General features: G+C 38.4%; 17 protein-coding genes across 24 annotated transcripts; 8 read left to right on the top strand and 9 right to left on the bottom strand.

The window, feature by feature from the left end:
* Positions 1-12,684: 12,684 nt before the first annotated feature.
* On the bottom strand, positions 12,685-29,983 carry zgc:165507 (uncharacterized protein LOC561188 homolog). Its single transcript, XM_058417745.1, has 5 exons — positions 29,744-29,983; positions 21,345-21,577; positions 17,667-17,810; positions 16,601-17,401; positions 12,685-15,278 (listed from the first exon to the last, which is right to left on the bottom strand). The coding sequence occupies exons 2-5, from the start codon at positions 21,556-21,558 to the stop codon at positions 15,013-15,015; spliced, it is 1,425 nt and encodes a 474-aa protein (XP_058273728.1). The 5' UTR covers positions 21,559-21,577; positions 29,744-29,983; the 3' UTR covers positions 12,685-15,012.
* Positions 29,984-53,382: 23,399 nt separating this feature from the next.
* On the top strand, positions 53,383-75,407 carry lrig3 (leucine-rich repeats and immunoglobulin-like domains 3). The gene is made up of 19 exons (XM_058417453.1): positions 53,383-53,801; positions 58,581-58,652; positions 58,734-58,808; positions 65,382-65,510; positions 66,368-66,511; positions 66,608-66,751; positions 66,877-67,020; positions 68,116-68,259; positions 69,425-69,505; positions 69,613-69,684; positions 69,795-69,866; positions 70,414-70,577; positions 70,841-71,170; positions 71,375-71,656; positions 72,261-72,734; positions 72,866-73,024; positions 73,548-73,688; positions 73,983-74,177; positions 74,938-75,407. Exons 1-19 carry the CDS (start codon positions 53,599-53,601, stop codon positions 75,192-75,194), a joined length of 3,282 nt encoding a protein of 1,093 aa, XP_058273436.1. The 5' UTR covers positions 53,383-53,598; the 3' UTR covers positions 75,195-75,407.
* Positions 75,408-97,402: 21,995 nt separating this feature from the next.
* On the top strand, positions 97,403-101,354 carry atp23 (ATP23 metallopeptidase and ATP synthase assembly factor homolog). Of its 2 annotated transcripts, none has more exons than XM_058417830.1 (6): positions 97,403-97,735; positions 99,088-99,133; positions 99,215-99,296; positions 99,657-99,794; positions 99,880-99,963; positions 101,003-101,354. In XM_058417830.1, exons 1-6 carry the CDS (start codon positions 97,585-97,587, stop codon positions 101,204-101,206), a joined length of 705 nt encoding a protein of 234 aa, XP_058273813.1. In that variant the 5' UTR covers positions 97,403-97,584; the 3' UTR covers positions 101,207-101,354. The 2 variants fall into 2 exon arrangements, with proteins under 2 accessions (XP_058273813.1, XP_058273814.1); XM_058417831.1 differs by having other exon boundaries at positions 97,642-97,735; positions 99,220-99,296.
* A 2,432-nt stretch (positions 101,355-103,786) lies between these two features.
* On the top strand, positions 103,787-114,165 carry rpap3 (RNA polymerase II associated protein 3). The gene is made up of 17 exons (XM_058417778.1): positions 103,787-103,937; positions 105,548-105,717; positions 105,940-106,086; positions 106,185-106,295; positions 106,500-106,627; positions 107,436-107,557; positions 107,699-107,769; positions 107,855-107,992; positions 108,118-108,245; positions 108,373-108,494; positions 109,300-109,370; positions 109,664-109,753; positions 109,968-110,194; positions 110,770-110,971; positions 111,063-111,160; positions 111,368-111,468; positions 113,186-114,165. Exons 2-17 carry the CDS (start codon positions 105,568-105,570, stop codon positions 113,269-113,271), a joined length of 1,992 nt encoding a protein of 663 aa, XP_058273761.1. The 5' UTR covers positions 103,787-103,937; positions 105,548-105,567; the 3' UTR covers positions 113,272-114,165.
* On the bottom strand, positions 113,577-117,786 carry LOC131370439 (uncharacterized). The gene is made up of 5 exons (XM_058417779.1): positions 117,680-117,786; positions 117,526-117,588; positions 115,414-115,662; positions 115,034-115,288; positions 113,577-113,715 (listed from the first exon to the last, which is right to left on the bottom strand). The coding sequence occupies exons 1-5, from the start codon at positions 117,732-117,734 to the stop codon at positions 113,624-113,626; spliced, it is 714 nt and encodes a 237-aa protein (XP_058273762.1). The 5' UTR covers positions 117,735-117,786; the 3' UTR covers positions 113,577-113,623.
* A 1,451-nt stretch (positions 117,787-119,237) lies between these two features.
* Positions 119,238-123,610, bottom strand: mapk12b (mitogen-activated protein kinase 12b). Its single transcript, XM_058417692.1, has 12 exons — positions 123,258-123,610; positions 122,438-122,567; positions 122,292-122,350; positions 122,091-122,202; positions 121,943-121,972; positions 121,233-121,280; positions 120,889-121,003; positions 120,460-120,531; positions 120,242-120,321; positions 120,069-120,147; positions 119,791-119,964; positions 119,238-119,612 (listed from the first exon to the last, which is right to left on the bottom strand). The coding sequence occupies exons 1-12, from the start codon at positions 123,374-123,376 to the stop codon at positions 119,536-119,538; spliced, it is 1,095 nt and encodes a 364-aa protein (XP_058273675.1). The 5' UTR covers positions 123,377-123,610; the 3' UTR covers positions 119,238-119,535.
* A 3,147-nt stretch (positions 123,611-126,757) lies between these two features.
* On the bottom strand, positions 126,758-142,949 carry mapk11 (mitogen-activated protein kinase 11). 2 transcript variants are annotated; one of them, XM_058417693.1, is made up of 12 exons: positions 142,660-142,949; positions 136,754-136,883; positions 133,530-133,588; positions 133,256-133,367; positions 133,075-133,104; positions 130,655-130,702; positions 130,403-130,517; positions 129,323-129,394; positions 128,856-128,935; positions 128,567-128,645; positions 127,499-127,672; positions 126,758-127,370 (listed from the first exon to the last, which is right to left on the bottom strand). In XM_058417693.1, the coding sequence occupies exons 1-12, from the start codon at positions 142,770-142,772 to the stop codon at positions 127,297-127,299; spliced, it is 1,086 nt and encodes a 361-aa protein (XP_058273676.1). In that variant the 5' UTR covers positions 142,773-142,949; the 3' UTR covers positions 126,758-127,296. The 2 variants fall into 2 exon arrangements, with proteins under 2 accessions (XP_058273676.1, XP_058273677.1); XM_058417694.1 differs by lacking the exon at positions 136,754-136,883.
* An 8,994-nt stretch (positions 142,950-151,943) lies between these two features.
* LOC131370462 (angiopoietin-related protein 5-like) lies at positions 151,944-159,839 on the bottom strand. The gene is made up of 7 exons (XM_058417812.1): positions 159,758-159,839; positions 159,445-159,530; positions 157,334-157,439; positions 155,983-156,074; positions 155,469-155,586; positions 153,152-153,337; positions 151,944-152,980 (listed from the first exon to the last, which is right to left on the bottom strand). The coding sequence occupies exons 1-7, from the start codon at positions 159,837-159,839 to the stop codon at positions 152,679-152,681; spliced, it is 972 nt and encodes a 323-aa protein (XP_058273795.1). The 3' UTR covers positions 151,944-152,678.
* Positions 159,840-162,112: 2,273 nt separating this feature from the next.
* On the bottom strand, positions 162,113-165,192 carry LOC131370275 (tetraspanin-7-like). The gene has a single exon (XM_058417519.1). It carries the CDS (start codon positions 164,960-164,962, stop codon positions 163,823-163,825), a length of 1,140 nt encoding a protein of 379 aa, XP_058273502.1. The 5' UTR covers positions 164,963-165,192; the 3' UTR covers positions 162,113-163,822.
* A 6,815-nt stretch (positions 165,193-172,007) lies between these two features.
* Positions 172,008-178,413, top strand: si:dkey-14d8.1 (zinc finger protein 436). Its single transcript, XM_058416623.1, has 7 exons — positions 172,008-172,218; positions 172,615-172,817; positions 173,083-173,172; positions 174,016-174,111; positions 174,204-174,314; positions 175,596-175,719; positions 176,078-178,413. Exons 1-7 carry the CDS (start codon positions 172,185-172,187, stop codon positions 177,709-177,711), a joined length of 2,292 nt encoding a protein of 763 aa, XP_058272606.1. The 5' UTR covers positions 172,008-172,184; the 3' UTR covers positions 177,712-178,413.
* Positions 178,414-178,912: 499 nt separating this feature from the next.
* apex1 (APEX nuclease (multifunctional DNA repair enzyme) 1) lies at positions 178,913-183,555 on the bottom strand. The gene is made up of 5 exons (XM_058416630.1): positions 183,457-183,555; positions 182,855-182,971; positions 181,346-181,512; positions 181,000-181,192; positions 178,913-180,204 (listed from the first exon to the last, which is right to left on the bottom strand). Exons 2-5 carry the CDS (start codon positions 182,916-182,918, stop codon positions 179,690-179,692), a joined length of 939 nt encoding a protein of 312 aa, XP_058272613.1. The 5' UTR covers positions 182,919-182,971; positions 183,457-183,555; the 3' UTR covers positions 178,913-179,689.
* A 191-nt stretch (positions 183,556-183,746) lies between these two features.
* osgep (O-sialoglycoprotein endopeptidase) lies at positions 183,747-191,361 on the top strand. Of its 4 annotated transcripts, none has more exons than XM_058416625.1 (12): positions 183,747-183,810; positions 185,246-185,365; positions 186,246-186,365; positions 186,437-186,612; positions 186,707-186,802; positions 186,917-186,966; positions 188,785-188,863; positions 190,250-190,315; positions 190,394-190,484; positions 190,586-190,661; positions 190,774-190,872; positions 191,038-191,361. In XM_058416625.1, the coding sequence occupies exons 2-12, from the start codon at positions 185,251-185,253 to the stop codon at positions 191,075-191,077; spliced, it is 1,008 nt and encodes a 335-aa protein (XP_058272608.1). In that variant the 5' UTR covers positions 183,747-183,810; positions 185,246-185,250; the 3' UTR covers positions 191,078-191,361. The 4 variants fall into 4 exon arrangements, with proteins under 4 accessions (XP_058272608.1, XP_058272609.1, XP_058272610.1 ...); XM_058416626.1 differs by having other exon boundaries at positions 183,757-183,806; XM_058416627.1 differs by lacking the exon at positions 183,747-183,810 and adding an exon at positions 183,970-184,021.
* A 1,535-nt stretch (positions 191,362-192,896) lies between these two features.
* On the bottom strand, positions 192,897-198,555 carry si:ch211-214j24.10 (uncharacterized protein LOC558894 homolog). Its single transcript, XM_058416631.1, has 4 exons — positions 198,398-198,555; positions 195,087-195,818; positions 194,954-194,986; positions 192,897-194,284 (listed from the first exon to the last, which is right to left on the bottom strand). The coding sequence occupies exons 1-4, from the start codon at positions 198,411-198,413 to the stop codon at positions 194,247-194,249; spliced, it is 819 nt and encodes a 272-aa protein (XP_058272614.1). The 5' UTR covers positions 198,414-198,555; the 3' UTR covers positions 192,897-194,246.
* Positions 198,556-201,230: 2,675 nt separating this feature from the next.
* LOC131369777 (zinc finger protein 782-like) lies at positions 201,231-206,990 on the top strand. The gene is made up of 2 exons (XM_058416624.1): positions 201,231-201,455; positions 203,566-206,990. The coding sequence occupies exons 1-2, from the start codon at positions 201,326-201,328 to the stop codon at positions 204,663-204,665; spliced, it is 1,230 nt and encodes a 409-aa protein (XP_058272607.1). The 5' UTR covers positions 201,231-201,325; the 3' UTR covers positions 204,666-206,990.
* A 2,180-nt stretch (positions 206,991-209,170) lies between these two features.
* LOC131370138 (zinc finger protein 878-like) lies at positions 209,171-217,008 on the top strand. Of its 2 annotated transcripts, none has more exons than XM_058417244.1 (9): positions 209,171-209,325; positions 209,801-210,003; positions 211,915-212,013; positions 212,199-212,294; positions 212,371-212,481; positions 212,855-212,996; positions 213,896-214,658; positions 214,793-214,821; positions 215,245-217,008. In XM_058417244.1, the coding sequence occupies exons 1-9, from the start codon at positions 209,274-209,276 to the stop codon at positions 216,627-216,629; spliced, it is 2,880 nt and encodes a 959-aa protein (XP_058273227.1). In that variant the 5' UTR covers positions 209,171-209,273; the 3' UTR covers positions 216,630-217,008. The 2 variants fall into 2 exon arrangements, with proteins under 2 accessions (XP_058273227.1, XP_058273228.1); XM_058417245.1 differs by having other exon boundaries at positions 209,183-209,325; positions 209,875-210,003.
* A 662-nt stretch (positions 217,009-217,670) lies between these two features.
* Positions 217,671-230,238, top strand: si:dkey-14k9.3 (C2H2-type zinc finger protein). Its single transcript, XM_058417246.1, has 9 exons — positions 217,671-218,558; positions 220,717-220,916; positions 221,163-221,261; positions 221,361-221,456; positions 222,337-222,447; positions 222,606-222,729; positions 224,890-225,610; positions 226,064-226,119; positions 227,170-230,238. The coding sequence occupies exons 1-9, from the start codon at positions 218,519-218,521 to the stop codon at positions 228,477-228,479; spliced, it is 2,757 nt and encodes a 918-aa protein (XP_058273229.1). The 5' UTR covers positions 217,671-218,518; the 3' UTR covers positions 228,480-230,238.
* A 7,027-nt stretch (positions 230,239-237,265) lies between these two features.
* shisal1a (shisa like 1a) lies at positions 237,266-271,387 on the bottom strand. 2 transcript variants are annotated; one of them, XM_058417740.1, is made up of 5 exons: positions 270,990-271,383; positions 257,907-258,079; positions 250,644-250,857; positions 244,621-244,932; positions 237,266-238,926 (listed from the first exon to the last, which is right to left on the bottom strand). In XM_058417740.1, coding segments are annotated over exons 2-5 (675 nt in total). In that variant the 5' UTR covers positions 258,055-258,079; positions 270,990-271,383; the 3' UTR covers positions 237,266-238,925. The 2 variants fall into 2 exon arrangements, with proteins under 2 accessions (XP_058273723.1, XP_058273722.1); XM_058417739.1 differs by lacking the exon at positions 237,266-238,926 and having other exon boundaries at positions 244,617-244,932; positions 270,990-271,387.
* Between the last annotated feature and the right edge of the window lie 16,971 nt (positions 271,388-288,358).

Consider the following 288,358-nt stretch of genomic DNA (forward strand, 5'->3'; position numbering starts at 1 on the left):
GACAGCTTATTAGAAAGTATTTTTCCCCCCTATAGCTAGAAAAGTTTTCTAGCAATCATATATAAGCAGAAATGTTGGAGCTTCATTTATTAAAACTCTTTCAGACACTTCAATATTTGGTCTAGACAATATTTGTAGCGCAGCCCGAGGAGAGTGAGAAAAAGGCACCGGTGTGCTATCTAAGTCTGCGGCTTTGTGTCAATGCCACCTTGTGTCCTTGTTAACTGATAGCACTGATCGAACAATTAACAATTTATTTGTTAGTTAGCCATCAGCACCTCAACCTGCAATCGCAATGAATAGACCCCACTGGACAACAGGCAAATAAAATTGCTGTGAAATGAACATTTCTACAAGCAGAATTGCTATGCATGCAACATTTCTTTTTAAAAAAGAAACTGTAGCATCATATAATGAAATGTAAGCCATCTCAGAATGCTGATCTTGAGCCTCCAAGGTTCTGCAGAACATGATCATGGAACATATATTCTCCTGAGGAGCTGCCCCAAAACCATTACTAGGGCTTTTCAGCTTTTATCTTCCATTAAATGCTGAACCTCATCTAATATTTACAGAGGATGCATTAGAACCTCAACCTCATATCCTTTTCTTTCTTTCTCTCTACTGCTGCTGTCAGTATACTCCTATTCCCACACAAAATATAGAGGATTTTTTCTTTCTGAAGAGAGACAGGAATCACAAGTGACCACACATGTTGGCCTAGAGGGTAGCAGTGTGTGTGTGTGTGTGTGTGTGTGTGTGAGAGAGAGAAACTACCCCATGCGTATATCAGTGTCTATGATCAGTGTCTCTCACCTCTGGAGGTGTTATCAGCACTGAGTTAGTCTTTTGCGGTTGGGGGTGATATGTAATAGGAGTGCTGTGCTTTGCCCTCTACGTTCCCTGATACAAACCCATGACACACTGCACACAGATTGAGCACAACTGATAGCAACCCAAAGTTAACTCACTGCTGTTTTTCAAATCAAATGAAAAGATGTTAAAATTAGTCAGTGAAATCTCCTGATCTATTACTTTGGTGGACGATTAATGATGTGACTGAAACTATTCAGGAAATTCTACAATCAATTGCTAACATCATTTTGAGATGAACAATCACTTGAGTGGAGAGAAATAGACAGATGTTCTTACTGTTGTAAAGGTGAAACCTATATGACAGAGTTAGTGATATGAGGAGAGAATGATAGTTGATTGTCCAGAACTACACCAAGGTCATGTGCATTGTACGATAGTGTGAACTGAGAGTTCTGAAGCAAGATCACAAAAATTCTGATGTGGGGATGTATCTCCAGGGATATAGAGCAGCTCGGTCTTACTGGGATTTAATTTCAGATGATGAGCTGCCATTCATGAGCTGCCAGACTTGCTAGGATATGAGTTGAAACATGAGCGTCTGAGGGAGGAAAGAAAGGTTGAGTTGAGTGTCATCAGCATAGCAGTGATATGACTTGCCACTGAGGATGTGTCTTCACCAAGAGCGCAGGCATAGGTGGGATAGACAAGAGAAAATCATGAACTGAGGTTTGCAGGAATCCAGTGGAGATCCTCTCCAGGGGGGTATGTGAATCCACAGATATAACTGCCTAACCAGATAGGGAGGAAGTCATGCATTGCTGGGCCACTCATTTTAAGTTTCATATGTTAAGTTTCATAGGAGTGCCTTGTGATTTACCATCTCAAAGGCTGCTAAGAAGTCAAGGAGGGTAAAAAAAAATGGCTGTTTGGCTGAAAGATCTTCTGATTCACCATCTTGAGGGCTGCTTAAAAGTCAAGAAGTGTCCAAAACCAATGGCTGTTTGGCTGAAGAGTCTTGAAATTCACCATCTCATGGGTTGCTAAGGCAAGAGGGGTCAGAAACAATGGCTGTTTGTCTTAAAGGTCTTATGATTCACCATCTTGCAGTCTGCTGTGAAGTCCAGAAGGGTCTGAACCAATAGTAGTTTGGCAGAATGGTCACCATCTCAAATAGCTTGGCTGATCTAGCAATATAAATCTTCTCACTTACAGCCACAATGGCCATTTTTGTGCAGTCTTACTTACATTTACAGTTATGGCATTTGGCAGACACACTTATCCAGAGCATCTTACATTTTATCCCATTTTATACAACTGAGCAATTCAGGGTTGCTACTGCTAAGCTGCTAAGCTACCACGTCGCCTTAGTATCCTGGAGGTAGAAAAACAGCATAGCAAATTATTACTAAATATAGAGCATATTCAAGAACTTCAGAAAGACAAAAAGCCAGTGATACTAGCTAGGAGATCTGATGTCTGAGGTGTCTAGTGAAACCTTTTTCATCAGTAACACTTGCTGTCTTGAAAGCATTCAGTATCCAACCAGATGCCATGATTTACATATGAAAGTATGAAAGGAAAGAGGTCTTGTGGGGTAGTCTGCAGAATTATTGAAGGATGGGATCCAGCAGGGAGGTGAAAGGATTGCAGGACAAAATAAGCTGCAGGATCTCTTCTGTAGAAAGCGGAGATAAGCATATTAACGAGATGAAAGGGCAAGAGGGGTAGTGCAGTGCAAGAAAGATTTTTTTGCACTTATCAAAGAAGGTGGCAAAGTCATTGGCAGTTAAGGAAGACAGAGAAGGTTAAGAAGTGAACCAAATGTTATAGAGCTTGCATTGAACAGATGCTTCAGTCTTTACCTTATAGAAGGATATTGGGGCAGTAATCCCATCAGAGAAGAACTTTAATTGAAGACAGCAGTATAAAAGCATTGAGTTGTGATTCTGCCCACTTTCTCTCAAATGATTTTAATACTCTCCAGTAGCTGCATCCAATGTCTGTTAGCCAAAGAGGCAGGTGACAAGACTTTCTTGGTCTAGGAGAGTTTGGCAGGTCCATGGATAAAGAAAATGAAAAGAAGTATCGATGGCTGATTTAAGTCTTAGGGTTTCTACGATGCTAGAGAGAAAGGAAGAGGGTGGATGGTGCAACCAATGGGAGAGGCATATAAGCAGTTGTTGAAGAGTAAAAGACACTCTGAAGTGAAAAATGGAACCAGAATGCTTCCTAACGTATGTGTCTCTGGTTAGTTCTTGATGGTCAGGTCAAAACAGTACAGAAAAAGAGGGAGGAGTGGCATTTGTCTGAAGTCTCCAAGAAGGGGGAATGTGAAGAAACTCAAGCAGATGTCAGCCCTTGTGTAAGCTTCCTAGGATGCTGAGTAGGTGCCAGATAGCAATGGTATGGAGATTTATGGCAGAGGTAAGAGTTACAGCATGCAATTAAATTTATTATGTGTTAAGATGAGAAAGTGCAAGACATGTGAAGTCACAGAAGCAAGTTTGTACCATCATCCGTTTTGGTTTTTCATGAAGTGTCAGAGACAGAGCAACTAGAATTATTCAAATCTCTGGAGTGACCAAATCTCTTAATCAGTGCCAGAAAGAGGAGAGACTCAGCAGAGAAGCTAAAGCTGAGATGAAATCAGCATTCTGGATGACAGTCTGACAGTCTAGAGCCCACCTGCCACCCTCACTATAGGGGACTGAGACAACAGTGAAGGGTAGATGAAGATATGAGGTCTGAGATTAGAGTATGGCACATGTTTGGAACAAAAGCAAAAGTACCTGGGGGTAAAGAAGTAAAGGTTATATTTAGCCAGGATGAAATCAAGTAGCTTCAATACACAAACTAACCCCTGAGTAAATAATGTGTCTAGGAGAAGCCTTTTGTCACATATTACAGCACAGTAAAATCTGTCTCTGTACATCCCAGCTTAGGAAGTTAGGGTTGTAGTGCAGGGTCAGTTATGATACAGTGCCCCAGAGAGGAGAGGGTTAAAGACCTTGCTACACTGATAGTTTGGCTCGAACCACTGACCTTCCGATCAGTAACCCAGAGCTGTAACCTTTTTAGCTAACATATCCCATAGTGGCATACTCCATCAGTATATCAGAGTAAGCTCAGTTCATGACTTATGGAAGTATGCATTGCGAGCAGGATAATAGAATCAGGTAGCCACAAAATGTGAGAGTCAGTTGGAATTAAAACGAGAGAATTAGCTAGAGTGAAATATGAAGCATAGAGGAAAACAAGGAAAGAGTCAGGTAACTGGATGATGTTTTATGTTTGCAGAAGCAAAGTTACAACCGAGACAACTAATCAGACACTATAATATTGATGGCAAGCAGATGCTCCACTAAACAGTACCAATCACTAACAAACAGAAGTCTAACTTATCAGAAGGAAAAGTAATTTATATACACAGGTTGTAAAGAAAGGCAAGAAAATATTTTCACCTTGAAATCAAATGACTGTAATAAACTTGCATGTAAAAAAAGGAACCCTATTTTATTTCCTTTGCATCCATGGAATATTGGGAGCATCATCAAAATGAAAAAGTGCCACACCGCCTTAACAGTTTCTCAATTTACATCATTAACATGTCAAAAATAACCTTGAAAATGGCTGACAGCTAGGTATGTGGTGGCAAGAGTCCTAATGTCTAGTCCATTAATTTTCCATCAATATTAACCTTTGCAAGGTGATTGGAGGGAGCAGCAGATCTCAAAGTCCTTATGTTGTCCTTTGGCACAGAGTACACATTAATAGCACAGGCTGAATTAGACTGATACTCCTCTGACAGTTTGTTCTGACAAAATGACTATCAGGAGTGTGGCAGGCTCTTGTGAGAACATTTCGCATTCATTTTCGCTGCTTTCCTTTTTTAGGGAAAGCTCTGAATTTTTAGTTGTCTCAGACACAGGGGTTATATTTCAGCAAACCTACTCTTCGTTGCAGTGCAGTTTCAACTCTGGTGATTCGGATGCTGATGCATGAGGTTCTGGAGATTTGGATTAAGAGGATAAAGAGAACCCAGATAAAATAGACAAGAAAGCATCAGATAGAAAAAACATATCACTACAAGAGTCAGACTGAAAGAAAAAGAAAGTTAATGAGTTGGCTGATGTTTTACTTGTTCACAAAAGTGTCATACATAAAGGATAGTATCTTAGTCTAACATAAAGATTATTTGTGTGAAATATTTGTGTGTAAACAGTTACACAAGGCCTGCCTCATACCTTTATCAGCATATTTCTACTTTTTCGGTTGCTTAAGCTTATATACAATATATCTACAAAAAGAGAAAGGCTGTCATGTAGATTGTAACCACTGTATGTCTTTCTTTAATAAAAAAAAAAAAAAAGAGGTTGTTGTGAAATATTATCAGTGGTTCCTGCAAGATAAGTAGTCTTAAAGACCCTTACTACCACTGATTTTACATTAGATTGAATACATAAATTTGCTGTAGTTTTGTGTTCTTGAGCTCGTGTTGCTGTAACCGCAAAAGCGTTGTTTGTTTTATCCATACAACCTGCACTGCACTGGCAGTAGATCTACCAACAACATAAATAAAATCAGATGCAATAAATCATTATAATAAGACTGTCAACAGATTTAAAAAAAAAAAAAAAAAAAAGGTGTAAAATATTTACACCTCAGTATTATACCTATATATGGAAATGAGGGTTTTCTTTTCTGAAACACTAGACCAAAGTTTATACTGTATATATACAGGTTTAATATTCATTGCTGTTTTAAATTGTACAAATGTATATGTCTGAACAAGAGAAAGACAACCAAGAGGAAGAACATCATTTAAGAGCCTCCATTTCCTTTTCTCTGTGTGTCACTTTAGCTGCTGTGTGCTTGTGTATCCTTGTGAGGCATCCTGAGGCGACAGTCTGAACAAGACACCATGCCAAGCTCAGTGGTCATAGATCGGCATGACTTCTCTCTCTCTCTCTCTCTCTCTCTCTCTCTCTCTCTCTCTCTCTCTCTAGTGTATAACAGTCCAATTGTCAATTGTTTATGCACTAGTCACGTATGAGCCACACACTAAATAAGTAGCGCGCACAGGGTTTGTATTTATGTATGCTTTATGTGTACATGATGAATAAGAGCACTCTCATGAAATTTACATGAAAACATGTGAACATAAATATGTTTTATTTACTGTTTTGACTAGGTATTTACTGTATATCATAAAATGATGAAAACCGGTTGTTTTTGTTCTTGAGATGTTTGCTGTATTGAATTGGACTTGAATTAGTCTTGAACATTGCTCTCTGAGCAAATGATCCTCATGTAGTCTTTTCCTTTGGGATGCACAATATTTAATAAGAAGTCATTCCTTCATTTAGAAAACATAATCTAATCATTGGTGTAATGCATGAAACAAACCAATTAGCTGAAGTAAAGGCTTGACCTTTAAAAGGATTTGAGGGTTCTTGATGCAAACTGGCTTTCATTTGGACTTGATTTTGACTCCAGCATTTTAACCTGGTTTTCACCAGGTTAAGGAGTCAGTCTCATCTAATCCTAGTCTTGGATTCGTGTTGGATTTGACAGTTCCAGTCTTGACAACAGCCTTTGTGCTTTATGTCCACATTAATCAATCAGTGGTGTTCAGGATTAGTTAATACTATATTGCCTAATAATAGCATTGTAGCAGTGGTGGGCCATCAAGGCCAGCAAGGCCTTCTCTGCTGGCCTAAACAGCAGTGATCTGAATCACTTTCATTTTAATATATTTAATATATTTTTCTATGAATGTGTATTAAATTATTCCCAGTAGTCTGTTCTCTACATTTCATAGCTTTTCTCTTGGTTGCACTGCTTCCAGTAGTGTATATTTATGATAAAAGTATTTATCCAATCATATTTCAGCTAGGGGATGACGTCATGTGTTGCCCGGCCGTAAGGCCTTCAGAATCAATAGTGCAGGCGTGCGAAGCTTAAAATAAGTGGCAATGAAATTGTTACCTTAACCAATCAGATTTCGAGTTGGCGTCACTGGGGCCATCTAGCAGGCATAAGATTACGTCAGCAATTTCCCGTCATTTGATTGGATAGTTGGAGTAGTCAGAGGCAGCGAACCGCACATATACATTGTTTCTATATTCTCTGCGTCTCATTTCGGATGCTGCGTCCTCCGGAGGTTGCGGTTTGCTGCATACGGCATCAAGAATGTCTTTTTTGAGAAAAGTAACCGTAATAATAATAATGTGAAATACTGTAGCCTGATTTCTTTTTTACTTTGTTATTACTTAGCTTGATTAGTATCTATTGCCGTGGCATCATAATGATGCTATAGAGGTGGATTAATTCAGGAAGGACACCAGTGAAGGCCTAGGTGTGAAATTCACGGCCCACCACTGCATTGTAGTAATCCTTAACACACCTCAGTATGTAAAAATGTGATACAAACGTTTGATGTAATAGTGTATGGTCAGGATTTTAACAGTATCCCTGAAGTTTTTCCGTCAGCATCTATGTTTCCAAAAAAGGAAGAAAAAAAGTGTATCCATGATAACAGACTAAGCAACTTTCAAACTTTGTACTGTGATAAGAGGGCTTGGCAACCTGCTGCTGTCTGACTCTAATCTGACTCAGCCCTGTGGTGAGGGTGAACCTGTTCTCTGCTTCTCATCTCTACAAATACTGCCAGGTTGCCAACTGAATGGAGAGTTAATCAGCTTTTGCTCCAGAGCTTCCGTTACCTTGAGATGACATGAACACTGTGCTGTTTTTTTTTTAGCAGTAACACTAATATTAAACATCAGTGCATTTGCATAATTCACAAACTAACAAGTTATAATGCAGAACATCTTCTATTTATGTATTTATTTGTTTGCTTGTCTTTACTCTGATCTATTACTTAAGCTCGGCTTATTTACTGATAATCACATGACTGTGGCTCAGAACTGAAGAGAAAGAACCAGATGAAAGGAATAGATGAGATGGATTTCAGGTATTAAAGGTTTTAAGAAATGAAATGAAACTGTTGGAGCCATTTATTATGCCTTCAGGAATCACAGTGTGGGAAAAAAAAAAAAACAATACTGCACATCTTTCATACTGTTGTATTAAGAGTTTACAGTCAACAGTTTATTGCACCCTTGCTCTTGGTAGTGCTTTTAGAGCATCACTGAGATCAGAGACTTATGTTGTAAGAGTGAGGAGGTCAGTCGGTGTTCCAGTTCATTCCAAAGGTGTTCAGTGGGGTTGAGTCAGAGTCAGGGCTCAGTGCAGGACACTCCAGTTCTTCCACTCCAACCGTAACACACCATGTCTTCATGGCGCTCAGGGGCTTTGTGCACAGGGGCATTGTCATGCTGGATATATATAAGTGTGTTGGTCAGATACCCACAAACTTTTTTGCCCACACAGTTCATTCTGTATAATGACAATACCACTGTTATATATAGACTCATTTTCTACCTTAAGTTTCTTATTACTCTGTGACAGCTTATTTCCCCATGAGTGGTTAATTAATGTTGATCTTATCCTATCTCTCTAATTTTGAACACACTAGTGTGTGACTAATAATGTGTTATATTTGCATACTCAGGAAAAAAAACAAGAGTTGTACTGAGTGGAAAGTTTTTAGCATTCTAACTGGGCTCTGATTAGAGTTCTTCAGCAAGACAATTAAATAGCCATCAAGAATTTAAGACTTACTCATTCTTCCCTCTTCAGAATATAGAGACCTTTTTTTTTTTATCAAGACCATGATATGTTAGCACAGGAAGAGTGAGTAACCCAGAAACATTGTGAGCCCTTCGTTACGCACCTTAACCCTTTATAAGTCAAATGATAAGCATAAATGTTCAGCATGAGATTCATGCGAGTCTGATCCAAGTGCACTTAAGCGAGTAATAGAAAGGCCAGACAAGAAGAGTTGTATCACTTTTATCGCTCTTATTTTCGTTATTGTGCACTAAACCTGTTCCTGCAAGTCAGCGAAAAAGTCATTCTTATCAAGTTCTATAGATAGCTAGCTTATTAGCATTTTAAGGCACATAAATAGCACAAAATGTGGTTGTTATCCTGTTAGCCACACTTTCAAACAACATGTGTCAGCACTCTCATGTTTATTTATATCACTACAATGGAGTAAGCATGCTCTCCTTCTGGAATAACAAAGTGCCATATTGAGGCAAAATTAATAGAAAATGTGTGATCAACTGTAATCAACTGTGTGAGAGAAGTATTAGCTGTATCTGTCAAATAATAATACATTTTAGCATTAAATGATGATTCTGTGACATGAACATCATCAGTACTGATTAAACAACTTAATGAGAGAGAGAGAGAGAGAGAGAGAGAGAGAGATGGGGGGGGTTAAGGTTCTTCTTTGTTGAGATCACAAGGAGAAGAGCTCCCCCTACCTAACAGCTTTAATATCAGGAAAGTCTCAGCATCATGATGATCTTCACGTTCAAGTTTTGTGGAAATTTTTTTATGCTCCTTGAACTTAATATAGCTTTAAAAAACTAGAAAAGGAGGAAGACTCTTTCACACACACAGAAAGAGAGAGAGAGAGAGAGAGAGAGAGAGTGCATGCAATATAAGACTATAATACATTTTACATGTATTCATTAAGCAGCTGTTTTTATCCACCATTTTGTGGAGTGATACAGAACTAATTTCTCCTAATTTTGTTTATCTGTGAGCTCGGACACTTGTAAATAAAATAAACAAAATTCCAGGAAATCTGCACCAATCAGCTACGTGTAAAGCCAGATGTCCGAGGTCATTGTTGCCCTGTAGGCTTGAGTGACTCGAATGACAGCGCTCTGGACGATTCTATGGCTAGCAGGTTAAATAGGCAGTGTGTCAGAGAGAGCAATCAGTACAGACAAATAAAGCAGGTTAATCTGGGGCTTGTCAGGGCACCAGAGCAGCTTGTTGCTCACGGGTCTGTCATCCCAGTGCAACAGATCGAGTCTCATCAAACGCACACAGCTCAATCTCTTTACATTCCTGTAGTGCCTTTTTATGAATACTGATGTAGCCCTTCTTCAAATGAATGCTGAGCACATCCTTGTCAAGCCTTTAAACGTTCTTTATTTGATTGCTCTACATGGATATGATAGATGTGCAGTACACAACTGTCGAATGGCTTACTAATGTCATGACCTGTGTCTTCTTTTCAGACTGATGGTCATATTCAGTATAGATTTCATTTAAAATGTATTGCAAAATACAATGTCCAGTGGGTGCAGAACACATTCAATCAACTTAGAATTTCAATTTATTTTCTTATAGATTTCATTCACATTGCCCACTCTTTTAATTATTAATCTGTATGTTTCATAAAAACATACTGTACCATGATCACACTTTTAATTTTTTATCTAGTTTTTATATGTTTAATGCTAAGTTTAACTCTTTATATGTTGTCTTTGTGGAGCTTCATGTTCTTCATGTGTCCACATTGCTTTCCTTACAAATTCTTGCGTTGTTTCCCATCTTTCTACAAACTGTAAGTTAAAAGATCACTCATTTGCTTAATGTTGAGTCATTTAAGGAACACTTTAAATACTTAAAAATGTGTTGTTTAATTAATAAGCAGTCTTGGTTATAGTCTTAATTACGAGATCAAATAATCACATTATAGCTTCAGTAATTGAGGTTTATAAAACACACCACTGTCATCAGTTACTTACGAATCCACCAGCCAGGACTCAACCTCTAACCCTTTTGTGTTTAACACTTACTCTTGTTTTAATAGAACTCTGCCACATGATGAGCCCTCAGCTTGTGCTGATATTTGTACTTGGACCTGACCCTCATCACCCCATTAAAATATAGCCGGAAACATTGCCAGAGGGGCTGCAGCCATTGATACTGGTCTCCTACATGCATTGTTAAATATGAGCACATGCAAAACGTTAGATTAGACAAACAGAAGAAGTGTGATAACCTAGTTTAATACAAACTTCTTTCCTTTAACGCACAGTGTTGTTTTGCTCCTAAATAAAGTTCTATAACAGTGAACTTCGGTGTCATAACATCTAACAGCTCTTGTACTTGTACTGGTCTCTGTGGAGTCTGGGAAAGTCCAGTTCTACTAAAAACAACTGGGGAAAGTGTCAGTGTCAGTATTTTCATGATCAAATCCTTCCCTTCTGGTTCTCTTATTAGAAAGGCGCCGCTGGGACTTCTATCTCCTCTTTAATTTACTCAGGTTTAGCCAGAAGAATATTCACCACTAGGGGGAGCTGTTAAACAATGATATTATTATTATTATTATTATTATTATTATTATTATTATTATTATTATTATTATTATTATTATTATTATTATTGTTGTTGTTGTTGTTATTATTATTATTATTATTATTATTATTATTATTATTATGCATAATGTCTTGACTAATGTATAATGTACACATATGTAGATTTATAAGCATGTTTACAAATATATTTAAAAAAGGAAATTTATAGGAGGAAAAGTATTCAGACACGTATACATTGACATGTACTCAGTATACACACACAAACTTATCAGCCTTAACATTAAAACCACTGAATAACATAGAAGAAGTAAATAACATTGATTATCACCTTATATTTGCACCTGTTGAGGAGCTGGGAATATCGTGCAGCAAGTGAAAAATCAACTTGTGTGTTGGAAGCAGTGCATCAGAGCCAAACCATGGAGCAATAGAAGAAGGCAGCCTGGTCTGGTGAACAATGTTTTCTTTTACATCATGTGGGGGCCATATGTGTGTGTGTGTGTGTGTGTGTGTGACTTACCTGGGGAAGAAATTACACTAGTATGCACTATGGGAAGAACGCAAGCCAGTGGTCATGTTCTAATTAATGTTCTGCTGGGAAACCTTGAGTCCTGACATTCAAGTGGCTGTTACTTTGACATATACCACCTACCTAAACATTGTTACAGACCCCCTTCATGGTAACCGTCTTCCCTAAAGGCAGTGTCCTCTTTCAGTAGAAGTAGTGGACACCCTCCTACAGTTTCGTGTGTTGATGGTATATCAACATGTTGGAATACCTTTTAACCCAGGCTTCTCCTGCTGTGCAGTGTAATCAGGGAATTGACTTCATGAAGACACTTCAGTGAATGAATGGAAAACATCTAATCTAGTATTGTTGATGAACCAATATGTTCATATGTATGAGAGTTTATATCTTAATATCTTGAACAATCTTAAATAAGCTGTGAAATCTATAGACAAGTCTCTGATTCAGGTATAAAAGAGAGTGTATTGTTATATGAGATTATGGTACAGTGCAAAACCCACTTAAGGTGACTTTAATTAAATAATTATTCCATGCATATAATAAATGATAGAACCTATGTAGAATCCTATTTATAAATTACTAAGTTACTTTAGAACTTTGTAACTTTAACATTTCCTCTTTCTAAAACATGTGCTATAAGATTACATAAGAAATATGACACAACTGCCTTTTTTAAAGCATGTTTAATAAGATTAATGTTCGGAAAAAGAGAAAAAACAGACAGGATTGTATTAGTAGAATTATTTGTATGTTGTCTCTATTAGGCAAGTACACCGTGAAAATATTGCATCCTCTTCAAAACAAGTAAAAACACAGTCTATTTCGAAGGCTGCTTGAAATTACATATCGTGCTCTAGCTAAAAAATAATCTGAAACAATGATTCTGATATAATTGTAATGACAGTGGCACTATGGAGGAAAATATAAATACATTTCAAAAGAATAAAAAGGCTGCATAGCTTTGACAATGCTTATAATAAAATTAATATCCATTAATTCTTGTATTTCGAAATAGATGACATTACACTACAGAAATAATTGCAATAGACTGTAAATAATTGTTAACACATACTAAATATATATATATATATATATATATATATATATATAGTTTGAGTAAATAAAAACAAACAATGTGTTAAATAAAAGATCACAGATGAATCAAACATTTAAGCCGTTGTCTGTCATTCATTTTATTTTATTTGATAAGGCCAGTGGTGTTTGTTTAGCTGGAAATCAAGCTGACGGGGGAATGGAATAATAAAAAAAATCGAAAGATTGTGTGCTAAGTGCTACATTATCCACTTCAGTCTCATATCATTAAATGACAAATTGTACTTATAAGTACTAAAGCTACCCAAAATAAATATTTATGCATACAAAAATAGAGAGTATTACTAAATAATAATAGGAAACAATATCTGTGGTCTAGTGTCTGCCTATATGTTTCAAAAAAAAGTAAATACTAAATTAGTATAATAAAATAAGCACGATAAAGCTGAGTCACATGTTAAACTGTAGCTACAAGAAACCACAACGTAGATTATTACATTAATCAGCAAGAAATTACTTACTATACGCTGACTGAAATCTTTGATGTTACCGACACTTATACAGCATTCAGATAATAGTGAATCTTTGCAAACAAACCTACATACATGGACTATTCACTCTATCATAATAATCCAAAACCATTTGATTATTCAAAGCTATTTAAGGAACAAAGGTTGTAGCAAAGAAATCATGGAGTCTAGATGATGTTATATGGAGTAGTTGGTAAGCAGGTCACAAGATAGCAAGACTTTTTAATCTAAAGTCAAATCCGAATCACCCTGACTCAAAAAATATACACTGGAATGGGACTGGACGGGAAAATTCACTGTAGAACTTAATTTTAAGGTTTTATCTGGGTGAAATTTACAGTGTATGGAGTTCGGTGTGAATATGAAATGACTTGGTTGGTAAGAACAATGCAAGCATTTATATTTCAAACAGAATTGAAAGCACGACACTTAGTTAACTGAATTTAATCAAAATTCTAACTATGTATAAATAAATACCGCTGTGATGCTTTTCACTCATGTTTGTTCGTTAGCAAGCTGGAATATTTTTTCAAAGTTTAGCATATTTTAGCTACAGAAAAATAAGAAAAGAGTGAACTTATAAAGTATTTAGCTTATTATGGTACACCGTCATACCAGAACTCAACACTGACCAAACCTACATTAACCCTTTGTTCTATTTTATACATGTGTTTACCTCAGTCCAACTTGGCAACCACACACAAAAGATAATACGTCCAAGGGATCGAATAATGTGTCTGCGTTAACTCAGACGTATGAGAGGAACAGTACGAAGAAAAGAAATAACTTGTTATCGATATACGTGTGATATTGGCGCATAGAAAACGTGATACATTGTTATGGTGCGGGATTAAACAGACGCAGCACTTAAAAATCTACTAGTACTTTGTCCGGCTTTAAAACCGATCCCGAAAATTGATCCTGAATATCATTCAACTGGCATCTTGCATTGCTCTGATTAATTCATTAATAACAACTTCAGTAGTTATACAGCATGTTAATTAACGTCAGAGACACTAAAATACAAATAGACACGATACATTTGTTAATAAACAAGCTGATTAGTAATGCCACATTGTATACACATCATACAGGAAGCTCTATATACTAGCTTTAGGATGTATTATTTACATTTAAGGCAATACCTAACATGTAAATACTTTTGTACACGTGTATTTCAAAAAAATAACACTCCCCGTCAAATAATACCGGATGCATTTCCCTGTATATCCCGCAGCACAAAACTAAAGGTTATATAACATGGCTAGGTTCTATATTACCAACATTTTGGTCAGGAGATTTATAAGGCCCTTGTTAATAACACATGCATAATGATTTACATTCAGTCATGTTATATTGATTACACAGATTATAGACTGTAGTGCAGCAGATATGGGCATGCAGCTCACAGGTGTGTCGCTGGTAAATGCTTGTCAGGTATTTGGACTAGATAACTAAACACTCAAAAGTGCTCAGAAGTCAAGAGTTATTTGGGTTTTCTGAAAATTCTGCATCCGTGGAAAGATTCTGGTCAGTTCCTGAGCTGAAACATTAATCTGATGGCTTCAAACTGAGTGTTATAATTGTGGTAATGTTTATCTGTGGTATCTAATGCAGCCTAACTCAGTCTTTTTTGTTCAACTCTCATATACGCTGCTATTTCTTTGTCCCGACTTCCATCTAAATGCTTTATCTGAACACTACTCTACTGGTCCCATCACACACTCAGTCATTTGCTTTGGCAGTTGTGTGTTGCTTTACCCCAGCATGACAATCTCTGCCTTTGCTGTGGACATATGCCTGGGGTGTAGCCCAGATCTTACTTGGAAGAAGTTTAAATGTTTGTTTCTCTCTGCACAGCATCTTCCACAACATGTTTCCCACAGAGTTCCTCAGATACCTGTCCATCTCCTTTGCAATCTGGTCCCTTGTCAGGCTCTTCAAGTTCTGCTTGCTTGTACATCTCCTGTTTGCGTTCTTTCTCCAGCAGACGGTAATTGATGAAGTTGCCCACGAAAAGCCAGATGCTGGCGAAGATGACTATAGCGCCACAGCATATGTACATGTACTTGTAGTTCTTTGTGATATCCACGAGTTTCCCTGTAAGGCACCAGTGATAGAAGATGAATATCGCTAAAGTGTTATCGCTAAAGCACTGAAAGCGTTGGACAATACATAGTCATTTCTGGATAAAACTGTATTTTAAAAACGACAACAACATAGTACTCATAGATTAAATGAAAAGCATCCTCGTCAGCTTGATTAAGTTGTTGTGATGATGCTATTAGTCTTTACTAGATTCTGAGCGGTTCTCTATCTCATTATGATGATATTAAGATTAATGAATTGGTAATTCCTTCATTTAGAGCATTTTGACCTTGGCCTACAGTAACAAAAAATGACAAATTAGGCAGGTTATAATAATAATAATAATAATAATAATAATAATAATAATAATAATAAGAAGAAGAAGAAGAAGAAGAAGAAGAAGAAGAAGAATGCCTTAACTTGTCTTCAATAATCCATTAAGTGTACTGACAGTTTCATGTCAGATTGAAAAAGCAGAGCATAAAAACTTTGCTTTCCTTCTGTGTGGAAACGGGTAAAATGGGGGGGGGGTTGAAATGGGTAAAATCTAAAAAGATATCTAAGTTATCTTTTATAATAGTATTCAGCTAAAAGTCAGCATGGGTTTACTTTTATTAGATTTTTTTAAAGATTTTCCTGTGGTGGTTTTTTCCTATAATTTATTCTTTTTTGTGCATAAGTCAGGACTGCGATTTGAAGCATGAAAAGTAATTTTGATTTTAGGCAGACAGAATATCAATAGAAAATATCAATTTTAGTATTGGCATTTCTCAATACTGAGAAAGAGTTAAATATATTATTCTTGTTATACAGTTACACTATGATTTAAGTTGTGTTACTCTCTTGAGGACAGGGGTGTATTATCTCAACAAAAACATAAAAGCAAGCAATACTACACTATAGAGTATGTGGACACCTGTGTCGTCACACCCATATGTGTTTTTGTCCCTTAAGTTGCTTAAATATGCTGTAGCATCACAGTTTCCTTCCCTCCACATGTTGAACACCTTTGGGATGAACTGGAACACCGACTGAACCCCAGACCTCCTCACTCTTACAACACCAGTATCTGATCTCACTAATGCTCATAGCTAAATGATCACTAATCCCCACAGACACGCTCCAACATCTAGTGGAAAACTCTCCCAAAAGAGACCAGGATGTAAGGGGCAACAAGTGTATTTGGGTGTGATAGTCAAATTTCCACATTTCCAAATTTCCTCTAAGTCAGGCTTAATTTTCACTTACATATGGTTTGTTGCTGGTCTTAATGATAACTACAGACATACTCATGTTGGGTAGATAAGCAACCGAATTAGCCTGTCATGTCTTACCTGCCAGTGGTGGTCCAATAAGCACAGGGCAACACTCAACGATAGTGGTGAGGCCCACAGCACTCGAGAACCTCTGAGGTCCTACCAGGTCCATGAGTGTCTCAAAGAGCACGGCGCTCACCATGCCGAATGCAAACCCAAAGAACACTGCATACACCACCATGCCAGTGTAGGTCTGAGCCAGTGGGCACAGTATGTGGCACACGCCATTATAGAGGACAGCAAAGCTGAAGAAGTACTGGATCTTTGGTCGCACCCAGTGTGTGTTGGCCAACAGTCCCATGGAGGGACGAGCAAACATGTCCACAAAAGCCAAGATGGAGAGCAGGAAGGCTGCTGAGTACTCATCTACACCGTTGTCTTTGGCATATGGAGAAAGGAAGACGATAGGGGCGAAGAAGCCCACAAACATAATGACGTTTCCTGACAGGTAGATGAGGAAGCCCCTGTGCTTGAAGAGTGACAAGTCAAGGTATTTGTTGACAATCTGCCATGCTGAAAGTTTTGACGTCTTAGCAGGTGGAACCTCTTCATCATTTCTGGTGTCATTCTTTGTCAAAGGCTGGGGCAGGGGCCTCATAAGGGATCCGGCCACGCAGCAGTTCAGCAAAAGTCCCCCGAGAATAAGGAAGCTGCCTCTCCATCCAAAAGCGTTGATGAGGTACTGGTTTAAGGGAGCTAGGGTGCTTAAAAACACAGGGCTACCTGCCATGGCCAAGCCATTAGCGATGGGACGCTTTTTGTAAAAGTACTTCCCGATCATGGTCAAAGCTGGCTGGAGGTTGAAGGCAAGACCAAAACCTTTGGGAGGTTGAGAGTAGTTAGTACAGAAATGAATTCCACAAACCTTTCAATTTAGCCGTTACTTTTTAAGTTTAGCATAGGGGTTAATTGTCCTTTTTTATGATTGTCCTGGCTTGTCATCAAATGTTTCTTATTTTTAATAATCATTTCTGTTATCATCTGCTGTTGTTGCTAGCAATGATAATGATAAAAAAATAATAATATATGTATAATCTAATGTATTTTGCTTGATAATGACTGTATGTAATTTGTATCCACTCACCCCCAATCATTCCAATGCAGATGTACAGCTGCATGACACTGTTGCAGAATGACGCAGCAATCATGCTGATGGAGCACAGGAATCCACCCGCTATCATTACTGGACGGCTGCCATATGTGTTTACAAGGATACTGCTTATAGGGCCTGAAACAGAGGACGGAATAATTAAGAAGGGAATATAGACTTGTGCTTGTTTTTGTCAAATCCGTTAACGGTGCATTTAAGAATATGAATTACAAAACAGCATGCAGTGGTCGTGACATTAGCTCATTAGCCCCTAACGATGGTGATGGTCCTCCATCTCCTGAAACAGATATAACTTGTATATAAATTGTAATTAAATCCAATAATAATTAGAGTTGGGAGTGAATTTCACCATATATTACTTTCACGTCATTGTATGAAGAATGCTGTGGTACAAAATTTGATTTAAAATTAGTAATGAAACTGAATAAATACAAAATACCATAAACTTTCTAATTGAAATATCATAAAGCTGAACTGTCCAAGGTATGAGAGTATCTTCTGTATAGTTACCCACACAATTTCTGTCGAATACATTTCAAAGTGAACAAGGTAGGATAATAATAAAAAAGTGCTACTGCCCCGAGGGGTGTCTTGAGACTTGTTAATACCTCTTCAGGAAAATGTGCTATTAGAAATCAGGTTAGATGGTCTGCTGCTTTACTTAATTTGCCCCACATATATTTCACCTATCAGGACCTCCTTATTAGCATATCCGGCAGCTAGAGATTTTCAATGGGACTCAATGAGGGCAAGAGTTTACTGTGCAGCTGGGACACTCAGCGCCTCAAGTGATCCCTGCTTTCAAAGGCTTATAATGTCACAGTTCTTCGTTCTCAAGAGTTTGATAAATGCAGTAATGGATCTAGTGCTCACTGCCAGCTCCTAAAGATAACTGGCTGGTGATAAATTCTGCATAAGTCACTAAATCCCTGCACTAAAAAGATGGAAGGTGTATGTTATTGTAACTTGTGAAGGGATTTATAGGCAGGATGTAAAAATATAAGATCAGCATGGTATTTAGTATTATGAGAACAGTCTGGTAATCGTAGTACTCAATATAGGTGGGAGTCAAAATATAGGCTGTCAGGCTCAATATATTCTAAACAAAACCAAAACATAGGCAAAAGCCCAAAGGAACACTCCTCAGGAAATTATGAATCACTGAAACATCAGAGCTTGAACAGGAGCTAAAAATAGTTGTGAACAATCAAGACACAGGATATGAATTTATATTCATATCCTGTGTCTTGATTGTTCACAACTATCAAACCAGCATGCGCATGGTTTAAGAAACAAAAGAAACAAAATGTTAAAAACAGAAGCAGTGCTGTGAGCCAAAAACTTCTCCATTCCTGGGATCCTGGGAGGCCTAAACTTACTACGATACATCCTACTACACATGTCTACCACAAGCTTCCTTGTCTTTGATAGCTGGCATCCTCACCTAAAGTTAATGGAGCATTTAAAGTTAAAATGCTGATACTGATGCTAGTGATATTTGCGTGTTTTTTTTTTTTTTTTTTTACACGTTTTTTTACACGTTTTGCTGTGGCCTGAAGTGTTTATATTCCAGCACTACCACTTGATTCTACTGAACCCCAATGCATTTGGTTACCTTACCTCATCACTTTTATTTTCACTTCATTTTATTATTTTAGTGCTGTTATGTGCAGTAAGGCATCTCAACTCTTCTGTGTCCCAAAACTTTCCCCTGCTACTTATGACATATACTGAAAACACATGCGCAGGTTGCTTTACTTCCTGAACAAGTGCAACACAGACAGCTTTCACATTACCAGTTGTTTTATGTAAATCATGCAGACTAAACTCCAGTGTGAAAGCCTCCTTAGTAGAATTATCACTAAATATTAACTAAGATTCATATAATCCACAATTTGATATAAAATTACTTATGAATTCAGAGTACTGACCATAAGTGTATTTCTTGGTTTTTGTCATGTTCTATTCCTACTATTTTTTTTTCAGCTGAGTACTTTTTTTTTTGCCTGTTTTATTTTCTGAAGAGTGACAGTAATTCTAGACTGACGTTCACAGCCAGAGTGACACTAGATACTACAGGAACAGCCTATCTCTGTAGTGGTTACTTGAGTAACTGCCTTCGGTAGCAGGAGGTCAGTGAAGAGCGTCACACCTTGATGCGTTCATTATGGCACTGAGGAAACAGGTAACAAGTCAGTGCATGTGAGACAACAGCCCACTCAACCTGCGCTCTTTGAAATGCATAGTCGAAAGCCAAGACTAGCGTATCTGCATTACACGCCTCATTGCACGTTGATGCACTGGCATATTTAAAGCATTAGGTAAAGCCTGTTGCCTGGTGATGCACAACAATGTCATCTTCTCCCTCTCTCTCTCTCTCTGGCATAAAACTCTCGATTATTAATATGCAACTAATGAAACTGAGACTTTTTTATCTTAATACAGTATAACTTTGTTTATAGATGAAAAATATGAAATTAGAAATATACACAGAATAGCAAAATGTGAGAGCTACGCTTTAAATAAAGAAACAGATTTGAAGAGAATTCTAATCTTAGGATATTTTGATTTCTTTTAGATTCTACACTTTTTAGACTTAGATATCCTATGGCATTATATAACTCAAAGAATTTAAAGTAAAGCTTGATAAAGTTCAAGGTTTGGTCAGGTTTTTAAACCAACACAAAAGTACATCCAATGTCTGCCAATCCTACTACATCCTGCTGTAACTATTAAAGAAAAAAGTTGAATAAATATACAGTAAGTAATATAGACAGCAGGAAAAAAATAATAATAGTTACTCAGAAGTAAATGAGGTATAAAGTACATATTGTATGAAGGCATATGCTTATACCATTGCTATATAAGTCCTAAAGAACTATTTTTCACCTTTTTCACCATTCTTCATTCAAATGTGTGCATTGTGCTTATTTCTGACAAGAACATCAGGCTCAGATACTCAAAAGATGGGAAACCCAATCACCTAGCCACGTTTTAACCTTTACTAACAGGCTGAAACAACAAACATCATATCATATTACTGTCCAATCAAACTGTTTTGTTGAACTGCTCCTGTATAGTTTCTTCTCTTCGTAACTAAGTAAGGTTCTTCACCCCTTATGTCCTGCAACGTTCCCCTGCCACTCATGGTACACGTGTGCTGTGGAAACTAATGATGCTTTCATTAAAACTCTTGCTTTACTTTCTGGACAAGCATGGACCTGAATACGCTGAATCCACCACACTGTACTACCAAGCTGAGACAACAAACATCACACCACTGTCCAATTACTAATAAACTTCATCAATATATATTTAATATACTAAACTTATATAGGAGTTTCAGATTACATCAGTGCTGGTAGATGATCACCAGTGAGGCAATCCTTTGCGAGAACCCAGTAAAAATTGGCCCTTAAGGACACACAGAAGTTATTAATGTTCTCAAAAAGATATTCAAAGGTGGAAAGTTGGTCCAATTAAATTATTTCTCTTTACTCTAAATCATTGGACTTCAAAAAAGTGATATACAAACTGCTTTAGGCTTCAGCCCATTAAAAAAAATTCTGACTTTAGGACGAAATGGAAACCTGCATGGACAAGCTTGTTCTCAGAATTCCTTTCATTTTCCCCCCTTTCCCTCTTTTTTACCTCCAGCATACATGACAGCCAGCATGATGGAGGAGATCCAGGCAACTTGGCTATATGATGCGTCAAAAATTCTCTGAATGTCCTTGAAGAAAACAGTAGTGGCCTTGGGGAAAGCGTAGGAGAAGCCGATGGAGATGAAGGCTCCACACACCACAGCCCAGCCCCAGCCTCCATCCGGAGGGGGCACAGCTTGAGCTCCAGCAGGGGGTGGCATTGTAAACCCTGGTCTTTTCCTGTATGATAGAGAAGAACAAAGAGACGCATTTTAACAGATGGACTTCTTTGTCTTCAAACATAGCAGTCTTTGCAGTTTTTACTTTGTACTCTAATGCCAGGATATGGACTATGATGTTAAAATATTCTTAGATTATTAGCTTTATTCATGGACAAAGCTTACAATTCAACATAAACGTGACAAGAGTGTGAACAGTCAATTGTCCAGTTATATGTGGTTCGCAAAATGACTAAAAATACAAAAGACTATGATTACAGCATGGTTCTTCTTAAATAGCAGCCTGCAATTAAAGCTGCCTAAACAACAAAAAACTGGCCAACAGTTAGTGTGTGTGTATATATATTTGTGTGTGTGTGTGTATTTGTATGAGTTGATAATTTTAATGCAAAATAATAAGGAATATGAAGAGAAATGGGACACACAACATCATTTGAAAACTACAATACAGAAACCCCTGCATTCTCTCCGGACTATGTAAAAGATGTAGGTCTACAGTATAGTTCCCATAAACACCACCCTGTATTCTGCCTTCTTGTCTTACGTTAGCATCTTGTATTCATTATGTTACATTACGGTCCTGAAGAGACACAATATTTCATACTTTGTGAATACAGAGGGAAGAAAGAGGTGTCAAATATTACACAACATCTAAAAGGTTGAAGTACACGTGGAAGATATTTGATGCGGAAGGTTTTCTGATGTAATGTTACTCACTGTTTACATTTCACAGGGAACTGGAACGCTAATCCGCCTGATAAAACCCACAGCCGGATGATCATTTATTTACTCTTGCAGATCAGAGCTCTTGGAAATTTGTTTGCATATCAAACACCTTCTCTTGTGTGTCATAGCATGAATATACAGTATGCTGCACCACCAAAGACTCAAACACACACACACACACACACACACACAAACACAGAAACACAATACATGTTGCTTACACCTATACACTCTTGAATAAGGCTTGTGTAAGCTGTTGTATTTTGTATTTGTGCCATAAATTCCAATATTCTCATTATACATGGTACACAATGATGTAATAGAGTGGTACACAATATGGCCTAAAGTATGTGCAACCCTGACCATCACATCCATATAAGGTTCTTACTAAAATGTTTGGGGAAGAACCACAAATTCGGAAAATTTCCCTGAACTGGAACTAAGAGACTCAAACCCTGTTCCAACATCATAATGCCCCTGTGCACAAAGCCCCTGAGCTCCATGAAGACATGGTGTGTTAAGGTTGGAGTGGAAGAACTCCAGATCTTCTCATCCGATATCAGTGTCCAACCTCATCTTATCTTGTGTATCTCTCTCTTGGCTCTCCAAAATTTTTACAATATATGCAAAAATTTATAGTCGCTATAAAGTTCACATCATTATCATTTCCACACTGTGAAAAGAAATACATCATAGCAACGGAAACTCTTGTAATACATTCAGAGTAATTAGTATTTCTAATTATAAGATTACAGTGAACCAAATATAAGACTGTTAAACCAATTTTCCAGACATATTTACTCAATTTCAACTTTATATTTTCTTGATATTTTTGCTTCTTTCTGAAAATAAATTATTATCTCCCAATATAACAAGATTATTTCAAGCCTGGAATTAGTACCAATGTCTAGAAATAGGTTTTATCAGTCTTACATTTGGATTGTTGTAATTGTCTAATAGGAAATACTAGATATATTTGACTAGATAAATTGGAATGCTATTTTTTGCATTTCAGAATATCTAGGATTTAATACATACTTGTAAATGAATAATTTCTAATTCATAACAGTGATACATCTTTCTCTGTTTAAATTGTAAATAGCCCAAATACAGAAAAACAGAGGGTCACATTTAACACCATTAACTGTTGCATGAAGGACGATTGGAAAGTCCTCACCTACTACATGAAATGCCAACTGGCTCTGTACCTGTACCTCAAACAGATACAGAAATAAACATGCCCTGTCTCTAAGCACCCACTGGACAATTATTATATGATGTGACCAATAAGCCCAGTCTCTATGGCTGACTACCTGGGACAATTTTATTACCACACACACACAACTAGGAGTCATTGCCGTGTGTTAAACAAAGCTCATGTGGCTGCTCTTGTAAACTGATCCTCTCAACTGAAGAAATAATTCACACCTAAAGATTAAACAATAAGAAAGTTTCGGGAGTTAAGAGAGTTATTAATCTTGACAGATTAATTACACGAGGAAGCATTACATAAGTACATAGCAGAATAATAATAACAATAACCTGTGATCAGAAGAAAAGTGTGCTCATAACTGTGAGTATACAGGAAGCATTAAAGAAAACAAACAACTAATTAGCTATTGTGTATAATGTGTGACTGAGAGGCTGTATGAAATATAAATATACACTCTATCTCTCCATTCCTCTTTTGCGCATGTATATAGTAGCTATAATCGATCAAGGTCAACTTGAAATAGCTCGGCACCCACTTAGCGGATAGCGCGCATACATTTTTTATGGAAACTTCACACATTACTAATAAAGCCCAGGTAATACTTTGGTCTCTAAAATTATGCGTCCTTCGAGAGATTTCCAAAGAGTTTAAAGCTTACTAATTAAAGATTACGATCTTGTTCATACACCTATACACTCGAGATAGTGTGAACACAAACATTCCAGGTCTAATGTTAACATTTTTAACATTGGATCCTGTTTGTTTAACTTTCACAGTGTCAGTTTATGGATAAGAGTGACCATGCCTATGCAGGCTCTGCACCAAGGTTGTTGAACAGCCACTGACTGGATAGGTGGGCTTCCTGTATCATGATTGAAAACATACCTATAAACATTAGCATTTTAAGGAATTTTCCAGGGGTGGGATGTGGTACAGTAGATTAGTGGTTAAGGTGTTCAAATCCCAGGTACACCAAGCTGCCACTGCTGGGCCTCTGAGCAAGGTCTTTAACCCTCAGTTGTATAAAATAAGAGAAATTATAAGTTGCACGGGATAAGGGTGTTTGCCAAATACTGTAAATGGATATGACCATAGGTTTTGGTAGGGATGGGCAGCATTTAATTATGAGAATTAAGTACTGATGCTAGCACACTTGACTTATGCTATATGAAATAGGGGTGTAACAGTACACCCCATTTATGATTCCATTGCATGATACTGGCACTTCTCCTAGAGAAAATGACTGACTTAAACATAATCAGCTCTGGAGCAGCACCTGAGGCAACATTTTAACTGGAAATAGAGCTCCAAAGTCAACTAAAATGCCCGACTTCAGAAGCCTCTTTCTGTAGATCTCAGAAGCACAGTGTGTCGTTCACTGAACAAGTGCAGATGATTCCTGGTAATCTTGCAGGCTGCCCATGAACAATGTGATCACGTGACCAGCGTGTTATCTATTAGAACTCTGTAGAATGTACATATTCAGACATCTTGTGCTCAAAAAGTGCAACTAGATTAGACCAGCGAGTGGTATAATAACACTAATTTCCATTTGAATTGCACATTGTGTCATGCATCGTGTCATTTTCACCCATACAGGAAAGAATCTGTTTAATTATTAGAATAACTCTGTATCAGGCTGTCATCTGGCATATTGTCTAGCAGCTTATTTTGAGTAGTTTCAACAGAGCAGGTGCATTTTCTGTCAGTAGCAAGGCACTCTGAAGCACTAAGTATCATGGAATAGGGTTGCCAGATTACCAACCCGATTACATCTCACATTAAGATTTGGCGTTGAGAAAGGGAAGGTTTTACTACTTTTCAAGCACAAACGTTTGCATCCCTTAATGACAAATTATATTGAAATTCTAATCGATTAAAGCATGTAAAATCTTGTAAAAGCTCTCATGCTGTTTCTTGTGAGCTGTCAAAAAATCTGCCCACTTCACACTGGATAAAAATCGGATCACAGAAAGCTTTCGAGGATAAAAGATATATAAGGAGAGCAATGTGTTTAGTCACAAATATATCAAAATGTGGAAGAAAAATAACTAAACTTTTAACTTTTATTAACTAAACTAAAGCCAATCTCGCATCTTATTAGTCTTGTGATTTCATTATTATTTTCTTTCTTAGATTTTAGAATTTCTTAGAATTTACTACATTTATGAAGCAAGTCTTCTTTCGCAGAGAGCTCAAAATTTTTGACTCCCAACTGTGATTCTAATACCTGGATAATTAAAACCAACAATCTAACACATATACTATATTTTCAATATTTTAAGCTCTTAAGCAGCAGATTACAACCCCAGGATATATGTGTGTGGATCTGGGAAAACCTGCCAGATGTCACTGTGGCTAAATTCTGGGAAACAGTCCAATATGACATAAAAAAAAATTTCATATCATCATATTCATATTTGACTCGTCTTTTTTAAGAGAGTATAAAAAACACTTTCATAAAACTGCATGAAAATATTTCACCCATATATAGTCAAAAGAGCAGAACATACACAATTAGTCAGTACTTACTTCTGCACTGATGTAACAGCAGACACTGAATAATTAAGCAAAGAATCAAAGCACAAGTGAAATTTAATTCAGATGTCATAGGAGAGACACTGCAGCTCAAAGTGATTTGATAACATGTCACTAGTGTCATTTTCCATAAATAGGTTAGGTTATAAATGTAGAGGTAGGTGGGGTGCTTGCTTGCCTATCAGCTCAGGACCATATTAAATCAGGATAATTCCTCATTTTGTCTTATTGAAATAATATCAAGACTACGTAGTGATTAAAGAAGGGCTCTTAAAGTAGTTTATGAGGTAAATATGAATAAAGCCTGGTATAAAAGCAGATTTCAGCTATAATTTACTGTATATATCGTATTTCCTATGTATTATATAGGAGTTCTTATACACATTTAGTGAATTTTACCACTTTGTGACTGTGCACACTGCTTAGTCAGCATTAGAGCTTGGTCCACTAATGTAGCATATGAATTTCATTGTATATAGATGCTTAAGCACTCTTTATACACATGACAAACTTGAAACTTCCTTCTAGTCTTTCAGTGAGAGAAGAGAATCAAATACAATTTTCTCTCTTTTCCACAGTTAGGGGTAACCAGATTTTTATAATTTCTGAAGAAGAAGCTTTTATTATTGTCACATGAACATTACAGCACTGTCAAATTCTTACTTCGCATATCCCAACTTTAGAAGTTGGGGTCAGAGCACAGGGTCAGCCATGATACAGCACCCTGGAGCAGAGAGGGTTAAGGGCTTTGCTCAGTTGCTCAACAGTGGCAGCTTAGTGATGTTGAGGCTTGAACCCCATTCCACAACCCAGGGCATCATCCACTAAGGCTACCAGGAGAATTTACTAAAAATTACATTCAAGAAAGTCTGTAGTTTTAATAGGTCATGTCAGTAGGGTATTCTAAGCTTCCACAATTTTGATCAGTTACCCTCAGGTGTTTGTAATATAACCACCAAGAAATACATAACTGTGTAGGGTTTTTTTTTTTTTTTGCCTTTTGTTTTCCTTTACATCAGTGATAACCTTGAGCAGTGAAGGTATGACTTTACAAATTGGCTGATTGTTTGCTGTGGTTTTAATATTAACCCCGACTTCACACTTTTCTCTCTGTAGGTCAGAAATGCCATGCTGGGTCCCAACAATGGCTGCTTAATATCACTCACCGCTGTGCTTGAATAACTGAGTGATGAGGGTTTCACAGGAAGCGTTGAAGCCCTTCATGTTTCCAATTTAAAGAGAGGCTTGATATGAACACCATTAAGACCTGGAACACTTCAGATCACGAGCAGGGCTTTTTCTTTATGGTAATTAGCATATCACTAACCATTTCCAGGTCTTTGACTGTTATTTAGTACCTGTGACATTATCTGTATTTATTCTGTGGCATTAGCATAATGTCAGTATGCAAATGTAATGACATCAAAACAAACAATAAACATGTCAATCTCAAATACACTGCCATGATCATGCAAAAAAATCACCATGAAGCTATTTCTGCTACTGAGATTAAAGTAAACTATTGTCTCTGTACAGCTGTAGCGTTTACTCAACCTACAAATGTCACACGGTTAGAAAGGTGATCTGTCTGACCATTGGCTGATCAAGCATGCCTTTTCTGTTATAAATTCTTTGAAAAGCAATGTGTTAAGTGTTTAGCCAGCATGTGACTGATCCTAATGTCACCACAATCCTCAAGTAATTTATGACAAGTCACATCACAAGGGTAAATACTATGTGAATTGACCTAGGATCCAGATCTGGTGGATTTTTACATGCATCAGATATTATCTATTTATATTATTTTCTCTTATCATAATAAATGGTCATGATATGATTATCTGAGCAGGTCTTCTTAATGTTTTTAATCTACCTGTTTCAGACTAGACTACTGCATGCTTCATACTCAGTGTCCCTCAGTACTCAGTGTCCCTCAGAATCTGTCATTATCTTTAATAAATCTATTCCATGAACAATTAACTAACCCTGAACTTGTCACCACAATAAAAAAAGCATTTGTACTAGCTCTTACACCTCTACTCTGTGAGCTTCCCTCCGCTAGAACTCCCATATTGTACACTACAAGTGTTGTACTCTGCCTGATATATTGCTTTCCCCTTTTTTCCATTTGTTTGTCTCTTCGTATAAAAGCATCTTCTAAATGAATAAATTTAAATGTAATTTTGGACTTATTGTAGAAACCCTCCCTCAAAAAACTGATACCATTTCAGCAAATCAAGTTAACATGTAACTTAATATTTCAAGTCCTGGTCTGAGCAACAATTTGACATTCCCAGAGGAATTGAAACCATGACCACTGAGCTTGAGGCTGGAATAAAGCCATCAGAACAGTCCATCACAGGGTACATGCAGACACAGATTCCAGAGGAACCCGGGTGAACCCCGAGGAAACCCACCCAGACACTTGTATTGTATTGTATTGTAATTTTTTTTTTCATATTTTATTCTATAACCACTAAAGAACTGATGCGTATTCTATATACTTCTGTGAAGGTAATAGTCTAATATTATTATTCAACAACTGGGGCACTAGTATACATAAACAAGCATGTTTGTTTCTTTTTTAATAGCATGACCAAAGGTTAATGAACAGGAACAAACTTTAAAAAGGTTGGACACAATGAGACTAAGTCAATTCCTTCCCACTATATTTGCCTTTCTTGGTCACACAAATTGCACCAACTTAGCCGTAAACATTGTTTATGCTCCACCTGCAAAATAAACTCTTTGAAACATTCTCCATCAATAGTGTACAAATCAATTTAAAAAATGGTTGAGAAAGAAAACTGAAAGTAATCAATCCTGCTCTATTTGACTAGGGTTTCATGTATATCACACTCTGTACATCCACCTGACTCCATCATCACCTGATCATCTTCACCAGCAGGACTATACAGTAAGAAAGCTGTTCAATAATTAAGGACCCATTTGTCTCTTCTACCATTCCACAAATGCTGACCTCACATAATGTCCAATTGCTGGCCTCACATAATGATTCTGATCTCACAAGATCAGATAATGACAACATTCATTAAAATATTTACTTAAGTGTGTGAATATATTGCCATATGTCACAGTGTGCACTCACTCACACTCACATGACACACACACAAGTATTAAGTCCAGCTGACCTACATAGAACATCCTCTCTCCTCCTGCCAATGACTCTCTTATCTACCAAATCCCTGATATTTATAGCACGCACGCGCGCGCGCACACACCCTAGCGCGCGGACACACACACACACACACACACACACACAGAGCGCATCACCAGCAGACGAAGAGCAGTCAGTGGGTTAAATAATGAAATATGCAAGGCGCACGTGGAAGAAAAGCGCAAAGGTGATTGGGTGGATGAGAATGATGCAACAGTCCGGTGCTTCTCCGCATCTTTGTACAGCGCGCGACCGGTGCTTATATAAACCGGATGAAACCAGTTGGCATGCTCGTCACTTAAAAGACTACATGTAACCAATGATTAGTAAACTTAAAGGCTCAAAACAAGGCGATGTAAACACAAACATATGTCTTTTGTGTGCCTTGTTTACACACCTCGAAAGACGGGAGCATCATCCGGTTTTATTTCTTGAAACAAAGTATCATGGGGTGCTAATAAAGCCACAGCGAGACCCATTAGCAAGCTTTTCAAAAAGAAATGTCTGTTTACCTTGGGAATTGTTAATCACCGGGTCCGTCCTGTGTCCCTTCCTCATTCAGTGACCTTGCCAATGTTGCAAGAATGCGCGCTTTACGCACTGTTTGGACGCCTCTCTTTCCAGAGGGCGACACTGACGTCTGCAGCGTGGAGGGGCGGCGTGTGGCGCGCGTGCCTGTCTTTGTGTGTGTGTGTGTGTGTGTGTGTGTGTCCATAGAAGCGAACATGGGCAACGCACTAGCTAAACACACCAGCACGAAGCTTGGCCCAATAGCAATGTGTCGTATGAATGGGTGGAGAAGGGGCGTGCAAAAGGTTGCACATGGACTTTTAACAATTCCATGTAAGCCCCATATGTCAGCTTTTCCCTATTTCTTTAAGTAAAAAACATTAAACACGGTATATTAGCGATGCTTATTACGTCAGCTGCATTAGACCTGGATTATTGTGAAGTTATTCTTATTGCTCAAAAGCTTCCTAATATATTGTGCAACCTCAGCCAGGGGCAAAGCTCCTCTCGGAACAGCTTCCACAAAGCTCCCCACCACAGCCCACTCCAGACCACCCCACTAAACTTCCAGCAGTCTGTGCCTTTAGATATGTTCTAGTGCTGGATATATCTTTACCATTCGCAGCTTCAAAATACATGCCTTGAAATACATACCACCCAAGTGAGAATCTACTCCAGGGTAATAATTGAGGCCAGATAGAGAGATAGAAGAGATAGAAAAGCCTGGACTGATATTGTCAGACTGTTGCCACCATGATCCTCATTAGGTAAAGATGAATGAATTAATGAATCACTTTTAGGTTCTAAAGTGAACTAAGTGAACAGAATTAATACTCTGGTTTAGGTCTCAGCAAACCTTGATTTTGAAGAAAAAATAGGTGCAAATGAGCAAAATTTAAATGAAAGGATTTATATCCAAAAATTATATGGATATATAAATATTAACACTTTTTTAGCCCAGACTAATAACACACACACACACACACACACAAAAACACTTAATCCACACAAGTGCACACTAGCATGTGCACACCTGCATGCACATGCAAATAAATCCCATGTCATGTTTAAACATGTGGGTGAAAACAAACTACTGTCTCTAACTTATGGATTGTACATACTCAGGCACATAGAAAGTAATACACTATATTGCCAAAAGTATTCGCTCACCTGCCTTGACTCGCATATGAACTTAAGTGACATCCCATTCCTAATCCATAGGGTTCAATATGACGTCGGTCCACCCTTTGCAGCTATAACAGCTTCAACTCTTCTGGGAAGGCTGTCCACAAGGTTTAGGAGTGTGTTTATGGGAATTTTTGACCATTCTTCCAGAAGCGCATTTGTGAGGTCACACACTGATGTTGGACGAGAAGGCCTGGCTCTCAGTCTCCGCTCTAATTCATCCCAAAGGTGTTCTATCGGGTTGAGGTCAGGACTCTGTGCAGGCCAGTCAAGTTCATCCACACCAGACTCTGTCATCCATGTCTTTATGGACCTTGCTTTGTGCACTGGTGCACAGTCATGTTGGAAGAGGAAGGGGCCAGCTCCAAACTGTTCCCACAAAGTTGGGAGCATGGAATTGTCCAAAATGTCTTGGTATGCTGAAGCATTCAGAGTTCCTTTCACTGGAACTAAGGGGCCAAGCCCAGCTCCTGAAAAACAACCCCACACCATAATCCCCCCTCCACCAAACTTTACACTTGGCACAATGCAGTCAGACAAGTACCGTTCTCCTGGCAACCGCCAAACCCAGACTCGTCCATCAGATTGCCAGATGGAGAAGCGCGATTCGTCACTCCAGAGAACGCGTCTCCACTGCTCTAGAGTCCAGTGGCGGCGTGCTTTACACCACTGCATCCGACGCTTTGCATTGCACTTGGTGATGTATGGCTTGGATGCAGCTGCTCGGCCATGGAAACCCATTCCATGAAGCTCTCTGCGCACTGTTCTTGAGCTAATCTGAAGGCCACATGAAGTTTGGAGGTCTGTAGCGATTGACTGCAGAAAGTTGGCGACCTCTTCGCACTATGCGCCTCAGCATCCGCTGACCCCGCTCCGTCAGTTTACGTGGCCTACCACTTCATGGCTGAGTTGCTGTCATTCCCAAACACTTCCACGTTCTTATAATACAGCTGACAGTTGACTGTGGAATATTTAGGAGCGAGGAAATTTCACGACTGGATTTGTTGCACAGGTGGCATCCTATCACAGTTCCACGCTGGAATTCACTGAGCTCCTGAGAGCGACCCATTCTTTCACAAATGTTTGTAAAAACAGTCTGCATGCCTAGGTGCTTGATTTTATACACCTGTGGCCATGGAAGTGATTGGAACACCTGATTCAGATTATTTGGATGGGTGAGCGAATACTTTTGGCAATATAGTGTATATACTCAGGCACATACTATAGAAAGTAATATATACTCTAATTACTACTCTAGAAAGCTCTATGACCTTTTGGTTTATGATTTATAAGGAAGTACTTCCAATTCTAACAATTATTTTAGATTTATTTTTTTTAATCCAGCATAAGTGTGCATTTTTTCCATTTGCACTACTTCTACTTCTACTACTACTACTACTACTACTACTACTACTAATAATAATAATAATAATTAGAAGAATAAACAGGCTTTACTGTCTTCTCATCACAGGTACGCATTAAAATTAGAAATGAAATACTGTGGAGCAATTTCCACAACAGACATTGTCGCATCAAGTCGAGTTGTTCTCTATGATTCATCTGTAGAAACAGCTGATTATTGGCATGTGTATGCCTTGATGCGTTTATTATGACGCAGGGGTACTTTCTCCACTAAAGACGATATAATCAGGGACACTGAGAGTTTACTAGACTTTGCTCACCAATTCTATTATGAGCTAACTCAAGTTCTTTTGTCAAACCATACGCAATAACAGCTTTATCAGTCGGCGATCAGTGCAGTGTAGAAGGTCCTGGGTTCAAACAGGCAGGGGCCTTTCTGTGTGGAGTTTGCATGTTCTCCCCATGCCTGCTTGGGTTTACTCCAGGTACTCCAGTTTCCTCCCACAGTCCCAAAACATGTACATTAGGTTGATTGGTAATTCTAAACTGCCCATAGGAGTGAGTGTGAGTGTGTGTGGTTGTCTGTCTATATATGGTCCTGTGATGGACTGGTGACCTGTCCAGGGTGTACCCCTGCCTTTTGCCCAATGTGTGCTGGGATAGGCTCCAGCAGATCCCCAGATATTAGGAAATAAAGCGGGTATAGAAAATGGATGGATGGATGGACAGTGCAGTGTGTCATGATAGAAACTACACTACCCATCAGCGCCAACACATCACATGACCATTTCCCGTATCTTAGTGATCACTTGCACCTGTTTCCTGTTCCACTTAATTACTGTCTCTGATTAAGGTCTGGGTTCTGTACATTACCTAATCTAGCTTTCGTTGTTTGCATGTGCATGCTCAAGGCTGTGTGTTTGCCTATAGCACATAGTTCATATTTAAGAGTTTAAGATTTGTGTTGTTTGTGCAGTTAATGATTTGTTTTACAATAAACTCTAATGTGCTTACACTAATATAACCTCACAGGCGACAATATATTGCGATGGTGTGGTGCAGACTGAAAAACCCTGCACAAATAAATCTTTTCATATTGTCTTAGACTTCATAATGCCAGTAATATATTTTGATTTACTTTGTACTTTGTTTCTAAGTGGTACCACCTACAGTAACATAGTCCACCATTTTGCCATGCATGTGTAGACTTGAATAAGTATATAGCCAATACTGGGAACAAGAAAATTTGCTGGAAATCTTCAGTATGCCTGGAAATAAAATGTCTACACGACTCCTCTGAGCCAGAGCTCTCTCATTTTATCATGTATTCTAGACATTCTCCCCATTTCCAATGAATTAAGAGTCAATATACTGCCAACTCCATCCAAAAAGCAGGTAAGGCAAAGAGCCAGAGCACATGGCCATGAATAAGGATGAACTGGAATGTGACACATTAAAAACACATATGGTACAGTTTACACCACAGAGGGAGCTATACACCATGTTACATAATTGTTTACTGTTAACTGACCAGTAGAATCATAAAACTTGATAATAAGAATATTTTATCTATCTATCTATCTATCTATCTATCTATCTATCTATCTATCTATCTATCTATCTATCTATCTATCTATCTATCTATCTATCTATCTATCTATCTATCTATCTATCGCCCCCTTTAGCATCAATGAAGGCATGCAGTCTTTTGTAATAATTGTGCATGAGGTCCATTCTTCTCTCAGGTGGTATAGCTGCCCATTCCTCTACACAAAATGCCTTCAGTTCCTGTAAATTTTTTGGTTGTCTTGCACAAACTGCACTTTTGAGATCTCCCCCAAATGGCTCAATGACATTAAGGTCAGGAGACTGTGATGGCCATTCCAGAACCTTCACCTTTTTTGCTGTAGCCATTGGAGGGACAACTTGGCCTTTTGCTTTGGATCATGGTCATGTTGGAACATCCAAGAGCATCCCATGCACAGCTTTCGTGCTGTAGAATGTAAATTGTCTGCCAGTATTTTCTGATAACATCCTGCATTCATCTTGCCATCAATTTTGACTAACTTCCCTGTGCCACTGGACCTCACACAGCCCCAAAACATAGAGATCCACCACCATGCGTTATAGTGGAGATGGTTTACTTTTTACCGTAGGCCTTGCTGAGTCCTCTCCAAACATAGCGTTTATGGTTGTGACTATAGTGAATGGTATATTATTGCTTCTTCACGTGACCACTATCCTTAAATAAGATGCAAATTTAAACCTGGTCAAACTTGTAGTCAAATTTGAATCTTTATTATTATTCTTATTTATTATATTTATATACAGATTATCACAGAATGATAATCTCTGCTGTAATTTGTTTTTAGCTCATTACACAATGCAGATATACTGCTTTTTTACAACAATCCACAGCATTGTATATAATGTGAATAAATCATGAACCATTATTCACGTTCATACTTTAATCATACTGAATTATGCTCACATGTGCATTATGCTATTTGAATAAGGTTTATATCTAATATATTAAAACATACTGAGCCCTTTATCTATTCTATGCTAACAAACTAACATTTGGGAGTCATATATAATTCAACGTGGGTGTGATGCTTCTGTGTATGAGTCTGATCCAAAATATAATAAGACCCTTTGTGCCAATATGCAGTCTCTGTAATAGACTATATCCATTCTTCAAGAGTTCATCTATAATATATGCTCACATAATGTGTGTTTGCTAAAACTTATACCCAGATCTTACTCATAAAAAATAGTCAGATCATAATAATAGACAAATGCATTCTTCCTAAACTAATAGCAAACAAATGATTGCATATATTCTTGTCAATACTGCATACAGTGTTTTAAATAGTTTTAAAAAATATGAACTTACATCTTCTCCAGATTTTGGTTTGGTCTGGTTAGAGACAGAGTGTGATGAATTTGACAATGATCTGTTTATGTGAGTCACCCAAAACCCATTCAAAACAAAGTATAGAGTAAATTCATGAGAGAACATCATCAATTAGGGCTGTGTTGTTGCCCCTGCATGGACACAATTATTGTTGAAAGGTATTGCTTGGGAGCGGGAAACAAAAATTTCCAAAACATTAAATGTATCATGGAGTACTGTGAATGCTATCATCAACAAGTGGATGAAATGGGGCACCACAGTGATGTTAAAGGACAGACCTCCAGAACTGACAAATGAACAAGAGGAAAACTTAAACTCTGTGAAACTGGCAAAAGACCTACATTACATTCAAGCAATATCTGAGACATTCTTCTTACTCCATGTATGTGAAAACACTCATATTCTTCATATCTAGAAAGAAGGATGGAGACCATGTCTGACTAAGAAAATCACCCAAGCCCACCTAATTCATCCCAAATCATGTGACAAAATCTTTTATGGCCTAATGAAACCAAGGAATTGTTAAGCATAATTCTAAACAATATGATGGTTTAAAATCAACATGCCCACTAAACATCATATCAGTGGTGAAGCAAGATGGTGGTAGCATCATGTTATGGGGCTGCTTCTCTTGAGCTGGAACTGGGGACTATAGTCAGACAGAGGGAAACATGGAAATATCTTCTAATGCAATACTGACCCAAAGCACAAATCCAAGGGAAGAAAGGAATGGCTGACAAAGAAGAAGAATAATGTTTTGGAATAGTCCTGTCAGATCTAAATCTATAATCTGTAGATCTAAACCCCATTCAAAGGACTGTGCACATGATAGACCCTCACAACTTGATATGGATATAGAGCATTGTCTCAAGAAATAGTGAAAAAAATTGGCAAGTCAGGATATGCCAATTTGGTAGATTCTTACCCCAAATGACTGAGTGCTATATTACAAGCAAAGAGTGTGTTAACAAGTATTAGTTATTGAATAAGAAGGTATCTAACATTTCTCTTTCATTTTTACATCACAAACATTCACAATTTTAATATTGGTGTGTATTTTCATAATATCCATTATAGGTCGGTCTGGGACTGGGGCCAGGTAAACATTTGGACATGAGCTAAGATGACCTTACTGTGGCATTTTTAAAGAGCTCCACATTGGCCTCTAGGTCATCTTGGGGAGTCATCTTTGTAATTCTGATGTGGCCTGCGGTCATGGGCAAGGCAGATGGAGTACTGATGGGCTGCACCAGCCTCTGTAGCCTCTGTTGATCCTTGGCCTACACAGTCACATAGATCTTAAAGCATTGTTGTTGTTTGACCTGTAGGTCCTAGAGGGCCTGATGTGCACTTGGCGCATGCTGGAAAGGAGGCATTTATCTCTGAGAGGGGTAACTGCTCCAAGGTGGCAACACAATGATACCCAGGTGGGTAGAAGGGAATTGAGGAGGCAGAAGCAATGGTATTTTATTGCTTTTCCTCTGCACTGCACTCTCATCAAGAATGAAACAATACACAAAACAGAAATCAGCCTAACTCTTTGGTCTTTTCAATGTTCACTTCAGAGAAACACAGAGTATAAACAGAGCACCGTTAATAATGAACAGATCTTATGATCACTGATCACAGAATGTTGAATATGTCAAGTCTTCAAAGTGACTTAACTCTCGCCATGATTAATTTACTTAGATTTACCAACCTGAATTTCTTAGAACTCTTAATTTGGTTAAAAACCAGTGTTGGATTAGTTATAGGGTTGATTGGATTATTGTCCACAGACCTCTAAGTCCAAATGGTATCAAGTTGTAGTTTTTTGCTCAATGTTTTTAACTGAAAGGTTCTCAATTGAAAAATGTATGACCTTTGAATCAAGGACTTGTGTATAAGAAGAAAAACACTGTCTGATATTACATTTTTTAACACATTAACCACTAATCCACCACATCCCATGTTCTTCCACTTGTAAGATCTAAATCAGCCAATCAGTGCAGTTGTACATCTAGACATCTACTTATTAGCTAAGATACATGCTACCAGAACGCAGAGAAAGAGTAAAAATAATGAGAGGGATAGCAGCAATCACTGATGTTCTGTGATATTCATCTATTTTAAACCAACAGATGTTAGTGGTTAGACCAGAGAGTCACATGGCAGTATGAGGTGTATAATTTACATCCCAATTCTGAAAGGCAATGAGTTCTCTCCTCAGGGTACCATGTGAAAAGACTAACCCAGGACTTCAGGAGAAACAGGAGATCAGATAACATTGTGCAACAAACCAAACAAACTGTTGCAGATTTTTTCCAGGGGCTGGTCAATTTCCAAAAACACCTTAACCAAAGACTCAGGATTTGCTCAGGACTTTTTCTTGCTGTCAGCAGAGGTCATGCTTACCAAATACAGTAAAACCTTGGATTGTGAGTACCTTGGTCTGCGAGTGTTTTGCTCGAGCAGAAATTTAAAATAATTTTTAACTTGATAAACGAACAAGGTCTTGCATTACAAGTAATAAGGATACATGCCAAGCGTCATGTAATCACAACTCATGATCACAACACTGACCCGATGGTTGCTACCGATTAAGCTGTGGATAAATAACAAGCAGCTAGCAGGAGATACTGTGACAGAAAATATTATTTGTGAGAAGGCAAAGGCATTGTACACTGACCTCGTAAGTTAAGCGCCAGGTACGTCTACAGAAAACAAAGAAGGCTTCAAGGGGAGCAGGGGATGGTTTAATAACTTTAAGAGGAGAAGTGGCATCCATAGTGTTGTTAGGCAAGGAGAGGCTGCGAGTTCCGATGCTAAAGCAGCTGAGACGTTTGCTGCTGTGTTCCAGAAGCTTATGGTTTCCGAGTGCTACCTACTGCAGCAAGTTTTTAACTGTGATGTGATGGGTCTTTTTTTGGAAAAAGATACCAAAGAGGACATACATTTCAGCAGAAGAGAAAGCAATGCCCATGAAACCCATGGTCACAAACCCATGAAAGACGGTCTCATCCTATTGTTTTGTGCTAATGCAAGCAGGGATTTTAAAGTCAAGCCGCTGCTTGTGTATCACTCCGAGAATCCATGAGCTTTCAAGAAATGTAAGGTGCAGAAAAGCCAGTTAAATATTATGTGGAGGTCTAACAACAAGGCTTGGGTCACTCGTATCTTGTTTATCGAGTGGATCAACGAGGTTTTCGGTCCTGCAATAAAAAACTATCTCTTAGAAAAGAATCTGCCACTCAAAGTCTTGCTCGTTATGGATAATGCTCCGGCTCATCCTCCAGGCCTTCAGGACGACTTACTGAAGGAATTCGAGTTTATTAGGATCAATTTCCTTCCTCCCAACCCCACTCCACTTCTTCAGCCCATGAATCAGCAGGTCATTTCGAACTTTTAAAAACTTTACACCAAAGCACTATTTCAGTGATGTTTCGAGGTGACTGAAGAAACAAACTTTACCCTTCGAAAATTTTGGAGAAATCATTTTGACATTGTGAGCTGCTTAAAAATCATAGATAAAGCCTGGGATGGTGTCACCAAGAGGACACAAACTAATGGAACTTCATCGTGAACAACAGCAAGAGGTCATGGCGGTCACACAGTCCAAGGTTCTACTATATCTCGAGTGACCTCTGCACTCTAAACTCCTCATCACTTCCTAGTTCTGTTCATGGGCAATATTTCATTGCAAACCTTACGAATTGTGTGTGTGTGTAAGCTCTGCAAGGTGTTCTTGTGGTTGCCTCAAAGGGTTTTCGAACCATGCTGAGTCAAATTGTACGAGACTACAATTAGTCAGAATAATTTAAAAGCATTGCCATTGAAATGATTAAAATAATGGAACTGTTCTGCTTTATATACAGCCAGTTATTTTGACAAAACTTAGGAAGCCATGAGACTTACTGCAATAGAAGTGAAAAACATCCATTTCCTATGACTGCAGTAAATGCAATAGTACAAGCCCAGTTTTATTTTTTACAAAGCCAAACTTTAATTTCTTCACTCACATGTACGTTGATCACCTGTAAAGGGCAAGGTGCATTCTCGACACAGCTTGTTTGCATTTAATGACACACATAAAACTTCAAAAATGCAATACAGAGGTTAACACTTTGCCCACCAACCACCTTCTACTCACTAAAAATTCACATTTAAAAGTGCAGACTGCGTGATTTAAAGTCACTCATCAATGTACATTAGTCTTCTTACATGAGTAGAAGCATGAATAGGATATCAACACCAAACTTCTCAAAATTATTATTTAAATACTCATAAATCAATCTGCAAATAAATCCAACAAATTTGTATCCAGCTCGCTAAATGATGGCCGGTGTATGTGTGATAAAATTGATATTAAATGTACATAATTAAGAATTACGACCTGTTGATTGCTACATGAGCTCTAGTCTTATAGTCTAGATAGAGTGAAAGGCTTGAGGAAAGAGGAAGCCTTTAGAAATTTTGCATAAAAACATATAGATAGACTTTGAGTGGCCTAATAAATGTAAAATTAGTCAACATACCAGTGACAGTAAAATTTAGTAAAAAAGAATGAATGATTATGATAAAGGTTTTATATTGTCTTATGATTTTCTTTGCTTAAAGGCATCATTTAGTGGATTATGAAGTAAAACATTACAGCTTTTAAATAAATCTGACAGCTCTGCCATTGGAAAAGCGAGTTAGTTGTATATTTACATATGGACAACACTAACCATTAAAGGTCCAAGGTTGTAAAGTAGCAATGATTTGTGTTATTATATAAATAAAGTATATTTTATTTATATAATAACATAAATCATTGCTACTTTACAACCTTGGACCTTTAATGGTTAGTGTTGTCCATTCCTCCTGTAAGACATTAACTGACCAAACCTGTGTTCCTCTGAGAAATCCTCTTTTGAGGACAATAATAAATCATGTATATACATATTTACATTTTAGACACAGTGGAGTTTAAAATAGACTAAAGAATATTAAATGGGTAGAGAAGGGGAAGACACCTAATTGTGAATGTCTGTGAGTGCGATCAGTAATTCATTACTATACATTAGAAGTTAAGTGTGGTAACTAAGTAGTGTTAATGAAAAACTATTTGTTCCTTCTTATTTATTTCTTGCATGAGTTATGGAAAGTAAAATATTACTGACTTAACATATTCAAGATTATACTGATGTGTTGGGATTATATTATATTATATATCTTCCATGGCTGCCTTTATTTCCCGAAACTCTTTGTTCACATTGATAGTTTTTGTCAGTAAAGCTAGTTTTCTGCTGTAGAAGACACAAGGGTGAGGTTTCAAGGGGTTTCCATGGCATTGAGAGAGGATCTGCTATTCTCAGACGCATCAACTTCAACAACCAAGGACTGCGAGGGGTTGGCATGATAAAGCATATGAGCGCTGGTGAAGCAGTGCTTATTGTTCTGGAAAGCCTGCAGAGCTTGATTCCACTTCATTATCTCAATGTTTTTTGGAGTTTGCCCTTGAAAAAATGACATCAGAGGAGCTGCCGAGGAGCTGAATACCCTTATGAACCATCAGTATGGGTTGAAAAAAGCAAAGTAGCTCTTTGCTTGTCTAGCACTGTGTCCTGTGGTGGAAAGACGGAGGCTGGTGAACAGGATAAAAGGTATATAAGGTCATAACTCTGGATTTGTGTTATGCACATATTACTAATGGGCTGAATTAACAATGAAAGCTCGCCTCTGCAGGTACAGATAAGCTCCTCAATGGGTGTCACCACCTAACAGAATGAAGATCTCAATCCTCTGCTGGATCCGGATTTCGGGATCTACAGTATGTGCTGGAGGTTTATTAGACGCCAAGCCAACACACAGTCCAGATGTCAAGGTTGTAAAGAGGACAATGTTCAAACCACAAGCAAATATGGAAATATGATAGACAAAACCCAAAGAGCAGTTAAATAAGCAGCAGACGTCAAAACGCATGAAAGGCAAGCTCTAAATACTGTAAGCCTCATAATGCACACTCTGGAACTGGCAAGAATTCACAATAAATGTTTGTTTGCTTCATATATTGTCTATAGAGGAAGTGTTTGTGTAGTAGATCAGTATTTTAGTACTTCTGCTGTTAGGTTCCCATGACATGACAGCCACAAAGTGATCTGTTAGATTATTAAATAACAAAATAGTTATAAGAATAATGAGAAACCCCATTAACCTTTTAAAAATGACATCTTAACAAGATAAAATATCATGAATATAGTCTGAATGATCTAAAAAAGATTACAAGAAAGTAAATCTAAGCATATTTAGCCTATTCTTTTAGACTGTTTTTAAGCTTTAAATATTATTGTTTTATTAGCAGATTTATTTTTCTAATTTTAAGGATACATTTCTAAAAAAAAAAAAAAGGAAGAAAGAAGCAAAATTATGTGCCAAGAGAATAAAAAAAGTGAAGCTTAAAAAATAGTAAAATAGGCCTAGAAATAGTAATTAGTAAATTACTAATAGAAATGACTATTTCTATTAGTAATACTAATAGAAATAGTAATAGTATAGTATTATAATAATTGTATTGGTTATTTGTAATCTTATCATTAGAAATGGAAGATTCAAGTCTAGATTCAATGTATTGTCACTTGCTAAGATGCCGGTGTAGAAGTTCACTTGTAATGTCTGAGCGTTTACTCTTCAGGTCACCCCACAATCCGGTCAGGGTATTTTAATAAACAATGTTATTCTGTCTGTTGTAATACCTCCTGCTTCATCTGTAAAGCGACATGTGTAGTAGTTTGCACAGAACATGGTCATAAACCTCATAAAAACACATAATATAACATTTAATAAATAAATAAATAAATAAATAAATAAATAAATAAATAAATAAATAAATAAATTTTTAAATGACATTTCTTTTATATTTGACTGTTTTGTCCATTTCCTCCACATGGTGGCAGTCTTTACCACTTAGCCGGTGAGACTTGTCTACTGGGTGATGTTTTTGTAACTGAAATGAGGCAGAACGAGTATTATAAAGCCTCATTCATAGACACCATCAGAGCACCGTTTATTCTCCTGTGTAAATGGAAAAGAACAAGCATGAACTAGCTATGAATTGTTAATAAAATAACAACAGACAGAATAATTCACTGCACATTCAAATTGCAAGAGATGAACATCTGTTATTATTTGATATTTGTCCAGTGTTCATTTATGAATCCACAGTTTCGGAGTTGGTAGAGTTCAATCCAGTGAAGTAGGTTTTGAAAACACTTTATTCATTTATTTGAAGAATATCAGAACAATTTTGATTCTGCTTAATGAAAACAGTTTTTTAAGAATAACTTTAATGTAGTAACGACGTTCCGGTCACCACAAGTACACATTTAATAAAACATATAACGTATATGTCAGTAAGATATATGCATACACACACACACACACACACACACACACACACACACAAACCTTTCCTTACTTGCCCTGAAACAAGGTGGGTGGGAGAAGACATATCCAGCAGCTGTGTTTTTCCACAGCACCTGAAGCATGTATGTGCAAACATACAGCTCCACACACACAACACACACACACAGAGAGAGAGAGAGAGTGAGAGAGAGAGAGAGAGAGAGAGAGAGAGAACACTTTGTTAAAAAGCTTTGGCAGAATGAAAAACCATACAGCCCAATGTAACACTTTTTGCTTACAACTGGCAATTTTGGGGGTTGACAGCGGTGTGGAATTGCTAGTTTAAAAATAGTCAGTGGCTGCCAAAATCCTGTTTTAAACCAAATGATCCATTTTGGAATTAAATCAAATCAAATTACAATTTTCCCAAGCATAGGCTGTGGAAAACAAAAGCAACATGTAAGCATACACAGCGTATCTATGATGTACATTTGCAGAAAACCACGATGACATTGTTTCCCACACAAACACTGAGCAAAAGAAGAAAATGGAGTCTCACTTTACCAATACATGAACTTTCTGGGTTAGTTTCAGGTCTTTTTGTGTGGTTTTGAAGTTGTCATGAGATCAGAAACCTGGAAACCCTTCCAGCAACACCAACACCATTTTCACACTTAAACAAAAGTCAAACATGGGGCTGTGATGTGTGACGGAGGTGAAGGGGGAGGATTGGTCAGATAATCAGTTTTCAACAGGGGTCAAGCACCTTCAACCTCCCCCTCTTACCAGCAGTCCCTTGACCTCACGACCCGAGGAAAATTATAGCGTTTCTCCACCAAACAGCAAATGCACATCAGTTTCCTCACTTCCCCATCACATCACCACAACTCTATGAAATTAGGAATAGGTTATTGAATGGTGACATAATGTAACTCACAAATAATGAACTGATTTTGAAATGAAACCGGCATATCTTATTTGATCTGAAACTGTGCTTTTATACAGCAACATTAAGCGGAAGACCAGCCAGGATTGTTTTAATAGCAGTGTATATAAGAAAATAGGAAAATAATGTTTTGTTACTATAAACAAGAATCTACTTTTCACTTTTAACTTAATGCCTGCAATGGCTGTCTCTATTGCTGCTGGATATCTGGAATTTCCTTTGGGATCAATAAAGTATCTATCTATCTATCTATCTATCTATCTATCTATCTATCTATCTATCTATCTATCTATCTATCTATCTATCTATCTATCTATGCCTCCAAACACAGGCTAGGGTGCCAATACTTTAAACAGTATTGGGTTTTTAAATGCAAACAAACGAAAAAGAACAAATTCACAGAGTTTCACTTCTGGGACTGAATCTCAAATGTCATTTTATGCTATTTCTGAAAGCACTAGGGAGGACACTCAGCTGAATTACTTTCCATCCTTTGTACAGCTTGAGAAAAAGCAATTTGAGATTTGCCCCAACTAGATTCTTTTTCTTTTTCTGGAAATTTTACTTCGCCCCGAGTCTATACAAAATTTTCATTCTGATCTGATCGCAGGTTGAAAATATATATAAGCTCAAGCTCCATAGTGATGAGAAAATCTGACTTGGTTGTAAATAAATACAAACAAATCTGAAGCGTGAAGCAGCTACATTGCTTGTGTCTTAAATCCACATGATAACCCAGAACTTCACTCCACTACTTTTTGTGCCAGGAGAAAAGCAATTCCAGCTTCTCAAGTGAACATATCTGGATTACAGTCCAATTCATCTAGTATTTCCAATCCAACTATTTTTAGACATTTTTTAACTAATCCCATGCTTATTATTTTAGCCGTTAATTTAGCTTTTGTCCTATTTGCTTAAAACGGGTAAAATTATCCGGCAGTGGAATAAGACTATTTCAGAATTGACATAAGTATAAATTTCTATAAATAGGTTTAATACTTCTCACTGGTTTTCTGTAATCTTATAAAAGAAAGTGATATGCAAAATGAATCATAATGTATTTAAGATATTTTTACTTGTAAAGATGACAATTTTGGACAAACTGATTTTAAATAAGTCAGTGTGCTAGATTTTTTTTTAGCTTCACCCTTATGTATAGACGTATGTCTGATCTAATTCAGCACTTAAGTATGACATGGCTCACCTGGCGGTGGAAATAGTGACAAAGTGTAATTTGCCTAGCTGAACATTGCTGCACAGTCCAGTGGAAAAGCACTATTTGACTCCTCATGCTCCTCAGCTGGTGAAACACTCATGCTTTGAACTTCTCTAAAGCTTTGTGGCTGTTCCTTTACGTCCTTCTTCCCTTTTATTCACAGGTTTCATTTCAAAGAAAGCAGAAACAAGAGATTTAAGTGTGAATCTCCAATATTTGTCATACTGTGTGTTTTTATCCTGTGTGGTCCTTCTTTCTCACAAATCCGCCTTCACGTGAGACTCAGAAAGCTCTTTTAACTAGTAACATTTGGACTGAGAAAAGGAAACAAGATTCATCTGGCGAAGACATTATTAATGATTGCCACTGATTGCCTAATCATCATCGGTATGGCTCGAAGATGGCTGTAAATGAAACGTGAAAAACATGTCAAAGACACATGTAGATGTGTGACACACTTTATTACCAGTCCAAATATGTCTTCTGATCTCCTCCCTTGATCACTACCAGATGAGAAGTCTGTAAGTTGCAGCACATGGAATAATGCATTACGAGAAAAGCTCACGTCTGGAATTGCTAAAAATGTTCCTTCTCTCTCTCTCTCTCTCTCTCTCCCTCTCTCTCTCATTTTTTAGCTATCTATCCATATGTGTATCTATTTATCGGTTTTACATTTCACTGTTCAATTTAAATGCATTTAATTACATTTTGTTGTATAATAAATCACTGTTAAATATTTGCAATAATTGATTGATGACACAAAAACAGCAATGACATAAACATCCAACCATCTAAACAAAAATCCCTTTATACATATACATTAAATATCAACATGACCAAGCTTATTTGTCGTGGACAAGAAAGGAGAACTAGTAATGACTTTTTGAGTAAGTTTGTAAAAATTGTTCGGGTTGGTGTGGCACTGGATCATTGTTCTGTCTGGAAACTGTAACTTTACACTTCTGCTCAGCCCCATAAGTTTAACTTGTGGTCAGAGACCTCATAAACCATACTTTAGCTCAGAGAGGTATGGCAGATTTTTACCAGCGAGTCCTTGTTTGAGTTAATGACACATTCGTACTGGCAGCCAGCTGGACGGATGATCCATCATTTTGCTGTCAGTGCTCCTGGAGCTGCTTCGCTCGAGGAAATAAATGAAGAGGTCCAATCACAACATAGCAGCTTAAGTAAAATAGAGACAGAGAGATATTTGAGTGAAGGCAAATCATCCAGGATCAGCATCTTCTCTCTGTATAGTGGATCACCTTCAGAACTATGTCTGTTATTCCGTGACCTGATATCCCTTGGGATACTGTATGAACATTCAAAATTCGAGAAGTTAGAAAGGTTTCAGTGTATGTGTTGGTAGCTCAGTTCCTTGAGAACTCAGAGGTGAGTTACTTCAGCTTCAGTTTTGTGTGTGGGTTTAAAGTTCGAAAGACTGAGTTTGTTCTATCAAAGATTAAACCCTTAACAACAATGCTCTTTCCACATCTATGACCCTATGGTAAGGCTGTAGACCTCTTTCTAAAGCAAATAGATGATAATAGAGAAGAGCCATGTGTGTTTACACCTCCAAACAACCCCTGCTGTTTAACCCCATGACCAATGGCCCACATGGGGTCTGATTCCTGCCAAGTGTTTTAACAGCTGGCCTTCTAGACAAGTTTGTCTCCATTACCCTCTGCAGGAGGCTGCAAAATAAGGTGTCTTCTTCTGAACTGAGGCTTGAGAAGTTGAAAGGAATCTTAAAGCATGTCCTCAACTTGAGTAAGTCAATGTAAACACTACAGTGGAAAATTCATCACAGTACCCTCTAATCACTGTTTATTCTTGTCATGACATCTGTATCATCATCTCTGGGTTATATATCTACACCGTATATATGTTGAAAAGGAAAAAGCTGGTATATATTTACAGCCAGTCATTGAATGATTAACCACATACAGATCCAACCTTCTGAAAAAGCACGGCAGAAATCTGTAAGCGGTCTTGATGTAGCTTCATGAGGACAGAAACTATGTGGTGGGAAACGGCTGCCAAAATGGGAGGACTCTAATCTCTGTGTGTGTTTTTATCGAGGTTAATGGGCCATCATTTTGTCCTGAGAGATATCCTCATTTGACATTTGATGCCATCGATATATATGTAGGGTTAAGCTACAGAAATGGGTTGAAGTTGATCAGTTTATGGTGATATCACTGTTGTAGTTAATGCTCAAGATTTAATCATCGGATTAATCAAATTTCCTTGCTTTTGAAATATTTTCATTCTCAGGTTTTATCAAAGAAGTCTTATGTCCACTTCTAAGGCTATTTTTTGGAAGTAATTTGGTGAGGCTTTATACATATAGACCTATACAATCCCTTAAAGAAATTCTGTATAAAATAAAATAAAATAAAAAAACAGCTTTCTTTCTTACAGTTAATACTATTATTATTATTTTCCATTATTATTTTGTGTACAATTTGATTGGAATGGTGTTTTTGGCTTGGTAAGATGTGAATTCTTGCTCAAATACGTATATGTGCAGGCCCACCAGACCTTGAAAATCAATCTGAAGACCAAAATAACCATCTTAAAACTTCCAAAAATATTTCTTTGTTGTTGGAAAGCTTGCCCCTCTGGGAAGAATGAAGAGATTACTTCAGCCTTGTGATTAATGGTGATGAGACCGACACATGACACTCAAAGAACCGGTCAACAATCCTCATCTTTAGATCAGCGTTCCTCCAGATTTCAGCTCCAATCCAAATGTAACCCGCTAGAGCCCGGGAACTAATCCCACTGTGTTCTGTAAGTGATATGCGTTTGGATTGGATGAGGATTGTTAACTGAACCCTACAGACAAACAGTCCAGACAATGGAGTGAAAGAGGAGTAAAAGACGTGAAGGAAATAAGATATAGAAGTTCAGTTGTTCTGATGTTTAGAGGGTCAGTGGGGTGATTGTTCTGTATTAGAGAGTAGGATTTGTTTTTCATCCCTGAGAAGTTGTAATGTGATACAAAACTTAGTTCTCTGTCAAGATTCTGTCTAGTTCTGAATAATTATAAAGAATCGATTTTATCTGGTTGTAAATTTGTTTTATTACCATGTCATAAAATCAGTTTTTCTTGACTGATGTCAAGATTTTGATTATTATTTAAGAGCATCCCTTTCATGCACTGTATATATTTAACCAATAAAAATTACAATTGGAAAACAATACACTGCTCATATATTGCGTACACATATCAACAACACATTGCTCATAGACTTTTTACTGTCTATAGTCATTTTATTTTATATAAGTCATAGTCATGGATCTATTTAATGTTTAATATGTGTGTGTAAAACGATTAATCATGGCAGAATTGAATCGACACATAATGGTGGATAATATGATCATTAATATGATCTTAGGAAATACACAACTATCAAAATTTAAATTGAGGTTTTATTTGAGACATATGCATCCATACGCAGTACGACTTGTAGTGAAATGTTTTTCGGCTGGCCGCATCACAGAACTAGAATCAACAAGAATAAAAAATATGCTAACGGAATTACAATAAAAATAAATTTTACTTTACATGAGGATAGGGTGTAGACAAGTTATGGAAAAAATGCTAAAACTTATATGTAAATGCAGATAAATGGTAGGACATTGATGTGTGCAACTGTAGCGCGATAGATGCTGTGCATGAAGGGTTAACTAGTTATTAATCTTTGATTTCCAATACTGGAAAATTGTTTACTTGAGATTAATGACATATTTGATATATCTTTTCTAATGCTAGACTGAGTTTTCTTTCTAGAGAATTAGTTTCCGAAAGAGTTGCATAGACAAAAGAGTAAATATACTGATTTCTATGATTTTTTACTATGAGTTACTTTACACCTACTTCCTAAACAGTTCTTTTCTATTCATAATTAAGGTTTAATTTACAAATCTTCATTTTCTTAATATCTTAATCTCTATTTAAATCATAAGCAACCTGAAAAGTAAAGAAAAAATGACACACAGTATATTTAGCAGCAAAGTCTCACTGTCATCTAGTGGATATTATACCGTACCTTCCCCAGACTGGTGAGTGTACCACAGTAACGCAACTTCCACTAAAACCTCTAAGAAGCTGATTGCATAGATAACCAATTGTCAGAGTGAATACTAGGCATTTGTCTTGCTTTGCTTTGTGGGTAATTGTCCTGGAGGCACCTTAATGGTCTCCTAATGAACCTTATCTCAGTTTTCACATGCTGAAAATATTATCTTCCAAAATCACATAATTAGATGCTTTATTAGGCTCATTAACATGATTGAGTTTGAATAAGTGGCGTAACAGTGTGAGACCGGCTCTGAGTATCATGCTGAAAAAAGAAAAACTAAATGGAAACCCTGAAATATTGCATACTTTCTCAACCAAAGCTCCATTCAGATATTCAGTCTGTTATTTCATTAATTATAAGATGTATATGTATCATAACCTCCAAGTATGTGCACCTACACTGGCCTCTTTATGAACCAAGTGAGGCAGACACAGAGTGTATTTTGTTTGGGCGTTCTGGCCTGTTATGGGCGATGGCCACACAGCATAACACACAGACCACTTCTACATACCCTTAGCTACCCATCAACAACAACCGCTTATGAGTGTGTAAACCCAGAAAAAGGCTGTAGTTCTCATGCTGTGGAGAGCTTAAGTAGAGTGTGGGTGCTAGACATGTCAAGTAGGATGTGAATTGCAGCCATGTCTCATTGAAATAATACTTCATAAGCACTTAAAGTTATGAGACATTAAAATGAATGTGCTACATGGTGCAATTGTGTGTTTAAAAATAGTTTTTGTACAATCCATCCATCCATTTTCTGTCCAGAGGACTTGGGGCACAAGGTGGGGGGGGGGGGCACTGGACAGGGTGCCAAATCACCACAGAGCACAATCACAGACATCCATTTATATCATTCAATCAACCTACAAGGCATGTCTTTGGACTAGAGCAGAAAACCAGGGCACCCAGAGAAAACTCCTGAAGCACATGGAGAACTTGCAAACTCCACACACACACACACACGCAGGGCGGAGGTGGGATTCAAACCCTCACCCACTGAGATGTGACGCAAAAGTGCAAGGATCATTAAATCATTTTGTCTCCGTCTCAACAGGACCGATGAAGTCTTCCTATTAGTGACAGAATTCATTTTTAAGATCATAAAACAAACCTAGGTGTCTAGACGTTTTCAGTTTGCCTTGAAACCCCCAACAAGGTACAGTTGTTTAACATGGCATAGTTCATTAGATGAAACCTGTGATATTGTCATTATATCATTCATCAGGTCTAAAATGCACAGGAGTCCTTTAGTCGTCTCAGGCCTCATGGCGCAGTAACATGCAGGTTTCAAGCCAACAGCTCCACTAGTGGAATGTCTGTGGGGTAGACACAACAGCGCCCTGCTCTGTGCAGCACAGAAACGTTCTTTCTACCACACATTTGGGTGAATATTTAAGTGTAAACACCGCCTGCCTGCCATCACCTGCAAAGAATACCCCTCCTTTCTCCCCATCCCCCATCACTCAGTACCACCCTACAGCTTATGTTTTTACTGGCTCTGAACACTCCTTACTGCAAAGCATGCTGGGAAAACTTTTTTTTTTTTATTAACATTGCTATTCTAAGTATAATAACTGGCATGTGGCCGCTCGTAGCCCTGGATCCTGGGACGCACTCCAAAATACCTGGTAGTGGCTTTTTTTTAGTGGGGCTCTGTTTTTCCAGAGATTCTAAGGCATAATCCCGTTTTTTTGGACGACATGCAGTAGAGAGTGAGAGAAGAAAGCTGGAAGGGACGTTTGGTAAGCTAGTTTTCAAAAGCAGAACTAAGATGCAGGTTAAATGGTGAAATAAGGCCAAGTATCTCCATAATCTTGACAACAACATTATTATTTGCTCAAATGATATGCAAGTTAATCTTCACATATCCCCAGCCATAAATGGAGAACACTGAAGTTGAGACTATAATGTGGTGCTGCTATATAAACTTTATAACAGTTACAGTATTTCAAACAAGCCTGCACTTATTTTTGCCCTATTATACTATGGATCATGTCGGAAAAAGTTGGCTGATCCAGCCTTTTATCCTTAAAAGAACTACACCAGCCTGAGATGAGTATCAAGCGATCATGAGAAAAAAAGGCCGATTCATGTCACTCAGGCATGTGAACCAACGCGTACATATATGCTCAAGCAAGTACACACACATCCACCCTCCTAGATCTCAAGTCGGGCTAAATCCTGGGGGGATTAAATCAATTGGCATGTCAGAGAAGACTGTCATCCACTTCTCTCTCTTACACATGTCTCAGTGATCGCTTCAGCCTGTGAGGCCCTGCAGCAAACTAAACCTAAACTTGCTCGAGATTATTCTGCTTCTGTGGCAGAAAATCTAAACAGTTCATTAGACGAATCATTTTAATTATATGTTATTGAGTTTACCAAAGAGCTTTTAAATAAATGATTGCTTTACAGAAAGAAAGATATATAACACCTCTCATGTGTATGCTTTATACAACTAGTAATGCATAGTAAAACATTTCCTTCATTCTGTATTTTTTCCAATAAAACTTTCCCGCAGCTGTCTCCATACAGAATACAGGGAAGATGTACAGTCTGGTATTTTTAATGTTAAAGTGTCCATTAGTGCAGTATGCACAAACAGATGTTTGTGTTTTAAGTGTCGCTAATGAATGAACGTGATGGCTTAAGGGTTGAAACTGTCCTTTTTCTCCTTGGATGTCTAAAACTAGAAGGAAGTTCCTGGTTGCATGATTGCATTTTTTGACCATGTAGTGTACAGTTATAGAAGGGAAATGATTTAGGATGGCTTCCCTTTTGAGTCTGGTTCCTCTCAAGGTTTCTTCCCCATATTGTTTCAGGGAGTTTTTCCTCAACACCTTACATCTGACTTACTCATTTTGGATAAAGTAATACATTTATACATTTAAAATTTTTGTATATTTACATATTTCTGTTAAGCTGCTTTGCGACAATGTCCACTGGTAAAAGTGCTATACAAATAAAATTTAATTTAATTTCTCAGTCCTGTGGTCTGAGTGCTTATAGTTTTTGCCTCATGGTCTTTTTCCAATTTTTGGTTTTTACTCAGTTGTAGACTCAATTTCTTGTTCTGGGCCTACAGGAGTGAAACCTGATGTGGTGTACTGCTGTTCTTTCTCATCCACCTCAAGGTTTAACCCGTTCTGAGATGCTTTTCTGCTCACCGCGGTTGTACAGAGTAATTATATCACTGACTCTCAGCTCGAACCAATCTGATCATTTTCCTTAAACTTCGCTCACCAACTAGGCATTTCCACCTGCTCTATGGATGCGTTCTTTGTTTTTTATTGCACCAATCTGTATAAACTCTAGAGACAGTTGTGTTTGAAAATCTGAAATACTCAAACCGGCCCAAGTGATACAAAGATCAATGTCTATTTAGTCAAAGAGATCACAATTTCTCTTAATCGGATGCTTGATGTGAGCATTCATCAAATCTCTTGATTTGTATCATATTGTAGCATGATTTTTCATCAAATAATATCAGTTCAGACTATTGATTCCCATTTTTTCAATGGGATATATTTTTTTAAACTTGTATTTGGTCCACTCTTGTTCATTATAAATGATTTCATATGAAATAACCTAACTTTTTAAACTTCTGAACAGATTTGGAATGCTATTGTAATGCTGCTAACAAAGAAAATCTTTACCTATTCTTCCTGGCACTAGTTAAACTCCATTTCAAATTCTTATTTTTATTTATGATTTGTAGCAGGATACACTCGCATGCTGTTTAAATCTATCTTTTTTTTTTATTTTCTTTCATTTTCCATTCAAATCTTGCCTCATTAATCTCGAATCTTAAGTTTTGCAGGTATGAGTGCAGAGTAAAGACTGTGGATGTTAATCGGGATCTAAAAGCCTCCCAAACTGTGTGAGAACTGAAGGCATTACAAATTCAAACAAGTGGCTATTATCAGACCAGGTCACATTTGCATGATCAAACCAGGAGAAAGTAAAAGTTGCAGTTGCAAAAAAACCCCAGAAAACTACAGATTGTGGATTGGAATAGTTGCACTATTGTTGTTCTTGTTGTTGGTTTCAACGAGGCATAAACTGAACAGCCGGTGTATTATAAAATATTGCTAAAGATGGAAAAATAACTGAATTACTTTCTGATGGGGATGGGGGTGGCTGTGGGGTGGGGGGCGGGGGGTGGTGGTGGAGGAAATGTATTTAAATGCACGTTTCACACAGGGATACAGAGACAATAGCCAAGTAATGATGTGTGTCCTTTCAAATGATAATAACAGACGTGTCATTTGTTAAACAAATCAGTAGCAGTTACACCCAGTGGCAAGCCAGTCTGCATTGTAGTCATTTTTTTGTTGCTATTACTATTATTATTATTATTATTTCATACGCTTTCCAACACTAAGAACTATAGGATATAATATTTATCTAGCGTCAAGTGCAGTTTTAACACCGATTACAAATAATACCCCCCAAGACTACATTACCCATAGTGCTCCTCGGAGCACTTCCTGTCTCTAAGCCAATCAGAGCGCTCTTCGCGAAACTCTGGAATGTCGGTCGACGCGCTTCAACTACAGTGAAGAAAAAAAGTAGAGGAGGAAAAGTTTTTCACACGAGGATGGACGGAGTGGAGCGACTGGACTAACGTGTTCACTTTTATCTGTAGAAAAGCGAATTAAGTTCGGTGCTTTGGAGGAGGAGGAGGAGGGGGATATTGCGTTTGTTTTAAATCGGGAACTTTTGTGGAGTAAAGAAGAGAAAAGTGTTTTTGTTGTTGAGGAGTTTTGGGGAAAATGTCCGCTTTGGCGCAGAAGCTCGGCGCAGTGAAATATCTGGCCCTTCTGCTTCTCCTGACCGCGGCGGAGCTCACACACGGGAATATGGAGAGGTTAGAGCCGTGTCCCAGTCCCTGTACATGCACTGGCACTTTACTGGACTGTAGTCGGCTTATTAAAGGGTCCAAACTTCAGAGACTCCCTTCCTGGGTCACGCAAGTGTAAGTAAAGTTCATTTCTTTAAAACACACACACACATAAATGTAAGCGTTACTTTTTTTTTTTGAGACACCGTTGCATTGTGCTACACAATCGCCTAGTCCCTGTACTGGAAATAGGATCAAGTCTGAGTACTAAATGTGTGAGCTTGGAGTAAAAAATTCCTCGGTTTTTTTTGTTAGTTTTTGTTTTTGATTTGAGGAGAGCGCCTCTGTCCTGAGCGCGAGCGCACACACGCGCGCGCGCGCACACTCTCAGCACTGGGTTCATGTTAAATCTCACTGGTTTGGGAAAACACTCCCGGATAAAACTGCAAAACAAACAAACAAATAAACAAAAAAGCAGGTGCTGTTCAGTGTTTATTGGAAGACTATCCAAACATTTATTTTTCTCTTATACCTATTTTTCTGGACCATGTGCAAATCCAAGCTCTGTAGTTCTCGGGAACATGCATTCAAGGGTCCCTATACCTAGGGGTCCTAGTTAGTCTCTCTCTCTCTCTCTCTCTCTCTATATCTATATCTATCTATCTCTCTCCCTGTCTCTCTCTCTCTCTCTCTCTCTCTCTCTCTCTTCTTTATTCATTTCTACACCCTGCTTTATAATCTAGAGTCTACCGTTGAAACCTGTTGAAAATCACACATTAGTATAGAAACAAATATACCTTAACATGCATTATAACACCAACAAACACATTTGGTAGAGTTTAGTGTTTGTAGTCTTTCATTATTTATTGCAGTCTTATAAATATCATATAGATAGACAGATAGGTAGATAGATAGATATCAGAGTAGGATGCAAAGTGAATTGATATGAGCTTATTAAATTGTTATAACATTCAAATATTTCCGTAAAGCCTGCTTTCATCTATGTAAGTGTCTTCACATGTTTAGATCGATTCAGGGATGTGTGAAAGTCTGTGTCTGGTAGAAATCCTCTTTAAAACTTTATCCAGGTTTAACTACTATGATGAATAGGTTTTTTAATACAAACCTCAGTAACAATAAGGTTTAAGATCCCATGGTTTAGACAATACCTACTCACATCTACCTACCCCCAGGCTTAAAGAGTATACCTAAATAATGGGGTGAATTCGATATCGGGATTTGGTTCAGCCTGAAAGACGGCTGAAATCTTTATTTTCCACTTGAACTGAATCTTTGTGCTCATACCAGCCGTCTGATTTCGCCGGGGAAAAAGCTTGCTGGTGACTAATTTAATAGATAACAAAAAACAATTAAAATAAAGATATAAAGGGGTGTGTTTATGATGTTGTGTTTCCAACAAGGACAATTTGCTAGGAAGCTTTAAAGCTGGAAAAAAGTGCAAAAACCAAAATATCTAAAGGTTTGAAGGCTAAACATTTGTGTGAAAAAATTCAGGATTTCCAGGGTAACGTGTGTAAAGCCGGTTTTATTTTAATTCCTGCAGCAGATGTTTGTTTCCTTCTACTCAAGTAGGTTCTTGAGACAAGTTGACTTTGTCAGACACTCATGCCAGACGTGACAATATCACGGTTTAGGTTAGAGATTGTGGTGAGTCTGTGTGTGTTTTAAATGAAGAAATGATTCAACACTCCAAATGCAGTTTTACGTAATAACAATTTAAGCGGCAAAACTAGCATGTTGGGTTTGAGTTGTTGTCACACCATGGATTTTTAAAAAAAATATATTTCCACATCTTAGTGTAGATCAACATCAAGATTAAATAGCTACTAGTTTTTAGCTGAAACTTTGTGTGTGTGTATTGCCTAGTATGCACAGTATAACGAGAGCTATGCATGATGAAAATCTAATTGCTTTTAAATAAAAGTAAAAGGTCTGCGTGTTGCTGTACTCCAGCAGGCTGCACACAGTCTTTTCTTTCACTGGCTGTTTGGCATCGCTGTATGAAAGAAGTGTGGAAAGTTTCTCCCACCACAGACAGGCACCTCCTTCTGCTTCTCTGCCAAAAAAACAAGTCATAGCTGCAGGGGGAGTCGAAGCTCTTTGTGTCGAACCACGCTAATTTCTAAACGCCTCCCCGGCACGTTGTAAGACCCCCCGACTGCCCCGGCTCTTTGTTTTCCTGCAAGCCCATTATTTCTGCCGAATTAGCGGCTAAGTCCAAGTAGTGAAGCCATTAAGGAGCCTCTCAGTGTGGATCTGATTGTGTAACTCTCACAGGAGGAGAGAGAGAGAGAGTCAGAGAGTGAGAGACGGAGGAAGGGAAAAAGAGGGAGAAGAAAATGAGGCCCTCGAAAACCTGTGGAGAAAACTTTGTGTAAATGATGTAACATCTCATACACACACATAACATCTGTGAAGTCGAGTGAAGATGAAGGTCCTCATTACATGTACTTAAAAATATAAATGTACTGACTTAGTGTATAAGTGATGACCATGAACATGTCTGACCTAAAGATTTTCCCTTCTCTTATCAAATGGTGCATGTGTATTTCACACGTCTAACAGTTCAGAGACTTATTACTTCACTTTAAACACAGACGCTTGAGGTGACGTACCGATCTGATACCGAATACCAGTATCAGGGCTGCTCGATTCTGATGTTCACATAAACACAGTGCCGTACTGTGGAAAGCGTGGGATCAGGGAATCTCTAGACGCCTGTATGTGATTTAAATCTAGAAAGTAAGAATTTTGAGATATTATGAGTGTACAGTTTCTGTATGATTTCTTTTGCCCCAGATTGAACTGCTGCAATTTACCAAGAGTGGGAATGTGTAGTCTTATCAGTTTATTCAATGATTCAGTTTGGATACCATGATGTGATTATAAACCAGGTTTTTTAAGTTTGTGATTTCATTAGCTTCTATTATATATGTTTAACCCCAGTATGAGAGTTTTCCTCCACCATGGAAAACTTTATGGTTGCTTTGTCATAATATCCTATTAAAACACATGAATTAGAGATTCTGCTTTTACTTGCATAGTGGAAATCTGTTGAAACGTGGATTGGATAAATAAATCAATCTTGGTCACTTCTGGTGAATAACGTCTAGTCAGTTGTTTGTGGCTGAATCTCACATTGCATTTATTGAGCATAAACACTGTAGCTGTTTAATTTCTATCTGAAATGTACTGCTGTTGACATTTCAACATTGCACAAGTCTGCATTCTTAGGGAAAAAACAACTTCTCTTTCACTAAATGTTCTGAATAAACTTTTAAGAGAGCAAAAGATTTCACTGTACTGCAATGTAGAAAGATGTTCATGACAATTTATGGTTCAGTGCAGGGAGGGATTGTGATTTAGCTAAGAATCAATTGTTTGCGATTCCTCCTAAAGATTGTAAATACGAAATCAGGATGCGTGACTGAATGAGGTAACTTCATGGCAACACAGGGGGAGGTAAATAATCAGCACTTGCCTTTCAGTGACCCACTCTCCCCTCTGATTGATTACTCGAGCAGCCTGGCCCGCCTGTCTCATCATAACAAGCTCTTTCGCACTTCACAGCAGCATGTAGTGGCCTGGTCCGAAGTGGAAGTGTACACACAGCAGGGTCCTTATCTGATCCACTTATGACATGGATTTACAGAGGAAGTGCAGCTGCGATAAACACACTGTGTTATCTGCTTCTGTCTGTACACCTAAGCAGTCTCTAGTGCACGAAAGCCAACTGTATACTGACGGCTAGACGAAGAGCAGCCGCTCGGAATACTAGAAACTACTCAGAAAAACGTTACACGAATGAGTCAGTCCGATTTTTTTCCCCTTGTGTAAAATGCCAGCAGATCTCTTGTCAGGCATCAAAAAAATGAAACTGACTCGAGGAGAGGGGGGAGAAGAAAAAAAAACACCACCACCACCACATGGGTATGGAAATTGAAGGCGGTGCTCGTTCTCTCTGCATTGTGAATAGATTAAGAGTTGTTACTTTTCCCCCCTGCTTTGTGCCGGCGCTGATTGAGACCAGATGGCACCGCAGCGGAGATCGAGCACAACGTCAGGAAACTCCAGCACCAGTTTTACTGAGCACAGATTCCTTCTCGCCTCGCCTCGCCTCACCTCGCCAGCCCTCCCCGAGGCTCTCTTTCAGCTCGTCCTCACTGCTCTCCTCTCCTTTCCTCTCCTCTCTTCTGGTGTCACCTGAGGAAACGAGTACTCAGTTTGATGAAGTAATCACAGTAACAGTGTGACATCTAAGTTTCACCATTACCTCAATAATATTTGCACCAAAGACGGCTGCAGTTCAATAGTCCGAGTTCTGGATAATACCGCAAGAGGTTGCATATTTCCTCCCTGCCGATGGTTTCAACAAAAAAATTCTGATTAAGGTTTGCTGTAAGCAAGCGGTTTGAGGTTTAGGTCCTGGGAAGAAAATCAAGACAGCAATAACTTTCAGCAGTATCAAATAGCATTGTCATTTAAACTGCAGTTTAGCATGCTCTTTTTAGATTAAAATGAACGTAATGCACTTTTATTTGTCGCTGTATTTATGCAGGCTGCAATGCATCACTGTTCTGAGTAGCACATGATGCCTGTATATGAACAGAAAAGGCAGGTAACATGAAGGTGTGTGAACATAAACAGTTGTGCAGGACCCCAATCGCTTGACCCTAATATCCATAATATCCTTTAGATTTTAGTCGGTGCATTGGCCTGTTGCGTTCATCAGATCTCCCTCGTCTTGGATCTTAAATTTGGATTAAGCACTGCAACATGTCTCCCATGTGTGTTAGAGTCAGTAACTAATGTGTGCAGTGTGTGCTAGTGTGTGTGATGAAAGGCTCCCCGCTGTGATGCATGCCCGTCTCTGATGAATGCCTTTCTTTACAGGGATCTGAGCCATAACAAATTACGAACACTTCCTGAAGCACTGTTTTCCCGATTGCACCGCCTAACCGAAATGTAAGTACACTCTCCACCTAGTTGAAGGTGTTTTCGTCGTCTCTCCGGTGCTCCGACCTGACATCTGTGTTTGCGTTGCAGAAAGCTGGACAACAACGAATTGGAGACGATGCCGGATTTCGGCCCTCATTCGGCCAACATCAGCACTCTCATTCTGTGAGTATGATTTTTCAGACTCTCAGCTTTTGCTCTGTGCACTTTTCACCGTCAAAGTTATTTCGGGATTTTGTTTTGTTTATTTTCTGTTTACGTGATACTCGTGCATCAGTTGGCAAATATGCAAATGATGGTGTCATTACAGCTTGTCAGGTGTAGCATGCTGTATATCCTGCAGTTAGGTCTCAGTCTTTTAGACATGCAAATGTTGACTTGCTCATTCTGAGTCACTGTTGACTTATTCAGCTTTCCCTCTACTTATCGTACCGATCATTTAAATTATGGCCGACTTCGTAGGTAATGAAATTAATTTACTTATAATGGAAGTCTGTCTTACGTCATTTAGCCTCTTGCTGGAAAATGGAAAACGTAAAATAAAACAGGTTTGTTTTATTTTCTATTAATCTGTACTGTTAAATATTATTTCACTCTCATGTCTGTCAAACACCCAGTCCTATCACTAGCTAGCGCTTTGTCATTATAGATAATGCATAAAATTATCATAAAGGTGCGTGAGCTGTCTGACCCAGAATTCCGACACAAACTTGTGTAACGCACTCTTCAATCTGCCCGATCCACACTACTTCAGTTTCTTTTGTGTACTGCCCGGAATAGAGGAACAGGACATTTCTGCAGTTTCCCATGCTGGTGTAATGTGCATGATCTCATCTATACGCTGATGTGAAAAAGAAAGGCATTTACATTTTTATACAAACGGCTGTCGGGTCACGGACCACAACACTGGTTAGAAGGATAGCTTATCTGTTCTATGAGACGTGACTGAGAAATGTGTGTGTGTTTCTATTTACATTTATATTCACATTTATGGCATTTGGCAGCTGCCCTCATCCCTTAACGTACAAAAGCGCACAACCTTTTTGATCACTAGCCCAATGTCTTAACCACTGAGCTAGCACTTCTGTATAGGTCTCAATTTATATCATATTTATCAATTTATATCAGACTGGTTGAGGGTTTTTTGGGGGTATATGATAGTCAGAGACTAGATACCATATAAGACTAGACGTTATATCCTCCCCTAGACTCTGAGTCAACATGTTGGGACATGAACTACTGCCGAGGGCCGTTCAAGTGCAGACTCGCCTAGATCTGCTACACACACACACACACACACACACACACACACACACACAGAGTATCTGCTATGTGCAGGTGTGTATGAGGAAATAGCTGGCTCTGAGAACTACCCTCACTGGGTAATTTAGTGTGCTCAGTTTTCACTCAGCCCTTCTTGTGAGTCTTTACTTTCAGGCATTTGGAAACTCATTTAAACATTTGGATGTTTTTAGAAAAGAGTCAATGTCACACCATCCAGATGTTGTTTAAGGATTCTTTTTTTCTCTTCCTTCTTCTTAGTTTTCCTGTGATGTCTGATTTGTGAAACTGTCTGATTTGTTTAATACTTTACCACACACAGTCTTTTGAAAATCGGCACATTCATAAGGCCCAGTCGATGATCCATCAGCGATTCCTCTTTTTTTTTTTTTTTTTTTTTTCTTTTTCTTTTTCTTTTTTTTTCTACAAGGTTTGTGTGCGCGTGTGTGTGTGGTATTTCATCCTGGAAGGAGAACAGAAGTTGGCAAAGCCATCTGATGACTCCGTCTTCTGCAGTGGCGCCTGTAATAAGAACCGTGACTGCTGTGAGCCAGCAGAAGAGAGTGTGAGCACTTGACTGTGTGTCAAAGAATATAAATGGAGGCAAATGTAAACGTTCAAGCTCCTGGCAAGACGGCTTCAAAAGTTAACAAAAATCTCGGAGATTATAAAGATCATCAACGGCTGATTAAAGAAAATACACATCCAAATATCCCATCCAATTATAAGTAAAAGCTGTAATTTTCTGCCTGATCGGGGCGTATCAGATCGCTCTGCTCTCTCTGGAGACTCGTGAAAAGCGCTAGTGTTAGAGAAGCCTGTAGGAAAGACGGGAGTAGAACAGCTCATTGATTTTTTTGTGAAGATGCAAGTCACGAAAGTTGCACGGTGTGTCCGGATCAGGTGTCCGTTTATTGCATCCAGATTAAAATGCTCTTTGTTCGGTCATTAACTGTCTGCTAGCACACGGCGGTGAGCGGTTTATTAAACTATTTGGGTTGTGAGGTTTGCAGGTGGAACTCTGCGAGATCAGATTTGTCTGCTTTTGAACGTAGTGAGATTTTATCTTACAACTGAAAGAGAAACTAGAGCCTGAGCCTTTCAGTGTGTGTGTGTGTGTGTGTGTGTGTATACAAATATCAAATATTATTTACAGTAAATTGGTTATTTGGACAAAAATACAGATTTCCATCTGGTGTGAAATGATCTCAGATGGCGCTGAATCTTGTTCCTTTAACCGCTTTTAAAACCAATACAGCTTCTCGTCATCACGTGACCAGTTTAGTTTCTGTGCTAAAGTGTTAAAGGCGGGGCAGATGTAAGGAGATATTTCTAATTCTGCTTCTCATCAAACTCAGAAAAATAATCTTAAATCTCAGCGTTCTTTTTTTGGCGATGGTTAATTCACCACAGAAGATGTGACTAATATTAAGAGGCTAATAAGAAGACACGTGGACACAGGCTGTAGGATCTTACACACATGTACAGCTTTTTGTGTATATTCTAATATTTAAGAATGTAATGTTTTATCATATTCCGGCATCGTAAAATACTGTGTGTAGGTATTTAATTGTATTAAGGTTATTAAGTCTCAGGTCATTAGATAGTTACAATGGTAGATGTAAGTGCAAAAGTTACACACTGGCATCTTGGCACAGAGTGGTTAATATATAATAATAATAATAATAATAATTTTGCCTCAATACCTAATCAAATGATAGAATAAAGCTGGCTTCATTGGAAGAGCAAGACCCTCCAACCAAATTCCATGCAAATTGTTCAGATTGTTTATAAATCACTGATGATTGAATTGCTCCCAGCTGCTGAGTTATCAGCGTTTGTTTTTCTCCAGGCTTCTGGGTCAGGCAAGTCGATGAGAGCTGCCGCTATGTCTGCCTTACTGTTTAAATAAGAACTAAGTGGCATTCGATACTCCGGCTTTTCTCCCTCCCCCTTCCTCGCCTCGTAAACCCACTGAGAAAAGGGGAGGTGAAAAAAAAAGGGGGGATAAGAGTGAAAAATTGCATGGGGGCTTAGGCAGGCTCCGTAGCTGTAGCTGTCTCATTAATTCTTTTTGCAGACTTGATCCTGACTTCACTGGGAAAGTATGCTGAGATTGTTTCATATGGAGGTGTTTTAAATGTCCTTGGTGTGTGTGTGTGTTGGGGGGCGGGGTTGTTAATGGTGCATTTTGAGTAAAAAAATTATGATTTTGAGGAAAACGAACTGTCTACACAGGCAGAGTAAAAACTAATAGAAGGCGTACAGATGATAGCTGAATAAGGTGTTATAAAGTCAGATGTGGTGTGTATTAATATCACTTTAAATGTCTCATATTCCTGAGGTTTTCAACACTTAAGACTTCGGTGACGTGACTTCGTCTCGTAGCGTGTTTAGCCACGCCCTGCAGCTACTTTTAACAACTGCTAAAAAATGCACTTTTTTTTTGTATTTCAGCGACGTGTGAAAACAGAGGTAACCCAGGCCGACTGGCCACAGCCTGAAACCATTCGTGTAATGATGCATAACGAGCTTATTTGCCAAAAATTGGCCGAACAAATTTGAAGCGTGCATTTTCGAGGCACAATGCAGCGCTTGTCTGTGTGCTCCCTGGGCTGGAAGGAGTGGGAGATTAAGAGATAAGGCAGTCTGGAACTCGCTCACACACATCTGTACACACCGATGTTGGTGTTTGAGAGAGCAAAAAAAAAGGCAGGTGGTGGGGGGGTGTAAGATGGAATATTTGATATAGTACAGGCTATGTGAACGGTGTTGAGACAATCGGACTCCTCCGTTCCAGGAGCTAGTGAATAGGTCCTGGAGGTGATTATGATATCAGAATTAATCTTATGTGATATAAACAACATTCATACAAAACCAGAAAGTTTCTTTTCAAGCTCCAGAATGGCTAATCACGAGCTGTAATAGGTAATAATCATTGCTACATAGAAACAAGCATGGAAACCTCTGGGGAAAATTCACCACAGCCTCTCTGCATAATAAAGCACACATGCAGTCTTATACTGTATATTGCACTCATCTGCCCTGCCTGTCTTCTTCTCTCAAAGACAAGTTCTAAGTCTTTTTGACGATTAGTGTACTGTGGCTTTGCAAAAAGGCATTTCTACAAAACACTGATCATGATTCCCCCCCCCACCCACACACCACACACAAACACACACACACACACACTTTTGCAAAACAAAGTAGAATTAGAAGATCTTCAGCCATACATGAACCGTCATATCCAGAACGGCACATGTAGTTTATAGTGTAAAAAGGTACACCAGAACAGTGACCTAGACTCACTGAACTCTTTATTAGGACACCATACTAATACTTAGTAGGGGATACCTTTGCACTGGAAACAGCTTAATTCTTAATTTCAGGGATTCTTCAAAATCAAGGAAACATTCCTTTTCTGCATGAAGATTTCTGCTTCATGTTGACATCATTGAATCCCACAATTCCTGCAGATTTTTCAGTTGCTGTGAATCTCCAGTTCTGCCACATCCCACAGGGGTTCTACTGGATTCAGATCCACTGACTAGGAAGACCTAATCTAAACTCATTAGTGTGTTTGTGAAAGCAGTTTTAGATGATTTTTCCTTTGTGACATGGTGCATTATCATGCTGGAAGCCATTAGAAGATAGTAAATTGTTGATATGAAGGGATGCACACGGTCAGCAACAGTACTCACTGTGGCCTTCAAGCGATGATTGATCAGCCCAATGTGCATGAAGAAAACATTCCTCACACCATTACACCACCTCCACCAGGTCCTTGATGCCAAATTCTGACTCTACCCTCTGTGTGTCCCAGCACCAATAGAGACTCATCAAACCAGGCTATGCTTGTGCTTGTGTGATTTATTTATCTGATTTACAGTAGCATTTCTACCAGCTTGAACCAGTCTGTCCATTCTATATTAGTCTCTCTTATCAACAAGGCATTTCATTCCACAGAGCTGATGCTCACTGGATGTTTTTTTTTCTTTATTGCGCCACTCTGAGTAAACTAAAGGCTTGAAGTTGTGTGTGAAAATCCCAGGAGATCAACAGTAATAGAAATACTTAAACCAGCCCTTCTGGCACCAGCAATCATGGCAAGGTCAAAATCACATTTTTTTTCTCATTCTGATGGTCTTTGTTTATCTAAAGCTGCTGCAGGATTTTTTTCATGCATTGTTGCCACATGTTTGGCTGAAAGTGATTGGTGAGGTTATGGTGTTGACACATTAATTAGTTCAGTACAGAGAATGATGTTTGCTTTTTTCCCCTCAAAAGCCACACGTTTTACTAAAACATTGTCTTTATTAATACACTCTTCTACAACTTTTAGTAGTAGAGATTTAAAAATGTGCATAAATGCAGGTGAGTGGAAATCCCACCTGAGGGACACTTTGTTTTTGAGGCCCGGGTAGCCGGTTTCATCTTTTTTGCCTCATACTGGCCCCTGAAAGAAAAACTGGAAATTCAGGATGCAGGCCAGCAGCCAGTGGGTAAGGTGAAAACAGAGCCCCAGGTGGTGTGACGGTGGTGCATGCGAAAGCCCTGTGCAAATCTGCACACAAAAGGGCAGCTTGTACCCTTTTCTGTGGGTGGCTTACTACTGCTGACAGCCAGGAGGGGTTTCTTTTTTCTTCTTTTCTTTCTTTTTGAACACGAGAAGAAGCGGTGGAGGGGTGGATGGCTGCAGGGGAAATGGGTCTGGGTCATAGAGTGTACTGAATATGTAGAAATGGAGCTTGAAATTGTGTAGGTGAGTCTCCACACAGGTGTTCAACTTAAGGCAAATAGATGAATGCTGGAGATTCCTGGTGTAAACCTCCGTTCACTGAAGTGTGTCAGCATTGATGGGATCACTGAATGTAGCAGCAAGGCCTACACTACGTTTTACCAACACGCTTCAATCCTCTAATGCCTTTACCATTTTCTCTTTCTCACTCTCTCGTGCTCTGTCTCTCTCTCTTTCTCTCTGTCTCACACACACATATATACAAAGGCAGCACTGTAGAGTCTCTGTTTATAACAGAGGCAGCTCATGCACTGCAATTTAGGAGGCGTGCAACCCAGGAAATTGCCGGTCTTGGCCATGGCATGCTTTCACTGAGGGAATGCTATTCATCGACCAAGTAATTGGCAGTTTTTTTAAATACCTTGTAAGTAATTACCTTATAAACAAAATAACATGCCATTCAGACATTCAGCTGTTTTGACCTGTTGCATAGAATGCTGACATGGGGTAGCTCAGTGTATATACAAACACACACACAGAAACACATGGAATTCTCCAAGTGCATGACTAAGGCCTTTATAATCTACCGGAAGGTTGAAATGAGACTACTCACTGTCACAGTATGAGGTTGAGTGAAAAATATGAGTTTACTGACCACCTTTAGGGAAATGTTGATGTTTCTCCAGCATTAATTTGTCCCGCTGAACGTCTGTTTTCAGAGCTAATAACAAGATCTCAAGTATATCACCAGAGCAGCTCAGACCTCTGTCTTCCCTCGAGACCCTGGACCTCAGCAATAACAACTTGGTGGACGTGAAAGGATTCCCATCTCTCCCTCTGAAAAACTTGTGAGTAGTTTATCTTCTTATGGGCACACACACACAAGTTACTCTCTCCAAGGAAACTAGTGTTCTCTAAATACAGCAGAAGAGCTAAACATGTGATAATGTTAGATACGCACCACAATAGTCTGTTTATGATATAATTACATTACATATGTAATGTTTTCGTAATTTTCTGGTTTTTCTTGGCAGCATTCAGCGACTTTCAGAGGGATCATACATCAGCACATTATACACTTGACTTTAAACTGCTTGCTCAATTTACAGCTCAGATTTACAGTATTGATAATTTGGGGTTAAATTTACAATAGTGTCAATATTAAGCATCTGTCAATGTAGAAACTTAAAACAGTTTTGCTGTACTTACTGTGTGGCATTACATTTTATTTAATTAATATATATATACTCTGTGCTGTCAATACTGTCAACAAGGCTGTAGTATAATTACACTCAAAAGAATGCTATTTGAGAACATTTATTAAATATAAGAATACAACATATGGTTTTATTGAATCGGGTTCCTATTTTAAAATCCACAAAGAAGTTTTTTCCCTACATTTTCATTCAGTAAACTGTAGTGCTGTAGTATAACTTTAGTGCTTGTTTTCCTTTTTTTGCTTTATTTTTGAACTGTTTCTTGCGCTTCTTACATCGTATTGCAATTGCCAGAAAAAATGTGGCTTCAGTCATCGACTCTGAATACAGCCCCATGAGCACAGAAATAGTTTGCTACACCGAAACAGGATTAGAATTCACTCTGCTGGAGAAATTTTTCTCCCTTAAAAACTCCCTATTTAAAGGGATTTTTAGCAAGAATCTTAATATCGATGCTAAGCAAAGCTTGAAATTTCTGTTTTGCTCAGGTACGTAAATAACAACCGCATCTCCGTGTTGGAACCGGACTGCTTTAAAAATCTGTCCGACACCCTGCTGGTGCTGCGACTGAACAGGAACCGTCTGAACTCCATTCCTGCCAAGACCTTCCAGCTTGACAACCTTCAACACCTGTAAGTGGCCCAGTGCATATTACACATGGGAAAGATCCAGAGATCCTCGCTGTATGTTCCACCTTTGCTTAACATTTTGCTGGCTGTGTTTGGCAGAGATCTGAGCAGGAACCGGCTGCGACGAATCAAAAGCTTGACCTTCAACGGCCTTCATGCTCTCCGCTCTTTAAATATGCAGAGGAACGGCATCGTACGTCTGTTGGATGGAGCATTTTGGGGCCTCAGCAAATTGGAAATTCTGTGAGTGCACTAGTGCTGCGATAGTAGGGAAATCTCATACTATCGCTACAAATGGATAAATCATAAGTATAATGGTTGTGAGATGGAGAATATAATATGTTTAATATATGTTTGTGTGTGAGCAGGCAGATGGAGTACAATAACTTGACCGAAGTGAGTAAAGGTTGGCTGTACGGGCTGTCGTCCCTGCAGCAGCTACATCTGGCTCACAACGCCGTCAGTCGCATCAAAGCCGACCCCTGGGAGCCCTGTCAGAAACTCGCTGAGCTGTACGTCTCATCTCTCTCTCTCTGTCCTCTTGCATCTTATTTTCTCAACTCTAAAGCAAGGGCCTTAAGCAATTTTTAATCAACTAAAACAGAAAAGATTAAAATTTCCCTAATTTGTTAAAAAAAATGATTAATAATTTCTAATTCCCTCTTAGATGGTTTTAAAAGGTGCTATTTAAAGCCTTCTTCAGTGTGTTTTGGCTAAGGGAAAGCTGCACTGACATACAGCAGATCCTTCTTGAGTGCATCGAGTCGTGCTACCGATGTATATTTATTAATTAAAGTCATTTATAAATTTAGAAATAATGTACAAAATGATCAGTTCTGAAGTAAAATATACTTTGGACGTTGTCATCTAGTTCAAGCTGACAACACACAACTAAAACAATTTTTCCTAAATGAAAACATTTAAATTATTAGTAATTTTATTAAACATAATAAAGCACAAGCGTACATACACAGATTAGCCAGACTTTTCTTTCTTTATTAATTATAATCCGTTTGTAATCGCCTTTCCAAACTGAATGCAATAATAAGGGAAATTTTATATCTTAAAACTTCTATTCCTAACAAACGTCTCTATTGTAGATTTTTATGAATAAAATGAGACATAAGAGCTTGACTTTTTAAAGAGGAATAGTGCTAAAAAGCAGCAATGTCCTAATCATCCCAATTGTAAATTAATAGGTTTATTTAAAAAAAAAAAGGGCATACAAGAATTTGAGAGAATTTGTATTTAAGAATATTTCAGAAGTATTCATGTTAAAAATGAGTTTTTAATTCAGACCTTGATTGTTTTAGTCTTCATACTATTGTATTTTTTTTTTAAGATTACATTTTATGCTTAGTAATGAATTTCTGTTACAAAGCATACAATTCTGTATAATACAACAATGTAGTATCAGTTACATTGTACTTTAAATCCTGTTCAGACTCTTATGAGAACTCATTCTCTGTAAACATTTCTGGTTTCTGATTTCTGTGTGATATATTTTCAGTACATCAGTCCATACCCTGAACCATGTCGAATGCTCAAAACTGTGTTATGTCACTATTTGTAAGATGTCTGATTTGTTATGTCTCTGTGTATTTTAGTGACCTCAGCTCCAATCAGCTGGTGCGCCTGGAGGAGGGCAGCTTCATGCGCCTGACTGAGCTCAAGCAGCTCTCTATTGGCTACAACCAGGTCAGCTTCATCGCCGACGGAGCCTTCAGAGACCTCACCCGTCTGCACACGCTGTGAGTACAGCAGATTAGAAACAGAGCCAGCTCTTTGTGCCTGTCATCACACCACACACGCTCTGGACACCAGGGCTTGGATATGAGCGCTCATCTGCCTTGTTACCAAACATCTACAGTCCATGTTTGAGCCAGTTGTGTGTAATAAGGGCTGGAACTCATCAAGTGACTTCCAGGAATAGGGGTGGGGTTCAAAATGAATTTTCTTTGTGGGGTTTTGTTGATATTTCTTTCAGATCGGGATTGAATTCAGCAGTGACTTTAACCCAAAAATTCAAGATAATGGAATTAAGTTTTCTGAACACCAATTAGCTTAAATATTTACCTCTCACGTGTTAACAGATGAAGGTATCAGTTGAAATCGAAATGTTTTATTTTTACCTCAGTGAACAGAGAAAATGTGAATTTTGTCATCAGACCTCAAAAGTAGAACCAACACATAAGTGTAGCCGCAGCAGGGCATCTCTCGTATCTTTCTTTCTTCTCTAGCGCTTCATCGTGCCGACATTAGCTCCTTAAGTAAATTTCTGTGGTGTTCATTCAACTGTAGAAACTCAACAATCCCCACCCCCCACTTACCTCTCCTCCCTTCTCTGGGCTTTCTTAAACAGAACCAAATGGCACCCGAGCGTGTTGTGTGTGTGTGTGTGTGTGTGTGTGTGTGTGTGTGTGTGTGTACGTGCACATGTGTGCTCACTCGCTTCCCTCCCTAACCCACTCATTTGTAACCAGGCTTGCAGGGGAGGAAACTAGCTATTTGAATGTAGTTAAAAGGGTGAAAGGGAGGGTTATGGGACAAAACGGGAGTCGTGCCTCCTTTAAAGGGTAAATATAAGGCATCAGATGCCAGTGGAAGTGGAATTTCACATATTACCTTAATGATTCATTATTTCATTATTTTAATTCGAGGACTAAGATTAAGATTGTGGTTAAAATAAAACCGTGTTCTTCTATTTTATTAACTGAAGTTAATGGCTGTGGTTCAGCCAACTGTTTCAAGAGATCTTGATTATTGTATTATTATAGAATTCTTAAACACACAGTCTCCAAAGTTAGCTAAAGAGTTTTTTTTTTTTTTACATGCACACAAATACAGTGACATGATGAGCTCTACACAGCAAGTTGTGTTTTGTTTTAATTTGCTGCTTTTCTTTCCTATCTAAAGGGATCTGAAATATAATGAGATTTCCTGGACCATTGAGGACATGAATGGACCCTTTTCTGCCCTGAACAGTCTTCGAAATCTGTGAGTTCCTTTTGCTCATGTCTTGGCAGTACAAATAACAAACTCTATGAATGATTCAAAGCAACGAAGTAGATGTTTTCCAATTAACTGATTTGTCTGCCTTTTAGGTTTCTTCAAGGGAATCAGATTCGATCAGTTACCAAGAAGTCTTTCACAGGACTGGACTTGCTGGAGCGCCTGTGAGTACTTAGAGCAAACGAACATGACTCACTTCTACCCAAGGTCTCTTTTTCGAACACTTGGTGTTTTAACATCATCGTTGTTTTGTTTTCTCCTTCTTTTAACTCAGTGACCTCAGCAACAATGCCATCATGTCAATTCAAGGAAATTCATTCTCCCAGATGAAAAAACTAGAAGAACTGTAAGTGTGATGCATAAATTTATATTTATATTTAATTTCACTGGAATTCAGATCAGTTTGGTAATATCTCTCTTCTGAAAGGAAGAGAAACTTTTGACTCAAAGCAGTAAAATCCTCAACACATCTTTGTGTTTAATTGATTCATTGTAAGAAAACGGCTGACATGCCACTCGTATTCCCCTGCGAGAGGCTTTTACTGTTGTCTGGATAATGAAATGGCTTCAGTGTAATAGTTTTTGGTCTAAATTAAGAATATTGATTTATTTTTATCGTTCATGCTGAGGAATGAAGTGGTATCCAGTTGCTTTGTCCCTCCAGTATGGCTATTTGATTTAGTTGACTTACTTTTTCAGTTTGGTGCCTAAATTGTCAAGGATAATTCCAGTGCTCTGGTTCAACTTTTGCTTGGAAAATTAGAAAATAGGAAAGTTTGGACAGGAGATTAGGTTTGCATGTCAGACTTAAACCAAATTCTTTTCTACCCTGTTCTGTATTCCTGCGCCGAATGTGTGCTTACGTTTTCTTTTTCCATTTTGCCCTCTGCCAGGCACCTGAATACGTCAAGTCTGCTCTGTGACTGCCAGCTGAAGTGGTTCCCGCTGTGGGTGGCAGAGAACGCCTTTCTCTCCTTGGGCAACGCCAGCTGTGCCCATCCACAGCTACTGAAGGCCAAGAGTGTCTTTGCGGTCAGCCAGGACGAATTTGTGTGTGGTGAGTAGGTGCCTGGTGCACATTTTCCATGCATGTTATACCTGACCGAGCATGAGGTCTTCTTTCTCATGGTGGAAAATTCATCATGGAAGATATTTCGTAATGGATGACTCCGAAAATCTTATTTAACCAAAGAAAAACACTGACTTGTCGGGTTTTGAATCGTGCTTGCTGAAACGCTAAGCTATAAGCTGACATTTGTTCAGCTTTCGTCTTCTGTAACACTTCATGAAACACTTTTTCACTCTTTCCTCCACGAACAGCTGATTTCCCCAAACCTCAAATCACGCTTCAGCCTGAGACGCAGTCAGCCATCAAAGGCACCAATGTGACCTTCGTGTGCTCGGCAGCCAGCTCCAGCGACTCACCCATGACCTTCGCATGGAAGAAGGACAACGAGGTACTGAATAATGCAGAGATTCACAACCAGGCTCATCTTCGAGCGCAAGCAGGCGATGGGAGCCAGGTTACCGAGTACACCACCACGCTGCAGCTGCGCCATGTGGAATCTTCCAGCGAGGGCAAATACCAGTGCGTCATCTCCAACCACTTCGGCTCCACCTATTCCACCAAGGCCAAGCTTACTGTTCACAGTAAGTGATATGATTACTGTGGAGGTTTCTTTGCATTTGCACAATGCTAATATACATATAGATATAAAATTAAAATGAATCGTTTTTTTTAAGCAGTGTTTTTGTGTCAGATAGCATTGAATTCTTTGTATTAAGCAGTAGCTTTAGCAATGTTTCTTTTTTTTTTTTTTCTTCAACTGACTAATATCACTCTATCACCATCAGTGTTGCCGTCCTTTACCAAAATTCCCATGGACCTCACGGTGCGTGTTGGAGCCACGGCCCGGTTAGAGTGTGCTGCTACCGGACATCCAACTCCTCAGATAGCCTGGCAGAAAGACGGAGGCACCGACTTTCCAGCCGCAAGAGAACGGCGGATGCACGTAATGCCCAGCGATGCCGTCTTCTTCATTGTGAAAGTGAAAACAGAAGATATCGGCGTGTACAGCTGCACTGCCCAGAATACAGCTGGAGCTATATCTGCTAATGCCACATTAACTGTACTAGGTAAGAAATATAAAAGCAGGTAACATGAGCAAATGGACGTCTGATGATATAACTGACTGAAACTATTTTGGCTACTTTGCTGTAACTACCCAGGGTTTGCTGTATAACTGTTAGGGGTTTTTTTTCTACCTACTTGCGACAGAGGTGAACAGACGTTAGAGTTTGGAAGTCTCTTTCTTTTTTAAGCTCTCGTTACATGTCTCTGGTTCATCTCTGGCTTCCCAACACAGTAAATGATGGGAGCCTGCCATTATTTCATACCAGCGGTTGTGCCAAAAAACCTGCGCCAAAGCTGACCTCACAGCTCTCAATTTAAATTAATATTTCAGGCTTTCCAGAGTGACTTGACATAGCATAAGAACTTTTTTTTTTCTACTGAGTCAATTCTAGTACACTTCTAATATTCAGAAAATGTGCATAATGTCTCAGATTATTAAAGATTTGCTAGTCTGACTGGATAGCTTTTTAGTTATGTGTGTTTTAAAATGGCTTAAAATGTCAAAATGTTGGAGAGGTGTAAATTTCATATTTGTTCAGCTTGAAAATGATTCAGACTTGGTGAACAACCTGGCTTCACATACGGCACTGATTTATTTTTTTCCAGAAATGCCCTCTTTCCTGCGGCCGCTGACGGACCGCACAGTAGCAAGAGGCGAGACAGCCGTGCTGCAGTGCATCGCAGGTGGGAGCCCTCCACCGCGTCTAAACTGGACCAAGGATGACGGGCCACTAGCGTTAACCGAGCGCCACTTCTTTGCTGCTGGAAACCAGCTCCTGATTATTGTGGATGCAGCAGAGGCTGATGCCGGCACGTACACCTGTGAGATGTCTAACCCGCTGGGCACAGAGAGGGGAAATGTGCGCCTGGCTGTCTTGCCAAACCCTAACTGTGAGTCAAACCAGGCAGGTGTAGGAGTGCTGGGCCCAGTCGGCGGTGGGTCAGAGGAGGACGGTTGGACCACAGTGGGCATCGTCATAATTGCTGTAGTGTGCTGTGTGGTGGGCACGTCACTGGTGTGGGTGGTCATCATCTACCACACACGCCGGCGCAATGAGGACTGCAGCGTCACCAACACTGGTCAGTGCTAAGGTTTCATCCTTTGTGTACAGAATTCAGTTAGTATTGTATGAAGTATATATTAAATTACCAATATTAGGATGTCTTACTCCTTTGGTGGCTTAGAGATCTGTTTTTGTTGTCCTCTATAGATGAGACCAATCTGCCGTCAGACATTCCTAGCTACCTGTCGTCTCAGGGTACGTTAGCAGAGCGCCAGGACGGTTACGTGCCCTCTGAGAGCGGTAGCAATTACCAGTATGTGAGCTCTTCCATGGGAGGATTCTACCTGCAGCCTAAGGACATGAAAGGTAGAGCACCTGACTATTTCATGTCATTTCAACAAATTAACACTTACCCAAATGTACTCAATCCATGATGACATGTTTGGTGTTCAGTGTATGCCTCGTTAGTTGTTACCAGGTTGCAAATGTAAAAAAAAAAAAAAAACCTTTCACACCAAAGTGTTAAAGGTATAGAGGACCAGAATATATGTCTTATATATAAAATAGGTCATCTATACAAAATATCTTACACAATTAGGCTTTTAACATGGACATACCAGTCCCCTGATCTATACCCAATTGTGGAGTAAGCTGATGAGGAGAGAGCAGCTCTAGGTTAGGTATAACATCTCTTCACATCTAGAAGGTGTGGAGAGATGTTATACTGAGGAATGTCTGAGATTCCTTGTATATTCTTTATAGTCTCATCCAGCAGTATAGGTGAAGACTTAGTCTCTAATGTTACGCTGGCAAGGATTTTACTAAATGAATGGTGCTAATCATTGAGAGAAGGTTTTGTAACATTGGCTTTTATTGTTGATGCCCACAGGTGTTTGTCAGCTAGACACAGGAAGTGAAACAGACATGGAGGCGGCCATTGACCCTCTGCTGTGCCATTTCCAAGGGCCTATTGGCACACTGCTGAGGAGAGGAAACCTGTATGGCCCAGAGCCCACAGAGACATATACAGGTGAGACATATGGGTTTGGATTTATGTCATTTGTTTTTCTTGGTTTCCTTATTGGATGGGAAAACTGCTCAGATTAAAATTATAGTTAAACAGAGTGCAATTATCTGATATCTGGCCCTATTATTGGTTATCGGTCAGCTTGTTATTTTCTGTCCTGTTTTAGCTTATATGTAGTGCTCTTGGCAGAAGTGAAAATGGTTAAAGAGTAGACAAAGCATAACTTGAACAGAGTTTATTTTTTACTTTTCTACATTGTGGTCATAATGTCGTAATGTTTCTCTCTTTATCCTCCAGGCTGTACCATTGATCAGAGGCTCGTGTGCAGAGATTCGTACAGCCCCTCACTCCCCAGCTTAAAAAAGAGAGATTATTACACATACACTCCCTCGCTGTCCTCGGACCCTTGTGACCACGTGAGCAGCGGGATGCTGGTACAGCGTGAGGGCGGAGAATGTGTCCAGTCACAGCTGCCTCCCGCCTCCTACATGGGTAAGTTAAAAATAAATAAATAACTATGATCATATTGTCCACATTTGCATGTGAATATGCAATCATTTTCATGTCTAGATCTCTTAAAGGACATCCGTTTATACTGAAGATCACTTCTGTAAGCAGGAACCATGATGAGAGATGGGTGGGAGGAGTGCTAATTGTGTATAGCATAGATTATCCTCACATAAAATATGATATCAAAGTTCTTATATGAACACATATATGACAGCACCATTGCCCTTTTAGTGTTTTAGCTGAAAGCAGAAGTGCTCTTTTGGCTATAATGTCAGTCCCTCCAGGATTTTATTTTTATTTTTATTTTATTGTTTATGCATAACAATTATGCTTGTTGATGCATTTTTTTGTGATGTGTAGACACGTATGCAATTACTTTCTATGATAGCTGTATTCATGTTCATCGCACAAGAGTGGAAGAGGGCTTTGCCTGAATATGTGTTGTGTTGATATCACACGACGCGGCTCGGCCCAAAGCTGCAGAAAATCTTCAGTAATTTAGAAAAATTGCAAGCTTCAATGAATATAATGAAGTTTGCTTCATTTTGCGTTAATTTCTGTAGTCGTGAAATCCTGGAGGAACTGATTTGACTAAAGTTACTGTTTAGATACCTTTAGATAGAAAAAAATGTCTAGAAAGTTCTTTCTGTATTTTGTGGAGTCATTTTCTTTTTCCTGATTCTAAACTTGAAGGCTTTTCCCAGTTCTGATGACTGAATTTGCTTCCGTTTTGTCCCATCAGGTACTTTTGGTAAAGCACCATGGAGGCCTCAGCAGGAGCTTTACCCCAGCCTCTGCCCTTCAGTCTCTCACAAAGGAACGGCGCTTCACGAAAACCTCTACACAGCCCTCGATTATGACTCCGAGCGCGAGGACGACTTCGCGGCTCATTCGCTTTCCCAGAATTTAAAGGTGGACCCAGACAACATCATGTCTGATCTGCCGTTCGACAGAAACAGGACAATGGAGAGTTGCCTGAGCTCTCAGTCATGTTCATAGCACCACAGGCAGAGAAACAGAAAGAGACTGCACACTCCAGTTATTTAAAGAGGAGGACCAAATCAAAATTCTACCTCAGCTTGGACACTTGTTGTGCGCGCTGGTTTTGAATGTAAAAGGTAAAAATGAGGAATCCTTCCAAAAGATTGAAACTGTTTAATTAAGTATATCCGTTGTTACTTTTGTACAAAAACAGATAACAAAAGTGTATATATATGTATATATATATATATGTATATGTGTATATATATATATGTATATGTGTGTATATATATATATATATATATATATATATATATATATATATATATATATATATATATATACACATTTTATAAAGTATTTTATTTTGTAAATTAACAGTGTAAATAGGATCCATTATTTTGCATCTTGCATTTTTTTTTTGTATTGAAAGATTGTTGTCATGAACAGACGTGAGTCAAATAATCCAAACAAACCTAAGGGAATAGTAATGGCTGGTCCACCTCTTCTACACAAAGACAACTTTGTGTTTCTGTGCAATGGTTGCAAATGACAGCACAATGCATTGTGGGTACTCTTTTTATTTCTTTCTACTAATATTATGGCTATTTTAATATTTGCTTTCAGCTGTCTGTTCCTTGTGAGACTTTTGTTTTTTAAAAAAAAGGATGTATTCCAGCAAACTAATACACCGTTCGACCCGTTTCTGTTTGAGTCTATGTAGTCATTAATGCATTTGCTTTTCTTTTTTTTTTGCTACAAGTAAAGCACCCTTTTGCACATATCACTCTTTGATAATAAAACATGTGCTGCTACACAGTCATCAGATTCAGTGTCACCGTTTCTTCTGTTCAGTTCATCTGATTTAAAGAAAAGTGTGTTCTTTAAAGCATCTGTGGAAAAGACAAAGTCTTTACTCATGGAGTATTCCCAAAGTTAGCTTGGTCCCTGGAGCACCATGTCGTGTTTTGATGTTGTTAAGGACAGCATGACATGTCTCAGCTGTTTTTCCTCACCTTTGTTTGGTCTTGGTGTTGAAACGGTGGTTGTGAGGTTTATTAGTTTCTCCAAGTTCCACCACAGACCACTAAACATAGCCATAAGCTTCCCTGTTCAGCCCCCCTACCTGCTAGTCCAAACAAAGTATAAACCTTTAAACAGTGTGCAGGAGTAAACGTGTGAGTGAGAGAGTTTAACACACCTGCTGTCGTGTCTGTGCTGCAGTGACACAGTGGGGTTATTGACCTATTCTCTTCTGGAATGTGTGGCTTTAATAAAATCAGTTCTTCTGTGTTGCTTCTGGATCAGAACTTGATTTAGATCTTTTCATTTCACTCAGGTCTATCAGCTGTAACAGCATGGGCTATGAACAATAAGCAGATATATGACAGATTTAGACATGGCCCTTCTATTTATAAAGGGCTATTTTCATATAACGTCTTCTAATGATGAGTATTTCACCTCATATATCATGGGACGATTTCATATGTGTTTTGATCGGTTGATCATGGGTTTCTATGGATACCAGAGAATAGATAGCACTACACAAGAACTTCAAAACACACATCCAGAATTGATTTTAAGATTGATTTGCAGTATGATGGGGTTAGACTGTGTGGTTAGACTTAGGAATTGAGCCATTGAGGTATGTACTGAATTTGGGATTAATAATCCTCCGTTTTGTGTGTGTTGTTTATTTATATCCAGTGTCTACACTCAGGTGCACTGAATAGACTATGTGTCTACAGCCCTGATCATAAATAAAATGGCAGAATTTTTCACCCTAAACTCACCCTCCAATACAAATGGATTACGTTGAATCTGTAAAAAAAAAAAAAATTAATTAATTCTATACAAAATGTACTACTGCATAGCTAACATGTAGCATACAAAATAATAGACACAATATTCTTGCATGTGTGTGTCACATGAGGTGATATAATTAGAGTTATCTATTAGCAATACAGCAGAGCAAACAAAAACAACAAAAGTTGCTGGTGCTGTTAGTTTAAGAAAGAGAATGGGAATGCAAGTGAGTAAAAGACTGGTACTGAAAAGCGCAGGCACTTCTGAAGTTCTGTATCTCAGTTTAAGACTAGTCCCAGGTTTGCAGCAGTGTTGAGCAATGGCGACATTTTAAATCCACTGTACTTGTAATAGTGCTTTGTTGGATTGGGTGAGTCCATGTTTGGGGTGTCATTTTATGTCCTAGTGATATTACATTCACAAATTTACATGTAATATCAAGGTAAAAGCACTTAGCATGTTGCTTGTCCCCTTTATAACTACACCTTGCATTATAGCCGTAAAAATACTGTACCTCGAATATTATTTTGACTTTTGTGAATTGAATCACATTTTAAAACCTCCTTTTCCATGAGTCAGCCATTATACGGTTATAAAAACTTTATGTTTTAGTGTCCAACAGCGCTGACTCAACTAATTTCAACAGGAAGTTGCATCATCTGAATTTCCTGGGAATTATAAGGAATAATTTTCTAGATTTATTTATTTTACATGTGGTCAGTGATATAGAGGTTTTGGTCACTTCGGACCACAGCCCTGCTACGCCAATTATCGGCTAAAAGTAGATTATTAATTTTTTTAAAATGTCAAATCTAACTTATGAGTGCTAACAAACAGTATATTTGTGTCTTTGGTTATTAAAAGTATATGTTTATGTCTGTAGCTAATCCCAACTATTAAACTGTGGTGTTTGATGAATCTTTTATGTCCAGTTTTGTCATCTCTCTTTTCTAGCCTGGTCTCTTAATTGGGCAATAAACACTCTGAGGACTAGACGTGTTGGAAGCTTCGGCAGTATTGCAAACAGCCTGGGAAGAAGGCGATGCAGGAAAACCACACACAAAGCCCAACACCTGGAGCACAGCTGGTGTGGAGTGCTGACATAGTGATGAACAACGGAGATGAACAAATAAAGAATGATCAAAGAACCAGCTCATCCATGAAGATCAACAAAGTCTTAAAAGTCAAAATGTACAGATACTTTCGTCCAGATCAGCGGTCAAACTGAGAGTTTCTTTTTCTCAGGGAAAGCTGAGGAGATCTGTTTAATTAAAACCAAGAGAATAAGTCGTCAACAACACCCTTCTGGCTCTTGTTTTTTCTTTCTATTTTCATTCCAAAAATGAGAAGATTTTCCACCAAAGCCAAAAGCAGCTTTCACTGAAAACTCTTACCTCTTAAAGGTTTTTATTTAACGTTTTTGGGATTGAATCCAAGTCACTATAAGAGACAGACGCTATGGTCATAATGGCCAGAAACAGTCTGTGTGCTGATCAAGTAGAAACCAACAACTGAGAAGCAAACAAAACCAAAAACTTTCCACAAAGGAAAACAATCTAAATTCCAAAATAATACTGCTCTTTGATTTCTGGCTCCAGTGAAACTAGACAGGAAATTGGCCATTCCTTGGACCATCAGTGTCTGGTTCAAAGTTGATCCAGAACCAGCCATCGTCTTGTAGTCAGAGTCACTGTTTATACCAAGAGGTCTCGGGTCTAGGAGGACGCCATTGCAGTGAAGTTGAATTCTATATATCACTTAAACACCTAATTCAACTCATTAGGTGATTTTCAAGACCTTGATTAGGAAAGGGAAATCACATCTCTGTATGTCTGTGAACCCATCCCAATTTCTTTCACAGCATCTTTTCGTTTCCTGTCTTTGGGTCATAGAAAAAGGACATATGACTGAGCAATCAAAGTTAATCAGAGTTATCCTAGAAGTCCACCATGTTTAAGGAAGAAGCAATTCTTTAAACACTAATGAAGAGGCTTCTAGGACATGCACACTCTCATGCTTCCTATACAGCATACAACAAGGATACAGTAGAAATGCTCCACCTCTACCAAAAATCCCTTCATTTTCTGTACCGTTTATCCCACACAGGGTCACATGGAGCCTGAAGTGTATCCCAGAGGACTCTGGGAACGAGATGGGGAACACCCTGGGACAGGATAGCAAACCACTGCATGTTACAATTAAACACATGCACACACTACAGAACATTTAGAGATGCCAATCAGCCTACAACACTCGAGACTCCTGAAGCCCAGGGAGAACATGCAAACTCCACAAACACAGGCCAGAGATGTGAATAGAACCCTTAATCCTGGAGGTTTGTGAGAGAAACCATGTATCACCACTAGCAAAAATTAAATTAGAAGAAATAATGCAATAAAATGAAACACGAGTACATTAGAAAAGCCAGATATGAAAACTCTTAGATGAAATCATCACTAAAATATACTTGGCTTTAAAACCAGAAGTATGAGAAGCGATGTGATGAGTAGAATGCTGTTCAGGCCGAAACATCAGCATGTAAGTGTGTGTGTGTGTGTGTGTGGTGTGTGTGTGTGTGTGTGTGTGTGTGTGATGTTATGTACATGTGTTTTCTTTAAGGAGTGGATTTACTTTTCTGTATTTGCAGATCAGTTAATACATCTGAGCAACTTGCAATCGAAAGGTAGAGACACTTTTAACATGAGCAAGGATTTATTTGGTAAATTCAATTGTTCTTGATTCCTCCTGTCCTTATTTCCCTTTTCAGGCTCCTTTGTCGTCACTTGTTTCGGCAAGGAAACAAGCTAGCCTTCGGTCGAAAGAAATAAGAAGCACCCCTAGTTTTATGCAGATGGAGTCAACAGGCCCTGACCTGAAGCCTGTGGAGCAGAATGACGCTTTGATCCACACTGTGACTAAGCAGAGGAAATGAATTTAGCATGCCCCAGCCTTATCTTACAGTTAGACACTTGGAATTTCATAGCTAATTTGCACTCATTGTTGCCAGATGTGGAGACACAGACACTGAATGTTTGCAGTAATAGATGGCTATAGGCAGCCTGATGGATTTCTCCTTCCTTTCGTTCAGGAAATAAAAAGCAATTACTATACATTACCTTCGATCAGGAGTAAATAATTATTGGAGTTTTTTTTCTGAAATAATGACTTCATGTTGTAAACACATGTCTCTGCGGTAATGCCTAATGCATTATTTAATAGTGAGTCACTTTCACCTTTTTCCTCTGCCTCTCAGTCTCGGTGCTTTCACGCTTTCCTTTGTCTTTCCTAGAGCAATGGTGGGGCTTGTATAATTAAAAGCAGCCCTTTTTCCGTCTTGCAGATGTTGCAATAAATCACGTACTGGCCCTGCCTAAGCAACTGGCTGTCTGACAATAACGTTTTCCCCACCTTCCCTGTCTTTTCTCTTATATATAAGTAAGTAAAAGAAAATTGGCTGACACAGACTCTTCTATATCTCATTAAATAGCCTTCCTTTTTTCTTCTTCTCCGGTGTCTCTTCCTTACATCTAAAAATGTAGGAAAGTACATTTTCCAACTGAGATGTTCTTGCTCACTGGAGCGTTACTTTTCTTCACAGAAATGTAACTCATAGGCGATCTTACACTTTCCAGACACAGGGTGCATGAATCAGGGGAGAAGGAGGACGGATTTCCATTGGCTATGTAAAAATTTTTATGACTTTATATGGCAGCATATCATACCACACACAGCTGTGTTAAGATATCAGGCAAGGAACATCATTCAACCTTCTACAAGTCTACTCAAAGTTGCTAAGCATGCACTAAACAAGAAATGCTTGCTTTTACTTTTAAAAGCGTTTCATAAAACACAGATACGTTCTTTAAACTATACTCTCTATTTGCCAGTGAGCGAATATCTCAAATGTCTAACTTTTCTCAGAAAGGTCTTCTAACCGAGACATTTTCCTTCTTCTCTTCTTTTTCTCAAACCTGCCAGGTGTCATAACTCCATATATCCAGACTATAGCCAACTTTCATTATCTTTAATAAATGTATTCTGTAACTTTATATTCATCGGCAGAGTTGAGACGTTCAGATTTATGTGGGCAATGGTAGAACAGCAGGTTATACCGATACGCTGGAAGGCTGCACCTCTTAAGTGACCTTGAGAATGTTTTCAATTTCATGGGAAGAGAATTGTTACTATAAATCCACAGGCAAGATGCATTTTGTGAAAGAAACCTCTGTAATTATTTAGCAAAACAAACAAGACATGCACTGACACGAGTGTGGATGAAGATCTGACGAACTGGATCAACTTTTCTTTTTTTTTTTCATTACCAGTCATAAATACTATCAGTCACTATTGTGAGCCATAAAAGCATATTGTTTAAGTTGACAAATCCAGCCAAGAAATAATCCCAATAATTTGGCAGGTAAGTGTGTAAAGTTGGCTGTGTTCAGGTTTTCGTAAATTGATGGGTCTGGACATATCCAAAGTAGTGAAAGGTATGCCTTCAGGGAACAGGAAAGGGAAGAGAAAGGGAAGAGAGCAGGAATGTGGGAAGAGAGGTGGTCCTGCTTGTTTGTTTTAAATCCAGGTGGTTTCCTTTTTCTGTGTCAGAGTTCACAGCTACTGTGATTTCTTAACAGTCTCTCACAGAATGAAAGGATAGATAGATAGATAGATAGATAGATAGATAGATAGATAGATAGATAGATAGATAGATAGATAGATAGATAGATAGATAGATAGATAGATGGATTTGATTCAAAATATCCCTATAATATCCATTGATTTATTAAAAATAATAAAATTACTAAGTGTACTAAATCGATTTTGCTCCTAAATTAGTAATTGTGATAATCATGGGTTTACTGTTGAGCAAAATAATCACACTTATCTCTTTGACTGTTGTTATTATTATGCAGCTCTACCCACTAGGGAAAAAAAGAAACCACAAACAGTTGGTTGATTTGTCCCTCTAGGGCACAGGTTCCCAACCCTGCTCCTGGAGTACCCCCTGTCCCACACCGTACCCCCACTTCAACTCAGGAAGGGCTATTACTCAGATAATTAGTTGAATCAGGGGTGTGTGGTAGCAAGAAAAACACAAAAATGTGCTGGACGGGAAGTCCTCCAGGACCAGGGCTGGGAAAATGTACTCTTGGAGAACTGTTAATGGTTCAACAAAGTGTTTTCCTGTGAAAGAAAGAACTACAAGTAACTACAAGCAGCCTGACATTTTTTTTTTTATTATTTCCCCATTTCTATCCTTCATTCATGTGTAAATGAATCCATGATGGTACTTTATAAAATCAACAGGAAGTTCATCCATTGTACTAGTGCCAAATCGAGTTCTTTATCCCAACCAAACACTTCATCCATGGTGGGAACGTTCCATCTTTCGGATTTCCTTGGAAACAAATTCAACTAAAAACCTTTTAGTCACAACCTTGACTGTATTTCACCATTTTGGACGTCTGAGAACTCCCTTTATTGTTCTTATGTGTGTTTCCTCCTTAACTGAATCTAGTGGTGTGGGTGTGTGTGTGTATTTCAGATTAGTGTAGTGTATAGTGAGTTGTTCAGGCTTTACCTTGCTAATAATATACATGTATCCATCACCCCTACACACACTCCTGCTCCAGCTCAGGGTGCTATGGGAGCGCAAAACAAGACAAACATCTGATATTAAGTGCTGCTTTGCTGTTTCAACTCTACAGAGATGTCTGGAGCCTCTAAACGCCCCGATTCAATTATGAGAGTGTGGGAATTCCCCACGTCTCTCTTAGCAGAGACAGAATTTCAGGATGACACTCCTAAAGGATTTAGATCAGCGGTCCCAGCTGGATTTGTGTCCTTTGTCCTGGTGCTGATTGATGAATGTAAACTGATTTCTGTTAAGCTGCATCTGACGATTCCTCTAAGCCAAACGTACACTGAGCCCTGGAGACATAATTTGAAGTGTAGCCAGCCCACCCAGAAGAGAATTACAGCTCACTTTTAATAAGGATCAGACTGAAATACTTCTCTATGTACATGACAAAGCTGTTAGCTAAGCTATATCTTATACAGCAGCTTCTCTGTACCTCTTGACCCTGCATATTGGCCCTCTTCTCCGTTCTGTATCCAAACGATCCTCAAGCATGTAGAAATATGGCTTACTAGTTCAACAGCAAGTCTCAGTGTGCTGTTCATCTGGGTTGCCATTGCACTCGTTTTCATAACATAGAGTTTCTAATGCTTTCCAGATGCTTTGGAAAGGGAGAGAGAGTTATAGAGGCTCTGTTTCTGTGTTAGATAATGTCTTGGCACTGTGAAAAGGATTTCAGAAAAAATAAATAGTATTTAAAAAAAAAAAGTTTGAGCGGACGGCTCTGTAGCGCCCCCGTTATAAGAAAGTACAGATGACAGAAAGTTTCTCACCAACATTAGGGTTTTTGCAAGGACCACATGAAATGAAAGGGCAGAGAGAGACATCTGTGTGTGTGTGTGTGTGTGTGATAGAAAGCTGGTGACTATTTACCAGGTGTGCAACTAATTTCAAGTAGATGTGCTTGGAATAGTTGTTAGAGTAATGAGTTGGCAGGAATAGTTTCCACAGAACTGAACTAGTTAGACATGCTGTGTGTTTGTGTGTGTGTGTGTGTGTGAGAGAGAGAGAGAGAGAGAGAGAGAGAGAAGTGACATCAATCTTGCAGTGAATGACTCTCATTATTCTAATGGATTTGGGGGCCAATAATTGTTACCAAACATGGTGTTCAAAGCACAAGTGGACAGGAAAAAAAGCAGAGACATTGCTGGCCTGTCAGAAATTCTGGAGTTTCTTCATTTATTCGGGGTCAGGGTAGACTAGAAATGTGTCTGCCAAATGCCAGAAATGTAAATGTAAATGTAAATCTGTTCAAAAACTCTTTCAGAGCAAGATTCTAGCAAGCAAAATTAGGTTTTTCAAAAAAAATTAATAAATAAATAAATCCATATGTATATATCTATAAGTCTATGAATCTGCTCCTTGGTCACAAGAGCATTTTTTTAAATAAATAAATAAATTTATAAATAAATGTAAGTACAGTGTATATCCAGTCGTTTATACATATGACCATTCATGATTTAATTTATTAGAGTTAATAAACTGATAAATTAGCTGTTCGGCTACAAAATGAATCTTTTCAGTACATCACTTAATAACATGGAGATATTACACAGATTGAAACATGAACACAGAATGAAATGATTACACGGAATAAACAAAACATTAGTCACAGACAGTCCTTCACCCAGCTTGTTCACAGGAAGAAAATCAGGGTCAGGGCACAGGGTCAGTCATGCTACAGCTCCCTGGAGCAGAGAGAGTTAAGGGCCTTGCTAAAGGGCCCAACAGTGGCAGCTTGGCAGTGCTGGGACTTGAACCCTGACCTACTGATCAGTAACCCAGAGTCTTGGCCATTGGCCATGATTTCTACTTGTAAGAATTCCTTAGTGTCATATTTTGTATACTGCTTAGAAATGCATATCCTAAATGACCTAGATTTGATAAATCACACTGACAATAACGATCAAGGACAATGATCTAGGACATGGTGGAAAAGAATGGTTTGAAATAGATTTCAAACCATTCTTTTCCACCATGTCCTAGATCCAGGAAGTGTAGTGAAGTCTACTGAAACTCACATTCACATACCTAAACCCATTCACTAACCAAGCAGTACATGCTTTGTAACATGATACATTATTGTGCTGTACATACTGGTGTAGCGATGAACTTGATCAGGGACGATGTTCAGATACGCTGCACAAACCAGGAAATCACGGTCTCATTCTGCATGCACCAAATGTTGATCCTTTCGATCCAAAACAAACCTGGATCCATCTGATCAGACCTTTCCCTCTCATTAGTAGTCATCTGATGATCACTGCAATGCATGTTGTTGTTCACCAGCACTTATCAGTATCATAATCAGTGGTGACTGTAACCCATTTGAGATGAAGTAAAGATCAGTGTGGAATCTGGCTGTGGTGTGTCTTTTTGCTTGCACAATTTTCTTCATACTGTTTTTCATTCAATTTTGGCTCTTGAAAATCTGGAAAACTGGGAAGATGGTGGCTTAGTGGTTAGATTTTCTCCCTATGCTTTGGAGGTTTTCTCTGGGTACTCCAGTTTCCTCCACCAATCCAAAGACATGTATCATAGGCTGAGAGGATCTCTAAATTATCCATAGTGTGTAAATGAGTGTGTGATTTTGCCCTGTGACGAGTTGGCACCTTGTCCAGGGTGTCCTCTGCCTTGTGCTCTGAGTCCTCTGAGATAGACTTCAGGTTCCCCGCAACCCAGTGGAGGAATTGTTAAACAACTAAAATATTGGTTTGTCAACAGATCATTTTGTTAACAATGAGTCAAATACATGCCCCAGATAACTGAATTCATTCTATCCAAGTTCCCATTTCACAACAATGTGGATTTATGTAGCAGTGAAGTCTGTATCAAACCTCAACTCTTAGATATTTTTTACTTCAATTTTTTAAATTATAAGCAGTATTCCTTAAGATTAATGACTAAGTTGGATGTTTTATGTAAAAAAGAAAGAAAGAAAGAAAGAAAGAAAACAGGAAGAATTATGAAATATAAGCATCAGACAATTTAATCTGAATTAAGGTTTTCAAAGAAAAAAACCTCTTCTACTAACTCTTTCAGGTGTGTGTGTGTGTGTGTGTGTGTGTGTGTACAACTCAAACAGTGACCCCATTAAACCTGCATGCCCCATAAACTCCAAATGAACACAAAGTCTTGTAACTTTCATTACACACCAACTGTACAGAGGCCACGCCAACACACAACTCTAAACACACACACACACATACACACACACAGACACACACAACTCTAAACACACACACACAACTCTACAACACACCATACCACTTTCAAAGAAATCTGTGTATAAACAGCAAGACTTTGTATCCTACGATCATCCTAAATTTGTCGCATTTTGACGTGTATTTCTTTTGAGACACTGTCTCTCTCTAAGTCTCTCTTGTGCTATTTTTGCCTTTGGTTCCAGATGAATCTTCAAAGTGGACTCAGAGAGCCGCACTTCAAAAGCACAGATTCCGTGGCTTTCAAAGTGTTGTAATTACCGGGGCGCGAACACACATGCTTGCCATATTGTAGCAGTCAAACACCCATTTTTAATCATTGCACCACAGTTTGATTGTTCTAACACCCACAAAGACCGGCAGTGTAGCTTTAAATGAACAGTACAGGGGAAAAAACAAACACATTTCGGCAATCTAGCTTAGCATGGGCGTTTAGGCATTCCACATTAGCTCAAACATTGGGTTCTAGCTTAGCTTGGGCATTTAGGCATTCTAGGTTAGATTGGACATTAAGGCATTCCATTTTAGCATTGTGTTCTAGCTTAGATTTGACATTAAGGCATTATAGATTGGACATTTAGGTGTTCTAGCTTTGCTTGGAGATTTAGGTGTTCTAGTCTAGATTAGACATTTAGGCATTCTAGCTGAAACTGGAAATTTAGGCTTTCTAACTTAGACTGGACCTTTAGGCACTCTACCTTAACCTGGAAATTTAGGCATGCTAGCTTAGATTGAACATTAAGACATACTAGTATAGATTGGACATTAAGGCATTCCATTTTAGCATTGTGTTCTAGCTTAGATTGGACATTTAAGTGTTCTAGTTTTCACTGGAGATTTAGATGTTCTAGTTTAGATTGGGCATTTAGACATTCTAGCTGAAACTGGAAATTTAGGTATCCTATCTTAACCTGGAAATGTAGGCATGCTATCTTAGATTGGACATTTGGATATACTAGTATAGACTGGACATTAAGGCATTCCATTTTATCATTGTGTTCTAGCTTAGATTGGACATTAAGACATTATAGCTCAAACTGGAAATTTAGGCATGCTATCTTAGATTGGACATTTGGATGTACTTGTATAGACTGGACATTAAGGCATTACATTTTAGCATTGTGTTCTATCTTAGATTGGACATTTAGGCATTATAGCTTAGCTTAGTCATGGTACAGCTCCCTGGAGCAGAGATGGTTAAGGGCTTTGCTAAAGGACCCGACAGTGGCAGCTTGGCAGTGCTGGGGCTTGAACCCTGACCTGCTGATCAGACCAGAGTGTTAACTATTGTCCATGATTTCTACCTGTAAGATTTCCTTAGTCTCATTTTCGATACACAGCTTTGAAATGTGTATTCTATTATAGATTAGCTTGGACATTTCTAGTTTGGAATAGACATTTAGGCATTCGATCTAAACCTGGAAATTTAGGCATTCTAGCTTAGATTAGACCTTTAGGCATTCTAGCTTAACCTGGAAAATTTAGGCATTCTATTTTAGCTTGGATTTTAGATTTTAGATGTTCTAGTTTAGACTGGACATTTAGGTGTTCTTGTGTTGCTTGGACATTTAGGCATTATAGCTTAGGTTGGACATCTAGGTGTTCTGGCCTAGATTGGACATTTAGACATCCCTGCTTGGTAAAGTGGTTCTACTTTGAACTGTTTTCCAGAAAGGTGACTCTTGGCTGTTCTACAAACAGGATGTAAGTGACTCCTTCACAATCTGAACTTCCTGTGGTGCTCAAGGCTACATTACTGTAGATACAATATCGTAAATGCAGATGATATGAAAAATGTTTTAAACAGCAAATAAAGCAACTACTGAGATAAATAATCATTCAGGGCTCCATTTAAGATTTATACAGAGATAGTAGAAATTAAAGGAAAAATAATGGCTCTGTAGTGCTGTGGGGACATTTTGCTGGCATCTGTTCAACCTCATAGAGGGAAATTAAGCTCTCACGTGTGTTAAGTCATGTTTCTTTCATATGCATTGGCTACATGATACATTAAAAATGAAATCCACACACGGTAGTAAAAAAATGAATTACAGCATGCTGCTAAATGTTGATACCTCTGCTCTCCAGGTGTAAATACTGGAGTCACTGAGCAAGAACTAGCATACAGAAATCCCACACCCAAATCGAATAACTCTGTCTCTTTCTTTTTCTCCGCTTTCCTTCTTCTGACCTCTCTTTTTAGCTTTTGCTCCTTTTAAGCCTTGGTGCTTTTCACTTTCCAACTGTTCTTCTCTTGACAAGCATTCCTTCTAAACCAATTCCATACGCTTACGAAGCAAACTTGCAAACATCTGCATTTTCCATCAGAAGTGGTTTTTAAAGAGGCTGCGAGTTTAAAGAGCAGTGGGGAGAGTGGGGGTGACTCGATAAATGCTTGCCGAGGCAAAGACGGCTACTCGGTGAATCAGAGGAGTGCTCATTTATGTGGATTCAAACATCTTGAAGGATTCCAAAAACAGTAAGGAGAGAAAAGGGCAAGGCAAAGGCAACCCCTGACCATAGGCTATGAATCAAAACAGTGGTTTGTTCAGGCATACACTACACAGGTTTTTATTCAGAAGAAAGATTTGTGCATGATACAGATTCATAAATATTACATACTCAATACTGAACTGATTTAAAAGTGAGTTATTACGAGATTTAACTTCCTGAGTGAGTTATTACTACTGGGACTCTGTTTCCATAAAAAAAAAGGTCTTTTGTAAAACTATGGCTTAGTTCAGTTAAATAAAATATGAGTTTTATTAAAAATATTAAATAATAATAATAATAATAATAATAATAATAATAATAATAATAACAATAACAATTATTATTATTATTATTATTATTATTATTATTATTATTATTATTATTATTATTATTATTATTATAAGAAATATAATTATTAATAATAATAATAATAATAATAATAATAATAATAATAATAATGATAATAATAATAGTTTCTTTTTATATATATTTGCATGATGTTTTCCAAATAATAATTTGCAGTATTTTTACAATTAATAGAACAATAATGCTGAGTGATCTCCATATGTTCATCTTTTGGTCATGTACAGTATTTGTTTATTCAGCTCAATTTTTTTCGTATGCAGTATACATATGTTTTCTACTGACAAAACAGGTGAAGTCATTCTTTTCTCTAATTGCATAAATGGTGAATTTACACACACACACACATATGCACACACACACATATGCACACACACACACACACACATATGCACACACACACACACGTTGTGTTCAGCTATTGATTTAATGTCCAGTATATTCTCACTGGTAAATTAGTGAATGTTTCAAAAATCCAACTGCAGTTATATTTTCCGTATCTACTGATGTTTCTGTTATTCCATCCTTTAAGGCAGTGTTGGCTCAGTGGGTTTTGGATTACTCATCAGATGTGTATGAGTTTAAATCCCTGCACTGCCAAGCTGTCACTGCTGAGGCCTTGAGCATGTACCTACTCACTTCATAACACATTCATAATCATTACATTAAGCTTTTATAAAACAGTGCTAGATGCTTTATGAAAGGATTATATCAAAACTCAACAGGTGACATTTAATGCAATGTCACACTGGAGGAGAGAAACCTGCTCTAGTTAATAACACACTCATAAACAATCTATGCCAGTTCTTATCAGGTGACAAACTGCCTCCACACTGTAAACGAACTCTGCTGACTTATTCTTTTTATTTTTGGTCCTCTGATAATTTCAAACAATCTATTGTACTTGTTGCTAAGAGCACAGCTTGGGATTTCCCATCAAGAATATCTCAAATAGTCCCTCCAATTTTTTTGCCATTTTCAAGTTATACATTAAAATCTCCCTCTTCAGTGGTTTTTAGTGTCCAAAATAATAAATAATAATAAAATGTTTCATAGATGTTATACTATTTAACTTTTTAACAGTTCTGGGGGCTGATGGATGGAGAGTCTGAAGTCTGGAAGGTTTTTCTTCCATGTTCAACTCCAGCCTCAGTCTGCTAAACTGACTCCAAACTAGCTTTCAACACAAAAGAAAAGTTTTTCTCCAGTTGTAGTCCTGTGTAGTTGTCTGTTGAATTGGAAATATTTGAGACTAATTAAAAAATATATTTGACCAGCTTTCCTTACCATCTGCCTCGCTGTTGTTTTCTCCACCATCCCAGCGAGTCAAAAACAAATCAACAGCTTTCTCAATGATGCAGTTCCTATACAGAACAGACTCAGTCTCTGGGGGAAGAACGTTTTTTCCAAGTTACTTTGTGTGGAATGATATGAGAATAAAAGCTCTCCTGTAATAGTTTGAGCAAAGCTGCAGTCATGATTTTGCTCTTTGCAGTTTCCACCTTAATGAGCTGTTGCATGTTAGATGTTCAGTGGGGGAGAAGAAAAAAATCTGAGCAAACATGCTCAAAGGATCTGTAATTACTGAGTGCATTACAAATGTAATTACAGAAAATAAAAAGTAGCTTAACCCTGAACAAGCTTTGCCACATTGATGTAGATTCAGCTTAAATGAAATCTTACACTTATTAGACACTGCAGTTGCTACTGGTATGATTTCCAGATTTTTCTTCTTGGTTACTGTTGTATCCTCAGGGCTTGGGTATGGGCAATAGTGTGTGTTCTTGACTATTTTTTCTAAATTGAATGATAACACCAAACAGAAAACAAACACAAAAATAACACTGGCACCACTTTAAATAAGAGAGTCTTAATAGACATAAACCTTTTAGCTGCTAGTAAAGAGAAACCACCACAAGTCTCCTAATAAACATTGTTCATAGAAACTAGTTATAAAAATGGGTGGTTTATGCATAAATATTATTCAAAGGTCTACTACTGTCAAAATGAGGAGAAAACCTGAATTTGTAACCTACAAGCTACGGTATTTCGAAATGTAGATGCTTCTCATGATTTAGTATTTTGTAGTCTTCATGTGTGTAATCATGTATACTATGTTTTTTTCTAACAAGTTTGCAATCTATCATGTGTGCTATGTGTATTCCTTGTCTTTTTTATTGATTTCAATTATTTCTAATCTCATTCATAGTGTAAAGATCCTAGCTCTAGTCTCCTTGTAGTCATCCTTAGCTTCTGATTTGTTTCTGAGCCCTTTATACCAGGTCGGCATTATGAGTGTACATAATCAATAGTATGATTTTGCCAGTAGTTGCCTGTGTTCTGCCTGTGTTCAAGGTCTATGAGTTTGGGTACAGATGCTTGGATAATATTAGCAGAAAATACTATCTGTCTATCTGTGGTTTCTTGTTGGTTTCACATGTAACCTGCTGGTTAGATTATAATGCTATGCCTTTAAGGGCACTTAAGCTAGAGTAGGTTATATTACTAAATAGAAAAATGTCTCTTTAGTGTCCTCTGGTGGCACACACACACACACACAAACACACACACACACACACACACATGCATGCACACACACACGCACACACACATGCACACAGACACACACACAAATATTTACATAGAAAATGTAATTACATATTACAAAGTTATAAAATGTCATTTATAAACAGTGTAATTATGTAATTACAGCATGTGTGTGTAAGCGATTATATAAATAGTGATAAATAAAAATAGTGATTACTCCCAGAGGAGTTAGTCGATCTATGATTGTCACCAGTAATGCCACAAAATAATAAGTAATAAGTCATAACTTTCACCTTTGCAGATGAAAAAACAACAAAACAGAGCAAAAAAGAAAAGAAAAGTATTTTATAACTGTTTTCTTTAGAGTATTGCTCTCTCTCTCTCACTCACACACACACAGAGAGAGAGAGAGAGAGAGAGAGAGAGAGAGAGAGAGAGAATGAGATTTAATTAAATCAAAGATTTAATTAAGATTAAGATTTAAGATTTTATAAAAACAGGCCACTAACAAAAACAATCTAAACCGAGATTTAAAACAATACATTTTATATAGAATAGTCAGAATAAACAGGCTATACTGGCTTTTTTTCACCATTCTATATCATTAGTGCATTCTTTATATATTTTTTTCCTGGTAAGATTTAATTGCCGAAAGCCCTTGGCAACAAAACACTTTGATACAAAGGCTGATTAGTTATAAGAGCTGTGCCCTGTGCACTGGTGCCTCGCAGTCGCTGGTCCCTTACATCTCCGTAGATAATGAGACTGAGAGGTCAAAAAGTTGGTTTGTGGGAGGCAAAAGAAGGCCACCATCCCCACTAATGAACCCCCTGTGGATTTCAGTCGTGTTACAGTTAATGGCCATGCAAATCACAAACCCGGGGTGTCAATGAGCTCAGCAAAGAATAACACACAAGCTGATGGTGGCATGTTTCCATGATCAAAAGCCAGGTTGGAAACTAAAAGCAGTCTGTATGAAAGGGTTCACATGCCTTAAAATCAAGCTGTGCCAAAGGCCATAGTGCTAGATTTGCAGTTACATCTTCCATATCTACTGATGTTTCTGTTATTCCATCCTTTAAGGCAGTGTTGGCTCAGTGGGTGAGGTATTGGATTACTGATCAGAAGGTTATGAGACCTATGGGGCCTTGAGCAAGACCCTTAACCTCAAGAGCTCAAATGTCTAAATAAAATACATGGAAGGTCCTTTCATTTGTGGGAAGCACTTTATTTGACATTTCCCTAAATATGGGCTTCATAACAAAGTCCTAACCATTGCATTAAGCTTTCATAAAACAATCTTAGATGCTTTATAAAAGCCTTATGTCAAAACTCATTAGGTGACATAACAGGTTTTATGGAATGTCACATAGTGGAGGAGAAAAAAGTGCTCCAGTTAATAACACATGTATAAATATATGGACCATTTATAAAAAAGATCTATGCCAGATTTATCAGGTGATGTTATAGTTTTATGCATTATTTCAGATAGGAGTAAAGACAAAAGGTCTCTTATGATTGATAGACAGGTAAATAATGTAGATAACATATGACACATATGAGAGCTGAATTAAGTATTCATCAAACTGTTTAATTCATTTATATAGGATTACCATTTACATGCTCTCATACTAAAGTGGTACATTTTAATAATGCTTTCTTTATTTGTAACAGTTGTATTTTACATAAGATTATAGTGTTACATGCTTTAGTCACTGAAAAACATAAGAAAAATTAATGCAAATGAAGAGAGAACTCCTTATTTTTAGAAAGCACAGTTTGGTAAGAGCTTTGATTAATAGTATTGATTAGTTATTAGACCGTTAGTCTACTTAATTAGTCGACTTTTTGTGTGCTGTCCTTGCTAAAAAAGCGTTCGTTTTTTTTAGTTCGGTCATTCAGGTTCATGTCCCTGGACCTGCCCGAGGCCAGCGAGCACGGTGCGTGACAGAGCAGCCAGTGGCACACAGGGTCGCCTTATACGGCTCAGAAGGGACAATTATTCTCTCTTTGTTCCTGGTACCTGTGGCCATTTGGACCACTGGGAGCTGTTATATATTGAAAATAACCTTTTAAGATCAGCAAGTACGGATCTCAACTCTGTCCTTGAAGTAAGTAGCCTAGTTAAAGGAGTAAGTTATAACTTACCACAGATGTAGTCTGTACAACAAGAAACGTCCCTTTTTTTAAATTTTTTTACTATGTATTGGAGCTGTAGGTTTGCTAAAAAAAATAAACAAAGGCATCAGTTTTAATCCAGATTCACATGTATGGCTCTGTATATTTACATTTATAAATTGCTGTTGCTCACTTCAAGCATTCAGCAAGGTCAGAATTAAATTCACAATTTTTGGATGAACATCACATTGTTCCTCTGCTCAAACAGCCAAACAGTACTAATTATATTCTACTTATGTTATACAGGCTAATTGTGTGTGTGTATATATATATATATATATATATACTATATTGCCAAAAGTATTCGCTCACCCATCCAAATAATCAGAATCAGGTGTTCCAATCACTTCCATGGCCACAGGTGTATAAAATCAAGCACCTAGGCATGCAGACTGTTTTTACAAACATTTGTGAAAGAATGGGTCGCTCTCAGGAGCTCAGTGAATTCCAGTGTGGAACTGTGATAGGATGCCACCTGTGCAACAAATCCAGTCATGAAATTTCCTCGCTCCTAAATATTCCACAGTCAACTGTCAGCTGTATTATAAGAATGTGGAAGTGTTTGGGAACGACAGCAACTCAGCCACGAAGTGGTAGGCCACGTAAACTGACGGAGCGGGGTCAGCGGATGCTGAGGCGCATAGTGCGAAGAGGTCGCCAACTTTCTGCAGAGTCAATCGCTACAGACCTCCAAACTTCATGTGGCCTTCAGATTAGCTCAAGAACAGTGCGCAGAGAGCTTCATGGAATGGGTTTCCATGGCCGAGCAGCTGCATCCAAGCCATACATCACCAAGTGCAATGCAAAGCGTCGGATGCAGTGGTGTAAAGCACGCCGCCACTGGACTCTAGAGCAGTGGAGACGCGTTCTCTGGAGTGACGAATCGCGCTTCTCCATCTGGCAATCTGATGGACGAGTCTGGGTTTGGCGGTTGCCAGGAGAACGGTACTTGTCTGACTGCACTGTGCCAAGTGTAAAGTTTGGTGGAGGGGGGATTATGGTGTGGGGTTGTTTTTCAGGAGCTGGGCTTGGCCCCTTATAACAGTGAAAGGAACTCTGAATGCTTCAGCATACCAAGACATTTTGGACAATTCCATGCTCCCAACTTTGTGGGAACAGTTTGGAGCTGGCCCCTTCCTCTTCCAACATGACTGTGCACCAGTGCACAAAGCAAGGTCCATAAAGACATGGATGACAGAGTCTGGTGTGGATGAACTTGACTGGCCTGCACAGAGTCCTGACCTCAACCCGATAGAACACCTTTGGGATGAATTAGAGCGGAGACTGAGAGCCAGGCCTTCTCGTCCAACATCAGTGTGTGACCTCACAAATGCGCTTCTGGAAGAATGGTCAAAAATTCCCATAAACACACTCCTAAACCTTGTGGACAGCCTTCCCAGAAGAGTTGAAGCTGTTATAGCTGCAAAGGGTGGACCGACGTCATATTGAACCCTATGGATTAGGAATGGGATGTCACTTAAATTCATATGAGAGTCAAGGCAGGTGAGCGAATACTTTTGGCAATATAGTGTATATATATATATATATATATATATATATATATATATATATATATATATATATATATATATATATATATATTACACCATATGTCACTATACTATGTTTCTATGTACTAAGTTACCATTCTACCTAGTTCATTCTACCATCTAGTTCATTCTAGTACTAGTTCATTCTACCATCTAACTAACACTAATATATTTATTTTGTACTTGTTACTGTCTCTTTATAACATGTACTTTTTGCATCTTATGTTATCCTATCTTTCTGCAGACTGAATATAATTTCAAGGAAGACGTATTTTGCTAATTGCATTGTTAGAGAAATGAATTATTAATTTTATGAACTATATAAAACTGGCTATCCGACTGGGGAATTCATTAACTAACATTCAACTAACAAAGTGAGGAAAACAGATTGTGTCTCTCTGGAGCAGTCCAGGGTTTGCTATGCTAATCATTTAATTAAAATAACATATCATTAGCAGAAGGATTCACATAATGGCTGAAAATAATAACTGTTAAAGAATTGTATACAGGCTGTATATAAATTCCTTACATTTTTAATTCTTAAACATACCCTAATGATGCTTTCTCACCAATGTTAGGAATTGGTTAATCTTGTAATCTGTTGATATTGTAATTGTAAATATTTACTGTAATTGTTAGATATTATAATTAATACAATTATCTATTTATATTTAAACATAAGAGCTGTTTTAGTGGAAAGAAACATGAAACTATGAAGGAGCATGGCAGGAAAATACATACATTGTCAGTGTACACCACCAACTGATATTCCTTTGAGCAGTTTTGTATTTAACATTATGGGAATCTGGCATTACTCTCAGGAAATCCCACAATGCACTGCAATAGCTAGTATCCAAGGTGATACAGAATGGTGATTATTGTAGATATTTACCGCATCATTTTAATATGCAACATTCTCAGATGTATATAACAGTGAATATGAAACAATTTAAACACAATTATAACCCAACTTTTAAAAGTCTCTTTTGCAAGTAACTGCTGCCTCCTAGAGGCTGATCAACAAATTACACTTGATACTATAAGTACTATAAGGGTATTTTAAATTTGACATAATTAAAGAAAAGTACCTTTCGCATTGACATTTCTGATGTTGTAGTTGACTGAACTTTCAAATAGCAAAGAAGAAAGTAGAAATTTATTTACAATTCTTAATCACAAAAGTTAAATGGGGTAGGTAGATTTGGTTTTATTTATATATTTATGCCCAAATTAATATTTGTCATGAATAAGTATAAATAAAGTGAAATAATTGGCAAAAGTGTCACAGTTTTTTTTTTAACTAAATAATTAATTATGTAAATGTATACATATATATGTGCCAATTAGTTCACTTTATTTATATTTATTCATAACAAATAATCATTTGGGCAGGGTAAACATAATCTCGTTTGATCTCATCCCTCTGGGCTGTTTTCTAAGTCTGACCCTATTAAGATCACCAAGCCTGCGGTGACTCAAAGCCACTTCACTATATTATTGTCTTAATCTCAGTCCACAAAGTAAGACAAAATGTCTGGAAATACACGAGACTCACAGCTGCGTAGGCACATTGGAGGAGCCATTACTGAAATTATCCAGTGTTACCAATGAAGCCAGTGTTGTCTCATACTGCCCAATGGTTACAGCTGACTAAGTATGAAAACAAAACCAGATAAAAATGCTGGAATTATGTCTAATTAACTGGACAACAGTGACCCCAGACTGCCACACTGTTTTGTGTACTTAGATTACATCTCCTGGGTTTGTTCACATCTACAATTCGATACTGTAGATGATGATAAACTAAACAAGGTCTATGTTTGTGTGACAACCCTGTACTTTTTAAAATTTGAAGTATCAGATACAACTTATATAGTTTTATAAGGATGTTATATGATAGTTTTTTTTAATTATTAAAGTTTTTGCAGAATCTGTCACAGGAGACCCAGAAGCCCAGAAGCCTTCATGATGTTTTTGTTAGTTTATTTATTTGTTAGTATGTTTGATTGATTGATTGATTGTTCATTTATTTATTTATTTGTTTGTTTGTTTGTTTGTTTATTTGTTTGTTTGTTTATGTATTTATTTATTTATTAAATGTAATTATTTATTTATTTATTTTGTAATGTTTGGAAAAATAAAATGTTTTGTATTGACATTGATGCAGAAGTCATAAAAATAAACGTTTCACAAAATTGAAAATAATATTAAAAATATATATAGTGTTTACATTTACACAGTATTGGACAGACAAGCTAAATATATATATATATATATATATATATATATATATATATATATATATATATATATATATATATATATATAATAAAATAAAATAAAATAAAATAAATGTTGATATCTTTGTCAAATGAACGGGACGCTTTCATTTCCGCCTTCATGTTACGTCACATGCCCCGCCCCCAAAATATCAAAGATGGCGGACGCTTGAGCCTCTCTATCGCCTATCAGAAAAGCTCTTCGGCATCACCTCTTTTAGACTTTTCTCTGCTACTGACCACGTGACCAACACGGAACCATGACCTCGACTCCCAGGCGGTAGGATACAATATTTTCTCTGGAGGTGCGCGAACGCGTTAAAGAGATCAATGGATCAGACTAAAGAGCAAAATGACGATTATGGCTACAACTTGTTTCCGGAAAGAAAGAAGAGCAAGTACCAGAAAGGCTCCATTGGGGAAAGCTTGTTCACCTTCAGCCACAAATGTCAGATTATGCTGCATGTTGCAGTGGAGACAAGTAAGTCAGATACGAGCTGGTGATTGTGTACATGAATAAACACCGATTTAGCTTGGTACAAAAGTCAGTGCAGATTATAGAGCAATAAACGTCTGTGTGTGTGTGTGTCTGAGAGAGAGAGAGCGTTTTTACAAAGATCCCTTGTCATGCCTCTGATCACACCTGATCTCCCATCATGTTCTTTAAAAAAAATGAATAAACAAATAAAGGACCCATTGGCTGTATATGACGGACATTACTTTGGAATCCAAGCTATGTCCATCCATCCATTTTCTATACCCGCTTTATTTCTAATTAGGATCTGCTGGAGCCTCAGCACACATTGGGCAAAAGGCAGGGGTACACCCTGGACAGGTCATCGGTCCATCACAGGGCCACACATATAGACAGACAACCACACACACTCACACTCACTCCTATGGGTAATTTAGAATTACCAATCAACCTAATGTACATGTTTTTTGGACTGTGAGAGGAAACCGGAGTACATGCAGACTTCATACAGAAAGGCCCCTGCTTGTTCGAACCCGGGATTCGAACCCAGTGAGGCAACAGTGTTAACCCCTAAGTCACCGTGCTGACCTCAGCTATGTACATCCACCACTAAAAGAGTCTGACATCTCCATGGCAAGCAAGAAGCCCCTACTCTAAGACTAGCACAGAATGAAAACAAACTGAAGTTTGCAAGGGATCACCAGCATTGCGAAGTTTCTGGTCAGATAAAACAAAATGGCCAAAATGATCAACTTTATGTACTGTATGGAGGATGGAAGGTGAGGCTTTTAATCTGTAGAACATCAGTCTAAGTGAAGCGTGGTGATGGCAGCATCATGTTGTGTAGCTGTTTTGCTGGAAAAAGGGACTAGGGCTGGTTTGAATGTTGAATGCCTTAGGTGTATGTCATGGAAACAACGAGAAAACTTTATTTTTACGAAATGAATAAAAAGGTAAAGTTCTTATCATGCTGAATGGAAACGTGCATCATCTACTATAAGATCAGGCTAATGTGTATTAAATACAGGATGGATGTAGATGTTTGGCCTGCTCAGCTGTGGCCTCAGGAGACCCATTCTTAAAAAGTCAGTCATATTACTAATAAATTAGCAAGAGTATAGTGTTAACAAAGATTTGTGATGTGTGTATTTTTATTCACTGCCCAGCAAATCATTGTACATTTATTATGCAGATGCCATCCTTCATCCAAAAGCATCACTGGTGCAGAGTGGTTTTATGGCAGTCCTGGGATTTAAACACACATTTTTTTCAGTTATTGCTCAATAGATCAACTTCACCATTGCTCTGATAAGCAAATATACATTTTCCCATTTACTTCTTCCTTCTTTCTCTTTCAGATCCATATGCAAAAGTTCTTCTCGGCGCCCTGAAGAACTCGGGCTGGTATGTGTTGTCATTGCAGTAACTTACTGCTCCAGTGACCGTGGTTTTTAGACATCTGACTTAAAAATTGTGTCTTCTCAGTGCAGTGTACAAAGACAGACATTTCTCCTGTGAGGACTGTGATGGAACTGTGAGCGGTGGCTTCGATGCCACAACATCTCAAGTGAGAGGAACTAAAGCTGCTTTATAGTGGTCATATGTGACATGATAAATTATTGATCTGAATATTACTATAAATATAGTAACAATAAAAACAATTGTAATAAAAAGAAATAATGAAGGAAAACATTTATAAACTAAAAAAAATTGTATTTAATTTATTATTTATATATCATTTATATATTTATAACAATAACTATTATTATTATTATTATTATTATTATTATCATCATTAACTGTATTATGAGAACTGTATGCAGGATTATTTTGTAATTAGTGGTAATCATTTTATGTAAATACAAACATTAATAACGTCCAGTTCAACATCACTGAGAGATTAAAACATTTTTGTCATTTTTTGCAGATTGTCTTGTGTCAAAACAACATTCATCAACAGGCTCACATGAACAGAGTGGTCACACACGAGCTCATCCATGCGTTTGATCACTGTCGTGCACACGTGGACTGGTTCAATAACTTCAAGCACTTGGCGTGTTCAGAGGTGAGATGGGCTTGTAGTAGTAATGCTGTTATCAGTCACTTTTTATTTAAAGAATTTAAAATATGCTTTTTCCTTTTTTTCTTAGATCCGGGCAGCCAGTCTGAGTGGAGACTGTTCATTCAGCAATGAACTCGCTAGGTTTAATTTTGGCCTCAAAAAGCATCATCAGGTAAGGTGTCTATCCTGCAGAATTTCTGTAAAATAATTTAGCTAAATAAAAATATTTAAAACATTGGGCTTCAATTCAGCAGTCTGGATACAAACAGATTTCTGCTCGATCATACAGAGGTTTACTCTAGAAATTCGGTAATCCAATACATTTGGGGGAAAAAACCCCTTCGTGTTCTATTTGTGCTCCTATTTTGTCATTAAGAGATTCAGCCGTTCTAAAACTTTTGTAAATCCAGTGAATGATATTTGTTTGTCTTGCTTACACAAAAATTGACACACAACTGTATGAAAAGATTGGTAAATGAGGCCCAGTGTATAGAATCATTAAAAGTATTGAGAAGCTGAAAATCGGACTGGAAAATCAAAAAATTAGGATTGGCCTGTGACGGGTAAGTGTTAATGGGTCTTAGAAAAAGTCTATCATCTTTCACTAAGCATTTTTGTAAAAAAAAAAAAAAAATGTAGCAGCTTTTGTATAGGACTGCCAAATGAACACGCTGTAATGTTTATAAAAGCTAGGTGCATGAATGAATATTTGTAAGTGAATATTTATGGCTGAATGAATAAATAGCTCAAGTGGTTAAGGCTCTGGGTTGTTGATCGGGGTTCAAGCCCCAGCACCGCCAAGCTGCCCCTGAGCAGGGCCCTCGACCCTCTCTCAGCTCCAGGGTCACTGTATCATGGCTGACCCTGTGCTCTTCCAAAGTTGGTATATGCGAAGAAGAAATTGACCTGTGCTGTAATGTATATGTGACAAAATAAAAGGCTATTCTACTCTATTATTCTCTTAACCCCGAGCATTACTAATTGAGGTGTCCACATCTCAGTAAGAGCTCAGATAACACTGTGACAGTCAGTCCCAGTAACTAATGCATGTGTTTAAAAAGCCATGTTAATTATTGAACCCTCACACTTTAAATCTCGCTAGCATAGAAGTGCTGTCAAGAGTAGTCTTCCCTGGTAAGCTAACCTGATGGGGGCAAAAAAGCAGCAAATCTGTGTGTCGCCACTAACCACATCTCTCCTCTCTGATATAGGAGTGTGTGCGGGATCGTGCCACACGCTCCATCCTCGCCGTGCGGAAGATCAGCAAAGAGGACGCGGTGAAAACAGTTGACGAGGTGTTTGACAGTTGCTACAGCGATCATGAACCTTTTGGCCGTATACCACACAGCAAAAAAGACGCCAGGTTCGCCCACAGAGATTTCGAGAACAGGGACCGATACTATGCAAACTTATAAAGTGGAGTTAGTCACACACCGGTGTGAATAAAAGGAAATATAAGACCGAATTCATGCAGCTTGCTATTTTATTATGTAGTCCACTTGCCTATTTAATTCATCCTGTGATTTGTTACATTATATTAAATAAATTGTGAATTATATTAAATGCTATCTAATGCTTTCTGAAATATGTTTTTAAATAGGAAGACCCAGAATAAAAATGGTGCCAGAGAACAGAATTTTAAATCATCTCAGCTATTATTAACTAAACATAATAACAAATATAATATATTATAATAGTATAATAATAAATTATTATTTTTATTAGTTTCAATTGGCTATTTTTATTATATATTATAATTTAATTTATTTTTAAGTCCTTTGTGAGTATATACTTGAGAACATCTGTGCCTGAAATATATAAAGGTAATATATGGTGCAATTTTATCAATTAAAAAAATATCTATATGTAATATATTTAATATCTATATTATTTATAATTACATACACTTATGAGTACTGCTCTGTTGTAATTTATTAATAAGCCACTAGGAGGCAGCAGTTACTTGTAAGAGAGACTGATTAACCCAAAACAGAGATCTTTGGAGAGGATTATGATCAAGCTGTGTTTAAATGGTGCCCTTTTCAGTGAGAACGTCACTGTGACCTCAAAGGCACAATGTTTAATAATATTAATTTGATGGGGTAGATTATCTATATTCTGTACATCATTTGTATATCACCTATTGCAGTGTCACTGTCAGAAATATTTGTCGTCGTCCCCCCATCTCATTCTCCTTTGTAGCTATGTTTTATTTTTCCTCTCTCTTTTGAAACAATTATTTAGGGCATTATATTGTTTCATTAACAGAGTACTTATTTCTATTTAGCTGCTAAGTTATTTGAAATACTGGGTGCTCTTCCATTTCCTTTTCCTCTTTGTCTTATGATTCCTATTCTTATATACAGCTAAATTGTACAGGTTTTATTTGCATGACTGACTTAAGGTTTCTTGCACATCTGATTATTCATTATTCTGGTTTACTGGGAACAACACACACACCAAGTAAGATGAAGACTGTATAATAAATGTAAGGACTTTCTACTACACAGCAATTATGCTGACGCTCCAATCATGGCAGAATTCTGTAATGATGTGAATTTTTCAGCTATTATGTGAACAATTCTTCTGCTAATGTTATGTGATGTTGATTAAATGATTTGCATAGCAAACAGGGTTAGAGGATGTGTTTTTCTGTTCTGACTAGTTGAATGGCAGATAATTAATCCCCCCATCAGCTGTCCTTACACAAATCCAAGATATCCTTCCTCAAAGCCATGTCCATCCTCCACTACGTGGATGGCATCTGTGTAGAGGCTCGTAGGCTCATTAGCACTTATGTAAGGGGAAAGACATCTCCACTAGGAGTTCTCCTGGCCTCCAAAGTTCCAAAGCTGTGCTCAGGGACAGTGACAACAGCAATAGAATATACATGCATAGCCATGTCCAATATGTGCAAATGGGAATTGGAGTGTAAGAGTCTATAGTGAGCAGTGGTAATGGACAGATTGTCCTGTCTCAGGAGATGTATGTGTGAAATACAATATGAGATAAGTAATAAGAGATGTATTATAAGAGCTATATGAGGCATACAGTATACTGTGTGTTATGAAATAGTGTTTAGAAGCTAGGTATTTTTAAATAAAGAAAATGAATTTATAATTTGGTAAATAAATAAAGTAATAAAAGATTTGAAGTTCAAGTTAAGTTCTCTTTATTTGTTACATACACATTACTGCACAGTGAAATTCTTTCTTCGTGTATCCCATCCTTGGGGGTTGTGGTTAGAGGGCGGGGTCAGCCATGATACAGCGCCTGTGGAGCAGGGTGAATTAGGGGCCTTGCTTAAGGGCCCAACGGAGGCAGCTTTGCAGTGCTGGGGCTCGAACCGCGACCTTCCAGTCAACGACCCAGAGCCTTAACCACCCCCGATTGGTTATTGGGTAACCATACTTGTTTTGATTCTTTCATAATAGATTTCGTCATATTTGCTTATTATTTAATAATAATAATAATAATAATAATAATAATATAACAATAATGGGGATTTCCACCCGTCTGAGGTATTTGTGAAGCACTGGAACTCAACACCCCACTGCAGCGTAGACGCAGTAGATGACTAAGTGCAGTTCAGCGTTTTGGCCACTAGATGTCACTGTCGTGTACTGCATTTATAGACGCTTTTTCGAAATAGATAGACCATGGTTTATTTATTACTGGTTCCGTTTCACCAATAAACAGCTCTCGGGTTAATTATCGCAAACATTTATATTTTTTCCAACCTATTTTAACTCACTGTTACTCTTCATACTGCCAGCAAAGTGCATCGGTTGATCAATTGAACAAGGAATCAGTGTCGACTCGTTTGAATCAGTCCGGTAATACGAAACCAAACTACTAATGATTTGCATTACGTTTAAAAGAAGGTATACTCATAAGCTCATATTGACCTTGGATGTCTAGAAATGAGCCAATAAAAGTGTAAACTCCTGATATACACATCGAAGCGGTGTATTGAATCAGCGGTATCGCAAATGTGTCGAATAGCTGTTTCGAGAAAAGTTCAAGCGCAAAGCATGCTGGGACTTGGCTGTCATGGCGCCGTACACAAACAGGAATAAATCATCTGAGCACTGAGTTCCAACTTGGATGGGAGTTGTGCTTTTGTTTTATTTTGAGAATTGAAAGGTATGGAAATATCATTTTGAGGTTATCTTTTTTTGTGGTGCCGTATTAGTGAATGTATTAATCTGTATATTGTGAAATTATTAGCAGAGCTAGCTCGCGAGGCAAACGTCACGCTTTTTCCAGTTAGGCACGAGATCAGTCACAGAACTGCGCGTGCTTTAATTAATAAGACAAATTATGTGTATTATTTGCGTGTATTATATGTTACTACTATCATTATTATTTTTATTAGTCTCTTGTCCTGGTGTCGTGTCTTTAAACACAATTTCCAGTGTTGTGAAAGTGGTTGCTTTAAGACCTGATCTGTATATATTGATGATTTAATGCTCTGGCGTTTAATGAAAATATGAGAGCTGTAATAAACTGTCTATTACATGTATATAGAAAGTACTTAACTTATCTCTGAAATTATAATTAGCTTTTTAGGTATACCTTTTGTAAATCAGGCAGTCACGTGCATATTTCTTTTACGAAAGGGAAAAAAGACATTATTTATTTGTAGTCTTCAACCTTGTTACACTATATGGTCAAAAGATTTATGGACACCTGGCCATTACATTTATGTGTGCTTTGTTTATCATGTCAATTCAGATGTAGTCCTCATTTCCTGTTATAATAAATAGTAATAATTCCTCCACAGCCTTGTCATGCTGGAACAGGGTTTGAGTCTCTTAGTGCCAGTGAAGGGAAATTATAATGTTACAGCATGCAAAGACTCTATATAATAGTGTGTGTGGCAACAGTTTGGAGCAGAGCTACATATGGGTGTGATGGCCAGGGTGCATATACTTTTGGCTATATTGTGTACCCTTATGTCATATTTTGCTAATCATAGCAAATTTATATGAATGATTATAAACACAGAATAAGGATAAAATGAAAAGATAGTATCGTGTGATAAATAGGAGCTCAATTACATACTTTCAAAATGAGGAATTAATGAACAGAACTCAGAGTATCCTGTGTTATAGTTTTGTAACATGAGATAATTCAAGGCAATCGTTCCGGGGATCTGCGTACAAGGGTTCTAATACCAAATACCTCAAATAAACCATGCTGTGTCAAGAATTGATTAGGAACTCACTTTTAAATGAACCTTCACTTTTAGAAATGTGAGATATAGTCCAAAATCATTCACATGGGTGACAGAAAAATGTCAGCATCTGCCCAAGTTTCCTGTAGAAATGTGTCATTGGCAAATGAGCTGAATATTTTGGGTGAGATTTTTAAAGCCGAGTTGTGTCTCGCTCGTGCCCGTGTGTAACCAAGACACCAGGCGTGTTCAGTGTTCAGCTTCACCTCACATGGAGACTCAGTCAGATTAACCAGTAGCAGTCAGTGCATGGACAGAAAAGAGGGGTTTTTTTTTCCACCCATGGTTTGCTTATACAGGCTAAAAACATGAGCCATGACAGATATTGTGGAAAAATACAGTTTTAAAATCTGTATCCATTCAGATTTCGGGTTTCTGTCGTCCTGAGGCTCTCAAAGCTCATTATGGTCTTCACTGCAAAATTTAAATCCTCATGCAAATCACAACACAGCTCATTTGTTTATGAAAAATAATTGGTTATGTGTTAATATTTGTCTACTATGTTGTTCTGTTTCAGACTGACACAATATCGGCATCATGTCTGCCAACAAAGCCGTGGAGCTGCAAATGCAGATGCGTCAAAATGCAGAGGATCTTCATAACTTTATGAAAGAGCTTGATAGCTGGGAAGAGGACATGAAGAAAAAAGATGAAGAGCTTCGTACAGAAAACCTAGCAGAGTCTCAGGTACGTAATATCCACTTTACTTCCATATCATTATGTTATTCTTATAAGTCAAAAGAAATGTAACCTCACACAAACAAAAAAAAGGACACCTTTTGGCCTGTGGTTTTTGTAATAGTAATTATGTAATTCCCAATAAGCATAAACACAGTAAGTGCTGCTGGCTAGTTTTATTTCTGCCACCCAGCTTGACATGGCTTTCTGAATGTTTTCGTCACACCACAGAAAACTCTCCCACCTGTAAGAAACAAAGATTTCAAGAAGAAGCGTAAGGTCAGAAGTAAAGTCACTGCTGAGAATGGACAAGGGGAGGAGAAGCCAGCACAAAGAATTAAATCATATGACTACAAATCTTGGGACAAATTCGATGTGGTAATACATTTCTCTATTCTGTTCTGTTTTGGCATCTAATTAAAGATATCGGATTTGTGGTCCTGTTGGTTTTACAAATCAGAATTGTATGTTTACAGGAGAAGGCCCTTGAGGCAATGGACAAGGAAGTCAGCGCAGGTGAATCAAATGACTCAGACTCTGAGGAAGTGCAAGTGGACAGAGACCTAGCCATGAAGGAGAAGGAGAAGGTAAAGGTGTTATGTGAGGGATGGATAGATATTTAGTTTATTACAAAGATCTCAGCAGAACCAGTCAGTGACACATAAATATATAAATGTAGTTGTTCTTATGGACTTGATTGAGGGAATCAAAATGTTGTACATACAGAGCAGTATTGATTATTATTCACTTTTTACAAGGATTTTTTTTTCCTGATTTCATGGTTTTCTCAGGGCAACAATTTTTTCAAAGATGGAAAGTATGATGATGCCATTGAGTGCTATACCAAAGGCATGAGTGCTGACCCATTCAGCCCTGTTCTGCCCACAAACCGAGCCGCCTGCTTCTTCAGACTTAAAAAGTAAGAATGCTAAGCTTTATGCCCTTTGCATTGTTTATCAGAATATAGTCCATTCCTGTGGCACTGAACAGTTTTCTTTGCTCTCAACACATCTGGGTTTGGTTTTGGGTTTAGGTTTTGTTCCTCAGATCTCTACATTAGGAAAAACTTTTGTGTACTGTGTCCTTGGGACTGGATTTAATAACCGCTGTTATGCGTCATTGTACTTAATCAACTTGTGGAGTTGTGGAGGGCAATAAAAAAATTTCTGGAATTACATTGCAGTCCTAAAAAAAAGGTGCATTTTTAACTAATAACACTGTGGTATATCAGTGCCTCTATAAAACTATTTAGTTGCTTTTTTTGTCTCTGTCTGAGTAAGGAACAAGGGTTATTGCCAGTATTGCCACGTGTCAGCATATCAGACCCTGGAGTAACACTAACAGGGTAGATAGCAGTTTAAAATCCTGGTGAACTTTATATGATAATCCCAGAATAAGATATTATAGTTCATTTAAATGTTTATATAAATTAGTGATGCATATGTAGATTTAGAAGCTTAGCAAGCAAAAACTTAGCTGAGCAAAAACAACACTACTGTCATCAGATATTCTGTGTGACATATTCATACACTGAACTCTTTACTAGCCCTTTTTTTCTTTTTCTTTCTTTTCTTATCCAGTGGTTAGAAAAATGCATATAATAAGATTCCACATGGCTGTGTGTACCCAAATTCAAACAAGCTCTTATGCAAGATGTTATGTGGTTACTGTTGCTTTGTTATTGTTTATTAGTCTCCATTTAAGTCATTGAATGTTGTATGTGGTAGGTATGCTGTCTCGGAGTCGGACTGTAACCTGGCCATAGCACTGGACGGCAAATACGTTAAAGCTTATAGCCGGAGAGGAGCTGCCCGCTTTGCTCTCCAAAACCTTCAAGGTTCTCTCGAAGGTGAGAGTGTATAACAGAAATCATCTGTTCAGAGAGATGCTCTTGTTCTGTGTCTGTTCCTGCATATTATTTGTTTTGTGTTATATGAAATTGCTCATTGTCATTAAATAATAGTGATTGATTATAATTGTTATTTGTAAGATTATGCAATGGTTCTGAAGTTGGATCCGGAGAACCTTGATGCCCAGAACGAGATAAAGAAACTGAACCAGGTTGGTTCTTGTCTTAAAAGTTCCTGTATATTTGTTCGTCATAAAGGATGAGGCTTAACATTCTTTATCATGTTCCATCTCCCAGGTTTTAGGATCCCAAAAGCAAGAAGACGGGCAGATGGAGAAGACGGTGGCTGAGGTGCCGCTTACCGAGGCTGTAAAACCGAATCAGTTGGAGGAGGAACAACAGAGAAAGCAAGAGGCAGTGGTGCAAAAAGACAGGGTGAGCCCATCTTCTCCTCTTTTTTTTCCCCACTATAAAGCCGTTTGCAAAATTGTATACACTTAATTATTAAACACAGTGTTTGTCTTCATTAAAAGTTATTCTGCTCTCTCATGTTCTTATAGGGCAATGCCTACTTTAAAGAGGGAAAATATGAGGCAGCTGTCGAGTGCTACACTAAAGGCATGGAGGCTGATGCCACAAATGTTCTGCTTGCTGCTAACAGAGCCATGGCATACCTCAAACTTGAGAGGTGCTTTTTCATTTCATTGACTTTTTCAATAATTACATAAGTAGTCTAATTTGACCAAAAATGTACAAAGGATAGACTCACAAATAAAGCATATATCCTTGTGTGCACGCATGTGTGTGTTGGGCAGGTATGCTGAGGCAGAAGAAGACTGCACCAAGGCAATTGGTCTAGACAACACTTACTCAAAAGCTTTTGCTCGCCGTGGCACAGCCAGGGTGGCCCTGGGAAGACTTTCTGATGCCAAAGCAGGTTAGAATTCATTTTATCAAATGTAATTCATCATTTTTTAGTATTTACTATCAATATTTAAGTGCAGTACTTTGTTTTTGCCAGTAATGGGTAATTCTGCCTCACTGTCTTTTATTGGTAAAGGAAATCAAAATTAACATGTTCTATGTCTTGTACTTTAATTCTTTTAATAGAATTCATTATTTATGCATTATATGGCCAAAGGTATGTGGACATTTGTCCTTTACACCCATATGTGGGCCTTCTCCAAACGGTTGTTAAGGTTGGAGTGTCCTGCACTGAGCTCTGACTCTGACTCAACCCCACTGAACACCTTCGGGCCATTCGTGAGATAAAGCGATACCTCAAGCATTACAATTTCCCTTCACTGGTACTAAGATAATGCACAAAGCCCCTGAGCTCCATGAAGACATGGTGTGTTAAAACTGGAGTAAAAGAACTGGAGTGTCCCGCACAGAGCCCTGACTCTGACTCAACCCCACTGAACACCTTTGGGATGAACTGGAACATCGACTGAACCCCAGACCTCCTCACTTTTACAACATCAGTGTCTGATCTCACTAATGCTGAATGATCACTAATCCCCACAGTCACGCTCCAACATCTAGTGGATAGCCTTCACAGGAGAGTGGGAGGTGTTATAATAGCAAACACAAGGGGAATAAATCTTGAATGAGACTAACACATGATGGTCATTTTTCCACATACTTAAGTGATTTTGAAATGCTTCTAAAGGTTAGAGTGTATGTAACTCTAATTAAGGTGTTACGACGTTAACGGTGTCATCATTCATTTCTCTGTGTAGATTTTAAGGAGCTTCTGAAGCTCGAACCAGGAAACAAGCAAGCCATGAACGAACTCAAAAAACTCAGCATGGTAACTACAATAAGAACAGTAATTACAATTTAACAACATTAAAACTACATTGTAATTAACAGAATAATGTCAGTACTGTACAAGCACTCAGAAGAATGATATTTGTTTTATTCTCCAGTTGCAGTCATTGTGATGAAAAGTTTTTTTATACCCATAAAACTGAAATGCTTCCTTTTGTTATTAAGAATATTAAAGTTATTACTTTGGGCTTTTTTTTCAAGCCCTGTTAGAGACTTATTTCTCCCAACTAGGGGCTTGATAAATATGTAATAAATTGTTTGTATATTATTCAGGAGATGATGCCTTCTGGGCTGCAACAAGCAGATGGCACACAAAGAAGAACAGTTCAGCCAATCGACAAACCAGAACACCTCAGATCCACAGTAAATCTCTAATAATCTCAATTTAACAGCTTCTTTAGATAAAGAAATAAAATTATAGAGATTGCTGTATTTCTGAAGCCAACATTCTATATTCAATGCTTTATTTACTCAAACAATTTCAGGTAAATATAGAGAGTTCCATGCTTTTTAGAGGATAGCTAAAATCAGCATGATGTAAAATGTCTGCAAATCTGATCTTGTTCTTGTGCTACAGAAACCATTGAAAAGAATGGAGATCGAGGAAGTTGGTGGAAAGCTCATGCCTATAGCTGAACCTCAGGGAGTCACAGTCAAGGCAAGCTCTTCACTCTGTGGGACATTATCCAGTGCATCTTCTTCATCAGAGATGAAATGTGAGGCCGCTCCATGCTCATCTTTCCCATGTGCTAAGATCCAGAAGATAGAGGAGCTATCACAGCCTCCATCAGAGCCATCTGCCTTGTAAGTCCATACCACACAGCTGTTATCCCAAGATTTTCTCCAAAGGTTTTTATCAATGTGAAAACACAATAGGCTTTGTAATATCAAGATCAATACCTTCAGAGTCTGAGTACTCGCTGATTTATTTCTGCTGAGAATTCTGTCAAAATGCCCAGCATATAAGAACACTGAAGGAAAAGCATCCAGATATGAGCCACTGGTAATTACTGGTAATGTTGTCTGGCAGATCAAACAGATGTTCAGTGTTTTTTGGAGATTTTATCTTCATGCACTTGGCTGGCTTCTGTTTAACTAATTGGAATTATAGACAATTTAGAGCCAATTGCATAAGACTTGGATCATATTTATACTCCTCAAACCCCAGCCACATGAATGGGAGCATTGTCATCCTGGAAGAGACCACTCCCTCCTCCAAAGAGATCAGTCAGAAGATGTTTGTATTGATTTGCAGTGACCTTTTTGTCTCTTAGAACAAGTGGTGCCAAATCATGACAAGTGGTGCCAAATCATGCAAGCAAAACACCTTAAAGCACAATTTGCATTAATATTATCGTATTATTGAACTTGTATTTCAGAGCCCCAGATAGAGGTTCCTTTGCCAAACAAAATGTCCTGCACAAAGAGGAGAAACATCCCAGTAAAACAGACCAAACATTATCGTTGTCCACTTCAGTCCAGCTTGAAGTTATTCCTCCACCTCCCACTAACAGCTTCCAGCTTGAATCAGATCTGAGAATGATCGGTAATCACCCTGAACTTATCTACCAGTATTTGAAGGTAGGTGTTGTTTAAAACGAATGGAACATTATGTACAAACAGTATGATTTTGTCTCATTGTGTCAGTAACGATGGTTTTATTTTATTTCAGCAAATTCAGCCTGATGCTTTTCAAACAATTTTCCAAAACTCCCTGGAGCCTGATATACTTAATAAGATCCTGAAAGTGCTTCAGAGTTTTTACATTAAGTAAGTCAAACTCAAATCATCCAACCATGTACAACAAATTCTAATCCTCCTGATGTCCGTATAATGTATGTTCTTGTTGTGCATGCTGTTGTCTTTTAGTGGTGTATTATATATAGTTATCACCCCTTTATAATACTGTCCCATCACTAGTTATTTCAAATATCGAAGACTTTCTTGTCTCTAATTCACTCATGTGTTGTTCTTCAGAAATGAGGATCCATCGGTCATATTGGCCATCCTGAAAAGCTTGTCACTTGTGAGAAGATTTGACATGGCAGTCATGTTTATGTCATCGACTGAAAAGCAAGGTGTGTCCTATATTTAGATTAATCACAGTTATTTTTTTCAGCTTACCTTTGGATTGTGTCTAATGAAAGTATATGATGTATTCTGCGATCAGAGAAATGAACACAGAATTACTGCAGATTTGGGCCGTTATGCATCATGTGACATAATCACAACACATTCAGCCAAGTCATTTCCACAAAACAAAGCACAAAAAAACTTGCAAATTTTGGAAAAAAGCAGCAAAATAAAGCTTATTTGGCCACAGAAATCACCAAATAAACCCTCTGGAGAGGCTGGTTTCTTTAGGGCCTTCATGAATTGTTCATCACACAACAAATCTTCCATTAAATGAACCTGCTAGAAATCTTATCGCTTATAATCCATAGCTGGTTACAAGGTTTAGACAGATGTTTAAGAAGTTTTACAAATGCTTGAATAAAAAACTTTGAAGGTTTGAAATGACCTTAGAATATTGGAGACCAAACCTACAAGGACATTGCTCTTTTCCTGATAAATTAATCTCATTATGTGCACAGACCTTTCCAGTCATTAGTTTTCCATTTTATTTTATTTATTTTTTTAATAAATAGTGTTGCAGTTGTATATATTTTGTGTGCCCATACACTTTCTTAGTGGATGTTAATACATTATTGGCAGTCAGCAGCTTTTTTTTGTTTTTGACAAATAGCCAAGTATCCAATTTCCTCTTCTGCTCTTAAGTAAACCTGCATGCTGAGTGATTATCTTAGATCTACAGTAGTGACACTGATACGGTTGTGTGTCTGTGTGCCACTTGCACATGGGTATCTAGTATGGCACCATTTTAATCACTGTGTGTTCATATCGGTCATTTTATTAGACACTACTTTGTTGCTGGACTTTATCCTGCCAACTCTACACACAGTATGTGCTGAGAATAGTCTGCTGCCGGATGTCTTGTGCATTAGTGGTCACATGGTCATTCTGATGTATGGTGTAGACACATTGTGTCTAGCAACAGATATTAACAGCAATATATACTATATGACCATACATTTATGACAAACAGATCAATACAGCCATTTGTGAGATAAAGTGATACCTCAAGCATTACAATCTCTCTTCACTGGAACTAAGATAATGCACAAAGCCCCTGAGCTCCGTGGTGTGTTAAGGTGTTAAGGAGTGGAAGAACTGGAGTGTCCTGCACAGAGCCCTGACTCTGACTCAACCCCACTGAACACCTTTGGGATGAATTGGAACACCGACTGAACCCCAGACCTCCTCACTCTTACAACATCAGTGTCTGATCTCACTAATGCTCTTGCTGAATGATCACTAATCCCCGCTCCAACATCTAGTGGAAATCCTTCTCAGAATTGCATTTTAACAGCAAACACACAGATGTATGTAATAACTGACCCCCTTTTATAGCTTTGTGATTTATACAAACAAATGTCAGTTTCAGAACATTTTATATTCACACAACACAATAATCCATGCAGCCACTTCAATGTCATAGTGAGCAACTTTATATTACATTAGTGCGTTACAGAAATCCTTGGCCATTTTAACACTCATCGTTAATGATACAGGTGGAAAATCTGCATTACATAATGATAGCACATGTACATTAGCAGAATGTATGCATCCTTCCTTAACCAACATGCTTCATCTTCTTTCTGTTAATATTTTATATGCTGTAATGTCCCGGTAAATACAGGATATTAATTAAATTTCTTCATTTCCCCCCTCCAGTATTACAGGAGCTGTTTCAGTGCATTTCACATGCTGGACTGGAGGATGATTCAGTCCAAACCTTAAAGAAGAAATATGGAGTATAACTTCTGTGTTGTGGAGGGACAGAGGAGAAGAACTGGACTCTGTATTAGTGACAGTTTTTGACTTGGCTTGTCTTCTAGACAGGCTTGTCTGTCACTGTTGAGTCCCAAATGTTTGAGTGTCTATCATCTTATACCTCAAATCTAGAGATAAATGAATTAAACATATTTGACAGTGATTTTCATTTCGTTTGTTGGCTTCCATGAAACTGTTGATGTATTTTTTTTTAACTATATAAAAAGCCCAGTTTGGAAATCAGGATTCAGTTGTTTTATGTCCAGATTGATATTACTGAGTTAATATTAGATTTAAAACACAATTCTCTTCCCATAAACAGTGATGTCTTCTACTTGGTCATAATCTAACCATTATACCAAACTGTATAATGCTTGCAAACACCAGTGTTGGCAGCAACTCCACTCTGTCAGCTGAGGACGGATAGCTTTCTGGAAAATAAAATTGCAACATAAACATGGTCATAAATAATCATTTCTGAGAAAAACATAAACTCTTCTGTAGGCCAAAAAAATGTGCGAATACATCGCACATGTGGTATGTTTTTAGACTTTCACTTGCAGTATTTCTATATGGCTTTGGACTATAACTTGTGACAGTAAAAAAAGGCACTTCACCAGGCCTTAAATTTACTTAGAGGATTATTGTGTATGAAATTATTTTTTGGGGGAAATAAACGTCAAGCATTAAAAAATGATGATCGATTCCAAGAATCACTTTCAGAGACTGAATGCAGTTAAGGCCAAAGGTTTACATCCACCTGAAGATGTTCAAGTGTTTCACATTTCTATTTCAGAACTGCAGTGGGTATACCAGTCCAACGATTATATACAGACTCTCTACACAGTCTGGAAGATTCCAGAAATTGATGTAATACATTTTAAAAGCTTCTCATTGGCCAATGGCATAATTAAGAGTGAATTAGGGATTGCACCGGTGTTTGTATTAAAGCCAAGGTTTATTTCCCCTTGATTCTCTGGTAAAAATCAAATCAACTCCAGAAAAATACTGTAGATTTCCACAAGAACAGTGGAAAGTACCACACGCACATGTACAAGCAATTGTACTGAAATATAAAAATCTCGGGACTACACATCATTCACCTCATTCAGTTAAGTGGCAAAAACAAGTCATGAACGAACTTTAGTCTTAAAAAAACTGATGAAGGTTTTGTTGGCATCAGGCACCAAACTGTATATTCACTGGTGGCCTGAAAGGCTTTCAGATAAGGAAGAAGCCCTTATTGCAAGAAAAAAAAAAAAGCGAGGCTGAAGTTTATAGCTGATGAAGGAATGAAGATCCCTTTTTTTAAAGGAATGCTTTCTGGTCTAATTATCAGTTCTATGTTTGGAGGAAAAAGGGTGAGGCCAACTCAACTGACTGGTGCACTTCAGTAAAGAAGGAGGATTATCTAGAAACACTGAAGCAATGCCTCAAAACAGCCAGAATGTTAAATTAAACTTGTCTAAAAAATGACTGAACTGAAAATGAGGAGGACCAACTGACTGAGTTCCACCAGGTCTGTCAGTGCTGTCAAGAGGTCAAATGGCGTTTTATGACTAGATATGTATGATAATATAAAAGGTATGCGCTTGTTAAAAAGAGTTCAGATAGTATTATCTTAGGTGTATGTAAACATTTGTCCTAACTTGTTCTTTGAGACAGGCAAAATGCTTGCTTTGAATCATTTGACAAATGTCCAAGCAGAGAGACCTTTCATGTACCTACTGGAAATCTAACATCACTTACGTGTAACATTTAGTTTTCTGACCGCTGCTGCGAACAAACCAGACGCACTGTTTGTGGCCTTGCAGACGATTTTTCCTGAAATGGCCTCTGGAGGTGCCTTAATTACTACTTCATCCCCAGAGCCAGAAACTGGATCTCCATCAACAACCCAGGTGTAAGTGCAGGAGGGTATACAGGTCGCACTGCACAGAAAACGCTGATCTTCACCTGGGGTCAAAGTCTGTGGCCCATTGATTATGACATTTACAGGCCCCTCTGGGAAGCAAAATCAGTGCACAACATAACCGACGTAAGCTGCATTCAAAAACTACAACAACCTTTACTTTTCATAATGAGAAGTAAGTGACTCTATTAAGCAGATCAACATAATGACATCATACCGAAAATGTGCAGGGTTTTCCTGGTTGTGGCGGATTTTCCGGTGACTATGTTTGTTGCAGTACAGGTCACCTTTTTGGACTTCACCCACTGATTTAAGGTAAATTGTATCTCGTTGCCAGCTCCAGTCTGGTCATCAACACCAATTGTGTAATTGCAGCTAGGTGAGCAATCAGCAATACATACATAGCTACATGGGACTCCAACAGTCACTGCATTAGGACCAAAAATGGTCACACCCAGTGGTCCAGCTGAAATAAAATAACAGAGGTCTTTATTTTCCGTGCTTTATTTTGGTGTTCTTTTTTTTTTTTTTTTTTTTTGTAATTTCTGCTGAAACTGTTCATCATCTTGAGGTACATTTAATGACAGAACAATGGCTCCATGGGTATTTTTCATGTATTACACTCACTTAGAACTTATTAGGAATACTAATACACTAATACTGGTTAGGACCTCGTTTTGCTCGGAAAACAGCCTCAATTCTTCATTTCATGGATTCCTCGAGATGAGATTGTCATCTAATATCCATCTGCATAAACACAGATTTTTTTAGGTATAAGTTCATGCTGTGACTGGGAAGACCACTAATCTGAACTCATTATGTTCATGAAATCAGTTTTAGATTTGTGACATGGTGCATTATCATGCTGGAAGCCATTAGAAGATTGTGGCCATGAAGGGATGAACACCGTCAGCAACAATACTCACATACACTGTGGCATTCAAGCTATGATTAATCGATATTAACAGTCCATAGTGCATGACGGAAATATTCCTCACACCATTACACCACCTCCTCCCGCCTGTTGACGCAACCATCAGCAAAGATAGAGACTCTGATGGCTGTTGTGAACATTACCTTAAGCTCTTTTCCTATATATGCATGATTTTACACATTGCACTGCTGCCACATGATTGGCTGTTTAGATAACTGCACGAATGAGTAGGTGTAAGGGTGTTCCTAATAAAGTGCTCAGTGAGTGTATATTAACATATAGTAACACTGTCGTAGCTTACTGATCATTGACTTTACACAGTTATCATAGCTAACTGATTTTCATAGGTTTGTGATCTATGAACTGTAAATGCCTATTTGCAGCATTTTAGAGGTAAACTATATTAGCATTTAATCATTTTTTTTTACTACATGACAACAAAACACGATGCTACTGAATTATCTCTAACTGAAATTAAAGCAATATTACAATATCAAACTCAAAAATATTAAATGTTACAAAAATTGTGAGTTAAAATTCTGATTAAAATGAATATTGACACTAAGGAGAAATATAATTGTCTTTACATCAATTAATTAATCTGAGCTGCTTTGGTCCAGTAAATGTACAGTCAGTGCATCAGTTTTTCTCTAGCGATAGTATCGACTCTCATTTGTGTGAAAATTTATGTTCAGATTAACTTCAGTCCTGTTGACCATAATACAATCTTCAGTCTTGTCAGTGATACATATTATGTTACTCATTTATGTATCCACATCTACAACAACAGCAGGCCACGATGTTTAAAATTAGCAGGTCACCTAACTGATCATCTCATGAAGTTTTTCTTGCCTCCATTGCCTCTGGCTTGCTCATTAGGGATAAATTTCCATTTTAAATTCATATCCTGAGTTTTTATACTCCTGTGAAGCTCCATTGTTAAAAGCGCCATAAAAATCTAACTGAACTGAATTGATTGCCTGAATCATATAATTGCGCAGAGTTCCTTCAGAATGATTAATGTAGCTTTATTCACCTTGCTTTGATAAGAACAGGATATGACTGCTATATTATACTGTTTTATAACTATTATACTACACTGTATGCTAACAAGCGAGTCAGTGTCGTTTAATCTGTATTTTAGACCAAGTTATCCGTCTGAATCTAAAACACTGGCTACTGACAAAAAATAATAATAATAATTTCCTGTGTCACTTATTACAAGTGTAGTCGTTGTCCTCTTATTAGGAAACAGATGAACCTGGGCAACAAATACATACTCGTGTCTGGTTAATGCTTTAGTCAAATCTTCATCTGTTCAGAAATTTAAGCCTTGTTTTTTTCTTTAGAGTATTAAATCCACACACACACAATCTGAAAGTTGCTGTTACTCACAGGGTTCATTGACATTAAGCTGGGGGTTTGCAGAGTCCTTTTCTGCCATGTCCACGCCATGAGCTTATCAAGAAACAAGCCAACAAAACATCATATAGGTTACATTCATACGGTTTATATAATCTGTCTAATTAGCATGTTAATATTACCATACCTGTAAAATGGAGTAAAGGTAGAAGCAGGCAGAGTGGAATAGGTTTGTACGCCATGGTTGGAAAATGTGAAATGTGGAGGATTTTGAGATAGGTGAGGCTGTGTATAAACTGCATGAGTAACAAAGCAAACACATTAATCAGGAACATTAACCAACTAGCAATGTGTTCCCCTTTATTTGTACTGCTCTTTCTCTATCGTTATCTTTCCTGCAGTCTCTGTACCTACATGCTCACATATCACTGTTGGCAGGGTGAGTGTACAGTGAGAAGTATCACTCATATCTGCCTTCCCCCTCATACACCATTTTGCCACTTGTTCCTTTACTTTATCTACTGTATATAGTTTATATACTGTATGTATATGTATATATATGTACCATAAACAATTTTTGCCTGGTGGCACAGCACATTATCCTGCTGAAAGAGGCCATCAGGGATAGGGTGAAAGGGTAGACATGGTCTGTAACAATGCTTAGGTAGGTGGTATGGGTCAAAGTAACATCCACATGGATGGCAGGACCCAAAGTTTCCCAGCAGAACATTGCCCAAAGCATGACACTGACTCCGCTAGCTTAGCTTCTTTCCATAGTGCATTCTTTGAACCATGTGTTTCCCTCGGAGGCAACAAACACGCACCTGGCCATCCACATGATGTAAAAGAAAACGGAATTCATCAGACCAGGCCTTCCATTGTTCCAGTTCTGATGCTCACATGTCCACTTTTGTTGGTACACAAGGGTTCAGCATGGACACCCTGTCTAATCCAGTTGCCTAGCCATCACAATTTTGGCCCTTCTCAAACTCGCTCAAATTCTTTCTTTCTCCTACTTCTAACACATCAACTTTGAGGACAAAATGTTCACTTGCTGCCTAATATATCCCACCCACTAACAGGTGGGTGGGATCCACTTAACCTGTCAGTTCTTGGTGTACAGTATTCATCTAAAAACATGAATCTAAGGCTATCATGGGTGTAGACTGGAGTGCTGAAGACTGGAAAAAAGTAACCTAATCTTGATGCTGCTGAAGCTCTTGAATTGTATCTGCATGGTTTTATGCCATACGATTGAATAACTGGATAATATTTATACTTTGTGTGTGTGTGTGTGTGTCTGAATCTGTTTTGAAGGTTAAAAGCATTTCATGTGACATCTGACAGTTCTTTTTTGCCATTTGTAACTAACACAAATGTTGACTTTTCTCAATACCAGTGGATGAAAGAATGTAATTTATTTTCTGAGTCATTAAAGTAACTAATATGTCAACAGTACAGTTTTAAACAGGTGGTTTTCACACATGCTTTTAGGACAAATCAGCAAACTTGTGTGCTGCTGTTTCATGCACAAGAGAAAATCGATGTGACTGCATCTGTTATCTGTTATATCTGTCTTATTTCACTGATTCTATGTGAATAAATTTCTGACAACCAACTAACTTTTCCGTTTTATCATTAGGCTGTTAGACATCCAGCAATAATAAACATTAAATCTAAAATACTTTTTTTAATTCTGCACTCCCTTTTAGAGTTTGATTAAGTTACAGTACAGCACATTTCACTTGTTTTGACTGAAAAACATATTTATTTTATTAAGTTATATGAAGAAACAGAACTACAGGAGCAAAATAATTGTACAGATTAAATATGGGCTGAATTAACTGATCACTGTACATGTTATTCAGAAATTGTTCCACTTCTTTCTAAGTCGCTTAATAAAAAATATAAAGCTACAGCAAGTACACAAACAATCTGTATACAAAATATAATTTTCAAGAAATTCTTCACGGTTTTCTAGCATGCACCTCGTTTCAATGGCAGTTTTTCATTGGTATAAGACACTACAGTGTGTGTATCCAGTCAGAGAGAAGTATCTTTGGAGTCTCTGAGGTCTATGAGCGGCGGCTGGAAGGACAGGATCTCTGTAAAAGTGTGACCTGGAAAGAAGACACAAATAAGGCGATATATTTCAACACAAACTTCTACTCTGCCTAGCTATATTGATTTCTCTTCTGGCTCACTTCTTTTCACATCACTTTTACTTAGACATTTCACCATCTTTCCCCCATTTCCTCATGTTTATGTTTCTTTCCATTACTCCCTCTCTGTTCTTACGTTTCCACTGCTCGAGCGGCAGGTCAGCGTTGTCCATGGAATGATCATAGGGCAAAGCCTCTGTCTCTTCTTCAGGCTCTCGAAAGTCAGCAAACATGGGAAGCTCCAGAGCCATGGAAGCACTCACACGCTTGTCAGGGTCCAGCACAAGCATCTTGTCCATGGCACTCACCACTTAAACAAAGACAAAGGTATCACATGCATGCACTTTAACTGGAGCTGTTACTGGAGTTTTTAAAAAAAAAATGCTATTTTAGTAAATGAATTGTTTTACTTACCATCTGAGCTGGCTTTGAAGAAAATAGAGTGCAAGTCTTTCTTTGGCACTTTAGGCAAACTTCTAATGTAGTTTTTGGCCTGAAAAAGTGACACGAATTTAAAAATGAAATGCCAATCATGGTGTCAGAGTGAATTATGTTTTCTGCACTGTCTGCATTTTCACACCACTTACATCCTGGCTCTGGAGTTTCACAATAAAATCCTGGGCTGGCGTCCCTGTGACTTTCATAATTTCTCTCAACTGGTCCAAGTCTATAGATCAGGGTGAAGGATGCATTCATACGGAAATAAAGGTTTCAAAGGTCAAGCTATGAAATCAGCCATTTTGGATCTAGATGCTAGATGTTTTTGTTTGACAAGGTTTCAGTGGGTTGGTGTATTAAAGGATACGATCATTTCCTTTGAAGAGTGGCCTTCCAAGAAGCATCTCTGCCATGATACAACCAACTGACCAGATGTCAACTACAAGACACAGAGAATAGCAACAAAAAGCAATTGTTGTGATTAGGAATAACTGTGCTATTACTTGAGGTTAAATATGGTTCTGGTTATACTGTTAAAAAATATCAAAGCTAGCAGTAGGGATCGATCAAAGAGGGGTTTGTTTATTCTTTACTCTTTTACTCTTTATACTTTTTCAGGCTGTGGTCACGCAATTATAAAATTTCCCTTTTATTGCTTCTGTATTACTTTTTCAGACCTCTATTGCTTTGAGAATTCAGTGCAGTAAGAGAACTAGGAAACTTCACAGCCCAATACTCACAGGTCTGTTATAAAAGCCCCTAAATATACAGTTACTACAATAGGTTTAAGTGTCACCTGTCTGTGTGTAGTGCATCCAGTTCAGGATGACTTCAGGTGCTCTGTACCACCTGGTCACCACATATCCTGTCATCTCTGAGTCTGCCTGCCTGGCCAGCCCAAAATCCAGAATCTGTAGAAAATACAGGAGGAACACTGAAACTCATAATAATACAATGTTTGCAGTCTAGTGATTAAAAAGAGTATTCTGGGGAAAAACAACGGAGTACCCAGAGGAAACTCCCAACCCTGGTGCTATAAGGCAAACACACTAAACTCTAAGCCATACTTCCCCTTGATTTAAGAGATATACTTTTTTAAATGTTCTGTATTTTCTTTTTCTTTTCTTTTTTAATGATTACCTTCAGCTCACAGTTCTGATTTACAGCCAAGTTCCCTGGTTTTAGATCCTGTTGAAGATCAGCAAAAAAAAGACACATATACACACTTAACTGTTAGAATGCATTCAAATGTATTGAGCATGTATTTCTTTATTATTCACAAAGGCTAAAACTCTATGTATATATAGAAAACAACACTGTTTCCAAAAATAAAATGGAAAAAAGAGTCTTTAAAGTTGCTCAACATGGCAGATCCCCAAAAAAAATGCCAACACCAATTCAACACAAATGGCACAGAAATGTCTACACTTTTACCATAATCCGAAAAATACATATTCCATGACTATGCTTACTGGAAACAGAGCTCCAAGAGCTGCATTCACATATTGGAACCTGATTAACTCATTGGTTTATAGGGGGAAAAAAATAACACTTGCAAGTCATTTGAGTGTTTAATGCCATGATTTTCCAGTGAGAATTGCATCACTCATTCTCATAAATAATGCAGCAAAATCACAGCAGAACCGATTTTCCTACACTGACCAGACGGCACACTCAAATGATTTCTCCCAAAAGTCACGTTTATCAAGTTTTGTCTGACTTCCAGATCCATTCCATGGCAGAAAAAGACAGAAGAGCTATAGACAGAGAATGAATGTGGGTGTTGAATGGAGTGGCCAGCCTACCACCCAGCCCCCACGCATATAATTAACATGTCAGAGGTCACATACTCTATGAATGATCCCAGCCGAATGAATATACTGTGGAGAAAGAGAAGCAACAAGTCAGTATCTAGAAAACACAAAGGGAATTTGGAACACGTTCTGTAGAGGTTGAATAAAATGCACGCAATCTGAAGTGTTCGTGAGTATCTCTAACCTTCAGCCCCCTGAGCATCTGATACACAAGAAACTGCACTCTGTCTTCAGACAGCCTTTCCATCTTCATAAGCTTCCCAAGGTCAGTTCCCATGAATGGCATCACTAAATAACTAGCAGAAAGAGAACGAGAGAAGAGTTTGTGATGCTCAAATGCCAAGACTAGAGATGTTTCTTCTCTAAATGAAAAGAATAAACTCACAAGTCATGGAACCGGTCCAAGGATAGCTCAGCTGTGAAGACATCTAACAGTCCAATGACCTGTTTCAGCCAATCAAAGTTTGACATTGATGTTCAGACATGGCAATGGCTAGAATCAACGACCATTTTCCAGTGTTGTTAACTTACATTCTCATGCTTCATGTGTTTGACCAGTCTCAGTTCCCTGTAAGCTCGCTTGGCAAACAGTCGAGACTGGAAGGGACGCTGGAGCTTCTTGATAGCAACGCGTATACCTGTCTTCCTGTCGATAGCACAGCTGTGAAAGGACAGAGGATGATATTTGGTCCATTTTTATAACCTTCACACATTAAGTACATTTTACAAGTGTGTTCCAAAACACTAATGCTCACACAATGAAGCCACAACTTTAGTGATACATTATTAATGTTCTGCAATTGTTCTTGTTCTCTGTTTTCTTATTGGGTTTTCACTTGGAAATCTGCTGTTACAATGTTCTACACAGAAGCTTCCTGTTTTCTAAGAGAGCAGACTATGACAGCTAAAGTGCATTGTCAGTCATGACTCTTATGGGAACATGGGAAGCACTGAGATATTCCAAAGTTTTACCATATAATGCGAATTAATGCAATGGGTTTAAATGCTCATTTGCCCTGCATACAAAGGCGTTACTAAAACAATGCTTAAATTTACTGGATTATACTGGTCACATAACTTTATAAGACTTTATAAGTGTTATTCTTTCTTTTAATTCCACTGATTTTATCCATTGTTTTCACGCGCCAGGCTGGAAGTATGTAAAAAAAACAACTTTGCACGTTCTTTGCTCTTTGGAAAAGAAACAAAAATGAAAACCTTTTTTAATCTAAACGTGATTTTTACGACAGCTATGATTACTCTGAGCTTTGTCTCTCAGCTGAGTGAGCCAGTGTGTGTTCAAATGACAATAGGCTGCATCGGCATCTTTGCGTAACAGCAGTCAACTCACCAAACTGTTCCATACGCGCCGGTACCCACTTGGATTAGATCTCGATACCTTTCCGGTACATCCCAAACCGTTTTGTTGATCTCCTGGCGGTAAAATCCGGTCCTTATACAGAGTGACATGTCGGAAAGTCAAAGTGTGGCTTTTTTTTGTCTGCGTTCTCTCTCACGGGTTCATGGCAACTGCTCACAACAACCCCACAGACACCCGAATACGAGTGCGCACAAGACTGCAAGCACCCAGGGGGTGTTTTACATCTGCACTTCACACGCCTGACAGTCTCGCATCTATACAGTATAAATCTCTTTCTCTCCAGAACAAAAGCAGTTTGCATAAAAAGTAAACCCTTTAGCCTATTCAAATTCTGTCTTTTACAGACGTGTGGAAACCAATTCAATTCAATTTATTATTCTACTATTTTTTTTTAAATTAAGTGTTCAGCCTATTTTCTTTTAAACTATATTTCTAATCCTTTACAGGCACTTAGTTAATATATCATTTATCATTTATTTTAACCTGAATATACTAAACCCATGCGTAACCCCTGACATTTGTGAGGGGGAGGGTGGGATAACTCAGACTTGAATAGTGAGCTAGCAGGAGTCTTAACAAAGGCCCAGTAATTCTTCTTGTCCTCAAAGAGCCCCTAAAGAGTAATTGTTTTACAAACATGAACCAAGATTGTGAGGCAGAACAACAGCACAACAAAGTTTCTGTCGCATCCCGTTTGCCCCAGAATGCACTTTGGGAATCAAACTCACATCAAACCAACATAAACAATAAGCCAGCTAGAGTACTGACCAGAGGGTACTGGTTCCAGCTACAGATCATCTACAATGATGTTCTAGTGATACGTCCTTTCACAGATTTTTCTAAATCAGAGTGGTGTTGTTCAAATCAATTTAAAAATGATAAATAAGGTTCAACATTGCATAATTATAAAAGGAAAAGACAAAAAGTATTGAGGATTTTGAGATGGTTGAGTTACTTTAAATCCCAAGTTATAATAAAATTCAATTGAAATGTTAAAAATTTAAACAAAAACTAGTACGCTTTTATCACAGGTAATAGACAAATACTAAAAAAAATACAACAACTACAGAAAACTGTAGATACTAAATAGAGTTTCTATTTAAATACAGCTATTTACTTGTTTTGACATAATTCCCAAATAGCAAGACCATGTGTAATTCAGACGTTTGGGGTAATTTACTGAATAAAGCAGATAAACACTGACAACCATTCAGGAGCTGGCCTGAAAATCCTATTTTGTAATAGTTACACAATCACTAAAAAATTAAAAAAAAAAAAAAAAATTCAGTATTGAACTAATAAGTTCAAGAAAAGATTAAACTCAAAAAATAAGGTGTCGTGTGAGTGGAATATTCATTAATAAAAACCTCTATAGCTTCAAGAATCAGGCCAAATATGACTGTACATTTTAATAATAAGCCAAATATTTCAGTAGAGGGTTGGTGGAATATATTTATTTATTTTGCAAAAAGGTTTGAGGTCTAAAGAATTCATAACCAGTGCAGTGCAAACCAACTGTAGAGATCACATTTCTTTAATAACTGGTGTTTAAGTGGAGTGTTGAAAACACTTGATGGTAATATTCAGTTCTGCAGTAAATACACTGAGAGACTCACTCCAGTCAATCAAGCACCAGTTCACTCAGCCAGTGGAAGAACAGCTATTAAGAACAACATACAACACAAAACATGTTCCACTTTCAAGTCAGATCATTCACATTCACACACTCACAAAAGCAACTGAGGTATGTAAGATGTCGATATTATGATCGTTTTGTTTTAAAGGATATAAATAAGATCGGAAATAGTTAGATATTACAATGTTTGGACATGCTGTATGTTACGGTATATCGCATCCTTGGTTCAATACTCGAGTTCATTGATTAAACGTACCTCCTTAACATGTCGACAAACTTACACCACATGTTTATTTTCGACTCATGTCAGGCATAAAGGTTTCAAACTTATTTGTAAGCTTTTGTCGTAAGCAGTCGAGTCAATGGCATCAAGAAAAGAGTCCTATAACAAAAGAGTGACCTTTTAAGAAGTGAAATAATATATCAATGTGTTTACAGTAATCATAACCAGCCATGAACAGTGTTGCCAGATTGGGCGAGTTCCCAAACAACCTTTTGGTCACATCTAACCGGGAAAAAATGCATTGGGCGGGTAGATGAAATTTGGGCTGGCTTTTGATGCAACTGGCGGGTTTTTATTTTTGACTAATAAACATGATATTTTATTCTTTTTCCATTCAAACAAACTTTACAATGAAGTGTAATATGTAATGTTGACGTTGATAGTTCAGTTTAGCCAATAAGGTTCAGGAGAGTCCTGTCCAATCAGACTCCAATCTTTGTACTCTTAGAGCCAATATCACAAAGTTATCAACAAAGCTGTAAGCGCTTTTATCATCATCATGACAAAGTGGGATTAATCTAGAAAGTCCTATCGAAAACAATGGAAGAGAGCGACCCGATCTATAATATTTCAAGACACACTCTCATCAGTTCTGCGAAGATTCTGTGCATTAAGTCTAAATAGTGCCCTTTGCACTAACCCATTTGTTTTGGGTTTTCTGTTTGTTATTTTATTAGTTATCGCAGTATGCATTTTGGGCTGTTTTTTTTTTTTAAATGGGCGAGTTTTAAGCTGTAGTTGGGTAGGAAATCTTCAATCCAATCTGGCAACACCGGCAATGAAAACCATTACCGAAAAATGTAAGAAAAATAAAGACAAAGACACTACACTAAAACGTAGAGAGAAGAAAAACTGCAAGAGAAATGCAAAATAAACAACAGGAGAACCAAGAGGTCTTTTGAGCTTTACAGATTAGCATCGACATTCAGAAATATCATTTTGCTAACTAATATCTTAACATTCACTTTTCAGTTGTTGTTGGTTTCACTTCAGTTTGTGCCAGTGCCAACTTTTATACTTAACTATATGTATGTGTATGCAAACATACACTATGTACTGTGAGTGACAGACATACAAAATGCCAGAGGTTAACAAAAGAATGGAAACACGCGGTAGAAAAAGCTACAGGTGCAAAATTGAAGCTAAAACCAATTCTACCAGTCTCTGTTACAGTACTGGAGGTGCTGAACCAGACATTCCTATAGTTTTATAGTTATAGTGTTTTAATAACCGTGATGAAGAAGGATATCAAATACATTCCTCAAAAAGCAGTCTTAAGCGTTCATTTAGGTTGAGATCTGAGAGATCTCATAGCCTGATGCATATCATATTCATCAAATCATTCAGTGAACATCAGGATAGTGTCTCATTATACGATGAAGGGGATCAGTCAGAAGAAGTTTGTAACTGCAAACTGTGTCCAGCAAAACACCTTCACATCATAACAGATTTTCTTTTCATTTGTCACGCACCTGTAGGTATATTTGTAATTAATTTGGTTTCCTTTAGTCTTTGGTGCAACAAACCAATATAGTGAAAATACCTCCACACATTATTATTATTATTATTATTATTATTATTATTATTATTAAATGAGCAAGATGTAATGCTTCTTTTATATATATTCGACCCCTGTCCTTCTAGTTTTTCAATTGTGTTGCTCACTCAGTGTTAATGCCTTTCACTCAATCCTTCTCTGTAAACATGTAGATTTCAGGCTGAGCTTCTCCGCTTCGCCTTGGTTTGATTGACATCCATGTTTCGCTTCACGTCTCTTGCATCATCCGTGTAATAAAAAAGTACATAAAAACACAACATGCGCCCTATAATAATTTACTTTGTGCATGTCTATAATGTATCGTAGAAAGTAGAGACATATTTCTTTTCCAGCATTCATAAGTATATAACACACACACACACACACACATACACACACAAAGACTTTACACCTATGGAATGCATTGTTCTTGTTTTCTAGTCGCCTAACTGACAGATCCTCAGATCTTCAGTCGAATGAGAGACAGATCAACAGCGTTTGTCCTTTTTGGGTAGTTGGTTAGACTCAGATTCGGAATGTTGAACAGTGACTTTTACTGCTCAGCCTGGAGGCTGTCTGTTTGGTTGACAGGAGCTTTAAAACTGTTAACTTCTTCAAACACTAGTTCTGTAGAAAGAGAATTGGGGGGGAAGATAAAAGAAATCTATTAGTCAAGGCAAGTTTACACAAAGTCGAGGTTAGAGCATGATTCTCTCAAGAAAATTTCGTTTTCTATATGTAAATTTTCCTCTGACCCTTCCATTCCTCCAGTGTGCGGTCCTTGCTCTCAGGGGTTTGGTCATATAGTGGTGCCTCAGGCTCATCTTCAGGATCGTGGTACTGAGAGAAATAAGGGTGGGACAAGGCTTCAGTGGCAGAGATCCGTCTGTCGCAGTCCAACACCAACATTCTCTTCAACAAATCTACCGCTGAATGATACAGGGAGAAACAGAGAGAAGGAGAAATGAAGGTAGGAGGCAAATGAAGGAAAATCAGGTATAAGATTACAGGAGGTATTATATATATCCATTTGCCTGGCTAAAAATATATACTCCATTTTCTGAAGATATAATCATAATCTAGCTCTTACAATATACAATGTGTGTTTGGATTCGGTTTAAAGCTATCTATGATTCCAGACAATTTCTTCCAAATCTAATAATAAAGTTAAACTGGTACTGCTGAGGTCAAAAGTTTATATACATCCAGGCTAAAGATACTCAATTTTCACAATTCAACACAAATAGGGCATCAACTTTGCTTACATCAGAGGTCATTTGAAAACAAGTGATTAAATGTAATGATTGATTGACGTGATGACTTTTAGAAGCTTCTGAGTAATCTGGAAGTGCAATGTGTGGTTGTATTTAGGGACCTACATTTAGTGTCTTTTTGCTCTTAATACCATAAGCAAATCATCTGGAAAGAAATGTGGGCCCAAGGTTCCTCCTTAGAAATAATTTGATCAAGCGAGTGTACGAAGAGTATCTGTACATATAATTGTATGCAAATATAAATATCTTGGGACCACACAAACACTGCATGTACATGCACCGATCAGGCATAACATTATGGCCATGCCTAATATTGTGTTGGTCCCCTTTTGCTGCCTAAACAGCCCTGACCCTTCCTGCACTTTGTGACCCACTTCTGACCCACTGTAAATCTGATATAGTTAATAAAAGCTTTAGCTAAATTTTCAAGACACAGGAGCACAGGAAAGTTTTTAAAAACATGAAATGTGTGGAATTTGAGTATCTTTAGCCTAGGTGTATGTAAAACCTTTGGCCTGTAGACTGTACATTTATCCATCTAAATCTCACCCTGTGGATTGGCTCCTCTGAAAATCTTCCCCAGATCCTGCTGGGGCATGTAGGGTAGGGACTGGATGTATTTCTGGGCCTGGACAATAAAAGGTCAAACATCCACACTATCAGCTGCTGTTGGGCTTACCATTAACATTCATAGTATGTGGATGTGATCCATTAAACATAGAAATGATTAGAGTTAATTATTCTACTGGATTCCATATAGCCACTTAAACTAGCCTCTGGGAGTGAATCTGCTAGAAGTCTTTGTACAAAGTACATGTACAAGTACAATAAATCTCACATGCTCTGAAGAAATCTTCTTCAGAAGCTCAGGACTTGGGGTACCAACCACCTCCATGATTCTCTTCAGCTGATCTATATCTGATGAAGCAGCATTAAAGATCGTCACTGATCATTAGAAAAATAAAAGTCTTATGTAGAATGTACCTGCTAATTTATGAGAATAATCAATATCCCAGTATAAACGAACTAGAACTCCAAAGACACAAGCCTAACATCTACTTCTTCCACTAACAAAATGTTGAAAATCTATTGACATGAATTATATTATTATATCAGCTGAAAAATTAATTCTGTGTCTTACATTTAAAAATAAATATTTAATACTTGTGTACTTTCCTGCTCTCAGGTTATATAACATAAATTAGACTACTACAATCCAATCGTCATGTCTTTATAGGGAGAGAAAGCAGCTCTTTTAAAGGCAACACTTAGACGTGCATCCAGTCTTGGGTAGATAAAGGATACAGTCATTTCCTGGAAACAAGACCTTCCCTTTGATAAGCTCTCCCATAATGCATCCCACAGACCAGATGTCCACTGAAAAAGAAGAATGAACAGAAATATCAAGCAAGATCACACGTTTTAAACTTCCGGTGTGTCTCCATCAGCTTTAGTTCAGGAGTCAGGGCACGGATCAGGGAGTCGGACATTTTAAGGGCTGCCTTTCTCGCAATCGCAAAATCCCTCCACTGCACTTGAACGTTTGCTCCCTAAAAAATCCCGTAATGCACCACCAAAACCAGGAAGTACTGATGCTCACTATGTTCCCTTAATGGAAATGAACTCTCAGCCAATATTGTCTCCAAATGTAATTAGCTTGTTATCGTTGTTGTAGCTCTCGAATGATTGCTTACATTAACATTATGTTCTATATGCAGTTTGTTGGAGTCTAACGACGTTTAAGTGTTTTAGTGAAGTACAATGACAGAAGATAATTTTCATAAACAACGTAAAAAAAAAAAAATAATGTAAGAAAGACACTCTCTGCCTGTTGTTGATAAATGCCTGGAGTGGCAGGTTACAATGCGAGTACGTAGTCATCTCATGGGGAATTGAGTCATCAGTGTCTCAATATGTAGGGAGTGAGAGTCCTTATCAACTTGTGGGAATACTTAAATAAAAATAAATAACTCCCAAAAGATGCTAAAACAGCAAATTGTTATAAAGGACATGAACTCTAAATACTGCATTGTTGAAATTTTTAAGCTACAAATAGATATATATTAACATTACATGTCAAATTTTCAGTGTAATAATCTGTGAAGATTTAAACATAAATATTATGTTATCTATCATAATTTAATTTAAACAGACTGGAAAAGTAGTAGCTCTTCTATATTTAGGCACATGTGGCCTCAAGTTTGTTGCAGAGCTTGTTTCTAATTTCTTATTGTTGGGGGGAAAAAAACAATATCCAAGTTAAATTCTACATATAATGGGCACATAAATGATTTAGAGCCTTAGTGAATATTTGTTAACACAGCATATAAGTAAATACATTAAGGCTATTGGGCGGTACTGATTGTTTTGATAATACTTTCTCACCTGTCTGATTATAATGCATCCAGTTGAGCATAATTTCAGGTGCTCTGTACCAGCGTGTTGCAACATACCCAGTCATCTCATCATCTGTCTGCCTGGCCAATCCAAAATCCAGGATCTGGTGACACAATTGAATGCAATCAGCCATTCAGACTTCATTATACTCCAATATATACTCCAACTGTTATATTTAATCTTTAATATATTTATATTCCTGGTTAAAACCTGATTACAAAATGTTTGTACAGGTCTCACCCTGAGTTCACAGTCTTCATTCACAGCTACATTGCTTGGTTTTAGATCCTATAAAAAAAACAAATATTTGAGTTTTAAAAAAACACATTATATACCAATTATGTACATTGACCTTCACCATTGACCTTCATTGGTCTTCTGATCATACACATCATACAAATCTGTGTTCAATCACGGTATTTAAAGACTGTCACTCCATGCTATCATTGTGATGTGTACACACAGCTTTCTGACTACACCAAGCCTTGTTTTTGTGTTATCTGTTCCTGTTTATTTTGTCCTTCCTCTTTCTGTGATTTTCCCTTTCCTACTTTGCCCTGTTTGCCAGTCTCCTAATTTGTGCCTGTTCCCCGAGTCTAAATGTACCTAGTGTTTTGGACTGTGTGCAATCATGTTTATTAAACTGTCCTACCTGCAACTGCATCTGTCTCAGTCTCCATTTCATGACACACAAACTACATCATTGATCATATATCCACTTACTTCCACATATCGTCACACTATAAGCAGAACCGCAAACGTCATTATGAATATTTTCATTCTTGAAACAACTTCAACAGTTTTCATTTTATCTGTACAAGAAATAATACATACGTGTATAATCAATCTTTTTTGATACTTTTGATGTATTATTATACATGCATTCTTGCTTTTCCACATTTTTACCAGAGGCCTGATTTGTTTTGTCCATGTTCAGCATTTAATCTCTTTGTCCACAGTTGTGGTTAATGGCTCATATGAAAGTGGATACTTGGTATTTTTAAGAATTTGCAGATTTTCAGAAGTATTTCTGTTTTTACCTAGCTTACCGGGGGCAAATCATTGAATTATATATAATATATTCCAGTGGTGGGCCATCAGGGCCAGCAAGGCCTTCTCTGCTGGCCTAAACAGCAGTGATCTGAATCACTGCCTTGCATTTTAATATATTTTTCCATGAATGTGTATTAAATTATTCCCAATAGTCTATTCTCTACATTTCATAGCTTTTCTCTCGGTTGCGCTGCTTCCAGTAGTGTATATTTATGATAAGAGTATTTATCCAATCATATTTCAGCCAGTGTCTGACATCATGTGTTGCCAGAGTGAAAGAAATCTGCCTTAAGGCCTTCAGAATCAATAGTGCAGGCGCCTGTAGTTTAAAATAAGTGGCAATGAAATTGTTACATTAGCCAATCAGATTTCGAGTTGGCGTCACTGGGGCCATCTAGCAGGCATAAGATTACGTCAGCAATTTCCCATCCTTTGATTGGATAGTTGGAGTAGTCAGAGGCAGCGACCCGCCCATATACAGTGTTTCTATATTCACTGCGTCTCATTTCGGGTGCTGCGTCCTCCGGAGATTACAGTTTGCTGCATACATCATCAAGAATGTCTTTTTTGAGAAAAGTAATCGTAATAAAATGGACAATTCCTTGTGAGGTGTGAAATACCCTAGCCTAATTTCTTTTTTACTTTGCTATTTAACGGTTGATTTGTATCTATTGCCGTGGCGTCCAGGGGCGATTCTAGGATTTTCATTTAAGGGGAGCTCAGCCCCCAATGAGGGTATAATAGTAAAAAATAAATAAATAAATAAATAAATAAAATAAAGGTTTGACTAACAGGGTAGGATGGTACACTTATTGCAGCATTCCACTGTATTGCATAGATGTGTTTAACATTTGAGTACTGAGCAAGCCAAATACGAGTCTTCCTGATCACACACACACATATGCGGTCTGAGGATTGAAGAAAGCGCTGAAAGATGGGGAAGAGCCGAAGTCTGCCGCCGTTTTCATATGAAATTTAAAGGGGACTGAGGCGATCATGAATCTGTGTACAGTTTATGGATTATCGCAGAATTTTAGGAGGGCTGAGTAGAAAGGGCCTAGTGACCATGGAGGCGTCATAATGATGGTATAGAAGTGGATTAATTCAGGAAGAACACCAGTGAAGGCCTAGGTGTGAAATGCACGGCCCGCCACTGATATATTCATAGAAAAGTTTCAAAAAACAAAAAGGAATATTTCTATCTCAAAGTAAATGGTGAAATTTCCAGTGCTTGGTCATAAGTACAACACATTAACTTCATACACTAGAATTCTGTGTAAAAAGCTGAAGCCTTCTGAAAGCCAACAGAGACCTGACTAATGTTTTAAAATCTGATTTTAAATTAGACTTGCAGCGATAAAATAATTAATTTGTTTATACTGATTGAAAATTTCCATTCTGCTGGTCTACTGGTATAAAGGGTTAAGAAAGCATGCAACATTTAATAGAGAAAAAAAGATTACCCAATCACATAATGTCCAGAATTACTGCATTACACCGGGACATGGTAATGAAATGATCAAATCAGCTCCTACAGCCACCTGCATCTACATGCAGAAGTTTGTTAACAGAATATAGAACAAGCAAAGAAAAAGGGAAGAACTCACTCTGTGTATAAGTCCAGCTGAATGGATGTACTGTTTTAGGAGAAAGGAAGAGAGAAATGTAATTATAGATATTGATGGAAGAAGGGAATAAAGAGAAACTGCAGAGAGAAACCAGAAACGCATTTAAAAGCTATAAAAAAAAACAGACTCTGTTAAAATATAATTCCAATCCCTGAAATACCTTAAGGCCACGAAGTAACTGATAAATGAGGAACTGCACATGCTCATCTGAAAGGCGTTGAAACTTGACTATGTTGTTGAGATCTGCTCCCATCAGATTAGTGACAAGGTAGCTGAAAAGATTAAGAGGTGACAATATAATTACACTAACAATATAATAGCCCTAATCACATAATATCCCCACAGGCAAATTCACCTGCTGCAAGTAGTCATAATAAAAACATAATATACTACACCCTGAAAAAATTAAGCTAGAAGTCCAGGGTGATACTTACACCTCATTGAATTCTTCTAATGATGCTGCAGGAGAGAAAACATCTAGCAGCCCAATAACCTAAATAAAATGCATGAACACAAATGATCAGTACACCACATAGAGTTTCAGATTAATTGTGTAATTAAAGGGTGTGTAGGGTTACAAATCATGCATGACTTCCAAACAGGGCTACTCCAGCACATTATTAAATAATGCAATGTTTGCTGTAGTCAGCATGCAATCATGTGGTGTGTGAAGTAGTCACTCTTTGGATGACAGATTAGCTTTTTGTTGTTCAAGTGTCACAAGAACTGTTTAAACGATGTGGAAATATTGTAGGTTGGTGTAGTAGATAGGGATCCTAGCCAATCAAGGCACTTGCGTCAAGCAAAATGATACAAACTAATACAAACACAAACACATTAATAAAACACTTCACTCCTTCATATACAGTGATCGGTTAATTTGGGGGAAGTTGGTTAGAAGCTGTATAATTTGCAGTCCTGGAGGTGCCCTAGTCTCTACTGGGTTTTCTCCTTTTATTACATGGGTAGAGGCTCAGGGGTGTTGGATGTAATTAAAGAAAGCTCAGAGGACGGTCTAACACTCAATAATAATGATGTTCAGTACATTTGGGATGTGAGACCATAGGATAGTGGGTCAGGATGGATAGAAACAATTGCTAGAGGTGAGAGCTTCAGTGTATCAAAGCCTGACAGGATATTCCAGTTCTCTGTGCACGATTAATGGTGTTTTAAAAAAATCCCCTGGCTTTACGGGCTTCCACTTGGGTCATGGGCAAGGTGAATCCCAAATTCCTAAACTGCTGCAGTTGCGGACTGGCCACAACTTAAGACCAAAAAGCAGATGAGAGTTTCTGGGCTGGCAGGAACTTATCGCAGATTTGTACTAAATTATTCAGACCTCAGAAACACACTTACTGATCCTACTAAACAGAAAGTCCCAGAGCAGTGTCTTGCTTTATGTCCCTTTCTTCTTTCTGCCTTTTGTGCTGCAAAATAATGTGCTGGACCCAGGGTTAAGGGCTGTTCTGTCCCAGGTAGTGAACATTAGCTGGATGCTTTTCATAGGAGATCCATGTATTGCGCCACTGACAGGAGGGTCTGTCTATTATGAGGGCAATTCACCCTCTCTGATATTACTTATTGGGGTAACTATTCACTCTCCGTTCAGACATCGCTTACTGCAGTGGGTCTATCTTATAAACGATGCCAGTGTGTGGGTCACTCACATCTACCATTAGATCCTACTAAGTTTACAGCGGTTCACAAGCCAGGGACGCAGATGGTAGTGCGGAATTTCCCTATTGTCAGGGTGGGGGAGTAAGTCACTGTGTCAGGCTGAGGGAGTGTGGGAATTGCAGGTGGGGCATGGATTAATGGCTGTATGCAGCAAGAGGGGAATGTTTGGGGGACACCAAGAGAGATAATTACTAATGCGGCACATCTGAGTGTTGTTTCTCCACATATATTAATGTGATCACTTTCTCCCTCTCTCTCTCTCTCTCTCTCTCTCTCTCTCTGCAGTATATATAGAGTTCCTGCAACTGCTTTTCTTTCACTGTACAGCAATAAAAATACAACCTTATACTTGATCTCAGTCTTGGTTTACTTTAAACATTATACAATGTTATAAATGGATTTTGTGGTTTTTAATTTTTTTCTGTGTAGGGGAATATTCTGAATTGGTACAGTGATCCTAATATGGAGAGGACAACACTCACTTCTCCCTACTTTTGCTCCGCTGCTATTGGGACAATCATCAATAATAATAAATATAGTGGATATTAAAAACAAATCTACACATCACATCACTTATCAGGGCTTTCTCCTCTCCTTAAGGTGCTGCCTTCCCTTTCACTTGTGATGCAAACAACAAATGTTAAAGAAAACTGAAAAACAAAAGAGAAAAAGAAAATAACTTACGATTACCTGAATAAAGGTGAACCCCATAACTAATTACCTGTTAAAGCATATTTTGCTTGTAACTACTCAGTACTCTTTTTTTGCTAAAAGGATACCAAATTTTAGTCTAATCTTTATTGAGTTCTGATTGGAACATTGATCTTCTTGTTTTGAAGCCATTCCTATTTGTTATCTTGGATTTGTGCTTTGGGTTATTATCATGCTGGAAGTTTAAATCTTTCTTTATCTTCTGGTCAGCAGGTTTTTGTGCCAAATTGGAATATGGCCCTATCCATGATTCCCTTGACTTGACTACAGCCCCAGTCCCAGCTAAAGAGAAGCAGCCCCATAGCTTGATGCTACCACCACCATGCTTCATCTTGTATATATTGTTCTTTGAGTCATAAGCTCTCTTGTTTTCAAGACAAATGGAGAACCTTTTTGGCCATGAATTATGCCCAAAAAGGTTCTTCATTGCTTCCTGATAATAGCATATTTTGCCACATGGTGTTAGCAACATTTGACACCAATTTTGTTTGGATGGATATTTTTGTGAGGAAAAACTTGAACCAAAGATGAGGCAAAGAAAATTCTACAGAAACTATATAGATATATTCACTTTTAGACATTAATTGTAAGGTTATGAGTTTTCATTCTGGCAACAGTCGGATGCTGCATTATTAAAGGGTGTGGATGCTTAAGTTTACCAGGTTATGATTTAATTTTAAATATGAATTTAGTGATGAAAAATGATCTGAATTGATTTACCTCAGTTTCATTTTTTTACATCACAAAAACCTGCTATTTTAGTTATTTTATTTTTTAAACCTGCTTATGTGCTTTATTGCTGTAGATCCACGACAACTGCCTCTGCATGACCTCTTCAGAAATACTTACAGTTTCTAAATATTTATGAACACTGAAGATGTCAGAGTGCTTACTGGAGGATGAGAATAGTGCTAAACTGGACTACTCGATCTACACCCGACATCCTGAATTACACCCTCTGAATCTTCTGTCATTTAATCCCTGAAGCTGAGTGGTGTGGAATCTGATTATTTAAATTCGGCGCCCTCCTTAACACCACTATGTAGTCATCTCTCATAACATATATGAATATGGACTGGCATTTTGGGAAGTCTTTTTAAGACATTTACATGATTTGGACTGGACATCAGGCATTTCTTCACAGACAAATATACCTAAGCAAAATAAAATAAAATCCTAGAAACTCTATAATAACTTTTACCAAATAAATACGACTTGCTACTATCCACATCTGAGTAATATATTTTATTGTTGTGTGTTGCAAACTCACATTTTCGTGTTTCATGTGCTTTAGCAATCGCAGTTCTCTGTAGGTGCGCCGACTGTGAATGAGAGACTGAAATGGCCGAGAGAGCTTCTTAATGGCTACCTTCTGACGTAGCTGCACATCATACGCTGAGCTATAGGGAAGCAAAGGGACGTAAAGTTGGAAGGGGAAGAGAACGGAAGGGAAGGGAAGGGAAGGGAAGGGAAGGGAAGGGAAGGGAGGAGAGGAGAAGAGAAGAGAAGAGAAGAGAAGAGAAGAGAAGAGAAGAGAAGAGAAGAGAAGAGAAGAGAAGAAATTAGAAGAAAAGAGAAGGGAAGGTAAGGGAAGGTAAGGGAGGAGAAGAGAAGAGAAGAGAAGAGAAGAGAAGAGAAGAGAAGAGAAGAGAAGAGAAGAGAAGAGAAGAGAAGAGAAGAGAAGAGCAGAGAAGAAATTAGAAGAAAAGAGAAGGGAAGGGAAGGGAAGGGAAGGGAAGGGAGGAGAAAAGAAGAGAAGAGAAGAGAAGAGAAGGGAGGAGAAGAGAAGAGAAGAGAAGAGAAGAGAAGAGAAGAGAAGAGAAGAGAAGAGAAGAGAAGAGAAGAGAAGAGAAGAGAAGGGAAGGGAAGGGAAGAGAAGAGAAGAGAAGAGAAGAGAAGAGAAGAGAAGAGAAGAGAAGAGAAGAAATAAGAAGAAATGAGAAGGGAAGGGAGGAGAAGAGAAGAGAAGAGAAGAGAAGAGAAGAGAAGAGAAGAGAAGAGAAGAGAAGAGAAGAGAAGAGAAGAGAAGAGAAGAGAAGAGAAGAGATTGTGTTAGAGAGCAAACACAAACTTGAAACATTATAGCTTGCAGAAAAACAATAAAGATAACAAAAGTGTAAAAAAAAAACAGACAGAAATCTGGATTAATGTTAGTGTTGAACATGAAGAACACCATATTCGGTCCCAAAACAAGGTTTAGGAAAGCTCAAGAACAAAGAATTTTGTTACAACCTAAGGTGTGCATCGATTCCGGAAGGTTTAGGTAAATTTCTAGCATCTAGTAAGAGTTTCTAGCATTGTTACAGCTTAAATACATGTTGTAGTCATGTGACCTATGATCAACCACACTACTGCATGAGCCACAGACCAATGGACAGGGCTTATTTCATTTCCCCTCTGCTAAAAAACAATTTTGTGTTGGTTTTTCAGACACAAACACACCTTGTTTCAACAAGTAGTCAAGACAGTGGATTAATCTAAGTTTAACTTGAGTTCAGTGTCCAAAACTTGCCATGACAATTAAAGAGAAGTTCACATAACTTAATGAAGCATTCATGTTTTACAGTCCAAGGAAATCAGGGTGTTGTAATAATTCTGTAGCCAATTAAAAACAACAGAACAACTTTTAACTTCTTTTCAGCTCTGAACAGCTTCGAATCTGAAAACATGCAAAGAATAAACAGCGATGTGAGAGAGGCTGTGTGTTATAAAACAGCCATTACAGCAATTAAGTTTTGCTGAGGTTGTCATCAGCTCCTGGGACTTAATGGACTTGTCAGTTGTGTCTGTCAAGTACTTGAGATGAGAAAATAGTCACAGATTCAGTCACAGAGATGCCAATGAAGAACACTGAACTCATTTACATGTTCATGGAACCAGTTTGAGACAACATTTGTCTTTGTGACATACACTGTCATGCTGGAAGTAGCCATTAGAAGACAGGTAAATTGTGGATGTAAAGGAATACACATGGTCAGCAATAATACTCAACCAGGCTGTGGCATTCAAACAATTCTAAATTGATATTAAGCGACCCTATGTGAGCCAGGAAACATTCCCAATACCATTCCACCACCTCCACCAGTCCAGACCTCTGTATGTCACAGCAGAAGTGATCAAACCAGATGATGTTTCTCCAGACTTGGAGAAACTGTCAAGATTTGGTGCCCACTGTAGCCCCAAATTCTTATACTTGCCTGACAGAAGTGAAACCCAATGTGATCTTCTGTTCTTATTCATCCACCAAAAGTGGTTTGTGTGTGTTGAGAATCTTATTTAATCACCATGTTTGTAAAGAGTGATTAACTTGTGCCAGTCTCGTCATTTTCCTCTGACCTCTCTAGTCAACAAGAACAGCCTTTCACTGGAGGGTTTTAGTTTTTCTCCAACATTTTGTATGAATTCTAGAGAGTGCTGTGTGTGAATATCCTAGGAGACTCCAACAACCATGCCATATTAAAGTCACAGAGATACATGTTTGGTCAAAGTCGCATTTTATTATGTGAGAATTAACTGCAGCTCTTGACCTGAACCTGCACTGCTGTCACATTATTGACTGTTTGGATATTTACATCAATTGTAATGCAAGTTTTTTGTGCTTTTATTGTGGAAAACTACTAGAATTGGTAAAATTTGCAAGCACAGGATTCTTCTTTTAAACTGTTATCAGTGTAGACACATACATAATTACTTTCTAGGACTGATGCATGTGAATCAAAGAGTGTTGTGAAGACACATCTTAGCCCAAATCTGATGAAAATCTCCAATGATTCTGAAAAATTCCAAGCACCTCTGAATATCATAGAGGTTGCTTGATTTTCTATTAATTTCCGTGATCTCAAAATTGCAAAATCATGAAGGGACTGATTTTTAGGAGAAAGCCTTAGCAAGACTCCAGTCATTCACGCCAGTTTTGAGGAAGACAAAGCAGAAACTAATTACAGTTGTCAGCCCACATTCAAAGTTGTATAATCCAGTGCTAAAAATACAGACATGCAGCTCATGGTAAGTCTCTACTCGGATCTTTCATGTAATATTGATCTCAGCCATCAGCCATGCTTACTGCATTCCAACAGCGCATAGAAATGAATTCTTTTACAGGTTTCACAAAGCCTTTGTGAACACAGCCTTACTTCACAGCTGGCATTTTACGCTGAGACATGCAGTGTTCTGCAGACATCTGCCAAATTCCCAATTATCCACTAGCCTGCATGACAGAAAAACATTAAACATCACTGCAGAGAAAACTCCCACTGCCAGAGCCTATATACAATTTCCAGCATTCTAGTTTAGAGTTGGCATTGTGCTGCTGTTTGTTTGAGAAAATCCACCCTGTTTCGTTCCAAACAAATCATTCTTGTTGCTTTATATGGTGTGTACTAACTAGACAATTTAGCTCATTAGAAACAATTCCTCCGCTGTAGACTCCCAAATCATTCAAGGGGCTTGCATTTGGCTCAAGCTACATGTTTATGTAGAATCTGGGAATATACAACCATACAAATTAGGTATAGAACCTAAATACTGTACTATTCACTTTAATAGGAACACCTGCATCATTTGCAGCCAGTCATATGGCAGCAGCAGATTCCATGCTATGGTCAAAGTCCCAGAGATCACACTTTCCCCCCATACTGATGATCTTATTGACATAGAAAAGGCTAATTTTACTATGTCATGATCTTTTGAATCAGGCTAAAGATGCTGAGACACTGGCTTTAATAAAAGTGTGGTCTAATTTATTCTAAAAGCTGTAAAATCCCCCCTCATCAACAGCAGCTGATTTGGCAATGACAAAAGTGGTCAATACTGACAATTTTAATTGCACTAGTCTGCATTCCATCAATGTCTGGCAAAACCCACTGGGCCAGTATAACACCTAGATAGGTCTGGACATACTGGACGCATTATCTTACAAGCTGTGGGGCAATTAGGAACCGTTCTTTCCTTCATTTATTCATCTTCAGTAACTGCTTCATTTTGCTCAGGGTTATGGTGAATCCGGTAAATGAGCATGAATCCAGTAAATCTGGGAATAAGGCACAAGAAATCACTAAAGGTAAGATGCAAATCCACCACAGTGCACCATACACACACTTTCATAGACTCATTTAGACCTAGAGACAATTTTTAATAAATACTGCATGTGCCAAACAGGTAATAAATTAATTTCTACAACAATTAATAAGTAAACAATTTATCAATAAGAAATAAGCAAATTAACAAAAAATTTGAAATAGACAAATGATCAACTGAGGCATGGTATGAAGAATAATTTTACTAAATATTTAAGACTTGGAAATAACAACAACTTTTATAATCTATCATACTAGGCTTATTATTTAGGAATTCCATAAAGCATGAAAAGGTGTATATAAGTATGATATATGGGCAAAACTATGTGGACACCTGACCATAACAATAATAAATGGGACTTTCCCAAATAGCTGCTTCAATGATGTAAACACACAATCATTTAGAATGACTGTGTTCACTGTAGCATTATAATTTCCCTTTACTGGAACTAAGAGACTCAAACCCTGTTCCAGCATGACAACCCCAATGAACACCTTCGGGATGAACCGTCTGAACCCCAGACCACCATTTGTGTCTGATCTCACTAATGCTCTTGTAGCAGAACGATCACTAATCCCCACAGCCACACTCCAACATCTAGTGGAAAGTAGAAGAGTGGAGTGCATTATAACAGCAAAGAGGGAACAACACAAGATTAATAGCCATGGTTTTGGAAAGTGATGTTCAGTACTCAGGTGTCCACATACTTTTGGCTATATAGTGTATAGCAATCAATGGGTAGTTTAGGGGCAGAAGTCCAAAAGAACACACATGACTCTTGGAATGAAGACTTAGATCCTCTCTCCTGCCAGTCCACCAGCTGACTGTTCATGGGGGTCTGGCAGCTCAATACACTGCTTTACCTCATGTGTTTTGCTCTGTGACGTTGCCCAAGACATTACAAGAGCAAAAATAAATAAATAAATAAAAAAACACTTCTGGTTTCATAAGAACTGTGCTTTCATTCATATTTTGAAATTTCTAGATTTGATAAAGAATTAATAATCATTTTCAAATACAGCTTTATTTTACAGTATGTCAACAACAACAACAATAATAATAATAATAATAATAATAATAATAATAATAATAATAATAATAATAATAATAATAAGCTTATTGTTGATCAAAGACACTAAGACTAGACAGATATATTAAGAGGATGCAGGAAAGGAAATATCACCATGACAGCTTACCATGGCAACCATATTGGGCATGTCAATGGGGGGTCTAAGCATATAGCTCTGAGGCAATTGAATGTGCTAGCCAAAAGGAAAGCTATGTGCACACATTAGGCGTTGCTGTAATGTCAATTTACTGCTTAAATACAGACTGAGTCTTGTATATGAAATGCATTCTCCAGCATGCTGCAAACCTACATGTGTATATCAAAAGCCCTGGTCGTGTGCACACTGAGTTGTTCGAAAACCTTTTGTTTATGCAACAAAACTAAAAGAGAGAGATCATTTTTGTGGTCATATTCATCTATGATCTACATGCTTACATCCTGACATGGTGAATGATATCATCTTTTACTTTTGTTTCTTCTGAGCTTGTATTGTTTCCATTGTTCATCAGAAGTGCATCTGCATAATGGTTCACATCAGAAGTGAAAGGGCATAGTCAGATATATTGGCTTCAAGGAAATCATGATCACAAGTGATATGAATGAGGAGTTAAAATAAACCAGACGCAACGTCACGATTTGATATTTACTTTCCCAGAGCATCCTCTCTCCATGTACACTCAGCAGCACTCAAGTGTAATGTGTATACTGAGGTTTGTTTGTGTAACTTTCCAAACATGAAAGCTTCAAGACTAACTAATAAACTTCATTAAAAATATATATATATATATATATATATATATTAATTATTATTATTATTATTTGCTTATCATTTTTTTCACCAGCAGCTTGGTGGTAATTGATTTAATAATGCACTGGGTGTTTACAAAGAGCTCAGTCCATACTAGGCCATTTAAATGACTGGCAAGATTAGAAATGGACTGGGGTTTTTTTTCTTTGCATTTGATATGATGAGGCATTCTCTGGGTGTGGGCTATACCCTGCTCTCTCATGTGTCTCAGGATGAAACTCACCACACGGAGCCGTACGCGCCCGAACCGACCGGCGTGAGGATCTGGTAGCGCTCGGGCACCTCCCATACTGTCTTGTTGAGCTCCTGGCGATAGAATCCCGGTCTGGCTGACATGATCACTAATAAACACAGAATAATGCTGTCCTGTTTCCAGCTGCAATATTCGCCTTTTCAACTACAGAGGATGCACCGACGAAATATCCCTTTCTGTTCGTGTTCGCAGTTTACCAGAATAGGGAGGCTCCGTCTGGTGGTGTGTGTGGGGGCGCGGTGCGCGCGCACGCGTCTCTCTCTCTCTCTCTCTCTCTCTCTCTCTGACACACAAACACACACACACAGAGTGAGAGTGCGGTGTCTCGCAAACCCAGAAGTGGGCTACACCTAAGCCATAGCTTAGTTTCCTTTTTCATCTCTTTATACCCAACTAATTGGCTAATGTAAACAATAGGCCCTAAGTTCTTTGCATACCAAATGCATCCCTGACCATGACACTCATATGTGCATCCCTTTCCAAAGCCCTGGCACTCCTCTGAGAAGATTTCCCACATTCATTCACAAGCGCATTAGTGAGGTGATATCAGGAGAGAAGATCTGTGTTCATTGGGGTTGAGATATACCAAAGTAAGCCTAACACACATACTTACTGTTTTCTTTACACTAAATCACAGAATTATGACATGCAACCTTAAAATGTCTTATTTAAAATTACACATTACACATTACACAAAATTACACAGCTGGATTCATTGTAATAGTGTTCATCATTAAAATATTGAATTAATTAGATGGTTTATTAAACTTATTTGCATACAACACAAAGCTCACTGAGAATCAGAACATTTTTAATCACAGATGTGCACGTAAAATGCCTCTTAAGCTGCAAAAGGTAGTGCTGACTTAAATAGAAATGTGAAACAGTTCAAAATATTTGTAGTATAAAATTCATTCACTTGGGTTCCAACCTACTGTATAGATAAGTTTCTTTCTCCTTAAGACTGAACGAGTTACTTAGTGCATAAGCATAGGGTTAACTATTGATGTGTAAGTGTTTTCCTCTACTGTCCAGCTGATTGTATATACTGATTATGATTTAGTGCCTGTGACTTTAATGGCTGCTAGGATATAAAGTCATATATATCACGTCTCATCAAATTTCAGAAAATGGGGTACTGGAAAGGCTACATTCCTACAGAGACCTCGTTTAGCACTTACACCTAATGCCCCCCTTTGTCTAATGAAAGGGCTCCATCTAGTGGCTGTATACTTTTAACGCGAAATGCAAAGCAGGTTTGGTTTAGACTTTTTCAAGCCCATGAAGCTCGCTTTGTGCACAGGGGAATTGTCATGTTAGAACAGGTTTGGTCCGCTTAGTTCCTGTGATGGGAAACTGTAATGTTACAGTATACAAATTCATTCTATAAAATTTTAGTTCACAATTTTATGACACTGTCACTGACACACCAAACTGTCTCATCCATGTCTTTATGGACCTTGCTTTGTGCACTGGTGTGCAGTCATGTTGGTACAGGAAGGGGTCATCCCCAAGCTGGGAGCATGAAATTGTCCAAAAATGTCTTGGAATGCTGAAGCATTCAGAGTTCCTTTCACTGAAACTAAGGGTACCAAATTATTAAACTAATATATGTATATATATATATATATATATATATATATATATATATATATATATATATATATATATATATATACATATATTAGTTTAATAATTTGGTACCATTTGTTTCAGTGAAAGGAACTCTGAATGCTTCAGCATATATATATATATATATATATATATATATATATATATATATATAGACAGCATAAAGCAGTCTGAGCCAAGATCAAAAATTGTGACCAAATCCAACTGTCTTCAACGTGTAAAACTCCACTACACTATACACTATTTGGCTAAAAGTATGTGGACGCCTGATCAATCACACCCCTCTTTACTATTATAATCATCTCAAAATTACCTGGAAAGACTTTTCACTTTTATGAAAAGAACAGTGCTCCCTAATTAGTCATGGAGGTATGATTTAGAAGTGGTATCTGATACAGCTGGATGTAGCTGGGATGCCAGTAGTTTACTTGGCACATCACCAAACACATAATAACTGTGCCATGTTTTCTGTAGACCTTCAGCTGCCTCACTGGGTGGTAAGGAGCTGTTTAAGGAGGTCAGAGTTTTGGTGAATCTGAACATTGATGTTTGGCTTCTTAAAAGATCAACACTTTTCTCAGCAGCAAGCCTTCTCTTGTACGTGGAATAAGATATGATTTCTCCCCCCAGGTAGGGCTTCCCACACAGCAGCTGCTGAAACTTTCCAGTGGAGGTGAATAAATCAATATAGCAGTTACATTTTAAACACATTCAGTGACTAAGCACAACACCAAACTGAAAGATATGTGAGATGTGAACTACCACAGTTACATGGTCAGAAATTACAATTGGTCAAGAAATAAAACAAGAACTAACAGAGTGAAGTAGTTTGTTATCTTAAAACAATCAATTTGTGAAAATGTGTGATAAACAGAGAAGAAGGAAGAATATTGCCTAATGCTAGTGTACAGCTGACACAGCAAACTGTTCCATGAAAGACTAAATGACGCTTGGCATTTTCTAACGGTCTGTTAGATGAGCAATTTAAAAAAAGAGGTCTAAGCTGCAATTACCCAATCACCTCCCAATATGAGCATGTTTAATGTTAAGTCTTGGAGTCCCTCATTATCCCAGTTTATATTTACATTTATTCATTTGACAGGTGTCCTTATTGTCCAGAGCGATTTACAGAAGTGTTTTAAAGTCTCTATCAGTAAATACATTGATATTGGTTCACTAAGATTACAATCAGTCTAAATACTCTGTTAGGAGGGGAAATACAGCACAAAGAACACACACACACCCAAAAAAAAAAAGTGCTAGAGATGGTTTCTGTCCAACTCTGTGGTTGAGGCAAAGACCTGATTGCTGGAGATGTCAGTGAAGAGCCCAGAGAAGAAGGATGAAAGGTGAAGCCCTTCATGTTGTTTGGCTGTATAAAGCACAGTAGCTTCCAACTGCTCGTTTGCACACTTGATACACTCTACTAGGTCATTCAAAGCTGAGTGAGTAGAGCATGTAGGAAGGATATGAAATCTATGCTAATTAGCTGGTAGCAAGTAGCACCACAATTGCTGCCATTTTATGCTAGGCATAGGTGATGGAGATCCTTCTTCATCCTTGTCAGATAGTTTTTCTTTTGTTTTGCTAGTTTAACTTTGCATTTCATTGGTATACTGTAGATTAATATAACACTTTAATATATAAACTAAGAAAAGCACCAGCAGTGATAAGAATACTACGGTCAACATCTCTTACATCTCCTTCTTTATGGTATGAAGTTTAGGTCTGCATGCTGCCTGCATGTCTAGGTTGATTACTTAATTCAATACTTTAAGAATTTCTTTCACAAAGTAGTTACTCACTAAAATACAGAAAAATATCTCAGCAAGACAGCACCGGTCATGGATATTAACGGCATGGTTCTGCAACTACCGGGCATATCAATAACTTCTTTATGTGCATCAGTAATTCTAACATGCACAAAAACTAAAAATTTGTGCAAAAAAAACTACCTTAACCATAATGTACCATAACTACATTATTGTGCAATAGTTGTGAAATAACTCCAGTATGTGCAATAAGTGGAAATTGTGCAAAAATTAAACTTTTTCGTTAATGACTAATCTTTTTGCAATATAAATAGGTGGGAAGGTACACTATATTGCCAAAAGTATTCGCTCACCCATCCAAATAATCAGAATCAGGTGTTCCAATCACTTCCATGGCCACAGGTGTATAAAATCAAGCACCTAGGCATGCAGACTGTTTTTACAAACATTTGTGAAAGAATGGGTCGCTCTCAGGAGCTCAGTGAATTCCAGCGTGGAACTGTGATAGGATGCCACCTGTGCAACAAATCCAGTCGTGAAATTTCCTCGCTCCTAAATATTCCACAGTCAACTGTCAGCTGTATTATAAGAACATGGAAGTGTTTGGGAACGACAGCAACTCAGCCACGTAGTGGTAGGCCACGTAAACTGACGGAGCGGGGTCAGCGGATGCTGAGGCGCATAGTGCGAAGAGGTCACTAACTTTCTGCAGAGTCAATCGCTACAGACCTCCAAACTTCATGTGGCCTTCAGATTAGCTGAAGAACAGTGCGCAGAGAGCTTCATGGAATGGGTTTCCATGGCCGAGCAGCTGCATCCAAGCCATACATCACCAAGTGCAATGCAAAGCGTCGGATGCAGTGGTGTAAAGCACGCCGCCACTGGACTCTAGAGCAGTGGAGACGCGTTCTCTGGAGTGACGAATCGCGCTTCTCCATCTGGCAATCTGATGGACGAGTCTGGGTTTGGCGGTTGCCAGGAGAACGGTACTTGTCTGACTGCATTGTACCAAGTGTAAAGTTTGGTGGAGGGGGGATTATGGTGTGGGGTTGTTTTTCAGGAGCTGGGCTTGGCCCCTTAGTTCCAGTGAAAGGAACTCTGAATGCTTCAGCATACCAAGACATTTTGGACAATTCCATGCTCCCAACTTTGTGGGAACAGTTTGGAGCTGGCCCCTTCCTCTTCCAACATGACTGTGCACCAGTGCACAAAGCAAGGTCCATAAAGACATGGATGACAGAGTCTGGTGTGGAGGAACTTGACTGGCCTGCACAGAGTCCTGACCTCAACCCGATAGAACACCTTTGGGATGAATTAGAGCGGAGACTGAGAGCCAGGCCTTCTCGTCCAACATCAGTGTGTGACCTCACAAATGCGCTTCTGGAAGAATGGTCAAAAATTCCCATAAACACACTCCTAAACCTTGTGGACAGCCTTCCCAGAAGAGTTGAAGCTGTTATAGCTGCAAAGGGTGGACCAACGTCATACTGAACCCTATGGATTAGGAATGGGATGTCACTTAAGTTCATATGCGAGTCAAGGCAGGTGAGCGAATACTTTTGGCAATATAGTGTATGTGAGGAGGGAGGATGAGAGCACTTATCTGTTGATGCATGTCACTGGATGTGTGGCTGGGCGGGCATGTGGGGAGTGTACTATGAGTACAGTATTACAGACACTAGTGTCACTTCAGCCAGGGCTGACAGCTGTGTATTAATGCTGGGTCTTTCTATTAAACATGTAAAATATCAAACGAACTGAAACACACTCTCTTCTGGAGCAGAGGAATAATGTGCTAAGTGAACAGTACTCTAATGTCCATGATGTGTTGAGTGGCATTCTTGTTAGTAAAGCTGTGATGCTTTTACTCTTTTTAAATGGTGATAGATTAATGATACAAATTCTAAAATGTGGGTAAAAATGAAAATAAAACCTTATTACCTAATTCAGCAAGAAGTAAAAGCTTTAATTCCACCACATATAACTGATCTCTTATAGTATAATGCAGGACTCTCTACCTCAACTAACCTTTTGCTGCCTTCTGACATACAGTGTGATGGAATGGTACACAAACTATACCAGGGCTTTACAACAGGTCATCAAAACAGCATGGGTCAACATCATTCTCAAAAACATCTTCATCCCATGAACTCTGAACTCAATTAAGGACACAACCCAAAAAACTACACAATGATCAGACTAACCTGCAAATCCTACATGTGTAATAACTTGCAATCCCTTGTATGTTCAGTATTCACCTTGTATCTCTCATGTATGTGCAATTTATTGCAATTTGTACTGAAGTGTTATTTATTAGCCTTAGCTGATGAATATCACCAACAAAATTCATTTCAAATCGTTAAAACCTTAAATAATCCTGCCTGTCACTATGTTTTCAGACTTTGTGTATGCCTAATGTAGGAATTAAAAACAATGCTTTATCTTGGCTGGTGTCTTTCCCACCATTCTGACTTGATCCTCTTAAGCACAAAGCACTAACTGTGAATTTTTATGACATGATTGTCACTCTGGAACACATTTCATTTTTCTGCTGTTTTAATGTCATAAAAGTTGCACTGACACAATTTCTGTCTTATATGTGTACTACATTGTGACACTGTGCCTCGAAACCCAAAGCTTAAATGTCTGATCACCTTTTCATTTAGGAAGAGGTCTTATATATAATAAATATACATATTTAAATATAGAAAGATACAGTTCGGCCCATGTTCAGAGCTAAGAGTTAAAAAAAGACACATCAGTGTTTGAGACCTCAGAATAAACAAGGGACACAAAAACAGAGATGTGTCTCAAGGACTCTGCACACTCCATTAAACACCTCTTTGTTCCCCTCCAATCTGGTAGGAATAGCTGCTCAGACATATAAATTCAGGAGCAGTGTTTTTCCCTGAGCAGGAAAAGGCACAGGTCACAGATTTAAAATAACATATGTATAATTTCTAATAGTAATGTGCTGCAAATAACAAAGCATCAATCACTTTGCACAACGACTAGAACTACAATATGTGTATCAATAAATTAAATATGCTCAAGAACCAAAAATAACTATAGTATGTGCAATAACAAAATAAACTGGTATGGAACTAAATGTTTGTGTAATATCTACAGAATAGTTGGAAGGAAGGGTATATGGGAAGGGAAAGATGATAGCACTTGTCTTTTGTTGCTGTTTGTGTGTGTAATATGTGAAATGTCTGCTGGAAAATTTCTTCTTAACCCAACACTAACCCAGGCTAGCTCGCTACAAAATACAGCAGTAAAATTCCCAATCAAATCTTAAAAGAATAAACAGGCAAACTTATGAAGACTGGATTCAGACGAGATTGGTTTGAACTTAAGCAAGACAGCAAACAAACCAGCTGGTACCAGGGGTTACAAGTGGCTTAATCAGTCCCATTAGACTTCAATGTCCTTATATACATTTCATGCATGTTTCTCTTTTCAAACTTTATCAGATCATTTTTCCAGCCTGTCCCCTAGCTTAGCCTTTGTCAAATGTCGGAACCCAGAGCCCCTCTCCGGGTGGACACTTCAGGGTGGTTCTAGAGCCTTTTTCAATTACCAATATTATGAAAAAGTCTCATAGTTCAGATCAAAAATGCAGGACAAAAAACAAAGAAATAAAGTACTCCTCCAGGCTTGGATGAGAAGAAGCGGAAATGGCACTCAAGTACACAGATTCATGAACCGGTGCAGTCAAGCACACCCCCCTTCACAAATCCCCCAGTATATATACCTTCTACCCCAGCTGCCTAAACTTGCTGGGCTCTATTTTTCTATGGATTGTTTTGACGTTCACTAATTTTTCCCCCTGAAAAACAGCCCCACCTTTCTGTGGCCTTCATACAGCCTATGAGTCACAAGTTTTAATTTTAACATGTATTAGTTGTTGATCTGTCTAAACTTCAGAACTTATTTAGACCAAAACCACATTTCTTTCATTACCCCTTTAATTTATCACTTATACTTTAACCTACATAACCCACATGTTCCATATGTTTGTGTACTTGTTTGTTGTTCCTGTGTGGTTCATGGTGCCTGCCTGGCAATTACTTAGAATCCTGAGGATTTTTATTTAAGGATTATTATTATTTAAGGAAAGGGTGCTGCCCTTATTTTACTAGTAGTAAAGGTAAAAGGGGTAAAATGGCTCTGTGATGTTAGTCTAGTTTTTTTTAAAATTTACGGTTAACTAACCTAGTTTACCTTTAAACTATTTATTTAGTCATTTACTTTATTTAATTTTATTATTTATATATTTAGGCTAGGATTCCAGTTTATTTTAATCTAGTTTAATTTAATTCTCTAAATCTTCCATTGCTTCATGTTTTTAAGTCTGTATATTTCCATTAAACCTATTCAGCATTTTCTCCCTATGTTTACATTAACATCAGCCACTACAATAATATTTTGCTTGCTTCTCCTGGCGTTTCGATGACATCTTCTCCAAACACACTTCCGTTTCGGCACTTGTTAGCCAGTTATACTTTTGCCACCAGGAATTTTACTATTCTTTCACTTACCTGGGTAAGCTACTTCTTATTCTATATAATTTCTGTACATTATATGCAATTTATATGAACTTTAAATATTTTTAGATTGACCTTACGCTCTCTCTTGAACGTGTCAGATAAACCAGTTATGGTGTTCTCGTCCCTAATCCCAAGGATTCTGGATCTTCAACAACATGTTTTTTCGGTCTCAGTGGAGCCAGCTCCATAATATGCTATATTATGCTAGCTTGTGCCCTTATGTTGTTTACGTCAAAGCCAGACCATAGGCACCAGAAAGTTCGAATAATTCTAACTAACGATGACTCAGCCGATTTTGCTCATCTCTCTTTTTTGCATCTATTTGCTATAAGTTTAGCTGTTGACTAATGATTATGAAAGGTGCTTAATACTGAAAGGATTACTAGATAATCAGATAACCCGTAGATTAGATACGATAATTAGACAGGCAACGTTGTTTATGAAAATGATCGAAGTAACTTAGTTATATTACCTTAAAATCATCATTTGATTAAGCATACCTGAGTAAGTTTAATGATTAAACACTTTGTCTCGATTTACCTAGTAATGTCTCTTTGTTAGTTTTAATGATTAAAATTTGATTTAGATTTGTCTTAAAAACTAAAGGAAAGAAATCAAGTAAATTTTACCTACCCTTACTGATTAGGAATCAAATGTACTTAATGATTAGGTGCATGGAAAGCAAATGTTTCAAAAAAATTTTCCCACACTAATCACATTTCAGCGCACATAGCGCTCGTTGCATACATATTCTTCGCCTTGCAAGCTTCTGGTTATTTCCAAAAAAGGGTCATGTTTCCTCTCCTCACTTTTGCCTTAGATCATAGAGTTTCTCCAGTTTGTGAAGATAATAGCTTGTCTATACCTTTTGCTTTCACTCTGAAGCTTTCTTTCACTCTGAAGCTTTCTTTCACTCTGAAGTTTATGAAGCTTCATGAGAAGGCCTGCTATAGATTTCTTGTTTAAAATAGATTTTCTGGTCCTCTTTTTTGCTATTCTGTAGTGATAATGGTGTTTGTGAGTTTACTCTATATCGTGTGCTCATCATATCATATCTCCTGCCCTACAGCAGTGCACTGTGCGGCCTTACCTGCAAAAGAGTGCTGGTTTCTTACATGAATCTTACCTTGATAAATGTTTGTTCTGATTTCTTTTACTTCCTCATGTGTGTCTTTTCTATTCATTTTGACAAAAAATGACCCCATTGCTTCTTTACTGGTTTTAGGTGTTTGACTACTGACTGAACTGACATAAATGAACTTTCTTCAAGTCTTTATCAGTGACAATAAACATTAAAGCCTTGAAAGCATTTTATTATTTGCCTCTTCATAATAACAGAACATTATCAAAAGCAAGCATTTTCATACAAAAAAAAAGCATAATAAAGGTACCCATTAGTAACTGTTGTTACTAAACTAACTGAATGTCTAAGTATGGTGATATCTAAGTATGTGTGTTTGGCATGTTTTCTCCCACAATAACTGGACATAACTGGACCTTAAAAAAGGATCTAGTTCTTATCTAAAGTAAAGCTCAGTGTTAGTCATACAGCTTAGTGAAACACAGCATTTATTCCATGAACAATGGTAAAGAAATATTTCATCAACTCCACTCATTTGAAACATAAAATGGAATTAGGATGTCGAAGTCCTGAAGTGTATTGAATATAGCCAACATTTATCATTTTAAACAGAAACCAGTTTAGTAAACAATGTAAATAGTGATTAATATGTAAATAGTCATTTATCCATGCTTAATAACCGTATTATACTGGTGATGGATCAGGAGATGACACCAGTCCTTTGCAGAACACACAAATATTCACACACTAGTTTCATCTCTGGGGAATTTTCTATAGCCAGTTAGCCTACATTCATGTTTATGGACCGTAAAAGGAAACTGGTGAACTTGGAGGAAACCCATGCAAACTGAGATAATATAGACTAATGAAATTGGTGTATGTTTATTGTGTGTTAAAAAATAAAAAGCAACACATCATTTTGTTGCTTGCTGTAGAAGCACAAACCTATGACTACTGAATGATCTTGATCATCATGCGTGTTCTCTTAGCTGAGTATGGCTCAGGGGATTTCCAGGTGTGCCAGTGGAGACCAGATGCCCATCCCCGATTATTTCCCTCAGAATGCCAAATTCCATGCAGGTTAGCTGAGCCACACCGACTGAACCACCAACCTCCACCTTTTTGAGTGCTGCAGCTATTAACTGCAATATCTCCAAAAATGCATGGGGAGCAGCCATCATTGTCACTGTCATTTGTAGTGAAACCATAGCCATTCTGGTCAATGCCTGCATATGCCCCACGGATAGCATCACCTTAGTACAAGAGAAAGTGAAGAAAGGAATGATTACTAAAAAGATTTTTCAAGCATGCAGTTCGATGTAAAATATTAGATCCTGTCCACACGTTGCTGGTTTAAATTATCTTAAAATTTATTTAATGTAGCTTTAAGTACTCAGTCGGATGGGAGAGATTTAATAGTGTACCTGCAGTGCCCGTGTATTTCCCAACATGAAGCCGGTAAGCTGTTTTCTCACTGCCGATCCAAAAATTTTGGTAATTCGCATAGACAGAATTTCCTTCGAAGTCCCACAGGCCTACTCTGAGTGTTGCTTTATGATTCTTGTTTTTGGTTAGAGCCCATATCTTGGCGAGGCCCAGCCAGTGGTCATCTGAAAGGGAGTTAAAATATATATATATATATATATATATATATATATATATATATATATGTACACACACACCCAATGGGTGAAGTATTGAGGATATAACCTGCTCTGAAATCTGCTTCAGAGTCACTAGTCTGAGACTGAATATTGTACAAAGAGAACAATGTTTCACTCCGCTTCAAAAAGATAAAGAATAATGTATTTTCAAGATTTGACTGTGTAATTCCAACATTTTCTATAACTTTATGCAAAAGATTAACATATCTACAGAATAACTACAGAATTAACATCTAAAATGAGTGTCATCAATATTCTAGTCAATCAGTTAATAAATAGATAAATGTTTGAGATAAATAAAGATAAATATTTGGACATTGATATATGGCTGTTAGCTATCTACCGCAGCACATCAGTGTCAGAATTAAATAATAAATATTTATTGCAGTCTTTCAGCTTTAATTTGAGGTTATATACATTCACATCTGGTGAGTGGTTTCTGTTTTCATACTAAGCTTTTTAAAATGGGAAAATTGGCTGGTCATCTGTCATTTCTCATTATTTTACTTACAAGAAAACAAAAAAAAAGGTCTTGAATTGGCATTAGCATTTAGAATCTGTTGCTTTTAGCAACAAAAAATTAAACCCATTACAGAAAAGCAAAAACAATAGGTGTGGCCAAATCAACTATATGGTACATTCTTAAAAAAGAGAATGCACTGGTGTACCTTGGGACACCAAAAAGCCTTGAAAAGCAGCTGTGGTGTGTGTAGGACAGAATTATTATTTCCCTGGTGAAGAAAAACTCCTTCACAACAGTTGACCAGATCAAGAACATGTGCCAAGAGGTCGGTGTATCTGTGTCAAAGTCAACAATCAAGAGAAGACTTCACCAGAGTAAAAACAAAGAGTTTACCACAAGATGGAAAGCCTTAAAAAACAGGAAGACCAGATTAGAGTTTGCCAAGTACATCTAAAAAAACATACTATGGACATACACTACCAGTCAAAAGTTTGGACACATCTTCTAATTCCATGGTCTTTCCTGATGTTTATTTCTTTCTACATTGTAAAACAATGCTGAAGGCGGCCGAAATCCACAATAATGTCCTCTGAACAGTTGATATTGAGATATGTCTGCTACTGATGCTCTGTAAAGCCTTCATAATGGCTCTAATCTGAGGTGATGTTAATTGGTGATTTCTGAGGCTGGTAACTCTAAATGAACTTCTCCTCTGCAGCAGAGGTAAGTTTTGGTCTTGTTTTACTGGGATGGTCTTCAGGTGAGCCAGTTTCATCATGGTGCTTGATGGGTTTTGCAAATGCACTTGACAATACTGTTCTTGCAAGAACTATTCCAGAACACCTGACCTTCGTGTCTTAAAATAACAACTGACTGTTTTTTGTTGTCATTACATATGGATTACTTAAACCATACTACTTACTTAATACTTAATTACCATGTGTGTTATTTCATAGTTTTGAAATCTCCAGTATTGTTCTAAAATGTAGAAAATAAATCCCATTGAATACAAAAACAAAATACAAAAACACTGAATTAAAAGGTGTGTCCAAACTTTTGACTGGTAGTGTATGGACTGATGAGACAAATATTTGTTCCAACTTGTACCAGAATGCTGGTTAGAGAAGAAGATGAAGCAGCAAAGAAACCACATTATCTTATGGCTTGGACATGTAGGGCTGCCAGTGGAACTATTCAAGATAAAGACAAAACTGAAGGCAATTCATCCCAAGAACAAGCAGGAAGTGAAGACAGCTGCAGTAAAGACCTGACAGAGCATCATCAGGAAAGAAACTCAGCATCTGGTGATGCTTCAGGGTTCCAGATTTCAGGCAGTCATTGACCACAAAGAATTTTCAAAATGATTTTTAGCTTGTCTGATTACTAACAGAGTGAATTAAAATCGAAAGTCTGCTCTTTGAGCCCATGATTTCAGTTCCAATACTGTGTGTTAGACAGCTAAAATAACAATACATTTGTCCTGTTATATCCGCGCCTGACTGTACACTGTATATCTATAGCTTACAAAAGTTCAGTCCAAATAATTACTCTAAACATGTCTGCTTTAGTATGTCGGAAATCAGAAGTTGCTAATTCCTAATAGAGAACACTTACAGCGAACATTTCCAAATCCGTTCTTATAGTCTTTCCAGTTCCTTTCAAAGGAAACTTTTCCACCAGACCTCCTCTGGATAACAGTCCAGCCTCCATCCTGTTGCATCAAACAGTAAACCTGCGGAAAGTGTTCAAAACGTCTATGAACAATGGGTAACTTTGTTCAAAGTTAGCATGCAGAATAGACTATGAAATTTACTTTAAATAAATATAAATAAACCTAAAATGTTACATTCAAGTGAACAAATTAACATATTTAGTTAAATTAACCTGTTTACTTTAAATAAATGCTGAATATTTACTTGAAATAAATAATTTAAAATGAGATTTTACGTATAAATATATATATAATATATATAAATCTAATTAACCTTTATTTTAATAAACATGAAATGTTAGCACCAGTGTACCCCACTTATAGCCGTTACTGAAAATTACCAACTTTATTGTATGTTATATGATAAAATTCTTTCAGTTTTGATCCTTGATTAGACTATTTATCAAATGTTAGTACCTGGAAAGGTTTTCGGCTTCCAGATGGCTGAATGTTATAGACACCACTTGATGCATATGGGGATTTTTTTTTAATTGCTGTGCAGTCTGTGCCTGAAATATAAAGAGAGAGAGAGAGAGAGAGAGAGTTATTCTAGTTCTGCTATATAAAAAGAAAAAGTTATCCCCCCCATACTACAAACTCCTCCCCCATGAACCTGTATCTTTCTTCAGAACAAAGACACTAACTAACTCGAAAAATAACTAACCCAATATTAATATAGTACATTAATGCCATTTTACTTTGACACAGAGAATCATGCAAAAGACTACTTGAACTAGTTCCTCTGGATGATTGTAAACTCCAGGTAAACTGAATCCTGGGTTTTACACTGTACATTCCTAAACCCTGACTTAACAGTCTTATTTGCATATTTGCACATTAAAGAAACATGACTGAATAAATACACCGTCTGACTGCAATAAATAATGGCTTGTCTCATGCTTTCACATCAGTGAGAAAAAATGTTTCCACTTGAATACCTTTTAGCCATTTTAACTTTGTTGTGTAGTCGACTAGGCGATCGCTGTTATTCAACCTCTGCTCATTTTTTTCACTCAGGACCTTAAATACTTATTTCTGACTGCCATCCAGTTTGTCCTGGACAGACCTTTTTGAACATAAGTGTAAAAATAAAACTCTCCTCTTCTCACCATTCGATGTGTCTGTCTTCGCAATGGTGCAACTACTATTGACATGAGGCACAGGGTTTCTGCATGTGATATGACAAACACGGTTCAGTTTCTAATCGTGTGTTTGTTGTTAAGCATCTTGCCATAACATTCTAACGCTATTGCAGAATCGCAATGTGGAGTCAAAACTGCAAAAGTGCTGTTACTTCTGCTTCATAGTAGGGGCTCATAAACCTGGGTAAAAAGCAGTGCTAACCCTGTGGGGTTAAGCACAGTGTGGAAAGCCCTTGAATGAATTAAAACGGAATCTATACACCAATTATTTCAGATTAAACTCAGCATGGACATAAATGTACAAGGGTTTTCAACAGGTTTTCCAGTCTCCGTAAAATTCTCTATCGTCATAAAAAGACACGTTTGATTCTTGACACCTATACTTTCCTTAAATATTCTATTATTAAGTGTCTCTCAATTCCTAAGTTCTGTGATTCGCTCTGCGTCTCCTTTCTTTATTGATAAACAGAAAGGTGGAAAATTGTGACACATTTTAACTGACACGCTTATTTATTCATAAGATCCTATCTCTGTATGAAGCTAAAATGAGACAAAGAGAGAGTGAGGAACTAAATGAGAGATAATATTTTTATTTTAGCGTATTTTGTGAATCCATTGTGTCTCACCATCTGCAACCGTCGAAGCCTTCATCCTGACCAGGGAAGTGACCATGCACAGTGACAGTAAGAGAAGTCCGGCCCAGCTAGTCATCATCCTTACTGTGATGATTAACTAAAAGGAAAGAATTAGGCACTGTGTTTCACCACACTGTGAACACAGTAAACACCACAGTGATTTTTATATACAGTGGTAGATTAGCAATTTTATAGTTCTATTAACCACACTATTTTTGTCCTATGTAATATTGCTGGAATCTTTACATGAGCTTGCTACGTCGAACACAGCAGAAACAATTTCACCAGGAAAGCTGTTTTTGGAAACTTTCTTCAGTGCCTTATAATTCTAGCTTCACAATAACAGCTTCATTTAACTGCTCCAAGCTGAATGACTCCTCTGTGTTTTGTTATTGTTAGCTAAACATTTCAAAATTATCCAGATGCATTAACCAGCTGGAAAACATGCTTAACAGTACATATGGCAGACAGTTTTCTTTATTTTCGGCCAGTTAGGCAAATCAGGGTGTAAACCTGGCCTGTCATCGTTCAATACATTGAAAGGAGTTACTTTAAATTTAACATGGTATAGAACCTTTATACCGCACATCCAAATAAACATATAAACTTTGTCAAGTTAGACTTAATATACTCTAAATAGAAGTTTGAGAATAAAAAGCTCTATGGCACTAAATCATGGGAAGATGGTCATCATAACAATGTAATAATAAGTCTGTTATTTAGACAGGTTGATGTAATAACAGAAACCTGATCAACATAAACAGGCATCCGTGTTCAATGTAAGGTGTACTTCAAGGTGAGAATTTTACACACATATTTTACAGTAAGTTGTAACCCAAATGTAATTTGGTTTAGATAGACATTTGCAGATTTTTAGCCATTTCAGTTGGAAATTCAATCACCTCAAAATGTTACTGAATTTGTAGATAGATAGATAGATAGATAGATAGATAGATAGATAGATAGATAGATAGATAGATAGATAGATAGATAGATAGATAGATAGATAGATAGATGGACAGACGGACGGACGGACAGAGAGATAGATAGATAGATAGATAGATAGATAGATAGATAGATAGATAGATAGATAGATAGATAGATAGATAGATAGATAGATAGATAGATACAGAGGGGTCAAGCCTTTTTTTCCCCAAATCAAGTTGCAAAATATTAGGCATGTAGTATATAATCTTATTTAATATAATATATATTTTATAATATTTTATAATATTTTCATAATTATTTTTATAATTTTATAATAATTATAATATTCAATTAAACAAAACAATTATTGCCCATTTTTATCATTTCAATGCACATGCTCATCAATATTGTACAAAATAAAAATAAAAATTCAGTAACAATTCACAACACTAATAGTTTGAACCGTTTAGAGGCTAAATAGTAAATAATAATAAATAAAAAATTCTGAATAAACCCACAACTGTGGAGCTATTTCTTTGTTTACATTCTTCTCTTCTATAATACACAGCAGTAATTATTAGGTAGGGATATATACAGTATCTACATACAGTAAATACGAATTACCTGTGTTTTTAAAACAAACAAGTTTAAAACAAACACGCAAAAACATATAACATTTACGCTGATTACAACTGTGGTCTACATATAATTAAATGCATTAGTATAGTATTAATTATACTGACTATATCAAAGACACATAAAACAAAACCTAAGATAATTTGTAGACGGTCCCTTAGCTCTCCTCCACATTCAAGATAATGTCTTCTCTGGAATTTATACAGCGTCACTTACCAGGGAAAAATACCACAGCCATAGCTGCTTGTCTTGGTTCTGTACCTTTTTAAACCCACTGTTTAATTATAAATGAATAAATAATTCACAAATATAGGCACATGAAACCAAAATTTACTGCATCAACTTAAGGCTACGTTAAAACTACAACTTTTAGTAGTCTATAAACACAGTTAAGAGTAATGGACATGGTCAGAATAAACAATCACACAGTCTGGGTTCTATTTGTGCAAATGACTGTTTGTCTAGAAAAGCGCAGGTGCTCCCTCTAACTCATTTTCCCATACCTTGTTCAAGATAAACAACAAAACACAGAATAGTACCTTCACAGTTCCAGTGTCTGAGGCTTGTTTCAGAGGCAGAAGTAGGGACAGTTTTAATGTAGCAGTCCAAATAGTTGGCCCACCCACTTATTATTATAAACCAGAGCAAACAGCTCTAAATCCCCGCCTGCTAGGAGCATACTCTGTAATAGGACACATGCCAGACAACTTGTGCTCCAAAATTCAGTAGTTTACAACTATCTATATGCGTTTTTGACCCTTAATGTTTCTTTGATATTAATACAAAATTAATACCGTAGACTTACTGTTACTGAAAACATTCCTTTCTCTTCAGGAAGTTGTTTTTGCCTACAGGACTTCAGCTCACTGGGTATTTGTTTGTCACACTGATGTGTAAACTTCATAGACTGTTGTGAGGAATTTCTGAAATACATAACCCAGGCTACCCGGGACCAACAACCATGCCACAGTCAAAAACACTGAGATCACTTTTTTTCCCACTTCTGATGTTTGCTTTGAACTTCAAGTGATGGTCTAGAACTGCATTTGCATGATTTTATAATTTTCGCTGCTTTCACATGACTGGTTGACTGGATACTTATGTGAAAGAGCAGGTGTAAAAGGGTCTAATAAAGTGGCGAGGGAGTGTATGTATGCAGGTAATGTAAGTAGTTTATAAGGCATGGTTTTTCTTGCATTTATGTGTATTTGTGAGCGCCCTTAAAACAGACATTTCTCCATCACATATTTTTAAATAAAATTGTTTTCTTCAAATTGGATGCTAAACTAAATATTAATTTGAAGTATTAGATGTAATATTTAAAAAAAAACTTGTTCATTGTGAACCACAGTGAGCAATAATGACAGACCTGTACAAACCTGACATAAAATTAATTTTAGTTTAGGCCAAAGCTTAACATACACCTAGAAACTTACTAAATATCCCCATATATAATCCTCTTTCTTCACTTAATTTCTGAGTTGCACCAGACACATTTCTAGCAGAACACCCCTTCTACATGATGCTGCCACCCCTATGCTTCACCTGCAAGCTTCAGTCTGGCTTTTAATGCTAGTTTTCTTCCTTTTTTATGTCCATGGAGATACTTTGGTACCTGATGTCTCCAACTCCTTTTTTAGTTCCTTTGTTGTTGTCTTGGGCTTCAGTTGAATGTTTCAGAACAAGGTTTGTTCATCTCTTGGAGTTAATTTGGGTATCTCTCCTCAATGATGCAGTGTCTGTGTGGTCCCAGGATTTTAATATTTCTGTTTGTAGACATTGTTGTTTGGAAATTACTCCTAATTAATCCACATTTCCATAATGAAAATTTACCTCAGGCACACTCCTAAAAAACTCTTAATAGTGACAGTTGGCCAGTCAGAAGTCATTACATAAATTTGTGGAATCTTTCAGTCCGTTTAAGAGAAAGGGTGCATCTCAATCAGCTTCCAGGCTCGCTAGGTCATGAATCAGTATATCGTGTAGACAAATGGCATTCTGGTATTTCTGGTGACTTTCTAATTTCCCCAATAGTCATGTAAAAAAAATCCAAACATATAAAATATTTGTTTTTCATGTCATATAAACTTGTTAGCTCAATCACACATGTGTCTGTCATGGTACAAGCAGGATTGTTGGCTAGCTAGTGGACTTTTTTGAATCATTATACACTTAAAAGTTGTTAGATTCAAACAAACCGTATATAGAATGTCAGATGAAGTTCAAAATCATTAGTTAGTAATTGTGTTAGTAATCATTTGAGAGCTCCACCAATAATAACAGGCCATGGCAAATGAGTCTTCAGGACTGAGAGGACTTTCATGGTAACATGACAAGCTGTATATCTGGTGCTTTTGAAAATATATGTATATCTGGTGCTATTGGTATGTCACCCCCCCAAATAATTCCTAGAACAATGCTCATAGTAGTGCACAGTGGTTACATTTTATTTTACTCTTTTCTTCTTCTTTTTTGGCCAATTTTGTATTTAAAACTATTTCTTATTAAATTACTAGATATCTCTTCCACCACATATTTCTAGTGTACTGGGATCTGTGCCATGGACAAAGAGATTCTTCTGACATTAATAACAAGTGCATAGAAGTGTGTGTGTGTGAGAGAGAGTGTGAGAGAGAGAGAGAGAGAGAGAGAGAGAGAGAGAGAATTTGAATCTGATCAGAAAATTGAGTTAAAAAGAGTAGCATTAAGTTGGTGTACTGGCAGGTTATAAAGCCACTCAGGAGATTAGTCTAGTGTAGGACCTCCTTTTGCAACTAATACAGCATCAATTTGTCTTGGGAATGACAGTAATGCGATACTAAGTCCTGCACAGTGTACAGAAGGATTTTGAGTCATTACTCTTGCAGAACATTGGCCAGGTCACTATGTGATGCTGGTGAAGGGAAACGCTCCTCCAAAACACCCCAAAGTGGCTCAATAATGTTCAGATCTGGTGACTGTGCACTTCACTTTCATATTCGTCAAACCGTTCTGTCACCAGTCTTGCAGTGTCTGTTGGTGCATTATCATCCTGATACACAGCACCACCTTCAGGGTACAATGTTTGAACCATTTGATAGTAGTCCTCCAGAATAGCATATATAGTGCTATAGAAATGGTTACAATAAAACACAGTGTTTTGGTTATAATTTGATTTATTAGCTTACATGAACACTAATATATAGTTTACAAAAGCAGCTTCTTCTTCATAGTTGGCCAAACACATGAAAGCACTCATTTCTTATTCATTAACTACAATATATTATATACAGTATATGAAATAGTCCTCTGAAATGCTCTCCTAGAATATTAACTGGCTGTAACACATCCACAGATCGTATCTTCTCCATTGTCAACCAGAACAGTCGCTTAGGAAATGAAATCCAGCAGGACATCATCTACCACACTGTGTTTAATCTGGGCTTAGAGAAATAGTTGGTGTCATTGTATTGTATCAATAGAAAATTGATAAGTAGAGAAATGATATTTTTTTTAATTATATATGAGAACTTGAGGACCTGCTCCTGAAGATTTAGCTCACCACAAATGCACTCAAACTAAGAAGAATCATTAGCATCATTAGTAAAATTTGTGAGTATTGATAATGACTTAGACAACGGCTTAAGGCTATATAAGTGATTTTCAGCTCTAGCTGTATATAATGAAAACTACAAGTCAAAGCAGAGTATATTATGTTGCCAATTTTCACTCAACAATGAATAAATATACATATAAATCTTCTAATATGTTAAAATCCATAATTCTTTAAAACCCCACCCCCCTTTAATTAGGAATAGTCAATATTATCTATGAGTGGTTTTGCAGATATTACACAAGAGACAGCTTTTATATACATTACAGGTCTGCTTACATTAATCCAGAAAGACAACTGAGAGTACATATGAGGACTACACAGGAGGAGTGTTTATAATACACACGGTTCAAAATCCACAAATTATAATTGCATGGAAATCTTCAGAATTGCATGGCATAACTTGACATGTTGATTTATAATTCTTCTCAAAATGTATCTATTTGACAACAGTTTGGGTTTAGATAACTAGATAACAGTGGGTATCAGAACCGATTGTTTGTGTAGATAGTGAAAGTTTGTACCTTTTAGTATCTTTATGTCAGTCTTTGCACACTTATTGGGCACCACTTAACCTTACTCTGGTTTAATGTATAATGTTATAGCACCTTTCTACCTGATTTGCCAGATTACCTACTATTATTCCATACTGTTGCTATATTCATTGCCATGCAAGCCGTTTTGTTCTTAAATACCCATGCTGAAATTTGTTACCCGGATTTGTCCAGGTGCCATGCAGCCTAAGCTGGGACATTGGAATAGAGCTTAAAACAAATTTAACCATCTACTGGCCAAAATTCTGAAAAGATTATTTACATTTTTTGAGTTTGTAATTGAACGTACTTCTCGTGGCATTAAAAAGCTAGTAGTGAAAGTTTAGCAAAATGTTCATGCTTATTTAAAACCTCTGGCAACATCACAGCATTTCAGTGTCTCAGATTTGTTTTTATTTATTTTATTTTTTTTACTCGTTACTATTATTTTTATTTAACATTACTTTTACATCTTCTATGACAAATTCCAAATGTTTTTTATATTCACTTGGTTTGATTCCTATATCAGATATGGCAATAGAGCTGAACATCCTTTTGCTTTTACCTACTTTTCCAGGTAATGAGATGGAGAAGAACAGGCCAGTTTATGGACAGCCCTGGGTTTAGATGATCCATAGTGAACCACACTGTTGGAAAAGTGCTGGTGGAGAACTATTATTGATCATTCTTTACTGAAAAAAATCCTTTTGATTTAAAACTAAGTTTTATCTACAGTCTAAGTTCATCTAAACAGGGCTTTTCATAGAATAACTGATACTGACCTGGAATTTCTTAGCGGCCTCGCCTATGAAGCTGAGTAGATAGGCGGTTGGCAAGCAGGCATGCCAGAATTATACCTGCCACCTGGGTAAAAGCAAGGGCTAGGACAGCAGCAGCGATGTGAAAGACATTATCATTGACAAAATTAAAGACTTTCTTGAAGCAACCGTTTGCGTGAATCCCCACAAGTTTAGGGCTACCAGGTTTTATTTCAGGCAGCGGCCTGTTATGACAGCCTTTGCGCCGTATGCAACAGCTGTCCGGTACAGACACATAATGCGTGTCATTGTCTGAGCTACTTGTCAGTGAAACAGCATCTAGTATAGCCCAGTCAGACAGGAGCCAGTCATGCCAGCTCTCTGCCCCGCAACACTTCAGCGCCCTCTGAAGGCTGTCCAGAGCATCAGAACGCCCTTCGTCTTCCCCGTAGCCCTCCACTGCCCTCTGTAGCCCGCTGCGGAAACCTCCAGCGATGTCTTCTCTGTAGAAGAGTCCTGAAAGTCCAGCAGCCAATCCCCCCAACAGCACAGCCATCTGGAAGAAGCCAAAGATGCGAAGAAGGCAGGGCAAGTTTGCTGCCACACCCAGACAACCCAGGAAACCCCAGGAGCTAATGGCAGCCCCTGTAGCTAGAAGTATCAGTGGAGCATTGGGATAGTGGTTAGATGAAAGCAGCATGTAGTCAGCCAGGGACGCTTTTGCCCAGACTCCTAGGGTGAAGATAGCCAACCCAGCAGCCCAGAAGAGGCAGCTGAAGATGAGTAGTGCCAGGCGTAGTAGTGGCACAATGCCCACCGCTTGGCAGCATGGTGGGGCAGGGTCTGCCTGAGGCACAGGGGGCGCCAGTGAGGCTTTGGAACCTAGTGACTGGGAGAGACGCTGATGAGGATGATAATGTAGAAGGTTGCGGAGGTTGTTTGGTTCCTGGAAGGAAGAAAGCGGATATCCCGGCAGACCTGAAGGACGACGAGGCACGGCTGATGAGGTGCGTTGTCCCAAACCGTGTGGAGATGAAAGCCTCCGAGCAAAGTGTTGATCTTTTGCACGATGGGGACTCAGCTGAGCAGGCAGCGAATCATAAGATGCAGTCACAAGGGTGCAGCTCATGGTCCTGGCTGCAGCTTTTTCTACTGCTCGCTCCCTCTCTCTCATTTACTCCTCCCTTCTTGCCTGCCTCCTTTGTTTCCCAGCCTCCGCTTGGATCCGTCACCTGCCGTCCGCCCAATCTTTATAGCTAGTCATCAACAGCTAGCTCTCTACTCACACACTCACCGTAAATTGTCCACAATGAGGTGACAGTTGGCAGGCTTATCTTTGTCTGCAGCTCTGCGGTATTTGGAGGTTTATTTCCGACATTTCTTCCACTTGCTTGGTCATACATACTCAATGCTGCTGCAGCGTATATAGTATTTGAGCTGCTAAGTCTGTCTCTTTAACACAAACGTAAGGGGTGGGGGAGTTTAGTGGATGAATCGCTGGGATGTCATCGAGGCACCGCACCTAAAAATTACTACAAAAATGACTACTAAGGATTAGAGTTTGCAGATGTGTGCGATTTACCATTTTATTTCCCCAGGCAACATGTATATATATAATGCCTGCAATGCACTGAGGAGTTATTTTCCATAATGTTTTATACAACATTCCCTGTGTACAAGCAAGCTGACTGAAGCACTCATTTCCAGTCAAAGGCATGTGTGAAGATGTTTTATTTTATTACATTGCCAATTGATACTGTTAACATCCTAAAAGCAATATTTTATCAATGTGTTAAGGAAATAAAATTAATCTGTAATTGCAAAGCATGGATGCACATGATGCACATCCACGTGTTATCAGGTTTAACACTGCAAATGTTTTTCTTTTCCCTAACAGAGATATAGAGATAGAAAAGGTTTATAGTATATCCTATCAAAGTCCACATTCTTGAGCAGTTTCTCATTAGGTGGGACACATTTTTGGAAAAAGTTAATGTTTCAAAATTGCAACACTGACAATGACAACACCTGTACCATGAAACTAATAAAGAGCATTTTCTGATATACCATCAACAAAGTTTAAAAATGTTCTACAAGAAATGTGTAAACACACAAAGTAAATCCTGTACAGAATCCCATATGGAATGTAAAAAGAGCCACACATAGACCCTCAACGCCAAAAACGCTTGAATGGCATTTCCCTCAGCAAGATATATAAATCTCAATCTCTCTCTCTCTCTGTCTCTCTTCCTCTCTCTCTCTCTCAATCTCTCTGTTTTCGAAATCAATTCAACATGGCATTCATCACCCTCCCTCTCTTCGTCCACCCATCCCCAGGAAAGTCATTACTGTCTTTTCCATTAATTAAATGGCCACATGAAATGGAGGCTGGTATTAGAAAAGGGCGGTCATCAATAAACCTGACACAGCACAGGAATCAGGACAGGGTTCCACAGCCAGTAAATGGCAACGTACTAGTGAGAACGTGAACATGGAAGAATATCTACATCATCTGATGTTTTATTTTCTTTTACCATATAAAGGGTGAGTTACAAAGGATATATCCTGCCTCATCTCCTGCTTAATGTCTCACATAAAATGAACATAATCCTTCTATTAAAAAAATCCTGTAAAAAGTGATTTCTTATTCTTTAGCTCTGAGCCGTCAGTGGTTCTTACATGGAGTAAAGCCGGTTTTGAAAGACACTCCAAAGTCAATTGAAGAGTTGAAGTGGGTTTAATCTGGAAAGTTGGTAGTGCGAGTGTAAGCAAGGTAATAAAATAGTATATTAGAGTTTGTTGCATATTAGACAGGGGAAATAAGAATGATTAGTGGAGTCCAGTGATATGTAGAGCATGAATACATCTAAATCCTTACAGACAAATTATAAAAATCAAAACCAAAGAGTCAGTTAAGAGTAGGTTGAAGAAATAGTTACATAAATATAATGATTTCTTGCAGTCCGCTGATGAGGGACTTGGTAAGCCAAAGCTAGATTTTCCATTTCCCAATAGTTCTGAAAACTATAAAGTTATCAAATCATTTAGGTGGGTATTGAATTCAATAAGGAGGATTATTTTGGTTGGCATTTTGCCCAGTATAGTCTTAGGTATTTTTACAAATGCACCATTTTGGCATTTTAAATGACCCCCTGTGTGTTTCGTTGTGTTTCACTTTTTTTAATACAGAAATTGCACCCAAGTGTAAATTAAAGCAACTCAGCATTAGTATTATTTCCTTGCATTTCCAACATTTCTATTGCTGCTGGACCATCATTTGATGTTGCAATGTAGGACAATGAAATCTAGGTAATTAAACACAAAACTATACAGAAATATGCCAGCTTTTTCTGTAAGCAGTCACACATATACAGAATAAACAGGCATACATTTCATTTAAAAGACACAAACATCGATGTTTGTTGAGAATGTTTCATTTCTTAATGTTATCTTTAAAAATGTCAGAGGTAAACACAAAATTAAGCACAATTGTATCAGGGGAATTGAATACAAAATTTAACCGCTCAGTGGTACTGTATCTATTAAGGGAACTTTTACCTGGCTCAAATCTTACAAGCAGGTCATTAATATTACATGAATTTCCTGCTTGCCACATTCACCATATGTCAGGCTAATCTAGCATTCCTTTAAAAAGGAAGACAGATAGAGGATTAGACTGAGGTAAATTACCAAACTGACCTTCTGAAATAAACTCTACATAGCTTTTCAAATTAAAAAGATGTTGCCATATAAAGCTTGAGTTAATGAGAGTACATCCTGCCACATCTCCTGCTCAATGTCTAATAAAGTGAATATGAAAAAATAATGAAAAATGATTCCTTCTTCTTTGGCGTGTCAGTGATTCTTACATTCGGATTTTTCATTGTATGGTGGGTTTTTGCAAAAATAAAGCTGGAAAGTTGTCCCCACCAAGGTGATGATGTCATTGATGCATTAGTTATAGTTCAGAGCAACACTGAGATTTCCTGTGTCTATGAATTTCAGAGAAAATTTGGTACATTTTTTGAGCCATATAAAGATAACGAAGAAATATTTTTTGAGAGCAGTTTGCTCAAGCAACACAAGCTTCACAGTGAAGCAAGATTTACAATTGCTGTTACCTCTGCTGAAAACAAAAACTGAGGAATCTATAAAATCATTGTTTCTCATAAACATTCCGGTCTTGTTGTCGTTGTCATTTTGTCCTATTTCACACCTCCTAACTGCTATCATGCATGCAATGCACGTGTACGCATGCTGAGATATTCTTACAAGGTCGGCTTGTAACTCATGACAGGTTCCAGATGACAAGGAACCTTGGTGGTTATATTAATTTATAGTTTCATTTAGATTTTTATCCACCATTAGCTTGACAGTATATCACTCCTGCTTTGTGTTCAGTGGGATGTTTTTAAAGCAAATCAATATCATAGGTGGCAGAACAAAGCTTCTATATACATGCAGAACAATATTCTATTTCCATTAGTGTAGGTTACAGATTTCAATCTGTAAATGCATATATTGGTCTTCAGAATATTTTAAAAGTCTTATTAAATAGGGCTTTATTTAAATTTAACTGAACAAATAAATAGATTATATACTGGCACAGAAAAGGTATTTTTCTTTTTTTGATTTGTGGGGTAAATAAACATTCACTTCTTTGATTGCTATATATTTTTCTATATGTTTTATTACTATAATAACAGTTACTATTTAAACAAAACCCTGAATATTAGGTTAACTTCAAATAACCCAACCAAAAATACCCTTTATCAGTTATTTAAAATAATAATAATAATAATAATAATAATAATAATAATAATAATAATAATAATAATAATAATAATAATAATATTTGTGGAAGATCATAAAAATAACTAATGAACAGTTATCCTGTCTAAATTAATAAGTATTTGGCTACTTCAATTATTTCAACTATTCTAATCATTAAAAAATCATACTGGTCTCTGGAATTTGACTTTGTGAGCTAGTTCTGTATATTTGGCCTTTGAAATAACTGTGTATAAATATATCAAACAATATTTAGTTTGTGCAAGTACAAAAGAAGCATTTGTTATTTATATATGTGGTAGATTGATATGATATGATATGATATGACATGACATGATATGACATGATATGATATGGTGAACAAAGCTGCATGTCTCTTTAAGGATTTCATTACTTTCCAAAAATAGAAGGACTGCCACCACTAGCGGTTATATTACTCAAGAAATAGTCAGACATGGCCATTTACTAGCGCTGAGGACCCTAAAACCTTGCCAGTGTGAAACAATAAATTCAGCAGTCGACCTTGCTTTAAACACTTTATAAATTAACTCGGCCAACTCTGCAGTAAAGCAGGGGACAGCCTATTTTTCACTTGCAACAAGCATGTTTATTAACAACAAGCACATAGACGTGAAATATTCAAGTTTCAATCCGGAATCAGGTTTTCTGAATCGAGATAGATATACAAGGTACATGAGATAAGAGATAAGATAGATAAGATAAGATAATCCTTTATTTATCCCACAGTGGGGAAATTTGCAGAGTTACAGCCAAAAAGGGATAGCAGCTAAAGAAAACGATAAAGTAAAACAGATGCAAGGTGACTTGAAATTATAAGAGATATTATAGAGAGACATAACAAAGACTTATCATAAAAGATAAATCAAAATAAGAAAATTACATATCAGTATGCAATACTACTACTACTACTACTACTACTACTACTACTAATAATAATAATAATAATAATAATAATAATAATAATAATAATAATAATTTAGAATCTGTTATAAAAAAATATCAGATTCATGAGTGGTCATGAAGAAATGCTTGTCTATCTTGTCTAACTGTTTAAGTCTGGGTGTGCTGAGAATCACATATTGTTTTTAAAGTTATATAGTGGATTTTTCTTCCTCAACAAGAGCACCTAATAGGTCAATGTAAGTTGATTCTTTGTGACGTTATCTAAGGCAACTGCACATGCTGAAGGTGGATAATTAACAGGTAAAACAATCAACATGAAACTAGGATCAAGTGTAACAGCAACAGATAATAAACCTAAACTGCTGAAGGCACTGAAGTGTTTACACACACATACAGAGACTGCAGCTCCAGCCCATTAGCTTTTTCTGTCTGCTCTATAAATGTTATAACACTTCAAACCGGCATCATTTAACCAGGTTACTTACTAAAACATACTAGTCTAAAGTCTAATGTAAATGATCACTGCATTTTTCCATGCACGTTTGAACATCTATAACCTGTTTCAGGTCTTTTTTTTATCTTGCAGGTCTTACAAGTTTTGATGGTACATTAAGTAAGATTTGTTCCTATCTGTCAAGCTTGGGTCTTTAACAGTTAAGTAGGTGGAGCTGAATTACATTTTGAGAGCTCCTTTCTCACCCTTGTACAAAAATGTTCGCCCCCACGACCTAGAGTTAGTATGCTAACTAGACTTATGCTTCATCATAGGGAAAGTTGTAATTTATAATTCCCCACGTACAACTGGGTAAAAGTCCTAAAAAACACACTCTCAACATGAAATTTCAACTGGTCAACGTCTCATACACAGTTTCCTTTCTCATTTACAGAGCGTGCTATCAAATCACCATGGCTGCTCACAGTGTGAACAGTGTAAAGTGCCTTTTCTCTACTGTTAAATTAGTTTATAGCAGTATCAGCTTCATTTCAGTTACAATCCAGACATAGTAACTTGATTAAGTCGATAACATTGACCATACTAATCACTGTTTGAGAAGGTAATCATGAATATGTTACATTAGATTTAGAGTTATTACTAATTTTAACCAGCTTGTTGCTAGCACTACTTGATATGTTCTGCTGGTTAGCTTGTTGCTTGTGTTACTCACAATTGTCCACTATTATTGCTGCAATTTCCGTCCACAGTTCATACATTAATGTTTGAAGTTCACCTTTACCAGGCCAAGGATTTAAAATGTAATAGCTTCTGGTTAGTAACAGGAATCTCTTTCACTTGTTATTTCTTTAGACTTACACTGGCAGCCTGCTTTAATAATTAGACCTGAGAAATTTACAGGTGACTGACTAGTTTTAAGACACAATTAATTTTAATATCGAGTCTTTTGTACCCGATTGTAGTTTGCTGAAATGAGTATTCCAAAGGTACCCAGATCAAATCAATATTGTTTTTATATATTTGGCCTCATGTGATAGGACCATTCTCAACGAGTCTCATTACTGCTCAGCAGATTGTCAGTTAACGGACAGGTACTGAAAGCAAGCGAAGTATCTTGAGATGAAAGAAAATTTGCTTATATCTTTACAAAAATACACTTTCACAAGGCGTTCGGATGAAGAAAAGAAAAGAATCAAGGAGCTTGGAGCAGATCGACCCAATGTGCAAATTCAGCATCAGTCAAGTGATGGCGGTCGAGCTTACACTCGGTGCTTTTCCAGCACTTCTTACTGAATGCATTGGCCATGCTGTCAGTGGAAAAGAGACTGGTGACTGAGATGACCGACTTTAACCAGAAGGGCATTGACAAATTGGCAAGTCAGAAAGAAAGAAGGCCTTTGATTAGGCAACTTTCCAGTGTGTGTGTGTGTGTGTGTGTTTTAATGATTACTGTCATTACTTCATTACTGATAATAAACCCACATTGAAGTCAAATACACTGATTCATAGTACATTTATTGCAAGCTTTAACAGTTGACTTTAACATTAACATTGTCAATATTTTATCTTCGCAGTAATGATACATAATCACCTGATAAATGGCTATTTACAGTCCTGCATAACAGTTTGTCTGGGCTCCACACTTCCATTCGGTGTGCTTCAATGCATTTTAGATGCATCTGAGAGAGGTTTAAATTAAATTACATAGTATAAATTACAATTATAATATATATAGCATCATTTAAGGTATAACGAATGAAGGAAAAGCTAAAATGCAGCGAGGAGTTTGATGACAGTGACAGTGTGCATCGTTCTCCTCTGTTACATGACTTGTAAGGATGTCCCACTACTTGCATCCTGTTTTCCTACACACTCAAATGTATGTACTATTTCTTTGCAAAAAAAGAGTACACACTTTCATTACATAGCATAAAATTGGGACGTAGCATGATGAGAATTGGGACATTTTAAAATGGCGCCAGAGGAAGAAGACCACCAGTCGGTCATTTCACCTCCAGGCCTGAAGAGGGCACGCGCCGGTGAAAAGACTAGCAACAAAAGTGTTTTCTGGTTTGTGCAAGTGATGTGTTTCTTTATGTACGCTGCTTCGGTCAGCTTCACGACAATTAGTAGTTAGTTAGTTAGTTAGTTAGCGGTCAGCTCTTATGTGATTCTGACCATCGTGGAAAAAATAAAACGCACACGTCGTTTCCTTTATACGGACTTGATGGAAATGGCCACCTCGGAGGTCCAGCAGAAAAGTAAGTCTAAAACCTACAACCTGAAGAAGCTTAGCTGGAAGAGCTAAACGCTTTGGCGTTTGAAAGAATACTAAATTGCTCCCTAAAGGATATATAGTGTGCTTCATGGGCTGTAGGAGTCGTTACTGCACACCCTAAGTAGTGCGCTTGTATAGGGAGTGTTGAGGCATTTGTAACTCGGCCATAGTGAAGCTGGCTAACAACATTGCTTTCTGTCAACAGACAGTTATTTTGATAGCAATATGACTTTGTGTTCGTGTTAGTATTGTGATTCAACTTGTTTGAGGAATTAAACATAACAAGATTTCAATGCTGAGTATTTAAAAATAAATAAAAATAAAAATAAAAATTGTACACAAATGACCAAAGCGCTGTGTTTTGGCTCGTGTGTTGCAGCCGGTGCACTGCCCCTCTCTGCCCTGCGCCTCGTGGTGCCGCCGCTGCGCCTCATGTCTGCTTTCCTCTGGCAAGTGGTTCAGCGCCGCAACGTTACTCAATACGGCAAACTCGAGCAGTTTGTCATGCTGGTGTCAGAAACAGTACCGGACATCATGAGTCAACATCTGCTTAATAAACTGGTCTTTCATTTAAGGAAAAAGGTACGGTGAGCAACATCTGAGCACATCTGGGTTTATTGCTCCATTCTGCATCTAAGTTAAGTTGTCTTTATTTGTCACATATGTATTACTTTCCTCGCATATCCTATCCGGTTCAGAGCGCAGGGATGCAACTCCCCTGGAGCAGGGTGGGTTGGGGCCCTTGCTCAAGGGCCCAACAGTGGCAGCTTGGCAGTGCTGGGGCTCGAACCACTTGATCTACCACCTCCCCCTGATCTGATTTGTTGTCCTGTGTGTTTTCTTGCAGATGATATTAGAGCTGTGTTTTAAAGACAGGACACCTGACGTATGGATCATTCAGGCGCATTTGGACACGCTACGCAACCTGACTCACAAAGTAGGTGTGGTTGTTTGCTGTTTATAAACTCACTCAGTGTCATGTAGGTCAGACCATAATATGGTCTATGTATCCATCTATCCATCCGGCTCACCATAATAGGACATATTGGGGAAGATCTGTCATCTGGTCTTTTTCACCGACTGTCCAGTTTTAATGAGCTTGTGCTTAATGTAGTGTCATATCCCTGTTCATGGCTAACAACCTGATGCGATCTTCTGCCGTTGTAAGCCTCAAGGTTTGACATTCTTATATGCTTTACCATGTGGTTAGGTAGTGGTCACCATCACCATAGCCTTCCTGTCAGCTTCAAACATCTAGCTATCTAGCTCAAGTCAAGAAGCTTTTATTGGCATTTCAACAATATATAGCTGATGCAGTACACAGTGTTTCTCCAGGACCCTGGTGCTACATAAAACAACACGGCTACATAAAACAACAGAGAGCTAAGAACTAAATATAAGTTGTTCTAGCTACATAAATGGCATTGTGTGCAAACAGTGCAAGACAAACAATACAAAACACTACAGGAGAGATACACAAAAAAAAGCGCAGACCACTTTATTATGTCCAAGATGTTTGATGTAAATATTAACTGAAGATCTGTTTCTGAATGATTTTGTGTCTTGTGCGTCTGGCACATGATTGGCTGATAGAATATGAATGAAGTGATGTACATGTGTTCCCAGTAAGGTGTGTATAAAATCTAGCATTCAGAATGAATAAATGTAAAAGATAACTGTGGTCCTGGGTCTGTGTCCTCTTTTTAACAGTTCCAGTTGTCTTTATGTGTTTATCAGTTGGTCTAACTGTGTATTATATATTTTTTTTAATTTCTTACAGTGCAAGGACATAGAGAGTGAAGTCATGAATAACAAATTTATAAAGATGATCCATAACATCTTGGAGGACACAGATAAGAGGGAGAGCTTCCTGCAGGTTAGACATGGATCTCTTCTCTCTCTCTCTCTCTTCTGTCAGTCCGTTCAGCCTCGTTACAGCCTGATGTCATGCTCTTGTTCTCTCCACAGAACGTTCTTCCTGTAGAGTATGGATCTGGATATGATGCCGTCCTGCAGAGCTTAGCCTGGGAGTTTCTAACTCGAGTGGACGAACTCCTGCCTGTCCCCAACCTCAAAGAGGTACGCCTTTATTTAGCGTACATGGGCGAATAATTTATCAATAACCAATTCAGACACCAAAGCAATGACAAAGTCTGTTCACGTGAGATGGATGTCAATACAGATCAGAGTTTTTTTGACAGAGTTGCTCTCTGATAAGTTCATAATTGTTTTAAACACACAATCCTGGAAAAAGCAGCTGACATCATTTACAAGTACAGCAGCAAGTGATGTATCTGATTATTGATGTGTTTTTATTTGGGTTTGTATTTTAAGAAATTGATTTTGTAATGTGAGAAGGCTGGATAGTCTTGAAATACATTTAATTTACACATTGTTTACTTCCATATCAGTAGATATAATGCACTCACCATGTGCAAATTAAGCTATTAGCTTAGTAACACACCTAGCTATCATAGCATGCCATGTAATTTCCTGTCAGTTACTTAACACTGTGTAGACATGTAGTTCTAATATTTTTGTCATCAATACAGATGCCTGAACGGCTTAAAATGCTAAAGGCTTGGTTTTGCCTTGTTTTGCATACATGGTTAAACATTTAGCAACGTTTGTTTCGCCTCTACAATAAAATATTTGTATACACCCTTTGAAAAGAAAGTAGTGATAATGCGTATTTTGAAGCAGAAATAAACTGGTCCATCAATCCACGATTGCGTCCCTATTCTCATATCTCAGATGGCAGACGCCATCTTGATTGTTATAGCCAATAATAATTAATAGTAATAAAAAAAAAAAAACATTGAAGGTGTAGTAGCGTATACCCAACACAATTTAGAGGCAGTGGTGGCTCATGGGTTGTTGATTGGAGGATCGGGGTTCAAGCCCCAGCACCACCAAGCTCCACTGTTGGGCAATTGAGCAAGTACCTTAACCCTCTCAGCTCCAGGGGCACCTTTATCATAGCTGCCCCTGTGCTCTGACCCCAACTTCCTCAGCTGGGATACGGGAAGAAAAGAATTCCACAGTGCTGTAATGTATGTGTGGTGGTGATAAAGGCTTCATCACTACAACAACCACTCAAAATGCTTGTAGGAGGTTTTGCATTTGTACTTGCATACTGTTATTTTCAAGGTATCACATTTCCATGTAGATTGTGTGCTGCATTTAACAGTTTCTGTTTGAATAAACAGCTTAAATAAACACTGTCAAAAATTATGCCAAAAGTAATGACAATGACCCGCATGTAAGCATGGACATACACATCCATGTTATATATCATTTGAGCATGAATGTAAGACATTTGGGATGTTTTTAAATCACGGTGTCATGTCATTTCTTCAGACAGCCTCGTGGCTCTGTGGTGGTCTCTCTGCCATGGAAGACATCGTCCAGCCACTCTCTGACCCTGTGGAGCTACGGGATGTACTACAGCATTTCGAGACCAAAAGGACTAAAACCAGAAATGGTAAGCATGACAGCATTATAATTTTAACTCTTATCCTGGGGTTTAATGGTAAGTTTAGTGTATTTTCTGGTCTAGTAACTGTGTCTTATCTACACCTTTGACTGTATAGAGTGTACGCTTGCACCCAGCTGAGTAAGCACTTAAAAAAGCCAGGGGATTTCACCCATAGTTCACTTTTTTGTGGTTGGGTATGATATTTTCATCATCAGACTAAAGCTAAAAATTCAGACATCTATTCCTAGGCATTTTCAGGGATTTATGATGCCAGATTATTATTGTTTTTCTGCTCTAAGTTAGATATACTATGACCGCCTCAACCTTCACAACAAATCCATTTTTTCTCTCTCGCTGAAAACAGAGCCAGTCTTGTCTTCAGCTTCCCTTCAACAAGAGATGGTGTTGCCTGCCAGTTCTATCCCGCAAGAGAAAATCCTGCCTCCCTCATCCATTGCACAAGAAACCATTATTATCGCACAAGCACTTAGTGAAAATCAATCTGAATCTGACCGCGCAGCAGCCACTATAATGAGCCCCGCCCACAGTGACAACGAGGAGACAGAGCCTTTAGACAGCATGACCACGGAGGTCGAGACAGAACTGCAAGAAGAGGCTGTTTACCAAGAGAACAGTACAGGGATGTGCGAAGTCCAGCAGATCTACCTCACTGCAGACGGCTCTACCGTTATTGTTTCAGAATTGGACAATGGCGGAGAGGAAGCGTCTCAGCTGCAGTTTCTAGAACAGTCAGATGCAGTGGACACTCCTGAGGTGAGGGAAATAAGCATGGAGGAGTGGATCTCGGAAATAGCAGGGAAAGTTCTTCCTCTGTCAGTCATGCCTCCTTCCTCTAATATAGACATCCTTGCAGAGGAAACGGCGTTCATTCCCATTATTGAAAGACCCCCATCTATAAAGTCCATCATCAACAGAAAAAGCTCCCCTACTCAAGCAGCGGCCAGCAGAAAGGTGATCACTGTCCCTGCAGAGTCTCAGGCGAACCTAGACACAGATGAGAAGAAGCACACGTGTCGTGTGTGTAAGAAGGAGTTTCGTTACGAGTGCCAGCTGAAGAATCACATGCGCACACACACCGGAGAAAGACCGTTCCAGTGCTCCGACTGTGGCAAAAGCTTCCGGTGTCTCAGTTTCCTGTCCAGTCACATCAAAACACACTCACTGTCCAGACCGTTTAAATGCACGCAGTGTGCCAAGACCTTCCGCAAGAAAGCCGACCTCATCAAGCACGTCCGCGTACACACTGGGGAGAAGCCGTACAAGTGCAATATCTGTAGTAAGAGCTTCTCACAGGGCTCGTACCTGAAGATTCACCGCGAATGTCACACATCAGAAAACCTGCACCAGTGTCCACACTGTGAGAAATTCTTCCCTACTGCGTTCAAGCTGGCGGTACACATTCGCTACCATTCGATGGCGCGCTCCTACACGTGCAACGTCTGCGGTAAGAGCTTCATCTACGCCAGCCTCCTAAGGAGACACAAGGGCTATCACATGGGTGAGCGCAAGTACCTGTGCACTATATGTGGCAAGTCCTTCGTGTACATGTTTGACCTGAAGAAGCACCAGCGCAACCACGAGAAGCCTCGTGTGCGTATCCCGTGCAGGTTGTGCCACAAGACGTTTGCGGGGCCAGAGATGCTGCGCTGCCATCTCCGCATCCATACAGGAGAGCGGCCCTTCGGCTGCAAGGTGTGCGGCAAAACCTTCTCGCAGATCGGCAACATGAAGAGGCACGAGCGCGTGCACACGGGCGAGCGGCCGTATGTCTGTACCGAGTGCGGGAAGACCTACAAGCACTCGTCACACTTGAAAAACCACATGCTGAACCACACAGGCGAGCGGCCGTGGCGGTGCGCACAATGCGGAAAAAGCTTCAAGTTCCAAGGGCCATTGAAGAAGCACGAACAAACGCACCTAGCTGAGCGGGCTGAACAAACCCGTGGGCGCAAGAGGCATGAAAACAAAAATCCTTAAAGGATGTGGGCAGAATTTCGACCTTTTGTTGTATTAAAGGAATTCTGAATTCCAGTTTGATGTATATTTATATATATATATATATATATATATCCAGAACCTGGATCAGCTTTCCTGAAGGTCAGACCTTCTTGTAGGAACATCGGAAAGGTCACGATTTGGTGGCGTCTGGTTTAAAGGAAATCGACGCTGATCATTGAGTGAGTTGATTCACTTAAGAGTTAAGTGAAAGATCAACAGTAAGATGGGACTTGCCATAGAAGTCTGGTGGCTCGTAACAAGTATAAGGATAAATATGCGTATGTAAGATAGAATTTCAGTGTGAGATTTAGGAGTATTTCACAAGTGGGTGCTTTCATACCTAGAAATCATATTTTCATATTTGTTTTTTGTTTGTTGGTTTAATTGGCACCATTTCTTTAAAATTATGATGAGAACCACCAGAAATACTAAACCTATTTTTGTAATGATCTGACAGACTTGTGTTGCACAGGAGATATTTCTTCTATAAGGAACAATGATCAAGATGTTAGTAAATGATCAAGATATTAGTAATATCCCAAACTCCTCATGTGCTCCTTCATGTGATTCCTTTTCCAGAGTCTTCCTTTGAAGAAAATATTGAGGTGATGTTAAAAAAAAAAACAAAATCACACCTCACCATGATACAGATAATAAAAGAAAGCCTGTGGTTTAACATTGTGTGTGTGTGTGTGCGCAAATGTTTGTATCTTATCACACACTACCCCAGTCACCCTGTCGGTCTCTCAGGACCCTTCCTGATCAGATTTTACTGTGCTGTGGTAATGGGAAAGCTGGACAATGCTGTTCGGGTCCAAATCAACATTACATAATATTTGTTTAAATAACAAGAACAAGCTGCTCTTCTGGCTTAGCTGGGCTTTTCAGCAGTGCAATAACCTTCACCCAGTTTAGCTTAAAAGGATTAAAACTGTATCTCGTTCTCCAGTGCAGTGTATAGTTTGCCTCCTGCCTCACAGCTCCATGGTCTCCAGTTCGATCCTGAGCTCAGGCTCCTGTCTGTATGGTTTTTTGGATGCATCACACACTAGGCTAATGGAGTATGTTCTAATAAAGGAATTATTTAACTGGCAACTCTTACTTGAGTAATAAAACTTCCACATAACATGGCCTTCACTAACCATCAATAGATGTCAAAAGAAGACACGAAAACAATAAGTGCCTTTTGTTCAGCAATTTATTTTTGTTCAACAGAAGTGAATAAAAAAAATCATCTGTTTTGCAGTAAGAGTAGAAAGCACAGTGAAGATGATTACAAAGCAACTGCTAATTGAAGGTAAAGGAATCAGACATTGTAAGAAGTTTATACCTGAAACCCAAATACAATCACCTTGCATTTAATGCAGCGAAACCAAGTTATTTGTGTGGAAACCTGCCAACTGCACACAGCTTTGGTCATTAATTCAGTCATACAGCTATAGAAACACTGGTGGTTAAAAAGTGTGGTTCTAAAAGGTTCAGAAATGCAACATTTGGTGGTAAAGTCTCATTACTTTTGTGAAAATTGATCCAGGTGAACATGAACTATGCTTTGTTTTTGAGCAGGAGTACATTTTTTCTCCTTTTCACAACATGGACAAGAATGTTAAGTCATTACATCTGCTTCATGGAATGATACAAGACAGATGTCAGAAGATGAAGGTCTCCATCATACTCTGGGCTTCTTTTGGAGATTTATAAGAACTAAATACAGTAAAAAAAAAAAAAAAAAAAAAACACATTAGGAATAATATCTGCAACATAACTACAAACTCGAAACTACTGTCTGTTCCCCTATTAGCTCTAATGGCCTAATTAAAGGTCTGGGCTTTTTATTATGTAAAATATTTCAATGAATTGTTTGCCTCAATCTACACGGAAAAAGGTGAAACAACTGCTTCACTTAGCAAGTAGTGAATATGAACCTGAACCCATAATGACAGATATGGTCATGTGTTTATAAAGCCAGATGAAGGGTGATGGGGCAGTGGTCACTCCCCATGGCTGTGTTACGAATCTTGCTGTCACACAAGCTCGGGAGCAAAGCAGTAGAGAGCACGAAGTAGTCCAAGCGCCAGCCCACGTTCTTGGCCCGCGCATTCATCATGTACGTCCAGAAGGTGTAGGCATGGGTCTGCTCTGGATACAGCTCACGGAAGCTATCGATAAACCCAGCAGCCAGGAGCTGGCTGAAACCCTCACGCTCTTCGGGAGTAAAGCCTGCGTTTTTACGGTTGCCTTTGGGGTTCTTCAGGTCGATCTCCTGATGGGCCACATTTAGGTCACCACACAGCACCAAGGGCTTGCTTTTGTCCAGGTTGCTCAGATATTCACGGAAATCTACATCCCATGTTTTGCGGTAGTCGAGGCGAACCAGGCCACGGCTGGCATTGGGCACGTATGCAGTAACCAGGAAGTAGGAAGCGAACTCTGCAGTGATCACACGGCCCTCTTTATCATGCTCCTCTTTACCTGCAGGAGGAGTGAACGCTCAGGTTAACTGATTAATTAAGCTCACAACTGAAATTTAGTGCAGTATAAATAATTGTAACACGATTGAAGGAACAATTTCAATTTAGCAATTATGTTAATATACAGTACTCCTCTAAACAATTCACACTACATTTAATGGCTAAGAACAATACATCTAGAGATGTCCACTATAAAATCCCATATTCCTACTGATTCCTATTTCAGCAGTAAACCAACATCATGTAATATAATATGCTGAACTAAGTCCTTATGTGAGCATTTTCCTTACAACTGAATTAAAAACTGATGCAAAGTAAATCTACATACAATAAATAAATCTCATGTACGGTAAAAAATTAGACTTCTAGTTCAATAATACCAGAGATCAATATTTGGAGGCAGTTTTGTGCCAAAATTAAACATTATTGTAGTAACTTCAATCAAAATGTTATGCTAATTTGTTTAGTAACATGTTTTAATATAATCTTACTTTTGGAACATGTAGGTATTTATAAATTTAACAATAAATTATAAACAATTTGCCTGGAAAAAACATCAGAGTACATTAAATCTGGTTTACACTACTGAGAAACAATCCTAATCCATATGCTGCTATAACAAACACACTTATCTAGCAGGCACCACACATTTCTCTCCACGCCAATGGACATTTGGTCAGACTCCACCCTGCTGCAAGAGATACTTTTGCATTTTCTATTTTTTCTTGGCAAAAATAAACATCAAAAGCCTGCTCGCTTATGAAATCACAAATGAAATTGCGCTAACAGCACTCACCAATGCCATACGTGACTTTAAGAGGCTCGGTCTTGCAGAGCATGGCCACTCCACTGTAACCTTCTTTATCTTCTGAGCCTGCCCAGTACTTATATGGATACTCGGGCATAGAGGTGATTTCTGCTGGTAAAGCCTTCTCAGCACACTTAGTCTCCTGAAGACAAAGCACATCTGGAGCCTCCTGACGCACCCACTGTAGGTAGAGACCAACACAAGATGGCATGCATTAAGCAGACAGAATGTAATTAAAGAACACAGTATGCACTGAAAGAAAATAAAAACAAAAAAATCTTCAGAACTGATCTACCCATGTGTGTCCAAATGCAAAGGTCTATTTTACACTTACATCAAGCCCCTTCTTCTTAACCCAGGCACGCAGGCCATCTACATTCCAAGAGGTTATCTTGGTGTTGGCTGCACGGCCATCCTTGCTGGTTAGTTTATCTGGAGGGTCTTCATACAACACTGGGGCTTCGGGTTCCTTCGCCTTCTTTCCTTTCTTTGCTGGTGGTTCTGTCATTTATGGAAATGATCAAACACAGTCACAGACATCAAACAGACATGCTAACATTCAGATTTTGTTAATAGATTACTAGTTACTTTAACTTTAATTTACAGAAGATCTTAGAGAGAAATCTAGTGATTTATCCCAATAACCAATCACTGGTCGCCATTTTTCACCACTGACCGGTCACTGGTCGCCATTTTTCACCACTGACCGGTCACTGGTCGCCATTATTCACCACTGACCGGTCACTGGTCGCCATTATTCACCACTGACCGGTCACTGGTCGCCATTATTCACCACTGACCGGTCACTGGTCGCCATTATTCACCACTGACCGGTCACTGGTCGCCATTATTCACCACTGACCGGTCACTGGTCGCCATTATTCACCACTGACCGGTCACTGGTCGCCATTATTCACCACTGACCGGTCACTGGTCGCCATTATTCACCACTGACCGGTCACTGGTCGCCATTATTCACCACTGACCGGTCACTGGTCGCCATTATTCACCACTGACCGGTCACTGGTCGCCATTATTCACCACTGACCGGTCACTGGTCGCCATTATTCACCACTGACCGGTCACTGGTCGCCATTATTCACCACTGACCGGTCACTGGTCGCCATTATTCACCACTGACCGGTCACTGGTCGCCATTATTCACCACTGACCGGTCACTGGTCGCCATTATTCACCTCTGACCGGTCACTGGTCGCCATTATTCACCTCTGACCGGTCACTGGTCGCCATTGTTCCCTCTGACCGGTCACTGGTCGCCATTGTTCCCTCTGACCAGTCACTGGTCGCCATTGTTCCCACTTTTTTATGTTCCTCTCTGGTAACAAGGAGCATTTTACTACATGTAGTACTGCATGATTTTGTATGTGATAAATCAAATTTGTATTTGACCAATCACTGGTCACCATTATTTCCACTGACCAATCACTGGTCACCATTGTTTACCCTTCTCACATATCTTAGTTTTTCATTGTAATATCTATTATTGGAGATATTTACAAGTAATAAAAGTGATCATTCATCACTTCCTACTCACTTCCATCTGCATTCTTGATAGAAAGTATTTCGTAAATGCTTAACTTTCATTTATAAAAAAGATCCCATGACCAAAAACGACTTATTTCTCTTAGAAACAACTTATTCCAGAAATATCACTTTCTACTGCGATAAAACTCAATATGTTGCTCTAAATAAACTCATGCACCCATGTTAGTAATTCGATATGTCGGTGATCATGTGGAATACATTCATATGCAAATGAGGCCGTGACGTCATCCGGCGACTTCTAGCTACTACTGTTTTCTCCCTTTTTAGGGATCATTACCTGTACCGTTGTCGTTTCCTGCTTCTGCAGAAGCCTCCTGGTTTTTCTTCGCTCTCTTCGACATGCTTCTCAGACTACACACAACACGCGCACACAGACACAGACGCACGCGCACACCTGCAGGGGGAGAGAAATAGAGACATACAGGGTCAGAATGCTCCTAAAACATACAATAAACTCGCCTTTTAACCTCTGATTTGCATAAATAGCAATCCTCTGCCATGCAATGTCGATCACGCCTGGGATACGATAGATAGATGTGTGCAGCCCTTACAAGCCGCGAGCATGCAACGAGGTTATACACGAGTCTATTTGTAAACAAATCAGGTTATTGATCATCAGTGTGCAGTGGCTTCATGCATGAAGCTTAGCCAACAAGTTAACATTTGATGCCTTGAGCAATATATATATTATTTGACATTATTACTAAGAATGATAATGATAGCCTGTAGCTAAATTAGCGGCCTGAATGAACTAATAACATAAGCCGCATACAAACATCCACCGTTATTTAATATGCACGTGCTATTGCAGTAGATTTTTTTAGAAGGAACAGTTGCGTTTTTTGTGCAAAAGGTGATTTAAAGAGAAAAAAATCTTACCAAACAAAGCCACAGTTAAAACAAATAGCAGTAGAGTTGAGGAGTGCAGTGTGTGTGCGCCAAAGCTTTGTGCTCAGAGTGCTGCACATGTTCGCCCGCACTGCGCTGACCTAATCTTTGCCTGACTTAAAACAATATGCACGTTTCAACTAGATCGTTCAGAAGTCATGTAAATCTCTACTAAGTCAAAAATAAATCGATGATTTATTGTTCCATCTAGCACTTTAGTTAACCTGAATAAAAGTGTAAATAAATATATATATTTTTCCAGAAACAAGACAGACACCTATAAATGTTGTTATGGTCCTAAAGGAAGCGGTTAAGAGGGGCTGCTAGTAGTGTGGAGACGAGTAGGTAAAGATAGCTTACCTGGTTTTAAAAGAAAATAATTCACTGCATATTTAACTGTTTTATAATACATAGCCATCAAGTGTGATGTGTTAAAATGTACTCGAGGCTAATAGTCAACATGTCTGTTTATTTGGGATTGCAGAGGCTGCACTTTGCTGACTTAACTGGCTGCTCGACTTCTGAATATTGTAAACGACTCCGATTCCGTTGCCAGGTGTCCGTGAATCGCTCTAGACTTTTCCACATATTTTTATTCTCAATTCGCGATTTAACCTTTACTGAATACAGGTGCTTATGTTGTGGGAAATGGTATTGGTCTAGTCAGACTGCGAAATCTCCCAGGTTACATTTGGGATTGCAAGAAATTGAGGTGAATCAAGTTTCGTGCAAAGAGTCGACTCCTAGCTCTAGTATGAATGCTTCAGCTGGTTTCTTATCATATGCCTATTATAAGCTTTTAAATTAAATGTAAGGTTTGGACAAAGGTTTCATGTTGTAAGCATATTATGCCAAATGTTCTTTGCAAATGGTTTTAATAAACATTTTGTAAAGAGTCAGTCATCAATACATACTTCATGTATCAATATATACACCGATCAGGCATAACATTATGAGCACTGACAGGTGAAGTGAGTAACACTGATAATCTCCTCATCATGGCACCATTGAGTGGGTGGGATAATGATTCGGCAGCAAGTGAACAGCGGGGCAGTTTTCAGCAGAAAAAGGGGGGGACCAACACAATATTAGGCAGGTGGCCATAATGTTATGCCTGGTTGGTGTACACTATAAGGCCAAAGCTTTGTGACACCTGAACATCACACCCATATGTGCTTATTGAACATCTCATCCCAGGTTTATTCACTCTGTGTGTGCTGTTATAATGAGCTCCACTCTCCTGTGAAGGCTTTCCACTAGATGTTGGAGCATGTTTGTGGGGATTAGTGATTATTCAGCTACAAGAGCATTACTGAGATCAGACACTGATGCTGTAAGAGTGAGGAGGTCTGGGGTTCAGTCGGTGTTCCAATTCATCCTAAAGGTGTTCAGTGGGGTTGAGTCAGAGTCAGGACTCTGTGCAGGACACTCCAGTTCTTCCACTCTAACCTTAACACACCATGTCTTCATGGGGCTCAGGGGCTTTGTGCACAGGGGCTTTGTCATGCTGGAACGGGGGCTCATGTACATTCTGTAGAAATTCTATGCATTTATGGGCAACAGTTTGGGGAAGAACAACATATGGGTTGTGAGTAAATTCCACATGAACACTATCAGTGAAAATTATGGTCCTGACTCCACAGATACTGTTAAATAAAAATTTGATTTTATTCATTCATTTGTTTAACTTCGATCTTTTTTTCAGTCTTTTTTTTATTTAAATTTTTTGTTATAGTAGGTGTAAAATTTATAATAAATTTTTTAAATTCTGTTTTAACAGGAGCCATGACTGTGGTTATTGGTTTTGAGGGCAGTGCCAATAAGATTGGCATAGGGATTATAAGGGATGGGGAAGTGTTGTCAAACCCCAGACGTACCTATATTACTCCACCTGGTCAAGGTAGGTAAAATGACATTTATCTCACTGGTGTGCTGGTTTTAAGTTTCTATATTACAAAAATTACAAGTTTATATGAGTATACAACATTGTTAGAATATATAATTATGAGGAAGCAATGATATTCTCAAAAATTGTAATATCATCTGCTGTATTAGAAGCACCTGCAGTTATCGAATCAGCCCATCATGTGGCAACAGAAAAATAACTACAGTCAGGTCAGGAGAGTCAGTTAATGTTCACATGAATGAAGAGAAAGTCTGTGACTAAATGTGATAGGGTTGTTAGTACCAGATGATTTGAGTGTTTCAAAAACTGCTGATTTCCTAGGATTTTTACACACAACAGAATGATGCAAAAACAGTTCTGTGGGTGGAAATGCCTTGTTGGTGAGAGAGGAAATCACTATAAGGAATTCTATAGTTACTCAAATAATCACATTTTAGACCCATCAAAAGCATCTCAGCATGCACAAAACATTAAACCTTGAGGTGGATGAGCTACAAAAGCAAAAGACTACGTCAGGTTCCACTCTTGTGTGCTAAAAACAAGAGTCTAAGGTGATCTTGGGTACAGACTCATTCAGTTGAAGAGTGGAAAAAAGACCAGGTGATCTGTCCAGTTCAGGTTTAGTCACAGAGATCAGATCACACTTTCCCCTATTCATGTGAACATCGATCTGCATCTGCGTGATTGTATGTACTGTTCTTCTGCAACCTGATTGGCTGAATGGATACTACATGAATATGCAGGTGTACAGTAATTGTTCTGTATATTCAGTTGACAATATCTGTGTTAAGAATTCATCTCATAAACAGCCAACTTAGAGTTCTCTAAACTGCAATGTTGATTGATTGTCATCTGTAAACTAATTTCCTTCTAGGTTTCCTGCCAAGAGAAACAGCCAAACATCATCGTGCTGTTATTCTGACTGTTCTCCGGGAAGCACTAGATGAAGCTGGTTTAAAGCCTGCAGATATTGACTGTGTAGCATACACCAAAGGTAAATGTCTAAAACCTTTAGTCACTTTAGACACTTCATTCTAACACCCATCATCATGATTACGTGTCCAGGGCCAGGGATGGGCGCCCCGCTGCTCACTGTGGCTTTGGTGGCTAGGACAGTCGCACAGCTCTGGGGAAAGCCATTAGTGGGCGTGAATCACTGCATCGGACACATTGAAATGGGCCGACTGATCACGGGTGCTAACAATCCCACAGTGCTGTATGTCAGTGGCGGTAATACTCAGGTGGGAGTTAGAGATTGATCTGCTTCAGTTATATACATATCTTCTTGAAAACACCAAAGTACCCAAGGCAGTGGTTACATTTTTTTCCTTATAGGTGATCGCTTACTCTGAAAGACGATACAGAATTTTTGGGGAAACTATAGACATTGCTGTGGGAAACTGCTTGGATCGATTTGCCAGAGTCATTAAGGTCAGCATTTTTCTTACATTATTTTATTCTTTCACGTGATGTTATTTTATCTGGTGTTAAAGGGTATTTATACATCTTAGACATTATCACACATTCCCTTTCCCCCTCACACAGATATCCAATGACCCCAGTCCTGGCTACAACATTGAACAACTGGCAAAGAAGTAAGTCTAGATACAGAAGTGTATAGTGATCACTTTTCAGTGTTTGTGTTGTCAATTAGATAGTTATATATTATAGAAACGTGTATAAAGAGCACTGTTATACAGTATCTAATACATTACATAACATTGCTGTTGAATTCTCAGATCTGATTGGTCAGAAGATGTTGAGTCATTTTCTATACCTGCAGCTCTGACAGTAGTGATGCTGTAATTCCAGTCACTGATTATATATTAATGCCCTCAATTGTTCAATCTGAGAAAGTCTTCACGATGGAGGGCTTTGTGGTTTTCTTGGTAACAAACTGTGTTATTCACATCAAGAGAGAGAATAAAGACAGGCTGGTTAGAGAATTTGTTCTTTAGTAAATTAAAATGTATATACACTATATTGCCAAAAGTATTCGCTCACCCATCCAAATAATCAGAATCAGGTGTTCCAATCACTTCCATGGCCACAGGTGTATAAAATCAAGCACCTAGGCATGCAGACTGTTTTTACAAACATTTGTGAAAGAATGGGTCGCTCTCAGGAGCTCAGTGAATTCCAGCGTGGAACTGTGATAGGATGCCACCTGTGCAACAAATCCAGTCGTGAAATTTCCTCGCTCCTAAATATTCCACAGTCAACTGTCAGCTGTATTATAAGAACGTGGAAGTGTTTGGGAACGACAGCAACTCAGCCACGAAGTGGTAGGCCACGTAAACTGACGGAGCGGGGTCAGCGGATGCTGAGGTGCATAGTGCGAAGAGGTCGCCAACTTTCTGCAGAGTCAATCGCTACAGACCTCCAAACTTCATGTGGCCTTCAGATTAGCTCAAGAACAGTGCGCAGAGAGCTTCATGGAATGGGTTTCCATGGCCGAGCAGCTGCATCCAAGCCATACATCACCAAGTGCAATGCAAAGCGTCGGATGCAGTGGTGTAAAGCACGCCGCCGCTGGACTCTAGAGCAGTGGAGACGCGTTCTCTGGAGTGACGAATCGCGCTTCTCCATCTGGCAATCTGATGGACGAGTCTGGGTTTGGCGGTTGCCAGGAGAACGGTACTTGTCTGACTGCACTGTGCCAAGTGTAAAGTTTGGTGGAGGGGGGATTATGGTGTAGGGTTGTTTTTCAGGAGCTGGGCTTGGCCCCTTAGTTCCAGTGAAAGGAACTCTGAATGCTTCAGCATACCAAGACATTTTGGACAATTCCATGCTCCCAACTTTGTGGGAATAGTTTGGAGCTGGCCCCTTCCTCTTCCAACATGACTGTGCACCAGTGCACAAAGCAAGGTCCATAAAGACATGGATGACAGAGTCTGGTGTGGAGGAACTTGACTGGCCTGCACAGAGTCCTGACCTCAACCCGATAGAACACCTTTGGGATGAATTAGAGCGGAGCCTGAGAGCCAGGCCTTCTCGTCCAACATCAGTGTGTGACCTCACAAATGCGCTTCTGGAAGAATGGTCAAAAATTCCCATAAACACACTCCTAAACCTTGTGGACAGCCTTCCCAGAAGAGTTGAAGCTGTTATAGCTGCAAAGGGTGGACCGACGTCATATTGAACCCTATGGATTAGGAATGGGATGTCACTTAAGTTCATATGCAAGTCAAGGCAGGTGAGCGAATACTTTTGGCAATATAGTGTATTTGTGTGGTTAATTGCTGGTGCAAGTGGAATAAAACACTTCAGGATGTGATTTATTGTGGGAAAATATTATTGTCCTAATATAATTGTAATATTACTGTACTTAATAATACTTGACTTATTTTTGCACTATGATTAGAGGTCACTTTATATTTTGATTTACTGACCGGTTTGTTTTTCTTTTTAAGGGGCAAGCAGTATATAGAGCTTCCATACACAGTGAAGGGAATGGACGTTTCGTTCTCTGGGATTTTATCGTACATTGAGGTATTTTGTGGTGTATAATAAGCTTGGATTATTTTAGTATTTCTTAGACTCTTAAACATGGCTATTCTATTTCATTCATCTGAAGAAATCATGGCCTCAACAATAATTTTTTTACAGATTTAGGCTGTGTACGTACAATCATATCTAGAATTATTGACACCTATCGAGAGAACAGTAACAATATACACAATATTGCCAAAAGTTTTGGGACACCCCTCCAAATCATTGACTTCAGGGGTTGGGCTTGGCCCCTTAGTTCCAGTGAAAGGAACTCTTAATGCTTCAGCTTCATACCAAGACATTTTGGACAATTTCATGCTCCCAACTTTGTGGGAACAGTTTGGGGATGACCCCTTCCTGTTCCAACATGACTGCACACCAGTGCACAAAGCAAGGTCCATAAAGACATGGATCAACGAGTTGTGTGGTGTGGAGGAACTTGACTGGTCTGCACAGAGTCCTGACCTCAACCTGATAGAACACCTTTGGGATGAATTAGAGTGGAGACTGCGAGCCAGACCAAAACTGGGACATCTGTCTTTACCTGCACATGAATGTAATATGGAGTTGTCCCACCCTTTGCAGCTATAACAGCTTCAGCTCTTCTGGGGAGGCTTTCCACGAGGTTTAGGAGTGTGTTTATGGGACTTTTTGACCATTCCTCTAGAAGTGCATTTGTGAGGTCAGACACTGATGTTGGACAAGAAGTTCTGGCTCACAGTCTCCGCTCTAATTCATCCCAAAGGTGTTCTATCAGGTTGGGAGGAGGAAATTGTCCAAAATGTCTTGGTATGCTGAAGCACTAAGTGTTCCTTTCACTGGAACTAAGGGGCCAAGCCCAACCTCTACTACATGTTTTTTCTGTAACAAACTTGTTACACCAAGACAGTTGACACCAAGGCAGGTTGAGTCCATGGATGGTCATGGTCATGCTGTTAATCCTGAATTCTGACCCTGCCATCTGTGTGCCTTAGCAGACAATGAGATTCATCAGACCAAGTTGAATTTTTTAGTCTTCACATGTTTGTCAGCTGTCTAGTTTTGGTGAGTCTGTGGCTACTGCAACCTCAGCTTTCTGTTCTTCACTGACTGAACTGGAACCTGACATGGTCTTCTGCTGTTGTAGCTCATCATCCTCGTGCGTCTACATGTTCTGCATTCTGAGCTGCTTTTCCTCTTGGTTAGGTGTGCCGATGTTCCTAATAAAGTGCTCTATTATAATGTAATTTACACCAATTTAAGTGACTTAAATAATAAAATAGCAAAGTCCGGTATGCTCTGTCACATACAATGTGTGAATAATAAAATAAAATAAACTCTGTGTAATTGTACAGCTCATGTAATGAGTTTATTTAGTGAATTTGCTCTGATGTTGGTTTTCTGCAGGAGATGGCAAACAAGATGTTGAGTTCTGGGCAGTGCACAGCAGAGGACCTGTGCTTCTCTCTTCAGGCAAGGACTGAATTCCTCTTTCACATGTAATTGATATTCCTGGATATGTTTATTTGAAGAACTCTCTCTGTTCTGCAGGAAACACTTTTCTCCATGCTGGTGGAGATCACAGAACGCGCCATGGCTCACTGCGGCTCCCAGGAGGTCCTCATCGTTGGAGGAGTCGGCTGTGAGTGATCTATATTTCATATTGACACATTTCACTGACCTCACATGCTCAAACGCTCTGGTTGGGTCAGTATCTGAGTTGCTCCGTGCTTCCTGGTGTAGGTAACCTCCGTCTGCAGGAGATGATGGGCATTATGTGTGAGGAGAGAGGAGCTCATCTCTTCGCCACAGATGAGAGGTGAGTTTAGTATCTGTATCATGTGTATGGGTTGCCAGCGCCACACTAATTTAGCACTACTTTTAATACCTTGTGCATGCTGAAATGCTCAAATCTTTGACATGGTTGTAAGGTTCTGCATTGACAATGGAGCAATGATCGCACAAGCTGGCTGGGAGATGTTCCGCATGGGGCAGGTAACAGAGCTGTCTGATTCCTGGATCACACAAAGGTAAGAGTCTGTATTTTGTCTATTTTCTTGAATTATATGGACTTAATTTCCACTACAGATGATACATATACTGGGCAAGTCATAGTGTGTAACCCTTAAGGCAGTGTATTGTTTGGCCTGAATTCTTTGGTAAAGATATATTTTTGTCTGGGTTTTTTTTATCAGGTACAGGACAGATGAAGTGGAAGTTACCTGGAGAGACTGATATCTATTTTGTCAGGTTTTTAAAAAAAAAAAAATAGGATTTTGATGTGTATACTGTCACATAACTGCGGTCAAATTATTGGCAGCAAATTTCTGCCCATGAACTTTTGATAGGATGGTTTTGTTATGTTTTGGTTTCCATATTGGTTTAAATCAGCAGCAGTTGCAAAAAAATGATGAAACCTTATGAAATGCTGTCATGTGCATATGTAGAGTAGTATATGTAGTGTCTCAGTACTACTGTTTTTTCACCCCAAAGCTAAAATGGTATATATATATTTTTTTTAGAAAGAAATAATTTGTTTGTTACAAGAGCATAAACTAATTATTCTACTCTTTCTGAATTCACTGCATCTGAAATGTATTTATATAGATAGTTGCAGAATTATGTGGTTTTGGGGAAAAAATGTTTTATGGGTATTTGGCTTCACCTGCAAACTATTAAAACAAATTTAAGTAAAAAAAAAAAAAATTAATAAACTCGATTATATTTGAATTTTTTTTAAGCGTTTCAGGGATTCTTAAGCAGCCATCCTGTACTTCCTGTTTCAGTCGTGGGTAAATGTGAGGCCACACAGAGGTCAGATTCCCATAGTTATTCATCGACATGTGGAAGTTTAGACAATACACAAAGGAAATCGAACAAAAGTGTCTTGAACTACATAAATCAGGCAATAGCTGCACTATTAGGACCTACAACAATTAGAGCTGAATGAACCAGTCTAGAAGATACAGGTGTATTTACTTTCTGTGGTCAGATGAGACCAACGGAACACTCAAAGGTAAGAGTACAGTTAATTAGATTAGATGTTGTGGATCTGTCTATATTGCAAAGGCCATCATTTAGCAAGCTGGATACAGACTGATTAATTCTTAAATTATTTATTTGACCGTAAATTCAGAAAAACTTTCATAATATACATGGATTGCTGCACTTTTGTATCTGGAATATATACAAGTATATACATGTATCTCTATTATAAACACATCCTCATGCTAGTTCACTACGATAGTAAAAAATATCCTCAAGAATATTTTAGGTAAACCAGTTGTTTTGTATTATTTGCATTAATTAATGAATATTGAGCATAAAGAAAGAAAGGCTTTAAAGAACACTAAATAAATTTACATATGTTAATGTTTAATTATAATGAAATTAATTATCAATATATTTAATGAGCTGTGTCAGGAACATGCTTCGTACTTTATAAAATGAGTGCGAAGGAATTCAGCGTTTCTGAAACCTTCGGTTTCTGAAAACTGTTTAGGAATGATAAATGAGGCTCATTGCGAGTATACATGAGGTAGCAGATGTTAAACAAAATGCAAATACTAAGTGTGTGAAAATCTAGATTTAAAAAATGGTGTGAATGCCTCACACTCAAGGTTAACCGTCCTTAGTCCCCAGAGCTAAACCTCACTGAAGGAGGAGAGCTACAGAAGAGTCTATAACAGAGGTTATGCAGTGAGGAGTGTCCTTAATAGAACTATTTATATTATTGTTAATTCTCATTAAGCTTTAGAGATGATGTGTGGGGGTTTGTTGTGTAAAATGCTGAAGCTCAGCTATAAAGCTTCAGTTCATGTTCACATCAGACACCAGAATGAAGAATAGAGTGATGTGACTATCAGTAAATTTAAGTCTCTATACAGCTGTACAGCATGACTGATATGATTACTGAAATAATCACTCTTTACAACTGTGGTGAGCAGAAAAGCAGCTCAGAACACACAACGAGCCAAACCAAACAGGCTCACCAGAGCTGTAAAAAGATCATTTTCCTTAGAAATTGTGTGCATGATGGACATCGAGACAACACTGATGTGCAGTTCCTGAGTTTATTTTCTTCCCTATCGAGTCATCAACAAATAACCAAAATCATGAACATTTAAGAGCTGCAGTTTGATCGTATTCCACTTTAGACCTTTAGGGGAAACCTTGTTGCTTTGAAGATTATTGTTACTGAACATTTTTTTATGGATGTATGTAAACAGATATAGTTTACAGTTGAGAACAACTCGTATGTCTACACAAAACAAAGCAAACGAACAGTCTTCTGCCTGGGATCGTGCTCAAGCGTAACAGGATGTAACCCATGAAATTAGGTGCAGAAATGTAAAGTTACACTGGAGAGGTTAAGCTGGGAAACAAAAAAGCAGACTTCCAGTAGCATTGACAATACACACATTAGAGATTACAGAGCCATGTACAGAACATGTCACGTCTACAATTAAATAAAACGTTTCCATTAGTTTTGTTGCTGAAAAGGTGACTGCCCGCTTAAAACTTCAACACGGGCACTAGGGAAAAAGAAAGAAAAATAACTGGAAAGCCTAAAACTGAAGTAACTGTAAACAATTTTAATAACATTTTAGTAAACACAAGGTTCAAAACCAAAGGTAACAAGATAACCTGAGTTTTTCCCCCCCTTTCTTTTCTCTGCATGGTAGCAATAATAAAAAATAGACAATGGTTTTTATACTTTGCTTTTTATTCTGCAACACTTCACTTAAATCTCTTCCAGTGCCCCATTAAAAGATCTCTATTGTACATTTTACATTCAAGTTAGGGTGGAAATATTTTAAAAACAGCACTAAGAACGGAAAAATTAAGAGCAGCGATGCTGACAAACCGTGCCAGCTGTGCTCAAGTAAATGCCACCCATGTAAGGTACAGACACAATAGATATGGGACATAGACGCCAAAAAAAAAAAAAAAAAGAAAAGAAAAGAAAAAGGTCTAAAATAACAAGGTTCCAGAGAGATGGAGATCTTCACTTTATAATGAGGGAGAAAAAGGGAAAACAGCAGGGCAAAAAAAAAAAAAAGCTACAGTAATGTAATGTTTTGCCCTGGTACAATAAAATAGCCAGATCATTATAAAGATATTTTATATATATATATAAAAAAAAAAAGTAAACAGTGTTCTCCACCATGATAAAATAAAGGATGTGTGGAAAGGTCTCCACGCCACATGTTAAGTTTTAAGGCATCCATGCATCGGAGACGTTTCTTTCTTCAACACGAGGGATGGGGTATTTGGGGGTGAAGATGAGTGCAAAGCGTAGGGAGAGGGGTTGTGTGTAATTTTTAAGTGTGCTAGAGAGTATGAAGGTGTGTATGGAGTACGAGTGTGTGACTGAATTAGCTGAAGTGTGTCGTGCAAGCTGCTACGACGAGTCTGTGTACCAGACGACCTTCACCGGATCTGAAAAGAAACACACGTGTCATTCATAGGGTTCAGAAAAGGGGGGAAAAAAGAAAGAAATACATTCCTAATAGACAGAAAATAATTAGTTTGTTGGTATGCTCATCATGCCCTGTGAGCCGTCTCACCACATCCAGCAATTATGTGAAATGCCACCATTAAATATGAGGTTAACCCCTTGCTGTGAAAATGCGATGTCCCTTCACAGTAGCTTGTTCACATGGTCTCAGTAAAACAACAAAAATCTTGAGCACCTGCATGCCTACACTTGCACGCAAATGGGAGTCAGATTCAGCCAAGCTTCACAGCTGAGCAAATCATTACTTTCCTAATCTCCTCAATCATAGAAATGCTTGGTTTTTTTTTCCTGTCAGTTCTGTAGAAAATAGTCTATGGTTGTTTTTTGGAAAGTCACGAAAGCCTACAAGGCAAATAATGAACTGTGCGTGTTAATTATCTCTCCACTAAACACGGTTATGTAAATCTGACACACTGATGAATCAGCCTCTATCTCGATTCCTTAAGGATGTAAAATTGGTGTAAAAAAAAAAAAAATAGGAAAATATATTACAAGACTAAAGTTATTAGACGACCGGGGCCTTCATGGATCAACACATTTCTTCTCTCATTCTACACATTTGTATTTTAAGCAGGAGTGAAATCTCTTACCTTCTTTCTGTTTCCTGAAAACTGCACTCCATTCTAAAGAAAGAAAAGGAGAAAAATGAGTACACAGCATGGTTAAAACATTAAGCTCGGGCCATTTAGTAAAAGTACAAAAAAAAAAACACACCACCCTCACCTTGTGTATGATACTGCACAGCTTCCATTAGATGGCGACAGGTGAGCAGCAGCTGTGCCGAATCATCAGGTTCCTTGGCGCACTGGCTTGGCAAAGCCACAGATTTTTCAGAAACCATTTCTCCAGCAAGGTGATGACCAGTTGCAGGTGGACTCTGCTCCGTGTCGTCTTCAGTGACCGAGTTCTCCATCACCGGCCCGTTGGTAATGAAGCTGAGTCCCCACTGATTCTGCAGAAGTGCCCCGATGCCAGGTGGCTCTTCGGCCACGCCCCCAGATTGTCCGCCCGCCTTCACCTTGGAGGCATAACTGACCGCCGGCTGCAACTTGGCAGGGCTGTCCTTTACTGGGAAGGCGGGCGGAGGTCTGAGAGACGACAGCGTTTCTCCCATCCACCTCTCCTTCTGTGCCTGAGAGGATTTATGGAGTTTTTGACCGGCTCCCTCACGCCGAGGGCCTCTGCTCCTGGTCTGAGCCCTGTGCTCTCTGTTCAAGGGTTGTGTGTGAGCAGTTCCATGTGAAGATCCTTCATGAGGAGGGCTGTTTGAAGACTGATGGGGGGAAAGTGTGTCCACTCTGGCAGCACAGCCACCTCCGCCTCCTCCACAGCTGCCAGAGCCAGGGGACAGGCGCCGGTTCCGGATGTGTGGCTCGGCTTGGGGAGGAGAGACGAGAACGGCAGGGTCGCACAGCGTGTCCGACTCACACACTGCATTATTTGACTCCCAGGTACCTAATAAAGAAACACATGCAATTCACTTTTTTGTTTGCTTAATTTAAGAGAACTGTGTCAAATATCATAACTTCATACTTCATTCTGCTTTAGCACACAATTCAATTCATGAGGTAGATTAAACAGTACAGAAAATACTGTCCTTCTTAACCTGGCCAACACGCTAAGGCCCCCCCCCCATCACAAAATTAAAGATGCTGTAAGCATTTAAAAAAGGAACAAATAAATAAAAACGCTGTTTATGACTCAGCTGTGTTTATTTCTCCACACACACCAGAACATAAAATCTGTTACTGCCCATGGGGAATGTTAATCAGCAACAAAAAGTTTCAACATGTTACAGCTGTATTAGCCAATGTGGAAACTGCTGCAGGGCCTTCCTGCCTGTCAATCATTATGCATGTGACAGGCAGGCTCATATAAGGGCAGGCTATAAATGAACAGGAAGTGAAGCTCCGGCATAATGCATGGGGGAGTTATTGATAGCTGAAGAGCAGCAATGATGGTCAAGAATGACCTAAAGTTTTCGGAAGAAGAGAAAAAAAAGAAAGAGGGCAAAACACACCCTCAGTCCTGAGCATAACTTTTTCCAGAGTTAACCAACAAACCTGGGATACTATGTATCTCCAGCATGTTAGTATCAAGGCACAAGTATCCAAATGTGATGAAATGACACGAAGGAGTAGCCCCGAGTACAGTGTGTGCGATATAAGTTGTGGGTGCTGACTTTGGATCCATCCCAGCACTCTCACTCTCTAAACTGTGCAAAAGAAGTGTACCTGATTGTTCTGAACGTGTACCGGTGCTCTCATCCTCCGTGTTTTCTTACAATTGCATGTCATTATAAGCCATAAATCTCCAATATACACAACCTATTAATGAATACGGCATTCATCTGCCATCATATTACCAAAGCAAACAAACATGAACTGTGCGTGTCATAACTGGAGCACTTTACATGCACTCAGCTGCCTGTGGTCAGTGCATCGGTGTGTGTTAGAATAAAAAAAGAGGTACAGTAATAGGCTGCGTCTGAAACTGTAGATGAATTTAAAATAATACGACGAACTATTTTGACTCCTGTAGATTGAATGTGCTTTTTACAAAGCAGAGGAAGAAAAACGGTACCCCATAATGAGAGTGAAAGACGGAAAGACGTCAGGTTACTAGTATTAAAACAACCTTCCAAAAGTTTTGTCCCTTTTGTGTAGGTCTGTGGCTCACTGCAAAATATTACTAGGTTTTCCCTTTAACTCCGACACCTATGGGGTCATTCCTTACTTAAAGGAAACAGATATGAGAGTTGAGCAAACATTACGCCATTTTAGATCAATATTTTTCAATGATGATTATTAAAGCTAATTTAAGGAATGATTATTATGTTCTATTAGCAATATGTTCAGCTGTAGTTAGTTGTGAACGGTCATTCAGTGTCCTGAGATGGCTCCACACAGGGCTGAGGTGCACAATGGGGCAAGACCGGGTTCACTGTCTCGTCTTATCAAGTGAGAAGATGATTTGTAAATTGAGTCACAGTGAAGTGATTGATCATTGTGTGAATAAAACCAGATGGTTTCTGCTTCAGAAATTTACCAGCTCATTTAGCACACACGAGAGGCACTCAGCTTATAGGACAATACTTTGTTCACTGTTTTACTACATATATATATATATATATATATATATACACAGACTTAATTTCACATTGATGATGCAAATGTTCTTTAGGCTTTCCCTTACATGATACTTTGAAATATTTGTGGAATACATACATTTTGGATTAAAGAAAATCGTGCTCCAAATAGAAATGCATGCCTGGCCACGCCCCTAACGTTAATATAAACAATTCATTATTTATTTGAAATCAAATTAAATATCAATAAATACACAACAAGCTGTGGTGGTTATAGGGAACTCCACTCCTTCTGACACGTGCTAAAATGATTTATTTTGATCAGGAGTTTCATTAGAAACCGAGTTTGCACATGTACATAGAAGAAAGAAATTTAAGCAACGACTCGTTTTATTGCATGCTCTATAAGGGCGCGCAGGAGTTCTGCGCATGCGCGAAGCTTCACCTAGAAATTTCTTAGCATTAAAGGCGGCCACGCTAGCTGAAGAAAGTTCGGCACGATCTTTTGTGTTGCTTGTTTTATTTACAAGATATAACAATATACGAGAGGTTCTTGAATATGGCGTGGAAGTGCATCAAAGCGTTAATATATATATACGTAATACTTACGACGGATGGCTGGCTAGCTAGCTAGCCCAGAAAGCAAACTTCGAGCACCAGACGCTTAGCCATCATGGCGGATATTTATATCTACATCGAGCTAGAAATAAAGACTTCGGAAATAAAATACACTGGATAATTCGCGGAGTATAAGTTCACGGCGTGTTTACTCTCCAACACTCGGACACTTTCGTAAGGAAGTTTCGTAAGACTTCGGCTCACTTCGGGCGTTGTTGACTCGGAACTTTCCAACAATTTGCTGGCTTAATCTTTAGAAGCAAAACACACTCGCACACAAATCTGTCGACAGGAAGACGCAACGTATACAATAAAATAAACGTCTCACCTGTTTTAATATGCATGTCGATGGGTTGAATCTCCAGTTGGTGAACTGCGTAAGAGGATTATTTTCAGCGTGTTGGTGTGTGTTTGGCGTGGAGCGGATCACTCTGACCGGGTGGAAGCAGTTTAGAGCAACTTCCGCATTTGGAGGCGCGAAGAGGGGCGGGAAATGCAGCGTTCACGTGTCCTGAATCCTCCTTGTGCAAAAGTGTTCATTTCCACCTTTCATAAATCAAATCCTGACTGCTGCAACGTCAAAGAGTTTATTTGCGCATTAAAAATGATATATTTTATAGTTTGCAGTCTACAAAGCAGCCAGCTTTCCTATTCAGCTTGTTAGCATCTCCAGTGATGCTTCCTTTCAAGCTGATCACGCTTGAAACCACAGACTGGTAGAAAGTCTACAGCAGTCTGGTATATGTTGAATGATCTAAGTGTTTATAATCATTTATCAATCATCAGTCATTTATCTTCAAAGGAGTGGAAGTTAGGGTGGCCAGTGATTATATACACCTCAACAGCAGACTAGATTGGAGGACCATCAGCAAGGTGGTCTACAAGAAGGGAAAAAGCCTACAAACACTGCTTCCTGAGGAAATGTAGATCATGCACAAATCATTGAATTCAGGTGTTGTTTTTCAGGGGTTGGACTCGGCCCCTTAGTTCCAGTGAAAGGAACTCTTAATGCCTCAGCGTTCCAAGACATTTTGGACAATTTCATGCTCCCAACTTTGTGGGAACAGTTTGGGGATGACCCCTTCCTGTTCCAACATGACTGCACACCAGTGCACAAAGCAAGGTCCATAAAGACATGGATGAGTGAGTTTGGTGTGGATGAACTTCATAGAATGCTGACCTAAACCCGATTGAACACCTCTGAGATGAATTATAGTGGAGACTGTGAGCCAGGCCTTCTCATTCAACATCAGTGCCTGACCACACAAATGTGCTTTTAGAGGAATGGTCAAATATTCCCATAAACACACTCCTAAACCGTGTGAAAAGCCTTCCCAGAAGAGTTGAAGCTGTTCTAGCTGCAAAGGGACAGGTCAACTCCATGTTACATTCATGTGCATGTAAAGTGCATGTAAAGGCAGATGTCCCAGTTTTGGCCTGGCTCACAGACTCCGCTCTAATTCTTCCCACCTGTTCTATCAGGTTGAGGTCAGGACTCAAGTAAAGGCAAGTCCAGTTCCTTCACACCAAACTCACTCATCCATGTCTTTATGGACCTTGTTTTGTGCACTGGTGTGCAGTCATGTTGGAACAGGAAGGGGTCATCTCCAATATGCTTAAGCATTAAGAGTTCCTTTCACTGGAACTAAGGTGGCCAAGCCCAACCCCTGAAAAACAACACCTGAACTCAGTGATTTAGAGGGGTATCCCAAAACTTTGGTTGCTGTAGACCTTCAACCTATGGTTTCAGCTGCAGTATTTTTTTGTAATCAGTTGGAGGTTCAGCATTGGAGCTGGAGATGCAAAGAAACAAAATAAGCTAATCAGGAAAACTGGCTCTGTTCTAGGCTGCAAACTGGACACCTGGAGGTGGTGGACAAAATGGAGAGGATCATGGATAATTGCAAACACTTCCTTCATGTCTTACTGTCTCAGCACAGCTGCATCTTCATTAGACTACAACAGCTTTGCTGTAATAAGTAAAGGTGCAGCAATAAGTCAACGCTCATTGGGGAGGATGGAGAAACTATCTGAACAATGGAGACAATGTACATGCCTACTGATTTACATACCCAACAAATACATTTCATATTGCACAAACATTTTCATAGTGTCACCACACATTCTTTACATGCACTGTCACTTATTTGTGACTTTATTTATAGCTACTGTACATTTATTTTATACTAAAAATCTGATTATACATATCTAACATACAGTTCTTTTTATAAATTTAATCTATACAGAAATTTCAGCCATGAGTGTAATTAATTTAAGAGTTATGTATATGTATATTTATCCTTTCTTGCTTTTGAGTTTATTGTGCACTTGTGCATTGTCTTGTGTTGCTCTTATGTTTTGGCTGTTGTGAAATTCAAATTTCCCTTCAGGGATTAATAATAAAGTACTCTACTTTACACTACTCTACTAATAATGACTAATTATATGCTGCTAAGCCATGAGTACCTGGAGTCTATCCCAGATGACTTGGTTCACAAGGCAGGGGACACCCTGGATTGAGGTGCCAACCCATCACAGTTCATTCTCTAACGACGAACGATTTAGAGATGCCAATCAGCCTTCAACACATGTCTCAGGGCTGGGGAGGAAACTCACAAAGCACAAGAAAAGCATGCAAACTCTACATACACACACACACACACACACAGTTTTACATTCATATTTCTTCTTTCGTCCTGTTCTCACTTGCACTACACTTCAAATAATATTGTATTTTATTCATCATTGAAATTCCTTTAAACATTTATATATTGTTTTTATTACTGCACTTCATTATGTTTATTCCATTGTTGTTTTCTCTAATATTTCCCAATGCAGCATCCCTGTACAAGAAACCTTGTACATAAAATTGTCCATAACTGTCATTGTGTCATGACAATAAAATTCTTGAATCTTGAATCCTTCCACTGAAAACTCACTCAGTGAAGGGGTAAAGAGGGCATTAGTTAGAAGATCACACAACATGTATGGCATAAATTCATTCCATTTCCAGGTTGTAGCACTGCAAAAATGTGGAAAAAGTTAACTTTGTTGTGTGAAAGATAAAATAGACACTGATTGTCCAAAGGGTCTTTGTGTTATTGTATACAGCAGAGGGCAGTGTAGTCTTATTCATGTTCACAAATTGCTGTCATCTTGCAGAAGAACGCCTTCTCCTGACCCTCATATGCCAAGCCGCTGATTGGGTTTATTTTGTTATTTATAGTGTACTTGGTTTTGGTCAGTTTGTGGTACAATGTTGCGGTCTGCAGTGTCAGAGATCCGGGATCATTGCGGTGTAAAAGAGGAGTATGGAGATGATCATATCACTGTGTGCACGGTTAAAACCGAGGAATATGAAACCAGCATAGATACAGTACACGAAGGTGAGTAAAATGATAACAAAAACTAAACACCATGGGCTGATAACGAGCTGTTTTAGTTCTCTTAAAGCGCTAGAGATGAATTCATGACTATTGTTTTAAAGTGTTATTAGCTTGACTTGGGATAACAAGCAAAAGCCAAGGCCCAATCCATACCTCTTAATACCTCTCCCTCATCCCTAACTAGAGTCAATGGAGCGTAGAAGAGTGCAGTTCTATCTATCTATCTATCTATCTATCTATCTATCTATCTATCTATCTATCTATCTATCTATCTATCTATCAGATATAACATTATGACCACCTGTCTAATATTGTGTTGGTCCCCCTTTTCCTGCCAAAACAGCCCTGACCCATCTGTGTGTTCTGACACCTTTCTATCAGAACCAGCATTAACTTCTTCAGCAGTTTGAGCTCGTCTTTTGGATCGGTCCACACCAGCCAGCCTTCCATCAGTGAGCCTTGACCGCCCATGACCCTGTCACCAGTTCACCACTGTTTGTTCCTTGGACCACTGATAGATACTGACCACTGCAGACCGGGAACACCCCACAAGAGCTGCAGTTTTGGAGTTTTGGAGATGCTCTGATCCAGTGGTCTAGCCATCACAATTTGGTCCTTGTCAAACTTGCTCAAATCCTTACACTTGTCCATTTTTCCTGCTTCTAACACATCAACTTTGAGGACAAAATGTTCACTTGCTGCCCAATATATCCCACCCACTAACAGGTGCCATGATGAGGAGATAATCAGTCTTATTCACTTCACCTCTCAGTGCTCATAGTGTTATGCCTGATCTGTGTATAGTCGGGATATGATTAGCACAAGCCTGTGACAGGACAGACTTTAGGGATAACCAGTAGCCCTCAAAGTAACACAGCAATGTACATATGGGTTAAAATGACTCGCATTTCTATAGTAACGTACAGTCAATACCAGAATTAGTAACACCCTATGGAAAATATTGCTCATGTTATAAAAAATTGTTAATTAACTGAAATCTAAGAGAAATATTCTTATTTTGTATATACTGTATAGCCAAAAGTATATGAACGATTCAGTTTAGATGTCTTGGCCACACCCACTGCTCACAGGTACATCAAATCAAGCACCCAGCCATGCAGTCACTACAGACTGGGTCATATTGAAGAGTTCACTGAGTTAAAAAGTGAGGCACAAGTCAGTTTGTAAAATCTTTGCCCTGCTAAATCACTTAACTCTAAATAAAATGAAATCATCTCCAGAGTAACAACAGCTCAACAATGAAGCTTTAGAGCAGAGTGCTGAAGAGCTCCTATCCTCTGTTGTATCACTCGCTACAGAGTTCCAAACTGCCTCTGGTAGCAACATCGGTACAAGGTTTCCATGGCCAAATATAGCTACACACAAGCCTAAGATAACTGTGCACAAAGCCAAGTGTCAGCTGGAGTGGTGTAAAGTGTACAGAGGTGTAAAGCACACTGCCACTGGACCCTGGAGCAGCAGAAATGTGTTCTCTGAAGTGATGAATCGTGCTTCTCTATATAGGCAGTCTGATGGATAAATCTGGGTTTGGCAGGTACCTCAAAAACACTACCTACTGGAATGCACAGTGCCTCAAACCCTTCATTTAACACCTTTGAGATGAATTAGAACATTGATTCGGAGCCAGAACCTCTCATCCATTGAGTGTTTTGATTGATTGGGCACAATGTGTCACACTGCAAAATCTTGTAGAAAGCTTTTCTAGAAGAGTGGAGACTGTTATAGCTGTAAAAGGGAATGGCAACCCTGTTTTTGATGCCTATTGTTTTGGAACAGGATGTCCAACAAAGCTCATATAAAAGTGATGGTCAGGTCTTTTGGACTTTTGGTTATATATCAGGTTTAGCGTTCCTAAACACTGAGGGTAAAATGAGTTTTAAAGGCACAGGAAAGAAAGTAAATTATAATTGGGAACAGGCTTCTGTTACATTTTATGCTTAGGGATTTCTAGAGGTGCCAATATTTTGGATATGTAGTTTTTTAAATTTACATTTATTTTTAAGTTTTTTATTATGTACTGCATTAGTTAGCATTAACGTTGTCTTAATGTCTTAAATACAGAATTTTAAAATCATCGCTTCTATTTTAGGTATTGCTGTGCAGCTGAAGGAGGAAGATGAGGAGCAAAAGGTGTCGGAGGAAACGCCAGAAATCACAGAGTGCACTGAAGAAACCGATAATCAGAGTTTTCACCGGGTCTTGGTTTTAACACAGGCAAGAAACAAAGAGAAGACCACCAACAGTAATTTGTACCACTGCCCTCAGTGTGAGAAGACGTTTGCTAAAATGCAGTTTTTAAAAACCCATCTAAGAGTCCACACAGGAGAGAAGCCTTACGGGTGCTCGCATTGTGGACGGAGGTTTTCTCATCTGGCGTCGTTAACGGGTCACAGGAGAACACATACGGGAGAGAAGCCGTATCAGTGCTTTCAGTGTGGAAAGAGGTTCGCTCTTTCAGGCTCCTTGAAATTGCACGAGAGGATCCACACGGGAGAGAAGCCGTACCAGTGCCTTCAGTGTGGGAAGAGTTTTTCTAGACATGCATTTTTGAAAAAACACCAGCGCATGCATTCTGGAGAGAAGCCCTTCTGTTGCCTGGAGTGCGGGAAACGATTTTCCCATCCGAGCTCCCTAAAGGATCATGAAGGCTCACACACCGGAGGCAAGCCGTATAGCTGTTCCGAATGCGGAAGGCAGTTTTCTCACCCAAGCTCTTTAAAAGTTCATGAGAGGATACATAGCGGGGAGAAGCCTTACCACTGCACTCAATGTGGGAAGAACTTCTCTCATCTCACATCGCTGAAAATTCACGTTCGAATACATACTGGAGAGAGGCCGTACCAGTGCTCCCAGTGTGGGAAGGGTTTCTCTCATGCAGGCTTATTAAAGGGTCACGAGAGGATACATACCGGGGAGAAGCCATACCATTGCACTCAGTGCGGGAAGAGTTTTACGCAGTCGAGTGCGTTAAAAGTTCATCAGAGGATCCACACCGGAGAGAAGCCTTATCGCTGTTCAGAATGCGACAAGTGTTTTTCTCATCCAGGATCTTTAAAGATTCACCAAAGAAAGCACACTGGAGAGAAGCCGTATCAGTGTGAACAGTGCGGCAAAAGTTTTTACAGATCGTGGTACTTGAAAGTGCACCAGAGAATACATACTGAAGAGAAGAAAATTAGTACTAGCTGAATGGTTGTTTTTAATGGTTTACATGAAAGACTTCTATTTATGAACTCCATGACTGCTGCTGTGAAGAGAGATGTTATGCTGTTTGAAGCTGGGTTGGGTGATGTAATCTGATATCGATAATGTCTAACAGGTAATTGATGTTAGAGGTAATAACTAAGCATCGTTACTGCACCGCTATATGTATACCGGATTCACAAGACTGAAATTCTGCACACTATTATACACATAGCTGTCTTGGTGAACAACAGCATGGGGTCTTGGCCTCATTTAGCAGTGAACATAGTATATTTTTACTCTATTTTATTTTTGGCTAGCACATGCCAAATAAAAATACACACGTTTGACACAATACACAAATAAATTACAATGAGATTGGAATATCTGCTATCGATTTGGAACTATGTTCAGAAATATATAATGCTTCTAGAAAGTATTAACCCCCAAGCGATCATGTCGCTTTTTGCTGTATAGTAGCTGGAAATGTAAGTACTATATTGCAGTAGGGTATACTGTACAGTGCCTTGCAAAAGTATTCAGACCCCTGACCAGTTCCTGACCAGTATAATAATACTGAATTACAAACAGTGCAATGAAATTTCTTTCTGTTCAATATTTCAATTCCATTGTTTTAAAATAAATTATTGTAAGATGACAAGATATTTTGCTTGCTATATAAAATATGAAATATATATTTTACTTTGATATACACTAACCAGGAATAAATTTATGACCACCTGTCTAATATTGTGTTGGTCCCCCTTTTGCTGCAAAAACAGCCCTGACCTGTCATGCACTGTGTATTCTGACACCGTTTTATCAGAACCAGGATTAACTTCTTCAGCAATTTGAGCAATAGTAGCTCGTCTGTTGGATCGGATAACACGGGCCAGCCTTCACTCTCCATGTGCATTAATGAGCCTTGACCACTCATGATCCTGTTGGTAGATCACCACTGTTCCATCCTTGGACCACTTTTGATAGATACTGACCACTGCAGACCGGGAACACCCCGCAAGAGCTGCAGTTTTGGAGATGCTCTGATCCAGTCGTCTAGCCATCACAATTTGGCCCTTTGCTCAAATCCTTACACTTGTCCATTTTTCCTGCTTCTAACACATCAACTTTGAGGACAAAATGTTCACTTGCTGCCTAATATATCCCACCCACTAACAGGTGCCATGATGAGATCATCAGTCTTATTCACTTCACCTCTCAGTTCTCATAATGTTATGCCTGATCAGTGTGTATTCAGCCCTCACACATTAATATTTGTTTGAGCCACCTTTTGCTGCAGTAACAGCATTAAGCCCTACTGTATTTCTGCTCATTTTAAAGGCATTTATACAGAAATGAACTGAAACTGAAGTAATTAATTTGTGTCAGAATTATTTCAAAAATTAAAAATATTGTCCAAAAACTGCTTAATATGTAATAATAGCAGAAGAGAGAAATAATCATTGAGGGGCTGAATATTTTTATGGAGGCACAAACTTACAGTTTGGATACAGAATGTGTTTAAATCTGTTTAAATAAATAACAAAATAAAAGACTCCATTCTGAGCATAAGAGTGAATAGGTGAACACATGGCAAAGATTTTCTTTTTTAAATGATTTTTATTATTATACTACGATAAGTAACAGTTTAAAGTCAGAAACTGATAATAGTACAACTACAGGTACTTAATTTGTTTATAGTTAATTTTGTAGTTACGTCTTTCTGCTGCAGGCAAAAATATTTCCTCCATCGCTTGATCTAAAATCCACTACCAGTATTTTGTTGTAATTGACTTTCATGATATCTTACGGGATATTGTTTATTATTATTACAGATCACCCAACCCTGAATGTTGAAACACTTTGTGTACATCTTGTGTACATGTACTATCTTTGTGTATGTGTGTCATCAATGTGATTACCACAAACCACAAAATAATGAGTTCCAATAAAGCGTTATGATTATGTCTTGCAGTAGGATGGAAATTTATCTATTTCTAAGTCTGTGTAGTATAACCACAGGATGATGATGATTTTTTTGAGACAGAAATACAGTGTGGTTATTCCATCATGAAATGATGTTTGTCACATATACATTACAGCACAGTGAAATTCTTTCTTCACACATCCCAGCCTCGGAGGTTAGGGTCAGAGCGCAGGGTCAGCTATGATACAGCACCCCTGGAGCAGAGAGGGTTAAGGTCCTTGCACAAGGGCCCAACAGTGGCAGCTTGGTGGTGCTGGGGCTTGAACCCCTGAGCTTCTGGTCAACGACCCAGAGCCTTAATCATTTGAGCCACCACCACCCATCATATAATAGATATGGTTACATTGTAACACCTAATTAAAGTGCCTTTTTATGTATTATTTCACAAAACTGATTATTGTTACTAGAGAAATAAGATATTTTCTCGGTTTAGAGTATTTTTGTAACATGAAACATCCATCCATTTTCTATACCCGCTTTATTCCTAATTAGGGTCACCGGTATCTGCTAGAGCCTATCCCAGCACACACTGGGCAAAAGGCAGGGGTACACCCTGGACAGGTCGCCAGTCCATCACAGGGCACAACATGAAACACATCTTATTAAATGTATATATTTGTATGTAATAATGTGTTTAAGTGTTTAATGTTATTGGTGTCCTCTATCTTCTATTTGTTATGAAGACGTGATTCTGAGTGCTTATGAAAACTATTAACTATAAAGCTAGTTATGCTGAGTAGAGGGCTTTAGTTTGTGAAGAGTTTTCGTAGTTGTGCTAAATTTGTGTACGTGCTTTATCTTTTGCATCATTTGAACTGAAAGCAGTTCTACTGACAACTCTTCATATGGAAAAGAATACATTTGCAAAATGGGCAAGCAAGAGCACACACACATACACACACATTCACAATGCCAGTAGATAAAGGTACATTCTGTATTAAAAACAAGGTTGATAAATTGCTATCATAATGTTTCACAGCCTTGGCAAAGTCACTAATGAGCGAGAGATTGATTTTGAAATGGCACTGAGAGCCCGATGTGGACACTCTTCATTCAGCACTGTAATAAATTCTAATTATTACAATGATATCTGACAATAATTGTAAGCAAGGTAGAGATAACTAAAGAAATTTTGAGCTAAAATGGGATTAAAGCAATTATGATTTTCAGACAAATGCATCTTTTACTGTAAAGGAAATTGCACTGCGTTCCTCAACACGGATTTATTTTTTATAAACATAATCTAACTGGCTTGGTATTTATGTATATACAATAATATTCTGGCTATTTATTAAAGCCATGAAGAGTTTATACATGAACTTTCAACTATGATCATAACCCTGTAATAGATAGAATAATTTTGATAATGGTGTTGTATGATTTCCACTGTATCAATTTTTTTTTAAAAAGAGAGAAAAGACCTCTTGGTTATGCTTCATGGACCAATTTATTTTTATTTTTTATTTTTGGCATTGTAGTTAGGGTCACTAAAGTTTTGATTTGAGGCAAACTTTGAACCATGGAAATATATAACTCTCTAAGTGTTTAAGACTTTAAGGCTTTATGTATAACGACAACTAAAAGGTCTAAAGTGTAATAGATAGGTTGAAAATGAAGCCCAAACAACAGTACAGTAGCTGGAAGTTTATGATGTGGAGCTTTTTGTCCTTTTATGCCGTAGGCAACACATTTAGTGTCATACACCGGTCAGCCATAACATTATGAGAACTGAGAGGTGAAGTGAATAACACTGATGATCTCCTCATCATGGCACCTGTTAGTGGGTGGGATATATTAGGCAGCAAGTGAACATTTTGTTCTCAATGTTGATGTGTTAGAAGCAGGAAAAATGGGCAAGTGTAAGGATTTGAGTGAGTTTGACGAAGGGCCAAATAGTCATAGCTAGACGACTGGATCAGAGCATCTCCAAAACTGCAGCTCTTGTGGGGTGTTCCCGGTCTGCAGTGGTCCAAGGAAGGAACAATGGTAAACCGGTGACAGGGTCATGGGCGGCCAAGGCTCATTGATGCACGTGGGGAGAGAAGGCTGGTCCGTGTGATCTGATCCAACAAGCGAGCCACTGTTGCCCAAACCGCTGAAGAAGTTAATGCAGGTGGTCATAATGTTATGCCTGATCGGTGTATACAATCTAACTAACTCCCCCAACACCATCAGGAGGCGGCAAACCGGGCGATATTTGAAAGAGTCATTCCATAAGAAATAATCCTTCTGTTTTAAAATTTTATGTATTTATGTTTTATATATCAATCAAATGAAAAGAAGGTTTAAGATGAATGGCTTTAATCAATAAATAAAGTAAGTTAATTAGATCACGTCCGGATGACCTCGTCTTTTTTTTTGTGCAACTTTTAATTTGACATCCCTTGCTTTCCATGTAGCGCAACAATCTTAACTTGTGCTTGCGCGCGCTCACTCCCGCTCTGTATACACACTGCGAAATAAGATGTTTTGCAGTCTATATTTAGTGCGCTAAACCAACGTTATACCGCTCCTATCGTGCTCTTATTTTGAAATACTGAGACCGGAAGTTTTTTTTCCTCGCACTGCGCTTATAGAGTAAACCGTGTTAGCAGGCTAATGATAAGATATACCTTAATCTCACGTTAATGGATGACTTTGCAATGGATAAACAACACTTACCAAAACGGGAAGATCAGGGTATATAAATATATAAATATGTCGTTTTATGGCTTCTTTTGCTTGTTAATCATGCTAGTTGGAAGTGGTGTGACTCTGATCAGTGTTGTGGGTGAAGTAATTAGCTAGGCTTGTTAGTTAAATCTTAACCCAGAGCAAATGACTACAGGGATGCAGGCAGACATTTTAGTACATTATCTTATAAAGATCATTTTCTAAACTATCCTCATTTCTTCTTGTAACGCAGACTCACACAATAAAGGTGCATGAGAAGGATAAATGAACTTTTTACTGTAATTTTAGCACTGTTAAGGCGTTTCATTGTTTGATAATAATATACATAAACACACACACACACGCGCGCGCGCGTGCATATACATAGCTGGAAGTGGAAATGAGTAGCCTAAGTATTTTAATTTGCTTAATGGGCTTTTATTTAAACCTTATGCACTTAAATTAGGCATCATACAATGTTTGCGTTTCTTCCTGCACTCAGGCTTCAGACTTCCTCTGTCCTCTGTGCGCCTGCTGGTTCCTCCTCTGCGCCTGATGTCTGCCTTTATGTGGCAGGTGCTGCAGCAGAAAAACATAGTGCACTATGGGAAACTGGAGGAGTTTGTCTCTATGGTTACGGAGACTGTGCCACACCTGCTGAGTTACAGACAAAGAGTTCAGCTCATCCTGGGACTAAGGGCACGGGTGAGTGAGAACAGTACAAATCTTGACATGTCGCGTGAAGGTGAAAATCCTTGCGTGCAGTAAAAGTCAGGAGAAATGCTTGAAAAGAGCCAAAGGACAGACATCATGATTCTTTGCTGCTCATCTGAAGAAGGCCATGTATGAGATTCTTCACTCAGTCTGATGTGTTTATCTTCATCTTGATATTCATGTAACCATAAGTGACCTATAGCTACAAGTTTTGGGACACCCCTCCAAATCATTGAATTCAGGGGTTGGACTCGGCCCCTTAGTTCCAGTGAAAGGAACTCTTAATGCTTCAGCATACCAAGACAATTTCATGCTCCCAACTTTGTGGGAACAGTTTGGGGATGACCCCTTCCTGTTCCAACATGACTGCACACCAGTGCACAAAGCAAGGTCCATAAAGACATGGATGAGTGAGTTTGGGTTGGAGGAACCTGACTTGATTGCACAGAGTCCTGACCTCAACCTGATAGAACATCTTTGGGATGAACTAGAGCGGAGACTGTGAGCCAGGCCTTCTCGTCCAGCATCAGTGCCTGACCTCACAAACGTGCTTCTAGACGAATGGTCAAAAATTCCCATAAACACACTCCTAAACCTTGTGGAAAGCAATCCCAGAAGAGTTGTTACAGCTGCAAAGGGTGGGACAACTCCATATTAATTTCATGTACATGTAAAAACAGACATCGCAGATTTGACCTGGCTTGCAGTCTCCGCTCCAATTCACTCCATAGGTGTTTTATCGGGTTAAGGTTAGGTCTTTGTGCAGGCAAGTCAAGTTCCTCCACACCAAACTTGGTACCAAGGGGCCGAGCCCAACCCCTGAAAAACAACATCTGAATTCAATGATTTGATGGGGTGTCCCAATACTTTTAGCAATATCCGTATCTCACACTGCCTTGCAGCTGCATTTGTTTCGACCTCTACTTTTTTTTTTTTCAGTGGGTTTCTAACAGAATCAATTCCCTGAATATCAGTTCTATAGACTTTTCACTAAGTATATTGTTAACCACAGCCAGGACTTCTCCATAATTTTATTTTTATCAATTTTGCTACAGTTTTGGAAAACCCACATGATCACATCAGGCACTAAAGTTCATTTGGAGCTAATGTTTTCTGGCAGTGGAAAGTTCTGGAATAAAAAATGTAAATAACTTTTTCAAAAAAAAACATGTGCTTTAGTGGAATTTATTTTACAGGCAAAGGATACAAAGGTCTAGTCTCTAGTTTTCTCTAGTTTTGTGCACTGCTACATTATAGACACTGAGTGATGACAGTGATATGCACATTTTTGAGTATTAGGGGAAAATTAAGGTTCATTAATGTTGCATGGCCACATTTATCTGTAGACACAGTCCTGAGAAATGAGATCTTGATTTTGAGTGCCGGGTTATGTTCTTTCAACCTGTGAATATAACCTGAGTAAGAAAGTAAAATTAGTGCTGGAGTCTTGATGAGAGGATTGGATCTCTTCCCTGTCTATGAAAGTGACACTAGCCAATAGTGTCTTTCTATGAGCTCATGTATGTAGAAGATGGAGACAGAGTTTTCCTCAGGATGTATACAGCTGTTCAGTGATGTAGCAGATTGAAAGGATGAGGTGGCTGGCTTCACATGTCTCGAAGGAAGCATATTATCGTCCTTCCGTCCCAGAGAGGGAGAGCTAGCTCGAGGGAGGAGATTGACAAATGAACAAACAAAAGAAAAATAGACAAAATTTGCTAAGCAACATGGAAGAGTTAGGAATGTTGTGCATATTTTACAGGCTGAAATAAAGCTCAAAACATTAGACATACACATTGCTATAGAATATTTATATAGTTCTGATGTCATTTTGTTTTATTCATTCTATTTTTGTTGGTGGAAACAAAAATTGATGTCTTCTGTAAATGATTTCTGTTTAAGATGATCTTGGAGATGTTACGCAAGCCGGAGGATGTGAAGCTTATCCAGGTCCACTTGGACGGAATGAGACTTCCGGATATTCCAGCTGGAAGCCCAGTAGTGAGTCTATTTCTGCTGCTTGTGCTTTTCCTGAGCCAGGTCTACAGCTCTGTGTCTCTTCACCATTCAGAATACATTTATGTCCAAGATTAATCCAGGTTGTGGAAACCAACCAAAACAGTGTGCAATGTATTTACTTAAAAAAAGATGTTCTGCCTTTTGACGTCCTGATCTGATCTTTCCAGGACGTTGGTTCAGATTTGGAGCTCTCTATTTCTAACTTTAAGGCACTTATCCTTGCACTGTTAAAGGATCCCGCAGAAAAAGCGTATTTCTTTCAGGTAAGGGAAGACATTTAGCTCTTATTGCTATCAGGCCTATACTCATTAATATGAGATTCTTGATTTGTTGGTGAAGGAGGTGTTTCCTGTGGAGTATGGTCCACGTTATGATACTGCACTGAGGGAGCTAATGTGGGAGCTGCTGTCTTGTCTGGAGAGGCTCTTTCCTGTTCCAGACTTCAAAAAGGTGCTGTCATTTTTGCAAGAATTTGAACCTAAGACAAATTGTGTGATGTGTGATGTGTGTGTGTGTGGTGTGTTTGTGCTGTGTGGGTGGTGTGATGCCGATCAACAACATGGTGTGTGGTGTGATGTGATGCGTGTGTGTGGTGTGATGCTGATCAATGACGTGTGTGTGTGAGAGATATTTCTGGTGTGATGCTGATCAGTAACGTGTTGTGTGTGATGTGATGGATGAGGTGTGTGTAATATGTGTTTATGGTGTGTGTGTGTGTGTGTGTGTGTGTCTTTACCACCCCACAATTATTTTCCAATAACAGCATGCTCAAGTAAAACGTTTTAAAGCATTCTACTTTAAAGCTGAATGAAATGTGTTCCAGACTTTATCCTGGCTCACTCCTGCCCCTGTTGGTCTGGAAGAATGCATGCAGTCTGAACCGAAACACCTGAAAGCTCTGTTTCAGCAGCACAAAGTCATCGGGAACATGGACCAACAAAACTGGGCTAAAGGTTCCACATTAGGTACTGTGTCTCTTAGACTAAAGTTTCCATATTAACATAATAGCTTATTGTACATTAAAGTTTCATCACATATACAGTATAAATGCTTAATCGTACCTTTAGGATTTATATATCAACCTACTCTAAAGTTACAGATCCCAAATTTTAATTAGAGGTATATTTTATTGTTTGTTTATTTATTTTTTTTAAATCTAACCCGTTTTTAACCCATTAGATATCTATTTTGCATGTGTATTGTATCCACTGCATTTAATATGATTATGGGCAATAATTTTAACCTTGCATCCCTGTGCCTGTTGAAACATGTTGAAATTCTTCTCCATGGTAATTGCACTAAGCTACAGATTGAATGGAATATTATTTTATCATTTTACATACACTATATGACCAAAAGTGAACTCCTGATCATCACATCCAAATTTCCTTGTTGATCATCCTATTCTAGATTCTAGTCTTCTTTCTTGTTATAACATGCTCCACTCTTCTGTGAATTCTTTCCACTAGATGTTGGAGCGTGTCTGTGGGGATTAGTGATCATTCAGCTAAAAGAGCATTAGTGAGATCAGACACTGATTTTGTAAGAGTGAGGAGGTCTTGGGTTCAGTCGGTGTTCCAGTTCATCCCAGTGTTGAGTCAGAGTGAGGGCTCTGTGCAGGACACTCCAGTTCTTCAACTCTAACCTTAATACAACATGTTTTCATGGAGCTCAGGGGCTTTGTGCACAGGGGCAAACAGGTTTTAGTTCCAGTGAAGGGAAATTGTTAACCTACAGCATAAAAAGACATTATAGAAAATTGTGTGCTTCCAAAATTGGTGCAGTTAGGGGAAAATCCATATGAGTGTGACAGTCAGGGGTGCACATACTTTTGGCTATTTACTGTTATTCTTTTTACTTGCAGGTACTCTCTCTGCTACCTCAGGGGATTGTATAATTTCCTCTCTTTCTGTTCCTCCATCGACACACATGGCGGTCACCACCGAATCCATGGTCTACCACATCCAGCCGACCACTGTGACCATCCTGAGCCAGAGTGCCCTTGGCCAGTTGGGCTCTGAGGCCATCATTGTGACTGATTACACAGAGGTTGAGTTGGGCAGTAATGAGGTGGCTGAAGAATCGGTGGAGAGGTGCGTGGAGGTGCACACTGGGAGCAGCTCAGTGGTGGCGGTTCTCAGTGACCAAACTGCTGTCGAAGAAGAGGAGATGATTAATGTGAGCCAACATGTCGAACTTCCCAAAGACTCAGAGAGCTGCAGGAGCAGCGAGGAGGATAGAAGTCTTTGTGAGAAATCCACACAGTGTGACATCAGAGACGGAGATGGACCGGCATTCTTCACTGATCTCAGGGCCGCTGGTGACGATAGCTCAGTGTCCGTGTCTGTGTCAAAAGCCGAAGGAATTGAATCTGATGGAGAAGGAAGAAATGAAGAGCTTCAAGAGAGAAAGAAAGATGTGATGCAGACTTCTGTCTGTCAGAAGGATGACCAAGAACCTAACACTGCTCTTAATAAGGAAAAGAGCTTGCCTTTAGAAAGCAAGGACCAAGCAGTACCAGAGAGAAGAGGGCGTGGAAGACCGAGGAAGAACACAGCAGCACCGAAAGTAGTTCAGAACGGGAAACGAGGGAGACGACTCAAAGCGGAAAAAGACTCCGAGAAAATGTAAGGCAAAGACTCGTATACATGGTCCTTAGTTACTTTTCCCAATAATTTTTGGTTATATAAATTGCTTTATTACTCAAGTGTTTTACTGTCTAACAATTTATTTATTTATTTATATATTTATTTATTTGCAGAAACAATGAAGACATTGAAGAAAACACAGGTACATCCCAAAGTACAGTATCTAGCAACTCTTATATGACTGGCAGTGCATATATATATATAATTTGAAAATGTTGAAAAATAAATCGCACAACCTAAGCTCATTTAAAAGACATTTGTAAAATGTCTTGTCCACTGGAGTGTCATCCAGTGTCTGGTAGCCCCGCCCCCTCTCTAACCAGTGTTGAGTGCATGAAGTGTCCAACATTCATACTTCGCTTCTCTGGTTGAATAAGTGCATCATCTGGATATCCAATATAGTTTGATGACATTGAGTATGTATTTTAAATGATATCCAGTCTATATAATATTTTGATGGAAAAAATAAAACGTTTACAAGTTAACATATTTACTGCACGTTTTTAACAATATGTAGATTGTATTTTATCCACATCAACAGTCATAGTCTGTATGCTTCTTTCAGATGGAAAGACCAAGACAGTCGAGACGGGACTCAATGGTATGGACACTACAGTCTCATCTCGTGATCTAAGCCCAGCAAGACCCCTTAAAGCTGAAACAGCAGAAAATCCTCGCGCCCGGTATGTATGTAACACGTGTGGCCGCAAGTTCACCCGCACATCCGATGTCCGACGCCACCAGTTGACTCACACGGGTGAGCGTCCATTCCGTTGTGCTCACTGTGAGAAGACGTTCCAGCATGCCTGGGATCTGACTAAACACTGCCGCAAGTTTCACGGAGAAGCCACGTTCTCTTGCCGCCTCTGTCTGAGCCAGTTCATCAATTTCCGGGCCCTGACTGCCCACCACAAGAAGAGCCATGGCAGCGAGCTGCCCCACTACTGCTCCATCTGCGGCCAGGCCAGTCCCAGTGCGGCCGCTCTTGTGCAGCATCGGAAAACACACAGCGCCACTCAACAGTACCTCTGTGAACAATGTGGTGAAGGCTTTGACACCTTATTGCAGCGCTCCGTCCACAGACAGAGCCACCGCATGCACCGCAAATTTAAATGTCCGCAGTGTGACAAGACATACTCGCGACAGGCTGACGTCAAGCGACATCTACTGAGCCATACGGGTGAGCGGCCTCATCAGTGCAACCTGTGTGGAAAAAGCTTCGCTCTCCGTGCCGGCCTTCAGAAACATCAGCTCACTCACACCGGGGAGAGGCCTTTCCCCTGCCCTCACTGTCCCAAAGCATTCAACCTGCTCTCCATTATGCGTCGACACGAGCGCATGCACACGGGAGAGCGGCCGTTCCTGTGCTCGCAGTGCGGCAAGCGCTTCCTGTCTCTCGGAGAACTCCTCAAGCACGACAAGTCGCACACAGACGCCAGGCCACACTTGTGCAGTCAGTGCCAGAAGAGCTTCAAATCCAAGCGGGCTCTGCGGGAACACATCCTCAGCCACAGCGGCACACGCCCGTATCCCTGCAACTACTGTGACAAAAAGTTCTCCAAGCCTTTCGCTTTGAACCGCCACCATTTGATGCACACAGGAGAGAGACCATTCTCGTGCACACACTGTGAGAAAACCTTCCTGACATCAACGGAGTTGGCCTTGCACAAACGCGTACACACTGGAGAGCGGCCCTACGTCTGCCCGGAGTGCCCGTGGAAATTTCGGAGCTCCTCGGAGTTGGCACGTCACAGGCGCACACACGGCCAGCAGAGGGCGTACAGCTGCAGCTACTGTCCCAAAATATACACTAGCACATCCAAGCTGAAAAACCATATGCGCATTCACACCGGGGAGGACAACACAAAGTGCCCTGAAGATATTAGCCATACAGTGGAAGTCCAAGAGTCCACACTGACAGAGAGTGACATGACTGATAGTCTCTCATGATAAAAATGGACACATTTACTCAGTGATCATTGATATAGATAGACTGAGGCTTAAATTTATTCTGCAATGCCGTGTAATGGATTAACTATGTAATGTGTATTAAACTGAATATTCTAAACATAGTCTAATCCAGTGTTTCTGAAATAAGACCACATACAATATTTGGTCCGGCTGTTAACACTCCTGCACCTTGTTCCTTGACTATTCAGCACCTAACCTATTGGGTGTATGAGCTGGAACAAACTGATGATTTTTTTTCATCTGTAATTTTGCTATATTCTGAAGCACAGAATAAGCGAGTGTTTATTCTTTACTTATTTTCATAATTTCTTCTGTTTTGGCTGCACAGTTCTAAATAAAGATGGTAAAGATAATTAAGAATGTGGTGCTGGTGTATATATATATATGCATTGTTTAAAAAATAGTTTTCAGGGATCTGATATATGGTATAATTGACTCAGAGGTACTTTTATGTTTTGTAGTCGCCATTAAAAGCTTCCTTGTGCTAGGACCAATAGAGTCCAGTAATACTATTGAGCTAAAATGCTGTAAGGAGTTATAGGAAGTTGTTTTGAAAAAAAAAAAGTGGTAAAGAAGTGGTAGGCCACGTAAAATCACAGAGCGGTCAGTGCATGCTGAGGCGCACAGTGTGCAGAAGTGGCCAATTTTCTGCAGTCAATAGCTACAGATCTCCAAACTTCATGTGAGCTTTAGATTAGCTCAAGAACAATGCGTAGAGAGCTTCATGGAATGGGTTTTCATGACCGAGAATCTGCATCCAAACCTTACATCACAAAGTGCAATACAAAGCGTTGGATGCAATCGTATAAAGTACGCCGCTACTGGACTCTAGAGCAGTGTAGACGTGTCCTCTGGAGTGACCAATCACGCTCCTCTCTCTGGCAATCCAATGGACAAGTCTGGGTTTGGCGTTTGCTAGGAGAACGGTATTTGCCTGACTGCATTGTGCCAGTTGTAATGTTTGGTGGAGGGGGGGGATTATGGTGTGGGTGTGTTTTTCAGGGGTTGGAGTCTGAGGCTACATCACAATTAGAATTGATCTTGATCTAACCACAAGTGACCTATATATACACACTATATTGCCAAAAGTTTTTGGGACGCCCCTCCAAATCATTGAATTCAGGGGTTGGGCTCGGCCCCTTAGTTCCAGTGAAAGGAACTCTTAATGCTTCAGCTTCATACCAAGACATTTTGGACAATTTCATGCTCCCAACTTTGTGGGAACAGTTTGGGGATGACCCCTTCCTGTTCCAACATGACTGCACACCAGTGCACAAAGCAAGGTCCATAAAGACATGGATGAGAGAGTTTGGTGTGGAGGAACTTCACAGAGTCCTGACCTCAACCTGATAGAACACCTTTGGCATGAATTAAACCGGAGACTGTGAGCCAGGACTTCTCGTCCAACATCAGTGCCTGACCTCACAAATGCGCTTCTAGACGAATGGTCAAAGATTCCCATAAACACACTCCTAAACCTTGTGGAAAGCCTTCCCAGAAGAGTTGAAGCTGTTCTAGCTGCAAAGGGGCGGGTCAACTCCACGTCCATGTCAAGACAGACGTCCCAAAACGTTTGGAAATAAGTTGGCGTCAAAGTAGCTGCAGTTTGGTCATCTCGACGCGTGATGGTGCTGTGAGGAACAAAGCCTGAGGAAAGTTTCTACACAAACATCCGGCGGTGTTCTCGGGCTGTTCAACAGCTCCGTAGATTTCTGGTATTTTTAATGGAGACTGTTCAACTCAACGCCTCTGTTATAAACACCGAAATTATTCCACGTGTTCTGTTTAAGCACGAAAACCGTGTGAGGAAGTCTGTGAAGTAAAAGCTCTAGACGTTTATCTGGAGAAGAATAATTCGCCTAGCTGTGATGATGGAAGACGGAGTCTCAAGGCAGGAGGACACTAAGGGTAACTAAAGGCTGTGAGATGATAACGGGAGGGAAATTTATTTATTTATTTATTTATTAAAAAAAAAATAAATAAAGATAGACATTTGCTGTCTAATAGTTTGAGATGTTAAAAGTTATTTGAGAAGCTAATGGCAGCTGTTTAGTCTTGGTTAAAGTCGGTGTTGAAGAAAACTTGTCTCAGTTCAATGGCTGCTCCCAAATCCGTTAGTCAGGGTTTGTTTACTTCTTCACTACTTTTGCATACTCTTGTACAAGGTAGTGCACGGATTGGGACACATCCAGTAGTCTGAAATGCAGGAGATAACTCCATGAAGACTCTATGAATGAATGAGAACAAAAAAAATGTGTCTAGAGATAGAAATAAACAACACCCCCCAATTTAGGCTACAATGTGACTTTAGAAATGCAGGAATATTTTGTTATTGTTTTTGTTGACGTAATGTCTCGGACTGTTTCAGGGGCTGTGAGGAGTGCGTAAAATCCAATAAAAAATAAATCTGATCTCCGAGCTCAGCGTATCAGACCTGATCTGATTACTGATACTGACACAGTCACTGAGCTGAGGTCGGGCAAACCTGTGGTGCCAAAACATCTTTGACTGCATTTCAGGGCTAGAGTTTACCTAAAAAAACATGATTTCAGACATCAAGCCATTACTTAAAATGTTTTAAGAACTGAAGATGTGGAAAAAAGTAATATATATGAGCCATTTTGAATATTTTCAGATCGCAGTTGTACTATTATCATATTTTGAGCTACTATGACAGCGTGGTGATATATCCGAGAGTATAGGAAATATAGAAATGTGTGGAAGCTCGCTGCACATCAGCACCAGATAATTAATAGCATTGATAAGACGTTATATTTATTTATAAGATGGAGCCACACAAACTTGGAGGAAAATCTTTCTCGTTCGCAGGCTCTAGTCACCGTCATGGTAATCAAAGGTCACATCTGCATCTGTATCAGCTGGAACTGACACACTCGGTACAGCAGTCTATCCAACAACGCATTATTCACCATTAGGCTTTTGTTCATTGTGTGAGTGCATATGCTGTAATGCACTGGGGACTCTGAGAGTACTGGACTTCCACTCCATCTGGGTGGATAATACTGTTCATCATTTCTCTACATGCACACTTTGAATGGCATATGAGAGACTTCTGACTGCTATTTCTCTTACAACAAAAGAAACCATAGCTTCAACAAGTCTTTATCGTCCCTCATTTTTATCATGCATACCATTTTGTCGTAGTATTATGTTCTTGGGTTTTTTTTTTTTTGTTATGACTTTATTCTTAAAATCTTAAAGGCATCAGAGATGGTGATGATTTCCATGTCAGGCAAAATCACATACACACACAAAAAAAAATGCATCAGATTGTAAAATATAGAAATTCTGAGCCAATTCTGATCCAGTATTTCAGACCAGCTTCATTTACAATGAAATACTTTCATACGCTTCTTGCCATCTTAACAGACGTGTGTATAACGTGCAAACCCTGGTTTTAGGTCAGTAAGCTGCTTTTTGCTTTCTTTGGGTGCCATTTTATATGGATAATACCCACACTAGCGCTTTGGTTTGTGGTGTTCACAGTTATGACACAGGAGACTTGGCAGCAGTTTGGTATTAGAGCTGGTATCAGTATTAGTTATTTGCGAGAGATCAGAACATACATTTTAGAATTTTATCCATTATATTCAGCATTTACTTATAGACAAAATATGGAACATTTGAATATGTAGTACTTATAGAAATACATACATTTTAAATGTACAAATATATAAGTGCAAGACTTAAGTGTTAAGTTACGCTAATTTACGTTAACTTATGAGTATAAGCATTATATTTTTATTATAGTCTTACAATCTCTCTCTCTCTCACACACACACACACACACACACACAGTCTCTAACACACACTGTCTCTCTCTCTCTCTCTCTCTCTCTCTCTCTCTCTCTCTCTCTCACACACACACACACACACACACTGTCTCTCTCTCTCTCTCTCTCTCACACACTCTCTCTCTCTCTCTCTCTCTCTCTCTCTCTTGCCTTCGCCTCTCGTCCATTCCGTTAAAGATATCACTGATAGACACTTGAGTGCAAAACTGTTCTTAGGAATATTTGATGTGCACACTTTATCTTTGTTTCAGATCCTCTTCTCCTGCCCTCTCTGCGTCTCCTGGTGCCACCTGTGAGACTCATGTCAGCAGTCCTGTGGCGGGCCGTGCAGCAGCAGGATGTAATGCAGTACGGGATGCTTGCAGACTTTGTTTCGCTGGTTACTGAAGCTGTACCGGAGCTCTGTAGTCCCACGCATGCAGTCCAGCTTGTTCTGGGTCTGCGAGCAAAGGTTACAGTATTACCATTAAATCATTTTTATTTATTGTTTTATGTTTAATAGATTTTAAGTTTTTGCTGATAGATATGTGGTGATTTCTATTTTAAAGCTACTCCATATTTAAGCATGCTGTTTTGATTGTGTGTGTCTTTTGGTGTTGTTCCAAGTCCAGTGCATTATATTGCAATGTTTTTAGTTCATTAATCACAGTTTCTCTTGCATTCTCTTGATTCTCATTGTTTTTTTCTCTTCCACTAGCTAATTTTGGAGCTGTGCTACAGGGAGGAAACAGTGGACACACATTTGATCCAGCCTCATCTCAATAGCATTCAGTTGGTTCTTCCTCTGGTCAAACATGCAAGTCAATAACTTTCACCTAATTGTAACACGTCATCAGTTCCTTTTATTCAAACATGAGAGCGTGTCCTTTAACCGGGCTGCTGTTTGGTCATACAGGTGGACAGCACGGAGCTAGAAGAGACAGGGGTCCACTTTGTGGAATTGGTTCAAACACTAATCAAAGACGCTGACCAGAGAGAGCATTTCTTCCAGGTCAGAAAACGCTACATTTTAGTAATATTAGTACCAAAAATCTAATGCTTGGGTTTTGGTAGTTTTTTTGAAGTAGAGATTCTGAAATCATTTTCCCTGAAACTCATTAGCCACTTTATTAGGAACACCTGCACATTTATGTGGAAGCAGCAATGCATAAAGTCATGCAATAAAATCAGAGCTTTAGTCAATGTTCACATCAAACATCAGAATGAAGAAATACTATGTGATCTCAGTGGCTTTAACTGCACTGCCAGACAGGCTGGTTTACATATCTCAGAAAGTGCTAAGCTACTGGGATTTTCACACACAACAGTCAGGCAGAAACATCTTGTTTGAAGAGAGACGAAGACAGAGGAGAATGTTGAAGACTGGTTCGATCTGTCTGGATGTCTACAGTAACTCAAATATCCACTCATGATGTGCAACCGTGATTCAGCTTATCTGGCACCAGCAGCCATGCCTCAGTCACTGAGATCACATTTTCCTCATTCTGATGTATGGTGTGAACATTAACTAAAGCTCTTGACCTGGATCCACATGATTATAAGCGTGAATGCTTGAACGAGCAGGTTTTCCTAATAAAGTGGACGGTGAGGGTGTAAGTTTTTTTTTGTTTTTTTTTTACTTTATGTAACTAACTAGGGCTGTTTTAAAACATATTATAAATGCATAGTTTGAACTAGGCACACAATTGAAAAGATTTATTAGAGAACATATTGTATTTCATTCACAAGGGGTAATAAAGTATATTTCATATATTAAGAAGTTGTTTTATCGTTGCACAGGGGTTGTAACGTAAGTGACGTTAATTTTTTTTCTCTTTCAAGATTTTTAACAGTGCAGTTTGATGACTCTCTCTCTCTTTCTCTCTTTGTAGAATGTGTTTCCAGTGGAGTTTGGACCCAGCTATGACTCTGCCCTTCAGACACTTATGTGGGATTTCCTGTCCCGACTGGAGCACTTCCTGCCAGTGCCAGACCTCCTTCAGGTGGGGAAACTTCGAGTGGCGTTAGAATCTGCAAATTTTGTTATGTTGTAATACTATATAGGTCTATTATTGTTTAAAATCTTGGGTCTTTGGTAGATTAAGCACTCAACAGTTTATAAAGAATCTATAAAACTGTCTCTGTATCCATTTGGTTTCAGACAGTGGCCTGGCTCAGATCTGAATCTTCTGCTTTAAAAGACTGTGAGGAATCCATCAGCAACCCAGATAGCTTGAGATCACTGCTCCATCACCATAGGTGCCTTGGACATCTGGATACTTGTGGTAGGTAATGAAGCTTAAACCTGTGGAGTCTTACGGTTCTGGGGGTCAGAATTCAGCACACCTTTACTCATTTCCATGTCAGTCTGGTAGATAACCTATGGATTATATCAGATGTTAATCAGATTAAAAGTCTGCAAGATGTGATCATGGAAAATTTGTGGTATTTAGCAAGCAACCTGGAAAAATGTTTTCACATTTTTTTATGTTAATGATTCTGTGAATCCATTCAAACACTCACCTACCACATTATCCACTTTATTAGGAACACCTGGTCACCTGCTTACTTGTGTGATCAGGCTCCAGTCAGCTGCCTGATGTCAAGTTAATGTGATCTTCCTCTGTTGGGAAGAGGAAGCTCATCCACCTCATAGTTTAAAGTGTTGTACATACTGAGATGCTCTTCTCTTCATCATTATAAAAAGTGCTAATTCAAGTTACTGAAAACCCCGTCATACACTATATTGCCAAAAGTATTCGCTCACCTGCCTTGACTCGCATATGAACTTAAGTGACATCCCATTCCTAATCCATAGAGTTCAATATGACGTCGGTCCACCCTTTGCAGCTATAACAGCTTCAACTCTTCTGGGAAGGCTGTCCACAAGGTTTAGGAGTGTGTTTATGGGAATTTTTGACCATTCTTCCAGAAGCGCATTTGTGAGGTCACACACTGATGTTGGACGAGAAGGCCTGGCTCTCAGTCTCCGCTCTAATTCATCCCAAAGGTGTTCTATCGGGTTGAGGTCAGGACTCTGTGCAGGCCAGTCAAGTTCCTCCACACCAGTCTCTGTCATCCATGTCTTTATGGACCTTGCTTTGTGCACTGGTGCACAGTCATGTTGGAAGAGGAAGGGGCCAGCTCCAAACTGTTCCCACAAAGTTGGGAGCATGGAATTGTCCAAAATGTCTTGGTATGCTGAAGCATTCAGAGTTCCTTTCACTGGAACTAAGGGGCCAAGCCCAGCTCCTGAAAAAGAACCCCACACCATAATCCCCCCTCCACCAAACTTTACACTTGGCACAATGCAGTCAGACAAGTACCGTTCTCCTGGCAACCGCCAAACCCAGACTCGTCCATCAGATTGCCAGATGGAGAAGCGCGATTCGTCACTCCAGAGAACGCGTCTCCACTGCTCTAGAGTCCAGTGGCGGCGTGCTTTACACCACTGCATCCGACGCTTTGCATTGCACTTGGTGATGTATGGCTTGGATGCAGCTGCTCGGCCATGGAAACCCATTCCATGAAGCTCTCTGCGCACTGTTCTTGAGCTAATCTGAAGGCCACATGAAGTTTGGAGGTCTGTAGCGATTGACTCTGCAGAAAGTTGGCGACCTCTTCGCACTATGCGCCTCAGCATCCGCTGACCCCGCTCCGTCAGTTTACGTGGCCTACCACTTCGTGGCTGAGTTGCTGTCATTCCCAAACACTTCCACATTCTTATAATACAGCTGACAGTTGACTGTGGAATATTTAGGAGCGAGGAAATTTCACGACTGGATTTGTTGCACAGGTGGCATCCTATCACAGTTCCACGCTGGAATTCACTGAGCTCCTGAGAGCGACCCATTCTTTCACAAATGTTTGTAAAAACAGTCTGCATGCCTAGGTGCTTGATTTTATACACCTGTGGCCATGGAAGTGATTGGAACACCTGATTCTGATTATTTGGATGGGTGAGAGAATACTTTTGGCAATATAGTGTATCTAACAGGTGTGGTCATTCTCATGAATAAGGAGTGTTTACCTGCAAAACGGCCCCTCAGCGGATGTCCATTGTTTTTAGCACCATTCTTTGTAAGCTCTGGAGAAAATCCCAGCAGTTTATGAAATACTCAGACCAACAACAACCATGTCACAGTCACTGAAATCAAATTTTTGCATTTCTGCATTATTTCATGCATTGACACATAATTGCCTGAATGAGCAGGTGGACAGGTTCCTGTTAAACTGCCTGGTCAGTGTGTTTTAGCAGTTAGTAGTCAAGGTATTGAATAAACAGTAGGAATATTGAGGCTATGAAGGTGAGCTATGTTTTTTATTCAGCAGTTTTGTCACGCTCCACTTTAAAAAGCAAAAGACACACAAATCACGCATGTGCGAAACAAAACTCTTAAATCTTAGCTACTTAAACGAGACTTCTTTCTGATTTTCCTCCTCAGCCTCCTCGTTGTTGCCTCGCGTTGGTGACTGCATCCTGACTGCTCTGTCTGGCAAGAGAAACCAAGGGTCTCAGATGAACTCGGGCCTCAATCCACCTCCTCACACTGAGATGCCCATGTGTGTAATGGACGGAACCGATGTCGAGACCGTCGTAGTCACATCCGAATGGACGGAGATTGAAATACATGCAAACCAGCAAACCAGAGAGGACAATAGCGAGGACGGTGTTGATTCACCCCCAGCTACTGACTGCGACCAGAGCGAGTCACGGTCTCACAGAAACACTGAGGAAAGCGAAATCCAGCCTGGGAAGCACACTGACTCTGAGAACTGTTTCAGAGAATCTGCACTGATGTATAATAAACATGATGAATCTGTAGGCTGCACTCAAGACAGGACTGCAGAAACAGTACAACTGGAATGTACTGCTAAGGAGAGACAGAGTCTGACCTGTAGCACCACGCCTCCTCTGGATTCTACACTCACTGTACCGGTAAATGCTGCTGATGGAGCTGCCGCTTTCACCATCCCCACCGGGACCCGAAGATCAGCTCGAAAGCCGAAGAAGACTTGGAAGTTGAGATTGGTTAACCTTCAGAAGCAGAAACGAAAACCTGGTGTGGTAACCAGACAAAAGCAAGAGAGAACACCGCTCTCACCTATGAGAAACTCGGAAAGGGTCACTGAGATATATGGAGAATGTATCACTTCAGATAACGGGTCAGTACATTCATGGATTTTTAGAAGTTTCAAAGATTTTTGATTCCTGGTTAGATTCAAGATTTTATTTGTCATATACGTAGTTATATACAGTATACAACTCTGCAGAGAACTGTGTCTGTCTCCTCCTTAGACTGTGAATATGAAGTTATATTAAAGTTATGTAGTTATATAAAGTTATGTAGTTAATGTTGTAAACATACAGAATATCCAATGAGTTCAGAATTGGCAGCTGTGTTACATGTAACAGAAAGAAGTGCCAGAGGAGTACAGAGCGACAGAGTCTTAATGAAGTCCTAAGGGATCTGTATGGTTCTTTGCTTTAGTACTTGGGACTGCTACAATTCTCAACATTTGAAATCTCTTTCAGTAGTTTACACAGTGAATCATTTGTCTAGTATGCAGTGGTTGTGGACTAAAAAGAGCTTTTTTTCCCCCTTGTTTGTATTAAAGGGATGTTGCTGAGCTGTCTGTATCTCCTGGACTTGCCACAAGTGATGGAAATACAGGTTAAGTGTAGTCCCTTTTGTTCTTCCTTGTTATTATACAAATCACCTTTTCTATGCAGTATCACTTTTTTGTAGTAGTGTGGTTTATCTGGCAAACACAATTGCTGCTTGTGCACATTTAAAACCATATAGGGTTGTTAGAGCTACCTCAGTATGTAAACACCCAAGCTGACAGTGTAAACCTTCTTGCTTTCGTTAATAAGCATCCTTCAGTCAGATATTAGACAACTCCAACAATAAACGAGGAAGAACCCAATCATCAAAACTGGCATAATTAAAGGCTTTTATTTAGTCAACGTTTAGCAACCTTAATTCCAATGAACCTTAATACGCATGCACCTTCTGTTTCTCTGTGCTTTTTCGGATGATTTCCGCTTGCACGGTATGGAGTGACGAAGACATTAAGTTGGTTTAGCATTTTTACAGAACTTACATTTAATGATGCAGACTTTGAAGAAAGGCCCTTTACAATTTATTTAAGCAACAGTGTCCTTTGTTGATAAAGTACTTGGAAAGCATTATGTAAATAAAATCAACATTTTATTTCCATAATGCTTTTAATGGTGGAGTTTGCCCAATCTCCAGATTTGAATCCTATTGAAAACCTCTGGAATGTCATCAAGAGGAAGATGGATGGTCACAAACCATCAAGCAAAGCTAAGCTGTTTGCTTTTTCGCAAAAAGAGTGGTATAAAGTTCCCCAACAGCAAAGCGGAAAAACTGGTGGAGAGCATGGAGGCAAAACGCATGCAAATCAGGGTTATTCCACCAAATACTGATTTCTTAATGTTATTTAGCCAAAGCATTAACACAATTTGTTTACAAATTATTTGCATTTTGTTTTATTTGAGTTACACCAAAAGTCATTACTGCAAAAACGTCCAGCCAAATAGATTTGTCCCAATACATTCAGTGTGTACAAAACACTTGGAGCACTTTGGAAGAATTACAGCTAGCCTAGTTTTGTTGTTTTATGATTATTCCTCATTTCCTTCATTATAATCACCATTATAGATCAACACTAACATTGTTTTTAAAACTGTTTTACAGAGCTCTCCTCCAAAACATTCTCCTGCCCTCACTGCCCATTTACACACATTCAGGAGCGATATGTGAAAAGTCACATGAAAAAGGTTCACCCTGTTTCATCATCGACCGAGAAAGAGCCTCATGTGTGCCAGGTGTGTGGCAAAGGCTACCGCTACCCAGGCATGCTGAAAGCACACGAGCGCAGCCACACGGGCGAGCAGCCCTTCCAGTGTACGGCGTCCCACTGTGGTCGCCGCTTCTCCTACATTCAAGCACTGCGGCGCCATCGCTTGGTACACAGTCTCAAAAAAAATCCTCAAACCCCCGCTGATGAGAGTCTGCAGGAAGCTCAGGAAGCTGAGCTCGAAAAAGATGAACCTCAGAACGGCGAACCCTGGATGTACACCTGCCTGTATTGCAGCGAGAGCTTCAGCTCGCTCAGTGCTCGCCGCGAGCACCACAAGACGCATCCCGAGGATGATCTGAAGCGCTGCAACGACTGTGGAAAGAGACTGAGCTGTCAGGCTGCGCTGATCAGGCACAAGCGAGGTCACATGGGTGATCGGCCACACAAATGCCTGCTCTGCGGCTCCTGCTTTGTCTGCACCACCAGCTTCAAGCGCCACATGCTCGTGCATCAGCCCGAGAGGCCGTACCGCTGCAGCTGCGGTAAAGGCTTTACATACAAAGGCGCCCTGCTTTCCCATCAGCGCACTCACACAGCCGAGAGACGCTACAGGTGCTCTCGCTGCAACAGATGCTTCCTCTACCCAGGAGAGCTGAGAAAGCATGAAAGAACGCACTCGGATGAGAAGCCGTACCTGTGTCCGCACTGTGGCAAGAGTTTTAAGAGAGAAAGGATCCTCCGCGCACACGTCGCCGGCCACACTGAGGACAAAATCTTCAAATGCTCCTTATGCAACAAAACTTTCGCATATAAAGCGAGCCTGACCAGACACGAGCTCACGCACACGGGCGAGAGACCGTTCCTCTGTTCAGACTGTGGCAAAACCTTCTTTTCCTTCGGGGAGCTGCTGAAACACCAGCGCTACCACACGGGAATCAAGCCGTTCCAGTGCTCACACTGTGACAAGAGCTTCACACAGGCCTGCTACCTGCAGCTGCACACTAGGTACCACACCGGAGTTCGGCCCTACACCTGCCCCCAGTGCAGCAAAAGCTTCTTCACATCATGTCGCCTCAAGAGACACATGCAGATCCACACGGATGAGAAGCCGTTCGAGTGCACAGAGTGCGGCAAGAGATTTAGGCAGGCGTACGTGCTGAAAGTGCACCGCCGCACTCATCTGGAGAAAGAACTGAGGGTTTAGTAGAAGAGACTTTTGTTTTCAGAGTGTTTTTTTTTTTCTTTTTGTACTTAACAATAATAAACCCGCCTACTTTTTGTTAGGTTTTCATTTCAAAACAGATGCACTTTCAGTTCAAATCAGTAAATAAATTTGCTTTTCGGGTCAGCAGCCAAGGTTGAATTATTGCATGTGGACGTGAACTCGCGTGTGTTCTGTCAAATACGGCAGGTTCACCTGGAAGAAACATCCGGCAGCTCCTCCTCTGAATATTTATATCTAGCAGAACGCATTCAGGACGAAAATGCACACAAGAACACAGATATGCTTATATTTAAACATCACACTAGTGATGTGACCTTAGATAAGGAAGACACACTATATGGCCAAAAGTTTGTGGACACCAGATCTTCACACTTATATGTATCTCATCCAAATATATACCCCCCCGAGTCTGTTATAATAACCTCCAGTCTTCTGAGAAAGCTTTCCACTAGATTTAGGAGATGCCCACACACTTTTGAACATATGTTAGACATTAGAATTAATTATTTAGTTGAATTTAAGGGAACACTGGGTGTGAGGCAGGAATAGTCCATGTCATGTCAGTCCATCACAGATCAACATTCACACACACCTTTAGATGAGCTTCAATTTTTAAAAATGACCACAGATTTGGGTCGAGACGCATCGTTTGATGTCATCACGACACATTTAGGCAAATCTCTTTTCCATCATTCACATGTGTGGAACATGAGTGCAGCTCTCATAGAAAGTCATTACATACGTGTCTTCACTGCTAAGAGTATTCAAGTAGTTTTCAACAAAAAAATACAAAAACTTCCTGCACTGATGCACAGATTCCTCTGGGCATTTTGGTGTAATCCTCATCCCTGCACATTTTGGGAGGTGGGAGGAAGCTGGAGAACCTGGAAGAAACCCATATAGAAATGGATGTGTGGAACCCAACACAAGCACTAACTTGCACCCAAGAACCTTGGAGCTGTGCTATTACGAAGTAAAGAAGGTAGAAACTTTGTTTTACAATCAGATAAACTTTATTACATATGCTTGCGAACCAACAGTAACACAACCCCCGTGTTCTTTCACAAGTAGCTTGCAATATACACTCACTTTATTAGGAACAGCCACATATTTATGCGCTTATCCAATCAGCTATTCATGTACGGTAGATGGAGGCAAAGGTTTTCAGTTCAAGAGTTAATGTTAACGTCAAACATCAGAAAGAAAAAGTGTCATCTCTGTGATTTCAACTGTGACATAGAGGTTGTTACCCAGATGTTGTGGTTTGAGTATTTTTAGAAACTGCTGATCATCTGGAATTTTCACACACGACAGTCGCCAGAGGTTACAGAGTTTGTGGGTGGAAATGCCCTGTTATTAAGAGAGATTAGAGTAAAACGGTCAGCTGCTACAGATACAACAACTCATATAATCACTCTTTTTTACCATGGTGATCAGAAAAGCATGTCAGCATGCACTGTTCCACTCCTTTGAGCCAAGAACAAGATTCTGAAGCACATTCGTCTCAGATCTGTGAGGAGTTTCAGCCTACAGACCTTCTTCTCACCAGAATTCTTTTTGTATTTTTGCATCATTCAGTACTTTTCTGATTGTGTATGAAAAGTCACACAGGTCATACTTTCTCTTCATTCTGATGTTTGATTTGAACATTAACTCTTGACTTGATGTTTTGCATGGTGCTGCTGCCACAATGTTCGACTGAGTAGAAAACTGCTAAATGTTTAGGTGTACAGGTATTCCTAATAAAGTGAGAGGAGGAACCTGAGGAACTGTCATTCTTTATTTGTCCACTTGATGTCAGCACTGCTTCTTTAAAACACACCCCTTACCTTATCTTAGTGCATTAAGCTCAGGCTGTATATGCTGTATCATCCTCTAAATCTGACCTGAATATATTCAGAGTGAAATACATCATTTAAAAATGAATTTTGATTTTAGTACCAGAAAAAAATGCTTTTCGAATAAAAAAATGCAGTGTTGGTTGAGGGTAGGGGAAGCGTATTCTGCTTTCTTTATTTCTGTGCAGTCGAGAGAAAAATCAATACAACACCCTCAAAACACAAAGGCGCAAAAGGGCAGATGCCTGTGGGTGTCTGGACTGAGTTCCCCTGCTCCGCCTCCCTGACTCTCGGCTTTGGAGTCCAGCTGTGTGAGCAGAAAGAGCAGATTGGCTGTAGTGCCCTGCTGCTGTGCTCTGACCTTCTATACTGCGCCATGGATAAAAGTTGCCCTTTTGCCACAATGTATGATTAACTTTCTCTACTTACGCCTGAATGTAAAGGCACTAATTACGATTTAGTTGTAGGGATTTACAGAGCCTATGGTCTGTCATGAAAAAGCAGTAATCACATCAGCAAACAAACACACTGCTACCGATTTCTCCTCACTATGTACTCTTGAGGTTGTGACCCCATTGCCTTTTTAAAGGCCAAGGAAACCTTGTTAGCTTGACGTGTTTTTCTTTTTAAACAAGAAAATACTGTCGTTAGCACTTTCTGAGCCTAGTTTAAAACAGAAAATAAGTATTCACTAAGGAAATTATTGAACACTCCTGCTGAAAGGCGAAGAGTGAGTTGGAAATCTTATTAGATTTTATTAGTTATATAAGAGTAATGCCTGACATCTTATATGTTATACTCGCAACATTGGTCCTAAAACACAGGGTCTGTGAAAAAACCATCTCTGTTTTTCTACGGTAGTTACTAATGTAAACCCTTTGAAACCCTGAGAAACACTGCTATTTCTATTGACTTGACTCTTTTCACACTGTACATTCACAGTAGAAGGGCTGAGAGAAATATCCAGTTAGCAACATTCCTTTAGGATTCAATTCATCCATTGTTTTTCACCCTTCAGTAAAACGTAGGTAAAAAGACTGAATCCAGTTCATTTTGAAAGCTGCACATGTCTACCTTTGCCTATTTTTTCACCACAGAAAAGATCCATACTTTTCTCATTTTCAGAATGATTGGTTTTCTGAATTGATCTGAATTCTTACAAATTAAACGCACAGTAATTAAGACGTTCTTTCAGCTTGCTGTGTTCTGGCTGGAGGAAATGAGTCTCCTGTGGTCTGGAACGCCATCTTCAAACCAGCTAAACTGTTAATTACCAGTTAATCAGCAAGAACTCATTGACTTCTCAGTGTAAAAATCAGCCCGGCTTTTGACCAGGGTGAAAATGAGACAACACAAGGAAGGATTAGAAATGCGTGCAATATTTTGAAATTACACATACAAGTGAATTAAACGAGGCTAATCGGTGTCTAAATTAGGCTGTGCTTTAAACAGGAGGAGCACGAACAGATGGGTTTTAATATCTCTTTGTCATCATATTTATTTTACAAAGACTAGCAAATGTGCTCCGACAGGATCAACCGGTAGACTTGATAACAGAAGACATCTCCAGTAGCGTCAGTGGTTATACATTATGCAGCAGAGGTTTTTTCGATGTTCCTAGACCATATAAATGTTGTCTTTGATTGTTGGTACTGAATGCTGTAGTCTGTTGGAAAGCTTTGGAGATTTCTGTCTGTATTTACTCATCGTCTATTACTTTATTGTCTTGGTCTGGTTTTCATCTTGGCAGAGTAAAGTTGAGTGGTCTTGATTTCTGAAGGTTATGGTATTAATTTTAGTCCTGTTAAGTGTTTGGAAATGCATTGAACTTAGTCATGGATTCATATTTCATGATCCCAATATATCTTTGTCTGGTTTAAGTCTAAAAGTAACTGCGATTGCATTTGATTTTGTTTATAATGCAGTTATAGTGTGTTGTATTATTAGGTGAAATGTATACCATACGCTTGAAGTAAAATAGATGGCAGGAATGTATTTATTTACACACTGACAGGGTGGAATAATGATCACTTTATTAGCTAGGCCAAGTTGATGCTCAGGGTGCTGCCCAGTTGCCTGGGATAGAATTGACTCAGCTAAGAAGTGGAAGTAGTAGCATTACATGATATAACATATAGTGAGACGCTGTAGTTAACGCAGACTTAAGGAAATCATGAAATAAGTTGAATTAACAGTGAAAGATTCTAATGTAGCATCTTCTTGTTGCCGGCCAGCGTTTTGGCTAGGAGCTGTGATATTCTCTCCTTGCATCGCATGTAAAAGATCTAATTCGTGTCTGGCTAGCATTAACATTTTCCCAGTGTCCTTAACTAGCAGGACACTGCACTATATTTTGCTCAGTTTTATCTGAGTGAGATTGGAAAAATCACAAGTTCTGAAGCACGAAAAGAAGAAGAAATCATTCTCAATTTCAAACATTGCAGTCAGAGAGAATTTGTTTTTAATCACAGTAATCTTATTCTTAAGTATAATTTAACAAACTGTACTTCCTAATGATATCAGAACAGTGAAATTGCACATGATCGAGATAACGCTCATTTACATCACTGATGCAATTATCAGATAATAATAATGTGTTTTTGGAGCTCCTGTACATTCTCTGCAATCTGCAGTAACACTAAAAGGATTATAGCCCAAGACTGTAGATCTCACTCTTGTCACAGTCTCTAGCTTCACTTCACAATCACATTTGATTAGTTTAATGCCCTTAATACCCAAAGATGGGGATTGCACACATATAGGCATTTATGAAATCAGATTAATGAAGAGAGAAAATTCTGACTAGAACAATTGTTCTCATTGTTGAACCTTGAACATGTGTATTAGTAAGACACTGTTTGGTTCTGCTCATCCACACTAGTTCTATTTACTTATCAGACATTATGATGAGGCCCTGAGGATATCTGGCTTCATCTTATATAATAAGCCTTTTGCTAGTGAATAATGGTTCATTAAAAAAAGATGACAAATGCTACTACAGATATTAGTAGCAGTGCCCAAGCTGGACCATGGACCATTAGATAGCAGTGCCCAAGCTGGACCATGGAATAATGGAAGAAGGAGGCCTGGTCTGGTGAATCACGTTTACTTTTACATCATGGAGAAGCTGGGTATGTGTGGGTCAATTACTTGAAGAAGAATTGGTACCAGGATGCACTATGAGAACTGGAGGAGGCAGTGTGATGCTCTGGGGAATGTTCTGCTGGGAAACCTTGAGTCCTGCATTGATTTGGATAAAACTTCATGGTAACAGTCTTCCCTAATGGCAGTGTCCTCTTTCAGCAGGATAATGCTTCTTGCAACACTGCAAAAATTGTCCAGGAATGATCTGAGGAACAAGACAAGTGGCCTCCAAATTTCCCAGATCTCAATCTGATCAAGCATCTGTGATATGTGACGATCAAACAAGCCTGATCCATGGAGTCTCCAGTTCACAGCCTACTGGACTTAAAGGATCTGCTGGCTTCAGATACCATAGCAAACCTTTAAAGATATTGTAGAGTCCATGCCTCATTGTGTCACAGCTGTTATGGCAGCTAGTAGTGTAAAGGTGAGTAGAAAGGCCTAACTGCATCTTATACTGTTATGATGGAGTGTCAACAAACAAACAAACAAACAAACAAACACTTGTGTGTTGTAATGAATAAAATCCACACTGTACATATTGCACATTAGCTGTTACTCATTTTCTTGAACAGATGATGGTGAAAGCTCATCCACAAGGTTTCAATAAACATGAATTAGAAGCTTAATGTTTTAAGTCTGATATATTTCATTATTTTTTTTTTTTAAATAATTGATCACTGTTGCGACAGATGCTATGTTCTTTTAAAATCTGTTTTTAATTCAACATATTAAACTGGGTAACATTATCACTTATCACTGCTTAGCATATAATATCATCTAGGGCCACGTTCTGGGGCAATTTTTAATATTAATGTTACCTTTAGAACAGATTTATATTACCAGACCTTTATAGAGAAAAAGTCTCTTTGTGTCTCAGTGCGGCTGGTCACTAATGAGTGACTATGAACCTCAAGTGGCTCTTACCATTAAAACATCATCAGCACATCTGAAATATTAGGCACTGCACAGTCATGTCCCCTTGTGAGGAAAATTGAGCTGTAATGCTCTCATATCCTCCCTAAAAGTGGAGTGTACTTTGGGAGAGGGTCGGATCTAAATGCGTACAAAGTCCCGCTCAAATTTAATAAGATCATTTGTTTAATGCTAACTTTGTATCACCAGAAGAATAGTTTTGTGCCTCCCTACAGACAGCAGACAGCAGCAGGGGGATATAAATAGGTCCCTAATAGATTAATTAGGTTTCTGTGATTTGTTGCTGTTCTGTTTTGAAGCAGACACAACAGCTGGAAGAACGACTTCCCCAAGCAGTGACAAATAACAGCAATTTTTGTAAATGCACAGCCATCTTTCCAAACGGAGGGTTGTAAGTGGCAAGGCAAGAGAGAGATGACAGAAGGCTATAGGCTATATATAACTTCATCTATAATGTCTATGTAAATATAAAGGCATTAAGTACTGGCAATTCATCATACCACAGACAACTGCAGGAAGATTTAATTCAGGGAGCATCAGTCTACTGTAGTGCCATTACCAAGCTTGTGCAAATTATGATAAATCCATTGCAAGAATGATAATGTTATCAGCTCAGTACAAATGATAGAAACTGTCTGGGGTAACCCAGCACACAAAGAATCCTCAAAACAAAACCTAAAAATAAAAATAGTGATTGAAAATATTCATCTCTTTTTGCACGCCTTTGGGATTGACATCAGCTGATCCATTCATCCATTATCTGTAGTGCTTATCCTTCAGGGTCATCTGGAACCGGGAAACTTCAGGGGACTCGGGCACAAGGCAGTGGACACCATGGACAAGGTGCCAGTCTATCACAGGGCACAATCACACACCCATGCATTCACACACAAAACAATTTAGTGATGTCAATCAGACCACAACACATGGCTTTGGACTGGAGAAGGAAACTGGAATACAGTGAAGAAACCCCTGAAGCATGCCGAGAACACAAACTCCACATACACAGTGTGGAGGTGGGAATTGAACCCCCAACAGTGAAGGTGTGCAGTAACTATTATAACCACTAAGCCTTTGTATGAGTTAACAGCAAATACTGTATATATGACACTCAGTCATGAAATATTATATTTATCATATTGAAATTTTAGTCAATCAGCCAGACTATGCAATGTGAAATGACTCCAAAAATGTCCAAAAAAAGTAATCCTCGCAGCATGGTGTGGAAATGCCACTTTATAAAACTGCCAATGTTCAGATGGTGTGAAAAGTCAGGAACCAAAAAGAATATAATTACATATAGATAATTCTGTATGTATTATTTACAACATACGCTCTATAGGTTTACCTTTAAGCACTACACATTTTCTCAGCTGTTGTTTCATGATTCTGTTGATTGTGCTCAACATATATTCACATTAGTTCCTCAGTCTTATTCCATGCTTGGCTTTTTTCTGGCACTGTCCTGTTTTGTCACTGTGTCTGTGCACTGGAGTAAAGTCCCTGTAGTCCACCATGCAAACATGATCCACTGCTCCTACTCCCAGAAACGATCATTTTTGTGGCTCACTGTTGGCTGCATGTCCGAGACTCTGAGTGCTAACACTTGTGTAGCAGTGCTGCTCAGTTTTAACGATGTGACACAAGAAACACACACAGTGTCAGTGAGTTCATCTACTTAGAGCTTTATCTACTGCTGTCCAGTTCCCGAGAAAGGACCAGGCGTGCTAGGTGAGTCATGAAGGTGACGGAAAAGAAAAGAAAGGAACGGAACTCTGGTACCAATTAGAGCTGGATTCTTGTTCACATCTCAACCCACCTGAGGCGTCTCCTACTGGGAAGTATAGAAGCAGGTGTGACTTGGCCTTCTGCGGGAGTAATAAGCACCACTCCTGTGCTGCGAGAGAGAAGCTTTTAACAATCAGAGAAAGCTGGGTCACTTTAACCTGCATCAGACAGCTGTGTGGGTGTCAGGAAAAAAAAACATTAGAGCCAAGAAGCGATCAGAGTGGTTTGAGGTCGATATGATTTCAACGGCAATGTTTCTGAGAGATTCAGGCAAAATATATTACAAAAGCAGCCACAAGCACAAATCCAAGGTCAGTGATAATTAGGCTGATTGTCCCCTCATGATTAATTTGTAATTCTAAGTTAGATTAATGTATAGACTTCTAATATAATTTTCTATAACATTTTTCCAAAATATATTTAATAGAATCAATATACACCATTAAGACCACTGAGAGGTAAAGTGAGTAATAATTTTGGGACACCCCTCCAAATCATTGAATTCAGGTGTTAATTTCAGGGGTTAGGCTCGGCCCCTTAGTTCCAGTGAAAGGAACTCTTAATGCTTCAGCATAACAAGACATTTTTGGACAATTTCGTGCTCCCAACTTTGTGGGAACAGTTTGGGGATGACTCCTGTTCCAACATGACTGCACACCAGTGCACAAAGCAAGGTCCATAAAGACATGAATGGGTTAGTTTGGTGTGGAGGAACTTGACTAATTCTGACCTCAAAATGATAGAACACTTTTGGGATGAATTTAGAGCTGAGAAAATTCCCATAAACACATTCCTAAACCTTGTGGAAAGCCTTCCCAGAAGAAGCTGTTACAGCTGCAAAGGGCGGGCCAACTCCATATTACATTCATGTGCAGGTAAAGGCAGACATCCCAAAACTTTTAGCAATATAGTGTATCTCATTACATTGGCATCTGTCAAGAGGTGGGATATATCAGGCAGCAAATGAAGTCACTTCTCAATGTTTTGGAAGTAAGAAAAATGCTCAAGTGTAAGGATCTGAGACAAAGCCATTCACAAAGACCTACACGATAGCAGACAAGTGGTTTTATTGTTATGGGTGATCGTTTACAATTATTATATATAAGAAAGAAAGATTGCTCAGAAGATGTGAACACACTGCAAAAGATAGATCTTTATTTTTCATTTTTTTCCCGCTTGTGACAGTAAAAAGTTAACAAGTGCAATTACAACAAAACGGAATCCAAACACTTTATACATTCGTTAAAACCCACATCAAGGACAGGTGCACTGCCACGCTACACCTGGAGTGAAGGACACGTGCCACTACAATGCAACTGGTGCTAGGTGTACAATAGTTTTACTGTAAGGCAACTTATCACCATCATCATTACCCATTACTGTACCACAGAGTAAGTCTCCGGCTGCTAGGAGGAGAGATTAGAGTCAACTAAAACACTGATAACGATATCACAGAAAGGGTTCTTTCTATCACAATGTAATGCAACACAATAATGTGCTTTATTGCAGGTTAACTAACTACTCGCTTTGACTATTCCTATTAACTCATCTCAAGTCAGTGCACGTTTTCCACATGGGAAATAAAGCTACCGGCAGGATTTCTACCAACGGTGCATTCACATTGCTGCCAACGCAAGGGTTCATGTCATGTGCACAGTTTATATAATCGCTAAAAATCAGTTTCAGAGGTTAACATGAGAGGGAAGAGATATTAATAAGAACTGTATCAGCTTTTCTTACTCTCTATATTCTTGTATTGTATTCTGTACTGTGCTGAAGGAAAAAACCCCAGTGAAGCGCTATAGATTTACTCTGCAGAGCTCCAAATCAAATCATTTCTCAACAATGTAAATGCACCAGGAGGCCAGCCTAAAGAAAGAACAAAAACAGCTCTATGAGGCAACATTACCACGTAATCAAGTAATTCATTAGGAACAATCACACTTGTGAAATCCATCGTCCATCTTCAGGACTTTCTAGCATGACATATTGCTTTATCTGACATTGTCAACTTCAGTAGTTCAGAAGTACTTCACTGTATTGCAAGAGTACACATATCACTTTCTACCAGTGATGTTAATGCGATAGTGGATACTGATCATATACACACTTTCAAACAATATTTTTAAACCCATGTATGTAGTATTTTGGTTGTCTTCTTATAGGAGACAAAAAAAAAAGTCAGATGAACAATGTGCTTTTTTTGGTTTTGTCTGGTTATAGTCTCATATATTATATTTTCCAGCCAAATTCCTTGTACTTAAAAAGCACTACAGGACCAGTACAATCGTTGAAGGAATAAAATATCTTCTGCTTTTCCTGCTGAGAAGTATAAGGGAACATTCATACAGAGTTTGCCTTGTGTTTGAGTTTGCTGCAGTCTAAGAACCCTGGCGTCTCTCTCACCTTGTGCTGTGAGTATCAGAGTATATTATAAGAGTACACATTTTTTCCTTTTCTGTTTACAATAGGGATGCTTTTGCGCTTGAACGGTCCGAGAAGGTGCTCATCCTGTAGCGTGGAAAAGGATCAGGTGATCAGACGACTGTGTTAAGTAGGATTCCTCACCGAACATCACAGTGGAGAACAAAAATAATCCACATCACAAAAAGGGAGATAAACCTGCAGAGTAACTCTGTGAAAAGTCAGTGAGCTTTTTGTGGCTGTTTCGTCTTGGTTTCTCCTACACAGTACATCCTAATGAATCAAGCTTCAAGTATCTAGATAGAGAAAAACAAAGAAACACATTCTGTAATTTCTTTCTGATAGATTTTTCTTTCACAATTGCAGATTTGTCCGAAAAATAAGACAGAAAGAAGATGGAAATGTAAAAATAGTCTATATTCAGTAGTGTGCAGAACATTTGACTGACAGATGTGATATAACCCTTGCTTTTACAATGCCAGCTTACAAAATAACCAAACAACTGGTCCAGGTTTTTATCCCTACGGCCAGCTTCACACACCCACTGCAGCTGGACTCACTCTTTTTTCATTTGGTCACCCTTGTACGCATTAACCCAATCTGGTAGATCTGTAAAGTAAACAAATTTGTTCTAAGCTGAGCTTATTGTCTACTGTATCTAAACATAAATTTAATTAGGTTACCACCTAAGAGCTATTTACACAAGAATTATTGTTTTCATACTGTATCTGATTTATGGCTGATTTTTTTCCCCCTTCGTGGAACAATAACAGGAAGGAAGGCTTTCTGACTTCAATTTCTACCACATTCATATTTGGATCTATTAGTAAATAATCACAGTGTAATTGCTTCCATGTTAGCAAGCGCAGAGCTGAGCTTCCCCAAAACACTGCTGTGCCAGGAACACTTTAACACGTAGGGAAAAACTCATATACGCAATGCATATTCGTTTAATCATACCGTCACGCAGATACAGGTCAAGAGCTTTAGTTAATATTCATTTCAGTTAAACATCAGAATGAAGAAAAAAATCTGATCTCTGTGACTTTAAGTGTGGCACGGATTTTGGTGCCAGACAGGCTGGTTTGAGTATTTCAGAAACTGCTGATCTCCCAGGATTTTCACACAAAGCAGTCTCTAGAGTTTACGAAGAATGGTGCAGAAACAAAAAACGTCCTGTGTGTGGTGGGTCTGCAGGATGAAACACCTTGTAGAGCAGAGAGAGATTAGAGAGAGATCAGAGGAGAATGATCAGACTGGTCTGAGCTGACAGAAAGTCTATAGTAACTTAAATAATCATTCGTTACAAACCAGCTATAGATTTTTGTTCTTGGCAGACGGGAGTGGATTCCGATGTGGTCTTCTGCTATTGTAGCTCATCCAGCTCAGCGTTTCTGAAATGCTTTTCTGCTCACCACGGTTGTAAAAAGTGATAATATGAGTTACTATATCCTTCCTGGCAGCCGGCCATATCTGTTATCAACAAGGCCTTTCCACCCACAGAACTGCCACTCTATCAATTTTTTTTTTGCTTTTCACACCATTCTGTGTAAACTGTTGTGTGGGAAAATCCCAGGAGATCAGCAGTTTCGGAAATACTCAAGCCAGCCCATCTGGCACCAACAACCATATCGCAATTAAAGTCACAATTAAAGATCAGACTTTCTCAATATTCTGACGTTTGATGTGAAGCTCTTGACCTTTATGTATTATAATACACATAAATATGCAGGTTTAAGTGGCTGGTGAGTATGTGTATTATAATTTTGAAATATTTTAAAGAAAAAGAAAGTAAACTTTCAATATCCTGAATATTTAATATTGAAAATTCTGCAGTATTTCTACCTCCCTATTTATCACATATCACATCATGTTTCTGTTTAATATTTATTAACACTGTAGAACTAAATACGAGGAATGACACATTGTTTGCATTTATTTAAAATATTTTTCTGCCATTAATTTTGTCTTATATAAAAATACTATTATATTCATAAGTACCAAAATAAATAGCTTCTCCAGTTGTAATTAAGGTGTGTAATGTTTAATTAGTGCAGCCCTAACCAGGATACACTGATTAGTTAAAGTGAGTGCATGAGGGAATGTTTTATTTCATACAAATATTTCTGTTCATTTTTATAAAGAAGGCCAACAGTTCCTCAGGGCACTGTATATATGAGCAGTTGAGTTGGGAGTACAGAGCCAGAGACTATTATCATGGCCAATTAAGCCTTAAATGTTCTTGTTTTTAATGATGATAAATGTCTTATTCAGTGTAGCAGACTGGTCTCTGCCTTCTCATGTACATGGTGCAGTGCTTATGGTTTTAGACTTGGTGACATTTCTATGCTTTTTTTCTTCTCTGCACTAGATAAAACATGTCATCATTTATAATGCATTGCACAGAGCTTTTAAGCAATACTAATGTGGTACAAGGGCCAGCCAGGTTTAGTGATAGGGGAGCTCTTCTTCTTCAGAACAATCCCTGAGTTACACACGGTTCATGCCGAGAAGCTGAAATATCAGACTCTGTCTGGTTAAATAACTTAATTTTAAATGCAGCTGAACAGATGTTCTGAAATACAGCTCTGCGTGAGACTGAGGATGAAGTTAGTATTGTGTAATCACAATGAACCTGGAAAGATTTATATTATTTTGTGTATTGAAATCTTTTGTCCAGAAATAAGCACGATAGGATTTTTTAAAAACATCTATAAGCAATTTTTCACTTAAGATTATATCATACAGTATTATACTTGCATTAAATATGTATCATTTAAAATTATTAGAAAACAAGCAAGAAAGAAATGATTAGATCCTTCCATTGCATCAACTAGCAACTCTTTTCCCCAGAGGCCAATAAAATTTTCCACCTGTTTTGGGTTGCCTATATTAAGCATTACATTTATTTGTGATGTCACACTCCACAGTAGAGGTTAATGGCTCATATGAAAGTAGACCCTATTCCGGGCTTTCAGGGAATTTGCTGAGGTTCATAAATATGTCTATTTTCTCTCTGTCCTTATGTAATTGTGTGGAGAAGTGAATTCTTTACCCAGCAGGGGGATCATACTCGTCCTGTTTCCCATCACCCTGCTCACCGGCAGCTAAACACAGACTCATGATACCCTACACACAGAAACCCAACACTGTCCTGACTAACCCTATAACAGAAGTGAGGGGATCAAATAATTCATTTGTTCATATTGATTGAAAATATTCTGTGAGAAAGGAGTACTGAAATGAATTGGTCTAAAAAAATTGGTCTAAGAGCATTTTGGATCCTGAGTCCAACTAGGATTGATTCTGGACTTGTTTGGGGACATGTTTACATGTATATATATATATACAGTATATATATAAAAAAAATACTTCTGAAATGTTGATCAGTTGTACAATAATCCAAATACAGTATATGCCATACAATACACCTTTATTACATGAGATGTGCGTTTTTTGTGTTGCTCTTCACAAAGCCCATTGAAAGTGTAGCTTATAAACTTAGGATAACCTGCTACATAACAACCATGGCATGACCCATCTTTAGTCTACATGAAAACATTGTCACTTCATATTTTATGTATGAAAGAGTACTTGCATGTTAGTGCTCCTTAAAATATACATCACATTATTCCATGCCCAGTCCTAAAAGCTTTCATACATGGTGAAGACCACATCTGAGTTCTGTTAAAAGCAAACAACAGATGACCATTTTCAGGTGGACTAGAAATTGTTTCTTTGGAATCCACCCAAATTTTAAAACAGGTTTCACACTTGACCACACAAACCAATCTCTCGAGCAAACAGCCTCAGGTTTGGAAAAAAAAAACCTGTCCTAAAAGCAGGCCCCAGTAGTAACGCTACATTACTGAGAGGCTATTTCAGATCAGATACATCCTGTGTTATCTAATACAAGGATTTATACACTAATATCCAACTGTTGAGATGGTCTTGTCTTGTTTATTTAATCTCAACAGCCCAGAGGTGAAGTATACCTTGCACTGATCCTTAATATTGTTTATAATCTTTGTGCAATGTATTATAATATGTATATTTTGTTAATAGACTCAATTTCTCCAATGACGGCGAGACTAAAAAAAAAATCCTATTCCAGTTCATGGCTCCAGAAACAGGAATGCTTCTTGCCTCATGACAAAAAAAAAAAATCTAATAAAAACCACTGTCTGTAATATTAGCCTAATGTTACAGGCTCCACATTTCTTCTTTGACAAATGAAGCTCAGAAGTGCGTTCATCTCTCTCCACACTGTGAGCACCTTATCCCAGTCTTCAAACGCCAAGACACATCATTACATCTCACGCTAGATTCCACTTCTCTGCGTCAGATCACTTTTCAGACCAATTCTGAGTGGAAAGCCAGTGGTTCATTGCCATTTTTGGAAATACTTTATATCCTGTGGTCGGTTTTTTTGTCTAGTAGTTTTACTCTACACATTAGAATGCAGTGCATTTCACTACAGAGTGATTACATAGTACATTTTATCAAATATGTTCAGCGGCACAAAGTAAACATGAGGAATTTTGATCAGTGGCCATTCTCCAAATTAGTGTAATCACAATAAATAGAGGATAGGGTTTGTATTGTATTGTGTATTGAAACACAACTAGAAGTAAGTATGACTGGATTTTAGGAACATTTGGCAGGTGGCTTTATCAAGAGTGACATATTTATAAAGATCAGATAAGCATTTGAGGATCTTGCTCAAGGACCCAGCAGTGGCAGCTTGTTGGTCCTGGGATTCAAACTCACAATCAGTAGTCCAAAACCTTAATCTCTGAACTTCCACACTAATCATAATCATGTTGGTAGTGTATAAATTATATTACATATATTATATTGTATTGCTAAAGGGAAAATGTGCATGTTGACTGTAAGAGAACTAAACTTGGTACCAAAACCATCCTTAATTTAGCTTCACTGTTATCCATTTGCTACGTCATTAACCTTCTGTGAAGTGAAGTCATACCTAAGAAACATATGGCACAGAATAATGGATCTTTCACTCTCAGTTTGCATATCCCAGATGGTAACACCTTTTATCTCCTAACAGCAGCCAAGAATGCCTTTAGCACTGGCAAATTCTCAAGGTATAGGTGTCACTGCTGCTCTGAGAATGGTCTACTACTTAAATAACATTTGATCAGCGGGGGTCCAATGTGTCTCTTTCCACTGATGGACATGTAGGAGGCAGGCTGATAAATCGTGCACAGCAGCAGATGGTCTACAGCCACTACTTGTGTACATACCAGGTTGCTTTCCTCATCATAGACTTACATGGCCGTCATAAAGTAAAAAAACAGCAAATTCAATCATGCAAACATTCTCTGAGTTGTTTAACATTAATTATTAGGGCCCTATGAGCAAGACTGCCCAATGAGTTGATCCCCCAGCCCATTTTAGTAAAGTGTTGGGTATTTATTAAAATAAATATTTTCTTAGAATCTTTTACATATATATGTAATATATATATATATATATATATAAATATATTTATATATATATATATATATATATATATATATATATATATATTACATTTTTACATATAAATATTCATACTACATTGCTGCAAGAACACTTTAGTACAATTGTTCAATTATGACACAAACTAATGTTACTACACAGTGTATGTTTTAGCACTATGAAGATTTATTATTATTATTAGATATTATTACGTAATAGCCTAATCTTCTTAAAACTAATCTGAACTGGAAACTTCAACTGGTTCATGTAATATCTGTGTCTAATACATCTTGTTCACCTTTTTCTATGGTTCTTACCTCCACATAATGTTACAGTGGGTTTTGTAAAGAATGTACTGCATTGTAGGCCTGAGGATTTTACTTAAGCTGGCAACAATAATGTTGAATATTATTAAGAACAATATAATTTATTATTTGGGAACAATATGAACCAGAGAAGTACAGAAATATAAGAATTCTGCCTGAGAGTGGCTTAAGGAGACTCACCATGCTGTGGAGGTCTGGAAGGTCAGGAGGGTAGGACTCTCCACCTCTCCTCTTAAACTCTGTCTGGGATGATGTTGTTGGTGAGGGCCATGGCTCAGACTCGTCCCTGAGCTCGGCTCTCCCTCCTGCGCCATGGCAGCACTGTGCCACTGGCTCCTGGCCTGTTTCAGCCATCGACCGCCCAGTCCCCACTTCTCCAGATAGACACGACACACCTCATAGTTCATAGCTGAATAATATAGGAAGTCCAAAGCCAGCAGAACCATGACGAAGAAACCGTAAACCCACACACCAACCAGAGCGGTGTAATTACTGCAGCAATCAGAGATCAGGACAGAACATTAGTATTTGGGTAAATACATACATTTTATTACACATAATTAACATATACACAGTAGGATAAAATGCTGTGCTCTAATGATCACAGTGCATCGTGAAAGCATGCAGGTTCTCTGTTCCAAATATAATCCAAATTTAAATTGCAAATAATTTTAAAAAATTCAAGAGAAAACACCCTTGCTAAGGGCCATATTACACTGGATAAGATCAGATAAATATGTACAGAAATGATCACAAGTGTGAATGGGGTCTAATAGTGTATTGTAGAATATTAAGAGTTAAAAAATAATGTGAATATATGGATACTATTCAATTTTAACATAAAACCATGGGCTGTGGAAGCTTTTAGACTCAACTGCACTTCAATATGTCAGCTTAAATGGTATTTATTAGGGGCATTTTGAGTCATTGAAGATTTTCGCTTGAGTACTCATACAGTCATTTATGGCCCTTCATCATACATTTCAGCTCCTGTGATTATATCTTATCTCAATCTACAGTAAATAGAACAGCATTTGAAATTCAGCCACAGCAAGAGTGTAACTGCCTGTTGGAACTTGATGCTGAATGCAAGCAATATTACGCTGTGCACATGTGCTTTGATAATTTTAGCACTTAATTAGATCACTGAGGCACTATTAAAGCTATAAATGAGATGCATTTATTTGCAGACATTTTCCTACATCAAGCAGCAAGAGTCCTAGCTGGGGTTTAGGAAAGAGATGTTTTGATAGTTCTACGTTAAGGGCTGAAAGTAGAACCTGTAAACTGCCTCCTTACAGAGTTACCAAACATTAAAATGCAGTAAAGATAAAGAGATGATGATGCTTCATGATGGTGGAATTAAAATCAGTATTATGTTATGACAATACAATATAGAAAGTAACAAATTAAGCACAAATTAAGAACATAACAATAATAATAATAATAATAATAATAATAATAATAATAATAATAATAATAATAATGAGGTGAGGTAGATAACATTTATTTAAGAGAAGATGTTTCAGATAGTTTTCAGGGAATACAGCATAGCAATGAATTGTTTCAGGATGGAAGAGGGTGGAATCCCTGAAGAGGGTGGAAGAGAGTTCAAACTCAACAAGGCAGAAAATGGCCAGTAATTACAGGAATGAAAAATATCAAGTGATATAATTAAAATAGAGGTCATAGCCTTTTGCTACAATGAAAGGACCGCAGGGTAATACAGCTGGCCTTAGTACAGACACACACTTCTGTGACTAGGGAAGCCCAGGAGACTCAGTTGAAGCCTGAAGTGTGAAATGTCATTTCTACAGCTGCTTAATGCCATGACAGAGTTACACGTTTCGCTTAATGAACAAGTCCTTTGTCTCATTCTCAGGGATAAGTGCTGGTGATTTTTCATGGCTATGTTTGATGCCTGAGAGAGTTATATCTAAATGTGATGGATAAATAAAACAAATGATGATACTGCTACTATTGATCTATAGTGCTCTCGGTAACTGCAGGTATTTGTTGCTGTGTATAGTATATAAAGGCCACCACTTTGGGCAGTGGAGCATATCTACCTTATTGATCAATCTTGTAGATGTAGATTTTTCTTTAACCCTTCATTGGTGTCCAATACTGACCAAGCAACCAATTTTTGTTGGGTGTTTTTTTGTAGACTATACTTGACCCAGCAGGGTCATAGAGCTATTTGAAAATGTTACTCTACTCTACCTGATACTCTCATAACAGTGAGAGTATTGAGAAAATATTGAGAATAGTTCTCTATGTACATAATATCTGGTCCCATGACACGAATAGTAGAAATGATACATTCTAGTACAGTATAAATAGTATAAATGGGCTGCAGTCAGTAACTGTATAACTACAATGCATAGGAAAAATCCCTCCAAATTTCCACATTTTGTAGTGTTACAACTTGAAATGAAAATGAAATGGACCTAATTCAGGATTATGTGTCATGAGTCTACACAAAATCGCCTATAATATTGAAACAGAAGAAAAGATCAATGTAGTCTGTATAGAATGCGAATAGAATTATTTACATATGAAAAGCGCACATGTATTCATGTTGATGCAAAATCCCTAAATTTGCATCCAGTCACAATGGGGCTTGTGTGGATTGTTGTTTAATACATACTCTGGAAGACCCCAGAGTTTGTTAGAGTTTGATTTGAAGCCTAAATGAACAGAATCTTAAAGACCAAGTAGCTAAGAAAACAAAGTAATTACTAATAAATTGAAAAGAATGGCACAGTGACAACAGTTTACCAAAATTCAGCGATCTGGTAAGAAGGGCATCATCCAGAGTAACAACTAAGAGGCCAAGGGTAACACTATAGCAGCAGGAGAGATTTACAGCTCAGATTGGAGAAGCTGTTTGCAGGACAGCCAAAGCCCACACACTCCACAAAGCTTCACTTAGTGTCAAGGAAAATGCCGTTATCAAACTAAAAGCAATATGAAGTCCAGGTTGGAGTTTGCTAAAAGGCCAGCGGGACTCAGCACACATGGAAAAAAAAAACAGATTCCTGGTCTGAAACCAGAACTGAACATTTTGGTTTTGGCACAAAGTGCTTGGTAGAATCACAAAACTGCTCATTATCCTAAGAAAAACATCCCCACCGTGAGGCATGCTGGTGGTAGCATCATATCACAGGAATGAGTTTCATCAGCAAGAGCTGGAATACTGGCCAAGCTTGAGGTCAAGATGGATAGAGCCAGAAACAATCCTAGAAAAAAAAATCCTCTGCAGCATACTTGATTCTGTTGAGGAGTTTCACCTTCCAACAGAACAACCGTCTTATTCACATTGCTATAGCTAGACTGCAGTGGTTCAGAACCAAAACCTGCGTGTGTTAGAATGACCCAGTCGACGTCTCGACTTTAATCCAATTAAGAGTCTGTGGAAAGAATGGAAAATTATTGTTCATCAACAGATAGAGCTTGAGCAATTTTGCCGGGTAAAAAATATCAGAATCCAGATGTGCACAGCTGATATGAGAACAGAGAAATATCCCAGAACACTTGCAGCTGTAATTACAACCAAACTTGGTTTCATCAAGTTTGAATCCAGGGGGTGAATACTTATGCAAACAACAAATGTCTGCTTGCTTGTTTGATTAACCTTTAATTAACCTTCGTGTTATATTAAAATTACAGCTAAGTCTATTTTAAATTCCAGGTTGTAACACTACAAAATGTGGAATAAGCGAATACTTATCCAGTGTACTGTATTATGCACACCTACAGTTGTATGCAAAAGTTTTGGCACCCCTGGCCACACCATACATATATTTTTCAAGAACTAAATCTAACATCTACAGCAAAACTGGAAGTGTATCCCAACATAAGATAAGAAAAGATAAAATAAGATAAGATAAGATAAGATAAGATAAGATAAGATAAGATAAGATAAGATAAAACTTTATTGATCCCACAGTGGGGAAATTCAGCTGTCACAGCAGTTCAACAGGCAGTTAGTGTGCAAGTATTTAGCCTAAAAATAGAAAGAAACAAAGCTATGCCATACTTACTATTTTATTTTATATATGTGGTAAACAATATAAAACATATTCAAAATAAAACAATAATTATGGCATGTGCAAAAGTTTGGACACCCTTCAGTCTAGTTTCAGAACTTAATCCATATATACAGTGCAAGATTTTTGCAATAAAAACAGCTGAAATTGTAGTATTCTGTATACTGTGCAGTTTCAAAAATAGATTACTCTGAGTAGAACTTCCATCAGGAATAAAAAAAGATGACTATTGGTGCTAGAGAGTATAAACAATTTGTTAATTTTCTCTTCACAAAGCACAAACAGGGGCATGCTATTTGGAAAGGCGACAGAGTTAATATTAGGCTGGCACATTATCAGTAGTCACAGTGAGAAAAAAAACTTTCTCAACTATACCCGGTTAATGTTCTGAAAATAATTTTTATGTGGAAAACAAATCATACTTTGCATACATATAGATGGCAGGATAAACAAGTTACAATCGCATCTAGAAGAGAACCGTCGATCTTCCTCTACACCAGCTTCGTTGCTACTCAGCCTGCAGGGATGCATGTGGACAACTTGTTAAATGGGAAAATCTACTCCATTTGCATATTATGCATATCATAACAATGCCAAGTGGAGGTCACAAACCAGATAAAGCTGCACCATCTTACACACATCATCGGAAAAGTCTGTGTGACATTACAACTGCAAAGTTTTCTTAGCATTTGAAAAAAAAGAAAGAAAGAAAAGTGCTTTCTCCAGTGTGTTTAGATATGATACGGCGTAAATATTGTTCAAGGGTCTTGATTTGATCTGGATTTCTATGGATACCAACAGATATCAACAGATTGCAGAATAAAGCAGGCTAGTCATCAGAAAATATGGCTTACATTACGAGAGATGTAATAGATATTTAAACTAAATCAAACTCACACTCGCTCTCCTGAAGAAATCGCTTGATGTTTATTTTGAATCAGGAGAGGCAACAGAGGTAAAAAAAAACTTTTACAAGCTAATATGCTCTCTCTCTCTCTCTCTCTCTGCTGATTTAATACAGCATTTCCTGCTGCTCCGATCATGGCCAAAGAACCATGGTTTTAAAAAATGGTGTTAAACTCTTAACACCAAGTTTCCATCTACTTTTTAAGCTGTTCTCCTCTCGTCAAAGTGAAAATGTGTATGGGGGTTGGTAAAAACAATCATCTATTGATGTTTATATGCTGCATGCACAGTTTAAAGAACAATTAATGCACCGTTAAATCGGGCTGCTGAATGTAGCAGAGGCCAGTGAAACTGCATACCGTGAATCCTTGGCTCACCTTGTGCCAGAGTTTTACGGTACACTGGATAGAATGCACATCCCTGTTCTTCCCCCTACTACAGTTATTAATAATCTTAAAGCTGTCTATCTATTGTTCTTCAGACACTTGGCGATGACAGGTCCATGATACGAGAAATTCTGTTATGTGACTTTCTTTAGTGTGAATGCGATTTTTCTGCCAAGTTTCCAATTTTATTTTAATTAATTTATTTTTTTTAATTTATTTATTTATTTATTTATTTATTTATTTATTTATTGCAATTATTGACATAAAAACTATGCTCTAAATTTACATGACAAATGATTGTGTGGAAACAAAATTTGAAATTTTACCTATAACTTCATCAACTATAAATGTAAGCACTTTAATGTACTACATGTTTTCTTGCAAAAAAAAATATCATTGCATGGAAACATAGCTGCTGTGATTGAAATGTTTAAAAGCTGCAGATGTTTCACTCTACTCAGTGTAGAGGACAACCCAGGTTTCTAAAACACATTAGAGCTCCAGAAAGCCACCTGAGTTCATTCGTGCCTCGCCGAGACTGATACCAGGGCTGTTAGTTTTACTGTCAAATTAGGATAATTTCCAGTAGAAAGGTTTCAGTTGGGCTAGATGTTTTTGTACAGTATTTGCAATGTTTAACTTTGGTGTATGGATAATGTATCATAATGAGACATCACTATACTTTAAATTGTATGTATCATTACACCACTACATGAAATTTCAAGATCAGGTAAGAAAATTTCACAAATTTAGCTGAGCTTCATGTTCCTGTTGCATCATATGTTGTATCCGTTTAAAATGAAATAAAATAGAGTAAGTGCTTATGTTATTTGTACAATAATCCAGTTTTCTTACTCACTTGTGTGTGAAACCATCAGAGGTGTTGGTGAGGTTGAGCTGCATGGTGCCCTGGAACTCGGTCTCGTTGCAGCAGTACTTGAAGGCGGTGTTGTTGTGGTGACAGCAGAACATGTAGGTCTTGTTGTCAGAGAGTCGAGGGCAGTGAAAGCCGAAGTGATAGCGCCCTTTGTGGTCAGAGTAGGGTTCGCAAACTCGGAAGTGTGCTGAAAGAGCTGCTCCAAGAAAGAGAATATAAAGCAGGTTAGCTTAAAGATCTGACCAAATAGACTTTCAAAAATAATGTGTAATAGGATTGCATTTTTTTGGGGTTGTGTTATTTCACATTTGAAAATATGGAAGTTAAAGCTGAATATAATAAATAAATTAATTAAATTAATGTGCACTTGACTGTGCACATGCTTTTGTTCTCTTTAGTAGATCATAAAACTCATAGCAAGCATTATGTAATGTCCTAGACAAACCGGTCAGCTGTGTTCAGTCTAGTTAACAGTAAATGTGCAACATGTGATGAGTATGGTTTACTTCAAAAAGAAACGGCCAGTCTGATTGTCTTGTATACACACAGCGCATGTTCTTCAGATGTCTTTTACTAAATAATGGACGCTAAACTTACGACTCAGTGTTCAATACAAGCCCATGTCTTACATCTGGGAACCTTTTGTCTGTTTGTTTTTTATATCACATTTGAAACGTTTTGGATTATATATGACATGCAACGTCGAACCTAGTGTAATTATACAGAGGGTGTCATTATAGATCTTTTTTATTACATCTTTGGATATTATGAATGATTATTTATTGCTTCCCTTCACTATCTCTACTTCTAGCCCTTCCAGACAAATATGAAGTAGTCCTGATTGGACAGAACTGACATATCCTGATGACCTGTCAAAAGTTGTAATATCTGACAAATGGCACAGTCATGTCTGTTCCTAATTCTGCCGTTTCGTATACGGTATATATGTTTGCTACTGAGTCTGACTGCAAGCTCAGCTGCTTGTCTCCAAGATCATATCCGGGTTTTAACAGGAGGAGTGCAGACATGCCGTCATTTGCATATAGATTAGAGCTGTAAAAGGATGACGGACAGTTAAATTGGATCGGCAGAAGTTCTCACTCAGGTACCTCTCCCAGTCCAGAGAGCCTTTTTACAGTAATGTGTTTTATGTTTAGAAACCACTCGCTGCTGCTGAGATTGGCCTCACGTAGACAGCCTAAAGATACAGAGATTACTACTTAGAAACCAGGAAGATGGATATGGACTGCAATTGATACGAACAGTTTGCTGCATTGGCTTAGGACTACAACTGCTGTAATAGCTTTAAGCCTGCAGTTCTCCTGAACAGTTTAGCACTTAAGCCTACATCAATGAACACTTGATAACTTCAAGACAAGATAGACTTCATTTAAAACTAGATTGAATTTCCTAGCTATATCATTGTACGCTTAGTCTGATTCCTCTTAAAGGTTCTTCCTCATATCATCTCAGGCAGCACAGCACAGTGGTTAGCTTAGTGGTTAGCACTGTTGCCTCACAGCAAGAAGGTCCTGGGTTTGAATCCTGGGTTTGAACAGGCAGGGGTCTTTCTGTGTGGAGCTTGCATATTCTCCCTGTGCTTGCATGGGGTACTCTGGTTTCCTCCCACAGTCCAAAAACCTGTGGCTTAGTAATTCACATGTTTATTCTAAATTGTAATGATAATTCTAAATTGCCAGTGTGTGTGGTTGTCTATCTATATGTGGTCCTGTGATGAACTGGTGACCTGTCCAGGGTGTACCCCTGCCTTTCGCCCAGTGTGCGCTGGGGATAGGCTCCAGCAGATCCCCATGACCCTAATTAGGAATAAAGAAGGTATAGACAATGGATGGATGGATCATCTCAGGCAGTTTTTCTTTATCACCGTCATCTCTGACTTACTCATCAGAAATTAAAATTATAAATGTATATCTTGAATTATATTATATTATATATTTCAATAAAGCTGCTTTGTTCATTGTTAAAGGTGCTATACAAATAAAATGGAATCGAGTTGAATTTTAGAATGGAAATAAGGAAGCGTATCTACTATATTAAAAAAAAAAAAACACTTTTGTTAAGTAAGGAATAAAAACACTTAATATAATATAATAATATAGGAAAATAATCAATGACATTGTTATGTGATGCCTTTCCAAACCAGCGCATGCTTTATTCTTCTTATACCCCAGCAATTTGCTATTTTTTATTATTTATTACGAACAACGTGCCATATTTCTTTATCAGTTTACCTCTTACAATTACTGCTGGTGAACAGCCACAAAAGAAATTAGTTCCTGTTGTCACTTTATAGCAGCACCCCACTCTTTTTTTTTCTCTCTTGAAGACCAAATTGCAGTGTGTCATGTTAGCGAGAAACCGTCAAGTACTCTGTCCTGAAGACTTTTCCATGTTGGAAAACTTTTCACAGAGATACCTCTGACTGATACAAGGTGCTGACACTGGAGACTCCATCCAAAAATGTTAAATAAACATCTCCTTAGAGTAAATTTACCATATCATCATTGGCACCCATTTTTATAATATAAATAATAATAATAAAATCTGAGATCTGTGTTGCTCAGCCTGTATTACTGTTGAAGCTACTGTTATGTTAGAGAATGAATCAGCACCTTCTGACCAATCAGAATGAAGAATTCAGTAGCACTGTGGTTTAAAGTTAATTACCAGTCAGAGTAACTGAAGTTAGACATAACCATAATGCCACAGTGCCACTCACTCAATCACACATTACAGGCAATTTAGATACTCCAAACAGCCTAGAAGCATGTCTTTAGACTGTGGGAGGAAACCCACCAAGCATGGGGAGAACATGCAAACTCCACACACACACAGACTCGAACCCAGGACATGGAGGTGTGAGGCGAACGTGTTTACCACCAAGCCATCATGCCACCTTTACCAAAAGTTAATCCACTTAACACTGTAGATACAGACCATGCAAACAGATGACTAAAAAAATGACTTTTGAAATAGATGGCAACTCTTTGTAGCCAGTTCTCTAGAATGCATCGGTAAATAGTAACTGAATATAAAAAAATAAATGCATTGCATTACCTAACTACAATAAAAATCAACTGCTAATACACAGAGAAATGAAAACAGATTATTCATAAACACATATTTAGAGTATGACAACAAAAACCAGAGCAATATTCCCAAAATTATATTACATGAACCCGCAATGAAGAAATGATTAAATTACGAAACGATACAACGAATTTTACGTCCGTGTTTGACCTCTTGGTAATGACAATTAAAGCTCAATACCTGTTTGCCCGGGCATACAGAGGGGTTGTTAATAGTCGTAATAAATTAGCACCGATAGACCCAAGCGCCAAAGAGCCCTGCAGGAACACCTCTGACCCTATAAAGAGCCTTGAATAGCAGTGGAAGTTATTTGGCAGCTCCTCAGCTGTGTATCCATCAACCCAAACAGGCAAAGAGTCAAGCCATAATACAAGGTTCTCATATTTAAGGGGAAGAAAAGAACAGAAGGAAAACGCCAGGCATATGAAATGAAAACCACCTGTTGAGCCCTGTTTTTCTTCTACTATGGCAGCAAAAACCAATCAATGTGTTTTGATTTTTGTTTGCTGCATTATTAACATTGTGCTGTGTTTTGGTGATATCAACACGACCGACGCTCGTGTTCACTTCTCACACAATGGAGCGAATGCTAAATGAGTGTTTCTCCAGTGGGTGCCTGGGTACAGAGACACCTGCCTGACAGCCAGCTCGAATTCCTGTCTCTATCTCTCTCCATGGTAACCGCTCTGATGTGTGTTTCATTCAGAGAGCTGGCTAGCAGAGCAGTTAGACACATGCTGAAGTGATTTAGGAGGTAACAACACCCCCCCCCCCCGACACACACACACACACTTCCAAACCCCCCTACTCACTCCTACACACATAACCGCCTACACCCTCCTGTACCTTCCCCCATCTATTTAAAACTGTATTTGGCACATTCACCAGAGCACGTCCTGCTTCTTCGATCCACTTCCTCTCACGCAAAATTTGTAGGAACTGTCACGAGCGCCGCTGATTTCTTTGAAACATATTTTCTGTAACCCCGACTTTACCCTAAACTAACCATTTATAACTTCACAAAACTCTTCGTAACGGCTGTCAAATTCTTCATCATTTGTAATCGTGAGATCATTTCTGAGATTTCTTTCTGGACTACCTCAGTCATTATTACTGTCACCATGCTTAGACTGGATCACAAAAAAGAGCAACCTGACCTCGGAACTAAAACTGTTTTGGTATTGTGAGGTATTTTAATCCCCCTTATCCAAGCAATAAAGGCAGGGAAAGGGAAAGAGATCACTAAATTTAGTCAGCAGGTATATAAGTTTCTTGGGTTTGGATTGTTTAGAAGCATGTTTAATCTGCCAAATGTTTTTATGTATGTATATTAATGTCTATTCGGATCAGGAAGAGACTCATTTGGACGGGCCTTGTGCTTCATTAAACCTAGACGCAAGGTTCTGGTTGGCTCACCGGATTTATAGAGGTTAAAATCTTCTCATGAGAGTTTTGGCCAACACGGAGACTCAGCATGTGTTTCCTGGCAAGACACTTTGGGTGTGTGAATCAACCTGGTTATGATTTTATAATAATGGCAGATTGTGTTTTTTTTGCTCATAATAACTGGCTGACTGACTGTGAGAGATTTTCTTTTAAAAGATATTAAATAATCACAGATGTTTGAAAGTTCTCCTTGTCCTCAAATGACTTGGAGTAATTGTGTCCATCTATGTTCCAATTACCATGTCTGCCTCTGGAAAAATATAGGCGGATATGCGATATTGTAAGCTTTTCATGCCAATGAAGGACTGTAGTCTTGGAGGCAGTTTATTTTACTGATAAAGTTATAGGACAGATTGTCGTAATGAACAGGATAAATGAGCATCTCACATTTCTGCTATGCAGTGTCTGCTACAGAGATTTATTTAAATCTGCAATGCTAGTTTATCTATACTGAAATTGGTATTGAAATCTTATTTGATATAGTTGCATGTTGTTACTGAACTATGTTTCACCTGACTTCAGTGTTACCATGATTTTAAAAACATTTAAGAAAACTCCTACACTAATCACACTCTATATAAAGAGCTAAACCCTATCATTTATCCATTCGTTCGTTCATTCATTCATTCATTCATTCATTCATTCATTCATTCATTCATATCCAGTAACCTCTTTATCCTGGTCAGTGTTGGACAGTCTGGAGCTTATCCTTAGGAATAAGGGAAAAGGTGGGAATACACCCATTACAGGATGGCAGAGCACCTTGCGCACACACTCATTCACTCCTAGAGGTAATTTAGCATAGCCAGTCCATCTACATATATATATATATATATATATATATATATATATATATATATATATATATATATATATATATATATATATATATATATATATATATATATATATATATATTTGGATATAGATATATATTTGGGAGCTGAGGACCATAGAGGTGGCTTTGGACTGCTGCTGCTGCTGTGGTGGATTTTGCACTCAAGTCTCCATCATTCAACATTTGAATGTCTTTGGCAAACTTAATTTATGTTGCTATAATAAATTCAGAAATTACGCTGATGCTCATACTCATAAGTTGCTTAAAAATTCCTGGTTACACTATTACACCTGTTATAGAAAGGAAATTATTACAATCACACTATCTGGTGTCACCCAGATGATAATGGCTTCCCTTTTGAGTCTGGTTCCTATCAAGGTGTCTTACCATCATTCTCACCACCGTCACCTATGACTTTCTTATTAAACTTTATATTTTTTATGCTGAAAGTTTATATTCCTGTAAAGCTGTTTTGTGACAATGTCCATTGTTAAAAGCACTAAGAAAATAAAATTGATTTGATTTGAATTAAATCACATGGTAAACCATGGTTCAGATCATTTGGGGCACGTTTCTGCACGCATCATGTGAAACTGAATAAGAGTAATTAAGAGCGATTGAGTAGCCAGCTGCAGTAATTTCCTGAAATGAGACTGTGATAATCTGTCCTGTGGTGTCCTATATTAGGTCAAGTTTTTTGATCCTGCTGGTGTATTAAACCTGGATGCCAAACCTTTCACTCAATTCCTTCAGCCTTTTCATTCAGCTTGTTTGTATATAGTCAACTATTCCATATATATAAGGGATATAATGCAATGCAACTACAGTACATGGCCAAAGGTTTATGGACACCTAAACATCAGACCAATCTGTCCTTGTTGAGCATCTCATTTTAGATTTATTCCAGATTAATGTGCTGCATTCTTCTGTGAAGGATTTCCACTAGATGTTGGAGCGTGTCTGTGGGGATTAGTGATCATTCAGCTACAAGAGCATTAGTGAGATCAGACACTGATGTTGTAAGAGTGAGGAGGTCTGGGGTTCAGTCGTTGTTCCAGTTCATCCTAAAGGTGTTCAGTGGGGTTGAGTCAGAGTCAGGGCTCTGTGCAGGACACTCCAGTTCTTTCTCTCCAACCTTAACACACTAAGTCTTCATGGAGCTCAGGGGCTTTGTGCACAGGGGCATTGTCATGCTGGAACAGGGTTTGAGTCTCTTAGATCCATTGTACAGTGTACAACGGCATCCTATATACTTGTGTTTGGGGAAGAACCACATATGAGTATGATGGTCAGATGTCCACAAACTTCTGCCCATATAGTGTATTTGTACTCCAAATATTCATATATTCAGAATATACTAGAAGATTCTTCAGAAAACAGGAAAAAATAAAACAGGTAGAAATGCCAGCACTGTCAGCATGGTCTGTGAATTCTGATTCTGATAGTCCATAATTGGGCTCAACTAGAGCTGTGTGTGGGACTGTTTTTTAATCCCACTCACAAAGTTCTTATTTGTGTTTGTACCTGCGGTGATATTTTTTTAATGAATGCAGTTGGCTCTGTTTCCCAAAAATATAAACAAACTAAAACACTTCGAAATATGTGTATGCGGTTACATTAAGGGTGTGCACATGTTAGATGTTTGAAACCTCACTAGCATGTAGATTAGTTAAGCAGCATATTATTTATTTCAAAATCAGCTGTACTAAAAAAACTATATTAAATTCTAGAGCTAATCAGGCTTTTAGTGTATTTAAGTTAGGATGGACAAAAAAAAAAAAGAGAAATCAGCTTTTTTTTTTACTTCATCCATGTGATGCGGTCTCATTCAAATCCCCAGTGATGCTCACCTGCAGTGGAGAGCAGGAGGAAGATGACAGCCAGTGTGTTGGAGGACCAGTGGCCTCGCATGGTCATCTCTCTGTCCTCATGAAGAAAAGAAGGGTGCAGGAGAGAGAGGGAGGTGTGACCTAACACACACACATTGCTTTCTTTCATCTGCTTACGCTCGTCATGCTGCAGACTGTTAAAAAACAAAACAAAACAAAGACATACTGTATGTGTACAGGCAATGACCTGCTTCTGATGTGTGTCCTAATGAATCGTCACAAATAAGGAGGTCAGTAATATAATGAACGAGGTGAAGGATCTCAGAAAGCCAAGCAGTTTAAGTATAAACAGATTTCTACACAATATTTAACTTTATTTTAACTCTGAGTAGTTACAACTGCATCTTGTATTAACCTGTTATATTTAAGAACATTATTGTATGATCATTACCTCTCTCTCTCTCTCTCTCTCTCTCAGCTTTTGTCCAGGAATATATTTGTAGTGTGCTTTCTGCCAACATTTAGCTCAGCTGTGCACTGGCCAAGAAAATAAAGGTACTGCAGCTCAGTCATCCAGGTCATTAAATTGTCTAGTAGCTGTAAGTCAACGTGACTGAAACCTGCTGTGACCTCTAAGAATTTTTGCATCTCATCTGAACTATTGAACTCAGATGACTGGTAAAAACTCTTCCAGATTATGCCCCAAGTCCACTGTTGCTTTGACTTACAACTGCATGACATCAGGTATTTTTTCTTTTGTCAGGTTGCTAAGAGAAGCCTTTCTTGAGTTCTTCTGCTCAAACAACCATTATTCTGTCTACCTGACCAAAATGGAGGTCCATAATTGTTTGACCTTTTCAGACAACTCACATTTGCAGTGTCTGAGAATTTCCTATTAGCGCTGGCTGTCCTGAGAACGAACCAACCAGACACACAAAGAGCTCCTGCTCGCAAAAGACGTGCAACTGAAATCAAAAGGAGGATCTAATATCCAGACCATAGTGCAATGATCAAATCCATTTTCGGATTTTATTAGTCACGTACACAATCGTACGCAGCACAACATGCAGTGAAATGCTTTTTACAACTGGGGCATAAAAATAGAGTCAAATAGGAATAGGTTCAAAAAAAGGGGGATTTAAAAATGAAATGAAGAGAAATAAAATGGAAGTTTATTTCATCACTACAAATCCAGGAATAATCTATATGACATACACAACCTTTTCAAAAGCTTGGAGTCTGTGTTTTCTACGATATAAAATATTTATCAGTGATGTTGCTACAGATTTTGTTTCTATAGATTTCAAATAGTTTATAGGGGAGGATAGAAGTACACTATTCGGAGAGTAAGAAACTTTTTATTCCACTCATTTTCTTTCTTTTAAGAAATGGTTTTATTGCAAGAAAATTATTCAAGTATTTATTGGTCATTTAGGATTTATGTTAGAAAATTTTATTCAATACTTTAATTTTTATATTATTCAATACACTGTTAAAAAAAATAAATAAAAATGATCAAATTCTGCAAATCATTATATAATTCTTTATCTGTAATTTTGTTGTTAAATATATGAACACGTAAAATATTTACATCAGTGGACAAAACCTTGTTTTTAAGATGCATCCTAAATCCCTGGAGGATGATAGGATAGGTTTTTTTTTTGTTTTGGATTTGTTGTGAATTATCCGTATTCGCAGATGTATTTTTAAGAGCTGTATTGCATCACCAGTGCCTTTCGTTGTTCACCTGTATTTCATAAATCAGTCCAAATGATTAAACATTAATTGAAACACCGTTCCATTTTTTCCTAGATTTATGTCGCCACGGTCTTTATTATAGTTTATAATATTTTGTTACACAAATTTGAACTTTATCACAAAAATGAATGACACTTTCGTTGTTAAATGTGATAATCACAAAAGTTATCTTTTTTGGTTTGGGACTGAGATGAAGACAATATGTGTAAAGGACTTTTATTTATTTATTTAATTTTTGTAGTGCTTTTTAAACCCCAATAATGTCCCACGTCACTTAAACACCAACAGTACCAAAGGCTCAGAAGAATGGAGAAGGTTAAGATTTGTAAAATGTTGCCTAGAGAGGAAAAAAACACCAAATGAGACTGACAGTACTCCCTTTCTATGATGCTTTGATGATTGTAAGCATTCATGGACACTATCACGCACAGGTGGAATTGTTTTGAATTGGTTTCCTGGCTTCCACAAAACAGACTGAAGTTTCTCTTCCAAACTGTTTGCTCTCACTGTGTACAGTAACTTGCTGTAATTAACTTGTTAGGTTAGATTATGTCTAGCAACTATTAGATACGCAGCTGATTTAGATTATCAGCAAACACTAGTAATTGTCACGGCTTGTTAGAGAGTAAAATCAACCATACTGTGAACTCTGCTTTTATTCCCTCCACCAGATCATCACCTTTTGTCTTCTCACAGTTGCACCTGATGGAGTCAGTTGATGGAGTCAACACACCTGGGATCTGAATGTTTACCTTGTACTACCATCTGAACTGTCTACGTGACTACGTGGCAACAGTACCATGGAGTATTTTTAGTATTCGTGTTTGCTTTTCCTTTTGGTGTCAAACAATGGTCTATTAGACACGGCTGTATGTTTTTTTTTCCTAATCTGACTGAATATGAGCTCGATAAAGTTTGATATTGTTGAAACAATATGATGTAAAAAAAAAAAAATAATGCATTTTTCACATTAACCAAAAAACCATGAACAAGAAGCAGTCTGCTGTGAAGCCAAAAGTTCTTACTTATTTAGCAGACCTGGATGGAGAGCAGAGTATAGCCTTATGTTGTCATGTAATGACAATACTTAATGAAGGGGAAAAACACTGCACTTTCTCATAATTCTCATTTAAGACCTTTTATTTTATTTGTAATATAATAGCAATAACATGCAATTATTGTATATTAGTGTGAAAAGGGTCCATTTTCCTAAAAGATTGTTTGCTATAATATTTTACAGCTTATCTGTGTAAAGTGTCCACATGATAAATGACTGTAATTTGCTGATTTTCTACTGATTCACCTTCAGCCAGTCTTTATTAAACATCTCAACATGCTGGAGCTTTAGGAGCCAAATTTCATAGTGAACAAATGGGGGGAAAAATACACCCCAAACCAAACCTATTTCTTTCTAAAACGTTTTGCTACAGATTATGATTTGTTTGACTTGTTTTAATAATAATAATAATAATAATAATAATAATAATAATAAAAAACTTAATGGCCCTAAAATGTATAATAATACAAAATAGAATGTAAAATAAAACAAAATAAAAATAATATAAATAAATTAAAATAAAAATGCTATTTGTTAAAATAAAATTGACAATAGTTTAATAATGATAATTTAAAATAACTTTTTTCTAAAGTATTTATTTATTTATTTATTTATTTATTTATTTATTTATTTATTTATTTCAGATCTTTTGTGCTTGTTAGTAACCAGGTGAAAGAAAGAGTCAAAAGGTTTACTTGTATTCTCTTGTGCTGCACTAACAGATACACACACCACAACCATGTGAAGGGCTTCTTCCATAAATATAGCTTAGGAAAATAATACAGTGACAGGGAAAATATGAAAAACTGTGTATTTCAAAATTACATTTATATGACTGTATTATAAATCTTCTAATGTTAAAAGAGCTAAAGAGATACCAGTGGATCATCTGTACATCTCTTGCAAAGTAGTGAACATGGCAGTTAAAGAGGTTTTAAAGTAAATTTGAGCTTTTAGTTAATAATGAGAATCCCAGTGGTTTCTCTGAGCCGAGATGCTCTGGGAATCACAGAGACTGTAAACAGAGAACAATGCTTCCAGTCACAACAAAAACTCCTACCTTTCAGACACATTACTCCCAGACAGTGAGGGAGTAGAGACGAATATAAAAGATGATTTTCTTTTTATGATGCTTTTGCAACACACACACACACACACACACAATGCTTTTATTCCATTTGATCATTTTAAAGAAAACCTCAATATCTGAAGTGCAACAGAAAACTATTACATCGTACAAACAAATAAACAATAAAAATAAATAAATAAATAATATTATACTATAATAATAATTCTGTTAATGTGAGATTAATTTCACTATGAAAATAATATTAAATAGATTTTTTTCTTTTTCTTTTTTTTTAAATTTCTTTTTAAAAATTTCTTTTTACAATTATTTACAATTTTACTTCAAATTCAATTCACTATTCAAATTCATACTGAGATATTGAATCATACACAGTAAGACATGCAATGAAATGCTCTTTTTGACTGCCTATGTTATTAAATAGAATTAAATGAGAGTAAATTAGGCTAAGAATAGAATTTTAATAAAATAGAATTGAACTATACAGGTAAGAAAGGGAGAAGAATATAGAAAGTATTAAAATAAATATAAATGAATACAGCTCGGTGGCAGAACAGTATAACTATTATAAATAAAGTGCAGATGTGTGCAATTGTGAGCAATTTTAGTGGTTGCTGGTGAACTTAAAATCGTTTGATTCTGTGTGAAATCTTAACACTTTCCTAACAGCATACATTTTTGGCTTTTCTGTATTTAAATGAATTAATATAACAGAAGGTAGTCAGTCCCTCCCAATCATCAAGCTAGCTCAGCTCATCATAGACCTATTAACAACCAGTCAGGATGAAGTTAGCCCGAATATTCCACACTTAAAGCTTAAGGTGGATGAGCTACAACAGCAGGAGACCACACTGATTTCCTCTCCTGTCAGGCTACATCAGTCTGCAGTAGGCAAGCCTCACAAAACCAGATAGGTGAGGATTGAAAAACATCATCTTGTCTTTTCGCAATGTTCACCTGTTCGGGTTCAGTGCCCATGATAGCCTCAGCTTCCTGTTTTTATCTGACAGGAATGAAACCTGGTGTGATCTGCTATTACAGTTCATCCACCTCAATGATCAACACTTTGTATGTCCTGAGATGCCTTTCTGCTTGACACATTTGTAAAGAGTGGTTATTTGAGTTCTTTTCAGCTCAGATTAGTTTGATCATTCTCCTGTGACGTCTCTCATCAACATGGTGCAGAACTGAGTGGATGTTTTTTGTTCTCTGCACCGTTCTGTGTAAACTCCAGAAGCTGTTGTAATTAAAGGAAAATTTCCAAAATATTGAAACTACTAGCACTATCAAACAGACCACAATCAGAGTCACTGAGATCACATTACCTTCTTCATTCTGATGAAGGACATAAACTAAAGCTCTTGACCTTTATGTGTTGCACTGCTGCCACCTGACTTGGCTGATAGGACAACCACATGGATGTGTAAGTATTCCTATTAAAGTGTCCAGTATGTGTATGAATAATTCCATGGGACTGGCAGGAATAAAAAAGATTAGCAAAAATGTCTTAGTAAATAAGGTTTACTAATAAAATGACTGAATATAAAATGGAATATGTGTGTCAGTGAAGTGGAGCGCATGGTTTCATCTATAACAACCGGCTTACTGTTTTAAACTCTTCATACGCATACAGGATAACACGGATGAATCGTCAGAGAGAAGATGAGCATGCTTAGGCGGGGGATTCTGAATTTGATGTACTGGTAGAAGTAAATAAAAAACGCCTGAGCAGTCCTCAGATACATGTGGAGCACAAACGCTTGATAGGAAACATCTCAGTGAGAAAAGCAGATGTGTGTTCCTCTACGACAGTGAACGATTCCACAAGAGACGTCTACTGCCTAATGTATGCTGTATGCTTCATACCACACTGAAAAGGTGTGTGTGTGTGTGTGTGTACAACAGAAAGACAGTGTGACAAAAAGGGAGTGGAATGATGCAATAGTTTTAATGAGTAGTATTCTCACTGCAGCTCCAAGGACCTTTCTACTTCATTGTCCATTCCTCTCTCTCTCTCTCTCTCTCTCTCTGTCTCTCTCGGCATAAGTGTCGATCGGATCCCTCTCCCATCACTCCCTCCATTAACCCCACACTGTCAGCAGATCCATGTTCAGTTTACAGCTATACCAACAAACCCTTGCAGTCCGAATTGACTGTATGTCATAGCACATCACCCAAATCAGCCAAATCCCCCTCAACTTCCTGTTAAAGCTCTCCAAGAAAACTCATTAGCTGTAATAAACATGAAGAACACACAAAATCTCATGCTAACGATCCCATTTAACACTATCACTATTCTCAATCCGATCCATCTCACATTCACCACGAGGTAATAAAACATGTCCTGGCATTAGAAGCATCAGAATTAATAGCAAATAAAAATTCTTTGAAGTTACGTATCTAGTCCTTACTAATAAATCAAGTAATTTTACTTTATTTTACTACTTTATTTATTTTACTCATTGATTAAAACGAATTAAATAAATAAATAAAAGATAACATAACTTGGAGGATGGTAATCATATCAGGAGTGGAGTTCTGCTAGTGTTTATATCTACAGAGCTCGTTCTTGGCCTGTTAGTACCTTGCGGTCCGCTGTGAATTTGGACATCTGCTGTGTGTCTCGGATGCAAACCAACCCTCTGCTTTTATATGCTAAAAAGAGAAAACACAAACAAATGGCATACAATAATGTCCCACGCACACGAGGCCCGCACCACGCTGTTACCTTGGAAACACACAGAGAGATAAAGAAAGCAAAGTATTTTATTTTTAACTACAGTGATTACGATCTCTTTTTGAAGGTGATGAAGACAGGAGACGCATAAGTTTGAAGTTTGAACTCAAACTTTGATTTCTGTTTTGATTCGATGACCAATTGCTAAATTTTTTTTTTTGTTAACAGTAAAAAAGTTGCTCCTGGAATTCAGTGTTTCACATTTGGGGGCATGGTGGCTTATTAGTTAGCACAATTGCCTCCCACTTCTGGGGTTGTGGTACGATTTCTGCCTTCTTCATGTTTTTCCCTGTGCTTTGGGATTCTTCTTTTGGTGCTCTTGGTTTCCTCACCTCAGTCCAAAGACTTGTAGGTTTCGAGTGTCATCTCGAAATCATCCTTAGTTTGTGTGTATGTGTGTGTGTGTGTGATTGTGCTCTGTGATGCCATCCAAGGTGTCTTCTACCTTATGCCCCATGTTCCTTGGGATAAACTTCAGAAAATGTACAGATACATTTAGTATAGAAGCGTATAATAAGTGTAGGAGGTGTGACGTTGTTGGTATATTCAAGACGTAAACTATGTAAAGAATTTCCAGAACTGATTCAACAACAACGAATATTGTCCCTCAACTGAAAGGTTGAAAAATGTTATTTCACTCTCTTAAGGATTTTTATTACTGATTATTATCCTGTCACTATCTCAACGTTAAATGTATATTCTCATCTAAAATCCATTGAAGTAATTCTTCCCTATTCAACCTCCAACTATGGACAAAATTATTAAAGTTTTTGCTATATTGAAAAGCCTGTCTTGGCTCTACTTCAATTGTACTGAAAGATATAGATATATGTTTGTCACTACAAAACAAAAAGAAATTGTTAAGAACTCTGGCAAATTAATATTTAATAGTTAATAATTAATATTTCTAATTCTTCTACATCTTCAGCCTGTTCTTAGTGGCTTAATTCATTTTCGTGGCAAATAATTTTGCTATGTTCTAAAAAATAATAAACGCATAAAATTAGAAAGGTGATCAGCTAATACAGCAACACAGCAAGACAATTTTAAGTTCTAAATAAGTTTCAATAATCATACTGTATATTTGGTTTATTATAAACCAACCATAGGAAATAGATTTTTTCCCATTTTATTACTTAAGTGTTGAATATACATGCCATGATCAAAATGTAATGTTTAGAATATGCCATAAACTATTTCTGTAGATTTTTCATGGTTTAGAAATGAAAGGTTAATTGGATTGTCCTCTGAGGCAAACTTTGTAAGGTTCTCCACAGAACCCCTCAACAGAACGGTTCTCATAAAATAGGGATTTTTTCAAGTAGAATTTTCTTTGCCTGGAGCTATGGATGATTAACTATTCCATGAAGAAGTGCTTTTTTTCCCCTAAACCTGTACAGGCATCAAAGAGCAATAAATCTGTCTAATTTTAGCATCTACTGTATCTCAGCTGCCAAGTCAAATGATCTAAACTTTAGTTAGTGTTGAAGGTGATCAGAATATGGATGATGCACATCCAAGAAAATAGCTTTCAGGGAAAAATGAACCCTCTGCTCTTTCATTAGTGTGTCCTTGGATGCAAAATGGCTTTTATGGAGAGTTCCACAGAGAGCTGTTCACATGCTGGACAAAACACTGCCTGCTCATTCTCTCAAGGCCAAACTGGAAATGTGTGCACAAGTGAACAAGAAACAGCGACAGAGAAAGAATTGCATGAGGAGAGAAAGAGAGCTGGGGAAAGGAGAAAAGAAAAATACAGACTAGAAGAAAGGATAAGAACTTGAAAAGCGGGGAGAGGAAGGGATGAGAACCAGAAGGACATGAGGCGTGAACCAAAATAAACCCCCCCCAAAAAATGTACGGGTAATTATTAACTGCATTATGTCTTCTAAATTCATTATGAGAGTTCTCCTTATCTGTCATAGTTAGTGAAGGAAATGCAGTTGCACTACAGAGAATAAATGAATTAATAATTGCATTAACATTTAATATTTTCCTGTTTAAACAAGACACTGTATTATCAAAAGAAGACTAGGCAACACTCTCTCTCTCTCTCTCTCTCAAGGCAACACTCGTGCTTCTAAACACATAAACACCGCTCCTCCTCAGTGTCTTCCTATTAAATAGCTCCTCCACAGTTTTGCCACATGCTCACAGCTCAAAGAAGCCCATCTAGATTCAAAACATCCGCAGGGCTGCACGCAAACTCTCTGTGAATTTGAATAAGTCACTGTTTACCCCCTAAACTTGAAACAACAACGAGAGAATGAGAAAACAGCAAAGTGGGAGAACACAGTATAATGGATGTTCTCTGCTTTCAAGAAGGAGTCAAAGACTGCTACAGTACAAAACTTAAAAGCTTCACGACTGTCATTCTGCCAAACACAGATAAGGTCCAGAGCAGGTGATATATCTTTTAAATGGGCTTGGATAGATAGACGCAGTGGTATCTAGTCTGTCTGAAACACATGAAGCATCTGAGATTTGAGCATTTTTTCATGAATTCGCTTATAATGAACGGTTAAATGTGTCATTAACAGTGCTGGATATCTACAGTATAGCTATTGGATCATCCTTACAAACAATCGAAAGCACATTTTCCTTTCATTATCATGCTTTTGCACATATTTGTTCTGTTCTGTTCAGTCTTCTCTACCTCTAATTGCAGTTCCTGGATCTTCTGCCCCATTACACTTAAAAGGGAAACACTGATCAGCATGCACCGATGAAATGCTCTGCGCAGCGTGTAACTAATATTAGTGCTCTGGTTTTCATCAACAGTGCGTCTTCGGTAGGAGGGATTACGCTGGGAATACCCTCAGATGTGTATCTGTTCACAATAAGTGTCAGGCAGAACTAGTGAAAAACCATTTGATGGAGCACATCTTTAATGTCATGTCATCCTTTCTTTAAATATTATTGTTACCATTGCATGGTTCTTCCAAAACCAAGGAGCCAAAGAACTCTCATTCAGAAGGCAAAACAAATCTTTTTTAAACGCTTACCTCTAGAGCTGCATGGTTAAAGTTGTTGTGTTGTGTGGTCAGGAATGGTAGAAGAGGTTTAGGAGATATTTAAACTGAAAAGAAGAAAAGGAACTTCTAATAGTAATGTACTAAATCAAGATAAACTACTACATCTCTCTCTCTCTCTCTCTCTCTCTCTCTCTCACTCACTCACCCTTTCTCTCCGTCTCTCTCTGTCTGTCTTACTCACTCACTTACCCTCTCTCGCTCTGTCTCTCTTTCTCTCTGTCTGTTTCCCTCTCTCTGTCTGTCTCACTCACTTACCCTCTCTCTCTGTCTCTCTCTGTCTGTCTCACTCACTCACTTACCCTCTCTCGCTCTGTCTCTCTTTCTCTCTGTCTGTTTCACTCACTCACTCACTCACTCACTCACTCACTCACTCTTGGTTATCCTCTCTCTCTGTCTCTCTCTCTGTCTGTCTCACTCACTCACTTACCCTCTCTCGCTCTGTCTCTCTTTCTCACTGTCTGTCTCACTCACTCACTCACTTACTCACTTACCCTCTCTCTCTGTCTCTCTCTGTCTCACTCACTCACTTACCCTCTCTCGCTCTGTCTCTCTTTCTTTCTGTCTGTTTCACTCACTCACTCACTTACTCACTCTTGGTTATCCTCTCTCTCTGTCTCTCTCTCTCTGTCTGTCTCACTCACTCACTTACCCTCTCTCGCTCTGTCTCTCTTTCTCACTATCTGTTTCACTCACTCACTAACTCACTCACTTATCCTCTCTCTCTCTGCATCTCTCTTTCTGTCTGTCTCACTCACTCACTCACTCACTTATCCTCTCTCTCTCTGCATCTCTCTTTCTGTCTGTCTGTCTGTCTGTCTCACTCACTCACTCATTCACTCACTCACCCTTTCTCTGTCTCTCTCTCTCTGTCTCATTCACTTACTCACTTACCCTCTCTCTCTCTCTCTCTCTCTCTCTCTCTTTATCACCCACCCACTTACCCTCTCTCTCTGTCTCTCTCTCTATCTCTCTCTCCCTCACTTACTTATTTACCCTCTCTCTATCTCTCTCTCTCTCTCTCTCTCTCTCTCTCACACTCACTCATTTACCCTCTCTATCTCTGACTCTCTCTCTCTCTGACTTTTCATTGCCTGCCCGAGTGGATTTGTTTACTCTCACCCACTGTTCACCTCATCAGCTCTTACTAATGTAAGAAAAATGGATGGAGTTTTAACTCTAATGTGTCTCACATTAACAGAAGGTGTTCGAGAGTCAGCTTTTCGCTACAGTGACCCAAAGTGAAGCTCCGATTACACTCTATTACACTGATCCCAGTAGGTTAGTCTGTGAAAATGCCATCTTCACTGTTGTACACTGAGCTGCTGTCGTGTTTTTGCGGCTCTGCATCAAACTACAAAAATCTGTTTTGTCTCTATTTCTGCTAACTGACTTCACAAAGTCAAAGGGCTTGAAATGAAGATATCTTTGTCATGGTTTTTCTCTTTCCTAGAGGCAAATCACCCATGCTGGAATGATTTTGGTATGATGGCTGAAATATTACTCCTATTAATCCGCTATGCTTTTGTTCTCTTCCTAAATGCATTTCTCACCTAAGAGGGATGACGTACCGTGCCTAAAATTAGTCGCCTAAATTTGGGCCCTAATTCTAAGGGAGATTTTTTTTCACCCGTTCTGTTCGGACAATGTTTCAGAAAGTTCTGAATAAATGTCTTGTGAAAAATGTGCTTGGCAAAAATTGAGCTGAGAGTCATTTAAAAAAAAAGAAGAAGAAGAAGTATATAGTGGATCTGCTGGTGCATTAAGCCCCTGATTTACAGAGTCTGAAAGAGCCCTCAGGAGAAGGCACTACTCTCACTCCATCTTAAAGTGCATCCTCTTCAGTGTGACGACCCTGACTGCTCCCAGGAACATGCTGGGGTTTGTTTGGAAATGTTAATGGCACATCCACTCAGCAAAACTAATATTCTCCTCAAATGTTTGATTTTCTTCTAATTTTCTTTTACCCCTGGCTAAATCATAACCGTGCTCAAATCTTCACAACCAACAATACAACTGCCAAAACAACAAGAACACTTAATAAACAGAACAACAGACAAACAACAAAGATGCAACAGAGATGCTATTCGAAACATAATCAGATCCAGAAGAGAAAGGAATCACCATGTAACAGCTGGTCCAATGTGACCAGGTTGCGTTGATTATTATGTTAATTAAATAGAAATGAGTAAATCTCCCCACACAACACAGATCAGATTACTGTATGCCATACTGTAACTGAATGTTTTAGGTGTCATTTGAGTTATTTTCAAATAATATGGATCGTATAATTAGTTTTGATATCTTCAAGGTGGTACAGATGTTCATTTCACTATTCAAACAGAGCACAAAATCAATCTTCCGGTGAAAAATGCGTGCAAAATGAAAAAAAGAGGATGGCAACAAAAGGTTTTCTTCAATCCTTTAAACCTAAATGCCAGTGCCTTATTGATGAGCTCTAAAGCGTATCACATGAGAGGGTATAGAGACTACAGTCATCTGTCATCTGATGTTAGTTCAGACGGCTCTGCTCCTCTCATTTGCACATTAAAACCACAGAAAAACAAAAGGCTCTGCTACTATTATCTAGAACATCTCTTTCATCAGGATAGATCTTTAGTCTTAGCTTCATTAGAGGCAGTGATTAAACTGGGATGAAACAGAGAAATTCATTTTGAGCCATTGAAAGCCCAGATCAAACGCAGGATGCACTTGTGTACATGTTTCCAAGTTATGAATAATCTGCAGAATGAAAGCAACTATGGAGTTTTTCTGAACGCTGATCGAGTATCCTGTCAGACTGATTGTGGCACTGGACAATAAATGACATATCCGCTACATCGCATTTGCAGAGTTTCAGACAGGCATGGGGATCTTACAGTGCCTCAGGTATCTCTGGTATGAGTGTGTGTATCTCTTGCTTAGACACACATGCATGAAGTTGAACAGTTCCCCTCCTACTGGGTTACCGCTTTAAAGTGAGGGTTGTTTCATTATCCTTAGACTCCTGTTAACATAAAATTACTACTACTCTTACCGCCAGTTTTAATCCATGTTCAGAAAGGAAAACGCGCACACGACAGCGATATTCAAAGTTATATGCCCACATACATCTGCAAAATTAAACACACCCTAAGTGTAAATGATTATATGTGTAATACATGAATGAATGGTAAGTAGTAAAGCATGGAAACCTAATATCTGGGTAGATAAAGCCAGTGTCTGGATCAGAAGCAAGCAAATAATCCAACAAGCTGATTACCACACAGATCAAATGATGCTTCATGTCAACAATGCACTAAATAATGCATCAGCGTTTAGAATATAAGTACAAATTAAATCTGTTTGAAGCAGAGGAGGAAATATCCACTCAACTGAAGCAAAGTTTTCTTTAAGTTGATTTTTTAATACAAAGCAAAAAATGTGTTCTTACCCATGACTGAATAATGCTGGAGCCTGTATTCCTCTTGTTTTGTGCTTTTTTTGTTGTTGTTTGTTCTTGGAGAATCAGTTTGCAGCCTCGTGCAGCATATTGAATGTGTTCTTCATGCAGACCGGATCAAGAGAGTCCACTTCTCCATGCGCACACACACGCATTCTACTGCTGCCGCAGCTGTGAAGTGAAAACCAGTTAGGAGTGTGTGGGACATACAGAGTAAACAAGTGGAGAGAGAGGAGGAGGAGGAGGAGGAGGAGAGCTGCACACTTCCTCTGCACTCAATCCTGCACCCACTCCGGTAACGCAGAGTGAGTGAGACAGAGAGAGGTATGGACTGATCCTGAGAGAATAACAGAGAAAATAGAAAGAGACTGAGAGAGGGAGTGCGCACGTGTGTGTGTGTGTGTGAGAGAGAGAGATAGAGGAAGAGAGAGAGAGAGAGAGAGAGAGAGAGAGAGAGAAAGGAGGTAGAACGATCGTCTATTCGTGTGTGTGTGTGTGTGTGTGTGTGTGTGTGTGTATGTGTACGTGTGTGTGTGTGTGTGTGTGTATGTGGGTGTGTTTGTAAGCGTTTTAATGGTTGGATATTGCTATGATGGAGATGTGAGTAAGTGTTGGGACCCCAGGACAAAATTCTGTGTGTGTGTGTTTCAATGTGTTCAGAATAAGTAAATAAGTAATACATCAATAAGTACCAAAGCACACTTATGTGTCACTTTTGGCACTACTTTTCTTATGCACACACACACACACACACACACACACACTTGTCTTACTATCCTTGTAAGGATCCCTTCCACTAATTATTAACATAGCTATTTATTTATATGCCAACACCTAAATCTAATCCTAATTTTAACCTTAGCTTTTGAAAAATTCTTTCTCATTAAAATCAGTCAAATGTCTCCACAAGGTCGAAATACACATCCTGGTCCTCACCAATATACCCAGACATGACACATCAAGCTTCTGGCCTGATACATGCATGAACATACTTCCTAATGTCCATGCATTTCCATCACATATGGTTATAAATATTGCTATCTTTCACTACTTGGTGTTCTATGCTTAGAAAGTAAACCAGGAAACACACTAGCACCAGCACACTGGCACACCCTGCACTTCATGAAGCCTAAAGCATCAACTCTGCTGAATCTCCTCACAGATAAACTGCTGACTTCAACCCAGGGTATTTATACTTGACAGCCATCTGTTGCCACTGGCAGTCGGCAGAGTGTCAACTACTGAAACTGTGTCAGTTTACTTTTCCTTATAGTGCCCTAAAGGTTTATTGGTTTGCTCACCTAGGGAAAGCTGTTATGTTTTTGTGTAGAACTATAAAAGTTTTTCCTTTCAGTATTCCAAGTACAAGCTCTTTAGGAAACAAGGGCCCTTGAGGTAAAGTGTATGAGAGTGCAATATACCAAATATGGGTCAAATACAGATTTAATAATGTGGCATGAGCAAAGAGAGAGAGAGAGAGAGAGAGAGAGAGAGAGAGAGAGAGAGAGAGAGATGGGAGAAGTTCTAGTAAGCAGGGAATATAAATAAACTGCATAACTAAATGCTTGCTTACAATTTCACCTAATTGATCATTTAATTGTTTTGGTTAAGTAGGTAGGGCTGTGCTGCTGGAGGTATAGAGCAGATAGGTAGGAGTGATGAAGAAACAAGGAGGTACATTACAGACAAGAGCTCCCTTTCCAACATTGGGTCAAACTTGGGGCTTGAAATGAATATACAGGGTGAAAACTCTAATCCTTAGTGCTTTTATATCATGATAAATGTTTTCCAGCTAGTTTTGTTCTGCCAAGTAAGCCATGATTCCACATTATTGCTTATTATTTGTCATCATCAAAAAGGGCACTGGTTGCTCAGTGTTAGGTTTCTCACCTATCATGCAGAAGTTCCAGGTTCGATTTCCAGCCGGTGCCCAAACCCCAGCCGCTGGACGCAGTGCCGGTCCCAAGCCCGGATAAAATGGGAGGGTTGCGTCAGGAGGTGCATCCGGTGTAAAACCTGTGCCAAGTTGTTGTGTAGACTAGTTGGTCCGCTGTGTTGACCCCTCACACCTGTATGGAGCAGCTGAAAGATCACCAACAATTGTCATCATCAAAGACATACAATTTTGGAAGAGGTAACATCTTCATAAATGTTTAAAGGATTGACATACAGACATCTAACAACAATTTGAACAAGACATTAAAAATAATAATGTACTAATCACCCACCATACAGGAACACATGTATAAAGACTCCTCTCTGTCCTGGCATCCACGTGGTAAAATGATCTGACCATCACTGGATGTCTTCAGACAGAATCTTATCATAAAAATATGACTATAATTAATGTAAGAAAATATTACTGAGGTACTCTACTAACTCATAGTATCTCCTCATTTACAGGGTTTTCTTACTAGTATCCTTTAACCCTGAACTATCAGAGGACTTGTTTCCCCTGGAGCCTATAAGGCACCTGATAAGAGCTGTAGGTGTAAATGTAAATTCATAAATCTGTACAACACGAGGCAGACATGCAGGCAGACACACAAAGGGATGTCAGATGGGCTAGGGGAAGAAAAAAAAAATCCAAAAATGAAAAAACAAAAAAAACAAAACAAAACAAAAACAAAGCAGTTTAAGAAAACAAGCCCAAAAGTGGAGCAGGATGGGTAATGTTCTCATGGTTTGATCTTCTGAATGCTTTTGCCTTCAAAAACGGCCATAAAATAATAAGCAGCAGGACAAACGTCTTCATCTGAACCAGCTGCTTTTTGTTTTTTTAATGTTCTAAGAATCACGTATGGTTTGCATGTTTGATGTTGGTGTCAGAGGCACAGCAAAGGGGCTTATAGTCTGAATTTTGCAGTTTTAGACCAGAGTCTGAGGGTCTAGAGCACGTGTGTGTGCATGTGTGTGTGTGTGTGTGTGTGTCTTACTCCAGCTTTATCACTATTAAAGCACTACCTAAGACTTATAATCAACCACTTATAAGACCTAAATTTATAAAATGCATTTTACCCCAGCACTGTTGAATCTTCAAATCTGATTGGTTAGAAGTTGTTTTTTTAATTTTCTATAACATCAGCTCCAACAGTAGTCCCGACTGTAATTCTAATTATTGTTATATGTCTATATAAAGCTATCTATCTAATCCATTTCAATTATTACTATAGCATTAACATAATCCAAGACGAATAAGAAATAGTAAATAAAAAGATATACAGAAAACTTTTCTAAAAAAAAATAAGAATGTTTAATGAAAAATGACTGTATCTTGGCATGATGAAGAGTTCTGTGAGGACCCGGTTATTTAATATTATTATTAGTGGAAGAAGTGTCTAGAGTCAGGATATTGTAACAGTCAGTAAGAGAGATTTCCGAATAAAGAACTTTGCACTATCCAAGTGCAATATTTACATTTCTAGCATTTGGCATACACCCTTTTCCACTTAATCACAATTTATCTCATTTTACATTTCTGAGCAATTAAGGGTACAGGGCCTTGCTCAGGGGTGCAGCAGGGGAAGTTTGGTAGAAACTGGGATTTGATCTCACAACCTTCTAATCAGGAGTCACTACACTAAGCTCCCACATCCCAGGGGGTCTATAACTACCAGCTTCATTTATTTCATTCAAGAAAGAGAAAATAAAGAGCTTGTGAGTAAATGACTCTGTATAGCTGCTAGAGTGTAAGTGATACCAGGAACTAACTCAGCTCTCAGATGATCCACAAAATAAAGTGAAACTACAAATGGTGGAATGTATGATGTTAATAAATGAATAAATGAAATTGGCATTTTGTCATTAAGTAAGAGGAATAAAAACACTTCAACATGTGCTGTTATACATAATAATACATAAGCTGCATCAAACCACATTATCATGATCTATTTTCCAATAACATCATATCCTATAATGTTTTATTCCCCGGTTGAAATACTCACCCTCATCGGGGTTACAGTGTAATTATAAATCATTTCCCTTTCATAACTGTGTACTATATGATGATCAAAATGTGCACCTTTGTAAGAAGGAAATTCTATAATATTTTGTACAGTCTTGATCATGCAGAATAAACCTTGTATTTAAAGAATGAGTGTGTCTACAACTTTAGCACAGCACTGTAATTCCATAACCTTCAAAGATTTTTAGATTATTTAAAATATTTTAGTATCATTGAATTTAGTACAGCTATTTTCATCTTTGAAATATTTGCTTCGCAGCTGCTTTCAAATACTTGGCACTTGTGAATATAGTAAACAATCTTATATGTGTATTTTTAAGGAATTTCTTGGCTCAAGAGACCCATCTTTTGAAGTGGCATTAAATATGTAGAACTGCAGCAGGCTAAAGATTTTTTACTGCTTTCGTTTTCATGTGCAGTCTGAGAGGTGTTGCTTACGGGCTACCTGTTGTCCTTCTTTTGCTCTCCAAGTGTTTAGTTCATGCACTAAGCTTCTCTATAATATTTCTGTTTAATTGACAGAGAGTAACCTGAGCTCCGGATCAGACTGTGAGGCTGTAATGTTACACTCTGCACCACCGTGTCGCCCTCAAGGTTCGATCCTGAGCTCGAAGCTCTTACTGTCTGAGTGTCTGTGTAAACTGAGTTATAACGGTCTAAGGTGTAACTAAAGTGTGCAATTATCATGTAAGGTTTTTGAGCATGAGGTTGTGATGGAGAGAGAGAGAGAGAGATTATTTAGAAGCAAACCCTGCCACCAAAACTAAAAATACTAGCTAAACTAACTGAAGGATGATAATGCTTTAAAAGATAATCGTGTGACTTTATCTTGCCTGAAATCTTGCAGCCTTGATGTGGAAACCTCTTTCAGTAACAGTACTTAAAAAAAATAAGGCATTAGCTTGGTGTAGGGCTTTGATAGAGTGATTCAAGTTGTATATGTTAAATCCCTCTGTTCTTTTAATTTGACAAAAATCCCTAAAACCTGACCTGTCTCTGTCTATTAACAATGGATGCTTTATGTGAGTGTGAGTGTTCGTTTGTGTCTCCCATCTCACAAACAATAAATCTGTCCGAGAGCAGTGGGGTGTCCTTGAAAACGCACACATTTACGAGCTGCTGATAAGAAATATTTCATCCCTTTAGAATATACTGCTAGGCCATTTTCAATGTTCGTCAATTAAATCCATCACTCCAATTCAGGCCGTGTTGAATTACACATGGAAGTCTCCGGGAGAACTAGGAAGTCTGTATTTTACTTAGATGGGATGTCTGTGTTTTATTTACATGCATCTGTGTCAGAAATGTGTGAGAAATATGAACTTTGGGAGAGACAAGTTTACAAACTTAACACACCAGGGTATAGTACAAAGCTGGATCCATTGAAAGGAGTCTTCAGCTTTAATCAACATCAGTGCAGCTCACTGCTGCTTTAAATTGAAATTTCAACTGAGTTATTGTCCTTTTGTTTTGTGAATATCCCCATGATAAAAGCACACAGTGTGAACTTTTCTTTGATGGTGAAATTGGCTTACTTAATCTGTTCAATTTGAGACCGTAAATCTTATTTCACCGGGGATCAAACTGTGTAGATCCTGCCCTTTTTTTCCAAAATGCACAGCAAGTATGAAGGGCCAGTGTAATGAAGTATCAACCCCATGAGAGACAAAGCCATTCTTAAAAGACCTCTTTGAATCTGTTGAGTGAGAAGCAAAGAGAATACAAATGTATTCAGTTTTGTCTTCTGCTTTTTCTAACAAACACACACACACACACATGCACACACACACACACACACACACTGCAGAAATGGTGCATATTACACAATGTTTTACAGAATACTTGTACAAAAGACTGACACAAACAAAAGATAAAACCACACAAAAACAGATTATCTTTGTAATTCCTTTAGATCGTATGCAGCTGATTATTTCGCTCCCACAAAAAGGCTAGCAATAACACTTTAAAGCCTCAGGAATTTTAAAGGAAGGGATCTGGTAAAACAAGACTGATTATCCAAGACATAACATCCTCACTGAAGTCTTGGTTTAGTAAACTAGATTTGAGTCTATAAAAACGTGTAAAATTGATAGGTGTGATCTAAAGGTGCAACATAAATGGATGGTTGGTGCTTTTCAACTTTAACCCACCAGTTCCAAGGTTTGATATGATGATTAGAAAAGTAAGGTAGTTAATTGGAATATCAGACAAGCAAAAGATGAAACAGGTTCACAAGCACATATGCAACAATCAAGAGTTCTATTAATACTTTGTGTGTGGATCTGCACACACTGCTTGAATTGTCCATAGGTAAATATGGCCCTGTGGAAAAATCTCTAAAAACCTCTTATGCAACAACCTTCCAACTGACCTTCCACACCCAGCCATTAATATATAGAGGGAACCTTCCAGTTATCCAAGCTCATAAAATCACACTTAAATTGGTATCTAGTGACCTCTTCACCTCTTCTAACCACCAGGGGTGGTGAGAATCATCTACATAACATGTCACATCATCATGATGAACATGACATTCCATAAGACTACCCTGAAAGGTTCTCAGAGATGACAAGCATCCAGTCATACAGCCCCTGTTTTTTCCCTATGGCAGAACAGTTGGTCTAAGGATTGGATGAGTACCATTTTGAGTAACTTATTTGGTAATTTTTCAATTTCCACCCACTAGATAGCTGTCCCCTTTCAAATGACAGCTACCAAATGAGGACAGTAATGGCTTGCACATGCTTCCTCTAAGAAGCATGAAGCTGGTTACCGCATCTTTTCAAACTCATTCTATGTCACAGTGCAGCAAATCAGACTCAGATGAAAACTCTAACTGCCCTTTTCTGCAAATATGCACTTACAGACACCCATTATTGAATAGTGTTGCTCTGATTGACAGGAGAGAAAGTAATATCATAGGGTTCAACTCAATAGGTGACAGCATTCACAGAAGAGCTTCCTCTTAAGAGGCTCTTGCATTCAAAAGTGTTTCCTGGACTACTATATCACAGTCCTTAGTTGGTACAAGTGTCCGGTCTGAGAGTACCCAATCTAACCATAAACTGGAACAACAGATTCACTTGGGGAGGAGATAGAAATTAGTGGAAGCAGTAGTGGTACCAAAGTCTTGCTGTCTAACCCATGGTCACAAACAGGAAAAGTGTGGGAATAATCAGTGATGAGGTCAAAGGTTCCTGTTTCCGCTGGATGTTTGGCTCCACTTAGAAGAACATTGGACCTACACACAAAAAAGGTACAGTGAAAAAGAGTGTATTTATTGCTGCGGGTTGCATTGCACCATCCTACCTTACTCTAGCAACCATTCTCTTTAAAGTCGAACCAATGGCTAGTTTAGAATCTCCGAGACATGAGTGTAGACATAGCATCTTTTGGGCTCCACTGATAAGGGACAAGAATGATGGCAGCCATTCAAGCCATTTCAACATTGGTATTGGTGTGCCATCAGTGTATAGGATGTCTGAGTCAGCTACAGTGTCCTTGACATAGTCGGTGCAGAGGCCGTGAGCAGATAGCTGGTTCCCATCTCCAGGTTCCATTGTAGAGATTCAAATACTGGCTGCATGAGCGAAAGCCTTGCAGCATGGATATTTTTGGCTACCACTTGGTAGAGCATGATCTATTGGGCAAATATGACTCAGGTGAATAAAAGAAAAAGGTATGTTGTGTGGAGGGAATTCTGACTCCAAGCACATAGCGGTGGATTAGTGGAAATCCAGTTAATTTAGCAAACTCAGCAATGAACATGTCATGGTCTATTATGTATGACTATCATATTATTATGATAATAAAAGGATAAAATTCTGAAGGAGACCCCTAACCTAGCAGGGAAGAGATGAGAGCATAGTGCAGCTTAACAATGTGTAATATTCCATGGCATAAGTCCCTAGAGACAATGCTGCAAACAGACTGGTGAGTGATTCACTAATGTAGGCTAAACTTAATGAAGGAAAACGGACTCAAAGGTGAGATTGCTACAGTCTTTACTGAGTTTTGCACACAGCACTGGGTGAGGTACAACTTGGAGAGTGAAGCATAAAACAAAACAGGACAGGATGATTATCCCTTGTGAGAACATGTCAGTTTATGCTGTAGTGCAGTTGTTAAATTGGAGTAAATACAGTGAGTTTTAAGAAAGTGTACTTAAAGAATGCTGGTTCTTTATATAAAATGTCTCTTTCTTGTTTATTGTCTATGTATTGGTTGTCACCACTGGAAGAAGTGGCATTTTGTTATATCTTTTCTCATGGTGTTTCAGTTTTATTTACAATTATGGTAAGTGGTTTTGTTTAGGGGGAGTTGCAGATTAATATATCTTATGTGGCCTATGTAAATCCCAGGGAGAATCTGGTATAATATGCAAAAGTTCTAATACAGAGATATGAGAAGAGACACTTTGTAAAATATGATTGATAATTTATTTCTGCAGTTTCGAGATATATTGAACTAATCTGATACTGAGCCTATTTTCATATCTTACCCGAATATAATGGGTGAATTAATGGGTATTTCACAGAGCACCAGTTTTCTTTTTCTATACTAGCCATTAAAATGTATTAATCTAACCAGGTTTCTCCTGAAAGACCTCAATTAACCTGGAACTGTGATAATTGCTGCTATTCAGAAGCTCTTTCATTATAAATTTCAAGCAGTACTTTGTAGATCAATACAGGTAGGTAAGGCCAGGGTTCAGTATAGCAAAGCTGTGTATGTAATTAAAACTACAGCACAATTCGGCCTTTGATGGACTTGTTAAATAGGATGGACTTTGGCTGACAGCAGGTGTTATCATCAGCAGAGATCTGTCTCCATGGTGATGCTGAAGCCATGAGGCGATATAAAATCATTGGATGGTTGAGTCTGAATATCAGTTTGTCACTGGGGGGTTGAATAAACATTCAGATGTTTGTCAGCTCATGGAGTTGCTCAAATGGAAAGAAAGATATTCATTCAAGTATCAAGAGCAGTTTGTGTTCAAATACAAGACAAACATCATTTCATGAACTCCGTCACCATAACTATCTCTAAAACATTCAATAGGCTGATATGTACAATCTGAGGTATTAAAAATCACTGATGCCTTCCCTGATGCATTCATGTGCTCTTCACACCATGCTAGCTGAATGAATGTCAAATCTCAAATGAAAAGAGAGTTGGATGAAAGAAATAAAATTAAATGTAATTTATCAGGAAAGGAGATAAATTGAGGAAGCGCGAATTGTTTATACATATAGATGATAAGCTCATACTGTTTATACACATGAAGTCTATATCTATACTATATATGTCAGCAAGACATTAGCAGCAGATCCTGTAAATTGCGTCGGGGAGCCTCAATGGATCAGACTTGTTTGTCCAGCACATACCACCGAAACTCAATCAGATAGAGGATCTGGGGAATTTAGAGGCCAAATCAACACAGTGAACTCTTGGTCATGTTTCTCAAACAGACAAAAACACCTGTAAAGTGCCCATGTGACCTTCCATCATAAACCCATTAGCTATGATATAAACCAAGACCAGCTGGTACCAAGTAAAACGTGTTACAAATAATTGAAATAAGTTGTGTGAAAACTTACTGTACATGAATGTTTAATGTTAATCTTCATGAATTAATTTCATACATTTTAAATTCCATCATTTGAAATAATCCTATCTTTTGAGTGACCATTAAAAATGTTCCTATTTAGCAGATATAATCTGTAACAAGCGCTAATAGAGGCCCACTGGGGAAGGAATCACACTGCACCATCTTTTCAGTGAATGAGGAGCAGAGGTTAATGAAAGTTAATGATAGAACTGAAAGTGTTGCTTTTTTATGCCAAAGTGGAGTTGTTTTAAATAAATAGTTTAATACCAAAGGTTATGTTGTCATTAATTTCATCCTGCCTCACCAAAATATATGGCCACAAACCACTCCTGACTTACTTTAAATCATTTTCTGACTCTAGGATAGATCTAACTTTAAAGCAGACGATTAGTGTTAATCCAGGAGTAAATCAGGGTTCAAATGAAACCTTCCATGAGGCAGGTTTAACTTTGTCATACAAAAGGTGTGTAATATTTGGACTACCTCAATCTAGACCAAGCGGCACCACCAGCCAGACAAATAAATTTCAATTTTGGAGGACAAACCTTCATCTGATCAGAAGATACAAACCTAGACCATCTTGTCTGTAAGTGTTCATAGTTTTAAGGTCTTTGGCATGTAGCCCCTTTCATCATAAAACTTGTGATTTGTGTGGAGTCAGTGAATCAGCAGTGTTTAAAGGTCTGCAATGCAAGCTGTAAAATAAGGGCCAAACACATTTGGATACCTGATACTCCCAGGCTACAGTACATACCAGGTTATTTTATGAATACGGACACCTTTTGGGAATGCCATGCCGTATAAATGGATACCATATTTCATTCAAATATCCATCTACAGATTCTGATATGTACAAGGAATTGCAAAAACTGGCATTCCATTAATGTTCACGGTGTATGCACTCCATTACAGATTTCAAACACATTGGAAAAGGAGCACTTTTTTTGTTCAAACTCAATTTCTCCCAGCATCCCAGTATGCTATAACATATTTGTTCATATGTGCAACTGGTTTAAATGAGAGCATGTATTGGATTTTGGAAAGGGCAATTATTGAAATCACAGTAAGAAGTGCACTTAAAAAACCCACATTCTCAGACACCACTGAACTCTCATTTGAACTCTCTCAACGTTCAATATCTAGTACGCTCTTTAAAGATTGCTGCCTTTTCAATTACGTTATTTGCAAATCTCCAATCAGCCTGTAATTTCTCCTACTAGGTAGTATTTTTTTAAATTTCCTCCAAAATATTTGCACTCAGCACAAAAAAAATCAATTTAATACTTTCCTAAACTAGTTAAAAAAAATAAATAATGTTCATATATTTATGTGCATGTATGTTGTTTTGTGTGTGTGTGTGTGTGTGTGTGTGTTCACTGTCATTATATTGTTCACAAACTGATTTGCAGGCTTGCGCAGCTTGATGTCTACTGTATAGCTTTAATTTGTAAAGTGTCTTGAATTTATTTGCTCTTACTTGCTGTCCTGCTATTGATTTAGATGAATGTCTCTAGTTGCAGTGAGATTTTTGCTTTACTTTTTGGACTGATTCCTGCTTTTAGAAGCAATCTTTGCCCGAGGCAATCTCACTCATTTCCACAGGTATTTTAAATAGGACTATATAGGCTATTAGATGAATAGTACTAGTATATAATCTTAACTTAGACATGTATTACAGAAAGCCAATTTTAAGACCTTTATATTGCTATCAAGGAATAAGGCCTACTTCTGGTTAAACTGCAAATCCTGTCCTGGAAACAACATCGGTACAATGAATTGTTTGGCAGGATCCAAGTGAGCAACACTATCCAACTTGGTAAACAGTGTTTGGAATCTTAATAAAAATGAAAATATGTAGGAAAGATGAAATATAGAGGCAAATGTAATATAAGCCTTTGCAAGGGCAAAAGGAATCTAAAATGGGAACTATTTTTTGTTAAATTGATCTAATCAGGTGCTGGACAGGAAAAGGAGTACAGGAGTTCAAAAGCAGGCAGAAACCAAAAGCAGCTGTTTTGGCTTCACTTTACAGGTATATAAAAAATGTTCCATGTATCTTTTGATAGCTGGAATATGAAATGTTTACTTTGTCTTAGGTTCACCAGAATGAGGCCTTTGGCAAAAAAATTGGACTGTGTATACAGACCGGTAAGAAATATTACAAAAACTGGAGACTCAGTTATGTGGGCAGGGCAATTTGCAGAGATGGTTTGGGTTCACTTGTCCCTTAGAATGAAGCAGCACTGCAAATAAATACAAATACAGACTGATCATCTTTATTGTTTGATGAAAAGTTCCTATCCTGATGCAAGTGCTCTTGTCCAGGTTCATGGTTCTTTCATCAACATAGCATGGGGACTCACAGAATGGTTTGATGAGTATGAAAATCACATACAGTGAGCAGCTAATCTCATAAACTGAATACTTATACTACAAAACTAATATGTTAGACAGTATTTTCTTCCACCATCATCAAAACAGGGCAGAATGGTGTTCATCTCTCCATTTCATTTCCAGGGACTTGTAGCCTCTGTTCCAAGGTGCTATTGAATATGTTTCGGTGGCTTTTGGTGACCTAAACCAAAATGCATCAGATTTTATTATTTGTTGCCAATATGTACAGTATGCTTACATATATCTGAAACTGTTATGGGCCAAGGGATGCTTTGCAGTGTGTGTGTATATATAATTTTTTTAATATACATATAGCCCATTGTCACAAAACAAATAAACAAATAAGCCTTTTGCCACTTAAACAAAATACTCTGTATAAACCAATTTAATAGTTTTAATGGCAACAAATTATTATTATTACCACTACACACTTCACTGTTCACAAACTTCTGTGACCATTGCGATTGTTGAACTTTTACTTTTGCGGCTGTTATAATCTATTAAATAACAATCTATAAAAATCAATGAAAATAAATTCATAGACAATGAAATTCAGTGGACGTCTCTAGCCGACGGTTCCAACCTGCCCACATCTTTGTTTACTCTTCACTCAGGCGGACAGAATGTGTGTTACCATGGAGACAGCTCTGTCTTGCTAGAGAGAGAGAGAGAGAGAGAGAGAGAGAGAGCAAGCTGAGGGAGATTCATTAAAATTGTTTCTTCTCGTTATTCAGTAATCTAAGCTGATCAGTGTGGTGTCATCTGCAATATTTGAAATTAAGATCACAAATTGTTTCATTGTTAATTAAAATAAATATATCAAGGGTATTTGTGCCATATATATATATACATACATACATACATACATATATATATTGAGAGAGAGAGAGAGAGAGAGAGAGAGAGAGAGAGAGATAGACTAGCTGCCATAATATTCACTGAATATCAAGTCATGTAGTTATTAATGGTAAGGTACACTGATATTGAACCTGAAGACATTCCGTCTAGGGTAAAATATGTCTCAGTGTGTTTCCAGGGCTGTAATGAATGACCTTGTTGGTGCTTGATTCCCTGCATATCGACAGCACAACATCATCTCGCTGTGAACACTGACAGCAATCATTCTCTAGCTGGCACAAACAGCATATACCTCTCACGAACACACACAATGATTAACCCTAATCAAATATGAGGCTATGTCTAAAACTTTCCTATTTGAAATCCATCAGAAAACCCAAATGGGTGAACTAGAAATCATTACAGACAACCACAGCCGGTTTGTCTCTAATTGTAATTCATCTCTTTTGGGATACCGGGGCGAAAGAGACTACAGAGAGAAGCAGCAAGCTTATTTAATTGTTCTACTTGAGCACTGTAATCAGCAGACCATGCCAATGTTGAAGGTGCTAAGGTGTGTGAAGGGGTGGTGGAACAAAGGGCAGAGTGATTAAAGAGAGGAAGTGAGGGCAAGTGAGCAATCCACGGGGAAAGGCTTAATCATCAATCACTGGCCCGTGATGAAGTGAGTGATTTAAGCACTTGTGTATGCATACTCTCTCCTCTCTCATTAGGTACAGGGCACAATCATATTGCCACTCCTCAGAATCATAATCAAACCTCTCACTTGTATCATAAATATGCAACACACAGAGATCTTTCAGCACGTGGCCCATTAACATTAACATTGCCCTCAGCTATAATCTGAAAGGCAGATTTAAAGGCTAAACAGGTCTCCAGTGTGCAATGTTTCCACAAGATCAAATACCTTTGATGAAAAAGCAAAGACTCTAGACCTTCTCAGAGTGTACCTCTATTTCTGTCTCCTTATGTCTCACCATGTGCCATTCAGGGCTGCCCTTATTGCTGAGGATGCTCGTATAATTGACCCATAAATTGCATTTACTGATAGGTCACCATCTGCCATTTTGGATTAAGAGGACAGTAGATGGGTCAGTAAATGTTACCACTGAAAATGGCAGAACTGTGAGAGTATCCAAAGTCCTGGTTTCCCAAAGAAGCCGAAGAAGAAAAGATGGCAACTTCTCATACTCATGGAAAATCTCATTTTTCACATGCTCAACTGCAGATCCTCTAACTTTGAGATTTAACAATCCAATAACGGCAGAGACATATGATCTGTGCACTGAGAGAATGCCGGCTATATCACAATGACAGATTTCATTAAGGGATTGGGGGACCTGTATGTAGTTGGGTCAAAATGTATTTCTGGATACTGTTGAGGAATTAAAGCGCAATCAGAAATTGCACCCTTGAGTAATCAAGCAGCGCATGAGAGGAAGCACAGGAGAAATCCCTGATTGCTGTCACCACTTTTGAATCTCTGCTGCATTTAATGAATATTTTCTACATTAGGTCTTAATTTTTGTACAGGTGAAATGCTCATGTTAATATTAAAATATGGAACCAATAAACAGAACTACACAAAACATTATTCCAAGCTGTGGGGAAAAAAAGAATAAGTATAGGTAAGGTGAAATGAATTTCTGATCCCAGTGAGCATCATATTTGTAATACACACAGATACATACTTGTCTCACAGACCTTGTTATTTTCTTTATTCAGTGAAGAAATTGTTTCAAGTCCCAAGAAATTGAAGCACCCACTTATAGAAGCGAGTTCACCTGAAATTTGCAGAAGAAACAGAAGGTAATTTGTCAGCAAAAATTAGTCAGCAATCCAATGTTATTTTCCATACGGGTTTATATGTTTTAAATATACCAAATAAGTATAATTAAATAAGTTATTTGAAGTGTAGTGTTAACTATAAAGTGTCAGTGTGATCCAGGTGGCTAGACATGGCCACACATAGTGCATCGTTGCAGAGTGTTGTTTTATCAGTTTGTTAGTGAATGTGCTCCTGTGTTTAGTCAAAGCAGCTTGCAGAGAATATGAGTTATTGTCCATGATAACTAGAAATGTGGCTCCATGCTATGTTTGTTTCCATCCTGTGGTGTGCTTGAGCAACCATAGCAACCATACCCCTACTCCTGTCTTGTCCAACCGATTTATTCATGTGTACACAAGGACCATTGCATCGGCTAAAAGTCCACAATCATGCAAAATGCCTCTGATGAATTTATTCCTAATCTAGACTGATATTTATCTGTTTTTGCTCAATAATAATAATAATAATAATAATAATAATAATAATAATAATAATAATAATAATAATAATAATAATAATAATATAATAAAACATATTTTTTGCTTTTTAATATACCTCATATTTCTTTTGTCTTGAAATATGTATATATAAGCATAAATGCTATGCTTGAAATGTTTACAAGTTTAATTAATAGAGGAAAAACTATACAAGCAGTATATATACAATATACTGTATATAATATGTAATAACTGTATGTAAAAAAATCTATTTCTAGATATAAATTCAGTAATTATAAAAGATGTTGCCCCTGGTTTGAGTTCACAGATTTTACACATGCTGAAAGTGTAAGAACCTTCTAAAGTTTACAAGAACAAAATGATTAAACAATGCTTAAATGGAAAAAAAAGTTATGGAGCCACAGCAAAGTCCTTAAACAGCTCTGTCACAATAATTGATTTGATGGTATGCAGGGGGAAAGTTCATGGAACCACAACTAATCGTCCCTGTACAGATGCACCATGCAAGAATTCACAATGTGCTCTCAGACTAATGATAAAGCAGGTAAGAGAGAAGCAAATAATCAAGTAAAAAGAATTGCAGGACAATCTGAAAGCAGGTACACAGGGAATAACAAACTGTGCCACAATCATCTATATTCCAACACACCATGCAAAAAACTCCTGTGCTTAAAAAAAGAAGTATAGAGATGTATCTAATACACTAATTTAGAGAAATCAGAACCTTTGGAAAAAGTATACTCTGGTAATGCTAAAACAATATAGAACTCCATCCATCCATTGTCTATATCTCCTTTATTGGGTTTTATTTATCTGCTGGAGCCTATCCCAGCGCACATTGGGTGAAAGGCAGGGGTACATCCTGGACAGGTCCAATATAGAACTCTTTACCAATAATTCAGCTCATCATGTTTGGAGAAAGAAATGTTATGCATATGATCCCAAGAACATCACAGTTATAGTAAACATGGTGGTGGAAACATCATGATATGAGATTCTCTGCAAACGATACTGGGGCATTCTAAGAGGACATGAATGGAGCGATGTACTGGGATATACATTAGAGGAGAATTTAAACTCAGTGGCCAAGAAACAGAACTGGGGGAAAGATCTAGGGGAAAAAAATAATTTCAACAAGGAAATGACCCCAAACATAGAACCAAATTAACCGAAGAAATCCTTGTACGGTCTAGCCAATCTCCTACCTTGAATCGCATTGAAAATTTATGGAGTGTGAGTCCATCAGATGGACCATCATAACCTTGGGGAATTGAAGGCAATTTGAGAAAAGGAATAGGCCAAAATTGAACCACAGTGCTGCAAAAGCTAATTACTTCTTACCGAATAGATCTCAAAGCTGTACACGGCAACAACAATACTAATCTTGGTCATTTGTTGTGTCTGAATTCTGTTGTTCTCTTTTTCAGCATATCTTTGTTGATGTGTAGATCTTTGTTGAGGAGTACATACTTTGTTCATATTCGTAAGTACAATGTCAAAAGACATAAAGAAATGTCTAACATAAACAAACATGTCCAAATACTTATTTCTCCTCATTGTATATATAATATTCTGCATAATGATCACTTTATGATCATCATATATGCAAGGATTAATAAGAATCTATAGGGTTTTCGTTTTAATCTGGCTCACTGGCGTATTTTCTGATCTTTTCTTCTGTACTGAAGGAACAGGTCAATACTGAAGCCAAAGGATTTTTTGGGGGCAAATGTAAAAGGAAGAATACAGCAAGAAAGTGCCTAGAGAGACACAAGCAGCTCTGAGAATATTTATGTTATTATGTTAAAATGAGATGTCAGCAGATAACTTGCTGAGCACTGAAGGTTTTTATCCCACTCTAACAGACCATCAAGTGACTCAGACTCATGGGACATTAGCTAGTGAGGTTTTGGTTGAACACCCACTGGAACACCCACCACAAATATTTTTAATTATACTGTTTACCAACCATGTAACTCTTCCAGTCCTGTGATTTAGAAGTATGCTACTCCTGGCTACTTTATTTCCTGCTTGAACATTGTAACATTGGACATTAATTAATAAAGTATGAAAATAATTTTGAGTGTATATTCAACACTATAGTTCCAACTAATTTCAGTCAGAGACATATCATACAGTTCATCTGTTGACAGGAATGAATCATTTATCCTGTCCTGGGAAGTTTCCACATTGGCATGTCACTTTCCAAAATAACCAGAATTGTTTATACAGAGCTGACATTTTGCT

This window comes from Hemibagrus wyckioides, linkage group LG19, assembly GCF_019097595.1.
Source record: "Hemibagrus wyckioides isolate EC202008001 linkage group LG19, SWU_Hwy_1.0, whole genome shotgun sequence".
Taxonomy (NCBI): Eukaryota; Metazoa; Chordata; class Actinopteri; order Siluriformes; family Bagridae; genus Hemibagrus; species Hemibagrus wyckioides.

Bases quoted from the DNA above. Each gene is read 5' to 3' on its own strand.
- zgc:165507 (XM_058417745.1), bottom strand. From the start codon at position 21,558: ATGCCACCCCCTGCTGGAGCTCAAGCTGTGCCCCCTCCGGATGGAGGC. The intron at 17,402-17,666 runs GTGAGTGGATAC...AACCTCCCAAAG, and splicing joins CTGCATTGGAATGATTGGGG to GTTTTGGTCTTGCCTTCAAC. The intron at 15,279-16,600 runs GTAAGACATGAC...GGTGCCTTACAG, and splicing joins TATTGGACCACCACTGGCAG to GGAAACTCGTGGATATCACA.
- lrig3 (XM_058417453.1), top strand. From the start codon at position 53,599: ATGTCCGCTTTGGCGCAGAAGCTCGGCGCAGTGAAATATCTGGCCCTT. The intron at 69,685-69,794 runs GTGAGTACTTAG...CTTTTAACTCAG, and splicing joins CTGGACTTGCTGGAGCGCCT to TGACCTCAGCAACAATGCCA. The intron at 71,171-71,374 runs GTAAGTGATATG...TATCACCATCAG, and splicing joins GGCCAAGCTTACTGTTCACA to TGTTGCCGTCCTTTACCAAA.
- atp23 (XM_058417830.1), top strand. From the start codon at position 97,585: ATGGATCAGACTAAAGAGCAAAATGACGATTATGGCTACAACTTGTTT. The intron at 97,736-99,087 runs GTAAGTCAGATA...TTTCTCTTTCAG, and splicing joins GCATGTTGCAGTGGAGACAA to ATCCATATGCAAAAGTTCTT. The intron at 99,297-99,656 runs GTGAGAGGAACT...CATTTTTTGCAG, and splicing joins TCGATGCCACAACATCTCAA to ATTGTCTTGTGTCAAAACAA.
- rpap3 (XM_058417778.1), top strand. From the start codon at position 105,568: ATGTCTGCCAACAAAGCCGTGGAGCTGCAAATGCAGATGCGTCAAAAT. The intron at 108,246-108,372 runs GTGCTTTTTCAT...TGTGTTGGGCAG, and splicing joins GCATACCTCAAACTTGAGAG to GTATGCTGAGGCAGAAGAAG. The intron at 110,972-111,062 runs GTAGGTGTTGTT...ATTTTATTTCAG, and splicing joins TTATCTACCAGTATTTGAAG to CAAATTCAGCCTGATGCTTT.
- LOC131370439 (XM_058417779.1), bottom strand. From the start codon at position 117,734: ATGGCGTACAAACCTATTCCACTCTGCCTGCTTCTACCTTTACTCCAT. The intron at 115,663-117,525 runs GTGAGTAACAGC...ATTTTATTTCAG, and splicing joins GCTTAATGTCAATGAACCCT to CTGGACCACTGGGTGTGACC. The intron at 113,716-115,033 runs GTAAGTGATGTT...TTTATTTTCCAG, and splicing joins CAGAAAACTAAATGTTACAC to AAAGCTATCCGTCCTCAGCT.
- mapk12b (XM_058417692.1), bottom strand. From the start codon at position 123,376: ATGTCACTCTGTATAAGGACCGGATTTTACCGCCAGGAGATCAACAAA. The intron at 122,351-122,437 runs GTAAGTTAACAA...TGGCTGAAACAG, and splicing joins AACACATGAAGCATGAGAAT to GTCATTGGACTGTTAGATGT. The intron at 120,148-120,241 runs GTAAGTGGTGTG...TCACTTTTTCAG, and splicing joins TGAAACTCCAGAGCCAGGAT to GCCAAAAACTACATTAGAAG.
- mapk11 (XM_058417693.1), bottom strand. From the start codon at position 142,772: ATGTCAGCCAGACCGGGATTCTATCGCCAGGAGCTCAACAAGACAGTA. The intron at 130,518-130,654 runs GTGAGACCTGTA...TTGTGTCACCAG, and splicing joins ATGAAGACTGTGAACTCAGG to ATCCTGGATTTTGGATTGGC. The intron at 129,395-130,402 runs GTGAGAAAGTAT...CTTCTTTTTCAG, and splicing joins GATGCATTATAATCAGACAG to TGGACATCTGGTCTGTGGGA.
- LOC131370462 (XM_058417812.1), bottom strand. From the start codon at position 159,839: ATGTATTTCAGAAATTCCTCACAACAGTCTATGAAGTTTACACATCAG. The intron at 159,531-159,757 runs GTAGGCAAAAAC...TATAATAATAAG, and splicing joins ACCCAGTGAGCTGAAGTCCT to TGGGTGGGCCAACTATTTGG. The intron at 152,981-153,151 runs GTACACTATTAA...TCTTGTACTAAG, and splicing joins GAAATACACGGGCACTGCAG to GTGATGCTATCCGTGGGGCA.
- LOC131370275 (XM_058417519.1), bottom strand. From the start codon at position 164,962: ATGAGAGAGAGGGAGCGAGCAGTAGAAAAAGCTGCAGCCAGGACCATG.
- si:dkey-14d8.1 (XM_058416623.1), top strand. From the start codon at position 172,185: ATGGAAATGGCCACCTCGGAGGTCCAGCAGAAAA. The intron at 173,173-174,015 runs GTAGGTGTGGTT...AATTTCTTACAG, and splicing joins TACGCAACCTGACTCACAAA to TGCAAGGACATAGAGAGTGA. The intron at 174,315-175,595 runs GTACGCCTTTAT...TCATTTCTTCAG, and splicing joins CTGTCCCCAACCTCAAAGAG to ACAGCCTCGTGGCTCTGTGG.
- apex1 (XM_058416630.1), bottom strand. From the start codon at position 182,918: ATGTCGAAGAGAGCGAAGAAAAACCAGGAGGCTTCTGCAGAAGCAGGA. The intron at 181,513-182,854 runs GTAATGATCCCT...CATAAATGACAG, and splicing joins AGGAAACGACAACGGTACAG to AACCACCAGCAAAGAAAGGA. The intron at 180,205-180,999 runs GTGAGTGCTGTT...CTCCTCCTGCAG, and splicing joins TAAAGTCACGTATGGCATTG to GTAAAGAGGAGCATGATAAA.
- osgep (XM_058416625.1), top strand. From the start codon at position 185,251: ATGACTGTGGTTATTGGTTTTGAGGGCAGTGCCAATAAGATTGGCATA. The intron at 186,967-188,784 runs GTAAGTCTAGAT...TTTCTTTTTAAG, and splicing joins ATTGAACAACTGGCAAAGAA to GGGCAAGCAGTATATAGAGC. The intron at 190,662-190,773 runs GTGAGTTTAGTA...CATGGTTGTAAG, and splicing joins CTCTTCGCCACAGATGAGAG to GTTCTGCATTGACAATGGAG.
- si:ch211-214j24.10 (XM_058416631.1), bottom strand. The intron at 194,987-195,086 runs GTGAGGGTGGTG...TTCTTTCTTTAG, and splicing joins TGTGCAGTATCATACACAAG to AATGGAGTGCAGTTTTCAGG. The intron at 194,285-194,953 runs GTAAGAGATTTC...GTTTCTTTTCAG, and splicing joins TTTCAGGAAACAGAAAGAAG to ATCCGGTGAAGGTCGTCTGG.
- LOC131369777 (XM_058416624.1), top strand. From the start codon at position 201,326: ATGTTGCGGTCTGCAGTGTCAGAGATCCGGGATCATTGCGGTGTAAAA. The intron at 201,456-203,565 runs GTGAGTAAAATG...CTTCTATTTTAG, and splicing joins CATAGATACAGTACACGAAG to GTATTGCTGTGCAGCTGAAG.
- LOC131370138 (XM_058417244.1), top strand. From the start codon at position 209,274: ATGGATGACTTTGCAATGGATAAACAACACTTACCAAAACGGGAAGAT. The intron at 210,004-211,914 runs GTGAGTGAGAAC...TTTCTGTTTAAG, and splicing joins TCCTGGGACTAAGGGCACGG to ATGATCTTGGAGATGTTACG. The intron at 212,997-213,895 runs GTACTGTGTCTC...TTTTACTTGCAG, and splicing joins GGCTAAAGGTTCCACATTAG to GTACTCTCTCTGCTACCTCA.
- si:dkey-14k9.3 (XM_058417246.1), top strand. From the start codon at position 218,519: ATGATGGAAGACGGAGTCTCAAGGCAGGAGGACACTAAGG. The intron at 221,457-222,336 runs GTCAGAAAACGC...CTCTCTTTGTAG, and splicing joins AGAGAGAGCATTTCTTCCAG to AATGTGTTTCCAGTGGAGTT. The intron at 226,120-227,169 runs GTTAAGTGTAGT...ACTGTTTTACAG, and splicing joins CACAAGTGATGGAAATACAG to AGCTCTCCTCCAAAACATTC.
- shisal1a (XM_058417739.1), bottom strand. From the start codon at position 258,054: ATGAAAGAAAGCAATGTGTGTGTGTTAGGTCACACCTCCCTCTCTCTC. The intron at 250,858-257,906 runs GTGAGCATCACT...TTCTTGGAGCAG, and splicing joins CCTCCTGCTCTCCACTGCAG to CTCTTTCAGCACACTTCCGA. The intron at 244,933-250,643 runs GTGAGTAAGAAA...TGATTGCTGCAG, and splicing joins TCTGATGGTTTCACACACAA to TAATTACACCGCTCTGGTTG.